The sequence below is a fragment of the Grus americana genome, chromosome 25 (assembly GCF_028858705.1).
Source record: "Grus americana isolate bGruAme1 chromosome 25, bGruAme1.mat, whole genome shotgun sequence".
NCBI lineage: Eukaryota > Metazoa > Chordata > Aves > Gruiformes > Gruidae > Grus > Grus americana.
In genome coordinates, this window is record NC_072876.1 from 5798014 (window position 1) to 6071418 (window position 273405).

The following is a 273405-nucleotide window of genomic DNA, read 5'->3' on the forward strand; positions in this document are numbered from 1 at the left end:
GCAATTCCAACTAATGTCAAAAACTGGGAGGAAGAGAGGGAGAAGAAAAGCATCAGCTGCTACAGTCTTTTCCAAGAGACAGTTAAAAAAAAACTTTATACAGAGAAACCTATTGAGATTGATTAACCAACATTGTGATTTGTAATTTTGCCTAATGCTATTAAAGAAAAGCATTGACCATTTGTTCAAGAGAGACTGGCAGGGAGCCAAGTTTTTGCATAATGAATTCAGAGGATTAATCCTATTAGTCTTCCTCCCTTCCCCCAGCCCCTTAACTTCTCTGAAGATGAATCGCAGATGCAAAAAACCCCAACCAAACAGCCAGATATCGGCTGAGCTGCATCTGATATCTCAGAGACCTTTGTGCTTGCCCTGTGAGGTAGCAGAATGACTCAGAGAAGCAGTGGTAGGTGAGGAGAACAATGGTGATGTTATCAGAGAGGCTGGGAGACCGTTTCAGAGCCTCCAGCAGCTGAAATATGCAGAACAATAGAAGAGAAAAAAAAATTGTGTGGTTGAGGAGTAGGCACAGGGATATTATTAGCAGGTTACAAGTGGCATGGGCGAGGGGGCCTGCATGGGAGAGGGGCTGCACCCCACTGCACGGTAACACCCTCGATGGCTCACACATCGGTGTGGTCCAGGGGTTCAGCCTCGTTGCAGAGGAGCACCTGCAGCCCAGCACTTTCTGTGGAAGGTGTCACTGTCCAGAGGTCACCCTGAACCCCCAGCAGGTCCTGCAAGCGCTAGTGATGGGGGACACACAGGAGGGGAGCTGGAGAGGCACCTCGGCCCTTCTTACCCACCCCCCACCCCCCCTCCCCATGGAGCAAGGTGTGACAGCCCCAGCTCCCCCATAGCTCCACAGGCTTGGACAGTAACAGCTCTGGACAGGAGACCGTGCTGGTCCCACCAAGCCAGCAGTGCCCAGGGCTGTCTGCCTCCCACTCACAGGGCAGGCGTGCTCACTGCTGCTGCCACCCCGGTCCTGCTGTGAGGGATGCTCACGGGGGGGATTTCACATCAACTCCCATCTTGGAGCCATCAGAAAGGCTAAACTAATTTTCTGAGCTTCCCCTTGCTTATCTTTAAGTATCACATTGGAGAGGAAATCACTCTTCCGCACCCCGTTCCCTGGTCCTCTAGCTACATGTAAAGCATTGCTAATGCACTTTCCCAGGAGCCAAGGAGGACATTAGGTGCTTTCCTTTGGTGCGGCATGTCACCTACAGACAACATCACGTTAGCTTCCCGTCATTACGTGTGACAAACCTCTGCATTAGGAGCCATAAATATTTATATAGCATGAACGCAGACAACAGAGCCGACACCTCGCACTGTGAAGGGATTCAAGCGTGGAATATTATTTACAACTTCTTCAGTAACGCTTGTGTGTCACCCATTGAGTGCCTCCCACCCCGCTCTGCATTATTCCTTCCAGGAAAGGAGGAATATACATCTCCAGGCACTGAGGGTGACATTTCTCAGCTAGAACTGAATGTACAGTCCTTTCCTTCTCCACCAAGGACATCCCACACAGTCACCAGCTCTAACCAAGTGATCGGGGAGAGCTGAGGAAACCAGGGCGACCTACTGCAGACACACACAGAGCCCAGCTCCTCTAAGGGACTGCCAGGCAGGACCGGTTCACTGGCTCTTTTAACCACCAGGATGGTGATCTGCTCATTGCTTCACTTTCTAGGGGCGTCTCAAAGCCAGACCTGATGTCACCAAACTCTGCCAGTCAGCACTTTCCATTTTGGGGAGGGTTCAGCAGGTTATATCATTTCAGCAGTACCTGATGGCTGCTGCACCCTCCCAAATCCAGCCACTCACCACAACCTGTTCACTAGTGAGATGAACCCTTTGGAAGCTGCTCCTCCCCAAAAGCTCCTGCCTGTGCACAGGCAAAAGCACTGCACCCCTTCCTCCCACCCAAAATGTCTCCTTCCTTACCATATCACACATGTCCACAGGGCAGCCCAGGATCACCACCACACCTCCCATCCTCAGTCTTCTGCAGGAGCAGGGAGCAAGCAACACCAAGAGTTCCTGGTTGACAGCCGTATCCCCCAGCAGCCACGGCCACCTCAGCCAGCACCAAGGCTTCCCCATCAGCTATGGCACACTCAAGAGGAGGGACAAGCCACCCCAACACATCACCAGTGCTGCATCAAGGCACCACGAGCCCAGCAGCAGCACCCAGGGAAGGAGCCCTTCCCATTCAGCAGCTTTATTTGCAGAGCAGCTCTCACACAGGTGCTCAGTGTCTTGAATTTCCAACACTTTTCAGGTGTTGGACATCAATCTTGATGAAAGCAGCCAACTGCCAAGTGTCTCCTTTGTGAGCTCCTTGACGAGCACTCAGACTTTGTGTTCTTTTCCATTAATAGTTTACTAATGAATTTCTTGGCACGTGTGTTTGAGCAAACAGCCAAATTCAAAGCAACTTTTAGAGATATTTCCAGAAAGTGCATTCAGAGCTCACTACCACAAGCGTCCAAAGAGCCATGCTGCTGGGGAGCAGAGTCACAGGAGGAATAACTGATCCAGAGCTCACCGAGGCAGTTCATACTGAAAATGTTCTGTCTGCTGCTTGTGCATTAGCCACCGTTTGAGCAGCTAGTGCAGAAGTTATTCCACGATTGATTTTTAAAAGAAAATCTGGCCAGGAAACTCATAAGCTGCTCACAAGCAAGTTTCAAGCCAAGATTTGTCCAGAAAATTATTTTCTGGGAGGCATTTACTCAGTTCCAGCCTTGCTCTAACAAATCCGATAAGGTGCCCACAACATTCCAGCCCGAAGAGGCTGTTGCAATCACCCAGCCTGTGTTCCAACATCACCAGCCATGAAAATCCTGCACCTTGGACTTATGGTTTGTGACTGAAGTGGAGTATCTCCTTGAACCTCCTGGCTGGAGAGGAGCAGAGGGAAGGTGGGCAGCCTCACGGGCCCCATCCGTGAGTCCTGAGCTTCCCGGGTGCCCCGGAGCAGCGTTGCACGTGCAGGGTTGTCTCCTCGCAAGCAGTGCTTTGCAGAATTAGCTCTCATTAATCCTCGTATACTGCCAGTGGACCACAGCATTAAATTAGCATCTGGTTAAGCATGCACAGGAGCTGCAGGAGATCGATCAGCAGGAATGAGTCTCCGGTGGCCATAGATCAGCTGCAGAGTGTTGGGGACACCGGGTAAGCAGGGAGGTCCCACCACTGCAGTGAGGGCATCCCCGGGGCAGTGCCTGGCTGCCCCTCCACAGGGGATGTGCAGGACCATGGCAGGGGGTCCCAGTGCTGGTGAGACCTCACAGGCACCCAACAATCATGTGCCCAAGTTTCCTAGAGGGTTGAGGGGAATCGAGCACCTCGGTCCCACCGGAGGCACAGGGCTCAAGGAGGAGCTGCCACCCCACATCTCGCAGGGATGGCTACCCAGGGTGATGACAGCCAGGAGCCATTGGAGGTGGGACAGTCCTGTGAAAGGCAGAGTGAGATGGACCTGAGATGGTCCTGATAAGCTCTACGTGTATCGCCTGTCAGGATATTTAGAAGAACAACCATGGCTGGTCCACAGCAATGCACTAGTCCAGGCAGCGGTTGCTGCAAGGGGAAGACCAGGTCGTGCCTTTGTCCATGCTCCTGCTCCAGAAACCTGCCCTGGATGGGTCTACAGCACCACACATTCAACCAGAAACCCCATCAGATCCACCTCTGTGGCTGCTGCAGTGCAGCAGGGCAGGGGGGCACATGGATGCTGCTGGCAGATAATGTGTAGCACTGATATTCATCGGGGTTTCTGGTTGCAAAAGAAACACCCTAGAAAATTGTTCCTGTCTTGTCTCCTCAAAATGTTTTGTAATGAGGCTTGCAAGCCATACGATTTTCACTACTACAACGGTTTTGCCCTCTCATTTCAAGCAGTGTGTGTCTAAGAATTAGCTGCCTGAATACCTTAAGACAGTCTCTGCTACAAGAGGCTTATGAATGCGTGGTAGGGCATCCTTCGAGCGCCCGGGGCTCCCACAGGCTGCTGCCCAAACTCTGCGCCCAGGGCCCCTCATCTGCTTCCCAGGATTACACAGGAGCAAACATCAGACCCTTCCCTCCAACCTCCCCCGGCTTCTTCATGATGAAACGTGAAGCCGCAGCCTTGGCTTCTCACGATGGCAGGTTTCTACGTTTGCTTTCTGGAAGAATTTGCATTGGGGCTTTAGCAGGAGCGGTGTAAACCCGGCAGGGATCCTGCACGAGGAGCGCTCCCCACCGCAGCCAGCCTGGCCGCACGATGGGCTGGTGTCCTCCAGCCTGCACGACTCAGGGTTGATCCACTGGGTCCTTTTGGCCCAGCTCCCGCTCACCGCCCGGGCACGGGAGGGCAGAGCACCGAGGGGATGAGGGTTTGCTGTGCCCGGGGAGCCCCCACCGCCGGTCCATTCCTTCACCGAACCGTGGCGGCTGCTGAGGCATCGGGGGAAGCGAGTGAGCACTGAGCATGTTAAGCACCAAACATTGTGTCTTACGCCTGCCTGAAGGCTATTTACACAGTTCCAATTGATTTGTTGTAACCTGTAATTATTTTAGTTGATTTTTTTTTTTTTTTTATTTCATGCTCTGTTTGTTTTCACTCACAGGGAGACGACCAATATTTCTCACTGCTGAAGCGATGCTGAATAGGCTGGGGTGGGCGGGGGTCTAGCAGAATAGCAGATCGCAGAAATGATGGTCACTCACATGCTTTCCAGCCACCCTGCAAGCAATGGCTGCTCACTCCCCTGCCCTTCAAGAGGGGTAGGAGAAGCGTGGCTTTGATAGCTAGCTTGATTCCTTCCTCCTGTTGATCTCACTTCTATTTTTATCCTGGCAATTTTTTATTTTCCTCCTTCTTTCTTCCATGCCACCCTTACAGCAATAAAATGGCATCTCTGCATGGGAAATCAGTGCTTTCTGCCAGAAAAGAGATCACGTAAAGCCGGAACAGCCCAGAGCAAGCCCCACACTCTTGAGGATGGAGTCTGAATGCATCCCTACAAGCAGTCCCACTTGTTTATTATTCAAGCTCCATTAGCAGCTAGAGACACTTCTGTGCTTGCACAGCCCGTGCCGGAGCCATTCGCTCTCACCTGAGAGCTGCGGGGAAATCCTGGCTGGGACTTATCTTCTCGTCCTGGTTTGGGGATAGGTAAACATCGGATTTATTCATTTCCCTGATCCTTTAGTGGGTCACCTTTCTAATTTACCTTTCCTTTTACCTCTTGGTTTCCAGGGAATGCGCTGCTGGCATTGCAAAGGAAAGGAATTATTATTCAGAAAAGAAGTGGGAGAGATGCTATAAATGTAAAGCGCGAGAGCAATCCTTAATCATCCTCATCATTAGTTAATTGCCGTAGCCCTGAGTCCATTCCAAGGAGAACACAGAGTGTTAAATATAGATGTAGAAATTGGATCTATTTTTGTGATTTTGTGCTCTCTTTGAAACGGATTCTGCCTGCTGCTCTTCCTAAGGATGTCAACACCAGGGACTGTCAGAAGAGCGTCAGCCTCACAATCAGTGGGACGTGGGCTCCTACCCAGAGCATCTGGGAATCTGTTTAGCTAGAGCGATGCCTGACAAATGAGTGCAATTAGGATCCTGCTATATTTTGCACTCGGCTTTTGGGGGAAACCTGTTAAACACCTGGTTCCAACGGTGCCTTGTCCAAAGTCACGTCAGGAAATTGGTGGCAGAGCCAGAAGCCGAGTCAAGACCTGCTGAATCCAGCCCAATGCTTCAACCATGAAGCAGTTGGTTTCCTCCACATAAGGAACCATTTGCATCTCTTTCTTGAGCCTTAGACGAGCAGAAGTCCTTGCTCCCCTCATTGCACGCTCCCCATTTTCAGAGCCCTTTTCTCCTGCGTGTACCTTTGTTCCGTGTTCTCTCTACATTTTCTCTCTCCCTCCCTCCTTTGTCCTATGCAGTCCACTCCACTAAACATTTCCTTCTCAATTAGGGTAGTGGCACCCATGGAGAGCAGCTGGCCGTGGAGCAGAGAGGGTTTGAAACGTGTGGAGTGGCTCTGTCCTCAAGTCCCTTGTGCAGAGCTTTCTCCAGTCCGGCACTTGTAAAAACGCTTTGCAGTTGACTCCTTTGCTTTTGCTCCAGCCCAGGCGCGGTGGGGGAGAGCACAGACCTGTGCCACCTTCCAGCTGCCCAGATTAGCGGAGGCTGCCGGAGCTAAATCCCTTGGCAGCGCCAGCAGCGGGGACGGTGGCTCCGAGAGATAAAGCCCCGGTTAATGCTTTTTCCCATGGCTGGCAGGGAGGCGGGCGCCAGGCTCCCCGCGTCTCGTCGCCTTAGAGATGGCAGTGTTACCCTTGCCCTGCCATCCTGCTCGGCTCTGAGCCTCGGATGCTTCGGCGTTTGGCCACATTTCAGGACAGAGTTGGGACGGAGGAGCAAGCGCTGCCTGCGGTTCAGTGTGAGGGAGTGGGACAGGGCAGGAGTTAGGGGACGTGCCCGTGGTGGGACCCTCTGTGGGGTCCTTGGGGCCCAGGGTGGGTGGGTGAGTCCCTGAGCACCCAGACACGTCCCCAGTGGTGTTTGAATCCGTGCGCTCACCCAGGTTACAAAGCACGTGTGACCAATGAGCGTGAGCGTGCAATCGTGTGTGGGTGTCTGAGTGTGTCCAAGCATGCGTGTCCTTGAGCAGAGGCTGGGGAAAGGAGGATTAAACGCCGAGTGCTCTGCAGAGCTCTGCTGAGGGCTAATGCCTGATGTATTGAACCTGCCGGCCTGTTGACAGATACCTGGGCTTAGTGGCTTTTCTGCTCTCCAGCAACACCCGTACAGCGGCTCATCCCTAAACATTCCGCTGCACTGACTGAGCTTAATTGTGTCCCAGGTCTGAAACCACAGGGATGCTGTGTGTGCATGTATGCACACTTGGGCAGAGTGCATCGGTGTGCACGTGTGCTCCTGTGTGCCTGCTGCCCGTGCAGTCGAGTCTGCACACGCGTGTTCATGCGCGTGCAGTCAGGTGCATCTCCCTGGTGTGGGTGTATGCACACCTGGGCGCTGGAGACTGCTCGTGGTGTGTTTCTGGGGCATACAGTTACGTTATGTATGTGTGGTGTTCCCCTCTGCAGGGCCGTGTGTGTGACCCAAATTAAGGAGAATTAGGGGCTTAATTACCTACCTATCCCCTGACCCACGGGGCCAGTATAACGAGAGATGGCTGAATGTGACTCCCCTGCAGACATTCAGACTGAGCTTCAGCAGCAGAGGCTGGGGCTGATCTCCAACACCAATCTCTGATACCCTGGGGCCACCTTTGTCCTCCCTGCTCCTTCATCGCGGGGGGCTATGCATGAGGTTCAAGCCCCCCTTAAGTAAGAGCAGTTGTTCCACCCACGTGTGACTGCAGCAGGGGCTGCGTCAGCATGTGCTCTTGCAGCCCATCTCCAAAGGGCAGCTACTCATCCCAGGGGGATGTTTTCTGCTTTTTATGGTACAGATTTCCCCAACATTGTCCTTCACCCTGCCATCTCCACCAGCAAGGCAGGAGAGGAAGGGGTGGAGGAGTTCCTGCCGGGCTGGGGCATGCGGAGACGAGGAGCAAGCACGGCACCTCACCGAGATGTGGGGCTGTGGTCGCACCGTCCCCTCTCAGCCAGCATTTCTCAATGTATTCCCCTGCTCAAAGAGATTTGGGCTCTGTCACATGCAGGCAGGACCAGTACCGTCCCTCTGCTCCTCTCAGCTGGATCTGGCCCTTCGCAGAAAGGAGGGAAGTCATCCTCACGCCTCCTGGAGAAGCCTCGGTCCCTTCATTCGGATGCCGATGCTTGCAGAAAAACGGCTGGCAGCTGGGGGGGGAGATTGGGCAGAGAATCTCAAAGGGGATAGAAAGGGAAAGTCAAAACTTAATAAGACATTAAGACAACAGATTCATTAAAAAGTCATTAGTCTCTGTCAGGAGTGGCTTTAATTAACAAATGCCAGGAACTGCAGTACTGTCTTGTTGCTGCCACTGTGCCTCAACTGTATTGTGACCACCTGAATGCCGCTAATTAAATGCCATTTAAAGCTCCCCCAAACCTGGCAGCAAATTTTCAACACACTGCCAATTTTTCTCTGCAGCCTCCAAATTCACCTCGTTTGTCATTGTCCTCCCCATACGGGGGGGTAACATTTCTTGGAAAACCTTCCCTCCCTCCCCTCCTCCCCTCCCAAGAAGTGCTTTCTAAAGGTTGTTTCCATCTCCCAGTTGTTTAGCCAAATCCCACACTTCTCTTGCATTTTTTAAGCAGTGGGAGCATTGACGCTGCTGTGTGGCAGCTCGGAGAGCTGAGCTTTCTTCAAAAACACAGACTCGCCAGCTCTTGGACAAAGCCTAGTCGAAGATGTCCCTGCTCATTGCAGGTGGGGTTGGACTAGATGACCTTTAAAGGTCCCTTCCAACCCAAAATATTCTATGATTCTATGAAGGTGTTCCTCATCTGAGGCTCCTTCAGCATCATCAGCTTATACCCATCCTTAGCCAGGGAAGGTCCTCATCCCTCCTCCCACCCACGGGTGACAGCTCCAGCTGGGAGCCTTGCTCCTGTGCACACCCCAGCATCAGGTAGCCCAGAGCCTGCTGATGCTCCTTGGCCATCTCAAGGCATCTGTGGATAAAGGATGGGGTTGTTGCTCGGCGGGGACCTCTGTCAGCCTAATTTATTCCTCTGCATTACACTTTTACAGAGGCTTCACTGTCAGAGCCGCACCAGCAGAAAAAACACCGAGGCGCCCATCTGCCAGCCACCCCCACCTCAGCGTCTTGTGTAGATGGGCTCTGAGTGCAGCCGCTCTCATTTTGAGCAGGGACCCCGGCGCGCTGTCGGCCGTGGGCAGGGGAAGTCCAGTCAAGCTGATGGCCTGAAATAGCGGGTCACCATCTGGGGCATCACAGCTCGCCCGGGATACCCAGGAAGACAAAAGCTGCTCGGAGCAATAAAAGCAGGGCAGCGAAACCCTGTGGAGGTGAGGTCAAAGCAGGAGAGCTCGTGTCCAAGGGCTGAGGAAGGGGGTTTGCATCCGGATGTCCTCTCCTCCCTTTCTCTGTAACCAGCCGCATCCAAACCCCAGCTCCCCTCTCCCTCTTGTCCCTGGAAAGCTCTGGGGCTGGGCAGAGGGAAGGTGTTGCCATGGCCCTTTCTTGACTTCTCATCGTCCGGTGAGACCGGTGATGGTCTGACCGTGAGCTGCCTCGCAGGAGATACGGGGCCCTTTTGAGCAAAGGCTCCCGGCTCTACCAGCTTGGAGTTTGTACCCAGAACATTTCCATTTTTAAGCACAACATCTCCTCCTAAGCCACCTTGAGCTCCTTGGCTCTGGCCACCTTTCCCTCGCTCGCTCCCTCCCATCGTTTCCTCTCTGAAAATAGCCCGTCTGTTCCTTGAGTAATGGGATTTCTTTGTACAATTTCAGGAGCCTTAATACTTCATACTGACCTCTATTGGCAAAATCAAATCAAATCAATTTAACCACAGGCTCCTGATTTCCTTGAGTTTTTCTTTGCTCATATGGTCCTTAACATTTCTCGTGATTCTTTGATCCGACAATCAAAGGCATCCCTTTAGCTGCACACACACTCGGGGACGTCGGCAAACACACGATCCATAAAATATACAGCATCCTCACACTGGGATTTACATAACAGTGACACTGAAGGCATCAAAAAGAATCGGTTATTAGACTTAGGAGCAATTACTGCAATGGTTCCTATAAAGGGGGAGGAGGCTGGAAGCTGCCAGCGGGTGACACGGGCTGGTAAATGCTCGGGTCTCTCCCAGCTCCAGAAGTGACATTCGTTCTGTTTTACACCTCACCGAGAAGTTCCCAGCTACCGGCAACTCCAAATCCCCCACCATCCCCTTGTTTTCCATCTGTGTGACAGCAGATTTGCAGAGAGACATCTGGAACGAGCTCGGGCATCTTTAATTTCTGCAAGCGCTGTCAGCCCGGCTGCGGTGGGCTGAGCCCCAGAGACAGAGGACACCGACCGAGTCTTTGCAAAGGAACTTGCAGCAGGATACGGCTCAAAGAGTGTGCGATGCTCCGGGGCTCCAGCGAGGGAGCGAGGGAGGTGGCGTGAAATACCATAAATCAGGGTATCGTTCAATCACCTCTCCTGAATTTGGGAAACTGCTTTGGAAAGCGTTCCTAGCAGACAGCCGTCCAGCAGCAATTCAGGCCCCGCAGGCAAATTTAGGCCCCAATCCAAGTCTATCCGGACATCAAAATTAACTAATTAAAGAAGCCCAAACCTGTATTGCACATGCCAGATTTAACAATGTGGCCTCATGGTGCCAGATAATTGTAGATCTGTGGGAGATTTGGGGCTACAGGGTATCTGAGAAGGCAAGTGGCAGATAAACCAACCAAAACCCAACCTTTTTTGTTAGAGTCCATGCTTGTGAACTCTTCTCTTTGGTAAAGGTCTCCTTTTCAGAGCTGAGCAGGTGACCTGCAGACATGTCTTTAATTTTATGCCTTATCTTCTATGATGTGCATTCCCGTGCTACCGAGCAGTGGGCTGAGCTCCCACACTCATTTCCCGTGTGCCCGCAGCCCGCTGATAGCCCTCAGCCCTGAAGCAAGACTTCCTTTCACCCAGCCAAAACAAAACCGAAGATAAATAATCCGAGAATTTGTAGATGCTTGATTGTCATGGCAACCCCGCAGCCCTCCTCCTCCTGAGCTGCCTGCCAGCGTTGGGGAGCTGGCTGGAGCTCCAGCGGGGAGCATTTCCCCCAGCTCCCATCTGCTTTACAGGGCTGCAATCCCACCCAGTTCCCGGGATCAGCTCCAGCTCCGTGTCCAGCTCGCTCTGCCACTGGGTTTTGTCCCTGTTTCTAGCACTGGGCACTGCCATGCCAAAGGCCGATGGCACTAGCGCAGCCCTGGGGTGAGCTGTGATGGTCACCAGCACCCCACGCTCTGCCCCGCGTCCAGCTCAGCTGCCTCCGCTGCCAGGAGCTGGGAGCAGAGCAGGGGCAAGGTTCTCATTCTGCCCAACCTGGCTAGATACCAACACCCTGAGACACGTCAAAGCAGCATGAATATGTTGTCGGGCACCAAAAAAAAGCAGGTCCCGGGTTTTCTCTCCCCCCCTTTGCACATGCAGAATGTGCATTATTCTCCCTGCTCGGTCCTCTTAATTCTGATGGGTTTTGCCTTCCAGCAATGCAGCGCTTAAGCCAGCTCACAACAGGCAGGGAGAGCGATTGCTCCCGCCCCAGTTCGCTGGCATTAATGGGAAATGAGATCAAAGAAATTAGGGGGGTGAGTCCTGGTCCTGGGGGAGCTGGGGTACAGCTCGGAGGTGATGCACAGGTCCGATCCTGTCTCCAGTGAGGGTCTCCAGGGCTGTGCCTGGGCTCTGGAGGCAGCTGAAGCAGGGTCAGGTCCTGCTAAGCGCTCTTGCTCCTCTGTGAGGGTCTGAGCCAGCTGCGGCTTTGCTGTGGCATCGCCACCTCCGGGAAAAGATGCTTCGAAGCCGTCCTCAAAGGCAGCGCGGGTGCTCGGGGATTTAATTGCACGCTTGGTATTCTGTTCAGTTCGAGACCAGGTATTATTTATAAAAATAGAAAGCAGGAGAAACAGGGAGAGAGGAAAAATATCAAAGGGCTCTCGAATTTTCATGCTGCATGTGACCAAGCAGCCTTTTGGATCACATCACAGCTCAGTGCCCCTGGCAGGACACAGAGCGCTGGTGCGGGGAGCTGAGCCCCATCAGCACCGCACTAATGGGGGTCCGCGGGCCAAATTCAGCGTGTGGAGCAGCCCAGGCTCTTGAGCAGGACTCACGGCACTTTGCAAAGCAACTGAGGCTTAAACCTCACCCCAAGTCCCTGCACGCAGGGCTGCAGCCGGCAAGCTGGGAGGAGAGGGGCTCAGCGCTGGCTGCCGCAGCAGGGCGAGGGGACAACGGGGTGGCTTTCGGCCGAGCTGCCGGGTGTCTGCTCGCGTGGCCGTGCTGGGTGGCCCCATCCTGCGAGGACTCAGCCCCCGGGGTGCTGCAGGAGCCGGCAGGGCAGGCAGGGCTCACCATCTGCCCACGCTGCTCCCTTGCACACCGGAGCCGCGGCCGCAGTGAGGCAGAGGACGAGGACGAGGGCTGCTCGTAGATGAGTCATTCGCAGTGATTAAAAAGGGCTCTTCTGTTTTTTTATAAAGGAGCCGTGGAATGATGCCAGTGAACATAACCTCTGTGACTGCTAGAGGCATCATTCTGGGGAGGAATTAACAGCACAATATTAGTTGCAGGCAAAGAACTTAATTAGCACATTCAGCAGAGATTCCAATTAAAAAAAATAAGAGGGGAAGAAAGCCTTGCGCTCACCTCCCAGCTCTTCTGGGGACGAGGCGGTGTGGAGGGGGACGGCACCCCTGCACCGGGCTCCTGGAAAGCCTCTGATGAAGGCCCCCGGAGGAGCTGGGAGGGAGAGGCTGACGGGATTAGGGAGGCTGGGGAACCGTGGCTGGAGCTGGGGGGGCGATGGCTCACGGGGGACCCATTTCGGTGAAGGAGGCAGCGCTGCGGGGTCACAACGTGGCAAGGCTGGGGCAGTCCCGGGAGTGCTGGCACCGGGTCTGCGGGGGTCCTGCCTGGGAGGGCACAAGGGATGGGATTTCCAGCCCCAGCACCCAACATCTCCTGGCTTTAACATCCCCACCCGTGCTGGGCCATTTAGAGGCACCCCCAGGCTCCTGCCCTCCTCAGCTCAGCATCGCTGCCCCCCTTCTCCCTCCTGCCTCAGATACACGGCAGTAAACCCCGGGGGCCAAATATTCGTCTCCCGCCACGCGCCGCCCACCCCAGCAGGACGCCAGTCCCAGCCGTGACATTAGCCAGAGCTACCCTGAATAATTAGCTCCTTTGCTGGAACCTGCGCTGGGGACAAAAAAAGATGGTTTTGGGTTTTTGGGGGTTTTTTTTGAAATGCCAGTAATGAGCCATTCTCCAGTGACCTGGGGCAGTGACAGCCCCGGCGAGCATCCGAACAGCAGCGATGGAGAGTGTGTGTGCAAATGGTCCGACAACAGAGAAACAAATAAACGCCGCATCTCATAACCGCAGCCTTCACCTCTGTAGTTTTATTTTATCAGTGTTCAGGCAGCGGTGCAGACACTAGCAGCAGCCTGCTCTTAGCGCTCGTTAGGAGCGAGCGAAGCCTGCAAGCCCGCCAAACCTGCCCTCGAACGGAAAGGGGAGGCAAAGGGAGAGGGAGAAAACCTCTGTGTGTGTGTGTGCGCGTGCATGCGAGTGCGCGTGTGTGCACGTGCATGTGAGTGTGCATGTGTGTGCACATGCATGCAGGCATGTGAGTGCAGGAGCACACGTGCATGCAGGTGAGCGCGCGCATGTGCTGACCGGGCGTGCGTGCGTGTGCGCCCGCATGTGAGCCTGTGCGTGTGCCTGCAGCGGCAGCGCGCCTGCGCACGTGCGTGTGCGCGCACAAGGGGAGAGAAGGTGGCTCACGTTGTCATGGAAACGCCGACAAATACAAATATGCCAGCACACACCGCTCGCTCGCTCTGCCTCGCGCCGAAATTCTCTCTGAGCAGCAGCTCCGAGGCAAAGAGCATCAAAACGCACCCGGGGCCGTGGGGTCCCGCCAGGCACCATGACGGTGACGTCCCGCTGTCCCCTGCCTGGCCTGGACGTCCGCGTGGGCTTTCTCGCCCCTCTTGATGGCCACTGGGGCGAGCTGGGGTGGAGGGTGCCGGAGGACCCCAGCCCGGGGGAGGCAGCGGGACAGGGGTTCAGCAGCCACCCCATCGCCCCAAGCTCTGCTGGGGGACACGGATGCGCCAGCGCCGCACGAGCCCTCCCTCCCTCCCAGGCTGTCCCTTGTGCTTTTTCCTCTTGCTCATCCCCTAAAATTTCTGCGGGGTTTCTCTCTGCTGAGCGTGATGCATTGCCAGCTCGGGTTGATGTCCAGGGTACCCGAGGGGTTTGCAGCACGAGCCCGTGCGGGGTGGGAGCCTGGGGATGGGGAAGGGGCAGGCGGTCCCCCCTCGGGATCCCCGCTTTTATAACCCTGCAGAAGCTTGGGAAAACAAACCAAAAGCATGCGGTTAATTTTTCAGTCTGGAAGATGGGAAGGAGGGCATCGCCCTAAGCCTTACACAGCACCATTCGCCTGGAACATCCCCGCTGCCTGCAAGACTGGTTATATATCTGCAAGGAGGCGGTGGAAGAGATAACTGGTCCTGGGAGATGAAAAGACCCAGACACAAAAGGTGTTAATGGTCCTGTCTGCTCACAGATGCAACAAGTTCAGTTGCAACTGGCTGACGCTGCAGCCTTTTAATTACATTTTTGTCTGGCAATAAAAGAAACAAATTTGACTCTTAAAGCAGCACGTAACGCATGAGGCATCGTAATCATTTTCTTCACTGTTTTTTCCTTTCTTTTTCAGTGAACGCCGTGCTCTTTAGGAAGTTTATTTCCCCCTGGACCAATCTCCTGCCTGTAAATTTGAGCGCGGGTGGGGGGCGAAGACAGCAAGAGAGAGAGGAAGAGAGAGTAATATAAAATTTCTGCAATGCAAAGCGCATTCCATGAAAAAAAGGCCACATTATTCAGCACGCCTTGCTGGCGTGTTCGTGTAACGGGGGACTCCATCAGGTTCGCTTCGACCCTGTAACTTGCTTCCCAGGGCAGCCGTAAAGACAACCGGGACGGGGGGAATAAACCAAGCTGCTCCTCCTGCATTTCTGGGGCTGGCAGAGGGAGTCAGTCTCTTTTGGGCTCTAACTATGGTTGTTCCTGCATTTTATAGTATCTCCCCTGATTTATTATCACCTTTTATAGTAGCTGTAAACCAGCCCCAAAGCAGAGGAATAAAGTAACCGAAAGAACATTTCCCCTTCCCACCCAACGTGGGCTGTTGGAGCCGCGGCGGATGCAGCGTGCCGTCCCTCCATCGCTGCCGCAGCAGCCAAGCGAGCAACCGAGAGACGGCAAGTCAGGGGTGTTGCTTTGGTCTGAAATGGCGTGAGCGGGGTTAATCACGAGCTCCACGCTCCTGTCTGTAGGACAAAACGGGGTTCGGTATTGATGTCTTGAAGGTGGTGTGAGGCTGGGGGTAAGCGTTCTTTAATCAGCCTGAAATTAGCTCCTGTGGGTAGGGAGAAGGACAGCCCCATAATTCAGGACACTCGCCTCTGACTTGGGAAGGAGTCCTGAGTCCAATTCCCTTCGCTGCTACAGACTTCTGGTCTGACCTTGGCTTGGCCGTATAGAGCCAGCGCTCCAAATGTATTTAGATACTGAAATCAATGGGGGCTTGGAGGTGGATGCTTAAATGTCTTTATTGATCTGGCCCTTTGCCTTGCTGTGCCTCATTTCCCCAGCTCTAGTGCAAGCTCAGACACGCGTCCGTATCTGAGCAGTGCAGGGGTTTGCCGTACCCCGGAACCACGCGTCCCACCAGCACCCCGACACCGACCGCTTCCACGGACTTGGGCTTGTCACCTCACCCTACCGCAGCTTTGCTCCCCGTTTTTGGGAGGGGACAGGGAACGTCTCTGGGCTGGGCTGATCTTGAGGGATTTGGAAATTATCCCAAAACAAGTACTAAAAGAGACTATAAAAATATATAAATATACGATAATGAATGCAATAATAATAGCACGTTAATAGTGCCTGATACCTACAGCAGAAGTGAGGATTAACTGATAATCCTGAAAAAGCTTGGTGTCGGTACAGGACAGCTTCAGCCGAGACGAAGCCTCCCCAAGACTTCTGCCTCCTAAACTCTGAATATACATTACTCCTCCAAAATGACAATTATTCAAACCTTTATCCTAGGTGCAAAGCCTGTGTCACAGCCAGCTCCGGGGCCCCACGCTGTGCAAAACCTCCCCCCGGGTTTCCAGCCGCAGCCCCTGGGCTCTGCGCTGCTCCATGGAGCAGGATCCGGATCAGGGCTGGAGGGAGCAGAGGGTGAGCGAGGTCGGTGTTTACCTTTGCAGCAGAGGGAGGGAAAGAGGGAGTAGGAGGAAAACACATAGTAGTAGATCCTTGAAAATCTCTTGTTCAAAGGCAGATCAGGGAAGCTTTGGGGCTGAGGCTGTGCTAACCGGTTTGTGTTTTACCCAGCTGGTTTTTCTTGGCATTGCTGCTGAAGGAAGAAGGCTTATTGATCCCTGCTTCCAGCGACGCACAACGGGAGAGCCCTGGGTGCCGAGGGTAACGTAGAGCAGCCCTGCCACGGGCAGCAGAGATGCCGTAACTCAGGAGCAGCCGGAGCCCGCCTGAGTTACGGCTCTGTCCTGCACCAGCGATAGGCCTGCAATAACTCACTGCCTGCTGCTAGGATGGGATTTGGTTTATTCTGCACAAGGGAGATGCAGGAGGGGAAGGGGTGTCTCCTCTTCGGCTCCAGAGACAGGGCTGCAGGCAGCTTTTCCGAACACCTCCGGGGTTTGCGACTCCATCGCGCTGCCTGGGGGAGCTGCTGTTATGTCCTTAAATCATTAAGGAATAATAATAACCGTGACACCAAAACCAATTCCCATATGTGAATAACGCTGATGTGAGTATCTGGGAGGTGTGGGTACTTCTTGCCCAGCAGCTCCCGTCCCCGCTGGGAGATAGCGAAGTCAGGTTTGGTTCAGCCGATGCCTGGGAGGAAGGAGAGGAGGGAACCGCTGCTGGGAACGGATCCTGCCTAAAGCAACGCTGCCATCGTGCACCAGGGACTGGGGGCATCACCTCCTGCCCTCCAAGTGTTCCCAAGTGGGTGTAGGACCTGCCTGGCCCTGACACAGCCTGGAGAGGCTGGGATCCTGCCTTTGGCCCTGGGAGATGCTACGGATGGGAAACCTCATGGAGGCACCAGGGCCCTTGTTCATCCAGGTCTGTTGGAGCTAAGGCTTGGCTGAGTAGGGCTTGCCCAAGCTTAGCCCTCCAAATCCACTGCTTCTCTATAAGACTGCCTTAGAGGTGCTCCCCAAGGAGCTAATGTTGTGTCTTAAGGCATAAGAAGGGTGATGTGAAGCTCCTTGCAACCCTAGACGTGCAACTGGCTGTAGGTAAAAAAATCACCCTGAGATTGCAAGCTGCTTCTCCAGCAAGGAAAGTTCTTAACCCCTTGCACCAGGGGAATATGTTCCAGGTGACTTCAAGTACAGAAGAGGCATGAGAACTGCTGAAGCAGCAAAGAAAATAAATCAGTGCCATCTCTGCTAAAATCCCACACAATTAAAACCTGGATCAGGCTGTACTCATCTGCCTGAAGATAGCATCTTGAGAGTGACATGCATTAGTCATCATCTGCAGCAAACTGGCTTAGTGCACGGGAGGAGCCTGTCTACGAGCAAGGTGTTAGACAGAGAGGGCTCCAGGCCACCCAGGGCCAGCTTCTCCCTCCCCAGCAGTGTGCCACCCGTGTCTGGAGCAGGGGGAAATGCCTGTCTCCATCTCCTTCCCTGCAGTAGAGGCGGACCAGGCTGATTGTGAATGTGTTTACAGAAATGCTTCTCCTGCACCTAAAGCATGTGGGGGAATGCTGCCAAGGAGGGCCAGCATCTCTCCCCTCTGCGAGGCAGTAAATGTCCCATGTCACCAGGAGTGAGGTGACACTGGTGTCGCTGTGCTGCAAATGGAAGGGGGTCGTTGAGTAAGGGACCTGCCTGAGTTCATGCAGGGAGTCTGCGGCAAAGGAGGAGAAACTCAATCAGTCTTAAGACCAAACAAGCACCTTTGAACCCCCCGTACTTGGAATGAGAAGTGATTAAATGACCTGGGCTTCACGGTGCTGTACAAGCTTCCACCAAGCCTTGGACGGGAGCCCTGTGCAGTTCATCTGGGTTCAGCTGTTTCTATGGAGTTTGCTTGTCGGTCCAGCCCTGAGCGAGGTCTCTGCCACTGGCTGCTCCGATCGATGGTGCTCTGGCAGCTGGGGAGGGAGCTGCTGCCGCCCCACCTCCCCCAGCCCCATATTTTGGAGCAGTGGGTGCCCTGAAAACAGCCCCCAGGAGCCGCAGGGTGTTGCAGAGGGACCCAGCCAAGCGCAGGAGCATCCACCCACAGCCATGCGGCCAGGGCAGGCAGAGCTTTCCCTGCTCCTCCCTGAGCGGCAGCCAGCCTGCCGGCCTCTCCGGCAGCACTGCGTGGCTGAGCCACGAGACTGAGCCCTGGGGCAGACAGGTCAAGGGCCACCGTCAAGTACTGAGTGATTCCCTGTGCCCTCGGGAGCCGCGGACCACTCCGTGCGGCAGCCTTGGGTGGGCTTGAGACATCTCCTGCACCACGGAAAGCACAAGGCAGCTCTTCCCCCGTCCTCGCGGTGATCTGTGCGTGCTACATGTCAGGCACACAAGGACGCAGCCCTGGGGATGAGCACTGAACGGTTTGCAGTGGCTTGGTGTGGTCAGCTGCCTGCTCAGCCCCTGGCCTTGAGTTCAGTGGGAGGGTGCGGGGCACTTGCCCTGCCAGCCCCACGGCACAGGCAGGGGTTGCAAACCAGAAGCAATCCCAGCCCCTGATCCCTCTAAGCACCCGCGGTCCCGGCAGCAGCGGCGGCAGGACATGGGCACCGGCACAAAGACCATCTGGAAGGGCTTCTCCAGCTGACTGGGCTCCACCACCTCATGAGAGAATGGAGCATTGCCCTGCGTGCCCCAGCACTTGGATAAAGCCTCACATTTCACCCCTTGCTATTTGAAAAGCCATGAGGGGACCTTCCAGCTGAAGACCCCTCTTTGACTCTCAATTTATGCCGCAAAGCATTTAAGTGAGGCTACCATTAAGCATGTGTTCCCATTAAGTATCTACATAAATGCTTTGCTGAATGGGGGCCAACATGCCAGAACATCACCCATTTGGTTTGGGCACATGGGCAGGGATTTTATGTTATTGAAGTCCTGCCAATTAAATCAGGTCACTCCAATCTCTCCTCTTCTGCCTCTCTGGCTCTCTCGCGTGTGTGCGCGTCTGTTCTCCATCCCTGTGGTCCAGCCCACTGCCCCAGGCAAATGCTCTGGGAACGAGCCAGACCTCCAGCTCGGCTCATGCTCGTGAGCATGAAATGGGGATTCAATGGCCACTGTCACTCCCGGGGCGTGTGGCATCTGCGGGGCTCTGACAGCCGCTGGATGGGGCTGGGAAAAGCATTTCTGGGGAGCGACTGCTGGAAAGCAAACAAAAGCTGGGTTTGGTCTGCTGCACCCACCCCGAATCCTGCCTTTGTCAGCTCCACATCTGAGCCTGACTCTAAAACACTTCTCTCTGCGTTGCAATGGGGTGTGAAGGTGGATGGGGTCTCCATCCCTCATCTCTTGGGATGGGTGACAGGCAGCCAGGACCCCAGATCTCTCCATCTGAGACACAGCAAAGCTGAAGACAGCTTTTCTCCAGTGTTTTTCAAGGTTAAGAGTCTCTGAGCATCCCCTTCCAGGGGAGGTGAGCCACTGGCAGCATGTCTTGCTTGGGGACACAGCCACCCCGAGGCGCTGCAAAACCCCACGGGGCATCTGTGTCACCTTGGCACGCCGGGGATGGGGTAGGCGCAAGGGACTCCCAGGACCACGCGCAGCCAGATTTTTCCAAAGACAAAGAAATGCTTTTGTCGGTGGGCAGGGGTGCGCCCAGTCGAGTCTCCCGCTTCCCTCCTAACGCGGGGCCATGCAGCGCCGTGGGAGAAACCCCCCTGGGCTCGGTGACCCCAGCCTGTGGGGAGGGGACCCGGGTGCTGCAGTGGGCTCAGCTGCAGCGGGAGCAGGATGCGCTGCAGATGCCAAGGGGTACGAGCAGCCGGCTCAGCCTTTGCAGGAGCTTTTTATATCTGGTCCTTGGGAGCATCACCCCAAGGGGCTGGGGGTGCCAGGACTGGCTCCTCGGGTGCTCACCAGAGCCGCAGGAGTTAAGCGTGCAGCCGGCAGGAGCTGATTCAGGTGGGTGGCACGTCGTGGCGACAAGACTGACAAGACTGGAGTGAGGAGGAGGACTGGGAAAGGGAGGGGAGAAGAGAGGAGGAGGGGGGGGGGAGCGTTTGCAGGCAGCGGGGAGCAGCGAGTGTGCGGCTGCAAAGGAGCCGTGCGAGGGAAGGATGAAGGTCTCTCCCCGCTGCCTCCAGATCGGGCGCTGAGGGCGAGCGTGGGGGCAGCGTGGCAGGGGGTGGCCTGCTGTCCCTGTGCCCCCACCCCCAAAGGGACAAGGACGGACCCCCCAGCTTTGGCAGGTCCAACGCAACCCCGGCCCTTTGTCTGCCGGCGGGGGCTCTGCCCGAGCCAGATGTGCGGACAGCTGTGGCAGGGAGCAGGCAGGCGGATGACAGCGACGCTGGGAGATGGGAGGAGAGTCCAAGGGTAAGTTGGGCTCCAGCCCCGCTAACCGTGTTGTCGATCGGTTGTGACTTTGGGGGGGGCTCCTGTGCCCGGGGGGCTCTGCAACACAGAGCTGGCTGCTTGGCAGTTTGTTTGGGTTTGGGGTTTTTTTCCCTTCCTTCCAGAGCTTTGCTGTCACTGATCTCCGGCATGGAGGATAAATGGTGTATTTGAAAAGAAAAAGAGAAGCAGATGAAAATAGGAAATGCACACAGCATCGGTGCCTCGCCGGTGCGTGGTCCAGGAGGGGGCAAGGGGTGTGTGAGGCAGCCGAGGGAAACCTCCTTTCCCTCAGCACTTTTGTTGGGAACTGGATTCCTTGTCCTGGAAACTCCTCTGGGATCGAGTAGATCCTCACCCAGGTACCGAGGAGAACGTGAGGTAACGGTGGTGAACCCCGCGGCGATGTGCTGAGGTTGGTGCTGCTGAGACTGAAATCCAGCCTTGCCCAGGGATGCTGGCAGGATGCGATCCAGCCGGGAGCCGTGTTTCGATGCATTAACCCCTCTGTGCCCGAGCTCCGTGGAAAATGTTAAAGGAGCGAAGGTGGGTGTAGAAAAGAGGCTGTGATAAATAAACCCGCCTGGTCCTTTGGTCTCCCTCCCTCCTTCCCAACCCACCTTCGCCTGCCGGTGCCAGGCGCAGCCCACCCAGCGGAGCAGACGGGCTGCCCAGGGGGTGGCAGGCAAAAGGTGATGGCAAAGCAAACCCTGGGAACAGCCGCCATGAGCCCCGGGCCCGTGGTGTCATTTTAATGATTTTTGTGCTGGTTCTGTGTTTACTTCAACCCTTCCTAACCCTGCTCCTCTATGCGTGCGCCTCTCCGATGCAGCTACACAGGACATACACCCACCCGCAATCCCCGTGCACGTACCTCTGTGCAAAGCAGACGTCCCCTCCCGCAGCTGTGGGGTGCGTGGCTGTGCCCTGCCAGCCCGGGGAGCGGTGGGCACCAGGGATCCCAGGGGTCCATGTGCAGGGAGGGACCCGCTGCGGGGACCCTGGCACCCACCTCTGCTGACCTGCTCCGGGAAGGGTGCTCAGGGTTGGGAGGGACCCCATGGCTCCATGTGTGGCTCAGGCATCCGCTGTCCTCACGTCTCCCCGATGCTCAGGCAGGTGCCGGACCCTCCCCACCTCCTCTTGTTTCCTGCCAGAGCCCGAAAAAAGGGATTTGAGAGATCTCAGCAACGCACCTCTCTCCCATGAGCGAGGAGGGGGTGAAGCCCTTTGCCACCCAGGGCTTGCCCCAGCCTGGCAGTGGGACCCCGGAGGGGGGGAGTGGGTGCTCAGCGCTGGGCACCGCGGGGCGGGAGAAGGACCCTTGGAGCAGTGTTCCCAGGGAGGCTTTCACTGGAAGTTACAGGTAGGTGCTGCCATCACCTCTGGCCATGAGGATCTGGTTCCTACCAGGGTTGGAGGCTCAGCAGCTCTGCAGGAACGCTGCCTGTCTCACCCCTGCTGTGTCGGTGCTGAGCCAGGACCCAGCCCCTGCCGTTGCTCTGAGGATGAGCAGCCCTGATCCCGCAGCCTGGATGCAGGCAGAGCTCGGAGCAAGGCTGGGAAGCAAACGCCTCATTTCTGCCTCTCAAAGCCCGAGCGCGGTGCGGCCGTGGGGTGATGGGATGTGGCTCAGTGCAAGTTTCCCGGAGCTTTGACTGCTCCCTGCCATGGGGCTTCTCCTCGTGTGGGTGTCTGTCAGTCCCTGGTGTCCACGCCTGGGACACGGGGCACTGTCATCCGGGTCCCATCCTGGCTCCCCGGGGCAGGGGACCCTGGTCCTGCTGTCCCAGCCTCTTTGCTGGGGACACAGCTCTTCCCGACGCTCCTGGCTCTCCTTTCCCCGGTGCAGAGCCAGCGCTGAGCGCTGCTACCCCAGCACCCTGGCTCCTCTCTGGAGGAGAGCCCCACGGGGGGCTGGTTTGGCACCGAGCTGGCACTGGCGTCAGTGGCTGTGAGAGCAGGGCTGAGGGCCAAATCTGGGGACAAGTCTCTGCTCCTCAGCCATTTTAACCCCCTTCCTTTGGGTGGCACCTTTTTTATGCTCTGCAGTGTGAAACAAGGAGCTCAGCATCAGCTGCCGGGGCTGAGCTGTGCTAACACCCATCGCTGAGCCTGCAAGTCCCTCTAGTGCAGGGGGGTGAATTAGGAAGGACCCCACCAAACCCATCCCACCTCATTAGGGGTATTGGAGCTCCGGGAAATCACTTTCCCCACAGCACTCTATATTAAGCTGCATAATTACCTCCCCGGGGAGCCGGGGCAGCCCCTCTGCTCGCTGCACTTCAAAGGAGGTGCCGTGGAGGCTCTGACTCCCAGCGCGGAGCAGAGCTTCGGCTGCTCTAACCAGACGCGGCTCCTTCTGCTTCGAAGAGCCATGCTGGCTCACGGCAGCGGAGGGTTTGTCCCCGCTCCTTGCTGTAGCTGATCACTGTCATTTAGGGATGTGATCCTAAATTTCCCGGCTAGGACAGGGATGGAGGATGCTAGGATGGTCCAGAGCTTGTTCCAGGTGGGCACCCGAAAGGCTGGGAACTTCGCCACGCTACCGGCACCTCTCCAAATGCCGGGAAGTCCAAACACAAGGCTCCCTCCCTGTCTTTATTCCCAGCAGACGCTGTATCTCCTAAACCACCTAAAAGCTACCCAAGGGATAGCATTCCTGTTGGCACGTGGCTGATTTCCTAAAGAGCAGAGATGCCAGCCCAGGGCCTGTGTGATCCCCTCCTTGCACACAGAAACTCGTCACCACCCTCCCGCCCTGTGCCCACGTCCCTTTTGCCAGGAAAGACGCCGAGAGGCTGTTTCGCTGCCCTCCGCCGAAGACGAGGTGCGAGGCGCTCGGCACTGACTGGTGGTTCTTCTTCCTCTGCTCGGCGTGCGTGGGAGGTACCCGTGACTTTGGTTCTCCTCCTGGAAATGAAAGTGTTGTTCTGGGGGGAAATGCCCTCTCCTGTGCTCTGCATCGAAAGCTGCAGCCGGGGAAAGCCATGAGAAGGAGAATTACAGCTGCTGCCGAGCGCAGAGTGCTGTCTGCTGCGTGCTGGGAGTGCATCAGGAAAAGCATTAAAATTAGATGAGTCGAAAACTTCTCCTTAAGAAGGGAGGTGGTTTCTGTCGATAAGGCTCTGCACTGGGACTTTGGGTTTGAGTTTAGGGTTTGGTCGTTGGTGCTCTTGAGTCGTGAGCTCCCCGTGGAGCCCAGGGCGTCCCCCCTTGCCCTCCGGCTGTGCCAGCCCACAGCCATGCCCTGGCCACCCTGGACTTTTGCACAGCGGTCCCCACGCGTGTCCCTTCCAGCATCCCTCCTGCGCTGCACCAGGGCAGCTGCTGAGATGCCCGACACCGTTCCAGGACATCAGCCAGCTCATAGGCAGTGAAATATATGTGCAGGTTTAGCAGTTGTTGACGGCAGAGAGTATTTTGTGATAAATATATTTATAGCAGGGTTTGTAAAAGGCTGTTCCAATGGGTGGGTTTTAGGAAGGTAATAAATGGCTGAGAAAATTGCTCTGGTTGCACCTCGGAGCGGGGGGACGGCAGCCCGAGCACCCCTTGCCTTCCCCCCCTCCAAACCTCCCCCCGCGGTGGTGAGTGCCTGGGGCTCCTCGACATGGCAAAAGGGGTCCCTCAAATTGCACCATCCCAGTCAGGGAGGGGTGGGGGCCTGAGGAACCCCCGTGCCCCCTCGAAATGGCTGGAGTCCTCGCAGTGGGTGCTCCCCGGGAAATGTTTGCAAACACGCTGCAGAGCGGGAATTATGTGTCGGCTCTCTTTGGCGTGTAATTCTGAATAACAAATAAATATGGGAAAATTGGGATCCGTTCCCAGACAATTCACAAAGGGCTTAATTGGGACTTAAGTGGTGCCTAAGTCTTGTGCTGGCTCTCTGCACTGGGGTGCTTTTCACCCAGACAGGGAAAAGAGACAAACTTAGTCAATAAATTACTTGTGATAAATTATTCACCAACTCTACTCAGAATTAATGCCAGCTTCCCCCTCCAGCAGCTTATAAATGCTCTGATATCTCCTGACCCTATCCAGGCTCCAGAGCTACCCATCGACTTTAAAAGCCTATCCCAGGCGCTATTATAAAACCATATTTTGTGGCATTTATAACCAGTCACAAAAAAAATCACTCTAAGATTAAACTTGGCGTGTGAGGTCGGAGCGTGACCGGCTTTGTCCTTCCTGGTGACCAAAGCTGAGTCGAGTCTGTTTTCAGATTCAAGCTGAGAAAATTGTTTTGCATGAAGACAGGCCACTGTGCTTCTGTGAGACTTAATAACGCTTGCTTTGAATTTAAAAGCCTTCATCAGTGAGGAATTTGTAATCAGCATAAAAGGGGGTTTTGCATTTTAACCAGCCTTTCCCAAAGGCGGAGATGAACTAACTCCAGCTCTCTTGTTTGGGGGAAGAAAGCATCTTCGCCTTAAAGCCCAGGGAAGATCCTCTCCCTGCTCTGTCGTATGTCCCACGTCCCACCAGGACCTGTGGAAGATACCAAAAATAGAGAAAAAAACCCAACAAACTGGCATCTGGTCACCTGAAAAGGAAAAAATGAGGTTTTTCCTATTTGTGAAACATTAAAAAATGAACCCATTCAGTTTGTGCTGGAATAAGCATTTCAGTTGGGTGTCTGTCACTCGTTCATAGTATGATTATTAAATTTAATTCAGTGGTTTGGTTGTTCATGCCACTGTTTGGCAATGTACAATCAAAGCCGCTCGCTTGACTTGAAAAGCCCATTCGGACTTTAGACGTTGTCCCAAAAAGGGTCTGCAGCGTTAGATCCGAATTTGCAAATTGCTGCGGTTTGATCAGAAGCTGCATTTTTCAGCGAAGGCTTTTATTCCCATGGAAAATTCTGCCAGGTCCTATTTCTGAGTCACTTTTCCTAACTCCTACGTGCTGCCGCTGCTGCTCAAAGCCAGCGACGGAGCCGGGCGGGCTGTCCCAAAGCCCAGGCTGGCGGAGGGCTCGCTGTGCAGCTCCAACCCTCCAGCAGCAAGATGCAGCTCATGAAGTCGATGAGTCCTGCAGTTCCCGATGCACAGCAGGATTCGTCCCTGCAGCGGGTGTTTGAAAGGACCAAGGAGCAGGGCCGGGGTCGGCTCCGTCACGATGCTGCTGGGTTTGAGGGCTGCCCCGACGCCCGTCCATCGCCTGCGTTGAGCCCTGCTCTGCGCTGAAATCGCCCGTTGTTCCTTCCTTTTCATGAAGCTATTGTTAAATTAAGACAAAAGGGATTTCAGTGACACTCTCCGGATAGCTTTATGGCTTTTTAATATTTTGCTGACTCCCTCTTTGCTGGTTAAACTCTCCCGGGAAGCCGCAGACGTACCCCCTCGTCCCCTCTTGGCCACGGTCGTCCTCCCTGGCTTGGCACACGCGCGCATTTTCCCTGTTTTGCTCAGGTTTTAAGGGAAGTTAAATGAACAGGGCTGTTTACATCTGAAAGCCATCACTTACCACGCCGAAATCTCTGCTCGCAGGCTGGCGGCAGCAGGACTGCTGCAGATCTGCAGCGCGGGGGCCGCAGAGCTGGGGGCTCGCGCTGAGCAGCAGGGCAGCCTGATGTTGCATTTTGCTTTGGTTTATATTTTTAAGGGTGCGGAACGGGGACGGAGGGAGGAGGGCAGCATGCTGCCAAAGTCGTTTTCTCCTGGGAAATTGCGGGTGTGCTTGGAAGGGGCGATGCGCTACGGCCTTGTGGAGCAGCCGCTGCCGGTGGCACGGCATCCCTCTCCCGCTCAGCCGGGGCGGCCGGACCCTGGGGGTCCCGCTCAGCGGGGGCTGCTGCTGGGCAGAGCTGGGTGCAGCCCCATTCACCCTGCCTAGGGCTTGGTGCCATCTGATTTTTCCTGGTGTCCTTGGTGCAGTCGGTCTCCTTGGTCAGTGCTGTAAATAACAGAGTTGCAGAGCTGAGTGGGTTTAAAAACCACAGCGGGGGGGGAGGGAGGTGGGGGGAAGTTTGCAGCCAGAGGCAAAGGAGAGGATTGATGTGGGTCCTGCCTCCAGGGGCTGAATTCTCCCTTTGCAGCGCTTGCAGAGGGGGTGAAGGCAGGGGGTCACCCCGCTGTGCTGGTGGCCATGCAGGTCCTTGCCCCCCTCCTGCCCTCCCCGTGCTGCTGCAGGAATGCCCCGCGGTGCAGGTCCCTGATCTCTGCAGCAGCCCGGGATGACTAACGGGCGATGAGCCGCTCACGGAAACTCAGAAGAGATCTAATTCTGTGAATAAACGTTAAAAAAAAAAAAAAAAAAAAAAAAGATAAAAGATCCCTGGGGGGAAAAGATGTTTGTGAATTAAAGACAAAGTGGGTGACATTTCCGCCAGCCATGTGCAGCTGGGGTGCGGGGAGGGGAGACGTGCGTGGGGCCACCGAGAGCTGTAATTCCCGGAGATGATGGGAGAGCGGCAACTTCTCACGCTCTGCCCACGCTCGGCGGGCTCACACCAGGCGATGCGGTGGCTCAGCGATTGCGGGGAGCCTTGTACCATCCGGCGACAGCCAGCCCTCGTGGCGTGCACGGTGCGATGAGGACAGGAACCAGGTTTTCCTGTTGCACGGCAGTCCTGGAAACTGGGGGCTTTGCAGTTAGCACGAGGGGGACGAGTGAAGGAGCAGCTGGGATGCACCTTGGGTCCGTAATGCTCTTCCTTCCTGCAGCCGCTCCGGGGCACGTGGGGCTTTGGGGTCACTTCTCAGCTCAAAGCCTCCGGCTCCAGCCCAGCATCCTCCAAACTCGGTAATGCCAGTGGCCGGGTCGCCCCGGCTCATCGCAGTCTCTCTCCTGTGGGCTAATTCCCTCTCTGCTAGCAATTCCCTGTGCCCCCAGGCTCCCCGCGCTCAGTTAGACCATTTAATTTTAAATAAACTGGAAGGGGATTTTGCCAAGGATAAGCACAATTCCTCACCCGTGAAGGGTTATTCCATGCCCTTCAGTTTGGGGAGGGACCTTTATCAGCCACCGAGTGCCCCGAGGTTCGGCCATGGGCAGGGCAGTGCCCACCGGTGCGGGGGGGCACGGACCCCGGTGCAGAAAACGCGGAGATTTGAGAGCTGGGTGTTGGTTCCTCCCCAGCGGGTGGGTGCAGGGGGGGACGTGCAGCCCCCTGGCTTGTGATGGCAGAGTCAGTCCCACGGTTCACGAAGGACCAAGCGGTCCCCATCCCCTTGGAAAGCGTCTCTGGGGTCTCTGCCAGTGGCAAAGCCCCGCTACTCCCCAGGGAGGGGCTCAGCACCCCCAAAACCCATAAGGGCGATGCCAGCACAGCCACCCCAACTGACCGAGCCCTTCTCGGGGCACAGGGCTTTGCCTCCATCCCCACCTCCATCTGCTCCGCGCCTGAGGAGGGGGTGAAGCAGCCCCAAAGCCGTGCCTGGCAGTTGCTATGGCAACCGTACATTTTCCTTATGATTCCTAATGACTTATTGGTATTTGCACTAATCTACGGCTTTTTTGGCTGCCGGAGGTTGACTTGTCTCCCCTCAGCCCCTAAGAGCAGGGGCATCCTGTGCGGTGCTGGAGCTCGGGTTGGGCTGGGGTGGGGGGGCTGCCCCGCTGCTGCCCCCCACTCTGGGCACAGCATCCCTGGTGCTTCCCAGGGAGCTGCAGAGAGAGGAGCCGCCGGCAAGCGCTTTGCAAGAGGCAGGTGCTAAACCACGGCTTGTTTTCGCTCGGTGAGGTTGAGAGGAGGCTGGGGGAGCCGCGGGGTTTGGAGAGGAATGGCTCTCGCTGGGCAGGAACCAGCCGGAGTGGAAAGCAACAGCCTCGCGAGAAACAAGAGGGGCCCCGGGCTGTGCACACCCCCAGATCGGTGCAGGGTTTGAGGGAACTCTGAGATGCAACTTCAGTGCTGTATTTCCAGCAGGGCTGGTAGGACATCTGAGCTTGTCCTCGGTGAAATTCAGCACAGAGAGAAAATCAATTCACTCTTCTTTAAATCCATGTTTGATACCAACAGTAATACCTTGCCCAGATTCACTGGGGTGGATTAGATACTTCTTAGCTGCTCATGAGCATCACTGAGCAGTTTGCAATGCTGAGCAACGCTCCAGGCAGGGCTGCCCGGCTCCCTCTGCCTGAAAGCAGGACTTGGACCCCGGCATGGCCAGGGCTGGCTTTGATAAATGTTTGGAGGCTTTTTCAGAGATTCGGAGAGTCTTTGTGCCCTCACCCGGGGGCCAGTTTCTGGCTGCTGAACCTCTACTTGGGCCCTGAGAGCAGTGCAGGGTTCTCAGCAGATGTGCGTGTGGCTCTCAGCTCTTCTGCCCAATTCCTTCGGAGGCACAAGCCACCCAAGCCGCCCGCCTTGGTATTTCCCTGCAGAGAGGCTGCCCTGTGAGCTGCACATGGGACACAGCACGGAGGGCAAGCAGAGACCAGGGGGGCAAAGTTACCGGCACGGCCAGGAACAGCTTCGTGTCCAACCCTTTGATGTCACCAGTGTGCTCTTTCTGGTTGTCATGTCCTAATACGCTGCTGAAACATCGGTTTGCAGCCGAAACGTTTAACCCTGAGCAGGAATCCGCGTGCACTGAAGCTCAGGTACAGCCATGGGAAGAGTCGGAGGATTTTAGGGTCAGTGACAAGCTGTTGCAGCACAGGGGCAGGGGGTTGTTCCCCTTGTTCGATGGGTTGTCACCAGCCTGGATCTGCTCTTGTCCTTGTTTTTTTTATTGCTGGAGCTTCCCTCCTCCTCGTGCTGTCCTGCGGCCACCGAGCCTGGCCATTGAATGCAGTGGGGCTGCTGCCAGCCAGCAGCGCGGGGAAGGGAGCACCGAGCTACCTCTTTCTGTCCCTGGGCATCTGCCAGCCCAGAGGGGTTTGGTAGGACCTCATGGTCCTTATGGCATCTCCAGGAGCATCGTGGCAATAGAGCCCAAGCTCATCAGGATGGTGGGAAGCAGCGGGGGAGTCCAGGCTTCCGCAGGGCAGGTTCAGCCCCCCCAGGAGCATCTCACATCCCTGCAGACACTGCTGAGATGTTCTTTTGTGTCACTGCGTGGGGTCATCATGCCCTCAGGAGGTGCTTTGTAACTCCAGCCCTTTATCGCAGCCGCACGGCCCAAGGAAGCCAGAATGTGCCAGCAAGATAACAGGGAGAGACTTCCCCGTAATTAGAAATTATCCTGATTTCACGGCACTTACAAGCAGCCGTGTTGCCATCCTGACCTTTCTTCTGCTGAAGATCAAAGGGAGCAGGGCTGGGCTCCAGCCGCGGCTGCTCTCACCCCATTTTACCTGTGTGATGTGACCCCGTTACGCTGCCCGTCCACCGATGCTGGAGTCACCTGCCCATGGGTTTGCCGGCACTGAACCCTGCCTGCACCCCTGCCCAGCCCCTGCCCAAGCCAGCCACCACGGCACGGGTGGCCAGCTGTCCCTGCAAGCTCCTGGCTCCCTTCGCTCCTGGAAGAGCAGTTTAATCCATGAATGAAGAGACAAATAAGATGGAGATGGCAAGGGACCAGCTCAGCCCCCAGTACGAGGACGGCTGAGCGAGGTCCCTGGTCGCCACCCTCACCTCTGCCCTTGGTGCTGTCTGGGCAGCATTCCCTGCCTGCAGCAATACTGCTTAGCTGAAGAAATATTGTTTCCAACAACAGACACCTCTAGAGAAATAACAGGAGACATCCCATCATGGTTTAGATTTTAATTACGCTCAGGAATTCTTTCCTTTTTTTAAGCCTTTTTTAATAAACCTTTTCCTCCCCACCCGCCCTTCCCGTGCTGAAAAGTTTAAAGAGCCTCGATTTATCCCTCTGAAGGGACTAACATCAAAACACTGCAGTGGCAGAATGTTTCTTCTTAAAACATCCCAGGGGGACAGGCTGGAGCAGCCCCGGCTGTTCCCAGGCTCTGGACCGGGACAGGACCACCGCGGCCGGGGGCTGCGCGGGTGCCATCTGCATCCCATCCAGCACCCCGAGCTGCTGTGAGCCACCTGCCACCGGCGTTCTCACTGTCTCACTGGGAGTCGATACCTTATTCCACGTTCCTGGTTTTTGGGGCCCAACAGATGGACGGGGACGTGACCTCCCGAAGCGGCACCCCTGGTCTCTGTCCCCTTCGGAGCCCATAGCTCAGATCAGCTTCACGGCTGCTTTGCGGAGCACCACGCGCGTAGCAGAGCTCAAAAGCCTTTGACATTGCCCGGAGCATCCCCTCTCCAAAGGATGCCGCCCTTGGCCTTGGTCTGCGTAGAGGAAGGGGGAGAGGTTTGGCGGGGGCTGCTCTGCAAATGAGCCAGCCGTAATGGCCACCCCCCCATGCCAGCCCCCGGGCTGTGCCGAGGGGTATCGATCGCTCCTGTTCGCATGTTGATCTGCTGGGGAAGGTCACTCGGGCTGATGCGGCACAGGCAGCATCTGCAGCCGCGCTGCCAGGACAGCGGTACCCTGGCCATCGGTCTGCCGGTTTTAGGGCCTGAGATGCCCGTGGGCTGGGACGGGGACCCTTTGTGCTGGGTGGGATGGGGACCCTGGGCTGTCCCAGCAGCCAGGAGCAACACAGAGAGATGGACACTTTCCTCTGGGCTTTAACATCTCTGGAGAGGAAGGTTCAAACAGCCTCTGCCTGCCTGCTGCAGCTCTAGGCATGCTACTTGTTTGTTTGATTAGAGACATGAAGAAATAAATGGAAGAGATATGAGCATCCCTCTTCACTCCTGGCTCCTATGCAGTACTGGCTTGATTTTTCAAAAGGACTTAGTGTCCAGAGCATCAGAGCTGTCTGCATCATTTAGACGGGCGCACGGGAGATGAGCCCTTTGAAAATCTTGTCCCAAACGGTTAACAAGGAGCCGTTCTTCCCCGCAGGCTGGCGGCATTTCCTCCCACCGTAACGATCTGTGGGGTCTTTCCCTGTATCTGCAATGTACAACAGAGGGAAACGGTATGTCATGGAAATATATATCATAATTTCCTGGCATGCACCTGTCTCTCCAGCACACACACCGCTGCAAGGCACACACACACACTTGTGCGGATTATGAGCTACTATTGCTGTCATGTTGTCGCAGCTCAACAGGCATGTACAGCCACAGGAGTTATCACATCCCGGTGCCCGGCTGCTGTCAGCCCCTGGCAGCCGCCACGCTCCTCGCTCGGTGCTGACAGCCTCCCCCAGGCTGCGGGAGCTGCAGGAGCCGTTCGTGTCTCAAAGCTGCATGGGGGACAGGACCCCCACAGCTCGTGGGGACCCAGCGCTCGTGGGGACCCAGCGCAGAGCCTCTTTGCAGGGAGACGAGCCGCAGTCTGCGGAAGAGGCTTTAGATTTGAATCGCCGGTCGTGATGGGTTGGCACCGGGTTTGCAGAGACGCCAGGCTGCCTGCTGCTCTCCCTGCCTGGCCCTTCAGCCTGCCTGCTGCTGAGAGAGTGCGGGCAGCCTGGGGAGATGGCGGGGGTAACACGGGAGGGAAATCAGGCTGAGCTGTCCCATGCAACCTCACAGCTAATTAGCAGCCTGGGGAGATGGAGAGGGAGAAGGTCCCTCTGCCGAGGCACTGCCTGATGGAGGGAGGGGGCGTTGCAAAGGGCCCGGCTGCACATTGCAACGGATGCCTTCCTGTGGGAGAGCCCACGCTGCGCTACAGCCTGCGTCCCCCAGGACACGGGGCTGATGTGAGCCCGGCTCTGCAGCCCCCGGCAGGGAGCTGACTCCCATGCAGCAAGCGTCGTGGCCGGGGAGCCTGCCAGAAACCCAGGAGGTGGGAGAGCCGGAGTGAAGGCAGGAGCTGGAGGTCTCCATTTCCGCTGAAATCTGGCACCTTCCCCCTCTCTGGCAGCCCCATTAGAAGCTATAATTATATCCGAGTGTTCACAACACCCTTACCCAAGCACCCTGGGGATACAAATCAAGAAGGATGCTCTGAAGGGGTAGGCTTGATTGATGGGAGCTGGGCTTGACACACCACGCTCAGTGCCGGATGGATGACGGAGGAGCGACGGCTGCAGCGCTCACAAGCCCCAGCACGAAGGGAGCTCCGTCGCCGGCGGGGAGGGCAGGGAGGGAGGTTTGCAGACAGGTCTGCCGTGCCACCGCGCAGGGCCAGGGCCAGGGCTGCTCCCGTTGCGGAGGTGGCAGGTCCGAGAGCTGCTGTGCCATACGGCCAGTCAGGTCCTTAACACACGGGTGGCCCCATGGATGCTCTGCTCCGCTCCGGGTGCTAAAACCAGAGGCAGCGAGGGGCTTTGGGAGTCTGCCAGCCCCCTGGGGACCCCTGGCAGTGCAGCCTGCAGGACCACATCCCCGGGGCGGCTGCAGAGCAAGCAGCAGCACTGGCTGGAGCTCCGCTCCTTCGGCAGGGTTCAAAGCCAACCCACCTGGGACTGCGAACAATTAATTTTCCCAATCTGCACAACGATCAGCTTCTGAGGCGAACAATTAGCCGGTCACAAATTGTAATTGTCATCTCACTTCTGATTTTAATTTGGCCTAATGAAGGCTAAGTGATTCCGTCTCGCTCCTCCTCCCCCCGGCCCCACGGCCCTCTGGCATCCCCGGCTGCAGCGGGGCCACCCAGGGAAGCAGCGCCCGGTCCGCAGCCGTGGCCCTCCCCAGGATGGACAGTGCTGGGGGAGCCTGGGGAAAACCATTAATCCCTATTGCGGGCTGCTTGTTTTCAGATATCATGGCCAATAAAAGTTTTATTTAAGGGAATTGGCTGCCTGTGTCCATGCATTCTGGTTTGTCACAGCCTGTTAGCCTCTCACGCTTGCCCTTTGAAGCAGGGGCTGTCATTTAATCTTCATCTAAAATAATGCACTGCATTTTTTCCTCTTTCTGATTTTAACTCACTGCTGCTTGTACGTCTGTCTGCACCCTGCTACCCCCGCCCCATCCCCACCTCCCCGATACGTTATCATCTGCAGCACCTTTGGGATCCAGCTATGTTTTCTAATGAATTCATGGTCTCACTGAATTGCCTTTCACTTTAATATTTAATTTAGATTGAAGAAGGTGATTGCTGGGTCTCGAATACCAAGTGAGTCTCTGGCGTAGCTTTGGCTGAAAGTTGCGCGATGCCCGGTGGGGTCGGGATGAGCAAAGCCGTCCGAGTTTAGTGAACTTCGCATAACCACCCCGCTACTTTCTGAGCCTTGCAGCCTCCCTTCTCCTCCATCCTCAGCACAAAGCGGCCGCACGAGTTGTTATCAGGATACGGCAACCCCCGGGCGCTGGATCTGTTCGCACATCACATCCTCCATCTCTGAAGAAGCCCAGCCCCGGCCCCCTCCCGCTCTGCAGCTTCTGTGCATCGTTTAACACAGGGAAAAGTGACAGCAAAATGCTCCCGAGCCAGGGAGCAGGCGCTTTGCCACACGCCGAGTCTGCGCAGCTCTCCCTCCTCCCCAGCCCCAAGTGACTGATAATTTTAACACAGGCACTAAGGAGAGGGGTCCTTCTTCCTGACAGAGAGACCGAGCCTCTTCTGGGGTGAAGCATTGCAGCTCTTTAATAGCACCAATTAAAACTGCAGAGGGAACGAGGCGTTGGCAGGCAGTAATCACCCAGACCGGAATATGGCCTGAACACGAGTTTTAATAGCTTTGCTTTAAAGGGAAAACGTACTTTCCGTGACCCTCGGATGAACAGAAACCTGGTTTCAGAGCTCATCCAAAACCCGCGAGGCTGAGTATCAGCATGGCCCCGAGCCCCACGCTGGGACACCGCTGCCCTGCTGCGTCCGACAGCCCTGCTGCCTCGTCCTATTAAAAGCAGCAGGCAGCGAGTTGTCAGAAGGAGCAGGGCGAAGGGAAGAGGAGAAATAAGTATATTAGAGAGGTGAAGATTAAATGACAGCTACATAAGCCAATCTCTCAGGGAAAAGTGTCATCGCCACTGGGGGTTGGAGGGGGGGAGTGTTGCAATGAACTCGTGATGAACGTGCGATGTCTTTCGGGGTCAGTAGCAGTGAAATCATCTCCTGCCCATCCCGTCTCTGCAGGACAGCGCGCTCCCAGCAGCAGCACCCTGTCACCTCACACACGCACCCTTGCCAGCATCAGGCTCGAACGGCAGCCTGCCCGACCCTGCCTGGCGCTGAACAGAACAATTTGCTTCCCCGTTTTTTCGTGCCGCCCGGGGAGGATCCCGAGGCGATCGTGTCCCCAGCCCTCGCCCAGAGTTACGACTAATGTGCCCTGCAAACATATTGGGCTCAGTTAGGGCTGATCTGGTTAGCTGTTTGCACAATTGAGGTCAAAGCCCATCTTGTCTGGAGCTAAAAACAATTAAAATCACTCCTGGAAGGCCCGAAGCATGGACCCGGCTGCCTGCAGCACAGCATCCCTTCGGCCGCAGCCAGCAGCTCCTTCCTCCCTCCTTGCCCCGCACGGTGCATCCTGCTGCACCTTGGCAGGGCTGCAATTTGGAGCGTGCCCGTTCACCCGCTCAGCCCTGAGCATCCAACCCCCTTGCTCCAACAAGCTCCATTACAGCTGCCCACGCAGTGTGCGCAGGATCCGGCCCTCCTTGCGTGCACAGCCGGACGAGCCCAACTCCAGGGATGACAGTTTCCCCTACGCTGACCAAACCAGCATTGCAGCGATGCCCACCCAGCCCCGGTGCCTCATCAGGGCCAGGAGAACCTCGTTAGGGCCATCCTGGAGCTGCATATTTAATTGGGGAGGCGCTGGGTGGTGTGGGTGCAGGGGGGTGCTGGGTGGTGCTGCTTTGCTGGGGAGGTTGGAGATGTAGAAGTTGGACTCTGTGCTCATTAACTCCAGGTCCTAAGGGGCTCATCGCAGATATTTTGCAGCCAGTGGGAGGCTCTTGGTGGCTGTGGGGGAGCGGTGTGTCCTTTCTGTGGGGTTTCTGGAGTGTTTCCCTGGGGTGGTTTGATTTCTGAGAGCCTCTGTACCCTGTGCACCTTTGGAGAAGCATGGCCCAAAATTTGGCCCCTCATTGGTGTGTTTGGTGTAAATACCCTGGAGGTGGCTGCAGAGGAGGCATTGCAAAGGTAAAGCCCTTTATTTTGTTCTGCATTTTGATGAAGAACAGCTTGGCATATTGCTTTTGTTCATGTTACAAATGCATCTTTGCTTCAAGATGGCTCTTGAATTTCTCTTTGCTCTTACTACACATGCATATGCACACACATGCCTACATCCTCTATCAGGTTTATCTTTTTTTTTTTTTTCTAGTTCTTTTAAACCCATAATGACACAGCCGAAAGTTCCTCCAAAACCAGCCCCTCTCCCTCCTTCTGCGACACGAATGGATTCAGATCTGCTCAGAGCTCAGTCATGCGGAGAGTAGCTTTGGTGGTTTTTTGAAAACAATATTTTGTCAGTTCCTCCTCAGACAAGTTGGTGGCGGGCTGCCTCCCTCCCCACGCAGCTCCCACGTGCTCTGGCTGCAGCAGCACCCACTCAAGGGATGCACCCACCCAGGGGTGCACCCACCGGCTGCAGATGTGCTCCCGGGGGTCCTGCTGGGTGCAAGGGGAAGGGGCTGGCTGGGAGTGGGCTCGCAGCTTTGCCCCGTGCTGAGTTAGCTCTGGCGTGGGGGATGTTGCATAGCCAGGCTCTCCCAGCGGCGAGGCGCTATGTCCAGCCCCGGGCAGCTCTTGCCTTCACGCCCTGCACAGCTCCGAGGAACCGCGGGCGCAGGATTGCCTCCACGGGCTCCCGGGTGTGCAGCGCAGAGCCTGCCATCAGCTCCCGGCCACGAGGGCCAGGGCAATATTGCTGATGCGGTTTGACACAGCCCCGGGTTTTCAAGAGGGACTCCATATCCTTTGCAAATTTTCCTCTCCAGAAGAGCAATAATACACCGCGATATTATTTTATTTAAGTAAGTCAAGTGTATGCACAGTGCCTAGAGGAGAACACGCTGCCCAAAGGCTGCCCCACGAAGTGCGAGCGGCTCTGCCCGTTCAGTGCCCCTGTGCTGCAGGCTCTGCCCCGGGAGCTGCTCGAGCCGGGCACAGACCGCAGTGGTCTGGTGTGTAACATCTGCACGGAGATCTCGGTGTCCAGGTGGACAACACCGTGCTGCGAGCATCGGAGCAACTGGAGCTGGGTGTCCCACCGATGTGTGTTGGGGTGCTGGGCACCCCGAAGGTGCCGGCTGTGGTCAGGCAGGACTGCTCTGCTCAAAGCCTCCAGCACCTGGTGGGGTAAAACACCCGCCGAAGCCTTCCCCAGCTGCTTATTTTCCCAAAACTCATAGCTGCCTCATTATCTTTGAAATCTGAGAGTTTAAAAGCCATTTGAGGGAAAGAACATGGGAGCACGTGACCCCCCCTCCATTAGCAAGGCGGCCGGCAGCCACGGCAGCCAGATCCTGCCCGGCTGCGTGGACGAGGGTGCTGGGGCTGTCTGTCCCTCTGCACCCTGGCGATGGGTTGGATCTGCAGGGGAAATCTGGGCTGTAGCCGTGCCTTAGTAAAGTCTCTGTGCACGTCCCTCCTGACCCACCAGTACCGTATGCCAAATTGTCCTGCTGCCAAGCTGGGAATCCTTAAATAGGTGGGACAGAGGCGGGAAATGTTTTACATTTCTCTTCCTGTTCCTATCTGGATTTTTTATTATTATTATTATTTTATTTTAGATCCCCTTTGAATGACAACTCTATCAAAACAGCTCATTTGGAAATGTCAGGTCCATTCTTGATAAGTCATCAGTCATCGTGATAGGTGCTGACAGACGCCCTGCAACAGTGCTGTGGTATCTAATATACTGTGCTGCAGTCTTTTGTAATATCACATTATTTTATTTATTCAGCATGGCATGAAATCTCTCCTTTAGGAAAGGGGGGGTGGGGGTGGAATTAACCCTTCTAGCAATGCTTCCATTTCTGGATAGCGCACACAGAAAGCAGCAGAAATCAGGCTTTACCGTGGCATTCGTGTAGTTTAAAGCTCCTAATGTCACTGGAGTTGAAGCAACTGCAAGATCCTGGGTTGCAGTCCACTTCTAGGAGTACCGGCCTGATGAGAGCCAGCACGGGAGCTCGCAGCACTGACACACGTGCCCGGAGTGGGTGCAGCACCCTTCTCCCTCCCTCGCCCACGGGGACGGCCAGGACACATCGGTTCGAGCGCCGTTTGCCCTCCCTCTGCACTTGAAATATCTGGCAGGAGCAGGGGCGATGATTTAGGGTCCCCCTTCACCCCTTCGCCTTCCCTTGTACTTATGTGGTCCTCGGACGCATGGAAAATACAGCTCCTCGTGTCCTGCCTCCTCTCGCTCTCGGGGGAGCGGCAGCGCTGTGCTGGTCCCTTCCCCAGCCCTGGGGATGATTTTGGGATGCCCAATCCCCTCCCCAGCCCCAAGGTGCTGCCAGAGGGCAGAGCCTGGCCGTGGTCCCCGGGATGCTCCCAGGGCGTCCCCCAAGAGCAAGATGGCAAAGCCCTGCGGCTGGGCTGGCTGCGACCAGCGGTGCCCGTCCCAGGAGCCGCTTTCCTGCATCCCCTAATCTGCATCGCAGAGCCTTTGTTTGCTCTCATTAACATGTCTGCGAAGTGCCTGATTTGTGAAATATCCTTTTTATTAGCTGGAATTGGCGGGGCTGTCTGGGACTCGTGTCTGCTCCGCTTTCAAGGCCAGGACTCTCCAGAAAAGCCTGTGTTGGTCTTGCTCAATTTCTGGTGTTCTGTGGGCACAGGGCTCAGGTTCAGCTCACAAGCGTCCTCCTCCACCCAGAAACCACGAGTGGGACAAGCCACGGTGTCACCAGTGGGTGCACCCACCCCTGAGGTCCTGCTGAGAACAGGACAAGAGCAAAGCAGGCAGCATGGTCTGCTAGGGTTGTGGGGCCGGTGCCTCCAGGCTTGGGGATCCCCTGGATTTTCCTGTCCTCAGGGATTAATCTGGTTTTCCTACAGCCCCTTCGGACCATTGGGACTTTCCCCAGGGTGCAGAGGAGCTCAGCAGCTGTGGGAAATTCCCCCTGAGATGAAAGTTGGGTGGGAATTTGGGCAGCGAGAGCAGCTCGGCACAGTGCCGTAGCCCACGGGGCATCTCTCCATCTCCCTCTTTTTCCCACCACGTTCTTCCCACGTGCATTTTCACCCTCTGTCCCTCCCGTAGCCCCAAAGCCGTAGCACTAAATGCCATTGACAGGCAGCAGGCTTTGTTACCGCAGGCTTAACCCCCTTGCAGGAGGTTGCCAAGCAAACGTTAAACCTTGGATTTGTAGCCAGCCTCAGTGAGACCAAATCCTCCTCCTGGACACGCTCCCTCCCAGTAAGATGCATGTGTTTGCCCGTGTCCCCACCACCCACCCTGCTCCCCCTCTCTCCTCCTCCCATCCCCGGTTTTTCCAAGACCCCTGGGGACTCACGTCGCAGCAGCCACGTCTGTCATCGGAGCCTGCCCCGGAGAACCAGAAAATGACGGGCAATAGGAGGACAAGGGCCCTGCTAACGGCACGAGGGACGTTCCTGCGTGATCCCTGAGCGGGGCTGCGTCCGCAATGCCCTGCTCCTGCGCCCCGCCGCGCTGGGGGATGCGGCCGGACTCTGCCCAGGGCACGGTGGGGCTTGGCACAAGGAAAAGGGGACACAGGGAAACGCCGGGGTGCAGGGCTTGATCTGAGGCTTCCTGGCACTGCTCTGGACACGTTGCTGCTTGCGGGGTCCGGTGTGGTTTCCCCCATGCCACTGTCCTACGGAGCCAGGCTTTTGGGGGTGGGAGGGATGCTGGGGGAGGCTGTGCCCCTCTGCCAGCTGGATGCAGTGCCCCAGAATCCAGCCCAATACCTGGGCTTGGGCCGTGCTGAAAGGATTTGGTTTTGAAAGTACCAGCACACAGAGTCCGTCTCCCCATGGGGGACTTTGCTTCAGGTTTTTTGTTCTCTGTTGCATTGATGGTTTCTGACTCATTTGAATCTGCCTGGCTTTGGCACTGCTGCTCGTGCTGTGTGCACCAATGCAGCTCCTGGTCTGCTTTGCACCAGCCAGGACATGGCCCAGCCACCTCCCTCCCGCCACGAGATGCTCATGGTGCTGCGTGCACGGCCCGGGAATTTGGGGACCAGCCACGCTGCAGCATTCGGGGACATGGTGGTGGCCTGTGCCTGCTCGGTGTCTGCGTGTTGGTGGAGGGACTGGCTCCCCCCGCTCCCCCAGCCTTGGACGACGGGTCCATAGCGAGCTCATTAGCAAAGACCTGGAGGTGTTTTCCAGGCAGTTCAGGAGCTCGCCTGAATTATTTAACACGCCGCTCCACAGCACGGCGGGGAGGAGGAACTGGGGGAGCTCATTACTGGGCTGGGGCTGTTTGTGTCTCAGCTACGGCACGGCAGTGCCAAGGACAGGCTGCGCCTGCGGCACATCTCCCTGCTGCCGGGCAGCGCTCGCCGCTACCGTGCACACCAGTTCGGGGAAGGGAGACGCGCTGTCTGCTTCCGAGCCGGGCAAGCTGGAGCTGTGCCTTGCCAGGAAGGTCCTGGAGCAAGGATGGGGTGGTGCCTGCGAGCTGGGGGTCACGGCGGAGCTGGAGGGTGGGAATCGAGCACAGCAGAAGGGAAGGGCGAGGGTTTCGAATGGGCTTGGGATGCTCGGAGCATCCTGGTGAGCTGGGTGCTGTCTGTGGGTGCTGGGGTTGGGCCACGCAGCTCCACGCAGCTCCCCACGTGCCGGGAACTTGGAACTTTGTTGATCACAGCATTTTCTAAAGCCTCTGGGTGATTAAGGAGGCAAATGCCATTTGAAATCCTGCGCTAGGCTCTCAGAGGCTCAGCGATGGCTTTTACAGGCTGAAGGGCTCTAAATTAGCTATTGCCGCTCGGGAAGAAGATCCTGGAGATAGCTCTGGAAACAGTGACACGATGCAGCAGCAGTCGGAAAGGGCAAATGGCAGGCGGGGGATTATTAGGGGATAAATAAAGGAGCAGACCAAAGCCAGTGGCACGCCTGCGGTCCGAGCAGCGCCTGCAGGCTCTCCTGCCTGGACACGAAGGGTCTGGGCAGGGAAACGGCGATGGCCGGAGCTGTGAAACAGGCCCCGTATGAAAAGCAGAACGGGCCAGGGCTCTTCAGATTGAAAAAGAGACAGCGGCAGGGGGATGGGATAGGTGCCTACAAAACCAAGCACGGCAACCCTCCTGCTTTCACCGAGCTCACCGGCACCGGCCCTGCCTGAGCCCATCTCCCCTCCTTCTCCATCCCCTTTCTGCCCAGGATGTTCTTGACTTTGACGTTTGAAGGGGGCCCACAGGGCCGCTGGGCAGGGGGATCTGCAGACTTAGAATCCGGCCGCTCGCAGCTGGAGTTCAGCTCCTGCTGCAGCCCAGAGACGGTGCCAGTCATTCGAGATGCTTCCAAAAATGCAGCCAGCTGCAGTCCGATGCAGCACAGGTTTTGTTAAACAATGCAAATTTTACAGAGTAAAGGCCAATTCAGCTACAAGCCGAGACCGAGACTCCGTTTTCCCAGCCTTTTATTTCTGCAGGCAATCCGGAGCAGAGATCAGCCAGCTTTTCCAGTTGGCTTTTGCAAGACATTTACAAATGCACCAGTTAACCCCACGGCCTGGAGACCAGCCCTGCGATTCTAAGGAATAAAATGAGATGGCCCCAGGGCTTCCCAGCCAAAAAATAATAGATTTGAGGCTTCCGATAGATGTGAGCATGCCACACGCAGGGGGCAAACCTGCCGCCTTCAGAGCTTGTGCCACCAGCTTGGCACCTCCAAATCTGCCTTCCCGGCAGACAGGGCAGTGCAGATGGATTTAAGTCCCGGCCCCACCAAGGAGCCCGGCCATGACTCTCGGTGTCACAGGGAGAGCCAGGTGCCATCTCAGCATCCATCCCCGCCACCGTGTGCGGCCACCCGGCCCCGGCGCTGCTCCCTGCCAAGGTCTCGTGGTCTCAACTTTTGCAATCAAAGAGGAGGAGGGAGATGAAGGGCAGGGAAGGGCCCTGGTGATTAGCTCCAAGAGGAACAAACCTTCAGAAATCCTGAACGCCACCAAGCTGTGTTTTGGAGAAGCTGCTCTGTAGGGACCCCGGCTCCTCCTGGAGCATCTCCTCTCCCGGAGCATCTCCCCAGCTGCTGAGGCACCCAGTCTCTCCGTGTCCCGGTGGCATGGGACTGTGCTTATCCCCAGGCAACAAGTGTGAGACCAAAAGCAGCTCTGGGATGTGCTCAGCGCTGCATGGGCAGTTTGTGGCTGAGCAGGGCCAAATCCTGCACGCTCCAGGCTGGAGGCTATGCCTGAAGCTGCCAACAGCATCTCCTGGAAGCCACAGGGACCTGTGGGAACATTTTGGAGGCAGGCAGAGCCACCGCAACCCTTCCAGAGCCCAAAAGCAAAAGAAGAAGAAGAGAAGGCTTATTTTCCAGCCCTCCTCATTAAAAAACATCTGAAATGGAGGGAGAGAAGCATCCAGATAAGAAGCGGGCACTGCTCCTGCCCCCCGGCTCCTGGCGCATTGGTGTGATAGCGAGGTGCAGGCAGCCGAGCGGTTTGCTTTGCACGCTCCCGGCAGCTTCTTATCTCCTGGCTTCCTCCTAGACAAGCAGAAATAACGCTATCGCCCTCCCTGCCAGCAGAGATGCAGGAGAAGACCCACAAACAACATCGCTGGAGCTCTCTGCACAAAACAAGGCTTAACCGAGGAAAGAAACCACCAGAAAAGCTGGCAGAGCAGCAGCCTGGTGCTGCTGGTTTCGGAGGGGGCTGTTCCCTGTCTCGTGTAAATGCTTTTCAGGGGATAACGACTCAAAATTGCAGCTCAGGGCTGGAGCACAGCTTTGCTGCCGTGGCCCCGTGGATGGGTGCAGGCAGCGCACGAGGTGGGATGCTGGGACCCGTGCGGGGGTTCCCTGTGCTCCGCACCACCCCGCGTGCCCTGGGTTTGTTTGTTTGCTTTAGCCGGGGGTGAAGCTGCAGAAAGGCTGGGGCAGGAGCATCCTCCCATCCCTCGAACCAGACAGCAAAGACGCAGAGCTGCATAATACGCCGGAATTTAATAAAACGCCTCAAACAGACAAAGTTTTTCCTTTTGCCAGCTGCTTAATTAAATTGCCTAATGCTGTTTGCAATCGCAGCACAAACTCCTGTGTTTAAAGACCACGGTGTTGCCATGGTGCTCACCCGGCGGATGGTGCGGGGCTGTGATGGAGCATACAGATGAGGGAGGCTGCCATGGATGCGGGGGGAGCGGTTGCCATGTTACGGGGGGAGATTCGGTGTCTTTTCTTTATTTATTTATCTGTTTGTTTTCTGACGTGGCGGTAAACTCCCTGCCAAGGTTTGTGTCAGGATCTTTGCTCTGAACAGAGCAGCTGCTTTTCCACTCCAGGGCTTTGGAACCGCTTGCTCGGAGATATGAGCTCCCCGGCAGCGTTGCTGAAACATCCCAGCCCCCTTTTACCAGCGGGAGGGAGGGGATGGATTCGGCTTCCAAAGACACCGAGCACTTGCTTTGCCGTTGCCTTGCATGCTGGGTTTGTAAGGACACAGCAAGGGTCTAAGATGGGGACTGAGCCCAGAAATCCTGACCCACAGTGCCGGGGGGTTTCCCTGTACATGTCTTTGTGTGAAGGAGTCTCCCATCAGCAACAGGAGCAAATTAAAGCCCCCAACGCGGGAACTCAGCCAGGGCTCCACCAAGGTGTCCAGCTGCATTGAATTCCCCGGTGCTCCGCTCCCCCTGTGTGAAGTTTTCCTTCTTGCTGGCACGACCGCTGTGACATGCTGGAGGTCCAGGAAGGAAAATCAAACCCGGCCGGGGGCTTTGGGCTTTGTGGCCGTGGGTGAAGCGGGGAGACCTGCCAGCCAAGGACGGCTGACTTGGAGAAACTGTTGCTTCCCAAGACAAAGTGAAGCTTTGGCCGGACACTGGGCCATGGTGCTTGAACAGGTTTCCTTGCTCAAGCATCAGGTATCTCACTCAGCAATTTCTGCCATTTTCTATCCATGTATCAGGTGCAGAGAACTCCAGATGCCTGCAGAGGCATCCCTCCGGCTGCCTGCCTAGTTCTCACCTCCCGTTTCCTCCCCTTGATGGTGCAAATGGAGAAAATCCCCAGGAACCCACGAGCATCAGGGCTGGGGGCTTGTGGGGCTCCCTCTGCCCCCAGGCACGTGGGGATGCTCAGCCCAGGGCTCATCCCACATCCCGGAGCCACCCCATCGCTGCTCCATCCCCCATAGTGCCCTACACCAGAAAAGCCTTTCAAGAGCCCGTATAACACTCGAAGGATGTATTTCCTTTTCCCCATATCCAGAGTTACGTCTCCACATCATCCCTGTCGCCATTAGCCCCCGATAATGACTTGACCTCCGCAGCTTAACTGAGATTTAATACGTCAGTTATTGTATGTTAAACAGCGGATCATTAAAAACATTTATTCAAGATTAACAGCTATCTAATAGATACCATTAGTATCACAGTTGTATAAGTGGCTAATCCAGAATGCATGCGAGTTAATGATCCCTTGGGATGTATTTGCAATACTGTAACCCTACCTATAGATCTAGATCAGACTGGCCTGATCCTGCGCTCCGTGGTGGGGGCAGGCAGCAACGGGGACCCAGGGCAGGGTACAAGGTCCATGGGCAGAGCTGCCCCGGCGCGAGCGGCTGGTCCAGGGTGTACTCATCCGCAAAGTGCCTGCGCTGGCATCATTCGTGCTCGCTTCCCAGAAGGCACGAGTCACCCAGGGGGAGGAAAGGGCTTGTTTTGCATTTGCACTAAGGCTTTTACCGCTATAAAAATGTCATAAACAAGTCACGCTCCTAGCTGGCATCATGACGGCAGCACGGGCAGGGCTGGCGTGTCAGGACCCTGGAGTCCACGCCGTCCCGCTCTCCTCTCTCCCCCCATCCGGGATTTCAATGTGTGAACCGCACACAGCTGCTGCCAGCTGCCAGGCACGCTGTGGGCACTCAGCACCGCTGAAATTAGGAGGTTGCTGGAAATAGGAGGTCCCAAGGGGTTTTTATCCACTGGGGAGGTGGTTCGGAGGAGATGTGCCAGCTGCTCCAGGGCAGGGGATGGTGACAGACCTGGAGACAGCGAGACCCCAGACCCAACCTCATAAAACTGGCCATTGCAGCAAAGCCCTGCTGGATTTAATACGGCATCTCCTGCCAATAAAAAAAGTGATATAGGAGTGTTTCGGGTAACAGCAGAGTACCCTATTTCTAAGTTTTACAAGTAATTGATACAGAATCCTATTTAATTCTTGGCTTTATCACAAATAAACACAAAGCTTTTACATAGAGGTTTAAACAGGGGAGACGTGACCTCAGCCTGACGGGACAAACTTTGCTGGGTGCCACCACAGAAAGTCCTGAGCCCAGAGCAGCCGGGACTGAGAGCTGGGCGAGGTGATGTGCCAAAAAAATTCCTTTTCTGGGGGTACAGTGGGGCTGTGCAGCTTGGCCCGGTGTTGGACCAGGCTGGACCGGCAGCGTGTGCACATCTCCGGCTGCAAGCCCAGCAAAGCTGGAGGGCGCGATGCCCGGGTCATTCCCATCCTTGCCCCGGGCAGGACAGAGGCCGGATCCTGCACTCGGCCAAGCCACTGGCTCTCCGCCGCCGCGTCTCTCCTGAGGGCTGGCTGCAGATTTGAATCGCGCCGTCAAAAAGAGCAAAAGGCGGCGGGGACGGTGGGGGAGGATTTTCCCACAACATCCGACTGCCACTTCTCATCTGCCTCCACCGGGAGCTGGCAGGGCCGGTGACAGGGACGTGAAGGCTTAGCAGCCGCCAAAGTGCAGCAGCGCTGCAAAGCTTCGAGAGCGATGGCCGCGTCGCGGGCTGCTGTGCACATCGCTTGCTTAAAGCCATCACCCAGACAAGACAGGGGCTTGGCAGGAGCTCACGGCCCCCGGGGAGACACGGCACGGGCTGGGGTGTCTGCTGCCCCTCGGGGACATCGCCGCAGGAGAGGAGCAGCGGGCTGAGCACGGCCCCGCTCCTGCCTTTCGCCAGCCACGGGACCCCGGGAGCGATCGGGGTCCTCCCTGTGCCCCCCGGGCGGTGGGGGCTGCCCATCGCCTCCCGCCCGGCAGCACGCTGGGGGAAGCGTGGGGCCCCCCTGGCTGTGGTGAGGGAGAGGGAAGGGCAGGAGAGCCGGGGCTCAGCTGCAGCCATTTATCTCCCGAAGCTGGGCTATTAGACAGATGACAGAGGGAGAGAGGCAGCCGGTGCAAGCACTGAGACCAAGGCTCCTTCCACCGGGTGATTTATCTCCTGGCTTCATCCAGCAAACTTGCTGATGAAAAGACTCTTCCCTTCTCTGTGCCTCATCAATTCTCATTCTCATTGCTTTTCTATGTGGGGTTTTTTGGCTTTCCCTGGGCTTCTGCCTCCTGTTCATACAGCTGCGGTCCCCTCTCCCTGGCGCTGTGCACCCCGTCTCTCCACACTTCCCACCTCATCTCCCTCTCCCGGTCTCATTCTCCAATGGTCTTTGTCCCTTTCCTTCTCCTTTTCACCTCTGGTCCTTCTTTATCTCCTTGTGGCGCTCTCATTCCCCCTTATTCCTTCTCCTTCCATATTTCTCTGCTGTATCCCCTTCTCCATCCCCGAGCACACCTGGCTGGGATGGAAAGAGATTCCTTGAGACCCCCATCAGCAAGCGACACCGCAGACGATGTCGTGGGCTTGTGGCAAATTCAGGCTGGTGCCATTTGGGGCACTGCCATGGATCCCCTGCCTTGCCCTGGCACTTTGTGTCTCCCGTCCTTGGGGACCACCTCCGGATAAAATCCTTACTGAAGGCATACCGGGCTCCAGCTTCGTTGCAGTGAGCTGTGTGGAAGGGGAGATAATCCAGCCTCAAAGGCAGAAGTGACAGAAATGCCTTAGGGAGACCAAGGAATTGGGTAAATGCTGGGAAACTGTGCAAGAGACAAGCGGCATCCCCGGTGTGGGGACGGGGTTTGGGTCCCGCTGGGGTAAAAAAGGAAACTGAGGGTATTTTCCATTTCCCGGTGTTCAGGGCACTGCAGCAAATGTTTCAGCCCCCTGGTTCTACATTTTTGGAAAAAAATAAACTCTGAGCAAAAACGTCACCCGCCTTCCTGCTGTCACTCTCCCCGCGCCGCAGCCCACGCCAAGGAAGAGCCCAAAATAGCAGCTGGGAGCTGCCGGTGCTGGAGGGGAATTTGGGAGCTGTGGCCTCCCCAGAGCCCAGCCTGGCCGCAGAGGGGGTCCCGGTCCCCAGCAGACCCTCCAGCAACCCACATCCCCGCTCCTCCTTGCCGTCCCCCTTCCTCTCTCTGGTTTTATCAAGGCTCCCATTATCTGGGGCAGCATCTTCCCACCGCCTGCAAAGGCAGAAAATCAGTCTGTCTTGGAGAGGAGATGAAATCTGGGCGCCCTGGGAGACACCACTTAGCCTCCCAACCTCAGCTGCGTCTCGAGCCTGATCTCTCTATTTGTTAGCCTCGGATCCCGGGTCCCTCCGCTATTCTGTCTTGTTCTGTGCCCTGAGTCTGTCTGGGGGAAAAAAAGGGGGTTTGGGGCACGGTCGGTGCTTTGGTGCTGCTGGGGAGTTGCAGACGGACGGAGCGGGTGGGAGTTCAGGGCACGTGTGTGCACATGAATCACTGCAAAGTTGCACGTGGGGAATCGACCCCGCTGTTCCCCTGGGTGAGCCCCTCGAGGTCCAGGTCTCCCCTGGGCCAGGTCTCTCCCAGGACCCCTGTCCCTGACCCTCGCCAGCCCTGGCTCCTGCACGGACCCCCCAGGCTGGCGGGGATGCTGCCCCGCGGGGGGAGGCTTTCGAACCCAAATGGTGAACCGATAGAAGTAAAACCACAGCCCGGTCCATCCCGTCATCCATCTCTGGTGCAGCCCCATGAAAGGCTATATGAGTTTGCATGCAACCCGCAGGCTGCTTCGGTGCCTAATTAAGAAATAATGAGCCTGTCTTCACTGGGTAATGGACGAAAGACAACCAGTGGGGTCCTGCCCTCTCCTTCCCCATGTCCCCACCACCCCATGGCTGAGCTGCAGGAATTCATGGTGCAGTTCCCCCGGGGTCTCACTCCTGTCATGGGAGCAGGGCTGTCACGGCAGAGGGGGTCAGCTCCATCCTTCGTAAGGACTGTCCTCCCCGGGGTTTCTGCCCCGCAGCGGGGACCACACGCTGCCTTGTTCGGTTTGCTCCATTTGAAACCATGAAGTGCAAAGTTTAATACCCAGAGTTTCCAAAAAACGGCATTTTTCTGCAAGCTCTGATCCTATTACTTATACAAACACCTGGACTGTTACAGAATCATCTTATGTGCAAGACTTTCCACAGCCATCAGTGCTGCAACCCTGTCCCGTGCTCGGCAAAAGTGCTAAAACCCGGTTACAGACCCAAACCTGGTAGAGATATCACCCAGCAGCAGAGCCAGGGAGTCTTCCCTGTGAAATGGAGTTTGGAACAAAGTGCTTTTTCTGGGCTCTTCTTCACAGCCTTAAGGGAATTTAAAAAAACCTATTCCTCCATATTATTTTTTTTAAGGGGAAAAGATTCTATATTTTAATGGCCAGAGAGACTTATAGTCACAGAAATGCCTATGCACTTAAAAAGAAAGATGAGGGTCCATCAGAAAGATGCAGAAATCAATACAGCCTTCCTCCTCTTTAATGCTGTTTCTCCAGGAGATGGTTTAAAAGGCAATGCCCTCCCAGCAGGCAAGAAGGGAGGTGGACGGGATCAATTCTGGAGCAAGGCTTGGATGAGTTGATGCTGAATAAACTTTGGTTGGAAGCCCTTTACAGGCAGAACAAGGGGGTGATAAAATAGAGCTGCTTGGAGAGAAACTTTCTTTTCACACTCAGGCTGCTTTTTAATGTTTTTCCTGCTGCGTGAGAGTCTTTTAAGATGGGGAGAAGCTTTGGGGCTTGGTTTGATTTGTGTCAGCGTGGGTCAGGAGAGCTGTAGCAAATCAAAAAAAAAAAAAAATCAAAGGTGGGGTGGTGGCCAGCTCTGGCTCCTCCAAACCCTACGGCTGAACGGGGAGAGGGGCAGGGAGGTGTGGGGGGGCTCGTGCCCACCCCAGCCCCTCACCGAATGCCCCACCGGGGAACCCCCAACCCCTCTTCCCTAGAAAGGGTGCAAGGCAGGGGGCCAAGGCCAGGATCACACCCAGCATAGAGGGGGGTTAAGGGGCTTCTGCATTCCTCCAGGAGCTTCTAATGAGCTTAATCAGGGTCTCCTGCTCCCAGGAAATTGCCCCCATATGGGACCAGTGCTTTAAAAGGAGCTTGGGGGAACTTTGCTGGGGGTGTTTGTTTGTTTGTTTGCTCTGGGTGCTGCTGCCCTGTTGTGCAGGGGGTTGTGCTTGCCTGTGTCCTGCTCTTTCCCTAAAAGCTTGGCTTTCTGCTCTGCATCAGCCCTCTGGGCCACCAGCTCCCCCAGTATTGGCTGCTTTAAGTTTTGTGTTTGTGTGGAGGCTTGCTTTGCTAGCGTAGGAATAGAAGGGATGAGGTGGGTCTGGGATAACTGACCTCCGAGCCTGTGGTCCCTGTGTTGCTGCAGGGCTCCTGCAAGAGATGCCAAGAAGCAGGTCCGTGCTCAGGGGCATGTTTCCACCATAAGCCCAAGTGGGGACAAGCACATTAGGGGTCTGTAAATAGGGCTGGGAGCTCCTGGGTGGGGGCACTTGGTGCTGGGGAGGATGATGGGCAGAAAGCAGAGTCCTGAGAGCCTGGAAGAAAGTTACCCCATGGAGACTTTCTCTTCCCAGCATCTGCAGCTTCGGCTCTGCTCATGGGAAAGCCTTTGAGCCAGGCTGACCCAAGGTTCATGGGCTGCTGGTGGCCCTGGGCAGAGCATCTGTGGGCTAATTGCACTCAAAACCTCCTGGGCTGGGAGGGAACTGTTAATGCTGTGGGTACAAACCAGATTAAATTCTGACACGCTTGTTCACCACATGCATGAGGTCTCCTCTAACGCAACTTGTTGTCTGGCTTCTTTTAGGAATGGCCTTGAGGAGGAACCTGAAAGATGCAGCCGAGTGCAAAAATGAATCATTTGGGGAGGAAGAAAAGGCGAAGCTCTGACTGAAGGCACCAGCCGTGGTCGCGGGTGTTATGTGCTCTCGGTGGAGGGGGCCAGGCAGGGCAGCCGGCAGCAGGGGCTGATCGGTGCCAGGGGCTCGCATGGAGCATCTTCTGTTGTGGATGCTGTCCCCACCCGGCTGTCGCCCCATACCCCGCTCTGGATGCGCCCTGTGAGCCTTTCCTGCCTGGGAGGAAGCCGGTCCCACCAGCCAAAAATGAGACGCTTCCAAACCAGCTCGCTTCTGCTCTGCGTGGTGGCTGCCACCGCCATCCCCATCGTGCCCTGGAAGGTCAAATGCCCGCCGCAGTGCGTCTGCCAGATCAGGCCATGGTACACCCCCCGCTCGGTGTACCGGGAGGCTGCCACAGTGGACTGCAATGACTTGTTCATCTCTGCTGTGCCAGAAGACCTGCCAGAGGGGACCCAGACCCTGCTTTTGCAGAGCAACAATATCACCAGGCTTGAGCAGAGTGAGCTGGACTATCTCAGAAACCTCTCGGAGCTGGACCTGTCGCAGAACAGCTTCTCCGATGTCTGGGACTTTGGCCTGAAGAGCATGCCCCAGCTGCTCAGCCTGCACCTGGAGGAGAACCAGCTGGCCGAGCTGCCTGATGGCAGCTTTCCTGGACTGGGCAATCTGCAGGAGCTCTACCTGAACCACAACCAGCTCCGCAGGATCGCTCCCCGCGCCTTCTCTGGCCTCAGCAGCCTGCTGCGCCTCCACCTCAATTCCAACCTGCTGAGGACGGTTGACAGTCGCTGGTTCCAGATGCTCCCCAGCCTGGAGATCCTCATGATCGGAGGCAACAGGGTGGATGCGATCTTGGATATGAATTTCAGGCCCCTGTCAAACCTGCGGAGCTTGGTTTTGGCTGGGATGAACTTGAGGGAGATCTCAGACTATGCTCTGGAAGGGCTGCGGAACCTGGAGAGCCTCTCTTTCTATGACAACAAGCTTGTGAATGTCCCCAAGCGGGCGCTGCAGCAAGTTCCTGGCCTCAAGTTCCTGGATCTGAACAAAAACCCATTGCAGAGGGTCAAGCAAAGCGACTTCACGAACATGCTGCACCTCAAAGAGCTAGGGCTCAACAACATGGAGGAGCTGGTGTCCATAGACCAGTTTGCCTTGATCAACCTCCCCGAGCTGACCAAGCTAGACGTGACCAACAACCCCAAGCTGTCCTTTATCCACCCCAACGCGTTCCACCACCTTCCCCAACTGGAAACCCTCATGCTCAACAACAACGCCCTAAGTGCCTTGCATAAGCAGACGGTTGAGTCCCTGCCCAACCTACAGGAAATCAGCATCCACAGCAACCCCATCCGCTGTGACTGCGTCATCCGCTGGGTCAACAGCACGGAAAACCACATCCGCTTCATTGAACCCCAGTCCACGCTGTGCGCCGAGCCCCCCGACCTCAAGAGGAGGCACATTCGGGATGTCCCTTTTCGGGAGATGACAGACCGGTGCCTGCCTCTCATCTCCACCAAGAGCTTCCCCTCCCACTTAGAGGTGGCAGATGGTGACAATGTCTCCTTGCATTGCCGAGCTCTGGCAGAGCCGGACCCGGAGATCTACTGGGTCACCCCTTCGGGGATGAAGCTGATCCCCTATGCGGAAGATGGGCGGTACAAGGTGCACCCTGAAGGGACGCTGGAGATTCATGGTATCTCAGCTCAGGAGGCCGGGCTGTATACCTGCGTGGCTCACAACCTCCTCGGGGCAGACACTAAGAGTGTCAGCGTGATGGTCAACCACTCCTTCCCACTCAGCGAGGACAGCTTGGAGCTGGTGGTGGCGGATGTTCACACCTACCACATCCTGGTTGCCTGGAAGCCGCATCTCAACACCATCTCTTCCAACCTCACCTGGTCCAGCTTCTTGCTTAGCTCCAACTTGGACATGACCAATGTGGCCCGGATCCCCATGGGGACCCACACATACAACATCACCCGGCTCCACCAGGACACAGAGTACTGGGCTTGCCTCCACGTGGCCTTTGTAGACTTGCAGGCCAAGGTGGCTTGCGTGAACGCCAGGACTAAAGAGGCTGCCCACCACTACTGGGTCCTGGAGAGCAGGCAGAGCCTCCTGACGGTGCTGGTCCTCTGCGTCCTGCTCCTGGCCGCCAGCCTTGTAGCTCGCTATGGCGTTGGGGCAGAGCCCAGGAGGGCTGGGGAGCTGCTCTGGGGTGCCACAGCTGTGCGTGTGGTCTATCCCCCCCTCACCCAGCCCTGGGCTCGGGGGCAGAGTGGGGGGCAGCTTCTGGCTGTGGAGGTGCAAGCAGCCCCCCTGGACTGCTGAAGGCTGATGTGCTGGTGGGGCTGACTGTGGGGTGGGGTGGTTTGGGGTGGGGAGGGAGAACCTATTTTTTACCAAAAAAATAACTACAAAACTGAACAAAAAAAAAAAAAAAAGGGAATTTCATGGACTTGACCAAGAGTCGAAGCAGTGTGGCAGATGGAGAGGAGCAGAGCAGGCCATGGGGCTTGCAGAGCCTCTTCGTGGTCCTGGCAGGGTCTGGATCCATGTGTAGGGTCTGGATCTGTGCATGGCTCCCGAAAGCACCCGCTGGGCAGCCAGGAGGGCTCAGAGGGGCCCGAGCCCGAGGGGGACAATGCCCTGAGTGGTCGAAGAGCCATACAGATGATCAGCAGATCACCCCTTCTCCATGTCCCCCTGGCACCATGAGACGCCCCAGCGGTGTCAGCTCCTTCGCTGGACAGTCCCTGTTTTGGAAATACAAAAAAAGGCCTTTCCCTTTGGGATACATGTTCTTTCTTTTTGTTTCTTTTTGTTGGTTTTGGGGTTGGTTTTTTTTTTTTTTTGAGCACTCAGATAATCAGCCACAAACCCACCCCCAGAGCCTTCCCGCTGCCCTGTCGTTTGCTCGCTGCTGTCGGCCGGAGGGAAGCAGAGGGGAAAGGAGGAGACTTTGGGCAAAAGGAACAGAAATGACAATGGTGACACATCTCTTAATTAGCATCCCTGTGGGGCTGGCTGGCTTCTGCCAGAGTTGATTGGATCCTGTATCCTGCAAGCATAATCTCAAGGCTCTTTTGTAAACTTTTGTGGATAATGTTGAAAAAGAGGGAAAGAAAAAAAAAAGAGAGGAAAAATGGGAAGAAAAGGGGGGATGAGTTCTTGCTTTTCTGTTTTTGTATAAAAAAAAAAGAAAAAAAAAGAAACCCTTTGTATAGTGGTGTGCAGCTGGAGGGCTTCATGGCAGGACCCCCTTGGTTCAGGTGCTGGGGGCTCTGCAGGACAGTCCCCGTGTGACAGCAGCCCCTGCACGCACCCCGTGCATCGCTGTGCACGTGGCAGGAGGTGGGGGGGGGTGTGCAAAACCTGCTCTCCTGGGCTGTTGCTGCTTCTTACTCTGATAAGTAATGAAAATTGCAAATGAAAGGGAGTGGGGGGCAGCACCAGTCCCCCCCAGGGTTGTGACAAACCAAGGGACATGGCGAACCCAAATCAGTGAGGCTTGAGGGAACCTTTCCCCTCGACGGGCACCGATCCTGCCGGCGATGTTCCCCTCCCTGGTTAACACGAACAAGCCATCCCTTTGCTCGGGCCTAAACCTAATCCCTGCTTACCAGAGGTGAGGACTTTGGGGTCGGTTTAACTGCAGCTCTGAACAAAACGTGCCTTTACCAACACACACGCGGCCCCAGGAGACCCGGGCGCAGCCCATGGTGAGGGCACGGGCGCATCCAGAGCCTGGCCAGCACCTCCCTTGGGGCTCCTTCCATGGGAAAGACCAAGAAAAACCATCCCAGCCGGACCTGGGGGGCTGATGGGGTGCAGGTACCGCGGGACGTAGCGTCTCCGTGCAGACGTGCTGCCCCCTCGGGCGAAGCCGGTTGTGCCAGCGCAATTGCTGCGTGCACGGGGCTTTGAAGGGACCAGAAAACCTTGACACAGTAAAAAGCTGAACTCCTCATTCATCTTCCAGCCAAGGCGAGATGTTTCCCCACTGGATAAGCTCCACGCTCAGCCAGGCACGCAAAACGGCTTCTGCGCCTTTGCCGGGTAATTATTTCGGAGGGTAATGGCTCTCCCCGGTCCCCGTTCAGCACACCGCCGCCGCTCACCAAGGCACTTCAGCATGTGTTCAGGACCCAGCGAGATCCCCAGGGGCCCTAAGCACATGCTGAAACTTAAGTGCAGGCTTAAATACTTTGCTGAATTAGAGTCATGATCTGCTTTAAATATTTGGCTGCGGAGCCCCAGCCCTGCTCAGGTGTGCAACCATCAGTGTTTGCAGACTCAGGGCCTAAAACAGCCTTTGTCCTCGGCCTTTTGTACAGCGGGGAAACTTAAAATGCAAAATACATTCCCTGTGGTTCAGCTAAATTGGTGCTGGAACATGTGGAAATAGTTGCTGAGAAATTTCCCCAGCGTAAACACGTCCCTGATTTAATCCTGCTTGTCCCTGCGATGCACGGGCTGAGCCCCGGGCAGCACCTGCATCTCCCGTCCCCTCTGCCATCCCACTCCCTGCAAAAAACATCATCAGTTCCCAAACAAAGCAAGGACAGAGCCCCTTAAAGGCAGTAATTTTGTAGGTGTAGAGAAAAAGCCTCTTTGATCACGGTTATCGCAGCTGCTGCCACCACGCTGGGACGGGAGGTGAAGGTTCAGCCGCTGCCTGAATTGTCTGCTCTCATCTAAAAGCGATGCCTGCAAACCAGAGATTAAAATGCAAGATATGTGCAATTAATTTGATTTCCTTTGAAACCGGAGCGACCCGAGGAGCTCTACACATCGCGTCCAGAGAGGGGCACCCACGGCTGCAGGACTCGTTTCCCAGTGGGTCCCCCCACACCGAGTGTCCCTGGGTGGGGGGTCCAGCCCAGCCTTCCCACGGGAGGGTGCTGGCGAAATGACCCCCCCTGCCCCAAAACAGGAGCTTTGCTGTGAACCCCCCCTTCCTCAGAGGACATCAGCTGAGGGCACCATAGATGCCTCATACACTATTTATTGTCTTTATTTATTATTAAAGCACCAACCAGTTTTCCTGGGCACCGTGCTGGAGGAAACGCTCCATAAACCATAAACCCTGGATGGGGCATGTGGGGCTGGAGCGGCTGTGGGCAGGGTCTCACCAGCACCGTCCCCTGTCATATCGGGGGACAAGGTCCCATCTGCTTGGAGACCCTTCCTCCTGCAGAGGCCACAAGTGGGTGCACCCAAGGCAGGCGGCTGAATTAAAGGCAGCCCTCGCTGGGGGAGGCAGGGGAGATCCGAGCCCCCCCCCTGCCCCGCACAGGGGAGCGGTGCTCACGCTCCTCATCGGGCAAAAATGAACCTCGCCAGGTGAATTATAGCGGCTGCAAAGTTTTACGGGGCTCATGATTTGGACTCACAGCTGGTCGCATGCCCGGAGGTTGGGTTCTGCAACTGGGGAGGCTTTGCTGGTGCACACGAGGGTGGTTTTGGGGTGCCGGGCAGGGGGAACGGGGCTTTTTAGGCACAGCAAAATCTAATTGCATCTTAAGTTCCCTGCAAAAGCCCGGGCACCGAGGTGGGCTCACTCTGCGGGGTCTCATCTCCCAGCCCAGAGAACAAGGATGTGACAGGAACCAGAGATGCATCGGAAAGGGGGAAAGGAGCGTCTCACCCAGGATGCTCTCGACTAGAGGGCTCTTTAATCTGCCCCCCAAAGGCATGGCAAGAGCCAGAGCAACTCACATTAGAAACAAGATGTTGGGATTTTTTTTAAGTAGCAGAAGTAATTAACCACTGAAGCAGCTTTACCGGTAGCGGGGGACAACAATCTCCATTTCCGCGCACCACGCAGGGATGCAGCTCTCAAACAGATGCTCTAGTGAAGAGGCTCCCAAATTTTCTCAGGCCCAAGAGACTGTCACCAACACCTGCCATCCCTCCTGGCTGCTGCCAGCCGAGCCCAGGGGTGCAGGGGGGAGCCCGATGGGGCTGGGGGGGCTCCATCACCTCCCGGTCCTCCCCCTCCATCCGTCTGGGATGTCAAAGCCTTGTTTGGGAAATGCTTCTCCTCCAGCCTGTCCCATCAGGTCTCACCCCCGGGCACTGGTTTCTCTCCCATAAACCACTCTTCCTTAGCTGTTTGTCAGGTTTAATTTCTCTTTTTTTTTTTTCTTTTCCTTTTTTTATTACCTTCACTTTGAGGATAGCAGTAAAAGTCCTCATTTCTGCTGCTTCTGCCCTCTACCCCTCCTCCTCCTCTTTCTCCGTGCAAACAGCATCGTGGATCTCATATGCAACTGAGCTTCTCTCGACAAAGCCAATCGAGAACATTGCGTGCCAGGCTCTATTTTAAGCACCTAATAAAACTGATTTTTGGAGCGGCTCCATCATTGTGTCCTTCTTTCGCAGAGCCCCCGCGCCTGCCGAGAGCCCCGTGGTGGAGATGCCCCGTTCTCAGCACCCGTCTCTGGGCAGCAGGGCTGCCAGGCTGCCTGCACCAAAGGCTTTCAGGCTCTGGGAGGAGCGTGACAGGCAGATATTTATTAGTTCGTTAGAGAATCAAAGCAGGCCTCTCCTCCTCTCTCCAGCACTTCCTCAAAAATGACTTAAATTAAAACACCCGACCTCCCTGGGAAATGTCAGCGGTGTTATCCATATGCATGATGCCATTATGATGAAGCAGGTGCAGCTTTCAAAACCTTTAGGAAAATCTACCTGTCAATCTCCACGGCAAGCAGCTCTCCTTCCAAAACTTCATCACTTCTCCCCCTCCCTCCTTTACCACTGATTTGCAGATGGGGAAACTGAGGCAGGGAGCCACTTAGTGACTTATGGCCCTTGGTCCCTTTCCAAGCACATGCTGGGGTCAGAGACACACGCTTCTTTGGCCTCTCCATCCAGAAGTCACCAAAGAAAGGAAGCAGCAGTGAAGGCAGGAGTCTCGGAGCAGAACTGATTGCAGCTCATTTGTTTCCCGTTGCCTTTTCCAGGTTTGGGAGCTGAAGCAGCTCCTGCCCCCTGCTAGAGCAGCCCGGCCGGACGAGTAAATGGGTTCGAGCTGCGTTCAAGTGGGCAATTGAGGCTAAAATCAGGCTGATGGAAAGCAGCGGGGCAGCAGAGGTGGCCCCAGGTCAGACTGGAGCTGTCTGAGGCTAGAAAAGCGCTGACCTCTCTGGGGGCTGGTTTGCAATTAGCTGCTCTGCCTGCTTCCACAGCCCTGCCTGGCTGCTCCCAGCTCTTCCCTCTCTGCCAGGCAACATTTTGGGAAGCCCGGCTCCCTTCCTGGTACTGGCTCCTCTCCCGGTGGCCCAACCATCTACAGGGGATGCTGTTGTGGATGAGGCTGCAGCTTGAATTGGTCCCATGGCGCAGGGGGGCTCTGGAGGAGCGAGGACTTGGGGACGTGCGGCAGCATCACGGGAGGCGTTGGTGGTGCCAAGGGAGCACGGATACTGCAGGTCCTGGTGAGAGATGGGTGCTCGCTGCTGGCCACCGGCTCTGCCTGCACAAACAGGCTTAAATAATTGATAAAGAAACTGGTGTGCACCCGGGTGGCACTTTGGGGTGCTTGGGGTGTGACCCCACAGTGAGTGAGGGTGGGGGAGGTCATGGCCACCCCAGGGTGAGCGGCAGCAAGGGGCAGAGCACCCTGCTCCCATCCCGGGGTCTGCTCCCCATGGGACGTGTGGGGCACCCCTGGTACCCTCACTGCGCTCGAGTTGTCCTGGAACCACGTTAAATCTTAATTAGGTGGGGAGGAATGGAAGAATTGATTTTGGATTTGCATGTGGCTAAATGGGAAGGGAGCAGGGAAAGGCAGGCAGGGCTCGCGCTGATGGGGAATGGATGTTAATAGGGAATAACAAGGCAGAGCCCAGCTCGGTGGCGGCAGGAGCAGGCAGCGGTGCAGGGTCCGTCTCGAAGCAGCTCGTGGCGGGGGCTCCCCCCAGGGCCGCAAAGGCCCCCGGGAATATCAGGGTTTTGGCAGGGACTCAGCTGTGTCAGCAAGATATGGGGAGACGTGGAGGGGGGACAGAAGCTGCCAGCTCCGCAGTGAGAACCAGTGAAAATGGTTAAAAGCAACAGCAAAAACAACCAAATATAAGGGGGAGGGCTGTACCGTCACCTGTGTATCAGGGTCCTGCGGAAAACCTCCGGAGAGCTGGTGATTTCTAGTGCGAATACCAAACAGCTTTGATCTTTGCCAATCCTTTCTAAATCTTGAGCCGTGTCTTGTAAATCTTTAATTACAAGAAAATTGCAACCTTAACAGTGAACACACAAACCGCGATGATAAATATTTAAAATTGCCACAGCGACAGATCTGAAGGGATTAAGAAAAGATATATTGGAGTGACAGTTATTAAACACTAGATCCCAGTAAATGTTACCGAGCAGATAAATAATGCAGGTCCCTGACAGCCGCTCGGCTGGGGGGAAACGGCTGCTTTGGGGAGGGGAAAGGCTGGCAATGCTGAGCCCTGGGCTCTTCCCAAAAAAGCCCAGGGTGGTGGTGGGGTTGAGGGAAAGAGAGGGGTAAAAGTGCTTTCTCTCCTGCTTGGAAATAACACGCAGCGTGCGTTGCGGCAGTGCCCAGCAGCTGAGGAAGGGCCAGGAGCTGATGGTGTCTCCCGACCCCTCGGCTCAACGGCTCGCCTGCAAATCCTGCGGTTTTCTTGCTCTCTGCTGAACAGTTGGGTGACCACGGTGCTGAGCACGGTACGTGGGGGGGGCTGCAGGTCCTCCGGCTCCTTCCCCTGCAGCGCAGCATCCTTCCGACATCCCGGCAGCCAAAGCCGCCTGGGTCGGGCTTCGTTCCCCTGCTGTGCCGCCGAGCTCCTGTCTACCACTTTGTGCCTACTGCTTCCCTCACCTTTTTCTGTAAGTTTTGAGGTCACACGCTAAATTTCCATTATTAAATTTCCAGCTAGCATTAAAGATTTATTAGTTCACTAAAGGTAACTAGCAAAAAGTTCATTATTCCTAATAGCCCAGGCTTCACTCACGTGGTGGGAAGATGCTCGAAGCATGTATTACCCCAGCAACCTTCCCAATAAAATATTGATCTAAAAAGTTGGTTAATTATAAATATTACAGCAGAGTGATGAGAAAGTCCCCTGTTTCTGTCTTTTTTGCAGGAAGCTGTCCTCTCTTAACGTGGCCTGAGGATGGTACCTGCCTGGCAGACCGCTGTCCGAGCTGCGGTGGGAGCCTGCCCAGTGCAGCCCAGTTTAGCCCAGCATCGCCGTGTCCCTGCCGCAGGGCTCTCCCCAGTCCCCCTCACACCGTTCAGCATCCTGGGGGGAGCTGGAGCCCCGAGACCCCTCCAGCCATGGACATTCACCATCCTGCTCCTCACACCCTGCCGCTTGCAGGCTCGGCTTGGCACAGATGAAGCCAGGCGCTGCGGGGTGGGTGCGTGCTGGTGTGGTTTAGATCGAATTTATGGTGTGCTCTGCTGAACTATGATAACGAAGCACTTAGAGGAAAAAAAATCTAACGAGGGGGGCTGGTTTGTTGGCCTTGCAGAAATGCTGATGCCCACCTAGTAAATCTTTAATTGAAAGTGGAAGGGAACTGGGAGGCTCACCAGTACAGCGAAAACAGTAAATATTTAATTTGGGCACAGTGATTACACAAACAAGGTTAAGGGAAAGAGGGGAGAAGACAGATAAAAATGGCACCTATAGAACATTAAATCCACATAAAGTCACCAAGGAGATAAATAAAATATCCCCTTCCAGCAAAGGCAGGAATAAACGGCTTCTTCCGGGCGGCTGAGCACAGCCCATGGGGAGAGGAGCGGGGCAGGCGCCAGCTCTCTCTGCTGGGACCCGGGGGAGCCGGGCAGAGGGCTGAAACTTGAAAACGGGAGTTTGCAGCTGGGGGTTCAGCTCGGCACCATGTGGGGTGGGGGAGCCCCTTGCAGAGCCTGGTGAAGGTCGGTGGGGCTGGAGGCAGGAGAGGGGCAAGCAAGGCTGCGCCCACCCCTCCAACGGGGACAGCAGGCACCCAGCGGAGCCCCCCGCTTTGGGGTAAAGCCCAAAGCACCTACCCAAGCGCTTGGGGAGCAAAGCAGGACTTGAAAGCATGTGCAGAATTGGGGCCCGGGGCGATACCCCAAATGCTTCCACCATTAAACCCACTTCGGGTCGCCACGTGTGAGCAACCCCCAGCTCCTTCCACAGAGCTGACGGTGAGGGACTGAGCCTGCTCTGCCCGCACAGTGAACAGCCCCACGGCAAAACGTTTCTGGACTTGTGTTTTCAGCCAGAGCAACGTATTCTCTTTGCGTTCAGTTGGTTTGGGTTGGTTTTTACGGTTTAAAGGGCTGACTGCAACATGTTGTAGTTCTAGGTACGCAGTTTTGCAAGCAAGGGTCAGAAGTAAGGGTGCGCTCTCATGCTGAAGTAGGCGATGCTTTGCAGCGAATGAGACTAACGCCCGGAGCTCGAAGGGCTGCGTTAGCGTGGGCTACGATCCCCTCTGCTAATGGCGATAACGAGAGTATTGTAGCAAGTTAACCGGCTTGCTCATGCATTCTTCTTTATGATACTGATTTTAAGGAGAACATGGTTTCCAAAGCAAAACAACAATAGCTAGCACTTGTAAAGCTGTTCCCACGCTCAAAGCAATATGCAAACATTTACTTGCCATTTAAAGCATCTCACTAAATCACTCCGGTAAATAATCCTTCCCGATTTACCACTGGCTGAACTAGAGGATGCTGCGGCACAGGGACGTCTCTGGTGCTGTGCAGGGAAAGAGCAAGCGCTCGGCGGACATCAGGGCTCCGCTCCTCTCCGAGGTAGCGCACCGCTGCCTCGTTAAACAGAGCTGCAAAGGCAAAGCGTAGAGAGGCTGGTCTGGCTCTCCAGAAACAAAAGGTATGTGTGGATCTAAGAGCCCCCCATCCTTTGTGCAGGAGCTGGCTCGGCCCCTGCAGCGCTTCCCTCCGCTTCCCCAGACCCCATCAACTCGGGGTCTCACGCTGGTTCCTTTTAATTCCCATTCAGACCCGCCGCTGGGACTGTGATCCCAGTTTCCAATTGTGTGGCCATTCCAATCCTCAAATTAATGAGGTTTTAGCTGCTAAAAGCTGCGTTTCTTCCTTAAAACCACCCTGGTTTTTGTGCAGCGGCAGCTCACACCTGCGGTGCTGATCCTGCTTTGCTGGCGAGGTGTTGCACCGCCTGCTCCTGGCCCCAGTGGGCTCCAGCTGGAGACCCCAACCAGACCCTCAGGGGTCCCCCAGCCTGTACTGGTGGCTGTGACAGTGGCAGTGTGGCTCCCGACCAAAAGGCTGGGGTTCAGAGAGCTTTTATTTTCCCCCCAACGTCGACGTTTGGGTCACTGACAATTCCGGGCAAGGCGTTTCGATGAAGCGAGGCTGTTGCTGGGAGCCAGCAGCACTTCCTCCTCCTCTGCCTTGGGGTAACAGAGAGCAGAATCCGGCCTGATGCAAATAAACTGCCTGAAGAGCACAGGGTTTAGAGGGTGCTCCTGCACAGACCTGCAACTGCTTACGGGAGTTTGGCAGTGCCACAAACGCTGCCCCAAAATAATCACTTTATACAAAAGATGAGAGAAAAAAAGAGGCACGGTGAGGTGGAGGGACTTCAAAGGGCAGAAGCTGAGCAGGGCTGGAATACCAAGCTCTGGCTACTCGACAGGCTACAGCAAAAAAGGATCTTTTATTTTCTAAGATACAGACTAGTGTTTCTTCCCCACAGAAACACACCGTGGTTGCACCTGCGAGGAAGATGAAATGCTGTTGTTTCCCGTATGAGATGAACAGCCGTCCCTGTGCAGCGTGCATCTGGCCAGCCTCCCGCTAAGAAGTCAGATTCAGAGGTGAGCAACGCCACCTCACTCCAACTCCCTTAATTCTGTTAGAGCTGGGAGGATTCGTTTTGCCTGCTGCTGGCAGAGCTGCTGTACGGCCAGGGTGGGCAGAGCGAGGAGGGGGTCTCACCAGCACAACACAGCCCCTGGCAAACGGAGCCGACGCAGATGCTCTGCGTCACGCTGCACGTTGGGACAGGGCGGTTTTGTTGGCAGGGTGCAAGGAAAGGTTACACGGACAGAGGACTGCGGGGGCAGAGCCAGGAATTTCCCTGCAGGTTTGAAGACTGGCAGAGGTTACCAGCAAGTCTGCTTGCTGCTGCAGGACAGAATGGAGATGGCTGCTGGGTGCAAGCCAGCCGTCTGCCGACAGACGGGTGATCCTGGACACCAGCCCTACCTAAACTGATGTAGAAACAAGCAGGGGCAGCTGGGCAGGAGCACAAACACACCCAACTCTGCCCCACTCGTGTCGGGGTGGGGGAACCAGCTCTGGTTCTCCTGTTCGACACCGCAGGAGGTTTTATTGTTTTCCTACAAAGCAATCAAGATGCTCTTCGTTACAAAGCAGCATCTCCTCCTTGGCAAGCAACTAGTGATAAATCACTGCTGGGCATGTGTGGGGCTAGTTTAGAACACAAAAGAGCAGAGCGAGCTCATGTGTCTTTCCTCCGGATGACGTGCAGCCTGCGGATCTCCAACCAGCACCGTAAACCAAGAGGCAAATTAAGGAAAGCCAAACCCCAACCATGGGACTGGTGTCCCTCAGCACAACCTATTTATGCCACCCTAAAGGCTGGGTCTGTACAGCCTGGAGGCAAGGAGAGAGCTGCCAGCTCCATGCTGTGCGCAGCCGGCGGGTGCCCTCTAGTGAGCTGCCTGCCCGGAGCTCCGCACGCCGGGGTGCAGTGGGTGCACGCTGCCTTCGCCAGGGCTGCTTCCATCCCACACGCAGAGCGAGCGGCATAAAACCAGCTGGAGAAGAGCTAAGAAACCTCCTGGCACTACCACAGGCCAATGAGGTGGTGGATGTCCCTCCTAGGAACCTGGAGTGGCTACAGCCTTTGGTGGCAACGGGACTGGGGAACCAGCTTAAAAGCAACGACAAGTGCTTTTTCAAGCTGGCTCAGGAGACGAAGCCCAAGCCGTTCCCCTGCTGCCATTCCTGCCGGCTTTTGCAAACAGAGGTTTGTGCTACAGCCTCCCCCCTCAACTGCAGGGCAGAGCTGTCCTGGGAGGGATGGGAGGTCTCTCCCCCCGGAAAGGCGGACACAGAGGAAAATCACAGGCTGCATAACTGGTAAGAGGTCTTTACTTAAAGGTTTTTCCCAAAATGCAGTACAAATGAAAAAATAAACCTACATTATCATAGAATGCACTCAATTTAATTAAATTCATTATGTTCAGAACACAAAAACAGGTCATCAATTTTGTGATACGTGCCTTTTTTTAAATAGTGCAAACACACAGATGTTTAGCAAGCACTCCTGCTTGTTACTGCAGTGACTGTGTGGGTGTGCATTGCGACGCAGAGTTGTTCTAAACAAGAAAAATCTATCTGGGAACAACAGGCTGCAGGGATGGGTGCTGGGGAGAGCCATCAGGAAATCATTCTTTCCAGAACAGCAAGACTTTATCTTTGCCAGAGGTACGCGTTTCTGCTACCTTTGTGTGTTTGACTGATTCTGAGAGTCTTCTAGGAGTCGGAGACTCTGAAGATCATTGCAAGCTCAGTGGCTAAATCTTGGTGAAGCACTTGCTCAGCGTGGTAGGCGCGGGGTGTCCACGCAGATGTGTGGGCAGCAAGTGCACATTACCAGGCCAAAACAGCACAGAAACCCAGGACTGCAATCACTACAGCTGCCTGTATTAATAACAATAAGGTGCAGAGAGCAAGTTGATGGGATGTGTAACCCAGCTTGCGACAGCTGACTGTTTTGCTGGCCAGACACTATCATGTAGTCACAAGCAGAGTCTCACTTGTTTTCAAAGGAGCGAGGAAAATTCCAGCCATCGTGGACAGATAAACGAAGGATTTCCAGAGCAGAAAAGCTGCTGTCTGAAGGTCATCCATGCTTCCGGAGCTGTTCCAAATGCACAGCTTGTCACCCCTGTATCATTTGTGGGTCTCATTCTTGCTCTTGACAGAACAGCCTCGTAGTATCTCCTTTTCAAGGATCCTGATGCTCCTTGCCAATGGCTAGGTGGCCAAAGAACATGCACAGGACTCAGGGAGTTCCTTGCTCAGATTACGGACAAAGACAGAATGGAGACCAGCGTGCTCAGCTCTTTCTTCAGTCACTTAATCACAGTACATTCCAACATGGTCAGCCTTCACTGAAGGCCTCTAGTGAGAGCATTTTGGTTTTTCTTCCAGGACTGGAAGACAAAGCTCAGAACAAGCAGAGTGTGAGCAGGCAAAAGCAAGCTACCCCGATGGGCTTTGAGACGCTCAGTTTCTACTCCATTTCTACTTCCATTTGTCCAACAGCCACTTCTTCTCTGCAAGGACAGTTTCTCAGTAGCACGTTGGACATAGAAGGATGGAGCTGACCCTGCCAAGCTGCATTATGGTTTCCATCGCAGTCATGCACCATAATAAATGTGTAACAAAGGCAGAAGGTTCATAGCTGTCTTGAAAAAACCCACCATTCAGAAAAAAATAAGCACTCTGGAGGGTTGCTCTAAATTATCTTTGTAATTCACATAGCAGTGTTGTTTAGCGTAAAATTGGCTTGCTAATACATCTTGGCAGAGGAGGGACGTTGAGATTTTTTTGGAGAGAGAGCTGAAGCAATGGCTGATGTGCTGGGTATGTCAGTAAATGAGAGTCGCTGAGAGTAACTGAGAAGAGGGACTTAAACTGGAAAGACTTTCAGGAGTAAATGCAAAGTGTGTACCTCTGGCTGCCAATACAGACTTTACATGTACATATGGTTTCACACTATAATGTGCTGAACGGCACTACACAGGGATAACTGGTGCCAAAACTTCTGGCTGAGAGATCTAGTAAATGAAACCTGACCTACAGGTACACTTGTGCTAGTGAGACTTCAGTAGGTTTTCAAGGAACAGCAAGCAATATCACCAAAGGGAAAAAAAGCAGTGAAACATAAATCTTTTTAGTCTGGGCATCGAAAGACAGCTGCACTCAACACTTTTCCTAGTAGGCATGCAGCAATGACTGCTAAGGATTACCAAGGCCCTTTTCTCTCATATTGCACTTAATAGTAAAACCACTGTAAGAGAGAAGTGGCGTGATCCGCTATGAGACAACAATTCAGAGAACCTGAGTTCACACCAATCTTAGGTAAATGCTCAGCTTCTTCAAAAAACAGGTTTCTGAATTAGGACTCCACATGAACTGTTACATCTGTAAAAAGGAAAGTAATAGCACCGCCTGGCCAACATCTCATCTGCAATGCAACGTAAGTATTGCAGCTGAATGCTTTGAGCTCGTTCTTCAATCCATATCTCACGTCTGCATTTCCTAAAGTGTCAGAAGAGCAGTTCTTGGTAGGTTGCTACTTGTTTATACCTAGGCTTAAGTTAAAGAAATAAAACATTCTTCTCCCCTTCTCCTGCACCAAAACTCCCCTCCTCCCTCCAAGCCCCAGCTACAACCTGGGCAGTTACAGCTACACACAATGTGGTTGCACTGCAATAGCTTATTCTTCTATAGGAAGGAAAATCAACTGTAACATTGTGGTATCTTAGGTCCACTAACTATTTCAGTTAAAAATAATTAAGAACTTGGCAAATGCATGTTGTAAACACCACGGTTATACTGAACAAGAAGTCACAGAGATCGTTACACTGAAAGTTAACGTGCAGATTTGCTTTTTATCACAAACTGCCACAGTGACAACAATTTTCATTTAATAACGGAAGCTGCACACAAATCTCAGCAGGATTTTGGTAGGGCTATTCAACCCCATTACTGGAACTTAAACTCTTTTTTTTTTTTCTGGTCAACACAAATTACATGTTTTTCAGTGCAGCCAGATCTGAACAATTCAGTAAAACGGCTTTTAGCAAAACATTTTGTTCTTAGACGTAATTGAGGCGAGGGGGAATTCACAGTATTCAGAAGTGCCACAATGCACCCTGTTGAACTCTAGACACTTAAAAGGAAAGAAACTACCTGAAAAGGAAAGAAACTACCTGAAAAGGAAAGAAACTACCCGGCAGGAACCCCCTTCGGTGATTCCAGGCGGTAACGCTGCTGATCTTAGCATGATTAAAGTGCATCGCCAGCAATTTAACAGCTCTTTAGTTAAGAGAGCAGTAAGTCACCTTTTCATGTGGATTGATTCCCACGGACTTACAGATAGTGCACCAAAACTCCAGATGGTTGTCCTCCAATTTTTAAAATAAAACTGTAAATAACAGCCAACAATAATAGTCTAAATTATAGCCAACACAGAAATAATTGCAATACTATGCAAAAATATAAAGTGGATCTGCATATAGCATCTACTCTGGTATCTTTGCAGGGAAACAAATTTGACCATCGCAGTTTGCTGGGCCCTTCCACTCGTGTGGCTGCAGGGCTGTATGAGCACTACCATCTTTTTTTTTTTTTTTTTTTTTTTGTCTTCGGGTGTACTTCCTAGACTAGAGGGGGAATTACAGAGATGATGACAAAACAGGGTTTATTCTACGCACTGTACTGAATTCAAATGGCTGTATACGTGAAAGGTGAAGGTACTATTGCTACTGCTCCATGATGCAGGCCCTCCAAAGCCCTGGAGAATGGGAAGGCTGAGGAAGATCTGAGCACACTCTAGGATATGATCTCAGAAAAGGGTTAGATGGTTTTAAACTGCAAGTTCTAGCTGAGTTTTAACAGCCAGTAGAGCAACCATGCATAGCTCTGAAGGACAACGTAAATGCGGCAAACAGATCTGAAGCGTTAAAGCACAGGGAAAGAAAATTAAAATTAAAAAAACTAACACCAAGCACAGCCCATGGACTAACCAGCTGCAATTGGTGCTTTACAGGAATTATTTTTTTCCACTCAAAGGCCCATATCCTGTCTTTAAAGCCACATCGCACTCTAAAGTGAGCATCTGCAATCTAAACTGGCCTGAAGAGATGAGGCAGGTAGAAGCTGCAATAGTGCTGTAAGCACAGAGCTATGAGAACATCCCCAAAGATGCACACAGCTGTTATGAGTTAATCCAGCTGGCAGACCAGATTCTGAGCTAACGTTGGACAGGCTTCATCAAAGCTATGCAAGGTGACATAGAACTGTATTTAAATGAAAAAAAGAATCAACAGAAATTAAAAGATCCGATAACAAAGTATAACACCCTGTTCTTTTGCGATCTGATATGTGACCTGAGACAGCTACAGATTAAAAGTTTGGGAGGACTTATTTCAAGTCTGGGAGCAAGAGGACCTTCACCTTATCTAACAAACCTACGTTAAAGAAAACCAAAATAATTCAGAAACCAGGTTATTTACTTCTCAGTGCCCTCAGGAGAACAGATTCTTGGAGAAATGGCTTATCTAAATTGCAAACACGTCGGTCTACCCTTCCCTCCCACCCCCTTTCCCACCCCTGCATATATATGTCTCAGACACAGACTCCCCCCTCAGAAGGCATTGCACAGGGTTTGACTTACTGGAGAACACCACTCCAACAGCCAAAGTTGTTAACTCCTTCCAAAACTTGCTTTCTGCAAGGACCAGCTGTCAGAACAGAGAATCCTAGTGACATCGCTGAACCGAAATGAGAAGATTTAGACAATTTCAAAGCTAAGGCATTGATACCAACGTGCCGGTCACTCCCTGCTCCCTATGGGCTTGAATTTCAATGGATATCGAAAAGCAGACGCTGCTTCATTTAATGCAGAGAATTCCTCAGTGTTCTTGCTCAGGTTTGAAGCTTAATTCTCTTTGGTATTCACTGGCTGAGCTCTGAAGTTAGCGTTTGTGTGAGTGCAAGAAAACCTGGGTGCTACCTTTTGGTGGAGAAGGCCCAAACTGGCACAACTACCCCATAAAGATCCTGATCACCATCTCAATTTCTTTCCTGCACACCGGGCAAGGTGATCTCTTTTTCTTCAGCATCTTTGCACACCTGAAACAGGCCACAAGGTGAGCAGTTCTTCCATGGACAATATTCCCATCCCGTGGTCTGTGATGGCATAAGAAGCAAGGATTCAGTAATTTTTTTATACTCTCTAAAGACTGTATTTCTTCCTCCTTTTTATGCTCAGTGAAATGCAACAGAGACTCCTTGCTTTCACATTCTCGTGCCAAATCCAAAGATTCAATAGAGCTGCAGGGATCTACACGTGATTTGTTTTCTACCACGTACAGGTCTTTGGGTTGGCCAACTGGAGCAGAAATAGTCCTTCGGCAGTCTGGGACATCTATCCCTTCATCATCATTTTTGTTTTGCATAGCCTCAATGTTGGACAGAGAAAGAGAATGAGCCAGTTTGGGACAATCTGAGTACCAGTCCTTCCGTAAGGCCCAGCAGCGGTAACAGTACCGTTTGCCTGGAGAGTTAAATTTCTTGCATTTGGTGCATTGCCAGCAGTCCTGAGGCAGACAAAAACAGTAGCAAGTCAGTGTATTCTTGCATACGACTCGTTTCCTCTACAGAGGAAAAGCAGCAAAGAAGCTTCATCAAAAAAAGGACATTTATTACCAAGTATAAGCTTGTGAATGCATGATTGCTAGTTTGATTATCAGCACCTCAGAAAGCCTAAAGAGAATTTTACTACCCCTCTGCGTTCTACAGACGCAGATCCCTTAAGCATTAAAACCTGTCCTTCCTTCCTCTCAGCCTTCAGCACTCTGGAAGAATACAATGTTCTCAAGTTTATTGAATTTTCAGTATCTCATACTAAAGTCAAGGGTAGAGCTCCTGGAATCAGTCAGGAATATACTTCCCAGACTCACTAATCACTTAGCATCTGTTGAATCTGCACAAATAATAGTGGCTTACTTAATTACCCCACATAGCAAGGGCAAGAGCTGCCCAAGTTCAGAGCTATGATTCAGCTGTCCGATGCCAGGGACGTCTTAATTTGTCGAGCATGCAGAGGCTAGAAAATTATGCTAAAAAATTTGGGTGCCATCAGCTGCAAAGAGTATCACGATACACTTTTGCTGACTTACAACAAAACCTCAAAAGGCAGCCTGCAGGATTGGGAGCAAAAAGGGACAGATGGAAGAACACAAATTTGATGTCTCTCAATATCTATCATGAGGGAATTCAGAAGAGGAATGGGGTAGTGGGGAGGGGTGACAGCCCAGTAATTACTGCTTGTTCTCTCTTGCCACCTTGTTTTTTCATTTAAACAGGGAAAAGAGCTGTGGTCTGCCCTCAGAGAGGCACTGCAAGGGCAAAGACATTACACCAGCAGATATGCAGGCCCTCCTCCTGACAAAGACCATACAAGTAGCTCAGAAATACGGGGTTAGGTGAGAAGTGGATTCTCTTCTCATCCCAGAGACTACCACAAAACAAGTGACAGCTTCAGAGCAGGCCTGGATACCCAGGACTCAGTGGAACCCTGATCCTGACACAGATATTTCCACTAATGAGATTTTTTTTTTTAGTATGAGCACTTCAGTGATTACAAAGTGCTTACTGTATATTTGCGAATCTCTGCCAAAGACTATACTCCAGATTTCCTTTCAGAGGACAATACAGAATTAACCTTATTAAAACATGCATGGATATTGTTAATACTAACTTCATATAGAATTAAACTGACCATGCTGGAAACTGAGGACCTAATCTCTCTGTGGCCAAGAGAGACACTTGGTCAGAGCACTCATGGGCTGCCAGCGCTCAATGCCCATCCAGTTTAGAATTTAACAGAGCCCGACACAACGTTCCTTCACACAGGTTACAAAAAAGGATTTTTTGCTTGATTTTTTTGCTTTTCTTGGCCTTTGAAACCCATACAAGAATCAGCTTTTCCTACCACAACCAGTAGTAGCTGTAGGACAAGTTTTTCCAACTACAGCTGGGATGCAGCACACCCCAAGCAAGGAACACTGACCTCAGAAGCAGCTTCTGTATCTGTGTCATCACTTAAGCACTGAGAATCCTCCAAGTCATGCAAACATGCATCCTCGGTCACCTGGAAAGAGTGGAAACATTGTTAGACAGGTGCAATAATCTGTATTATGATGTGCCTGGCACTGTACATCAAAACTAAAATGACTATATAATCGCCGTGATAATTAAATTATTTCTACAAGTGAATGAAAAGCCATTTTATGTACAATATCTATTCCAGACTGTTGTCAGTAACTATCGCTGGGCGATACTCCTTTGGTCAACTCATACCTCTCTCTGATGCACACAAGAATCATGTAACTACAAACACAGACACATCTGAACAGTCCTACTAAGTTCCATGGAAGAAATCATGAACTCAACCCTTCTAACACACCTTTGAATAATTACTCTTGTGACTGATCCTCCTACCACCTCAGCTAGCAGACTCAGCCTATCTTACACTGAATGCTAACACAACATAAACTGAGATTTTCCTCTTCGAGACTTTTCATTTATTAATCTTGCAGATATTGGCTAGAAATACAGTAAAGTTGCTGCTGGAGTTTTAATTAATTTTAAATTACGTTTGCCTTGAAAATACATGCATTTAAACCAACACCCAAGCAGACTGACTACACAGCAAAGCTATCACCCCATGTATGGAATGGTGACAGTCTTTTCCAAACACAGTTTAAACTCTGGACAATTATACGTCTAGCTCCTCCCAAACCAGCACAGCACCAAAAGGCAGATGAAAATCAAAGGATTTTGCACTTCCACAAGATCAATTAACGAAGGCCAACCTGTGGAACACACGCACTGTGGCTGTCTGAAGAGGTACCTTTTTGTCACCTTCTTTCACTTCCTCACAGTCAAGCGTTTCCACCTTGACTGCAGCACTGCTCTGATCTGACGGGCATTCGTTGAGGAACCACAAGTCATCAGTAGTATCCGAAACAATGGCAGTGTCTATGTCCTGTTGGAGAAGAAACAGAAGACACCACTTAGTGCTCAGGTTAGCAGCAGCAGAAGTACCAGCACCGCGACCATCACCACAGCGGATGCCTCTCCCCTTCTCCTCACTAAGAGCCTTCTGAGCTTCTCCAGTCACCCCTGGGAGAGAAAGGGGCAGCTCTCTACTCTCACAAAGACACCCCTTCTTACAAGCAACACTACACTTATTCCCCTTGCCAGCTGGCCATATAGCAGCTGGCCACCACGCTACAGCCATCTGCAACAGCAACTTTCAACCCAGAAGAGGGGCAACTCCTGAAATACGACCACTGCTCTGGAGTGCAGAAGGACCTCCAATGGCTGAACACAGCCTTCAGAGAGCGCCTGGGTTATTTAAGAACACTAAAGGTAACCAACCACCTGATGTGAAAGGCTGGGACAGGAACACACAAGGGAGAGGCTGAAAATCCTGGAGTGGGAAGGGGAAAGAAAGAACAAGAATATTTTATTTACTTGGAACCCAAAAGAGGAGAGGAAAAGAATACAGCGCACCTATTTAAAATGTCTACACACCTGGTTAGTCTGAATATCTGTTGATCCATTACTTCTGGACTTGTAATTGCTTCTGAGGTTGCCTAAAAACCACCATGGAAGACCAGCTACATCCCATTCCTCAAACACTAGGTCCAGTTTAGGCTTCTTGCTTTTAGAGAGGTTTTCTATTAAGTCTTTGTCTGTAAGAGCCAAGTAGAATCTAAGTCATGCCACACCTACATTATTTAAGAGACTAGCAGAGAAAAATTTGGCCCCATCTGATTTTAGAAATCTGTCTTGCTCCTTACAGCCAGTTACTGCCAAGAGCTTTGGGGTTTGTATGAGTGTACTGGGATGTTAGACCTGCCGCACGTCTGTACTCGTGTATCTACCCAAGTGAACGTGGCAAAATAGTCACTGCACAGCCATTAGAGGTCAGAGAAGCATCCCAGTGTCTCTATAACGGTACAGATTCTCTTTAGCTTTACCTTAAGACTCAATACAGAAACACAAACACTTCTTTCAGAGCTCTACCCAAGTCAACGCTGAGTGGATTTCTTGAGTGACTTAAGATGCAGAAAGAACTGGTTTGAATTCGGTTCAAATTTCCAGTGATGGGAGCTCCTGAATTCTGAAACCAGGCTTAAAATAGGAAGCAGGAAGGAAAGAATCCGTCCTCCTTAACCCCACACTTCAGCCTCCGTTTTAGCCTGTGCAGTTTAGTCTATGATCCTAAACTCAGCAGTCTGAATTTCAAGATAACCTTGAATCTCTCTCTCTTCAGTGCCAGGAGTTTCAAAGGCACAGACAAGGACTGTTTCTACCTCCTTTGTACATGCAGCCAGGAAAATATCTTCTGCTCTCATGTGATCTGGAAATACCCGCACTTGCAAAGAAGATTTGGGTTTACAAATTAGGTTCCTTGATATGAGAACGACGTGAGAATAGAAAGTAGAAAAACAGGAAAATTGCTTCCATAACATCAGAAATCCATATGAGTGAACCAGCAAGAAATCCCCAGACGTTAAACCAAAGGAAATGTCTAAATATGAAGGAGCTGTATTACACTTAAGCTGGATAGAAAAAAAAATTCCATTGTTATTCAGTTCCCCGTTTGGTTTGCAGGTAATGACTGTAAACTGCTCAGGCTGTGTTCTATGTAATCAGAGGAGAGAGTCCCTTGGGAAGATAAATAGATACAAGGATAATTTCAGCATTTAAAATACCCTTCAGCAAGGTCTGTAAGATTTTTCATGGCATTGTTTAGTGACAGATGTGCTTTTGGGGCTTAACCTGCCTTTTTATTCAAGGTTTGTTTATTTATGAGACCAAATATCCAAGCTAGAAAACACATCTATCATAAAATACCTTTGGCGAACTTTGCGGTTCTCTCAATCTTTAGCATAAAACGATGGTTTTTAAAGATTATATTCCACGACAGGTTTTTATTTGTCTCCCAACACACTCCTCCAGCATTTGGCTGATGCAGAGCTCAATGTGTCACAATGGAGAAGGAGCAGAAGAGCTCGTACACATTGTGGTACTGCAGAAAAGCTCCACTCACCTTCATAATTCTCACATTTTTGCTCTGAGGTAGACAAAGCAGAAGCATTGCTTTCACCCTCCATGATGCCAGTGTCGGAACCTTCTTGACGGCTAAACTGCACGAAGGAAGGAAAAAGCAGATGTTAGTCCATCAGAGCTTATAGGGACAAGGGGATGTAGCACTTCTATTCTGAGTCACCAGCTGCAGTACAAGACCAAGAAGTTATGAAGAGAAATGAAAGTTTCTGAACAAAAACTACACACTATTAACCCTTTAAGAAGGCTAATGCATCTGTAATCAGCACAAACAATATACTTGCAACCTAGGAAAAATCTTAAGATTGGCAAAAGTCCAAAAGTTGCCATCTTTAATGCGGTAATACTGTGATCTATGTGACTCTCTGGCCCCCAATGTGAACAGACACCTCCCGGATCAGACTACCTTAATCCCAAAATATACCTGGAAACAAGTTTGAATGTGCAAAGATTTTTCCTAGGTTTCAGATTCTGCCTGAAAGCTTCTGAAAACAATCCTACTAAACACAAAACTCGTTCACGCATTTTAGAAAGCTTAATTATTTGGCAATTCCTACTCGGAGAGGGGATGGGAGAGAGGGGGGAAAGACATGAAAATACAGAGCACGCTGGAGGAACTGAGGACTAGAAGTGCTACACCCCAGAGAAACGCGCTCAGAGACTGGCACTCTGTTATGAAGAGAACAGAGAAGGGTCACTCTGTCCCTGCTCTGTGGACTCCGAGAACTTTTCAGGAAGGTGAGGACCTGGCAGCCAAGCAGCACAAAGTTCTGGCAGTCCACCATGCACAGGTACAGAGAAGGGGCACTCTGTACAACAAAAGAAACCACCAGGCAGTGGGTTTACCTTCAGCTGGTCTTGGCTTGGCTTATCGACGCTCTGTTCCTTTGCGAGATTCTGTGCAGCATCTAGATGGCAGGTAAAACAAAAGAAAAAACCTTCCCTGGTAATAACCATTCTCACAACACAGAGGGTCTTCAGCAAGCAACCAACGAGCCAGGCTTGGCAGACCTCTACGTAACCCTTTAAGAGAAACAGAGCCCTTTCTTCCTTAGAGAGCTGGCTATCTCCTAGAGAGGCATTACTCCAGTATTCCCTAGGCTTTGCTAGGTACACATGAAGGCATTCACCTATGGAATACAGAGTCTGTGCCTCCTCGGAGATGAAGCTTGATGAAACCTCACAGCATACAAGAACCTTCTTCCCAATGTGAAAAACTATTCTTTTCCCTACAGGCTGTCCTGCCGTCGCAAGCTCTACGTCCTTTACACAAGAGGTCTGCATGGAAGCAGAAACCCAGAGCAACAACAGAGCATGGGGACTCTCACCTGAAGGCTGGATCAGGTCCATGCTGAAGAAGGTGAACAGAGAAGAGTAAGATTTTTATAAATACCTGAGGACACCCGTGTCTTTCAGCTTAGGCTGAGATAGGAAAATTGCCTTTCTTAAAGGGTGTGGGCATGAAGAACAATGACTAGACTAAAGAAGGGAAAATTCCATGCACAGTAAGCTCTTTCCTGGGTAACTGTGTACACATCCATAACAAAATTTAATCCAGACGATTACGCTGGCCCCAACAGTTAATTAAAAGGCCAACCTAAATAGCAAGATCAAATTAACAGAAATCTTTCTACATAATAGGAGAGCTGCACTTAGGAAGTCTACTCTTTAAACAGAATGACCTGCTAGAGAACAAAAGATGCAGGGATGGCTCCTGCTTGCTCCCCTTTTAATTTAGCAGAGAAATTCCCTGCTGACTGCCAGGCAGACATGAACACTCCGATTCACAGCATGAATCATGGCACTGAGATAAAGACACTGAAAACTGCTGCTATAGGCAGAAAAGTGGATCAGAAAGGGGTCCATAAAATGGACCAAAACACAGGACCACAAAATGACACGGCTCTATCCCACATTCTTTGCCCTCCGTGCATTAGTTCAGCTTTCCTTTCTTCCCTTCCACCACCCTACAGCTCCTGCAGTCACTGATTATTTAATACCTGAAGGAAAACAGAAGCCAATTGGCTCATCCATAATTTCTTTGGCTCTGCAGGGGCATTAGAAGAGGTAAAGACCTACCCTTCTAACACTTTATAAATAACTCAAACTAGCCTTAAACACTGCATGAAAAGACACTCCACTTATTGGAAGGCTTCCTTTTTCCAAGCCAACATAGACTAGAAACTGAACACAAAATGTCCCTGAAGTGAGGTGTTCCTAAATACACCTCATGAGTCATACTTGAGTGAAAGTTGGCCAAGCAAGGACACCATCTGATAAACAGTACTGTGCAAGAGCTTAGACTTTATTACCCAGATGTACTGCAGTCACTTTTCTTTCTACAAGCGTACTTTAAAGAAGTGGCTGAGATAAGCTGCAAAATGATGTGCTGATAAGCACTGATGTGGCTAATGAATACGAGCAGCTATTACAAAACACGAGACACGAAGACCTCTTTAAGCCCTATGGCACTTCTAGTTATTCCTGTGTTGTGATGAAGCAAAAACAATACCTAGAGTCATCCTCACTATGTATTCATCAAAGGTCTGGTCTGCCAAGCTTGTTTCGTTTTATAGTCACACACACATACACATGCAGACACGGTGGTATAACTCAGTGATCATCTCCCTAAAGGAACTGTATTTCCTCTGGCAGGTTTAAAAATGGTTACACCATGAGTGGACCATACATGCACACCCAGGCACACACACCCAGCCACGTGCACACACCAAGTAGAAGGGGACAGAGCAGCAGAGGAGAGAGTGTTTCGCTGGGATCCTTTGCTCTCCACATACACTGCCTACAGGAAAGAGGCCAGGGCATCACCAGCGAGGGAAACGGCACTCACACAGTTATTCTGTAGGTAACGTGTTTAGATGAGAGTCCACTTAGTAAGATTCTTCTATATAAAATGGAGAAAGGAGGGGGACCTCGGAGACACCAATACATGGCTCAAAGCAGAGGACTAAGCAGTTTAGGGCCATGTTTTCTCAGTTTCTAAATTTGCACAAGCTTTTATGTACGTGTGCAAAAATAGACTAAGCCCTTATGAAGAACTAAGTCCATATTATCTGCTTAGACACCCCAGGACGTACGGCACAAGACTCCACAACTCTCCCGGTGCAGCTCCTTCATGATTTGCACACTTGTAGTTTCATCAGAATTTTTTCTTTTTCAAATCAAGATTACCAGCCATCAGCTGAGATTAATTTAAGAATAAATTTTAATTTATGACTGAAGGACTTTTGATGCAGATAGATTTGATTTCTCTTACGAGCTGGGAAAGTAACAGTGACCTTTAAAGGTTCAAGTGTTCAATTAGAGTGCAGTTCTCTTTGGCTTGCAGAACTAGGCTGGGTTTCCAGCACTCTTACAGTCAGTCTCAAGACCATGCAAGTATAAAACAAGGTGAGAGCGAGAAGTCGTAGCATGCTTTGAAACTGAGAAAAGACTGAGAAATCAATAATGATTTGGACGGGATACTTCAGCCACGTTGATTTGTACAGCCACAGTATTTAGCTCTGTCAGCATGCTTCCAGTGTGTCTGCTGCTCCGAGGTTTGGCCATTGGTTATAGGCAGCCACGTTACTTAAACAGCTAACTGATTTCATATCACAGCTACGGATGGTGGACACACAGAAAAGACACATACTCAAAGAGATTGTCTTGTCAAAGCCTTCATAAGCAGTTTGTCAAAACTTCGGAAACATTTCTCTTTTCTGAATATCATTACTTACCCAAGTTACATCAACATTATATTGAATATACTTGCCCATTCTGTGACAAACCTACCTGCCATTGCAGCAGAAGTCAGGTTCCGTTTCAACATGTCATAGACTGGGCTGTGGGAAAGAAGGCAACAGCTGAGTATGCTCACAAAACCGAACAGCATTACCCTTTTAAACCAAGGACAGAAATTCTCTTTTATTATCCAGAGAGACACTGGAAACTGCAGTGGGGGTTTTTTGCCACTCCTAGATGCTTGCAACAGAGAAGTCTAGCTCAGAACTTAGCTGAAGGATTAAGATTTTCACTTAAATGTGACATCAAGGGCTTGAGAAGATGCAGAAATAAAAGGGGGGAAAGATGTCACCTCAAGCAGCTCACTGCCTGGACCATTCAGAACTGGCTCTTCGGAACTTAGGCGCTAAAGTCAAACTTGTCAAATGCATTAGCAATAAGCCACTGAGCAGGCCGCTTGGTATTCACGGAGGTTTAGGTGACAGTGAACAGAAACATTGACACCAAGAGTCTCCTGTCTCAGCAACTTCTATAATACAACATACATTAAAGGTCACTTTTTCCTACCTTGGATCTTTTACAGAGAAGCTCTCCAGTCCCAGCAGTTCTCCTAGCTGATCTCCTCCACAATAGACCATGTGCTGTTGCCTTTTGTCATATAGCTGCCTCACCATTATATACTGTCCTAGGTAATGCATAACCTGTGAATACATAACATACCATTAGCCATATCTGCAGTTGAAACCAAACCACCAAAGATCCTGGAAATTTGCTTTAGTTTATGAGAGTTGCCTCTTGCAACCCTATACCGTGCGAGTCACATAGTACCAGCCTATTATGCGCATCTGCAATTTGTCGGTGCCTCCAAACCAAGGGAGTTATGTTTTACCGTACTGCTATAAGGTTTGTAACTATTAACCCTTGACAAGAAGGAAAACCGAGTTGAAGATGGATAAAAAGAAGTTGCTCTGCTATCCCACACTAAAATGAAACACGACATCGGTGATAACACTTTTATCTGGGCAGTCTCCCTCAGTGAGAGCTGCAAATGGAGACTGCTGCTGTTCAGCTCAGAGTAAAGAAGAGAAGGAAATGGGTGGGGAGGAGGCAGAAGGTATCCCCAGTTAAAAGCATAAGCTACTACTAAAGGATGACCACAAGCTACAGTGCTGTCCCTCAGGAGACAGTTTGCAAGATGCAAAAATAAGTGCATTAGTATCACAAAGAAGGATGGAGAGGAAACATCCTCTGAGAGCCAGCGGACACTGCCAGCTACAGTGAGGAATCCAGAGTACAAGAAGAAAAAACTAAGTGCATCAAGCACAATACAGGCAGGTTCCACACCCCATTACCCACCAAAGTGACCCTCCCGAATGAGAGTGTCACCAAAAAGTTGCTAACAGCATTCCATTCACTGCAGAAAAACCTGACTTAACTGCCTTAAAATGTTAATCTATACAAGTAACCTGCATTTAATACTCAACTCCCCCCATTTAAACCATTCAATTTGTTTTTGCAAAAATTTTTAGAAGCTAAATAAGTTATTTAAATGCATAAGTGTTTAAAATAAGTCACAGGGCTCTGCAGGAATATTTGACACATTCATAATGAAAAACCACTGCATTTAATTCTTTGCAGACAGGGTACTCTTGTAAATCACAGTCAGTGTCATTTTTTTAATCTTGTACACATATTGCATTTTAATCTTAAAATAAATGGATTCACAGGGTCTCTTAGGTTTAGCTGACAAGCCATTTCAAAGGAAAGTTAAAGAAAAATATCAACTAGAATTTTATTTTTAAGGCTTTCATGCACTGAGCAGAGAGCAGGACAATGAAACAGAATCTCCTACACGCTCTCAGGAATGTGGCTATCCCATCTCTCCTTTCTCTAAAGAAGTTTCTGGTTTTCCAGGACAATTTTCTTTAATATTTCACACTCCTATTCCAATTCCCCAGGGGGGCTCTCAAGACAATTTACAATCAACCAAATTACAACAGCCCTGCATGTAAGGTATCCCTATTTTGCAGATAGGGCTTCAAAGTACACAAAAATTAGAAGCCAATCCCATCCCTTCCCACAAAGAGCCATTTGTCCCAAACAACCAGTGACAGGCACAGTTTCGGTGCCCAGAAACTGTTCCCACCTCTTTCAGTGTGAAGGTTTCACCTTGGGCACCTGCAGCCTGCAGAATCTTCAGAAGCGGCAATTTGGGTCGCACCTAAAACACAAAGCACAAGAGTTTTGTTTTGAATGACAGAAAGCACGTCACCCTGGGACGGCTAACAAACCCAAGTTGCCCAAGTCAAGACTGTCATGCCAAGCACAGAGCTGACAAACTCTGGTGTGAGTTGGAAGTATGGGGAAACACTGCTTGCCTCAGGCTAACCTCCTGGAGGCTGGTATTCTTTTCTTACAAGTAATCTGCACAGACAAATGCTTAAAAAGAAGTTAGAAGGACTGAAAATCAGCACAATCATTCTGACTCAAGTGTAAGACAAAAAAAAAAGAAAAGGAACTTGGGCAGCCAGCTCTAAAGGCTTTAATCACTCACATTGTTCCATTAATTTTGATGTCATTCATCCTGTGAGGGAAGACTGGAAACTCAGACCCTTGGTATGCAGTCCTAGGCAGTGACTAACCAAATGTACTGAGTCATATATTTAGGAGCAATGAGGGTGCATTCAGATTGCCACTTCAAGAGCAGCATGCCTGAATTTTCTCAATTAGTGCAGTGACCAAACCGGGTCTGCTCTGTGCAGACCTTAGGAGTATGTATTTATTAGGATCCATGAACAGGCACGTAATAATAAGGCTGCATTCAACACAAGGTGTGGTTAATTAACACCAAGGATCACAACCTGCACTTTCTGTGGATCTCACTCATCGACCAAAATCTTTATTATATCAAATATAAAGCACTCTGGGAACGATGCAATTGCTCCATAATCCCTTTACGTTTCACCCACACACTCAAGCAGCTTTGAGTAGCAGATGAGACAGATGATGCTATATAAAACAGTAGCAAGTTTTAAATAGCTGCTTTCCCCCTACGTTGCTACTTCATCTATTCCACAAGAATTTTAACAATTCCTAGGAGAGTGCCACATGATCTGATGCCTTGTGTTCCCTAAAAATATCAGAAAGCCCTCACTGTTCTCTGAATGCTACACAATTGCGTACAGTATTAGATACTAACAGACGTTTCCCACACTGAATCTCTTCCTCCGTTCTCCTTATCCATCAGATGCTAATAAACAAGATATTTCAATCTGTCACAGGATGGAAAGTCCAGTCCTCAGTACACGATGCACACTGCTGTCTCCCCTACACTTTGACAAGCCTTATGCTCTCAAGACATGTAATCTGTGCTAGCTAGGAAAGGCCTTCACCTATCAAAGCTAGGTGGGTTCAGCTGGGTCTCATACCCACCCTTCCTTTCTGCCTATATAAATGCAATTGCAATCTCTAATTCTCTTCCAGAGGAAAGGAAGCTCTACAATATCTCCTCAAGAGACAGCTAGAGCTGCAGCACCATTATTCCCACACGAGGTAAGGAAAGGTGATTTTTGGTTGCTTGTCATAAATATAATTTGTCACCCAGCTGACAGTATCTTGGCATGGTATTTGTTCTATTGTTTTCTAATACTGTAAAAAAAATTAATCTCTTCTGTGAATGTGTCTGGTCTGCCTGTTTTCTCATTATTATGTTTGTTAAATGCCTTTTCAAGAAACAGAACAGTTTGTGTCCAGCTCCAAGTCTCTTTCTCAAGAACAGCTTTTTCACTAGAAAAAAGCTTAGCACAACTGAAATAAGTGCTTGTATCAGCACATGATTTTTAATAAGATGAAATTATGTGTTTGCATTCATTCCTTTCTCTAATGACCGCTCTCAAATGGGTTTTGAAGTAACTTCTTATGCATCTCCTTCTGATTAAAGAACCAACCTAGTTAGCTTGATCATTTTAAAATGGGCCCTTAGCTATTACAGTACAGCCAAAATGGAAGTGTTTATTCCACACTGCATAGGACACTGAGTGTTGACAATCAATATTTTGCTACTAATATCAGAGCCTATTTACTTATTTCTTCACGCAGAGTGAGTTGAATAAATAAGCATATACATCAATTCTGCACAGGACTTGGCTACATTTCAAAGCTTCTAAAATAAGCCCCAAATGGGAGGATGTCTTTACTTCCCATCAGCTTATTTCCACTCCTGCCACATCCCCTCATATTGTGTGAAAGCTTTTTGCAATGAATTGGCTCTGGGAGGCTGGATGCCTGTCTTAGAGAAACCTTCCTGCTTTTTAGACCAGAGTTCTCCAGTTATTGTTTGCAAACTTCTCTTCTCTAACTGGCTACCAACATGATGTGACAGAGCCAGACTACTATACTTAAACCACACACTGGCCACATTGACCTTGGCTCGCAGCTACAACTACTTCTTGTTCCAGGGATGCTCTAGGAATAGTCAATAACTAGAGTACTACATGTTCAATACCTACCTGACTCCAGAAAAGGCACAGGGATGCATTACAAGGTTACAAAGCTCCAATACAACTGTCAGAGTCCTGCACTAGGAAGAAAGCTGTATGTGGAATTCTTCAAGTATAGGTCCAGCACAAAAACATGCATTATACAACTTCTTGTGTAGCCAGTTTTAACTACTTTTTTCCTTCCTCCTCCTTTAAAATGTTCATAAATCATTGATCTGATAGTGAAGGCTAACACAACTCCTCAGGATAAAAGCCCTACTCCATCAGGCTAAATTCTTCTTACTTAAATGTACTTGGAGAGCTTTGATTTGATGGAAGAAATTACTGAGATAAGTGGGAAGGATAATTACCTGGTTAACTTGTCCAAGTGTGATTCTGCAGGCATTCTCAGCTGCTGGATGCTGGGCAGAGCTTGAAGATGTCATTGTGGCAGTGATTAGCTGTTTACAGCACAAACCTGTAAAGACAAGTTTCGTGTACCAGTTAACCTGAGAAACCCTTAACCACTTCCACTTCTTAGAAGCTTCAGGAAACCAATGTTTAAAATTAGCCTTGTGTGCATACAGCAAGACTGCTGTATAATGCTAACATTACTGTGCCCCTTGCCTGCTCTGCCCAAACTGATCTGCTTTGTCCTACTGAGCTGCGTCCAGCTGCCCAGTGCCTGACAAACAGCCATGTGAGACCAACTGGGACAGACCTGCTGTGGCACTGAGGGTGCTTTGACTCTTGCCATCTCTAGGAGTGGCAAGAGTGTGGTGAGGAACTTGGGGACCTGCCAGTCTCCATCGGGCCACTGGCAAACTTTTAACGTGGTGAAATCCTCGAGTCGGGAGGGGCGGGGGGGAGAGAAGCTGAGTCAGAACCAACCACAGTGGAAATCTTTACAAGACAGCAACCCCCTGATTGCCCAAAAGGAGGAGCAGTCAGTGCTGATGGCAACGATCAACACATTCCCCACCTGCTTTTCTAAGAGCTGAAAACATGTTAAAGCTGCTGCAGTCTTCATCCCAAATGACTAGATGCAGGCTATAAATTACCAACTTTAACAGCATTACTGGGTGAGCAGGTGAAATGATGCCTTCCTGGAAAGGAACAAAAGGGGAAATCCTGCAGCTATTTGAATTTGTCAAGCCCTATCAGTTTCAGTATCCACCCAAAGAGCACAGCTTCATATGCAGAATGATCTGTAATGACTCATGTTCACAGCACAATCCGGTTTAATCTAACATATGCAACAGGTTTAAAAACCTCTTTATATTTAAAAAGAAAGGATGGTGTAAGTTAACTGGGCACTGAAAAAAAGTAACTTGAACCTGCTGGAGAAGGAACTTAAGTCTTGACCTCAGTCTCAGCACTAAAGCTCAGATCAATATAACTGTAAAACTGCAGTGTCCCTGGACCTAATTACAATAAAAACTCCATTTCGATGTCAATCTGGCTGCACTTCTGCAGGCAATATGGAAACAAGCCCTGCAACTGCTGTTTTGGTAAACTTCAGGCTAAAGCATCAGATGAACTAAAAAGACTGGCTCCTGAATTTGCCTATGTAGATGCAACTTTGGGAAAGTTTTTACTGTGTAGAATCTGGAACAAGTGTCAACTTTTAATCCATACAGAAGATTAAATTAGACTTGAAAACATGAAGCCAAAAATTTTCAAAGCAATATCTAAATTGTCTTTCACAGAATTTTCCAGATATAGTAAATGAACTTGTTACTACATCAGTTGTAAAGAATGTAAGCCAGTATGATTAGCCACATCAAAAAGTGAATACTAGCAAAATAACCAGACTTATGCTTGAGGAATGTAACCAACTATTTTAGATGCAGACAAAACAGGTTGAACATCTATCTAGCAGGCAGCGCAGAAACCTCAGTAATGACAAATCTGAGCTTTAGCACCAATCCAAGTTACTGACCACTGGTAACTGTTCTATCCCTCCCCTGCCCCATCTATTAAAATGGCATTGTTAGAGGCTTCTGATATTTCTTACAGCATTACATTTCTCTGAAGTAAGGCGCTATGAGGAATAAAATCATTCCCAAAGATCAAACATATCTCTAAATATTTAAGAAAGCTTGATTAAAGCATATCAAATGTTAAAGTTTGGTAAATAACATTGATAGTGATCAGATCTAGATTGTAACTTGAAATAAGTGACTTATAACAGCTAAAACCAATTCCATGTTATCAGCGTCTTAAATTTTAACTAAGGTTTCTACTCGATAATGCAAACACGTTGTAACACAAACTGCCTACAGGATCCTTTACCCTTTCCAAGCCAAGCTGTACTTTGTACTACCTGCAGACAAACTTACCAACCTTGAACCTCTCTGCTATAAGGAGTGTCACTAGGATGGCCCAGCTGCTGCCTCAGTTTCCCAGACAGTCCCTTTGCTCCTGCCAAGGAGAATGTGCAGGTCCTTGTGCAGGAGAACAATTCCAGCAGCCCTGGAGGGTGCTCAGTGAAGCCTCCCCAGGAGCTCTGCTGTGCCTGGCTGGGCTCCCGGTCCTGCTGATGCTCTGAGCTCTGAGTTGCTCTTTCAAAAACCGCTCCTGCGTCCAACTCATCTGGTCAGGAAAGGGGAGTCGCTAAATACATCAGCTTCTGATAAAGAGCTTGAGTTGGTGTGAAAAAACAGCCAGAATGGGAGAAAGCACTGGATTTCCTCTCCACCCTGCATTCCTGGAAAAGGACTCTGCTACCCCTGGGTTAAGAGTCAACTAAAGATCACTTTAACTGTTTCGATACTGGCTTTATTACAGAAAGGCAGGCAAGTTAGTGCCTTGCCTCCAGTCTTTACAGATCAATTGTATTTTTCTTTAGTAATAGTAAGAATCAAACTTAATGCCTTTAATTAGAAATTAATCTTGGGATTACTAAATGCTATCTTCCCAAGCACGCAAGCTCTAAAACATGTCTAGGCTGCAGATACAGGATTTATGGAAGCAGCCACCAGGCACTGTCCTGCCAAGACAGAAAATCTCACTTGTTACCACCCTCTGTACAGAGGCTGGCCAGAAACACAAATGGTGGAAATTCCTAGAAAACTGAGAAGCTTCTTGCTCAGTGAGCCTTATTTAACTTCCCCTGCAAGTCTATTTTTCCACCTATTATATGCCAAATATTTTAGCCCACAACCTTGAAGTGTCTAAACTTATTTGCAGCCCACTGAAAGAAGCACCAGTGAACTTACTGCTGTTCCCCTCTGTAGCTTTGCAGCCACATATGAAAGAAAATGACACTGGACCAGACTAATGACTGAGGAACCATGAATCACAAAATAGTCATGAAATAACAATTTTTTCCATTTGAATACTTTATATGGTCATGCACACTACAGGAACAAGTCATCTGCCTGTTCTGTGAGTAAAAGTTCCTTTTCTTAAGAGACCAAAACCCCACTAAACCACAGCTTTTGATGCTTGCAGAAGGCAAAGCTTGAGACACAAGGGCTACTATTTTTAATATTTAGCTGAACCACCGATTTTAAATAGTTCCTTTTTGGCAACTGATCTGGAGTAAAATGCAGATGTTCTAATACAAACCCCATTTTAATTCTGAATTTCACCTGAGTTTTGTTGCTGACATGATGCATCTGCCATGAATTGTGTGCTGTTCCCTAAAGGTCTGCTAATCATCAAAATTAGCCAACCCTTGATAAAGGTTAGTAGTGAACAAATACAACTGTTATGCAACATTTGTATTGCAAAGCATGTTAAGTAGGAAGAAAACCAAAACTGATTGTTTCAATTAAAGGCACCCTGGCAAATTGCTCTGCAAATCTCCCCTAAATCAGCTGCTGATGACAGTATTTGCTGCTGATGTCTGGAACAGGGCAGCACTCACATCCCACCATGCACGCCCTTGTCTCTGTTTACCTCTATTTTAACAGATGAAATGGGGCTTTTCTTGGGGTTGCTTTTCCCAGCAGCAGATATTTCCTTAAGGGACTGTCCAATCACTGTTTTAATGCATTCAACCATGGACCAAGAAGTAATTAGATCATGAAAACAAGCTTCTTTAGGTAATGGCTATAAATACCCTGAAGTGCTGTTCCTCTCACTTCAGAGTTGAGCCAAGTACTTTACAACTTATGAGTCAAACTGAAGCTAATAATCACCTATTTTTTTTCAGCAGTCAAAAATGGCAGAAACCCCTATTTTAATCACATCTTCAGCAGGATTAGCTGTGTGATGTTTCACTTATGAGTCTATGTATAGCTGAACATCTGGGTGCTTTTGCTCTACTAACAGAGTTGCTAAATATACAGGCATTCCCTCCAAGTCCTGTTTCATGCCTTTGCCGCACAGACTCCACAGCACGCTTCTGAAGAAGCAGGCACCTGGGATACGAATTTAAGTGTGAAACACTACACATCTGATCTCAGAGTTATTAATCCCTCCTTGAAAATACTTCCTTGTTGTTAATATTGCACTGAGCAGAGCAGCGACTTTCCAACCGTTAAACTGCACCGACCCTGGCGGGGTTTTGGCGTGGAAAGGCATGGCGGGGTTTAAGATTAACGTCATGGTGTGAAAGATGACATGTGGCACAAACAGCCCCCGTCAGCTCTCCTCTGTAGTCTGCTCACAGCGTGCTTCTCTGAGACTTCTACTCTAAATGCTGCCGAAGTTAGCAGTGCTGCAGATGACCCTCAGGTATGCAAAAGATTAGAAAGCAGAAAGCGTGCTCTGGAAAAGATGCAATAACGCAGAAACACTTGTTGCGTGTCGTTTTATTACTGGAACAGATGGTATAAACATCCTCTAACTGCAAACCGTAAGCTGTCAGACAACAGCAAGAGGTCCTTAAAAGTGTTCAGCAGGAAATATTAGAATAATACTTAAAGTCTGGAAGCGCGTTTAGCTGCTGCAGCATGCCTTCCCGAGGACGCAGCCCGCCGGCCCTGCCAAAGGAATGGCGCACAGCTCGGCCGCGGTCAGCGGGCTGCTGCTGCTGGCGCTCCGCTTCCTCAGCCGAACGGGAACGTTTGGAGACTTGACCGATTGGGGGCTTTTTTTCTGCCCGTTAATACAACTTTTGAGCAGAAACGCTCCCGAGGTAACGCGCAACAACGGCTCCTCTGGCTCTAAGCGCACCGGCCCCCCTCGGTGCCAGACGCCACGTACGAGGCTCCCGCGGCACCGCAGGCCCAGCCCCCGGACCCGCTGCCTGCCGCCCCCGCCTCGGGACCTCCGGCTCCCCCCACCGCACCTCGCTCTTGGCTCTTCAGCCGCCTTCACCCCCGATCCCCGCCGCCCTCCCCGGCCGGGCCTGCTCGGCCCCCGAGCCCCGGGCTCACCCTATAGCTGCTCCATGGGCCCCAGGTCGCCCGGCAGCCCGGGGTCGGGGGGGGTTGGGGTGTGTGGGGGGACACCCCTACACCCCCCGAGGGCTCCTCTCCTCCATCTTAGCGGGGCTCCGGGCCGCCACTTCCCCTCGTAGGCAACATGGCTGCGCGGGCGCTTCCGCGGGGGCGCCCGGCCCGGCGGGGCCGTGCCATAGAGCGCCCCGGAAGTTGTCCCTAGAGAGGACGGGATCCCCGCGCGGGAGCGCGCCCGCCCCCCCCTGCGGTGGAGGACCGAGCTGTAGGACGGAGCACGCGCGCCCCCGGCTCGGTGCAGCCGGCCCGGTACAGCCCCCCCCGCCCCCCCCCCCGGCCCGGTACAGCCCCCCCCCCCCCCCCGGCCAGCCCGGTGCGATGCCCCCACGCCGTAACCGCTTAATAAGGCACAGAGCTGTACACCCCCAGTGCCAGCCCTCCCATGGCTCCCTCTACCCAGCCGGTACAGCCTTGCGTCCCCTCCCCGGCCCGGTACAAGCCCCCCGGTGCCGCCCCCCGGCCCGGTGCGAGCCCCCCCGCCGCGGCTCGCAGCACAGCGCTCCCCCCGTGCCGGCGCGCGCTGATAGAAGAGGCCCGGTGGCGTTGTCTGCAGAGCCCGGATAGCTCAGTCGGTAGAGCATCAGACTTTTAATCTGAGGGTCCAGGGTTCAAGTCCCTGTTCGGGCGAAATTGTTTTTTTCACTTCGGTGTGGGGTTTTTTTGGGGTGGGTTGTTTTATTTTTTTGTTTCCCTGCCAAAGTTGTCCGGAGGCACAGCCGAGACCCGCCAGCGGGAAGAGCCGCTCCTGCCGCGGGTGTAAAAGGCTTTTAAGAGAAAAAAAATAAAATAAAAATAGTCAGAAAAAAGGAAAAACACTTATCGCCCGAACAGGGACTTGAACCCTGGACCCTCAGATTAAAAGTCTGATGCTCTACCGACTGAGCTATCCGGGCTCTGTCAACGCTGCCTGTTCTGCCTGTACATCGCGCTACCCGCGCTCTGCACGGCTGCCTGCTCCCTTCTGCCTGCCCCCCACTACAGCCCCCACCCCACGGACACTCCGCACCAGCTGGTCAATACCGCGGTCATCGCACAGCTCGGGAATCGGACAAACCCGCGTGGGCCGATCCTGCACTTTGCTCTTCGGTAGGTGCTGCGAGGGCTGTCGGGCAGGGGGTGCCCGGTGGAGGGGGGGGTGTCCCCATCCACGGGCCCTGGGGGTCCACCCGCCTCTTCCCCCCGCAGCAAAGCTCAATACATGAGGTGTGGCTGGGAGGGCAGCGCTGGAGAAACCTGGGGTGTTTCCAAGGGCGTTAGGCAAAGTGCGATGAGAAAAAGGGCAGGGAGCAATCCGTCCCAGCACGGGGGATACTGGGGCGTGTTGAATTGGTGGGATTTCTCCTGCTGACCCGCAGCCCCGCTTGCGGCTCATCCCCACACCGCGGGTGATGATTCCTGTCAGAGCGTGGGTGCAGCCCGTGGGGTTTTGCGGGTGGATGCGGTGCTGATTGAGGCCGTTTTTCCATCAGGGCCTGGTGGGAGATGGGGCCTGGGGGTGCGCAGATGCAATGGGGGACCCCCAAGTCCCAGCTTTCCCCTTCACAGCGTGGTGAATCCTGCAACAACCTCCACCCTCCCATCTCCTGGGGATCTTCAGGGAAGCAGGGAGGCTGGGATAATACTTTGTCACCACTAAACCCAAACCACAGGCTCTGACCCGCGGCCGTCCCAGCGCGGCTCGCGGCTCTCCAGCACGGCGCTGGGGTTTCGGAGGTGAATATTACCCCCGTCTGCGAGAGCCTGGCAGGGCCAGCTGCCTGCAAAAACAAATTACAGCTACCGCTGCGATGGCTCCAGCGCATCTGCGGGCAGGCGCGTGTCTCCCCCAACCTGGGGGGCTCTGGGGACCAGCACAAGCATCCCGGCCCCAGTGGGGTGCTGCGAGGGCGTCTCAGCACCTTCCTTGCAGCTCTCCGGAGGAGGACAGAGGAGCACCCGCACCCCTGGAGGAACGAGCCCAGTGGGAAGAGGCAGGAGGCGGGTGCTGATGGGGACCCCAGGGGTGTCCCCGGGAATGGGGATGCAGCGGTTTGGGGGGGTGGAGGGGTGTCCCCGGGAATGGGGATGCAGCGGTTTGGGGGGGTGGAGGGGTGTCCCTGGGGATGGGGATGCAGCGGTTTGGGGGGGTGGAGGGGGCCGGCGCTCCGGCCAGGGCAAAGGAGCAGGAGCGGCTCCTCCGTGCCGCCGGCAGCGGGGCGGGGGCGATGCGGGATGGGGAGATGCGGGGGGGGGGGGTGTGTGGAAGGGGGGAGCTGTGAGCGTCCCGGGGACATGTAGGAAGAAGCCGGGGGGCACCGGGGGCTCGGCGGGGGCCAGCCCCGCCTCACATCGCCCCCGGCGCCGTGCAATGCGGCGGGCCGCCGGGAGATGGCCCCGCGCCGCGCTGCGCCCCTCCATTGTCCGCCGCCGCCGTGCTCCCTCCCTCCTTCCCTTCCTCCCTCCCTCCCTCCCTCCTCCCGCCGCCGCCGCCGCGGCGCGGCCCCGCCGCCGCCCGGCCCCAGCCCGGCCCGGCCCGCCGCCGCCGCCGCCGCAGCCCGCTCGGAGCAGGTAGGGCTGCGCCCGGGGGGAGCGGGGGAGCCACGGCGGTGCGGGGGGGGGCACACACGGGTGGTGGGAGCAGGCCGGCTCCTCCAATGAGCGGCTCGTTCCGGGTTGTTCCCATTAAAAAAAAAAATTATATATATAAATATATATATATAAAATTTCATCTCCTGGGAGGAGATGTGGGAGCTCCATCGGGTCGCGCACGGGGCTGCCGCGGGTCGTTCCCGAAAGCTCCAGCCCAGCCTTGTGTTTTTCCAGGACCGAAAACCCCCAAAAGCCCCGGAGCGGGGCGGGGGGGCGGCCCCGGGCGCTGCACCCCCAGGGCACGGTGCGGGGTCTGGTCCCCTGAAATGCACCATCGGCGCGGGGGGGGGGAGTTGGGTTGTGTTTATGAGCAGAACAATGAAACGGTCCCCGTCAAATCGCAAAGTTGCCCGTCAGCAAAGTAGAGAGGCAGGGCTGGGGTTCCTGCTCATTCCCATCGTGTCAGAGTCCCCCCGTCGGGACAGGGATGGGGACGGGGACAGGCGAGCACGGAAAGGGTCAGCTCGTCCCACCAAAGCGACGGTGCAGGCGTGGGGTCTAGGTACGGTGTGTGGGGGCAGAAACCACTTCTGAGGATGCTGGGCATGCTGCAGCGAGCTGCGATGCTCCCTCTGCTCCTGCGGTACAGGGATCCCGAACTTGGACAAATGCTCATGCGTGTATTTAACAGTAAACTCCAGAGATATGCAAGCTATTACCCCTAAGCAAAGGAGATATATTGACTTAACCGCAGCTATTCATGTGTATAAGGCCAAGCACGAATGTAATTGTTCACGGGATCTGGGCCCGGGGTGAACTAGCACCAGCGTGATCAGAAAAATCAATCTTTTCCTCCCAAAGCAGGAGAGACGGGGTAGCGGAGAGCTGTGGCGTGGGCGAAACCTGCCTGGCAAATGGGGTGCCCGGCTCTCCCGGGGTAACCGCCCCAGCGAGGCACCTGCCCCACCTCACCTCCAGAGCACCCTCCTAAATACCAAGCGAAGTGAGGGGGGGGAGAGGATCCGCGCTGCTGCTGAGAGCTGAAAGGAGCTGCCTTTCCAGCCCAGCAGCCATGCAGCCGGGCGCCAGCCCTCCTTGCGTGCTGCAGTGTAAGTAGGTGCTCCGTGTGTGTGCGTGCAAGCGTTGCCTGGATGCACGCTAAGGATGTGTGCGCAGCCGGTGCACGCCGGCACCCCGGGCTGCAGGGCAGGGGAGGTGTGTGCGGGGCTGGGGTGCCAGTGAGGCCGGGGGTCCGGCCATCCTGAGCCATGGGGAGGGACCACCGGGGTTGTGGCATCAGCAGCAGCATCCACAGCCCTGTCCCTAGTGAGGTGTTTCCCTGCATGTTGGATGCTCTGGAGGAGCTGTGTGTGTCCGGCCTGTGTCTGTGGTGTGTCCTTGGTCTGCGGCTCTCTCCCACAGCATGTAAATCCTGCGGGCAGGGCAGGGCAGGGCTGAGCAGCCTAAGGAGTTGGTTCCCATTGCGGACTGGGCTGGGGCTGGCGTGCAGCGTGGGGCCAGCCAAGCACCCTGCACCCCAGCTGTGGGCAGGGGATGCACCCCAGCTGCTGCATGTTCTCGGTGCACCCCACCGGTTCAGCGGTGGGTACATCTGGGAGAGCCCCGTGGCAGCAGGGAACAGCCCTGCGGAGCGTGTGGCGTGGATACAGCTGCAATCACAGCAGCAGGATCCATCCCCTGGGGCTCAGCCAGACCTCTGGGCTGCGGGGCAGAGGGCAGCACAGGCAGGGAGAGCAGAACGCTGCTGCTTGCCAGCCCATCCCAGCTCTGCCGCGCAGGCAGGACTCTCCCCCTGGGTGCTGGTGCAGCGGGATGCGCCGAGGCCGGGGAGGTGCCGTGCGTTACGTTGCTCAGCTGTCCTGGGCGTATATAGGGCTCCAGCCCCTCCCTGCCGCGCTGAACCCCCGTGCAGGCTGTGCACGCAGGAACGCTGCCAGCAGGCTGGTGTGCAGCCGGGTGCACGTACACCCGCGCCGTTGCACAGCTAGCCACGCCGCGTCGGGCGCTCGCCACGGAGGAAGCCAAGATTTGCATAGAAGCCGAGCACCAGAGCTGCCGGGGAGAGCCTGACCGCCAGCATCCCCCGGGGAGGCGAGCACCGAGAAAACCTGGCCCCGTGGGTGGGCGCTGGGCGCTGAAGCAGCAAGGCTTGAGTAATTTGGAAAGTCCAACCGTGGGTGTGCCCCGGGGCTGGGGCACCCGTCGTCATCGGAGCTGCCGTGTGGGAACGCCGGGGAGGAGGCAGCAGTGGGTGGCTTTGGGGAAGGGTCCCACCCTTGCTCCTCCCCACGCCCCCGTCGCTTTGCAGGTGCTGGGTAAGGATCAGCATCTCCTGTGCAGCCAAGCATGTGGCTGTCGCACCTTGCTGCAAAGGGGGGCTCTGACATCCCCCCACCCACACCGCCTCATGCCCCATGCCTGGCTGGGACACCCCACGGTCCCCTCCATGGTCCCCTCCATGATTCCCTCCATTGTCCCCCATTGCAGACTCGGCTCCCACCGCGCGGGGCTCTGGGTGGTTCCTCTGCAGAGGGCTGCCCCGAGTCGGGGGCTTTCCCATCCCAAACCCGACCCATCTTCCTGGGGCAGGATTTCCTCCCAAGGGTGGAAGTACGTAGAAAAATGATGGAAGAGCCTTTGGCATCAGCCAGCTTCACATCCTGCCTCCTCCGGAGAGCTTGGACCAGACTGGACTTTGCTCTGCTATTAATAGGAGACATGCCGGTTTGAAGAGGAAGAAACTCCTCCCGTAAGGCAACAGGTTGGAAGTGAGTGGCACTGGCTGTTTTCAAGGCATTTTCTCAGCTTGGTGTGCGCGGGACGGCAGCCGCCTGGTTTTATTTTGCTGCACGTAACAAACTGGCTGGATCCTGCAGGTCTGCACATTGCAGTGGCGAGTGCTGCAGATCTGCCGCAGCGATGGGAGGCTTTGGGGTGCGTGGAAGGAGCCGTGTCCTCCGTGCCCAGCCCGCCGCGAGGGCAGCTCCTGGGGAGTGAAGTGGGGCCGGAGCCTGGTGCAGGGACCCCGGCTGTGGGGCTGGATCCTGGGGGACGGGGATGAGCTCCGGACCCTTCCTACCGAGAAACGCTGCCGACAGCTCCTGGTGGGGGGAGCCAGCCCCAAACCCCCTTTGGAAGCTCCCAGGAGCACAGCCCTCCCGGCTTTTGGAGTTCAGCTTTTTGTCTGCAAACTGGGGAATAGAAATACCTGAAAATGTCTGCTGGGATTGGGTTTGAGGGGAATCATGCCATTTTCACTGTAAGCCTTCCAGAGTGTTGGTTTTGCTGGGTTTTGGGGTGACGGGTGGTGTTTTGGCAGCGCTGAGTGTCGCTCCAGGAATGAAACGCTCCAGGTTTTGGTTTCGTTTTTCAAATCCTTTGAGTACAGGTTCCCTTTCTGCAGCTCCAGTTCCAAACTGGGATGAAAATCTTGCGTTTTGCTGTGTCGAAACACCACCTGGAGACCACCCAAAGGGCTTTTCTTGGTCATGACGTTGCCTGGGAGGTCCCCAAAGACCCTGCTTCCTTCCCATTTTGGAGAGGAAGAGGAGAACTGAGACTAGAGAGTTTCTTCTGGAGCAGAGGGAACTGGGTCCCACCTGCTCTGGGGGTGCTGGAGCTGGCGGCGGGCCCTGGGAACCTGTGCCCCCCCCATGCCATGAGCCTGGGGCTGTGTGGGACGAGATGGCTGGCTCTGCCTCGCAGATGTAGGAGCATCCCCACTGCCGGAGGGCGGCCCCAGGGTCCGAGGAGCTCCGTCACCCCACGAGGTGCTGTGACTGGCAGCGGGAGCGATGGCAGGTGGCTGGGGACACGGCCAGGAGCAGGGTCCGTGTCCCCCAGGCAGGGAAGCCCCCGCCATCCTCCTGGCCGGGCAGGAGCCGCTCCGGCGGCTGGGAACGCAGCGTCTCGCCCTGTTCAGTGGGAGCAGCAGGATGGATGGATGGACCCGCAGCCCCAGAGGTGAAGGCTGGTGCTTTATCCTCCTCACGGCCGCTCCTCCCTCTGCCGGATTATAAATGGGTGTGAATTGTCTCCCCTGATAGGCATAACCTCCATCCCCGGCTCCCACACCCCGGGGGAGGTGCCCCTCAGGGTTTGCTTTGCTTCCTCGCCCTCAGATGTTTGATGTCTTCCCAGATGCTTCGGACCTTTCTATCTGCTCCCAACGCAGCTGCCTGCGAGGGGGCAGGGAGGGAGGCAGGGATGGGGAGAGCCGGGGGTGCACAGCGAGTCCCCGCCGGCTGCGGTGGCTCTGCCCCGGGCACGGGGAGGCAGGGCTGGCTGCGGCGTTTGCTCTGCCGGGGAATCCCAAAGGACAATTTTCTGCTTGGCTTCCCTCGTCCCTCCCCGCACCGAGCAGGTGCTGCTCAGCTGCTGGGAGCACGGGCAGGCACAGGGTGGCTGCAGGCGATGCTCGGCTCCCCCCGGTCCCCCCCCAGCCTGCCGCAGTCCTCCTCGCCCTCCTCCCAACCTGATGCTCCTCTCTCTGCACGAGGGCTGGGATCGTCCCTCCCTGTCCCACCGGTGCTGGGTGTGGGGACAGGGAGAGCCCTACGGGGAGCCTGTGCATCCTCCACCCCAAAAAAGCCTCGCAGAAAGGCTGTCCCCAAGAGCCACCACAGAGCGGGACCGGCTGGTGGGGGGCGATTTTGAGGGGGCTAATGGAGCCCTGAGCCCTCGGTGGGGGGGACTGTGGCCACGCAGAGAAGAGCAGCAGTTGCTGGTGGGTTACACGAGGGATGTGGCGCCTGTGCGTGGCTCCCTGCAAGGCTGCAGTCTCCCTTACGAGGCTGTGCCAGTGCAAACTGTGAAGAAAACTGTGTTAAACCATAATTTGGGACTTAGGGCCGTGGGTTTCCAGCAGACAAGTGGTTTTCCCTCCTGCGCGCCTCCAGCCGAGCTGTGCGCTGCTGCAGCAGTAACTCAGCACAGCAAAGCGTTTCTCCGAAAGGTGGGATCCCAAGCGCTCGCTGGATGGGTCTCCTGAGGCTGACGTGACAGTGGCAAATGCCAGGAAATTCAAAGTCAGAAAATTATCCCTGTGTTACTAGTAGTAGTATTTTAAAGAGGAAAAAATCCGCTTGTCTCTGCTCCTCTGGAATTCGGCTCTCGCCTCCAGAGCTCCCATGCTGAGACCTAACCCGCAGCTCACGGTCCCGGGTAATTTTTGTAACAGGCTGCTGGGAGAAAGGCGTTTGGTGGAAACACAGGCGGCCGCTCACCAAACCCCCGGGGAGCCTGGAGCAGGAGGTGCTGGTTGAGCATCGGTCCTGCCCCTGGCCAAGGATGTGGAGGGCGACCAGGAGAGTTTGTGGCTCTTCCACGTGGGTTTGCATCGCCTCTGTCCGGCTGCTGCGCTGGCTCGGGATGGAAGGGGCCGAGCCGGCTGCTTGGGGATGCCGGTGGTGTCCCCAGCCAAGGTGACATCCCCTGGGTTGCACACAGACCCCTCCTGCGTGGCTTTTTTCCGCCTGATGTTGGCACCACGGGGTTGCCGTGCCCGGCACGGGCTGAGCCTGCCTCCCCATCCCCATGTCCCGGCCGCTCTGACAGTGCTGGCCCAGCTCGCGGCGGAGGCAGGACCAGGTTTGCTGCTGCTGCCCCGGTGCGGGTCCGGCTGCATCCCACCGGCACACGCGGGAGCCTCGGCTCGACCAGGCGGGAGCGTTTCTCTGCTCAAAACGTCAGCAAGATGCGGATGCTTCTCTTGGAGATGAGAATGGGCTTGTGGCTTTGTCAGCCGCAAAAATCAGTTTGATTTTATTGCTTTTGGGTTAAAAGCAGATTTTCTTTGTTCGGCTTCCAGAAGCCCAGGACTGCCAGCTTTTGGGATTTCTATTTTTCCGGGAAAAGCCCACAGCTGCCAGCAGGGACTAAAATGCTGGGGAAGGGAACGTTTCCAGCCTGTCCCCCCCCAAAAGCCATTTTCTCCAGTTAGAAAGCACAAGCAAGCTGGTTGGGTGAGGTGCCCGGCCAGCCTGGTGCTGGGGGGGCTAAGAGGGGACCCCAGCCGGCGAGGGGGTCAAACCCACCTCGTTTGCAGGAAATGTGTTTGCAGCAGGCGAAGCCTGGGCCGGGCTAATTAGCAGCCATCTGGTCCCGGGGTCAGGAGGGCCCGTTTGCGGGTGGGGAGGGGGCGATGTGTCCGGGGCTGCCGCAGGCGATAATCTGCAACCGGGCTGAGAAGGGACGGTGGGGACCGGCCTGGTGATGCTCTACTGGGTGGTCACTGGCACAGCCCAGGCTGGAGGTGGTTGCCCCACGCCATGGGGTGGGATGTAGGGGGCAAACGTTGTGCCAGATGGGCTCCTCCGTCGCTGGGGGTCAGAGCAGGCAGCGGCAGGGTCTGCCAGTCCTGTCCCCGCTCCTGCACTTCATGGTTAAGGGCTTTTCTGCTCCGCAAGCGCGGGCAGAAGGAACAGAAGGACTGGGGGAAGGACCTCGGGTTCAGCGATGCCCGCAGCCCCCAGCAGCGCTCTCCAGCAGAAATGCTTGCCGTCGCCCGGAATGAACGGTTGCACCCTTTCACCCTAAATCAGAGCATCAACCAGAGCCCTGCATGGTGCAGAGCGAGTGGCGCAGGGCAGAGGAGAGCCCGGGGCGGCAGCGGAGGTCCCGTGTCCTCCCCGTGCTGAGACTCACGAGCCAGCCCTGGCCAGAGCCCGAAAACACTCAGCTGCCTCTCGGCTCTAGAGATTTCAAGTGCTGGCCATCTCCAGGGGCTTTGGGCTCGCTCCACTCTTCTGTTTAACATCCACTTCGTTATTTGTTTTGCTAGGAAGGGAAGAGGAGGTGAAACATCCTTCCCCGGAGAGCGTGGTGCTGGCCGGACGGAGCAGAGCCCCCCCTGCGGTCACCGCCCTCCGCGGGTTTTGGTCGGGGGCCAGGGAGCGATTTCCAGTCCGGCTGTTTCGCTTCTCCGCTCGCGCAGCTGAATGCTGCAAAGTAGCTGGGTTTGGAGCCCTGGGCGCTGCGGAGGGGCTCGGAGGGACCCACGGGGCCGTTCGAGGGGGCTGGGGCTGCCCGTGGTTATTCGAGCAGAGCGTGATGCCCAGGTCCCTGTCGCCGGGCCCCGTTTCTTGCTCGCTGAAGCAGCCCAGGCTGGTCAGAGCTGGGGAAGAGCAATGGGGGCTGGCGAGCAGCGGGTGCTCCCGGCTGGCCCGGGTCATGCACAGTTCCCTCTGCTGCAACGGGGTTTGGGGATGGGATGCTGCGGCCCTCAGGCAGGGAGAGAGCAGCGTGCAGCCAGGTAAAACCCTCAGGACCTGCCATGGGAGGTTGGTGCCTCGCTGCCCCGGCTGCTGCAAACTCAGTATCCTGTGGGCAGGATGAGGGCGAGGGGGACAGCACCCTGCCTTGTCCCTTCCTTGCCCTTTTCTCTCATCTTTTCCTTTCTGCTTTGAGAAATTTTGCTGGCAGAGCCTTTTTCTCAAAGCTGTGATGGTCCCGAGATGCGCGAGGCGGCTCAGAGCCGTGTCCTAGACATGCTGCTGGAGCACCGGCTCCACCGCGATGCCCGTGCCGGGGCAGGCTCCCTGCGGCAGCGGCGTTGCAGGTTGAGTCAGCCCCAGCTGCAGGTGCTGGCCCTGCCGCCCTCCCCGCTCTGCATCTTATTTTGTCCTCGGGGAAATACGTCGGGCTCCAGCAATAGCCCCAGCAGCTGCTGTGGGGCCAACCAGCCCTGCCTGCCCTGCCTGCCCTGCCTGCCTGGTGGCCACGGGGCCGGCAGCAGCAAAATCTTTATTTAACCCGTAGCATTGCCGAGCCCCTAAACGTTTCCTTTTTTCCATCGCAGAGAGGAAGGGCTGTACCAGGGGCACTGCCAGCCTGACCTTCCTTACAGTTATCTGTAAGGCCAGCCCTTGCGGAGCCTGCCCGGCCGTTAACCCTCGCCTCTCCCTCCGCCCAGGTTGCCAGCGGTGCAGCATGCCTTTCTCCTGACCCCTGAGCCCGGGAGGAAGAGGTCCCGGTCCCCGGAGAGATGTCCGCCACGCGCGGCAATGGGGAGCACTGGAAGTCCCTGGAGTCGGTGGGCATCAGCCGGAAGGAGCTGGCGCTGGCGGAGGCGTTGCAGATGGAGTACGACGCGCTGTCCCGCCTGCGGCAGGACAAGGAGGAGAACCGAGCCAAGCAGCGGGGAGACCGGCCCCTCATCTCCTGGGATGACCCCGTCGAGAGGAACGGCTGCGACAGCATCAAAGCGGCACGTGGCCTCTCCGGCTCCGACCCCACGCTCAGCTACAATGTCCCGGTGGCGCCCGAGGGTCCCCCTGCGCCCGGACCCCCCCCCGGCCCCAGCCCCCCCAGGCCAGACCCCCAGCCCTGGCTGAAGGGACCCCTGGCCGGGGACTACCTGTACATCTTTGATGGCTCGGAGGGGGACTTCCTCGGGGAGCCGCTCAACGGCACCTCACCCCACGACGGCGGGGGCAGCTCCCCCAAAAAGCTCTCGCCACCCCCGCTGCCCCCCCGGCACCCCCTCTGGAGCTCCCCCGAGGGAAGCCAGCACTCGGGGAAGGGGTCCCCCCCGTCCTCCAAAGGACCCCAGCCCAGGGACATTAACATGTTCTCTGCGGCCCACGAGCGGGCTCACGGCAAGCTGCTCGGCCGCCGCATCTCCGAGGAGGATCCGTACGGCATCGCCGACTACAGCGGCATCAACGACGCCATCACCTGCCTCAACCTGAAGTCCACCTACGAGTCGGAGGTGCTGCGGGAAGCTGCCCGCGGCTGGAAGGAGGGCAGGAGCATCTTTGAGAAGGAGTCGAGCGGCAAGCCGGTGGCACGGAGCAAGACCATGCCCCCCCAGGTCCCCCCGCGGACGTACGTCTCCCGCTTTGGCAACCGGAAGAATCTGGCACCGAACAAGAACCGCAGGATCTCCATCGATCCGGTAAGAGGCTTTTCTCTCCCCACATTAGAAGTAGGACTGGGATGGAGCCGAGGTGCTGGGGAGAGCTGGAAAGCCAGTGGCTCTGCCGCGTTTCCTTTGCTCCGGCTTGGTTTTATTTTTCCCATCACGGGTGCTCCTCAGAGTCTTGTTTGTGCATCACGGTCGGAGGCATCCGCGTGCTGAGACGCCGTCCCTGGGGGTTAATAAGACCTTTCCAGATTGCGCAGCTCCCCGAGGGGTGCGGGATCGTGCAGCCGTGGCTGTAACCCTCTGGGATGGGTGAACTGGGGCCGGGAAGCCGAGCAGAAGGGTGAGTCCCACCCGGTCATTGTCCCGCTGCCGCCGAGCAGGCGGGATGCTCCGTGTGCAGCTGCCTCCTCTCCGCACACCCTCGCGCCCAGACGCTGCCCAGACCCCGCAGCCAAAGCCCGGTGCTCTCAGGAGGGTGCGGGCAGTGCCCGGCCCCGCGGCTGGCTCGGCACACCAGCACCCTGGAGCTGCCGTGCCGGGGGTGCAAGCGCGTGGCAGCTCTGGAGGCTGCGCTGCAGGTGGTTCGCAGCGGGCTCGTGTCCTGCCAGCTCACAAAATGTCACAAGATCCTCCGGAAAGAGGCAGGCGATCGCTTTCCTGTTCAGCTCGCAACGTCCTTTCCAATCCCAGCTCCTTTCTTCCCTCCGTCGAGCAGCGAGCGGGATATCTCCCCTCTGCGTGCGGAGGTGTTGGGGGGCTGCTGGCACTGCCGCCGTCTCTCTCCCGGGGCTGCCCGTTCCCCTGTCCCCGCGGGGTGCCCGTTGCAGGGACAGACCCCCAGCTCTGGTGCAGCTCATCCCACCTCCGGCAAGAGGAGGAGATAAATAACCGGAGAAGTCGCCTTCCTCACGGGGTTCCCTCTCCCCGGGGAGCGAGGGATGCAGCTGGGGGCCGCCGGCGGGGGCTACATAAGTCACTCTCGGCTTTCTCGGTGCCAGACACTAATTAAAAAAGAGCATTAAAATTGTCTTTAGCGGCTGCTGTGTTCTCTGCCTTTCTCTGCCTCCCGTTAGCTGTTGGCTGGGTTAATTGCTCTGACAGGGGGGCCATTGTTCGCTGCGAAAGAGCGATGGAGGCCCGGGGACCCCCACGCGCGGGGGGAGCCTGGCACGGCGGTGCCGCCTGCCCCAGCACCGTGGCGGGAGAGCAGCGTGCAGGGCCAGGCACGGGCTGGGCTCTGCTGCAGCACCACGGTGGCCTGGGGACAGTCCCTGCCCATCCCGCGGCATCCTGGGGTCCATCTCTGCTCATCCCTTGTCTCACTGGGGAATCTCCCCAATGGGGCTTTTGGAAACTGCCTGGAAATGGCCAGTTTTGTGGGCAGGGGGCTGGGAGCAAGGAGACCTCAGGTGTCCCTTCTCCCAGCTGTGGGGTGCAGATGTGGAGGATGCCTCCTGCAGCTGGCACCCGCCTGGCCCCAACCCCTCCCGTGCTGGACCCTTTCCCCCCGGCGCTGCTGCAGAGCTGCCGTTACCCCGGCCGCAGCAATGTCAGGGCAAGCAAAGGCTCTTGGTGCCCCGTGTTCTAACCGGGATCCGGCAAACCCCATCCCGGGCGGGCAGCAGGCTGGAGCCCCCAGGGACCCTGCAGCCAGCTGATGGGCTCGTGCTCTGCCCTGTAGGTTGCCCCCCGGCCGCACTCCTTCACCAACGGCTACGAGCTCTTCGAAGTCTCCGAGGAGCGGGATGAGGAGGTGGCTGCTTTCTGCCATATGCTGGATATGTGAGTACCCGGCTGTGCCTGAGCCCTTCCCGGGGCTCTCGGTGCACCCCAAGGCTGGATCATCCCACTGCAAAATGCCCCAAACCAGGCATTTCTGGGGGGTTGGGGCAAAACCCAAAGCAGGGCAGCATCTCTGACCTGTCCTTGCCTCTGCAGACTGCGGTCCGGCTACAGCACCAAGGACTATTCCCTCACCGGCTTGGTGTGGAGCGCCGTCAACCTCAGTCCCGAGCAGCTGGGCCACGGCATCAGCCTGAAGGTGACAGTGGTGTGCGACAGCCTGCGGGAGCCCCTCACCTTCACCTGCGACTGTAAGTCCCCTGCACACCAGCAATCCCCAGGTGAAGTCTCTGGGGGGGGGGTGTCCCACCATCCCCGGGGCTCACGGTGCTGCTCCTTCTCCCTGCAGGCTCCTCCACCGTGGACCTGCTCATCTACCAGGCGCTGTGCTACACGCACGATGAGCTGCATACCATCGACGTCGAGGACTTCATGCTCAAGATCTGTGGCTTGGAGGAGTTCCTGCAGAAGTGAGTGTCCGGGAAGGGGGACAACACAACCCAGGCATCCCAGGGCTCACGTGCTCGGCCATGCTCGCCCCGTGCGTGGCCGTGGCCGGGTGTGATGGATGGCTGGAGCTGATCCTGGCCACGGGATCCTCTCCGCTCCATTTCCTGTCTCCCGAGCCGCGGCGATGCTCTTGCCAAAAGCAGCATGTTGGGAGCATCTTTCCTGGTGGCAGGGTATCCGTCACGCTGATCCCCACGCGCCTGGAGAAAGGTCTGAAAACCAGCAAACTGCCAAAAATGCTCTTTGGAAGAGTATTAATAACAGCCGTGTCACTGAGCGGGGCGGCAGAGCCTGGCTTCTCCCAGCCTGTTGTTTAAATTGCAGGAGAAGGTGGAAACACGTTTGGGGGGAGCGGGTGGAGGGAGCAGCGGGGCTGCGCTGGGCTCCCTCGGCTGCAGAGCCGGGGATGGGTGATGGGGGCTGAGACCTGCACAGAGCCCTCCCTGCCTTGCTGCCTTTCCTGGAGAAAGGCTGCATTTCCAGAGGGGTTTTGGGGTCTGACGGCTCGGGAGAGCTCCCTGCAGAGGGAGATGCAGCAGCTACGCGTGCACAGGCACACGCCGTCCTTCCCGGCGGCTCGGTGCAGCCAGCCAGCTCCCGCTGCTGGAGAGCTGCCCTGGGCCTGGCCCTGCCACGGGAAATCTGCGGGAGCTTTGCCATGGCCTCCAGGAGCTGCCGGTTTAGGCCCTAAAGGGGCGGCTGGGGATCGCTCAGCCCAGGAAGAGCCTGCGTGGCACCCGTGCGGGGGATGAGCAAAGCCCAGCCTCTGCTCCTGGCTGCCTGGCACGGCCGCCCGCAGGGTTTATTCCCATCGATGCTGAGTCCTTGTGCTGCCGAGCAGCCCAGTGCACACGTGTGTGCATGTGTATGCACGTTTGTGCATGCGTGTGCATGTGTGTCTGCACGCAGCAGGGGTGCAAGCTGTTAACATGGGAACAGCAGCGCTCCCGTACATCTGACCCGTACAGCAAACCTCTGCTGCGGGTGGCTCAGGGCTGCCGGGGACCACCCAGCTGTAGGGTGGATCCAGCCAGCTTGGAGGGCATTTCCCAAAGGGATGAACCTCCTGCTTTTTTGGCAGGGAACGGCATCCTGGGCATGGAGTGGGACGGCCCGTCCCCATCGAGCATTTCCCTGGGAGCCAGTGCAGGCAGGCGCTGCCATATCTCCCGGGGCCCTCAAAAGACCTTTGAGAAAGCCCTGGGACATAAAGCCCTTTTGTCGCCGATCTTTTCTTTCCACATCTTCCCCCGGCGGAGGAGATGCTGGAAGTGCCAAAACCCTCTGTGCGGAGCCAGCCGGGCCCTTGAGCTCTACAAACCAGCCTGAGCTGCCGTCACTTGCTGCCCGTTTGCTTTTGCAAGGCGCGGGGAGAGGCAGGACCAGGCAGGGGTGCACAGGATGCCGGCTCTGTGGGTGTGTTGCTGCCTGTGCAGCTGGCTGCGGGCAAGGCTTCCTGCAGCGCCTTCCCCACGCACCTCCTCCCCATCCTCCTGGCCATGGGGCAGGACGTGGTGACCACGTGCCGATCGGACTCGGTTTCCCCGTCCCCTGTAGCCCCTGAGCCCCTGGGGGTGCCTCTCCCAACTCCCCTGGAGCGTCCTGCCGTTGCAGCTCCGTCCTGCCCGGAGCCTCCCGCACCCCTCAGTACCGTGCCCCTGGCTCTGCTGCACCGGCCAGGGCTGCATCAGCTCATTCTCCTCTGCAGACAGCAAAGCAGGCAGGTCTGGATGGGGAGCTCTGTGGGTCCTGCTCCAGGGAGGCTGCCCATGGCGGTGGGCACGGTGGGACCAGGCTGTCACCCCCCGCTCCAGGGCTCGCTGCGGTCCCGCTGTCAGCCAGAGCATCCTCCAGCTCCTCGGGTCCACGCTCTGCTTCCCACGCATCGGCGGGCAGGTCCAGGCACGACGGGTTCCTCCACACCCGCTCCTGGCCCCGTCGCGCCGGCTGGGCCGGGCACGGCTTTTTGGAGGGCGCAGGGGAAGGAGGCAAAACAATAGCTTATTCTTCAGGTTTCCTAGTGCGGTGCCCTGAGCATCTGTTTGCAGGCGAAGCGGCCGCGGCCGAGCCCCAGCCAACGCTGCCTGGCCGTGGGGTGTTGGGATGGGGCATCCCGGGTTGAATTTTGGGGCATCGCGTGGGATGGAGAGGGGCTGCAGGCTCAGCGCGCGGTCTCTCTCCCTGCAGCAAGCACGCGCTGGGCAGCCACGAGTACATCCAGCACTGCAGGAAGTTCGACATCGACATCCGCCTGCAGCTGATGAAGAGGAAAGGGGTGCGCAGTGACCTGGCCCGGACGGTGGGTGCCCGGGTGCGGGGGGGACAACGCGGGGATGCCCGTGCCACCGCCCTGCTGCGGGAGCACCCGTGCGCGGCCGAGCTGTGGCACAGCATCTCTCCATCTCCAGGCGAATGATGACCAGAGCCCCTCCACCCTCAACCACTACATCCATCTGCAGGAGAGACCCATCAAGCAGACCATCAGCAGGTAGGGGGGGGCACAGCGGGACCGGCCCCCCACGCTGGGTGCCCGCCTGGCCAGGGCTGAGCTCTGCCCTCTGTCCCCTAGGCAGGCCCTGAGTCTCCTCTTCGACACCTTCCACAATGAGGTGGACGCTTTCCTGGCAGCCGAGGTGAGCACCAGGGATGGAGGGGGCATTTTGGGGGGCCGTCTTGCCTCATTTGCTGCGGACTCTTTCCCCGTTTTTGTTACGGGGCTCTAAGGATGCATCAGAGAAGGGGAAAGGTGTGAAAGGAGGGGAAACTGAGGCACGGGCTGGTGCACCTCCCTGCGTATGGTGTGTGGGCTGCGGGGAGCAGCCTCTCCCCCCTCAGCCGCTCCGGGGGTCCCGTGTCAGCCCCCCTCTGCTCTCCAGGGAGACTTCCCGCTGAAGGCGGAGCGGGTGATCCAGTCGGTCATGGCCATCTGCAATGCCCTGGCTGCCGTGGAGTCCCAGGAGATCACGGCAGCCCTCAACCAGATGCCCCCCTGCCCCTCCCGCATGCAGCCCAAAATCCAGAAGGTAAGTGATGGGCACGGGGAGGGGGGGCTGGTGCCTGGGGGGCGTGCGGGACCGGGGGCTTGGCTGGGAGATGCAGAGGGGCAGCACGTTTACACATCTGACTTCTTTCCCTCCTTCCTCCCGCCGTACCACGTGGAAAATTCCTCAATAGCTGGGAGCAGGCAGCTGCCTGGCCGTGCTGCCTGCTCCGGCAGCCGAGGAGCCTGGGCTGGTTACGTAAAGCGGCTGGCTTGGCGAGCTGCTCCCTGCCGACAGCGCGGGGCTGATTCTGATATTGCTCTTGTGGTTTCTTTTTTTTTTTTTTTTTTTTTTTTTTCCTCAACAGGATCCAAATGTTCTGGCCAAGAGGGAAAATCGAGGTATTTCTGTTCCCCTCCTCCCCTTCTGGGCTCAAGTTCTTGGTGCTTTTAATCCTCAAACCCCTCCCTCTCAATTATTAAGGCCAAAAATGTGTTTGAAACCATTCTGGTTAAGAAAAGAGGGTTTCTGGAGGCGATGGCTGTTGTTCCTCCCTGTGAACTCAGCAAAATGGGAAGCCTGAAATTCTCCCTCTCACTCGCTTTATCCCAGGGAGACCTGCCCGGGGTCCGGCCCCGGGGTCCCTCCAGCATCCTGACCCCAGCCCAGAGGGACGCCGCGGGGGGCAGTGGGGCTGGCAGCCGCCCCGTCTCACCCCTCTCCCACCTCCCCTTCAGAGAGGATCGTGGAGAGCCTCACGGCCGCCATCCTCAACCTGGTTGAGCTCTACTGCAGCACCTTCAACGCCGACTTCCAGACGGCCGTGCACGGGAGCCGGGAGCACGGCGTGGCGCAGGAGGCTCGCCTGCTCTCCTGCCCGCTCTCCTTCACCGTCTACGCCACCCACCGCATCCCCATCACCTGGGCTGCCAGGTAAGGGCAGCTGCCTGGACCTTGCTCAGCCTCTGCCTGCCCGTCGTGGGGCTCACACGCGTGTTAAACACACCGTAGCAGGGCTGTCCCTCTCTGGGTGGCTGAGGAGTGTGTCCGTGTCCCAGATACTCAGCAGGCCTGCAGGGAATAAGAGCTAACCCACCCCAAGCCTCCTAAAGGGCAGGAATATGGGGATGCTGGTGCTCGCCGGGCGGTGAGGGATGCTCGGAGCCAGCTGATGCCGGAGCCTCTGGATGCAAGCGGGTGGGACGGGCTCTGCCGCGCTCTCCCATTCCAACCCCACGAATCCCCAGGGCTGCAGCATCAATCCCTCCCAGGCTCGCCGCTGCCCCGGGGATGTGACAGATGGCCCCGGTGCAGCAGGGCCGGGCTGCCTTCGCTCCGCGGCGGCGGCGTGCTCCTTTGTTAGGTGCCTCGGTGCCCGTACCCTCTTTCGGCCCCACGTGGGGGGATGGCGGGGGTCCGGGCAGGCAGCAGGAGCCCGCCGCAGGGAGGGCGTGCAAGGCAGCGGCGCCAGCAGCAGCCGCCCGGCTGGGGACCCCTCGCCTTTGTCCTGTCCTTAATGTATTCCCCCTGGTGACTGGCTCCGAACAAAGCGGGTAGCCTGGGAAATGCCGGCATCCCCTGACCTCCAGCGCCCCGCAGCCCTCCCCGGATTGTCGCTCGGCACCTGCCACATGGCAGGGCCCCCCCTCGGCAGCCCCCCGTGTGATGGTATGCGCGGTGGCATATGGTGATGGGGACAGGGGCTCCCGGCTCTGTGCCCCCTCCCTGGCGCAGCCCCCTTCCCGAGCGCAGCCCGAGGAAGGCGCAGAGTGGCAGCACCTCCATCCCCCCCACCCCACTGCCTGGGGTTTGCCCCATGGCGGGGTGAACCCCCTGGGTGCCGGCTACCCTGCCCCAGACAAAGCCCCCCCAGCTGACGGCTCCCTCTGCTCCCCTTGCAGCTATGAAGATTTCTACCTCTCCTGCTCCCTCAGCCATGGTGGCAAGGAGCTGTGCAGCCCCCTGCTCACCAGGAAGGCCCACGTCTACAAATACCTCTTCCACCTCATCATATGGGACCAGCAGTAAGGCAGCACCCCATCCCTGCACGGTGCCACCCCCTGCCTCCTCCTCCTCTTCCTCCCCTGCTCCAGTGGTTCCTTTCCACGCCGCTCCCTGGTTTTTGGGTGTCAGAAGTTCTTGTGTCATCCCCAGGAATAGCACCGGCCCCAGCGCCAGCCCTGCCCTCCCCGGACCTGCGTGTTTGCACCCAGGAAAGGGGATCTGCTCCAAAAATAGCCCCAAGAGCAGGCAGGGAGGCTGTGCCAAGCCCTCGCCATGCCTGGCATTCGCAGCGGCACAGGGCGGTGGGGATGGGAAAAAGATAATTTTGGAAGGCGCCGGTGCCTCCCAAGGACAGGCGCCGAGCGGCCAGCGGGACGGTGGGGAGCGGAGTCGTGCCGGTCCCCTCCACGGGGCAATCCCCCGCCTGTGCCCACCCGTGGGTGGGGTGTAGCTGCCGTCCTGGGCTCCCTGGGAGCATCGGAGAGGAGCCTCGGCCCCGGAGTCCCACACAGCCCCCCTCAGCTGTGGGACGAGGTCAGTGTGCGGTGGGGGCCCTTCATGGTGGCCCCCCCCAGCCCCGCGGTCACCTTCCCGGGACAGAGAGGAGCAGGGCTCCCCGGTGCTGGGAGAGGACCGGGGTACACGAGCAGCTGGTTCTCCCCAAACCCGGCTGCCCCCCACGGGCTGTCTGCCCATGCCGTGGGACCCCCATGCCATGCCGGGGGGCACGTGGCACCCCCAGTGCCAGCAGCAAGGGTGTCTGTTGGGCTGGGCTCTCCCGGGGCACGCTTGGCATCCCAAGGCGGGGAGCTGGCCGGTGCCACAGGGCGCTGGCAGCGCCCGTCCCCGCACGGCTGAGCCGCCGGCTGCTCTCTTGCAGGATCTGCTTCCCCATCCAGGTGAACCGTCTGCCGCGGGAGACGCTGCTCAGCGTCACGCTCTTCGCCGTGCCCATCCCGCCCCCGGGCAGCTCCTCCGAGGCCAACAAGCAGCGGCGGGTCCCCGAGGCGCTGGGCTGGGTGACCACCCCCCTCTTCAACTTCAGGCAGTACGTGGGGCGTCCTGCCGCAACGGGCACGGCCAGGGGCCACGCCGGCATCCCCGGGGGGGGGCGGGAGGGTCCCCAGTGCCGTGGGGTCCCCAGCGCCTCGGCTCAGCTTGGGGACAGCGTCGCTGCAACGGTGCCACCCTCCTGCCCCGGCAGAGCAGCCCCCAGTGCCAGGCTCTCACCCCTCCTTCTCCTCCAGGGTCCTGACCTGTGGGCGAAAGCTCCTGGGCTTGTGGCCGGCGACCCAGGACAACTCCAGAGCCAGGTCGAGTGCCCCCAACTTCAACCAGCCTGACAGCGTCATCCTACAGGTGCATCCCGACGGCGGGGGGTCCTGGGGGGGGGGACACACATGCACGTGGCCCCCGCTTACCTTCTGCTTCTGCCCCAGATTGACTTCCCTACCTCCGCCTTCGAGGTGAAGTTCACCAGCCCACCGGCGGCCGAATTCAGCCCCAAGTACGAGTTCGGCAGCCTGGGGGAGGAGGACCAGCGCAAGCTGCGGGAGGCGATGCAAAAGAAATCGCTCTACTGGTAAGCAGCCCGGGGGGGAGACAGCATAACCCTGCCTGGGGGCGGGGACCTCTGCCGAGCTCCCCCCAGCACTGCCCCGGCAGGCACGGGGGGGATCTGGGGCCCTGGCCCTGCCTCTGGCTGCCGGCGGCTGGGGATGTGGCAGGAGCCTGCCCGCAGCTGCCTGTCGCTGTTCCTCCCGCTCTCTGCCCTGCCCGGCTGCCCCTCTCTGGGAAGGGTCTGTCCAGCCACGTCCCCCCCAGCGGGGACAGCTGCCCGGCCCCTTGTCCAGCCTGGCACAGCCGAGCTGGCCGGAGTGCTCCGGCGCTGGCTATAAACAGGAGGATCAGGTGTCGGCAGCTGCGCCGGGATCCGCTGTGCAGGATGGTGCTGACGCCCCTTGCAAAAAACGCCTGGGGTGCACGGTCAGCCCGGCTGGGTCGGGGGCCCCCGGGCAGGGGGACAGCCAGGGCCGTCCCTGCAGCAGCACAGTCACCCCTGTGCATGGGTGCTCGGGTCCTGGCTGCCCCTTGGGGGACGGGGTACAGGGTGGGGATGGGGGGGACCCCCCAGCATCCTGCAGCGCCACGCGGACCGGTGTGCTGAGCTTGCCCCAGCCGGGGGGGATGCAGGCAGGATCCTGCTCTCCACCAACTCCTCTTTTTCATGGGCAGGGCTGTGGTGGGGCAGCAGGGAGGGCTCGGAGGGATTAATCGGCGTCCCATGCACCGTGGGTGGGTGGTGGGGGCAGAGGGATGCCCCATCCCCAACCTGCCAGTCCCATCCCATCCGTGCCATCCCCCCCTGAGCCGTGCCCCCCGGCCCCCCGTTGCCGTAGGCTGATGGATGCCGACCGCAAGCGGCTGTGGGAGAAGCGCTACTACTGCCACGCGGCGCCCGGTGCCCTGCCCATGCTGCTGGCCAGCGCGCCCAGCTGGGAGTGGGCCTGCCTGCCCGACATCTACGCCCTGCTCAGCCAGTGGACCTACATGAGCCACCAAGATGCCCTGGGGCTCCTGCACGCCACGTAAGCCACCCGTGGGCTGCGGGTGCCACAGGGATGCACGCTTGGGCACCGCTGCCCTCCCCGTGCAGGCAGGGAGAGGGCAGCGGTGGGAATTGGGGGGGCGGATGCTGAGGATGCTGTCCCCATGATGCCTGTCCTGACCGCAGGTTCCCGGACCAGGAGGTGAGGAGGACAGCCGTGCAGTGGATCGACTCCATCTCCGACACCGAGCTGCTGGACTACCTGCCCCAGCTGGTCCAGGTGTGTGCTGGGATCGGGATGTGGCGTGGGGCACGTGCTAGGACCCAGACGTGGCATGGGGTGCATGCCAGGACCGGGATGGGGCATGGGGTGCGTGTTGGTCCTGCCGTGCCCCAAAACTGTCCCCTCTCCAGGCCCTGAAGTACGAGTGCTACCTGGACAGCCCGCTGGTGCGGTTCCTCATGAAGCGAGCTATCTGTGACCTGAAGATCACCCACTACTTCTTCTGGTGGGTATGGGGGGGCCGGGAGCGGCAGGGGGAACCCCTGGGGCTCACCTGACCCCGCGTGCCCCTGCTCCGAGCAGGCTGCTGAAGGACGGCCTCAAGGACTCCCAGTTCAGCATCCGCTACCAGTACCTGCTGGCAGCTCTGCTCTGCTGCTGCGGGAAGGGGCTGCGGGAGGAGTTTGACCGGCAGTGCCTGCTCGTCAGCACGCTGGCCAGGCTGGCCCAGCAAGTGCGGGATGCCGCCCCGTCTGCGCGCCAGGTGGGTGCCGGGGCGGTGGGAGGGGGTGCAGGGGGGTGCCGGGCTGTGTCTCAGCCCCCCCATCCCCTGCCCGCCCCGCAGGGCATCCTCCGCGAGGGGCTGGAGGACGTGAAGCAGTTCTTCAAGGCAAACGGGTCGTGCCGGCTGCCGCTCAGCCCCAGCCTGCTGGTGAAGGGGATCGTGGCGCGGGTGAGTGCCGGAGCTGGGGGTGTCAGGGGGCTCCTCTGCCCGCACCCAGCTCGCCCTGATGGGCTGCGCCTTCCTCCCCGCGGCAGGACTGCTCCTATTTCAACTCCAACGCCGTCCCCCTGAAGCTCTCCTTCCAGAACGTCGATCCCCTTGGGGAAAACATCCGAGTCATCTTCAAGGTGAGTGATGCCCAAACCTCTGGCACGGCTGCCCCATCCCGCGCGGGGCTGGCTCGGCTTTGCCCCCGCCACCCCCCGGCTCTGACGGCTCTCCCCCTGCAACTCGCAGTGCGGCGATGACCTGCGGCAGGACATGCTGACGCTGCAGATGATCCGGATCATGAACAAGATCTGGGTGCAGGAGGGGTTGGACATGCGCATGGTCATCTTCCGCTGCTTCTCCACCGGCCGCGGACGAGGTAACCCAACATCGGGGCGTCCCCCGGCAGCATCGGGCCCCAGGTCGCGATGCTCTTGGGCTGGTGACAGCACAGGAGGTCCTGGGGCTCTGCCAGAGAGGAGCTGCTGCAGGTAGCTGTGATCCACCTTTGGGTCTGATCCCACCAGCCCATCTGCAGGAACGTGGCTTTGCAGGCTGTCACTCAACGGTGGTGGCTGGGGAGTGGCTGCGTTGGTAGCAAAGGGGGCTGGGGTCTCGGTGCCCCCCAGCAGGATGGATGGGTCTCACCCTGCTGTCTCGGCTGCTAGGCATGGTGGAGATGATCCCCAACGCTGAGACCCTACGCAAAATCCAGGTGGAGCACGGTGTGACGGGCTCCTTCAAAGACCGGCCGCTGGCAGACTGGCTGCAGAAACACAACCCCGAGGAGGACGAGTACGAGAAGGTGAGGAGGAGCCTGTCAGGGTCCCTGCTCCTCGTGCTCCCCTCTCTAGGGACGAGACCTGTCGCTTCCCAACATGTCCAGCCTTTCTCCATGCCTGGTGGCTCCATCCCTCCCTCTCTCCTCCCAGGCCGTGGAGAACTTCATCTACTCCTGCGCCGGCTGCTGCGTGGCCACGTACGTGCTGGGGATCTGTGACCGGCACAATGACAACATCATGCTCAAGACCACCGGCCACATGTTTCACATCGACTTCGGCAGGTTCCTGGGCCACGCGCAGATGTTTGGCAACATCAAGAGGTCAGAAACCTCCAGCATCCCCTTCCCCCTCGCCTGGGCTCATCCCTGCGGGGCTGCAGCTCTTCAGTGTTGGGGTTCACCCCGATTTCGCGGGGTGAAATCTCATGCTGTGGTCCTGGTGGTGGGTGACCCCCGGCCATGATCACTTTCTGTCCCTTCTTCCCCGGTGCAGGGACCGGGCACCGTTCGTCTTCACTTCGGACATGGCGTACGTCATCAACGGCGGGGACAAGCCCTCCAGCCGCTTTCATGACTTCGTTGACCTGTGCTGCCAGGCCTACAACCTGATCCGCAAGCACACCCACCTCTTCCTCAACCTGCTGGGGCTGGTGAGAGCTGGGGGGCCACACACCCGTGTCCCCCCCCAGGGCACGGCAGAGGGGTCCTCCTGCCACCGCCTGCCCTCACCCCCTGCCTTCCCTCCCAGATGCTGTCCTGCGGCATCCCTGAGCTCTCCGACCTGGAGGACCTCAAGTACGTCTACGATGCCCTGAGGCCACAGGACTCTGATGCCGATGCCACCACCTACTTCACCAGGTAGAGGATATGGGTGGGTGATGGGGCAGGAGAGGACGGAGGGAGCCCTCGGATGGAGGCACCGGCTCGGTTCGCTGACAGGCTCCTTGGTGCTGAGCTCACAGTGGTCTCATTGCAGGTTGATCGAGTCCAGCCTGGGCAGCGTGGCCACCAAGCTCAACTTCTTCATCCACAACCTGGCGCAGATGAAGTTCACGGGCTCAGATGCCCGCCCGACCCTCTCCTTCGCTCCCCGCACACACACCATCAAGACATCCGGCCGGATCCGTGATGTCTTCCTCTGCCGCCATGAAAGGGTCTTCAACCCCAGCAAGGGCTACGTGAGTGGGGACGGCTGGGGACAGGCGAAGGGACAACTCAGATAGTTCTGTCCCAGTGCTCCTCCCCGGCCCCATATGGGCTCAGGGCACCCTGGGGTCCCCATCCCACGTCACAGCCCCATCTCTCTGCAGACCTACGTGGTGAAGGTGCAGCGGGAGAGCCCAGGTGAGGTGACCTTCGTGCAGCGCACCTTCGAGGAGTTCCAGGAGCTGCACAACAAGCTGCGCCTCCTCTTCCCCTCCTCGCTGCTGCCCAGGTACCCCCGCAGACCCCCGGCAGACCCCCGGGGCTCCCTGCTGCCCCCCGGGCTTTGCTGAGTGTCCGTCCCCGCAGCTTCCCCAGCAGGTTCGTCATCGGGCGGTCGCGGGGCGAAGCGGTGGCCGAGCGGCGGAAGGAGGAGTTGAACGGCTACATCTGGCACCTCATCCACGCGGCCCCCGAGGTGGCAGAGGTGCGGAGCTTGGGGGGGTCCCAGCGGGGCGGAGGGGGGCTGCTGCTTCCCGAGAGCTGGGGATGGTGCCGGGGACGCCGGCGAGGTGGGAAGGTGCTCGGGGGCCAATGCACCACATAAGGCATCGGTGTGTGCACCATGCACCAGTCCTGAACGACGGGGAGCATGGTCACCACCGTCACTGCTAACATCACCTCCTCGCCCCGCAGTGTGACCTCATCTACACCTTCTTCCACCCCCTGCCACGGGACGAGAAGGCAGCTGGCACCAACCCGACCCCGAAACCGGCAGGTAGGGGGGCTGGCGGCAGCAGCAGCAGCCGGCTGGCACCACACGGGGCGATGGCGGGGGGCTCCTGTCCCACCCACACCGCTCCTCTCCTCCTCTCCAGACACCACGTGGGCTCGGCCCCTGGGGAAGGTCGGCGGGGAGGTGAAGCTCTCCATCTCCTACAAGAACAATAAGCTCTTCATCATGGTGATGCACATCCGGGGGCTGGTAGGTGCACAGCACCCGGTGGCAGCGGGGTGGGGGGTCTGCCCCACTCCTGCGCTCACGGGGTGCCCCCCCGCTCCCCCCCCCAGCCACCATTGCAGGATGGCAATGACCCCGACCCCTACGTCAAGACCTACCTACTGCCCGACCCCCAGAAAACAACCAAGAGGAAAACCAAAGTGGCCCGAAAAACCTGCAACCCTACCTACAACGAGATGGTACGTGGGATGGGGCTGGGGGTAGGGGTCCGGGGGGGGCCGTGGCTGAGGGTCTTTTCTGCTCTGCCCTGCAGCTGGTCTACGACGGGATCCCCAGGGGGGACCTGCAGCAGCGGGAGCTGCGCCTGAGCGTGCTGAGCGAGGAAGGCTTCTGGGAGAACATCCTCCTCGGAGAGGTCGGCATCTGCCTGCGGGACCTCGACCTGGCTCAGGAGAAGATGGGCTGGTTTGCCCTGGGATCCCGCAGCCACGGCACCCTCTGAGGTGCCGCCGCCGGGGCGGGGGACCCACGGCACCATCGCCGCGGCTCTGCTCACCCCGTGGGGACCGGGTGTCGACGGGTGCTGCCGCAGGCGTCGTCTTTTTTAAGTTTACCTTGTGTCAAGGGAGCAACGCGGGGAGGGAGGGGCGGGGAGGACCGGTGGGATGCTTTGGGGGTATTTCTTCCTTTGGGATATCTGTATTTTAATTTTTTTTAATAACGAGTAGCGTGCGGCCGGGCACCGGGGCAGAGAGGAGAGGGGAGGCGTCGCGGAGGTTTGCTTTGGGCTGGTGTCCACGTCCTGCCAGGAGCTGCCTGCCTGGATCCGGGCAATTCCCATCCCAGGGAATTCGCTCCCAAAGGAGAGCGGCGTGGCAGGGACGTGCGTGGAGCCGGTCCCACGTGAACCCCCTGATGCTACGGGAAGGGGACCTCCGGCCACCCTCCCTGTCCCCGTGCCGGTGGGGAATCCGTCTCCTCGTCTGCCATCCGGCCCCAGAGCCGGGGACGCCTGCGCCGGGGTGCGGGCTTGGTGCCTGTGGTGCTTTGTTTACAGCGAGAGCTCCGTAAACAGACGAAATGTTTCTCAGGATCGAGAATAATGAACTTAACCTTTATATTAAAAGTTTTAAATATTGGATCTAGCGGGACGTGGAGTGGGGGGGCGGGGGGGGAGCAGCCTGGCCCTGACAGCAGCTGGGGCTGCTGGAGCTGGCACCCTCCTGCGGTCCGGACCCCCCCACCCGTGACACGGTGGCCTGAAAATAAAGGGGATGAAACGCACGGGGTGGTGCGCGGGCCCTGCCTGCACCCCTGCCTGGTCCTCTGCCCACACCCTTGCCCACATCCCTGCCTGCACCCCTGCCTGGTCCTCTGCCCACACCCTTGCCCACATCCCTGCCCGCTCCTCTGCCTGCACTCCTGCCTGCTCCTCTGCCTGCACCCATGCCTGCATCTCTTTCCTGCACCCCTGCCCGCACATAGGCCGGGCCCAGGCGGCTGACCCCCGGCTCCCTCGGTCCCCCGGCACGGCCCCGTTGGCACACGCGGGGACCCCCGGCCCCTCCCGCTCGTCGCCCCAGGAATTAAGGAATCGCCCCTCGGCCATCGTTACCCCGCGCGCCGAGGAATCGCCTCACAACTGACCGATGGGCGGGGGGGCGGACAGCTGGCTGGAGCGGCCCCGCGGCCCCCAGAAGCCGCTGCCTCCCCCCCCCGGGGCCGCGCTGTCCCTCAGGCCCGGCCCGGCCTCCCCCCCCCCCCCCGAGGTCCCCCCGCCGCCAGAGGGGGCGCTGCCGCGCGGCACCCGGTCCCCTCCGGCTGATGCAATCCCCGCGCGGAGGGAGGGGCGGGGCCTCCGCCCTGGCGACGGCCTCCCGGGAGGCGGGGACCTGACGACACCGCCCCGGTAACCAATGAGCGGCGGTGCGGAGCTGTGATGGTGAGGAGGCGGGTCGGCGCTTGCGCGTTAGGAACGCCCCGCCTCTCGGGGCTCGCGCCGGCCGCGGGAGGGTTGAGGTTCGGCGTTCGCCCCCGCGCCGCCATTTTGTGCCGCCGCCCGCAGCAGGATGGAGCCGAGTACCCGATCGAAGCCGCCCGCCGCCTGCCGCGCCCGCCGCCCCGCAATCCCTGGACCCGCAGCCCCTGGATGGAGCGCCGCTCCGCAGGCCCGACCGCACCTCTGGGAGCGCTGAAGAGTATCCTCTGCCCGCCGCCGCTCATGGAGCCGAGCGGCCAGGAACAAGCCGGGCCCGGCCTGAGGCGGGCCCGGCTGGGCTTAGCCGCGGCCTGGCCTAAGCTGGCCGGGCCCAGCGCGGCCCCCGCCGGCGCCTCGCCCCAGGCGAGCCCGCCCTTCTCTTGGCTGCGGCTGGTGTCGCAGCTCCTCTCCCCGCTGCCCGCTTTGCTGCAGCGGCTGCTGCCCGGCCCCGCGCTGAGCAGTGCCCTCTGCCCCGCCACCGAGCAGCCGCCTGCCAAGGGCCCCCAGCCGCCGCCGCTGCTGCTGCTGTCGGAGCCGGCCGCCTCGCTGGACTGGGCCGAGGAGACGCTGCCGTGGCCGGAGGAGCCCCCGGAGAAGGGACAAGAGGGTGGCACGGAGCCTCCGCCGGGCCTCTGGAGAACCAGGCTGGTACGGAGCAGCCTGGTGTCCGTCGCCATACCGCGTGTGGACTTGTACGTGCTGGGCCCGGAGCAGGGCCAGGTTGGTTGTTCCGGCAAGAGCCATTTGCCCCAGCCCCTGCGAGCCGAGGTCCCCACGGAAGCCTGGCGAGGTTGCCCCGCCCGGGGCGGTTTGCCGGAGGTCGAGTTTCTCCGCAGCAAGCGCTTGGCGTTTCTCCAGCCGTGGCATTTGGTGAGCGGTGGCCTGGCAGTGCCAGACCCGGACCACGGCTATCACAGCTTGGAGGAGGAGCAGCAGCAGCACAAGGGCGTTTGTCAAGAAGAGGTAGGGCGACGGCGGGAGCAGCGGTGCGATGCCGGGGAGTTGAAGCGGCCCGAGGAGCCCAGCGACGCGGGGAGACAGCCTGGAGGTGATCCCTTGGAGCCGGAGGGGATAAGGGGTTCAGCTGAGAAGGGGACACTCGAGAGGGAAGCCCTGACTGAAGAGGATGATGAGGACTCCGAAATAGAGCAAAACCTTTCGATTTCAGCGAGACCTGCCTGTGCGAATAAATTAATAGACTACATCATAGGGGGAGCTTCCAGCGGGGATGAGAGTGCAGATGATGAGGAAGACTGGGATGATGATGATGACGGGTTTGACAGTGAAGGGCTCCCCTCGGATTCAGACGCTGGTAGCCAGGACGGGGAAAGGCTTCATCTCTGGAATTCTTTCTACAGTTTGGATCCGTACAACCCTCAGAACTTCACAGCCACCATCCAGACATCTTCCAGTGATCCAGGAAAGGATATGTCGGATGTGGAGGAGGAGGAAGAGGAAGATTCTTCGTGGGCAGAAGATTCTTCAGCCTCTCCGCACCCTAGTTCTGAAGAGGAGGATGAGTGGGACTGTAGTAGTGTGGATGAGGCAGAAAACCTGAAACTCTGGAACTCGTTCTGTACCTCAGATGATCCATATAATCCCTTAAATTTCACGGCAGCCTTTCAAACAGCAGAGAAAAAAGGGACGCCTGGTTTAAAAGGAGCTGAGAGACCAAGTTTAGTGACTGCTGAGCATAGTCACTTGACTGTCTGTCGGGTGCAGCTGGAAAAACATAACTGTGGGGTCACTGACTTTGTGCAGCATGGCATTCTTTCTGGTGAGAAATGCAGCAGTACCAAGCGGAAAAAGGTATATACTTTGTTTATGGTTTTGTGTTTTGGGGATGCTTAAAAAAAAAACCCAACAGCAAACCTCCATTGCACCATGTGTTTTGTGAGTGGTGAGGTCATTTGTGCCAGGATTCCAGCCACGGCAGGAGGCAGATCATGCCTCCATGAGTTCATGGTCTAATTATTTGACTGAAATGAGTGTGCTTCATCCTTTACACGTGATGGTAGATTTCGTAATTCAGTGACACACGGCAGATTTCTTTAAATTTCTTTTTAGTCTTGAAGTTACATTTTCGTTTTAAGAGGTAGTTTTCATTTTGTATCTGTTTTGTAACACAGTTTTCGTTATCAGAGAAACAGATGAGAACTGTGACGTAAGTCATTCCTCTGGAAAGTACTGTTACGTTGCTGTTATGAATAATGTTGATAAGGTATTTTGGGACCTTTGCGGGCATGTAATGTAATCGAGACTTAAAGCATTGTAAGCATTTTAGGACTTGTGACAAGCCTGCTTGAGTTACAAATGTCTTTTGGAGTAGGAAGAACGCTTCTCTTGTGGGCTAACACATGCTACACTAAACCACTGAAGTTTCAATACAAAGTATAGTAATACTCCCATTTCCATTTAAAAGACTATTATAATTCAGCAGTCGTTGATTAAAAGGATGTAAAACTGGAAGTGTAATGTGTTTATGAGGCTCTAGTGCATTAACATTTTTTAATACATCTGCTAGGATTCAGGTAAATAGTAATAAACAAATTTGTCCTCTTGTAAGTTTTATGATGCTACAGATGTACAAGATGACTTTTCAGGTGTGATGTCTGAGTCTTGCCTGATACTTCAAACGTTTGTATGAGTTGTGATACACTAATGTGTTACCCTGGGACTTGGTAGTAAGTTGTCGAAAGAGAAAAGTTGTATAATGCTTGCTTTGGCATTCTTACAGCAGAGAGATCTGACTTGTTCGCTCCTTTAATTGAGAGCCCGACTTGAAGGTAACTTCACACCTGTTTTTGCTAGGGCAAGTGGCATTTAATAGTTACAGAGGATAAACTCATGTTTTAGTCTAAATGGAAAATACTCAAACTGTTTGTGCAACAGGTCCTTTGTATCTGACCGCATCTCTCTCAAATGCTGTGAGGTAGCACTGATGCGCCCTGCTGTAACTTCATACTGCTGTGATTTAACAATCTTGTGGTGTGTCAGGAATGTAGTAGGTTTTTTTACTAGTTTGTTGTTTGACTCTGTGTAATCTATTGACATGGTGAAAGAATGATGATCTAGATGCAATATTTAGCATGATGTTACAAAATCCGGTAATTGTGCCCAAGGGTGTCTTAGACTGATGTAAAAAGAATGTAAGGTAGGAACTCACAAAGGGATAAGCTGATGTAACAGCTCTGTGTGCTTGAAAGCAGATACTTAATTAGCCCCCTCTTCAAAACAGAGCAGAGATTGCTGAGCAGCGACTTGAGGTGTTCCCGGGAAATGTTCATCCTGCTCAAGGCTATTTCCTATCTGGCATCCTGCAACCCAACAGCAGCAATATTCATGTTTATAAAATCATAAAACCTGGGAGATTTTTGTTTCACTTATGAGTTAGCAGTACATTGACACATGTGAGGACATGTGGGATCTGATGCCACTGCACTCACAGACAACTCAGCAGTATTTGGGGATCACTGCACTAGAACCAGAGGTTGCCTTCAGCAAAATCTGATGGTTATTCCTGTACGTCATCTCTTCCATAACTGTTACCTTCATGTTTTCTCTGAAGGTCCGAAGATGGCTCTACCACGAGAAGCAATCTCACTCTACACTCCTCATTGTGTTAGCATGAACTGGGTGTGAAACTAGGGTTCCATGTTAATAAGACATAAGGATGGAGCAGCAAGTTTTTTGTACCTCCCCACATTTTTTCCTGACCTTCCAGAAGTAGCTGTCCTGCATCAAATTCAGTGGAGTCATCTGTAATGACAGTATTTGGCTTGTCTTCAAGAACCGGTCCTATTCTGAGAGTTAGTGGATTCTGACAGCTAGTTAGTTTGTCCTTCGGTTTTGTGCCTTTTGTACAGCTAAATGAAAATACATAATTCAGCAGGAGCCTGAAATAGTCTGGCTTTTGCTTGTCACTCGATAACAGAAAGACAGACTTAAATCCTTAGTGTGTAGTTATAGTCTAAATACTCTCAAGTTTAGATCCTGACCCTATAAATTTCTTTGGGTTTTTTTTAAATAGCTTAATAGTTCTTAAAAATAGTGAAGAGTGAAAGTTTTCGTATGTATTATAAAGTGCCATGACTTTGACTTCATTTCCTTACATGAACTTTACACTGGAATTTGATACCAGCTCTAAATAGACGGGTTTGTTCCAGTCACGTAGTGATGAGCGTGACTTCCTTATATGTAGTATAGTGTAATTTCTACTCCTGGTGCTGAAGTAAAAGCTGACTCACAGGATTACTTACTCTACTGAAGCTTACATAATAAAAAAAAAAGGAAGAATCATTGTTCTGTAATCGGAGATGTTGGCAGATAGCATGTTTCTAGCCTTAAGCGAGTGTCCTGGCATGTCCTGCTGAGTAACCTGCTTGAACTGTATCTGTGTAAGGGCGGAACTCAGTGCTGGTGTTGGGGGGGATGTTATTTCACAGGGAACACCCTGTGACCTGCCGTCAGCCTGAAGAGGCCTCTTAGGCTGCAGTTTAGAAACTCAGTAGTAGTTTGAGCACTACTTTTGGTAGAGGGGGAAATCAGCAACTGGTCACTTTTAAAGGTGAGAGGTGAAGTACACTCTGGCCTACGTGGTGCAGAGACCTAGCGTGAACTGGTGGCATATCTGAGGTTTCTTGCTGTTTTATGCATCTTATAACTTCTTTTGAAAAAATATAAAAATCACGTGTGCAAATTTTGCATGAGTATTTGGCTAATGCTTTACTAAATGACTTGTCTTTTCCAGGTCACCTTCCTCGAAAAAGTTACTGAGTATTACGTAAGCAGTGAGGAGGATCGTAAAGGACCCTGGGAAGAGCTTGCACGAGATGGATGCAGGTTCCAGAAACGTATCCAAGAAACAGAAGAAGCCATAGGATATTGCTTCACAGCAGAGCATAGGCAAAGAGTATTTAATAGACTCCAAGAAACCTACTACAAGAGGGTTGATCTCTTCTAGCACCTTAAAAGATCTGGTAGTTGTATGAGCCTAAGCACTCATGAACATCTTCAAAACAAGAAGCGGCAGCTGCATGTGCTGTTTTGAAATGGGGAGAGAAGTGAGATTTTAACACTTTTTTTCCCAGTTCAATATTCAGCCAACCAATAGGCCTGTGTGTCACGTTTTGATAGCCAGACAAAACCTTTTGAGTATCATCAAGGGTAAGGGTGGCATAATTGCATTCCTTTTAAGTAACACTTGAGAAACAGACTGCTTTAGGTTAAATCCATTCCAAAAATGCCTTGTCTGCCGTATGTGGAGAAGTGGTGACTATTAAGTTGAATTTTTGCACTTTGAAAAAGCGAAACCTATTTTGAAGGAGATATTTATGAGGCTCAGAACCTAGTCATTGCAGTTTTGATTTAAAGATTCTAGAGGTATGTGTTACTTTCTTGTGGTTCTCCATTTTCTCTAACTTGTACAAAAGTCTCAAAATTTGTTAGCTGATTAACTTTACTGTGCAAAGCAGATTAACTTCCTTTTAAGATCCCAGTTTTGCATGTTATCTAGTGTTTGAGTGTTTATGTAATGCTTTGATGTCTTAATATTTCAGTCTAGCACACTGGGGGATTCAGGGGAACTCTGGTGCACTACAAGCCCTTTGGTTTGTCTTTATTTAAATATAAATACCTTTACCCAGTACTGTTCCAAAGGGTGGTGGCTGCTTGTGCACCAAACCTCTTTGCTTTCAGGGCAATGAAAGGCCAAATCCCAATCAATAATTAAAGCTCCGAGGTACGTGTTGAGGCTGATCGTTTGAGTTTAGGTAGCCACGCACAGGGAACTAGGCCCTAGATCTTAAGTTAATCTTAGAGTAACTTTGCTGTAATTGATTCTGCTTTCTGAAGATGGATTGAAGTGGAAGATTCTTCATGTTCCTTGTATCCAATATGCTTGTTCTGGTACTTGTAAGGAGAATTATCTTAGACTTATGGAAATCTAAGGCTACAAATTGCTGTGTTCTTTACCAAAAGCCAGTATTAATACCTCTCTGCGTCTGCACTTTTGTTCATCTGGTACCAAAATAACATTTCACGTTTGGGGTCTGAAACTTGAGGTCCTCAGTGGGAGGAAAACACTCCTTATTTATGTTCCTAACTTAAAATGTTTAATTGTTGTTTCAAGTCAAAATAAAAAAAAAAGAAGCACCATTTGGATATGTGTTTGGACCTGAAGGACGTTGTGTGGCTGTTAACCAAGCAGGTATGAGGTCATGCAATGGAATAAATACCAAACATCAAAGAATTCGTATCTGTTCGCATGAAGTTGTGTGAATAAATTATTTGCTACTTGGTTCATTCCGCTGACTAGAATTGTTTCACTTTTCTAAATGCTTCAGATTTATAATCTCATTAATCTCATTAATGACTTCAATTTTTAATTCAAAAGAAAATTACAGGTGCAGAAGAGCTTCACAGAGCTTTACTGAATTTCCTGCTTTATCGTGGCATCTTTTTGGCCATTTTAATTCTCTCAAAAATTTCAGAGTCTTTGGGTTTATACTTTATTCTTATTGCATGAAGTATGTTCTTTAAAAATTTCCTTTACTAGAAGTGTTACAATTATGAAATTCAGAGGGTTAACTGTGAACTACGGCAGAGTTGTCATGTAAACTTAAAAATACAGCTGAAACTCAAGCAGCCTTCCAGACTGGCTACTTGGAAGCAATGCGGCAATGTTCTTTTTCATACCCATGGCATAAAAAAAAAATTGGATTCTCCATTCCTGCAAAAGATAATTTTAGTTGTGAAATTTTCATTCTAATCATGCCCTCAAATCCTGTGAAATAACTTTTAATTTTTAGGAGTTCATTTGCCTGTATTGTTTGGTAACGGGCATTGTGTTTTTCTGTTTAGGAAAAAGCACGCAGGATGATAAATGTAGAATTACAATAGAAGTTGTGTTGATTTATGGTCCAAGTGTGACTGATAAGTAAAAATGCTGTTCATTGCTCCTGGTAAAATATACTACAGTCGTTTCTCCATGACTCTCCCATTTTCTTTGATCTTGGAGAACTTGGTGGAGCTCCTGTTACTCTGGACAACTCGTTTTAGTGGTCCTTGTAGGAAGCTTTAGAGTGGTGTGAACTAACACCTGCAAACACTGACCCGCTGTTTGCAGAGGCTTGGAAAAGCCAACAGCTGGAAACGAACAGAATTGACAAATTGGGTGTAAAGTAGATTAAAATGTGCTGCTTCTAACATTGGAGAATTTTTTTTTTTCCAACCTGCAGCGTATCAAGCACCCTGGTCTAACACTGCTGATTCTCACGGAAACTATACCTGCTTGGGTAAGCTTTTCCCACTCTCAAACCTCATGTTTTCAAGGTAGCTGATAGGTATTAACACTAAATTCATCACCATAAACATATCTTAAAAGCAAGCTAAGCTTGTTTGTCACCATTTTCCCCATAATATACCTTAAAATGCTCATACAGGATGTGTATGTGTGTAAGTGCTTTGAGTGAGACAGTAAAAATAACACTTGTTGAACTTTAAATCAAAACTGTAATTATCAGATTTTATTTTTGTATAATTTAGAGAAAGTTAGAAAACCTTCAACATTGGCTTTATACAGATTTTAATTGATTTGTGTCGAGTTTGTTGGGTTTTTATATCTAAAGTTATATTTCTGTACATAATAAAACTATTCAGAACTAATCTGTAAATTGTAATAAAGATATTTGCAAGATAATGCCAAATTGTTTTTCTTGGAAAGAACTTCTGGGACACGTCAGGTAACTGCGAAAGCACAATTTGTGCACGTATGTTTGGTTTTATAAGAATATGAATTTTTTTAATCACCTTTGGTGTTTGAGGCAGTTATGGTAATTCAGAAGCAGGCACTCTCCCCTGAATTTCCTTCTGAACCAGTAACTCTGCGATCTAAGGGCTCCTTGTACTGATGAAGCCTTTAAACTAAAATACAAAGTGTGCAAAGTGCAATTACTTGTATTCAAATTAGATGTTGGCTTGGTGTAAGCAGGGATGCTAATGTTTTGTTGCCCTAATTGAAGCTGAGTATTGAGATTTGATTTTTAGTTTGCTCACTGGTTAGCATAACTTTATGGATACTGCATGGCTTTGAAGGTATTTCAGGGTTTTGGGGTTTTTAAAGTATTTTCAGGCTTTGCACTGAAACAAATTTGAGGTGTCACCTTGTGAGGAGTGACAAAACATCTGATTTTTTGCTCAGAGAGGAGCCAGAACGCTTCCCTGCATTTTGCCATGTAGCATTGGCCTATAATGCAGTGAAGGATTTGGTCCCTTATTTATATTTTAATTAATTGGACTAAAATGTTCGGTAAGGAGCTCAGAATACGCGAGAGCCTTTTTTTCATAAAAAACCCAAAAGCAGCAATGCCAAGTGATGCTTCATCCTGCACGGCATTATCCAGTGTCGTTATTTTTAGCGTAGGATTTTTTTGTTGTGAAAGCTGCGTCCCTCGCTCCGTGGGTTTTAGATGGGAATACCATAATCCCGGCACGGTTTTCCGCAGGCGTGACGCCAGGATGCCTTGGGGAGATGGGTGCTCTCGGGGAGCTGGGTGCTGGCTGGGGCTGGTCGGGACGGAGGAGGCTGGAAGTGCTGCTGTGGGCGCAGACAAGACGTGGGCTTCGTATCTCAAAGGGGTGAAGGTGCCTGGAGCGGTTTGCGGGCAGAAATCGGCTTTTCCAGGGATTGCCGGGGCTTTACTGGGAAATGAGGTTGGTCAGGATATTGCTGACGAACTTCCTCCGGAGCAGCAATACTGGTGACTCAGCTCCGTGTGTGACATGGTCATGGCGAAGGAATCTCTGGAATGAGCTCAAGGGCCACGGTTGGTCGCGTCTCTTCTAGAACAGCGTTTTTAGGGGAGAGCTTTCAAGTTACTGGTGGTCTGGTTTATGCCTTTAAGGAACGCGCTGCTGAGAGCTCAGGACGGGAATGGTGCTGTGTACTGCTTGCTCTGTCTTGCAGCACAAACCATCTTTCACCCTGTGCTGGCGTCTTGTCTGGGCGTCTCTACGCCACCACTGTGCAGTATTTGTTTCTGTAAGAGTATCGTGGGTAGGAAACTGCTGGACCAGACAAGGAAAAATACGCTCTGAACTTCCTGCAATGCTCTTTGTTCTCTATTTTAAATAAGCCAAACATAGTGAACATAATAATTACGAACAACCGTGGTTTTCTAAAGTCGTATTCACCTGTTCTGCTGGCTCTAAAATCTGCCTTAAAAATTAACATTGTGATTTCTCTTTATTCAGTGAGATAGCCTAAAGAAATATAGTTAGTGTGCTAAATGAAAGCTGCTCTGTATCTGGCAGCGCGTCCAGATGCCATCTGGAATGTAGAAATCCTGCTGGGATTTCTTTATTCTATCAGCGCTGAGGTCTGCCGTTGGAGTTTAGTTGACAATTTATCTATGTTAGAGTAGAATTGTTCTTGCTCTGGTAGCTGTGTCTTCTCCGCAGGACCGAAGAACTTGTTTGTCAGCAAAGCACACGGGGAGTAAATAAGCTGCTATTTTTGTAGTCGCTACTGACTGCGTCCACTAAAATGCCGTTTGCAAACTAATAGTGCTGCGGAGCTGGTTTGGTCCCACAAAAGCAAGTTTCTTCTGAAACTGGCAGGCAGGAGAAGGTGCTGATGACTCTGAATCACGATGTGATTGCAATTCCAGGGAGAGTCCGCTGCTTTCCGGCTGCACGGCCTCGACCCGATGGGCTGTAACTCGGGTATAACCCAAGGTTGGTTTCAGTGTGCGTGGTGGGGAAATGAAGTCTTGTAAAAGCCGTCCATTAGTCGTGAGGGTATAAAGTATTAGAGCCCATTAGTAGCAGGCATCCATCTGCCTGCCTGCTAATGCTCCCGATAAGACTGTTAGCAATAAAAACACTGGCTGCTTTGTAGCTGCCCCAGCTGTAGGAACACATCGGATATTCATTGCTTTCCTTGCATGTCTCTTGTTTTCAGGATGCTGTGCGGCGTTTTGCTAGACATATGAACTGTCTTCTCCATTTTTCTCCTTGCAATTGCTAGGCGTGTTGCTTCTCAGGGGAAAAAAAAAAAAATAATAATCCAACAAACCCCCCTGCCTGTGGAAATGTGCTGTTTGGGGTATCCCGCTCCGGCAGGCTGGACTCGAAGCTTTGAAGCGGCTGTGGGAAAGGAGTCTTTCTCAGCGCAGTTTACTGATTCAAGGCACAAACCTGGTTTGCGCTAGCCCACCAGCCGGTGCAAAGAACCTGCTGAAGATAAATTCCTGCTCTCTGTCACAGAGAGTCTGGGCAGCTCTGCATGGCGCTATCCGAAGCTAAATCTAAATGCCTGTCTTTAGGGAAGATAGCTGCCACGAAGGATAACTGATGCATGCAGGGCAAAGAGAGATTCTGCTTGGAAAATAGGGCTTTGATGCTCGATGGGTCTGTGGAGGTTTGTGGAAGCAGCACGTTTAACATTGCTCTGGAGCCGTTGTTCCTACCCCGCTGCTGCGTGACAGCCCGGCGTGAGCGGCTCCTTGCCCCGTGGGAAACGCCGGCTCGCTTCCTTCCCCGTCTCCAAGAGATGAGGCGCCGCATCAGAAACAGAAAATAGTTACCGACTGCAGCCCTTTTGCATGCAAAGAGCAGCCTTTGGCTGCGAGCGGTTGGGATACGGTCCCAGGTCTCTCGCAGGGACTTTGTGCTGAGAAGAAACAAAGACCCAGCAGGGACGTTCGGACTTGGCACCTTTTCCTCTTCTCATGTACCTTGCTTCTTGTTTTGGGCTTGCTGTTTCAGGTTGCTGAGATAATTTCGGCCAGATCTGAGGTTAAGCGAGGCTTCTGGCGAAGGAGAAGCAGGAGCAGGTTAAAAAGATTTCATTTCTAGAGCTGGGGGATGTCAGGCTGGCGCCTCTCCGTGCCTCCTCCCAGGCTGGCTGTTGGGAGCTATGGTAACGAGCCGTGTGCGTGGCTCTGGAGTTCTCGGGGTGGATGTGGGAGCGATGGGTTGCTGTGCCTGGTGGTAAACGCGTTACTCAGATTGGTGATAAAAGGCTGTTAAACATCTGCTTGCAATCTGGGTGTCTGGGTTCCAGCGTACCAGCCCGGTAGGATCCACTGAGCAGCACCCACCAGCGCTCCCGGCAGCGGCGTTCCCTGGCACCATCTATCAAATTATAAGCAGTTTACAACCAGACATAAAGAATATGAAGCAATTAGCCTTTTTGCTTAGCAACTCCCTCTCACTTGAGGGTGATTACTGGTCTCTGTGCTCGAGCTGGGAAAGCCAAGAGGGAGCGGTGTGCTCCTGCCTGCCCCGGTGTTACAAAGCACGGTGGTGCCACGGCCATCGTGTCCCCAGCCCGGCTCCCGGGTGGGACCTTTGAGCAGCTGGGTGGGCATCGGGTGGCGTGAAGGGGAGGGAGGAGATCACGGCTTGAAGTTACGGGAGGGGCAGACTGTTGTGTATTAACAGTTGGGGAGGGGGCACATTGTGCATCTTGGGGTGCGTCAGGTTGGGCTCGGTGGAAGCACCTGGCTGACTCGCTCTGCAGCTGCTTTTCTGGGCTTGTTTCTGGGAAAGCTTTTGTCCAGGAGATGGTGCCAGAACCGTACGGCAGCGCGGGACTCGCAGCCGGACACGCTGCCGGGGCCACCGCCACCCCAAGGCACTTCTGGCCGAGTGGGTCCCCCCCTGCGGAGCCCCCTCCCACCCATCCCTCCGCAGCAGCCCAAAGGTGCTGTGCCGCCCTGCGCTGGCGTGAGCATCAGGGCGGGACGGGCGAATGTGGGGCAGGTGCAATAACCATCCCTTTCTGTGCAGAAACGCCCAGTTTTGTGGCATTCCTAACGTCTGACCCACCAGGGCTCCACGCAGGAAACTTCCTCAGCTTTCATTTGCCTTCCTCAGCGGGGCAGGTCGCCCACGATGGGCTGGGAGCCGGGTGTTGGGCAGCAGCTGGGGCCAGGCATCCTCTCTGACCACAACTAAGCCACAGCGGTGCCTGTGTCACGCCATTGCTCACCCAGCGCAGCCCTTTTCTGCGTGCTTCGCTCCCTTTGCCTTTTGTTCTCCGCACGGTCCCACCGTGGCTCCAAGCGAAGGCTCGGCGCTGCAGGGATGTAGGAGGAGGTGGCTGCCGGTGGCTGCTCCGTGGGGACCGGGGTGCCGGGCTGCTCCTGCCACATCAGCAAGCGAAATCCTTCTGCCCAAACCAGCGTCTCCATGCACAAGGGTGACCTGGTGCCCCTGGGCTTGCTGGCAGCCACGCGTCTCCAGAAGACGGCTGATGTGCTGGGACTGTTTTTCGCTCTAGCGCGTAAATCTTCTGGGCTTTCTTCTCCGCCTCCTCCCTGTGCCTGGTCCGGATGCAAATCCCTTTCCCCACTGGTGGGCAGGGCATCAAAACGTGGGCTTCTGCTCTCAGGATGGTCCCATGGGAGACCCGTGGCGTCCCCCTCCCTCCATGTCCCTGCTAAAGGAAGGACGCGGAGCACAGGGCAGAGGTGGCAGTGCCCAATGCTGTGGGAGCCTCCCTGGGACCATCACTAGAAACACTGAATACGGGTGGTTTTTGCAAAGAAAACCTCGGTGTGTGCCTGCTTGCTGTCCCCTTCCTTCCTAAGCCGGGTGGTTGTGAACAAGGAGCTTTTAAAAGGATTTTAAACCAAACGAAAACAAAAAGCCCTGCTGGTATTTCCCCTTTGAATTTCCATTGGATTAACATATAAAGAAATAGGGGGAAAAAATTCTCTTGTGGAAAGCAATAAAAGCTGATTTATTTACCTGGCAGAAGAAGAGCCGGGAGCTGCTCGGGATTCTTGGCTGAAGGTCCCACAAAGTCCTCCAACAACCTCGGCATTATTTATCCCAGGGGCTGCACCAGCTCCTTCTCCTTTCTGATGTTTGTGCCCGATTAGTCCATCCCCTGTGACTGCCATGGACAAGCGAGAGGGACCCCGAGAATACGTATGGTCAGGGAAATGCATCTCTCCCTCGGGGTTACTGGAGCAGGAAGGAAATCTTTTAAGATCAGACGAGCTTATCTGGCATGGACCCTGATCCCGCATACCCTCGAGGTCGAGGTACGTGCGAGAATAACTCTGCAGTAATGGGAAAGGGTTTGCCCTGGGCTGGAAGGTGAGGGCCGAGCACGAGGAGCTCCTAACCCCGGGGAGGCAGGGCAGGCTTGTTTGGTTCTGGTTTTCTTAAGGTTTCTATTTCACGTCTATGTAAATAAATTGGTATCGGGTTTGAAAGCTGTACGATGGGGAGATCTCCGGAGGAGTCTCGGGAGCAGTGCCTGGAGCTGCTTGCAGACCCGGGTCCCCAAAATGTTTGTGCTGAGGAGTAACACGGTGCACGAGCCGTGACTCGGCTCAGAGGCTGCTCCCGGTAAGGAAACCCCGTCTGGGGGGTGCAGGGGCAGGGCGGCCGGGAGGACCCGCAGTTTCCAGGAACGCCGTGGTTATCCCCGCAGTGCCTCCCCCAGCGCTGAAATAGGATTAGGGCAGCTTAGGAACAGACCTCTTGCTGTGTTTGACTTTATAAAACTATTTCTGCCTTGAGCCAGCGCGTGCCACGAGCCATCGCTTGGTCAGGGCTGGCTATGGGGGTTCCCCCCAAAAACCCCACGATGGAAACAGTTTTGCGTGGCAGCTTTGTCCACAGCCACTTGTTTTTGAGTTGCCCTGAGATGAACCACCACCGCACCGAGCTGCTCGCGTGCTCTGGGTGTTTAGCCATGAACATTAAGCTCCGGGATTCCTTCACTGCGGTTTGGCTCCTGCGTGCAGACCCTGCGTGGCTGCAGAGGCAGAGGCGGGGGAAGCAGAGCCGCCTGCCTCGGTTCGTGCCGTGACCTCCCCAATCTCGGGGTGCATCGCAGTATCAAAGCCCTGGGAGTTCCCGTGGTCGTTAATCAGGCGGTGATTGACGTTTAGCTCTGCAGCCAGGTTCACAGATGGGAACGTGATAAGGGTGGCAACTCCCCGGCCGCCCTGGCGTGACCGTAACCTGGCTGGGGCAGGCAGGCTCGGCGTAACGCTATCCCTGTTCAGCCCAAACCCAGGCAAAAAGCCCAACCTTTCAGAAAGCCAATGCGTAATGTAATCCCGGCGAGCTGCGCTCCGCGCTCCCTGGCTCTGAGCACATGCTTGCCTGTGCAGTGCTCGAGCCGCCTCCGCAGGCAGGACAGGAGCTTGGCCCACGGTTCGCAGCCGAGCATTTCTCCCACGAGCTTCCCCGGGTGAACTGATGCCCAGGACCATGGCATCACTCCGTGCTGCACTGGGGTCCCATCACATGCTCTCCCGACGAGCTCGCTGGGACTAACCAGACGTGTTTTGCCTACCCAGTAGTTCAAAGAACTATAGGAAGAGCCTTCCTGAGGCTTCGGATGAACTGGTTTCCCCAAATCCTGGCAGGGAACTGCTCTGATGCAGGGACTGAGCTTCAGCGCGGCAGGACAAGCCCCTTCCTCCCTGCTTTGGGGACCAGCTCCTTCCTTTCCACCTCTCGGGCCTCTCCTGAACCAGCATCTTTCTCCTTGTGCCATGAGAAGCTTTGCAAAGGCGCCGCTGGGACACAAGGGCAATTGCCTCCTTCACAGTCACCCAGCCCAGGTGCCTCCCAGACCCCACCTTTCCCCTTAAAAGACATTTAATTGACAGCTGAGAACAAGCAGAGAGAAAATACCCACTGGGCAGCTCCGAAAGCACTGCAGATAATCATCAGGGTGCCCTACATACTGCCTCGGCTTGGCTGCGAGATCAGACGGGGAGAAGAATTTGACATTGTTTAAAATGAACAGGAGAGGGAAGTAACAACTCCATAATTACTCACCCCGAGTTAATTGACGGTAATTACACTGAGTAGGCAGCGGAGGAAGCTGTGACGGGCTAGCCCCGAAGAGTCATTTGGAGAGCCGTGCCGTGGTGCTGGGAGGATGCCCTCTGAACCCCGGCGGCGCGCAGGCGGAGTGGCAGCTCGGCTCCAACAGGGTTAAGTTGATGGGTTTGGTTGGGATTTTTTTTTTTTTTTTTTTTTTGCCCTCCCTCTTCGGTTATTTGCAGCAAACAGAGTCCGGGTGGAAGGTCTGAGTTGAGCAAGTGTTTGCTCCTGGGGAGACCGGGAATTGTTTGGCACTTTCCAAGCCGGGTGCCGTCCCTGCTCGCAGCGCGGGGCTGCTCTACGCCCGAACCCCCCCATCGCCGTCCCCATGGGGGATGACATCGACTGGCTGGACCTGCCGGGCAGGTGGACCTACGGCGTCTGCGGGGACGGGCGCATCTTCTTCATCAAGTACGGTCCTGCCTGGCAGCTCGCACGGAGCGGGGGCTGCCGCGGGGATGGGGTTTAAGCTGGGGGGCAGGGGGAGCCGGGTGCATGGCTGGAGGGGCTGCAGGGGATCGGGGGCTTAGTCTGGGCCGGGAACAAGGGGTACCCCCTGCCGCAAGCCTCTGTGGCCGGCTGCTTTCCTATCACATGCAGTCATCTCTCCTTTCCCCCCACTTGTCTCTTCTTGGGGCTCTTCCAGCCTGCTGGATGCTGTTCCCTTCTTTCCCTAAAATCTGGTCCCTCCATTCCTTTGGCTGGAAAAGCCACCCCTGTCGCAAAGACCCTTCCCTGGCGATGGGAAGGGGCTCCCTGGGCCCCCATGGGTGCTGACAGCCCCACTCCTTGTCTTTCGCAGCGATGAGACCAAGTCCACAAGCTGGGTGCACCCGGGCACAGGCTACTCCATCCAGAGCGGGCACTTCTCCTGCGCCGGTAAGGGATGGCTCCCAGGTCTCGGCATTTGCTCTCTGCCCTCCCCGGACACTGATAAGAATCTGAAGGTGTGGAGTGAAATCCTTCAGAAATGCAATGGAGACCCTGAAAAGCTGGGGGAGCAGGAGCTGCCTTGCAGCTGGGGAGGGTTGGGGGGGGCTTTGAATGATGCGTGAGGCGAGGCTGCATCTCTCGGGCACGAGGTTTCCAGCTGGAGAGATGTTCTGGCGGGGGGCTGTAGTAGTCCCCTTCCGCAGAGAGACTTCCTGTGGTGTCTGAGTCCTGTCTCAGATGGGGAGGGGACCCAAGCTGCTTTAAAAATGCAGTTTGAGCATATGAGAGCTAACCACAGCGGGACACAGCACCCCATGAGTGCCACGATCATCCCACGGCTCGCTGCCCTTCTCTAGTGCTGCCTCCTGCAAGGGGGGGGTCTCCTCTGCAGTTGCCTCCTGGTGAAGTGGGGCCTCAGTGACACTGAGCATTGCTAACCATCCTGCTAGCCATCCAGCAGCAGGTCCTTCGGGCAAGCACTCTGCTCCAGGGCAACACCCCAGCCCGCAGCAGGGCACCAGCGGGGAGGGCAGGGGCTGCGCAGGGCGAGGGAGGGTGACCGCTGCTTCTGCCTTGTCCTTTCAGGGCTGCCCCGAGGCTGGGAGGTGGACACCACACTGCACGGGGGCTTCTACTTCATCAAGTAAGTGAGAAGGGACTGGGGGAAGAAGCTTCTGCCTCCTGCTCGCAAGCGCCATTGCACCCTCGGAGGATGCTGCTCCCTGGGCTTGTCTCTGCCCAGAGGCAGCTGCTACCAAAATGTTTGCGAGTGCAGCGTGGGCTGCTGTAACCCAGCCTCGTGGAGGACCAGGGCAGTAAAGATGTGGTCTGGGAGGCTTTGGGGCATAGCAGTGGCTAGAGGATGGGGCCAGGGTCTCTGCTGCTAGTGCACGGTGGGCTTGGGTGGGTGGGTGGGCGCCCGTGGCCCGGCTGTGGCTCGTCCCACGCTGCTGCAGATGTGGTTGTGATGGTTGCGTGGTCCCAGCAGCTGAACAAACCTGGAGCTCCCGCTGGGGAGGGAGAAAGCAGCACGTCGGGCTCGGTAGACGCGTGCGGGGCCATGTCTCAGAGGCTGTTTGGATGCTGCGGTGAGCGAGCCCGGTGTACTCAGGCACAGCGAACTCTGGCAGAGGGCTAAAGCTCGTCCCAGCGTAGCACAGCAAGGCCAGGCTGGAGGTACCTGTCCCTGCGTGGCTGTGGCCGTGCCTGTACGTGATTAGCAGGGACCAGACCCAGCTCTGGGCTTTGTCCTGCATCTGAATCCTGCAACTGGTGCTGCTGGCACAGGCAAATCTTGCCCCGTCCCGGTGCACGAGGGAGCTCCCGTGCAAAGTTACCATTTCAGATGCGAATGTCTCTTCTGAGGGCTGTGGGAGCTCCGGGGTGGGGTGGACGAGCCAGCCAGCCCCCCATCCTGTGTCATCCCTCTGGGAAAGGTCCCCAGGAGCCCAGTGGGGACTTTCTCCGGGACCCTGCAGCACCCTGCCCTTGTGGGAGGGAGCTCAGTGGTGCAAAGGGTCCCCGGGGCACGCACTGCCTGGGGCACGCAGCGCAGAGCTGGCCGTGCTTGCTGGGGCGAATGCGTAACTCGGTGAAGATCTGTCCCGAAGCGTTGCTCCGAGAGCCCTGGTTCCTCCCGGTGGGTTGTTTCTTATTGTCTCTCGCCCCCTCCCTGCCTGCAGTCCAGGAACCGGGACCCCGGCGGGGGTGATGTCGGTGTCTAGACAGACTGAGCTGCAGGCTGCCGCCGCCTCGCCTTGCGCAGGGCTCCAGGTCCTGCTGGGTGAGGGTGTTTCAGACAGGATCTTTGAGCCCGTCCCTATCTGGCACGCACGGAGTTTTCTCTGTGTGTTCAGACGGCAGTAAACCTGGCGAGAGCAAAGATCCCAAGTTGGGCTGAGGGCTGGAGCAAAGCACCGGGATTATCCGGTCTAATCTGTCGAGCAGAGCCAAGGTGTCCTTGAATCAGCCCCGTGTTTGAGTCGTGTGGCCACAAACGTTGCCGGGAGTGGGGCTTGCTGGGCAAGGGCTGCGGTGGTGAACTTCCCGGTCAGGTTCGAGCTGCGTGCCTGCAGCACGTCTGCAATGCTTCTCCATGGCAGGGACCGTCTTCCCCCGCAGTCTGCCGTCGCTGTGTGCTCCACATTATCCATACCTGGGGTTCCCTGTGCACCATGCCAGCTGGGAATGCCGCAGCTAAGCAGGGAGAGGGTCGGGGCTGGCGGTGGGGTGCTCCGACTGGGAGCTGCTCCCCCCAGCCCTGGCTGTCGTGGGCTGTGCTGGCTCCTGCCTTTGCAACAGCACCCACAAGGTGGCATTGAGGCTGGCGCAGCGGTGCATGCCCTGCACGTTGCTGCACACGTGTGCAGGGCCTGGCTGCGGGGAAGGGCCCCGCCGGCTCCGTGCGATGCTGGGCACCCCCCGGCCTGTGCCAGCCCGGGGTGCGGGAGGGCAGGACCCAGCCCCACGTCCCAGCCGGGTGCTCCCACAGGGAAGCGCTGCTACAAAGGGCCCTTTTCCACCCCACTCCTGCCTCCAGCTCTCTGCCTGCAGAAGAAAAGACCCCGCTATGTCCGCGCCTTCGGACTGAGACGTGGCTGGGGGCTGATGCAGTGCAGTGCGCCTCTTGTCCGTGCAAGGGGGTAGGGAACAACCAGCCCCCAACCTGGCTGGGGTGCACACGCGGTGCTTATGGCTGCCTGACTAGGCTGGGGGGGCTCCCCGCGAGCAGTGCAGCTCCCCAGTTGCTCATGGGTTTCCTGGGCTGTTTGTCAGCCCTCTGGGCTCTCCTGGGCAGCAGGAGGGCAGTGGGGGGGAGATCCGCCCTGGCAGGTCCCCGCTGCCTGTGGAGCAGGGGAATGGCTGGGCACAGTGACCCTGGAGAGGGGACAACTCGAAGGCGCAGCATGTAACTTTGGGGATGCAGGGGTCCCTCTGCTGTGGGCTGGCAGGGAGGGAGGATCTTGCCCATCACTGTGGGGGAAGGAGGGGGAGATGCAGGAGGCAGAGCATCCAGTGAAAGCCAACCCCCTCCCCAGCCCCGGTGCCCTGTGGCTAATGGGGGGATTATAGGATCAAGGGCAGCCGCTGGTTTTTCCTTCCTGGAGAGCCCACGTCTCTCCCCACCCCAGCTCGGCTGCGGAGGATGAAGTGTCCCTGCACCCTGCGGGGTCTGAGCCCCCGGCTGTGCAGGCTGGGTGCAGGCGAGCTCCTGGCCGTGGTGCCTGGCAGCTCTGGCAGGCAGAAGTAGGGCAGTGCCATGGATCAGGGCACGGTGCCATTGCTGTAGGGCTGGAGTTTGCAGCTTCCCAGTGCCTCTGTGAGCGTGCGGCTCTGCAGACCAGGGGTCACCCTGCCACCAGGCTGGGGGCCCGAGCAGGGCTGGGGAAGGGTCCTGCCGGCCCTGCCTGAGCCATCGCTGGCCCTCGGCATGATGCGGGGGACCAAGCGGTGGCCTTTGTGCTCCAGAGAACAAGCTGTGGTTGTTGAGCTGTTCTGCTGCCCAACCTCTGGGTGCTGCATCCTCTCCCTGGGGTGCAGGGCCTGGGGGTGCTGCCTGACCTGCTGCAGTCGGTCCTATGGGCCTGGCTGGGAATTAATGGGAGAGGTTGTCATCCCCCAGAGAGATGTGGGATGCAGGGGGGAGCATGGTCTGGGCTGTCCCCCTGATGCTGGGGTGCAGGGGAGGGGAGCACGAGTCCTGGCTGCAGCCCCCAAGGGATGCAGGCTGACAGCACGGTGCAGGCTGCTCCCCCAGGGATGCAGGGGGGTGTGCAGGGGGGCAGTGTGGTCCAGCCCCCCTCCAAGTGCTGCAGGGGGGGCACCACGGCCGCGGCTCCCCGTAAGTGCTGCTGGGGGAGGGCGGTGCGGTCCCCCCCGGGGTGATGCCGGGGGACAGCGCGGGGGGGCGGCGGGGCGGGGGCGGCAGGCGCGGCCCCCCCCGCGGTGCTCGGTGCCAGCCCGGCATCACGTGCTGCTCGGCGGCCCCCGAGCATGCCCAGCTCCGGCTCCGGCTCCGGCTCCGGCTCGGGCTGCAGCTCCGGCTCCGGCTGGGGCTGGCCGGGAGGATGCTGCGCCCATAGGCAGCGGGGGGGTCCCGGCCGCTGCCCGCCCCGCACGGTGAGTGCCCCCAGCGCGGCTTCCTTCCTTCCTCCTCCTCCTCCTCCTCTTCCTCCTCCCGGGCGCTGCGGGGGGGCCGCGGGGCGGCAGAGCATCCCCCCACCGGGGACGTGTGCTGTGGGGCAGGCGGGGGGGAGCGAGCTGTGCAGGGGGTGCTTTCTTAGGAGAGGGTGGGGGGCATCTGTGCTCCAGCCGAGGGGGGTCTCAGCCCCCCCGCGGTGCCCTGAGCGCGCCCCATGGCCAGAGCAGGGTGCGCTGCGGGGGTCAGCACCTCCCAGCTGCCCGAGGGGCCGGGGGCCAGGCTCCCCCTGCACCCCCCCGCCCCTCCTGCCACGCTTTCGGTGAGACGTGGGGACCCCCTGAGCTGTCCCCATGGCGTGTTTGTGTGCTATGTGCTGCCTTGCGTCCCCGGACCCCGCAGCTGCGGGCTGAGGTCCCCCGTGCTTGCACCCGACTCAGTGCACAGGTGGGCAGCACCGAGGCTTTGGGAGAGACCCGGCTTCTGGAGCCCTGGCTCAGCATCCCCAAACCCCCGTGATCGTGACCAGGGGCTCGGATGGGCCAGACCCCCCAACCCTGCATGCTGGGGCTGGTTCCTGTGGCTGGGTGCTTTGCTGAGGTCGCAGCGAGGACGGGCTGTGATGGATGGAGCCCGAGATGTCATCTGGCGCTTCCCAGGGACCTGAGCGCTTCCCTGCGCTTCGCGGCTCCCGCCTCGCTGCCTCCTTGTTAGTGGAGAACCAGCCTCCCCCTCCTCAGCAGAGAGCAAGAGCGAACCGCCTCGGGGATGTGTGTCGCCTGCGAGATGCTGTGCTTGCTTGGCCCCCCCTGCATCGAGGTGTCTGGCAGTGCCGGAGACGGCGTGCGAGCCGCAACCGCTACCCTGAGCAGTCAATCGCAGCTTTGTTGCGCCGCTGTTAGATCTGAAGGAACAGGGTCTGATTCATCACATGATGGGGCATGTTAAATACGCCACGAGTCTATTAAACCCCAGCGGAAAGGGCTGGACTGGCTGCCCCGGGCCATCCTCCGCGGGGACTTGGTGGGGACCCCAGGTCCAGCCATGGTGCCCCTCTGCAGAGGGAGGTCCAGCCCCTCCATCACCTCTCTGCAGGGTCTTTGCCATCCTCCGAGGGCTGTGCTACGGTGTGGGGGGAGCGAGTCCTGTGTACACGGTTCGATCTGTACTGCCTGGCCCCGCCATCCCGCCCGTGACGTGCGCTGCAGTCCCTTGGGTGTGGGGGGCCGGCTCCCCCCTCCAGATGGCTGCTGGAGCGGCTGTGTAATCCCTCTGTGCGGGGAGGCAGGAGGGACGCTGCAGTGGGGAGGGGGTGCGTGGCCATCCTGGGGTGTGGAGGAGTGCAGGCAGACCCACCAGGGACTGGGCACAGAGTGGACCAGGGTGGCATTTGCTGGGGCAAACATCCTTCCAGGCAGGCGAGGCTGTTTGTGGCGCTGCGTGCTGCTCTGCAGCCGGGAATCAGCAGCACCCGTTGGTTTCTCCCACTTCTCCACGTCAAGAGCGTCTGCATCCTGCTGTGCATCCCGCTGTGCATCCCCGGAGCTGAGCGCAGGGCAGGAGCTGGGGCTGTTGCTTCCCGCACCGTTGTTCCCAGTATGGCTCGTCCTGTGGGGCACAGCCATGCAAATGCATGTGCACATGCGTGTGCACACACGTGCACACGCACCGGGCTGTGTCTGCACATGCAGCTACTCTGATTCCTTCCCCGGAACCCCACTGGCGTTTCCTTGTAGAAAAACGAGGGGAGGGCTCCTGTCCTTGTCCCCTTCACTCTGCCGGGAGAGGACAAGGCTTCCCCGCACGGCCCCTCAGGAGCCTCCTTCCCTCCTCTGCCTGGCAGGAGCCATGCCTGAGGGACACCCGGCCCCGTCACCCACCCCGAGCCGGCCCCTCGGGGAGCCAGAACCGGGATTAGGACTCCTGGAAAGGGGTGGCCAAGGCATTAAAATTCTTGAGCATCTGCTAAAAATCACACGGCGAATGCAAAGTCTGTCCCCTCTGTCCAGTCTCTGGCTGCCTTGGCTAGAGTCTGCCTGGGAGGAGCAGCCCCCAAAAAAATGCTGGGGAGCCCAGCGGGCCATGGCACCCATCGTGCTGCACTGGGCCACAAGCACCATCCTGACTCTGAGCACCCCATCACCCTGCCCATGTCCCTGGCTGTCCCCTTGGGGAGAGGGGCAGTGGCGAGGGGTCCCTGCCCTCCTGGGCAAGGCCAGGCACAGGGGTTCCCCAGGCAAACCCCGTGATGGGGCAGCTCGCCGCTGGGGCTTGGGCTGCCGGGGCCAGCGCTGCCCTTGCTAGAAACTGTGTTTTTCTGCTGAGTTCCCATAGAAACCATCGGAAGCAGCCGCTGGGCTGGTGGGGACGAGGGGGAAGAGGGACAGGCAGGAGCCGGCAGGCGGGTGAGCTCCATGCCTGGCGCTGCTGGGATGAAGAAGCTGCACTGGGTGCCGTGCTCCCTGCAATGGGGAAAATGCACCAGTATCATCCTCTGTCAGCAATGGCTAGGTGTGCTACGGGGATTGTGTGTGTGTGTGTGCACCGTGCACGCCGCTGGCTGCTGCTCTGTGGCCAGGCCTGGCATCGGGCACAAACACCAGCCCAGATGGGCAGCGTGGGGCTTAATCCCCCCCCAAGGCTGCCAGCACCGCCTGAACCCTTAGCGGCCAGGCAGGGTGTTGGGTTGTTTTCTGCTCCATCTGTGGCCCTGGGGATCAGCTGGGCTGGGGATTTCTCCTGCCTGTCTTTGCTCACTGGAGGGGAAAGCGCAGCTCCTTAGCTGCTCCGCTCTCTCAGGCATTTGTAGTAGCATCCCCCCCTTCTGTTTTCCTTAGCTTGAAACATGATAATCTGCAGCAGGCAGAAATAGTACATTGAGGAATGTGCCGTCTCCTCTTTAGCCTCATTTTTCCCCAGGATCTGGCAGCTCTGCACCCGTCTGGGGAAACCTTGCTCTGCCGGCAGCCGCGCAGCTCCTTCCACCACCCATGGGCAGCACTGCGGCGTGGGGAGGGGGTGCCTTGTGCCCTGCCAGGCCTCCTCTCCAAAAACACCCCTGATTTCATGGCATTGCTGGAGAGCATCCCCCAGCCCGGGACAACAGGCAGATGGGAAGGCAGAGGTGGCCTGCAAGGAGAGGGAGAGAGGGGGCACATGCACGCCGCAGCCCCCCCCCCAGCCCTGCCTGCTCCTTCCAGCATCCAAAGCTGGAAAAAATCCTAGAAATGGGTTGTTTCTGTGCAAGCAGGTTGGGGCCCTCCTGGTTTCCAGCACGGTTCTGGTTTGATTTCAGTTTTCACTGTGCAGCAGCAGTGCAAAGAGCCTGGCAAGAGCCCGGCGAGGGCTCCCCGGGGAGCAGCAGCTGTGGGGTGAGGTTGCTCGGTCCGTGGCATGCAGGGAATCAGGTTGGATGATCGCAGTGGCCGGTTGTGCCCTTAATCTGTGAATTCACCAAAGCTCTTTAATAAAGATTCAAAGTCACCAACTTCTCAATTAAGGGATGAGACAGCTCTTGATCCATGTTTCTGGGTCAGCTGGAGAAAGGCCATTTAAGACCTGGGCGATTGCTTTCGTTTGATGTTTCTAAAGGAGACGACTTATGAATAAACACCTTGCCAGCGTGCGCTGTGCAGGAGCTGTGCAGGAGGGCGTGTGGCTCGGCCACCTCCGGGGCCTGGAGTGCAGCCCCGGCTGCTCCCGAATCACGGGCTGAGCTCGGGAGAAAGTCTCCCCTCCTCTCCCTGCCACGCAGTGCTGGGGGATGTCCCTGTCCCACTCCCCTGGGTGCCAGAGGGTGGGTGGCAGTGCCACCAGCCTCGCAAGGTCCTGTCGCTGCCGTGCTGTCCCGGAGCAGCTGAGGGGCTCGGGGAGGTGGGTCGGACCCTCCCGGGCTCAGCACCGGAGCCACCCGCTCCTCGGTGCATGCCCATGGGTGGTCTGCACCCTGCCAGGACCCCCGCCTCTCGAGGGTGCTTATAACCCTCTGTTTACCTCAACAACAGCCAGCTTGCATGGGTGTTAATTGCCGGAGCTGGCAAGGCGCTAATTAGGGGATAATGAGACGGCTTTTGTGTGTGCCTGGCATCCTGTCGGCAGACGCCCCGCTCCAAACGCCCTGTGCCGTGTCCCGCTCGCCCATCTCCGCTGCTGCCCCGCTGCTCCAGCCCGGCAGCTCGCGGTTTTCTTCCATCACCCCGTGTCCCAAAGCAGCCGCTTGACGCTGCTCTGGTTATTTAAAGCAGAGGAGCTCCCGTCCCTGCTCTGCGGGGCTCGGGCAGCAGCTCGCCTGCTCTGAGCCCCCGAGTCCCGCCGGTAATTAAGTGGCCGCCGGAGCCTTTTGCAGCGCAGCCCTTTGTTCTCGGAGCAGGGAGGCAGGATCCGGCCGACGCGGGGCTCGGGCTGTCCCCTCCACTGCCCCCGTGTCCCCTCCCCAGCTGCCATCTCCCCCCCCCCCCCCCCCCCCGCTCCTCACAGTGTCCAGGGGGACTGGGGCTTGTCCCCCACGGCTCGCTCGGTGACCGGGCAGAGAGCGTCCTCCCACGGCTCCCATCTTCCTCCCGCTGCCGGCAGGGCCACGCGTGTCTGCCGAGCAGCGAGGGGCTCTTGTTCCTCTCCGCCTGCCTGCAGTCGCCGGGGACTTGGGGCCGGTGCTCGCCCCCCGGGCTTCCTTACACAACCGGCAGCAGCGCAGGCAGCTCGGTGCTGCCGGGGCCTGGAGCCTCCCACCGGCCGTTGGCAGCCCCCAGGTAAGGGCCACCCCAGCACCGCGTTGAAAATCGGCGTGTGGCTGCTGACCGCCTCTCCCGCGTGGTGGGGGCACCGGTACCGGCACCGCCGGGCCGGGCAGAGCGGGAGCTGCCTCTCCGGGTGCAGCCGGGGGCGGGAGTGCCGCCCCTGAGATCCGGGGGATGATGTGCCGTGGGTCGGGCTCTCGTCCGTGGCTGGCGCCCGGCAGAACAGCCAAGACCAGTCTGGCAGCACCGGCCGCCTCCCAGCCCTGCTCGGCCGGTTCCGTACCGCGCTTCCCGCTTCCCGGGGCACCGGCCGGGCGCCCGAGCGGCGGAGCTGCCGCGCACCTGGGCGATGCAGTGGGTGCCAGGCTCGGCACCCTTTCTGGGGTGCTGCCCCCCCGGGGGGGGGGGACCGTGCTTTGCGCCCGGTGAGGATGGGGTGTGTGTGCCCGCGACGGAGCCAGCGCTGGGCACAGCATCCCAGGCTGGGGGGGTGGAACTTAAAAACTCCATCCCGCTGGCATTGCCCCCAGCAGCCTCCCCCCCCTCCGGCCTGGGCACCCGGGAGGGTTTGGAGGGACCCGGCGGGCGTGGGAGGTCCGGGCCCCTCCGCGGCGGGTGGGTGGTGCGGTGCCTGTGATCCGGCGGGCGAGGGCTAATTACAGCCCAGGGCTGGCCGGGTTCAAAGGGCTCTGCCGGCGCAGGTGGGGCTGGCGAGGGTGAGGGCGAACCCGGCTGCAGCTCGGCGCGATCGCTCGCCTGTGCCGGTGGCTCAGCCCGGCTCGGCTCAGCCCGGCTCGGCCCAGCCCGGCTCGGCTCAGCCCAGCCTCCTCCCAGCACCGCGGTCTCTGCCCCCTCTCCGCGGCCACGGGGGGTGAATCCCCTGGGCTCTGCAGGGATTCGCTTCCAGCCGGTTAAAACCCTTGGGTGATTTGGCGGTGAGGGGGGTTGTGTGTTGCTCGGGGCCCGGCAGAGGGGTGCAGGATGAGTCCAGGGTGCGTGGGGCGGCAAGGCAGCAAGCTCACGCAGCTTCGGCATCCCTGACCCGCTGTGAACGCGGCCGGAGGCAGCTCAGCTCCCGCTCCAGGCTCCTGCTCTCCCTTTTCCCACCCATCCTCGCGGTCCCCGGAGTGACTGTCACTTGTCACCCGTCCCCGTGTCCCCCTGCACAGCCATCCTCGGGGCCAGGCTGGCTGCAGGGGTCCCACAGCTGGGACCCGCACCCCGAGGCCCTGCAGCCCTGGCGGGGGGCTCAGCCCTGCCCCCCCTTGCAGGGAGATGCTCAGGGGGTGGGAGGGTCCCTAAAGCCCCGGCCCCCAGCCAGCTGCTTGATGCACTGAAACTAATTTTCAAGCCTTTATTCTTCCAGAGAATTTGAAAATGCGATTGCACCCTCAGGGCCCAGAAAGCGAAAACAAATCAGGAGATATAAATCTGCTGCTTTCGCCCGTGTCTGATTATTTTAAAGCCAATTGCATGATGCCAGCCTGCCAAGTCCAGGGTGCTGGGGGGACCCCAGGCTGGAGCAGGGTGAGCTGGGGTTCACTGGTTCCTCTGCTGTGCCGATCTTCCTGCAGCGCGTTCGCTGTGTGAGCGCGGGATTTTTTTCTCCCTACTTTTTTTTTTTTTTTAAATGCATGTTTTGTGAATGTGCAAATGCAGTGACCTTTTGCAGGGGCTGCTCGGAGCTCCAGCTCTGGCTGCCGGCTGCTCTCCTGCTTGTCAGGGAGATGAGGGTTTCAAGAGCTACGTGCAAACTCCAGGGCCTCTGGGCTCCAACACTCAGTTGCAATCGCAGTGATGAGTTCCCGGAGGGGAGGAAAGAGCTCGTTTCCCGTCTCTCCCAGCATGCCCAGAGATGCCAGGCCCTTCACCATCCATCAGCGCTGCTGCTTCGCATCCTGTCCCCGTCCTCCCCACATCTCCTCCCTGCTAGCTGCAATCTGTTATTGGCGTGACCTTGTCCCCCACTGCCGTTGCAGGAGGCTCTGGTGAGGAAGCGTCCCCCCCCCCATCCCTGAGGGTCCCTGGCAGCCCGGGATGGGCTCGTGATGCTGTGGGGTGACGGTGCAGGGTGCTGGCGGGGAGGATCCGGCTCCCGCCCATGAACACCGGTCCTGCACGCTCCCAGCAAGCTGTCCCCTTCCCCAGCGTCCTTGGGCACAGTGATAGGGCTGGTGGCCTCCCCGGGCTGCGGACAGGCCTGCGCTAGCCCTCCACAGATAAGGCTGTGCCGGCGGGGGGCCAACAGGAATGTTATTTATGCGGTTAAAGTTCACCTGCTGTTAGGAGCTGTCCTGGACACATGCTCACAGGGAGTTTGGGGTGACCAAGAGCAGGGCTGCCCTGTCCCTGGGGTGGCAGGGTGGCCCCAGTCTGGGTGCCACCATAGCCCTGGCCCTGCTAGCAGCGGGTTCTCAGGGCTGCTCCAGCTCCCAGGAGGATGCTCATGGGCAGCGGAACAGCACGGACCCCAATTCAGAGTCCTGTTGGACCGGGCTCGACGGCAGCATCCTGCTGCCGGGTCATAGCCACGGGAAGGTGGTGGGACGGGGCTGGTGGGGTGGGGATGCTCCTCGCCGAGGCAGAGCTGCTGTTGGTGCTTTTGGGGTGCAGGGGGGGGCTGCAGCGGAGGGCAGGGCTGGGGCAGCCCAGTACAGGGCTGTATCGATGCCTCTGGGGAGAGGCAGGGCAGTGGCTGGGAGCAGGATGTCCAGCCACAAGTGGGGAAACTGAGGCACAGAGCCAGCACAGTGGAGATTTGAGCTGGGAAGTTCTGTCAGGCCAGGGACCTCCCTCTGACGTGTCCTGTCTTTGCTCCAGAGATCTCCTGAGGTTTCATGGGGTGTGTGTGCGCGCGTGTGTGTGTGTGTGCCTGTGCACGTGTGCACTATCTGGCACCCAGTAGTCCCATTTCCTGATCGGGCTTTGGGTGTTACCATCATATAATTAGTCTGTAATTGCTCTGTAATGAGGTAGCAATCCTGCGGCAGGGCTGCACTTAAAAGGGCTTTCCCTGCCCTGGGCCGCTCCCTGCAGCCCCCCCCAGCATCACACCCCGAGTCCCATCCTCCTCCGCAGGCTGCCGGGGTGGGTGGGTGCCTGCCATGGGGTCCACGCTGCCTCCACTCTTCCTGGGAGCGGCATGGAGAGATTTGGGGCAGGATGCCCTGAAAGAGGGATCTCCCCTGTGCTTGCTGCCCTCCCGCTCCGCTCCTCCCAGCGAGTGGCACTGGGGGCACTGGGAGGTGGCCTGTCCCGGCAGTGCCGGTGCCAGCCTGGCAGGCTGCCTGGGCTCCTATCAGCGCTGCCTTTCACTCCCCGCTGGCATCCGCCCCGCTGCCTCCGGGGCCCTTTGGGGATTTCCTCTGCCTCACCCCCCCGCTTGTCCCCGCTGGCACGGCCACCCCACTGCCGGGGTCCGGCTTGCCCAGCCCATGGCCACTGTGCCCTGCTCCCACATTGCCCTGGGGAGTCACCCCATCCTGGCCCTGCGCCCCCCCCCCCCCAGTGCTGCTGGGTGAGAAGGGGGCTCCGTTCCCTTCCTCCCACCCTGTGGGGCCGTTTCCCTCCAGTCCCGCTTAACCCCCCCACCCCGCAGCCGGAACAGAGTGTGCCGGGTATTTATAGCCTGGCACGGATGCTGGAAGGCAAACATGCGTGGAGGGGAGGTTGTTTTGGCCTTTTTTTTCCCTCAATCCTCGTATTTTAAAGACCAGGCTGGCTCTGCCGGAGGTGGGGGTGCCCACGCGCTGGCAGATCCCGTTTGTAGATCCTGGGAATGGGACCAAGCATGCCAATCCACCCCATTTTCTTCCCTCGCTGTGCCCAGGCACCGTGTGGCACTGAGTTCAGGTGGGGGGAGAAGGAGCTGGGTCGGACGGGCACCGGGGGAGAGCCCATCTTTTGGGGTGGCCCCAAGAGCCGCTCTCCCTCCTCCTGAGGTGGGTTTGCATCCTCCTGCCCTGGGATGCGGCGTTTCCCTGTGAGGGGTGCTCAGCCCCGGTTCTGGGCAGCACAGGTGGGGGTGATGCAGTGAGGAGGAGGAGGAGAAGTCATCCGAGGAAGGCTCGTGTGTGTGTGCCAGCCCCGGGTGAAGTTCACACGCCCCACACTCATGTCCTGTGGGTTCGTTTTCCTCGCAGCATCTCTTCTTTCAGGTCGGCTGAGCAGCAATGATTAGCAATTCCAGTTTTTATTGCGAGCCTAATGCCGTGAGGTTGCGTGCACCTCTCCCCTCCCTGTCAGCCCCCCCGCCTTTGCTGCCAGGTTTCCCCAGACAAACTGTTTGATTTGATGTATGGGTTTTGTTTCTTCTCCCCCCCTTCCCCCCCGAATCAAATGGATTGTCTGATTTAGAAATGACAAGCAATTGTGTGTGAACGCAATGAATCTTTTAAAGCTCAGCAAAGTGAGAGGTTGTGCGTGTGCCATGGAGGAGGGGGTGCTGCGGGGGGGGTTTAGGTGGTACAGCACCCCTCAGCCTTGGGGCGCAGGGCCGGAGGAAGGGCTTGCGATAGTGGCGAGGCTGCGTGGGGCCTTATCTTATCCCCCCTACGCTGGGCTTATCACCAGACATGCCGTGCTGCAGATAAGCAGGACCTTGGGTTCAGACGCGGGCTGGTGGGAGGGAGAGATGCTCCGTGTCCCAGTGCGGGTGGGCAGCAGGGATGCACCGTGGGGGCCAAGTCCCCCCACTCGTGGTGGTGGCACCGGTGCGGGGTCCCTCCATGGCTCAGCTCCCCAACACCTCGGTGTGCAGGGGTGGGAGCACGAAGCAGCCCCCCCCCCGCTGCCGTGCTCCCACTGGTGGGTGCAGGATGTGCCCTCCCTTGCGTGGCTGGTGCAGAAACTGGGGCTGGGAACTGCGTGGCAGGTTTGACCCATCCCTTCTCTTTAAACTAAAGAAAACGCAATAAAAACATTTTTTGGCCAAGATGGCGACTGTGGGCTCATCTAGCTGCTTAAGTAGAAGTAGTATATTCAGAATACCTGAGGAGGAACCCCCAGCTTCTCTCCTTAATCCCCAAAATCTCAGTCTGTGCCGGCAGGAGCCCAGGACCTTGCTGGTGGGCTCTGCTCCATTCCCAGGGGATTTATGGTTTGCTGGAAGAAGACAATTTCGGGTGCTGCCAGGCCATGTCGGTGTGCGCTGGAGGAGCTGGACGGGGAGGTGTTTGTGCAGAAGTGCTGGCCGGTACCAGGGCTGCTTGCAGGGCACGGTGGGTGCTGTGCTGGTGGGGCAGGAGGACCCGCCGTGGGGCCAAAGTCCCTCAGGGTGGCCCTGGGGAGAAAATCCCTGCCCGAGGCCATCTCATCCCCCTCGTGCCCAGTCAGTCTGGGATCTCCGAAGGCAAATTTGCTCTTCCAAAGTACCTTTGCAAGATGCTGGGGGTCAGGGTGCTGCACGGGGCAGACCTGCCGTGCTGGTGCCTGTTGTAGGAAGGATCGTTGTGTTGCGGTGGCATTTTGGTGGGGGCTCCGGTGGCAGCCCCGGGGAGAATGAACGGCAGAGGGTACCCGGGCAGCCGGGCTGGGGATCGGCGCAGGAGTCTCCTGCTCTTCCTGCCCGCGATCAGGCGGGGCAATAAGAGCTCCGGAGGCAGGTGGCTGGGGCGATGCCCTGCTTGCAGCCGTGGCCTCATGCTGCCTGCTCGTAAACAGGCTGTTATTGTTTGTGCGCACCCGCCAGTGCCCCGGGGCTGCTTATGCAACCGGGGCAGGGAGCTGGCTCAGAGCACTGTGGGGCTCATCGCACCCCAGAGGGAGACTGCTCTGCCAGATCCAGCCCCAGGAGTGCAGGGAGACCCCGGGCTGGGCTCATGCAGAGCTGGCAGCCCCCAGATATGAGCTGTCCCTTCTCAGCACCGAGCTCCGCAGCATGGGGATGCCACATGCAGCCGTGCGATGGAGAGGTCCTCACGGATGTACCCACCGAGACCCTCTCCGTGCCATGGAACAGCTTTTCCCCCAGCAGGCAAAGTAGTTTTGGGACTCCCCTTTCCCGCGGGCAACGCCCGGGACTGGCCCCGCATCCCCGAGCAGGGCACACCGCACGGCCCCGCTCACCCCGCGGGCTGGAGCTGGGGCGAAGCAAGCAGCCGTGCGCACAGCCCAGCCTCACCGATGGTATGTGGCCACCCCGGTTCTGGGCTGTAGGTGAGCCTGGAGAACTGGGAAAAACAGGGCAGGGTTTTGTCTTCTCGAGTGTTTCCTCCCGCTGGAGGAAGCGCGGCCGTGGTGACACTTGGCACAAGAAAGTCCCGCAGTGGCACGGCGCGGCCACACTCTGGCTATCGGCCACCGTGGCCCTGGCAAGTGGGGGGGTTCAGCTGCGAGCACTGCTCAGCAGGGATGGGGACAGGCAGGTGGCATCACTGCTCACCACTGCTGGGCCAGGGGAACCGAAATTTCCTGTGACCATGGTCACCCTGTCAGATGATCCAGCATGGTGCTGAGTCCCTCTGACCCATTTTATGATGTTAAAAAATGCACTTTTTGCTTTTCCCATATTGCTGTTTTTAGCACCCAGGCGGGTGGTGCCCGGTCGGTGCCCGCCGGTGGGTCCGTGCTGCTTTCCCAAAGCACAGAGCCCGCTCCCGCTGCCTGGAGGCAGAGCTATCCGGGAACAAAAATACATCCGAAGCACGCCGTAAACCAGCGTCAGGCTTCGCTTTGAGCCGGTGCCAGCACGTTCGGGGCCAGGACTGGTGGCAAGGGGCTCGGGCAGCGGTGGCCGCTGGGTGGGTGGCACGGCTGTCCCCGGCAAAGGGCTGGCTGGTGCCCGGCGTGGCCGGGAGCAGCGGGAGTGGCGTGAGAGCCGGCGTGCACGGGGGTGTGTGTGTGTGCGAGCGCCTGTTTATATAGGAAGGAGCCAACCTGCAGTTTCAGATTTCAGACCTCGCTTATCAGCCGGGTCGTTCCTGCTGCGCTCGGACGTGGCGGCTCTCGGAGGCAGCCGACGCTTCTCCCCCTTCCCCACCAGCCCGGGGCTCCCTGCCTTGGCACCGAGCCCGCTGCCCTCCCCATGGCCAGCACCGTGGCCCTGGCAGCGCCCGGCGAGCAGGTAGGCTGTGCCGGCTGTGGGTGCTGTGCCCTCGCAGCCTGGCCCGTGGCAGGGATAAGGGGGGGACCAGGGAGATGGAGAAAGAGCCCCCAGGGCTGGAGCGAAGGCGATGGAGATGCTGGAGGGGCAGCCAGCGAGCGGGGCTTTGCTGGAGGACGGCTGCTCACGGGGCAGGGGCTCGTGGGGAGGGCGGCTTGGGAACGCAGCCCTGGGCTTCAGCACGGTGGAGGTACTTGCACCGTGCCCGCGGCCGGGCAGCGCGTCCCGCAGGACACCGGCGTAGGCATGGCACGCGGGAAAGCCCGGCTGCGCTCTCCCAGGGGTTAAACTCCTTGCAGGGAGCTAAATGGAAGGTGTGGCAGCACGATAAGGCTGGCAGGGCTGGGAGTAGGGCAGAGGCACCCAAGCCGTACACACAGCTCCGCTGCCAGCCGGGATGCGGGTGGGATCCTGCCCGCCTGGCAGGCCACGGCTGGGAGGGGCTGTGCCCGTGCCCCGCACCACGGGCTGGCTCTGAAGTCTGGGGGAGCCACCATCCCTGCCCTTAGCTGAGCCAGCCGGAGAATAATGCTGCGATTTCCTGGAAGCGCTGCTTAAAATCACCTCTCCTCCTTGGGGGAGAGACCCAGCTGCGTTCCTGCTTTGTCCTGTTTAAAGGGATGTTTTAAGAAAGGCTTTTTTGAAGCAACTCTCTGCTGTACCCTGCTATATCCTATGCTGCACCCTGCCATGCCTCCCTCTGCTTTCCCGGACCCTGGAATAGCCCCTTCCTCCTCAGACCCTCCAGCCAAGCCGTTGCCATCTTGCAGAGCAGTAAGAGGGATGGCAGTGCCAGCACCCTGCAAGCGCCGGAGGACGCTGCAGCACCGGGCAGCAGTGGGTGCTGCAGCCGCTGTTCGGCAGCTGGCAGCAGCGTTGGGCTGTTGTAGGTCTTCTCTGGTCCGCAGCATGGAATGGCTGTGGTTCCCATCCAGATGCTCCCAGCTGTGTGCGGGGATGCCTGGGAGATGGGAGCGATCTCCCGCTGCTCTCCAGTGCCGGCAGGGCGATGGGTTCGTAGCTGAGCCTGATCCTGGCACCGTCCCTCCCTATTGCTCCAGCAACAGTGGGTGAAGGACCGGGCTCTGGTCTGGAGCAAAGCACTCCCTCCTCCCAGTGGTGTGTCCTTCATTCCATCCCAGTGCCACAGTGCCACTAATTAATTTTGTGACAAGGAGGGACCTTTAGCAGCTTCTGGCAATGCCCAGCGTGGCTGGGACGTCCCCTCTGCAGTCCCTGTGCCATGCCTGCTCTGTCCTGCCTGGGCAGGGAGAACACATCGGCGCAAGTTGAGTGCGTGGCTGGCTTTTGCCCGCTTACTGGTTTCCTAAGGCAACTCGGCACAAGCCTCCGGCTCTTCCCAGCACCAAGCAAACCAGTTCCTTGTGGAGGGCAGCCACTCTGCTTGCTCCCCTTGAGTAACCCTCATGCAGCTCCCTGGCCCCGGCTGCCTGCGAGCATCCTCGGGGGGACACTGCGGGCCGGTGCGTCGGCGAAGGGCTCATCCGGGCTGCATCGCCAGCGGCAAAGGCATCGCCAAGGGCCCTCGCTGGGCTGGGACTGGCCCCGCTCCAGCGCCAGCCCGGCTCAGCGACTCCCGTCCTGCCGGCTTCCCTCCCCAGGCACGGCAGCGGATGCGGTGCTGGGGCCGGCGGCGGCCAGAGCCCGAAGGCTGCATGTTCCCGCCGGGGCGGAGGGAGGGCTGGGGCGGCGTTTATTAATGTGATGGTGGGGGAGAAGGGGGAACCGGCAACAGGCTCGTTTGCAAATGGGATTTCTGGGAAGTGGAAAGCTGGCGCGCGTTCAGCCTGGAACTGTCCTGATTTCCAATTGGAAACATCCCACGGTGACTAAACTTCATTCAGGGGAAGATCTCGTTCTGCAGAGCTGACGCCGCGCTGCTAAACTCGCCTGCGGTGTGTGCGCCGTTGCGGAGGTGGCTGTGGGGAGGGGGATGAGGAACAAGACGAGGGCTGTTTGGTGGCACAGAGGTGTGCCCTGTCCCCGCGCTGGCTTTGCACCACCCCTGAGGGTTCAGTCTGGAGGGGTGCGGAGGGTTTGCAGCTCCCTCTGCTTTTCCCCCAGCAAATTCCTTGCCGTTCCCCCCGCCCCGGGGTTGCGTGTGCGCTAATTAGGACGCGGTTGGGAAGCAGAGAACGATCAGTGATTCACTGGGAAGCTCTGCCCCACTGCCCCGGCCCTGCCACACCAGGGTGTGGTGGGCTGGAGAGAGCAATAAAATCGGGGCCATCCCATCTGGGGGCAGCGAGGGAATTGCTGCGCCTGTCCTGGCGCTGGTGCTAATGGCCGGGCTGAGCGTTTAATGGCCGGTGGAGGAGGCTAATGGCTTGATATGGCAACCACCTGCAGGTAGCCGAGCTCTTGGCAGGTATTAGTAGGAACCGGCCGGTGTCCAGCATCACCTGCCCGCTGGAGGCTGTGCCCCAGGATGGCTGTGCTGGACACAGGAGCTGGCAGATCCCCCGGGGCCACGGGGAGTGCCCGGCTCCCCAGCACCCACATCCCGGTGCAGAGCCGCTCCGAGCTTGGGAGCGGTGCGTTGGTCAGCTGCGGTGTATGGGACTGCTGGTGCAGAGAGCCCCGGCACCGTGATTTGTCTCTGCCTCTGGAGACACGTTCTGGCCGTGTCAGCTTGGCACAGGGCTTGGGGGGGGCGGCTGTGGTCCCCCCTAGGATGCCCTGCACCGGGATGGCACTGCTGCCAGAGGTGGGGGCCAGCTCGGCGAAGGCGGTGGGTCCTGAGCCTGCGCCTGGGGTCTGGGGGGGGCTGCGCATCTTTGGTTTGGTCTGTTTGCTTAAGAACAAACCTCCCGGTTTGGGGGCCCTTTGGTTCCCGCTCTGTTTGTACATGGAGGCTGGCAGTATGGACACGCACCCGGGCAGCTCCGGGGCTGGGGGCTGGCGGTGCTGGGGCCAGGAGGAATCGGAGGCAGCACCATGCCGTAAGTGCCAGGCGTGGCTCCTGCCCGTGGTGGATCTCCCTGCGGTGGCTCTTCTCAGGAGCGCTTTTGGCTGCTCCGCACGTTGCACATGCTGGCATCCACACCGTGCTCGCAGGCTCTCCGGGGCCGTGGGATGTGCTGCAGATGGCTGTGGGGTCGGAGAGCCTCGGCCAGCCCCAAGCTCCCGGAGCCGGTGCTAACCCTGTCCTTGGGAGCTAGTTGGTGCAACGCACTTGCACAACAGCGACACGTGCGCTGTTGCGTCACAGCTCGGTTACAAGCTGTTCTGAGGCCTGCGAAGGTACAGGATCAGATCTAAAAATGGAGAGTTTCCCCATACACCGCCATCACACCCATGCCGACATAAGGGATTGCATGAGGAAGGCAACTGGGACGGCAGTCGCGCTGCTGGGGAGGATGACAGGCTGCCCGCAATGACAACCTGCCGGCTGGGCCGGCTTCGCCACGGCACAGGAGGCAGAGCGGAGCTGCTCCTGCTCTGGGGTAAATCCCCACAGGCACACGTGGCCACGCTGGGCCGTCGTGGCCATCAGCCCATGACGAAGCCTGAGGATGCAGAGACCCGAGCGTGCCGCTGGCCTCCACCCAGCCTCGCCGCTCCGGCAGGTGTGGGGATCCGCGCCGGCACGGCACAGGCGGCTATGCCAGGAATGTGCCGAATGCGTCGGGACTTGACTGTGGGAGGTCAGGGCGCACGGCAGCCGATGAGTCACTTGGAGGGCTGGCAGCAGCGCGGCGAAGCCTGGGAGCTGGGGCAGAGCCAGAGCTGCCGCGGCCCCCTAACCCAGAGCCTCCCTGAACCCCAACGCCCGCGGGAAGCGTGCCGGCAGCGCGCTGCTGGGGTCCCGCGGTGGCAGCAGGGCCACGAAGACTGGCAGTGTCGGTGTTAGCAGAACCACGCGCCGTGTCGTGCCCCCTGCACCCCAGGGTGCTGCATTTACAACTTTATTTTTCACCCATACGAGCCCACCCGTTTGCTAAAGCACTCGAGGAGAGCATCCCGTGGGAGATCTGACAGCGGAAAATTGGTAATTTAGACAAAAACAATCAAGAGCCTCTGCAGGGATCGGCACAACCTGCCACGGCTGATCGAGCCCAGGCTGGGGCTCACCCCGCTCCCTGTCCTGGGGGGCTCGGAGGCGAGTGGGAATCGCAGCGCCCAGCTCTGCAGAGCCTCGCGAGCCACTGCCAGGAGCAGAGATGCCCTGCGCCAGAGCACTGCTGCACCCTGCTCTGGGCCCTGCGCCCTCCAAGTGCTCCCAACTCAGGGTGTTTGCGAGGAGCTGTTGGCTCCGTGTCCAGCGTGGGTGTGGGGAATGAGAAATTCAAAAGCCGTGCCCGTATGCAAAGGGGCCGTGCACATCACGGGCACGGAGAGCTGAGCCAAGTTCTGCTGCCGGCGGGTCTTATCGGCTGCTGCGTCTGCGCTTATTTACAGCTCACTCCCGTCTGTGGGGTTTTTTAGCCATTTGATGGTCTTATATCATGATTAAAACCATCCCCACAGCAGCCCTCCGCTTTCCAGCCTGCACGGGGTGGTGCCGTGCAGATGTTTGTCCAAAGCTATTTATGAGCGCTCGCAGCCCGGACGCCCCTGGGGCCGCAGCCGGGAATGGAGAAGGCAAAATTTGCTGCGTGTCGGTGTCCGAAAGCCAGAGCTGGGCTGCAGTGCTGGCGGGGCGTCGCGGGCTGTGAGTACTTCCAGACCCCCGGGAGCCCGTGGGAGCTGGGATGGGGATGAGGATGGGGACTGAGCCCCTTCTGCACCCCTCTGCATTTGCAGGGGGACATGGCGGCTGCCCTGGGCTGGCCAAGCCGGATGTGTCCCTGCTCCGGGGCCAGGCACGGGATGCTCCCGGGGCAGCGGGGGCCGGTGATGTCGGCTGGTGTTGGGGCTGGGGGCACAGGGGTTCGCTCCCCAGGTGCCCTCGTGCCCCAGGGCTGCGGTGGGCAGAGCAGGTCTCTCCTGGCTCTAGGAGACAGCGCGGCTGGAGGTTAATCATTCAACCCTTCGCAGGTTGGGTAGCGCACCAGCACTGCAGCTAGTGGTGGCGGGGGCGGTGGTGGGGACATCTGTCCATCTGCTTCCCAGACCTGGGACGCAGGAACCGCCACTGTGCTCCTCCTCCAGCCCTGGGTGCCTGTGCCCCCTCTCCACGGGGATGCGCGCGGTGGCGATCCGGACAGGCCCGTGGGTACCGTGACGTGCAGGAGACCCTGGCATCAGGGCGCTGGCAGCGCTGTGTGCCGGCTGAGCGGCAGCCTCAGGACCTGCGCCGGCTCCCAGCGCGGCCGAGGGAGCCAAGATCTGTGGCTGGGTTGTAAACACGCTCGGATAAAGTTACAGCCATTGATGTTCCTTGGAAAAGCTGCACGGAGGGAGAGCTCGGGGGACCCATGAGCTGAGAGATCCCCTCCTGCCCCAGCTCCCGCAGCGAGGAGGGGATGGATGTGCCCCCTGCCTCTGGGAGCAGCCCCCTGCCTCTGGGAGCAGCCCCCTGCCCTGCTGTGCTGCCCCACTCCTCGGGGGGCACAGGGCCACGGGGCTCAGCCCCTCGGGGTGACCGCAGCCAGCTGCCCCCGAGGATGGGGGAACGCAGAGGTGTCCTGCAGCTCCCACCAGGCTGAGCTGCTCGTGGCTCGGCTGGATGCAGAGGCAGGATACGGCCCTTGGGGCTGCACGGGGACATTCAGGGCTGCTCCCAGGGCCCGTGCTGCCTCGGGAGTGGTTTGGGCAGAGACATGAAACTGCGGGAACGGCCACAGGTCCCTGGGGGGTGCGGAGCCTCTTGGAGACCCTCTGCATCCCCGGCGGGTTGGGCTGCAGTAGCCTGCCACGCTGCGGTGCTGTTAAAGGGGTTTTCAAGACGGCACAAGCCAAGGATGCTTTCCCGTGCTTGGCTCGCAGCGGTGCGGTGCTGAGGGGGTTAAGGCTGCTGGCAGCGGCGGTGGCTGTTAATGATTGATACCAATGACCGGCTCCCCTGGGCTTAGAAGGAAATCATCTACCCCGGCTGCCGGAGAGCCACCGGCTTGGCAAGCAGGATGGAGGGGATGTGTTGTGGCACCGGTGAGTGTGTGCGTGTGCGTGTGTGCAGCGTCGGCGCGGAGCCCGGCCATGGTACATGTGGGCCATTGTCTGCGGCCGGTGCCGGGTGGTGGCCAAGAACAGCCGGGGACCGGAGGGCGGCCGGCGCGGTGACAGGCGCAGCTGGAAATCCGGCAGGCGCGGATCGTGGCAGGGAAGGTACCACGGCACCCGTCGCCGTCGGGATGCTGGTGTGATTATCGTGTGCAATGGGTTAAGCAGGTGCTGAGGATTTGTCCCAGCAGGATTTCCCCAGCGCCGCTGCCGTAATCCCCGGTCCTGACCTGACCTGGCTGGGGAGGGGTTGGGGCCGGGTTAGTTTTGATGCCTCGTACGGGTGATTGCTTAGGACAGGTATTTCTGCCCGCTGGTTTCTTAAAGAGCTTAGCAAGAAGTTTAAACCCTCCATGTCTGGGTCCACCTTGCAGCTTGGAGGCTGCATTAGTGGGTCACCTCTGGCAGAGGTGTCGCAGCTGCCCAGGCACCTCCGTACCCCCCGGGTGGGTTTCGGCGGCAGCGCCAAGCCCAGCCACGAGCCATGGCCCTGTCATCCCTGCCCGCTGTGGCCACAGCACCAGGCCAAGGGAGGGGGAAGATCTGCAGCCCCGCAGCAGTTCCAGATTTGTGGGAGGCTGTGGAGCTGGGGGAAGAGGCTGAAGGATTGCATCCTGAGCCGATAAACTCTCTTGGTGTCTCATGTCCGCTCACCCGTACTGGTGCCCCATGCCCCTCGGTGTCTGCCATGGTCCGTCTCGGTGTGCCGCCCTGGCCCCTCACCTCTGCGCCCTGCAGTGTGCATTTTCATCTGTCCACGACTGACTTCACCCCCACTGGTCCCCTGGGGGGGTCCAGTCCCGGCTCCCGGGCCACCCCGTGGCTGGGGAAGGATGCTCGGCTGGTGATGCCGCAGGAGAGCTGCCAGCTGCCGTGGGGCTGCCCTGTCCCGTGTAGGCACGGTGGCTCAGTGAGCCTGGTGATCCCACGCACGTGGGGTTTGGGCTCCATCCCCAGGAAGGGACGATGGAGCGACGTGGTTAAAGCACTGCCAGGGCATGGGCTGTGACCTGCTCTGCCCCAGGTCCTGGGCCACCCCATCACACCGCTGTGACGCTCCCCAAATATCACCCCATGCGTGTGGGGTGCTGCTGCGCCCTGCCCCGAACTCTCCATCTCCGGCAGCAGCACGTTTTGGCCGGGCCGTCCGCGTGGGCCGTGCCTGTGATGGAGCTGGGGTTGCCAGGGAGATAAAACACAAACTCCCGGTGCTTTTTGTGCTTTTTGTGCTTTTTGTGCTTTTCCCCGACCCCAGCTGGAGTGGGAGCGACGGACTCGCCCTCCCCGCCGCCGGCGACGCTGGCTGCCAGCAGCCGCTTTGTTCTCTGGAAATCCCCTGACTTCCCCCTGCTCCCGGCCATCCTGCTCTGCGGTGCTGAGGGCAGCTGGAGCTTCTCCCGTTCTCCATCCCTACGGACCCTGGCCGGCTGCGATATCCCTGCTCGGGGCCACCGCCACTCCTGCGCCAGCCCGGCTGCGTGGCGGCGGTGACGTTACACGGCGGTTGTGGGTGCGGTGACGTTACACGGCGGTTGTGGGTGCAGTGACGTTACACGGCGGTTGTGGCACGGGAGCAACCGTCCGCCCTTGCCCAGGACTTTGCCCCAGCTCGGCAAGCCCGGCACAACAGCCCTGCTGCTTCCCAGCCCGATCCAGCTCAGGCTTTTCCGCCTTCCCTCCCAGCACGGCTCCCGCGGGGACTCGCGGGGTTGATGGCGAGCATGTGCTCGCAGAAGCGGGTGGTAAAGCCCGGCCTGGCCGCGGTGCTCGCTGGCTGCAGCTTCTCACGCCGAAACCTTCCCGAGGTGCACGGGGTAAAGCTCCCCGGGGCGGAGGCTGCTTGCTCCGGGGAGGCTCTCACCGGCATCGGCGGTGGGCGGCAAGCCGGGGTGCTCCCTGCCCGGGTGCCGCGGTGGCAGCTGACGTGCAGTTTGTCACAGGGGTGAGGTGGCAGAGGGACGGGTGCTCGGACTGCCTGCTTTGGCACCCTCCCTCTTGGGGCTGCTCCACAGCAGCACCCAGCACGGAGGAGGGCAGGAGGCCAAATTAACCTTTGCTTTTGCCCCCCGCCCCCCCCCAGCTCCATCCCAGAGGCAGCTGCACTGGAGGGGGAGCGCAGCGGGCGGGCACCGTGGTGGGGGGCACGGGCGCTGCTCGGCTGTGCCGGCACCAAGCGGGGCGCGGGAGGAGGCTGTGCGTGCGCGGGGGCCTGGTTTCGTTAGCACGGAAGGCTGCGCTGCCTCCTGGCCCCCTGCCCCGACGGACGCGGTGCCGGAAACGCTTGCTCAGCTGGACGGCGGGGCTGGGATTAGGACAGGGATGAGGTTATGGAGAACAGGCTGCCGATCCCCGGCAGCACGGCGGGGATGGGCCAAAGGGAAACCTCGGCGTGTGGCTCCGCACCCAGGTCTGGTTTTCCAGTGCCCACGAGGCACTTTCTTCCCAAAGACGGATCTCGCTGCACATCCTGCAGGCGTTGGGATTTCCAGGGCTGCCGGCTGGCTCCGATGCGCCCGTGGCGGTGCCCAGGCACGGGGGCATTTCTTGCAGCTCTCCGTCCCTCCTCTGTCTCTGTCTCCTCTTCCCCGTAACCTTTTCTCCTCTTGCTGCCCTCTCCCAACTCTTACAAGTCCAGGGCGATTTGGAAATGCCAAGCAACGTTTCCCACTGGGTTGTGGCCCAGGATTTGGGCCGGGGCTGGGGCTGGCACAGCCCATGGCCGGCTCAGCCCTGCCGAGGGCGTGGGGCGTGCGCAGGGCTAGTTTTTATTTTTTCCTGCTTGAGTCATCCAACGGGGGTTGAAGTAGCTGCAGTGATGGAGCAGCCCGGGGCCTCGCTCGGCAGAAAGCCGGAGCTGGGGATGGCCCCACGCAGAGATGCTGGAGCACTCGTCCCCTGGCTGCAGCAACTCCGCCAGACCCACTCGCGCTGCGCCTGCAGAATTTAATTTTTTTTTTTTTTTTTCCTATTGCATCTTGAGCACATGCTGCACTGGCCCCGCAGGGCAAAGCCAAGCCCCACGCACGCCCTCTGCCAAGCGGGACGGCCCCGGGGGATGGAGGGTCCAGTTTATTAGGGTACTGTATTGCCTTTGCTCTTGCAAGACAGGACTCGACAGTTTGCACTTGCTCATCTGAGAGTGGATTTTCTCTGCCAGCCCCCTTGCAGGCTCCGTGGGTGATGGGGTGACCCTGCTTCCCTTCCCATGGGTGCTGAGCGCTGCATTTAACCCGGAGAAAAAGGTTTTCAAGGGCTCCAGTCGGAGGAGAGGGATGTGGCTTAGGAGGAGGGGGAGAGGTGAAGAAAGGGCTAGAAAAACAGAGGAAGGAGGCCAACGCGCAGGGCGTGTTTGGCCGGTGGCCACGCAAGCCCCTTGCTTGGGAGCTGCCTGGATGCTCGCCCCGAGAACATGGATAAAACCTCCAGACGAAGGGGTTTCATTGTCACTTCGGGGGGGGGCGTTGCCAGCAGCCTTGGCCGCCTGCCTCCTCCTGCTGCTGCCGCCTGCCGCGGTCCCGGGGTGGCAGAACCCAGCAGCCACGACGGTCGGTAACCCCTCCATCCCGGCTGAGCCCCCCCCGAGGGGCCGGGGTGATGGGGGCGGCAAGGCGCTTGTCGGAGCTGAAATTCAGGTTGGGGCGTGGGAGGACAAGGCGGTTGGATCCCCACGGCATGCAGCCAGCCTGGGAGCTGGGGGGACGACGTTAGCCTGTGGCGAGCGCTCGGAGGGGAGCCCCACGGCTCCAGCATCACGCCCCGGCTGGCGCAGCCTGGGCAGGGCTGGTGGGGAGGGGGTGGTGGGGCTCCCCGTAACCCCCCCGCCTGGCTGCTCTGCTCTGGATTTAGGGCTTGGCAGGCTCCGGCGCCTGGGCGGTGAGCCCGTGCCTCCCCTCCTCCCGCCCGCTCCCCACCCTCGCAGCCGCCAGATAACAGCCAGGAGCCCCGACGTCCTGGGGAGGGCCACAGCACCCGAATGGTTCCCATTAGCTGATGTCTGCCGCATCCCGGCGGGGTTTGGGGGCTGCTTGGCTGCGTCCAGTCAGCTGGGCTTGCTGTCTGCTCTTGGAGAGGACCCCCCCCCCCCGCACCCCACACCAGCCCTCAGCAGACTTTGTCCACCCCCCCCCCCATTTTTCCCACCTGCCCCACATCTGACAAGGAGCTCTCCCCAGGAATCCTGCCCAGCAGGAGCACGGCTGGCATCACCGGCCGGTGCTTTGCCCCATGGCAAGCCGTGCTGGGGACTTACTGCTCCCTGCACCCACTTCCCCGCAGCTGGCTGCCTGCACCCTGGGTGCACCGAGCCCTGGCATGGGCTGGTGTGGGGAAATGGCTCCCTCCTGTCACCGTTTCACCTGCTCCTTCCCAGCCGGGGTGCCATTAACTCTCGCGCACCTTCAACAGCAGCTGAGAGCGGCAGTAAAGCAGCTCTGGCAGGGCTGGGTTGTACCCGGCGCTGCTCCCGCGCACACCGCAGGGCGACGTCTTGGAGGGGGTGGCACCCACACACTGTGCCGGTGACTGTGGGGGTCCTCGAGCTTTGCTTGGGGATGTGCCCCAGCCGTGGTTTGTGGTTTGGAGGAGCTGGGAAGCTGTGACCTTCGTGGGCTGTGGAAAGGCAGGGGGGAGCCGGGAGGGTTGTCTCCTGCTCTCAACAAACTTCAGCGTTGGGAAAGGGGAAGAAAAGCAGCATTGAGTGAAAGTTTCATTCTTTAGTTATTGCGTTTATTCCCTTCTCTTGCTCCTTACCTTTATGAAAAAGCAAGAGGAGGTTTAGAGGGTTTTTCTTTGATGTTTACCCCGAGGAAAAGCACCAGCTCTTCTCCCCCGTGGGTCTCCTGGGAGGTCTGGGGGAGCCCCCCACCCCTGAGCTGCTGTTCAGAGCCCTGAAGCGTGTCCACTCAATCGGCTGCAGAGGAGGCCATGTCCCTTCCCACCCCTGGACACTAATGACTGTGAAATAGCCCAGCTGGTGCAGGGAGAACAGCGCCTGCTCCGGGCTGGCTAAGCCAGGATTGGACCCGGGTTAGAGGCTCCCAGAGCGGCCCCCGAGCCCGGCACAGCCCCCTGTGCCACCGAACTGAGGTGACAGGGGGTGAAACCCCCACATTATGGGGGACGGTGCCTCCGGCACAGCCGTGGGCGGACTCCGTGGCTCCTACCTGCAGCGTCCGGCACGCCCAGGAGCCGCCTTTCCTGCTCCTGCCACATCGTTCCCCAGGGCTGCCATCCCCAAAAGGGGCTACGGCTTCGGCTGGCAGCTCTCCATCCTCTGTGGTGGCCACGCCACCAGGTGAGCATCAGCTTCGTCGCACGGCAGAGGGCTGGCACGCACCCGTGGGCCGTTGGGGGACCTTGACCCCTGGCTGCTTCGCTGCGGAGGGCAGCGGTGATTGAGGAGCGGGTGAGTCGCTGCTGCGGGGACGCGGGGACAGCCAGCGCCGGTGGGTTTGCCAGCAGCGTAGACGCAGGCGTGAGGGTGGTGCTGCCCACGGGTGCTGTGGTGGGCAGGTTTCCCCGTGCTAGCGTGTCTTGCCCCATGGCTGGTGGCCGGCAGCGTGCCAGCGAGGAGAGCGGCAGCCGCGCCACTCAGCTCCTCCATGCCCGGAGAGCAGCTCCGGCGCAGGGTGCCCTAAAGGGGTGGGTTTAGGTGTTTGGGAGGGGTAATGCCGCTGCATCGGCACATCCTCTGCCCACGCTGGGGATGCGGTTCCCATCCCCGGCTGCTCCCCGCCGCCCTTCTGGCAGGGACCACTTGTGCCAGCCGAGGAGCAGCGGGAGCATCCCTGAGCCGGGCACTGGTGCTGACCCAGCTCGCCCCAGGCTGACGGACTGGCAGAGCTGTAACTTCAGGGCACTGGTTTTTGGGAGGAGCAGGTGAATGATGCAATGGCCGGGAGAGGCCGGGCTGAGCAGCACCGTGGGCTGGTGGGGCCGGAGGTGTCCCGAGGGAGCGGTCCCGGGGTGCTGGCGGAGCGGGGACGTGGCGTGATGGAGGCCAGCTGGCTTTCTGTGCTCCGCTTCCTTCTTTGGAGGTTTCTTTGAAATGTCAGCGCTGCCTTCCTGCCCTCCCTCCCAAGGCTTTATCATAACAGTCCCCATGTATTTGCATTCGCTTTCCAAAGTGCCGTGCCGAGGCGGAGGGTGGGTCACCCCGAACCCTGCACCCGGGGCTCCCCCCTCTTAACCTGCTGGGGTGCAAAAGGCTCCCCGGACTTTTGGGGGTGCTGAAGCCCCGTTGTTGGATGCCCTGCAGAGCCCTCATCCCCCTTGCAGCTGTGGGGGTGGTCGGTGCCCCTCCTGCTCCCCGGGATTTTCTCCTGGCGTGACCTGGGGAAGAGACGGCAGCGCCGGCGGGGGGGGGGGGGAGGGCGGCGGGGGGGAAGCGGGGACGGTTTGGGGACAGAAGCAGGGGGAAGGGATGCAGGCAGTGAATCCAGGGCAGCGACAGCGCTCATCTCATCTCAGCGCAGCTGCCTGCCTCGCCGCGGCACCCCCCCTTCCCGGGCAGCAGCCCCCCGCTTGCTGCTGCTGCCCTGCCGGGGTGTGTGTGGGGGGGGGCCCGGCAGCCCCCCACCCTGCCCCTCTCGCCCTTCGCCAGCTGCTCCCCAGCGCTGCACCTGGGCTGGGGGAGGCGGCGTGTGCGGCGCTGCCCTTCGCTTCTCCTCTGCGCGGGGACGGAGCGGGAGCCGTTTGTCCCCGGCTGCTGCCCGCCGGCTGCCGCACACCGGGACTCGCCAAGCCCGGCCGCACCGGAGCTGCCGGAGCTCCACCACCGCTGCCACCGGGAACGCCAATGCCACCGGCGCAGGGTTTGGGGGACTGGGACACCTGGGAGAGGACAGCGAGACCCTTCGCTCGCCACCGGTATCCCCCTGCCCGCGCGGGGCTGCTGCCCCCATGGCACGTGCCATCGCCTCGTAGCGTGGCGGCAGGCGGCACGGGGCTGGCCGTGCCCACCGCTGCCATGGTGGGAACCGGGAGCTGGCGCTGAGCTGGGAAGGCCCCCGGCATCATGCTGAAGTTTCGGGTGGATCGGCGGGCAAGGTAGGACCCCGGGGTGGGCTGGCAGGGGCCGGAGGGGGCCGCGGGCAGGTGGTGGCGGGGGACCCTCAGCCTGGGCAGTGGCTGCTGCATTGCAGTGCTTGGGAGGCGATGTGAACTCGGGAGTTTCTGGAGCGGGGTCAGCCGAAGGAGCTGCTGCCAAGGGGTGGTTTAAGGAGGTTTCCTGGCTGTTCCCGGGGTCTTGCCACGTCTGGGGGTGGGGGCAGACTTGGGGAGGAGAAGGCACTGGGGTGGGTGCCAGGAGGAGCCATGGGGGCTGCAAAGCAGGGTGGGTGTCCTGGACCTGGCGGTGGGGTGGGGGGAGAGTCCAGCCTGCGGGAACAGAAACCTGCTGCAGTGTGGGATCGGGGGGACGTCCCTGGCTGGGGGTTCAGGCAGGCTGGCGGGTCCCAGCAGCCCCCACTTTCCAGGGCTGGGGCGGTTGGGGTGCTGCTCGCTTGGCATTTGCACCTTCCCCTTGTGTCAGCATCATGGGGGGGCCCGGGAGCAGCCCTGGTACTGCCACGTTACACCCCTCCAAAGTCACCTGCCGGGGGCAAACAGTCCGGGATCGGCTCCAGCTCTGGGTGACAGAACCCCCCTTTGCTGCTGTCAGAGCGTGGGCCGGGCAGGCTGTCCCTGCGGATAACTTGTGTCACTCGTGGCACAGAAAAGCCCAGTGCTGTGGGGGGTTTGGGGAGCGAGTGCTGCCCCTCGTTGCGGGGTGCATACACATTGCCGAGGTTTTTAAGGTGACCCCAAGCGAGGGGGAGGGCTGGCAGAGAAGAGCGGATCTGTGGCAGGGTGCAGAATGGGACCTGCAAGGGGGGGCACCTCTCGGCAGGGCTTTTTTGGGTGGAAACTGGTTAATATCTTCAGAGCCTGGCTGGAACCCAGGTTCAGGGTGAAGTGTGTGTGGATGGGATGGTCTTGGCAGCTGCATTTTCTTGCTCAAACTTCCCCTGTTTTGCTGACATGCAGAAGTTCAGCAGCGTGCCGGGCTGTTGGCGTGTTGGCTTCGCGGGTGGCCGGGGGCACCCGTGTCCTGGTGCCCGGCAGCTTTGGGAAGGAGGGATGTCACAGGGACGGGGTCCAATGCAAACTTCCTGGGATGGAGCCCTGCACCTATGGGCGCACCTTGTCCTTTCCTCCCGATGCAGCTCCAGCGGCGAGGGCCCCCGGGAAGCAGCGTGTGAGCGGGTTCCCCAGCCTGAGCAGCGAGGTGCCGGGGTGCCCGGCAATACCGGCTCTGCGGGACAGGGCAGGGACATGGCAAACGCTGCTAGCCAAGCCCGGCGGGGGCCCTGCCTTGCTCCTCCCGGCGCTGCCAGGGAGCCCTGCACCGCCAGCGGCAGCTGCCTTTGGCTGCACCCCAGCGTCACCGAAGCAGCACCGGGGCTGGGGCTGAGCTGGGGCTGATCCAGCTGGAACAGCTTGTGCCGGTGGGTCCTGGGCTGATGGTCGGTGTGCGGTGCACAGCCCTGCGTGGCCAGGTGACCCTGCTCTTAGCCTGACTCGAGGTGTTTTGGTAAATGGCTCTAAAAGCAGCAAGCCGAAGGGGAGGATGTGACATTGGGGCTGTCGCTGCAGGCACAGCCCAGGATGGGCCATTGCTGCTGCTGCTGCTGCTTCTGCAGCGACTTCTTCCGAGTGGGGTTTATGGTCGTGTCTGGGATGTGTCCAGCAGAAGTAGCGAGGACTTGGTCACCGGAGACGTCATTTTGGCTCCCAGCAAAATGGGAAACATCGACGAAATGTGCTGAGCAGATCTGAAGCGTGGGGTTAGCGGGGGCGTAGGGGAGGGCACTGCTCAGGGCAGGGTGCATGGAGCCAGCCCCAGCGCCGGTGCGGATGCTGCAGGTGTGGGACAGCAAAGCGTTCCCGGGATTGGAGCACCAAATGTGGTGCTAAAGGCAAAGGGTTTCTTGGGGGGGACCGGAGACACTAACCACTGCCCCACCGCTGTCTCTTGCAGCCACAATGAAAGGCGGAACACATTCCTGCACCCAGTGACGGGACAGGTCCCCGAGGACAACTCAAGACTTGACTTGCAAAAGTAGGCTGTCTCCCAGCTCCCCTGGTTTTGGGACCTGGGTTGTGATGGGGGTCCAAGGTGGGCTGGGGTGTGGGGGGCCAGCACCCAGGTGGGGATGCCCGGGGACAGCCGCTGCAGGGTGGAGAAGCGCAGCTCTGCTGACTCAGCTTTCCTGTGCCGCAGACCGACCTTGGACATGTCAAGCAAAGCGGGCGGCAAGCGACCGGTGACCATCACCAGCGAGCCCTCCAACCACGCCATGGTGTCGGAGGTGCCCCCGGAGCGCCCCGGAGGCCGGGTGGGTGCCCAGAGCCGTGCGGCACGGCAGGTGGCAGCGGAGACGGGGTGCCGGGGGCTCCCCTGGGGACTGAGCGGCTCCTCTCCCCCTCTGCAGGCTTCGCGCTCCTCCCGCAAGGGCATCGCCTTCGGGAAGCGCTCCAATTCCATGAAGAGGAACCCCAACGCCGCTGTCACCAAAAGCGGCTGGCTCTACAAGCAGGTACCCGAGCCCCCACCATGCTGGGTGCCCCCCAGGGCTGTGCCATCCCCTTCCTGGCTGCCTGCCCTGCAGACCCATGGCAGCACCCCCTCCCCGGGTGGGTGCTGCTCTCACTGCCCCTCTCTTGCAGGCCAGCTCGGGGGTGAAGCAGTGGAACAAGCGCTGGTTCGTGCTGGTGGATCGCTGCCTCTTCTACTACAAAGGTACGGCAGCCAGTGCCCACCCCGGCTGCTCCCTGCAGCTTGTCCCCCCCCCGGCAGGACCTGGTGGCCACCAGCCAGGTGCCTCCATGCAAACCCGGGCTGTTACCAGGCTCGGAGCAGGTTTTGCTGGCGTAGGCGAGGGGTCTGGAGGTGACAGCCCGCCGGAGAGCGGTGGCCGTGCACAGCACCCCTTTGTGCGGGCATTTGTCGTGCCGGGAACCCGAGGGGTTAACGCAGGAGCCTTCCCCGGCCTCCCTGGCAGCTCATGGGCTCAGCCCTGGCAGCCGAGGGCGGGCATGAATAATTGAGCAGGCTGTTGTGCGAGCCTAGCCGAGCTGCACAGAGCTGCCGGGGAGCAACAGGCAGGCAGCGGTTTCCCACAGGTGGGCTGCCCGCCTGCCCACCCATGGGAAGGAGCGATGGCCCCGTGTCCCCACAGCACCTCGTGGGTCTTTGCTGGGGGGCAGCCGGGGGTCCCAGCCCCTCCGTACGTGTAACCCCTGCATTTGCCCACCAGATGAGAAGGAGGAGAGCATCCTGGGCAGCATCCCCCTCCTCAGCTTCCGCGTGGCGGCCGTGCAGCCCTCCGACAACATCAGCAGGAAGCACACGTTCAAGGTCAGTGCATGGTTGTGCCGGGGCTTGGAGGGGATGCTGGGGCAGCGGTGACGCTCGCAGGGTCCCCAGTGCTCCCTCTTCTTGCTTTCTTGGTGGTGGGGCATGGAGCAAGCTGGGGAGAGGGGTGACCGCAGTAACCCCCAGGGATATCCTGCACTATGCGGATGTGCCTTCTGCTGGGGAAACTGAGGCACACGTGGGGCAAAGCGGCATCTCCAAGGTTATCACCCTCCCCAGGCCTGAGCTGCTCCTGGGCTGTGCCCCTTGGGGTGCACCGCTGCCCCCCAACCCGGGGAGGTGCTGGGTGCAGGGTGAGCAGCAGCTCTGCCCTCACAGCCGGTGCTCTCGGCCGTCTCCCTGCCCCGCTTTCCCCTCCGTGTCGCTGCTCCCGCCAGCCTGTCCCGGCAGCGCTCCCGGAGCCAGACCTAGAGCGGTGTCCCCAGTCCCCAGCTCCAATGTCTTTTAGCCTGCTTTGTCTGGCGTGCGAAGGAAAGGGAAACGTAATTGCAAGCGGGTAGCCCGTAATGAGTCGCTGCTCGTCAGCCTGCGCTGCCGGGGGTGTTGGAGAGGAGAGCAGCGAGAGGCGGAGGGCGGCTGCTGCAGCCAGGGTTCTTCCGTGCCCACCGCCGGCAGCAGACCTCGGCTCTCCCTCGCTCAGATCTGAGCTTCCCTGGCACTGCGCGGCACTTGTCACGTCACCACACACCTCCAGCATCACCGTGCACCTTCACCAGCACAGCTGCTTGTGCTGCCCACGGTCGCGGGTCATGTTAACACTCGCTTGTTGATGGACCGATGCACCGGCTGGCTTGCACTGGTGTACACTTGTGCAAAACCCCAGCGTGCACCTTCCTGCCCATGAGTGTGGCAGGAGCTGGTGCCTGAGGTCCCCCCAGGGCACCGTGGAGGAGTTTTTCTAGTCTAAGGAGTGGATTTTTGTAGCTGTCACCCTTAAACCTGCATTTAAGCTGCAGCTAAGCACAGTTTAGTGGTGAGCGTTGGCACGCAGCAGCGGCCAGGAGCCGCACGTGGGCTGTCCCATGTGCCCGTGCTGACGCTGGCAGCCGGCGAGGTGTCTGTGCCGGCGGCTTCCGCAGGTGAGAGCAGAGAAGTGACCTGGAGCTGTCAAAATGTCCCTCTCGGCTTGTGGTGGGGAAAGAGCCTTGCAAAGGTGCTGCCCACGAACTGAGCTCTGCAGGCGCCTGCCTGCCTTTCCGCCTGCACGCGAGGGTTTTGGGGGGTGGTTTTGTTCAGAGAAGGGTAGAGAGGGTCCTGACGGCCGGGAGAGGTCTGTGCTGCAGCGCCCGTGTTCCCGCCACGCTGCGGCTTGACCCCGTGTCTGTGTTTCCTCCTCTCTCCGCGGGCGAGGATCCCCGGACAGGAGGTCTCTCTTCGTGCCCGTCCACCACACCAGCACCCAGCTACCACCTAGGTAGTACCTTCTTGTGTTTCTGATGCATGCGGAAGGGTGAGGGACCCGCAGGCTTGCCGGCATGCTCCGCTCACCCCGTTCGCACTAATCCAGGGGATGAATCGGTTTGGTTTGGTCTTTTGCTCTGGCTACGGAGCTTTTAGAGGCAGGAGTGCATGGGGGTTGCAGGAGGTGGCCCCACGACTGGGCACGGTGGCTGCATGCTCTGGGGAAGGGAAAGATGGAAACCCAAGGGACGGTTTTAATTGGACCCCAAATATTTTTTTATTATTTTATTTTTTTAAGAGATTGAGCTCTGAAAGTCTTTCAGGGGAAAAAACCTCCTGCTTTATCCCTTTTTTTTGTCCTCCTGTCCCTTTCCACAGAGGGGGAAGGTGGAAGCTTCGAAAAGGCCCTACATAGCCAGACCTGCCTTCCCACACCTTCCAGGTGGAGAGTGGGTGGGCACCAGCGTCTTGGACCAAAACCCAACCTTTTTCCCCCAGAAATGTTGTCTGGGCCAAGAAGCCACCTTCCCCCTAACCCTGCATGAATGATAATGCTCTGTCCGGCGCTGCCGCTCTCACCGGGACGTGGACCCTCCACCGGCCCCGTGCACCCCACGGGGACCCGCTCGATGCTGGGGTGCAGCAACCTCTGCAGCGGGGTGCTGCTCCTCTGGGGCCCTGGGGAGGGCTGGTCCCGACAGCGCTGGGGGTGACCGCGGGGGATTCGTGGCCCCGGGGGATCCCCTGCGAGGGGACAAGGACTGGCGCTGGCTCTGCCTGCAGAGCCTTCCTCCCACTCGGTGCCACCGAGGATGCATGTGGCTCGGGCAGGGAGGGAGGGACCTCGCTTGTCGTCTTCTACGGCAGCAGGACCTTGTGCCGGGGTGGAAACGGAGCTCTCACCCTCCTGTCTGTCTCTCTCCCCACTTCTCTGCCTCCCTGCAGGTGACGGTGTGCTGGGTGGAGGAGATGCCGGCGAGTAACAAGCAGTCCCTGTCTCCCCAGGCCGAGCACGCTGGCATCCGGACGTACTTCTTCAGCGCCGAGAACACGGAGGAGCAGGAGTCCTGGATCCAAGCCATGGGCGAAGCCGCCCGGGTGCAGATCCCCCCAACCCAGAGGTCAGCGCCCGCCGTCTCCCTGGGCCACCCCTCTCCCCGATCTCTTGGAGATGGGGCAGAGGGGCCGTGCACGGGGCCGGGGACCTCTGGAGAACGGAGCTGGGGGAGCATTGGCCCCCCGAGGCCGAGGGAGGGACGGGATGTTACCGGCCACCCCAGGGGCATTGCAAAGGGAGGGTAACGCGCTCTCCTGTCTCGGCACCCTCCAGACACGAGAAGCCAGACTCTGAAAACATCCCCCCCAGCAAGCACCACCATCACCACCGCAATGCCGCCCACCGCGAGCACCCCAAAGCTGACCCCGATGCCAAGACCCGGGGGGAAGGCGACGGCCGTGGCTCGGAGAAGATCGAGAGGAAGTCGGAGAGGACGGAGAGCAAGAAGGAGCCCTTGGCCAAAGCCAACGGCATCACCGGGCAGGAGATGCCCTCAGAGCCTGGCAGTCCTTACCCTGAGGCACCGCGGGTACCGGCGAGCGTGGAGCGGCCGCCCCAGCCCAACGGCTGGCCGTACTCATCGCCCAGCCGCCCCGGCAGCACCGCGTACCCCCCGCCTGATGGGGAGAGCGTGGCCCACCGCCGGGGCTTTGCCCCCCGCACCAACCCTGAGAAGATTGCCCAGCGCAAGAGCTCCATGACGCAGCTGCAGCAGTGGGTGAACTCGCGCCGGGGGACCATGCCCCCCGAGGAGCTGCGGAGGTGAGGGCTGCGGGGGGCTGGCCGGGGCAGAGGGGGGTCCTGCTCCTTTTCTCCAGGGCTGCCCCTCACATGATGCTCTGGGAGTGTTTTTCCCCTTCCCATCTGCTTTCTCTCCTCCTGGGGTCAGAAAAATCTCCTTTCTGGGCTGTTCCCCGTGTGCCAGCTCCGAGCTGTGTGTGGGACACCCCAAAAAACCGAGCAGGGTGGATTTTGGAGGGGAGACCACCACAGGGTCCCTGGGAGGAGGGATGCCAGCCAGCCAGCTTTCTGGACGCTGGTGTCAGAGCTGCTTGCTCTAAGGCTGTTCTCGCCCACTGGGACCCCCGGATGCGGAGCGAGGGGCTGGGCACCATCTCGCCGCCAGCCTGGCTCTCACGGCTCTCTTCCCTCCTCCAGCCCCACCAGGTTTTACCCTGTGTCTCGCCGGGTGCCCGACTACTATTCCCCCTACTCGCCCCAGTACCCCGAGGACTACCAGTACTACCCTCCCGGGGTGCGCCCCGACAGCATCTGCTCCATGCCCGCCTACGAGCGGGTGAGCCCGCCCTGGGCGCTGGAGGACAAGCGGCATTCCTTCCGCAACGGGGGCACCTACCAGCTCCGCGACTGGAAGGAACACCCCGGGTTCGGCCGGCAAGACGTCCCGCTTTGGCTACCTGGTCCCGGGAGGCAGCCGACTTACTTGGACGAGGTGGATGCCGCCTCGGGCTCCCTGCGACGGATGTCACTGCAGCCCCGCTCCCGCTCCGTGCCCCGCTCGCCCAGCCAGGGCTCCTACAGCCGGGCGCGGGTGTACTCCCCGGTCCGCTCGCCCAGCGCCCGCTTTGAGCGGCTGCCGCCCCGGGGAGAAGAGATTTACGCCGACCCCACCACCTTCGTGATGAGGCGATCCATCAGTTCTCCAAAGGTAAATGCCCCTCGGTGCTCGGGGTGCACAGGGATGGAGGGGAACCCTCGCCAGGGGCGTCGGGGCAGGGATGCTGCGGCACAGCCTGTCCCCTCTGCACGTACAGCCTGGCCTCAAAATGCCACCAAGTCCCTGACTTGCAGCAGCCGGTGGCTTTAGATCCACCCTTGCTGTCCTGCAAAGCTGCCCAGCTCACAGTTGTTCCCTTCTGGCTGCTCCTGCGCTGCTGTGAGCCCGGAGAGATGGGGCAGGAGGGGGTGGGATGGGAGCCTGGGGGTCTTCAGGGCCACCCCGAGTGATGTGCTCTGGAGCAGAGAGTGCTGGTGTCCCTGTCTTGCTGCTGCGGGGCCGTGGTCTGCCCTTCATGTGCTTTCTGGCCTCTCACACACCTCTCACGTGTCTCTGGTGTTGGGGTGGGGGGGGTCTCCTCTCTTCTCAGTACGACTATCTGGGTGACAGACGGCCCGTCCCTGCGGGACTGTATCCGTACCACTACCCGGCATCCCCCACCGTCCACGACAAAATGGTACGTACGCTGCTGGTGCTGAGGGGGGGAGCCCCGGTGGGCCAGGGTGCTTAGAGCCCCCCAGGGAGGTGGGCCAGCTCGGGGGCTCCTTGCTCGGATAGCCAAGGAGGAACCGCTCCGTTCCAGGGACAGCTTTGTGGGTCGGAGCTGGGCTGCTCTGGGGCAGGTCAGGACCGCAGGTCCTTTTCCTGGTGTCTCCGGTCCCTCCTGGCTGTGCCCAAAGGAAACCCTCATGGAAAGGCCCCCAGTTCCTGCCCTGCAGCCCCCAGGTCGTGGGGGCAGCGGGACACCCTTGGAGCCCCGTACGCCCTGCGGTGCTGGGCCGGGCTTGTCACCCCCAGGGTGGTCCCTGGCCGAGGCTGGCGCACACCCTGCACCTCTCCCCCTCTTGCTTCCTCACTTCTGGCTACAGCTGCTGCTTTTTCCTGCGTTGCGTTTCCCCTCGGAGCGCTGAGGGGTTGGAGCCGGCGGGGTGAGACCGGGAGGTCCCCCCGCAGAGCACGGTCCCCAAACCACAGGGCAGGACTGGCCGGTGGAGGAGGGAGAAGCACGAGTCACCGTAAGCTACCCATGCTGCCATCCATCCTCGCTAGCCGGAGACGCAGGGAAAGGGCCGAGCCTCTTCCGAGGCACCGTTAGCCAGGAGGGAGAGCCGGGAGGAGAGCGGGTCTCCTGCAGGGCACATCCACGGCAGCTCTCCCGGCTCCGTGCCAGGGACGTGCCTCGCTTCCCCGGCTGAGAGGTCTTCGCATTGCCGTAGCCTTCACCTAACCGCTTTGCTTCTTCTTTTATATGTTTTGTGTGTTCGTTTCTTGCCGCATGCCTGCTGGCTCCTGGTAGGATGAACTTTTAGACCTTCAGTTGCAAAGAAACCTAGAGTATTTGGACCAGCAGGTAGGCAGAGCTGGCTGCAAGCCTCACGCTGCTTACGTCCCCGTGTGCCCCTTCCCTCCCAGCGCAGCATCTCTTCCCCTAACATCCATCCTCACCCTTCTTGGCATTAAAGCAGCACGAGTTGTCTTTGGTTTGCTTCTTCCATCTTTCCCTTCCGTAGGGTCCCTCATTGCTTGGCAGAAAAATCCCCCTGACAGTGCCTTCTGTGTGGTGTGCTGGAGCCGGCGGGGGGTCCTGGGGGGAGCCGGGGCAGCTTCCCACGTGCTCCAGGCCTCAGGGAGCTGCCCCTGGGGTGCAGGGGAGGCAGCCGGCTCTGAAGCCCTCCCCAGGTCGGACTGCACCGTGCTGGGACACCGGTGCACAGTGCCAGCGTGGCCGTGCTGGACGGCGTGTCCCCCCACCCAGCAATGCCTCCGGGCTGGTGCCCCCCACGTGGGAGGCAGCCGGATGGGTGCAAGGTGGTTTCGGTGATGTTCTGGCCACGTTCCTCCTCAAAGGCGAGAGGCTTGATGCAGGGTGGGCGTGAGGCACCCGCTGGGACCGATACCAAAGCAGCAGCTCTCAGGTTTTTGCATGCCAGGGGGTGTTCGGAGGAAAGCTGTGCACTGACTTCATCCCCGGCGCAGAACAGGGGGAAATCTGGCTGGGAGAGACCCCCAGGACTGGTGGGGTGGTGACCACAGGCACCGGCTGAAGTCAAAGCCAGGGACAGGAGCTGTCGGCCAGTGCTGCAGCCCGGAGCTTGCCTGCAAAAGCCAGGCTTGCTCTGAGGGAGCTGCAACAGAGACAATCTCATTAGTCTGCAAATCTCCATCGGTGCAGTAATCGCCAGGATCTGTGTCTGCCTTGGAGCAGAGCCAAGGACAGGCAGGAGCACTCGCTGCAATAAAAGCTCTCTGGATTATTTCACAGCCATCGGCAGCAATGCTCACTCTCCCAGGCACTTTAAAACGCTCCCTAAAAAGGCCTTGCATCTCCTCCTCCTCTCCTGCTGACCTCCAGAGAGACTAATTCAGAGCGACGCTGTCAAGTATCTCTTTTCAAACAGCTTGCTGCTTTATATTCTCTCTCCTCGCTTGTCCAGTTACGGGGACGGCTCCCTCGGCTGCGCCCCACCTTGCTGACCTGTCCCCAGTCAGGGTTTGGTCCCTGGTTTGTGCTTAAGCTGCTGTCACCCCTTGGACCTCGAGGGTCGCGGCCGCAGGGCACGAGGGGCTTCCCTTGCATCGGCCGCTCCGGGCCGCGGGCTCCTGCAGCGCTTCTGCGGGCGAAGGCACCCGTGGGCCGTGTCCCGTTCCCACCCAGCTCCGCTGCTCGAGGCTGCTGGACTGGAGAGGAGGACGCTGCCGTCCCCAACCCCAGGCTTCGGTCACCTTCCCCTATGCCCAGAGCTCGTCTGCGCCCTGAGCGGGGCCATCCCAGCCCCTGCTCCGCCGCGAGGGCAGGGCACCACGCTGTTTGTCAGCACGAGGAGCGGGGCACATCTGTCTGTCTGCTGGGACCACGCTGTGCGTTGAAACCGTGGGAGTCTCTGTGCAAGCTTGTGTCTGTGTGTGCAGTTTGCTGCCGCCCAGCTCGGGGCTGGCTCGGTTTTATCTGTGTCTTCTCCTCAGCAAAGTTTCCAGGGCGTGCAACCAGCCCAGGATGCTCTTGTCTGCACAAAACGGAGCAGCCGCAGCCCGGGGCAGCCGTTCCCTTGTGGGTCGAGCCCCTGGGACATCTCTTGGAGGTGGCATCTTGCAGCCCGATGCCCTGAGGGCTCCTGGACTGAGCCACCCTGCCGCTCCGACGGCACCCGAGCACCGCAGCGCGCGAGCACAACTCTGCTGACCTCTGAACTTTCCTTCCCTGTCTGCCGCAGATGAGCGAGAGCGAAACCCTGATCAGTATGGTGAACAGGATGGTGGAGACCTCCTCCCCTAGGGCTCAGCTCTACATGCAAGTAAGCCTCCGGCCGCCGGGCCGTGCATGGCTCGTGCATGGCAGCCGCGCCAGCCGCCCCGCACGCCATCCCCGAGGTCACCCCCTGCCATTTCCACTCATGCAGACTCCAGCATCCGTGCAGCTCCGGCACATCACGCTCTCGGGGACCTGCTAGTCCATCACAAGCTTTGCTAATCCATCCATGAGCCATTAAAACCCTCTAAATCCTTGTGCCGAGAGCACAAGGTGGGAATGCAGCTGTCCTGAGCTCACCTGCGTTTGGGCTGGACTCGGGTGCTTTGCTCACCCTCTGTTCCCCGTCGTGTGTTGAGGCAAGGAGAAAGTGTGGGATGACTTAAAGAGAGGAATCCAGCTCCAGGCTCTTAAACCAAAGCAATATCTCCTGTAACGGGGAGGTGAAACAGCCTTTTATCCCCCAAGGCTCTGCACTTTTCAGTTCCCCTGTCCTGCAGAAACATCAGGGTGCAGCTCCAGGTGCAGGCAGGTCCTGTCGCCTGGGAACGCGTCTCTGGGTCGCTGCGACCCGCAGCCGACCGTGCTGCCAGCCCCGAGCCGAGGGGTCCTGGGGTCCCGCCATGCTGCCCAGGGCATCTCCTGGCTGCGTGAGCGTGCGGCGACCGGGCGATCGCTGGGTTTTTCCGATGAAGGGAAGGTGCCTGTTCCCATCATCTGCCGTGCGCGGGGAGCGGGGACATGCTGGGGGGCGAAGCTGGAGCTGCTGAGATGCTCTCACTGGCCGGGCTCCCTGCCTGGAGGCAGCAGCATCCCCATCCACCACGCTCCGCCTCCAGCCGCGCTGGGCATTTCCCAGGTTCAGGTCTATTTGCATTGTCCTATAGTTTTAAGTGGCTCTAAAGTAGCGTCTTGCTTTCTAGCAATAATGATCCCCTTCTTCATATCTTATGCCTTTCATCTCGAGATCTTGGAGGCATTTAATTGTTGAGGTCCCATTAGTAATTTAGATTTCCAGGAAAGGAAAATGACTCACAGAGAAGCCGGATGGTAAACAGGCCCTGATGCAGCTGCTGATTTATAGGTGTTTCCACTCTGCTAAGTGGGATTACAGCTTAATCTTTCTGCCTTTGTTTCCCTGCCTGTGGAATGGTGGCAGTTACATGCCAGGCAGTTAATGATTCACAAGGCATCTCTTTAACTCAGCTCTCCACATCCTGCGGAGCGGTTGTGCCCAGCCGATGGGCACCGGGGCTGGGAGCGGGGAGGGAGGTTGGAGGTTGTGCCTTCATCCGAGCCACCGGGCAGGGCCGTGGCGGGAGCTCCAGCACCGACATCCCGCGCTGCCTGCAGCACCCGCTGCCTCCCGACTGGTGCCCAGCCGTGCCGGCTGCCGGGAGCCGCCTCCAGAGATTTGGCTCTCGCCTCTTTCCCCACTCGTGGGGATGGGCAAGAGGGGCTGGGAGCTGCCTCACCTTCCCCAGGGGCTCCTGGATCCGGGCTCACCCCACGCTCTGTTTGCAGGTGACGCCCTTCCCGGATGCCTACAGGGAGACGCTGCACGCCTACAAGATAAGCGAGCAAGACACTGATGTAAGAGCAAACGTGCGTCCTGCGTGTCTCCCCTCTGCCCCATGCTGCTGTCCCTGTCCCCCCGCAGCAGGTCTGCTGTCCCCGTAGAGCTGTGCCGAGGGCTCCTGCACGGCCGGGGTGAGACCTGGTGCTGCCCCAAATGTGGTGTGTGCAGCTCGGGGAATAAATCCTCTGCTGAGCTTAGCTGCTTGGTCTTGCCCCATGCCCAGATTTGGCCAGTGTCACCCCGGCCAGGGCTGAAGTCCCTGCAATGAGAGCAGCGGGCTGGAAACTGTCCCCAGGACCACGTGTCCCATCAAACCAACCCCATGGTCCATGTCCCGGCTGCATCTTCTCTTCCCCAGGGGACTTGGCCCCAGCTGAGCATGGATCCATTTGCACGGGTGCACCCCATGCACCCCATTGCTGGGCTCTCATCCTCTCCTCCCTTTCTCTTTCCCTCCCGGGGCCAGAAGCTGCTGGGGAAGCTCTGTGAGCAGAACAAGGTGCTGCGGGAGCAGGAGAGGCTGGTGCAGCAGCTCCGAGCAGAGAAGGTACGTGGTGGGCAGCTCAGACAGCTCTCTGGGGACGAACCTTGGCTGCACGGCGATGGCCATGCCCAGGCAGCACCTTCGTGGCGAGGAAGCGACATGTCCTGCTCTCCTGGGGACAGCTCGGCGGGGATGTTTCTGAGCCGGGGGAGGTGCCCTGGCTGTGCCACAGTCCCAGGACTCCCCATGTGTTAATGGCCCGTTAAGGAGAGGGACTGGAGCTCCTTCGCCAGCCGGGCTCTCACGGCTGCATCTCCCTCCTGTTCCCCCCCCAGGAGAGCCTGGAGAGTGCCCTGATGGGGACGCACCAGGAGCTGGAGATGTTCGGGAGCCAGCCCGCCTACCCGGAGAAGCTGCTGCACAAGAAGGAATCTCTCCAGAACCAGCTCATCAACATCCGCGTGGAACTGTCGCAGGCCAGCACGGTAACAGGCTCCCCCTCCGCTCCGGTCCCTGGCTGTGGGACTGTCTCCCCCACCCGCAGCCATCCCTTTTCTCCTTTTCTGTAAAATAAAAAAAAAGAAGGGAAATTCCCTTGGCTGGCCGGGGTCCCAGACCAGTCAAAGTCCCTCGGTGGGGACAAAGCAAATTAACCCTCGTGGTGCTGAGCTGGCACACGTGTCCGGAGCCATCTCAGCTCCTGCTTCTGCCCTGCACTGCTGTGTCTGGCATGCCGTCGGCACCAGGCACCCCCACGGGCACCGGTGCCCCCCCACTGCCGGCCCCTCCATGGCTCGGGGTGGGTTGTGTTGGGTGCAGCATCCTTGTGTTCCCTGGGTGCTCCCATGCAGAACCCTGCCAAAGACCCCCCCATCTTCCCCCCCCCAGGCCTTGGCGAATAGCACTGCTGAGTACGAGAGCCTGGAGAGCGAGGTGTCTGCCCTGCACGACGACCTCTGGGAGCAGCTGAACCTGGACCCCCAGGTGAGCAGGACCCTGCCAACCCCAGTGTCCCCCTGCCATCCCTGGGGTCCCCCCACCGACCTCGTGGAGGTGGAAACCCCCCAGTTCCTTCAGTCCTTCGCTCCCCCCAGAGAGCCAGTTTGCAAGTGGCTGCTCCGTGCTCAGTCCTCGGTATCCAGCTTTGGCCACAGGTAAGGGCAGAGGGGCTGAGGAACCGTGGGCACCTGGGTGCCATCGAGGGGCTGCAGCCCAGCGCTCCCCATGTTACTGGGGCTCCGTCAGCTCCCCCCAGTCTGCGGCGGGCACGTGGGGGAGCAGAGAGATGGCTCCTGGCAGGAAAGGAGTCGTGGGCGTGATGGCTCAGCCCCCCCCCGGCTGTGTCTGCCTCAGCTGAACGCCCACGGGTCCCACGGCTCGGCTTGGGGCTGGGGTGCAGCAGGGCTGGGGTGCAGCAGGGCTGGGGTGCAGCAGGGCTGGGGTGCAGCGGGGCTGGGGTGCAGCGGGGCTGGGGTGCAGCGGGGCTGGCAGTGGTGGGAGACACTCTGATCATTGCCTTTTCTCTCCTCCAGAATGAAATGCTCAACCGGCAGATCCAGAAGGAGATCTGGCGGATCCAGGACGTGATGGAGGGGCTGAGGAAGAACAACCCATCCCGTGGCACGGACACTGCCAAGCACAGAGGTGAGCAGGGTCCATCCCTGCCCCTGCGCAGCACAAACCTCAGCGTGCCGCGACTCAGGACGTGCCAGGTGCCTGTGCTGCCGCGAGGCAGATGGCAGTGCCCGCTCGGAGAGGCGGAGGCTCGGGTGCACGCACTTATTTCTGCTTTTCTCCGCAGTGGCCATTGGCGCCTCAGGAACGTACAGCTCCAACAGCCCTGCCAGCCCCCTGAGCTCGGCCAGCCTCACCAGCCCCCTCAGCCCCTTCTCCCTCGTCTCCGGCTCCCAGGGCTCACCCACCAAGCCAGGACCCAGCGAGGTGAGTGAATCGGGGTGTCCCCAGGGAGCCCTTTGCCACCACTGGGTCCCCAGCCTGGCTGGCAGGCTGGCCTGAGCCCTGGCTCTCGGGGGGCACCAGGCACAGGGTGGCTGCGTTTCCTCGTGGCTCTGCCTGGGGACACAGGTTTGGCCACGGGCATGGGCTGTGGTGTCCCCCAGTGACATCTGGGTCCACAGTCCTCGCAGGGACTGTGGCTGGGTTTTGCAGCCTTTGGGCTCCTGCATCAAGCAGCTCCAAAGGCTGAGAATCGTTCAGCTCCAGCCTTTGGCTTCAGGACCAGCTCTTGCTGCCACCATGGTCCCCACTTGCTGCCCTTGGTCAGGGTCCAGCAGCGCTGGTCTCACGTTCATCCACATGAAGTTTAGGGTGGAATTTGGGGAGCGCCCGAAGCCCGCCTGGCTGCGCAGAGGTGATGTGATGTCGCCTGGGGGGTGCCGGCCCCAAGCTGGGGAGCCCCTCGCTCGGGCAGCCCCCCAGCCCTGCATGGCCCCGCTGCCCTGGGAGGGCAGTGTGGGAGGTGGGAACCACTGCCCCCTCTGCATGGGGACACAGAGCCCGCGGGGCCCCGGGAGCAGCGGCCGGCTGCTCTGCCTCCTCCTTTCCTTGGCTCGGCACTTCCACTGTGTGTTGTTTCGATCTTTTTCTAACTCTCTCTTCCTTCCCGGCTCTCAGTGTCTCGCTCTCATGCCTCACGCTCCTCTCCACCCCAGGAACCAGGCCCGCCTCGACCTCCCCTCCCCAAGTCCTACGTACCCCTGGAGTCTCCTCCGACCGTTCCTCCGCTCCCCGGCGAGAGCCGCCTCTGGCCGTACCCCACCTCCCCTTCCTGGCAGCAAGGCAGCGAGGTGAAGAGGGGACAGGTACCGAAACCTCCGCAGAGCAGCCCCGCAGTAGTCGCCCCGTCCTCTTCCTCCCCGAGACATCAGCTGGGACGAGGCAGGCAATGGGGCTGCCCACCCTCCGCCCTGGCAGCGGGGACGGGGACAGCGGAGGTGGCACTTGGCTAGGGGACAGCAGCACGTGGCTGGTACCTGCCCTCTCTAAGGGGAGCAATGGGCGACGTCCCCGCGGCAGCCTCGCCGTAGCCCTCCCGTCCCCACCAGGTCCCCTGCCCCCACGCACAGCACCCGCTGCGCTCGCTCAGGACAGGGACCGGCTCCTCCTGGGCAGCCCCTGAAGCTGCTGCAGCCCCCAGCATCGGCCCCTCTGCTTTCCTCTGCCCTCGCCTCTCTCGCTGTCCTTCCGCAGTGCCGCTCCGCGCCATGCAGTACTGGCGAGCTCTGCCAACGGGGGGACCCCCCCCCCAACTCCTGTCCACCCAAGGGCAAACTCAGATTTGGGAATTCCTGGTAATGCCTCGGCTGTGCTCCCGCCAGGGGAAGGGGCCGGATTTGGACACCAGGAGTCATGAGCGTCCGTGCAGCCGGGGGGGTCAGGATGTGTGCACACAGGGGCTGGCACCGCAAAACAGCGGCGGTGCTGAGTTGGGGAGGGTTATGGACCCCACTGTGAGCACAAGTGGCATCTCCAGTTGCCGTGCAGCTGCAGGGTAGCACAGTTGTGACTGCACGCTGATCCACGGGGTGTGAGGAGAGTCGGGATGTCATCTCCATGTAGAGCACAGGGTGGTTGAGGGGGACATGCTGGGCTCCTCAGCTTGTTGCCGTACCCCTCCACTGCACCAGCACTATTGCACCAGTGCCCGGGCCCTGGGCAGGCTGTGCCCCGGGGATGTAGGAGGGGAAGGACCCTGAAAATGGCCCTTTGCTCGCTCTCCACGGCTGCAGTGTCTGCCCTGACTTCTGCTCCCTGCGGGACCCCGTCCCCTCCCGCAGGCACAGGATCTGGCTGGAGCTCTCTCAGCACAGAGTCGGGGTGTCTCCATCCTGGGGCCCAGGTGCCACCTCTGAGCCGCGGCGGGATCGTCAGCCCTGCAGGAAGCTTTTCCCATGCAGGAGCCTGTCCTACAGGTGCAGCCATCGGTACCCAGCCCCGACGGGCCGGGGCATAGCAGGGCCAAGAGCTGCAGAGCGCTGCCAGCCCCTCTCCCCGCACGTTTGGGGTGCACTGGTACTGGTGTCCGTGTGTCCATCCACTCCCAGGAGTGTGTCTGCAGGCTGTATGTCACCCCATGGCTGCAGAGCGCAGCAGGTCTATCCCCAGGCAGAGGATGGCCCCCAGGCAGGATGGGGTCTCACCAGGGACCTGCTTTCCCCTGCAGCCCAAGCTGAGCTTCGAGCAGAGCAAGAAAGAGGTGCAGCGACCGGCCCCCCCCGGGCCCGCGGCCGAGGGGCTCCCGCAGAGCCGGCAGGAGCAGGAGGCAGAGAAGCAAGCGGCTCTCAACAAGGGTACGGCACCGGGGCCAGCGGGTCCCACTCCAGCGAGCTCCCCGTGCCTGCCAGGAGCGCCCGGCGTCTTGCTGGGACCCTGCCCTTGGTCCCCGGGGGGGTTCAGCCTGGTGTTTTGGTTTGCTTGGCAGTGGGCATCGTGCCCCCCAGGACCAAGTCTCCGGCAGAGGAGGAGGTGGTGCCCACGGCCGGCGTGCCAAGGAGGAGCACCGGCGGCATGGCCAACGGGCTTAGCTCCAAGGTAGGGCTTGTGTCGAGGGGCTGGGGGCCAGGGCGGTGGGGCTGGGCTGGCAAACGGGGGCTGTAGTGCAGCGCACGGGGCTGGGGCAGCGTGTAGGGGAGCCTGTTGCTGCATGGCTCCACATCTCAGCATCCAGCTCCACACCCACCTCCTCGGGACCCCCCTCCCGGGCTGTTTCGGCGCCTTTCCCCCACCCTGAGCACAGGCTGAGCACAGCAGCCCGTGGCAGAGGGCAGGCAGGGCTGGACCCTGCCGCACTCAGGGGTGACCGTGACCGTGGGGCTGGGCTCCCCCCAGGAGAGACCGAAGAGCGCCGTGTTCGCCAACGAAACCAAGGTGAAGATGAGCGTGGAGGAGCAGATCGACCGCATGAAGCGCCACCAGAGCGGCTCGATGAAGGAGAAACGGCGCAGCCTGCAGCTCCCCAGCAGCCAGCAGCCCGAGACCCCTGGCACGAAGGCACCCGCCTCCTACAAAGTGGTGAGTCCCTGCACCAGCCACAACCGGGACAACCCGGCCTTTGCTTTGCAGAGTGCCCGAGGTCCCTGAGCGAGCAGAGGGGACACTGGGGGCTGGGGCAGGGGACAGCGTGCCAGCCCGAGAGGGCTCAGTGGGGCTGGGGGCCCTCGCAGGTACGCCGGCACCGCAGCATCCACGAGGTGGACATCTCCGACCTGGAGGCAGCGCTGCGCTCTGACGACCCCGGCAAGGTCTACGAGACGCCCCAGGAGGAGATCGCCCGGCTGCGCAAGATGGAGCTGGAGCCGCAGCACTACAACGTGGACATCAACAAGGAGGTGAGGACGGGCTGTCCCGGGGGAGCTGGCAGCCTGGGCATGGGGCGTCCCTTCGTCCACACCCTGCATTGGGGGGGGGCTGATCCATCCTCCTGCATCGATCAGGATCTGGGAGCCACTGGTCGTGCCCAGCTGGGGGCTGCCCGCACACAGGCGGGTGCTGGGACCTGGGGGCAAGTGGGGCAGGTGGGTGCTGGCGTGGGGATGGGTCCCCAGCGCTGGTGCTCAGCTCGGCCCTTGCCGCTGTGCCCAGCTCTCCACGCCAGACAAAGTCCTCATCCCCGAGCGGTACGTTGAACTGGAGCCCGACACGCCGCTCAGCCCCGAGGAGATGAAGGAGAAGCAGAAGAAGGTGGAAAGGATCAAGACCCTCATTGCCAAATCCAGGTGAGGCTGCTGTGCCCATGCCCAAGCCGTCCGTCCCGGGGTGCACCCCCCCCACCCGCCTGCACCTCTTCCCTGGCCATCCCCACGGGGTCTGTGGGTGCTGATGCCGGGTGCTCTCCGCAGCCTGCAGAATGTCATCCCCCTGAGCGAGGGGGAGGTGGACGCCCCCCAGGACCCTGAGACCCAGCTGCAGGAGCAGGAGAAGAGGATAGAGATCTCTTGTGCGCTGGCTGCTGAGGCCTCCCGCCGGGGCCGCATGCTCTCGGGTAAGGCATGGGGTGGCACGGAGGATTGGAGCCTGCCAGCCCCGCGGGAGAGCAGACTGCAGGTAGTGCTACGTGCTGAGCAGGCAGGAGGGGTGAGGGCAGGGCAGGTCGGGCAGGTTGGATGCAGGACCAGCTGATGGGATGGACAGGCAGCAAGAGCGAGGGGCCGATACGGGCAGGAGAGCGGGCTGCATCAGTCCTGGCGCAGGGCATCCCCGCGCAGTGGGAAAGCCAGCCCAGCGGTGCCGGCAGCTGCCTGCGCCCTGCCTGCGGTGCCTGGGGCTGCCTGTCCCTGCGGCAGCGCTGAGCGTCGTGGGACGGAGCAGCCACTTCGGCCGGGCACAGGTTTCGGCACCCCGTCAGAAGCGTTGGCGAGGCCGCAGGATGGGACGCGTGGCGGCACGCCGTGCCTTGTCCATGAGGAGCCCTGCGGGGAGCTCACGTGTGCGTGCCGCGGCTGCGCACCGCTGTGGCTGTTTGTCCTGACCGCGCTTGCTTCCCCCCTTCCTTCCTCTCCGTTTCCTCCCCTCTGCTAACCTCTCGCTGGGTCGCCTCCTCCCCCTCGCCCCGCCGGCAGCTTGTGTTCTTCACGCCCTTCTCCCATTTCTTGTTTCCAGCTCAATGCGCTACCCCAAGCCCTCCCACCTCCCCAGCCTCCCCGACTCCACCGACCAACCCCCTTTCGTCTGAAACATCCCGGGTCGCCGACAACAGCCATTTTATGCGTGTCTGAGTCATGAAGTAAGCACCTCTTCTCTCGTACTTCATCCCATCCTCTCTCCATCCCGGGGGGCCGGGCGGGGGGTCCCTCTCCTGTGCCCGGTGTCCGTCCATCGCTGCTTGCTCCAGCTAACGTCTCCCGAGCCACGTCAGCCCCATCTCCTCCCATGGACCAAGTGCAAGTGTCCTCCAAGGCAAAGCCCTTGGGCTGGGTCAGCCAGAGACCCCAGCATGGGCAGGGGGGGGTTCAGCAGGCTGCTGTGGGCGGGGGGGGGCCCATGCAGGGAGCAAAACTGGGGTGTCTCGGGGCCAGGCTCTGAGGGATGCCTGCCCCGGCATGTCCGTGTTGGTGGCTGCAAACTGCGGGGATGCAGCGTCCCCCTGCTCGGTTGGAGGTTCCTCCCAGGGAGCCGGGGGCATCGAGCCGGATCTGCGCTAGATGTTCCTCCAAGCAGGGCAGGAGGGGTCTGTGGGGTGGGCACAGGGGCTGCCCCCCCACTGGCCACCCCACGTGTAGCTCAGCCCCGCTCTCCTCTCCCTCCAGCTCAAGCCCTGGCTGCTGCCGGTGCCATCAAGTTCCACGGGGCCACGTTTTAGCGCCCTGACACGACATCGAACCTCTCGCCATCGTTTTTGGTTCTCCCGGACCCCCTTCCCTCCCACCGATGGCGAGACCACCCGGCACGGCCGAGCGGGGAGATGTGTCGCCGACAGCACCAGCTGCTCTGCCCCGTCTCGGAGGAGACGTGCGGGGAGGTTGTCTGCTGGAGTGTGGTCCCCGAGGAGCCCCCGGGCTGCCAACCGGCACAGGGACAGATCGGTGGTGTCCTGGGCGTCAGGCTTGCGTGGACGGCTGGGCAGGGGCATCTGCAGCGGCAGCCCCCGGCACAGCGGCCGTTTCCCTGCCAGGGCAGCTCTGGGGGAGCACAGGACTCCCTGGGCTCCCTGTGCTGATGTTTTGGTCTCCCAAAAATCTGCGAAGGGGCTCTTCTGGGTGGAGACTGGCCAGTCCCCACCATGGATGGTGCTTCCACCTTACGCTGGAACTGGATGCTCCATCTCTGCTCCTCGGGCGCCTCTTCCCCTCCCTGTACCCTGAACCTGCTTTCAGCGTCCGTCTGGCGGGGGGCAGTAGCCGGCAGAGCCTGGCCTGTCCCATCGCTCCTCGCGCTGGTGGCTCAGCAGGAGGAAGAAGGAGCTGTGTCAGGGACAGGACGGCTGGAGATGGGACCGGGGGGGAGGACACGGAGGTGCCCAGGGGAGCGGCGTGCTCAGGATTGGGGTGGTACGAGGGCTGCTCGGGGCACTGGTGCACCGCTGGCACGGAGCAGGAGGTCTGGGCAGGGATGGGGACGTTGCATGGGAGCAGAGGAGCGGTGTGGGGAGCTGGGGTGTCAAGTGAGGAGCGAAGCTGCGGGCTCGGCAGGAATCCCTCTGCGATGGCTGGGGATGGTGATGAGAAGGGGAAGGAGCTTGGGGCCAGGCGGCAGCAGCGGGGCTCGTCCTCGATGTGGGGAGCAGCACCCCGGCTGCCCTCCCATCCCACCGTCACCTCTGAAAACCTGGCACCGCATCTCACCCCACGATCTTGCCATTGCACTCCAGACCCTTCGATTTGTTCGGTTTCCCTGTAGCAAGTTTCCCCTTTTCTTTAGCTTTCTGGAGGGAGAAAAAAGCTGGTTCTGCCTGGAAGAGCGGAATCCCACGCGAGGCTGTGCAGGGCTGCCCCGACGGGGCTGGGGCGGGAGGGCGGATGGAGTGAGGAGCTGGATACCATCCATCCTGCGGCTCTTCTCTACTGGCCTGATCCTGACACCCACCAGGACCCCTGCCCTGCATCCCCATCACCCCCGCGCACCCCATCTTAGCAATACTGGTAGGATCCCAGGAGTCCCGCTCTGCTCCCGAGCCTCCCGCAGCCCTCTTAGCTCATAAAGCTGGCCCTTTATTTTGCTATTACATGCCTTAATATATGTTTTATGGAAATTATACATTTATAATATATATCTATATTTGGTTTTCTCTTCTTTTCTGGGAGGTACTGTTTTGTGCTAAGCTCTCTCTCCACAGGGTTGTTGGCACCAGCCCTGCCGATGAGTTACAAAAGCAGATTCTTTGCCAATTTATCAAAGGAAAAAAAAAAAAAAAGAAAAGAAAAAAAAACCTATTTAAAATATATATATTTTTTCTGCTTTTATTAAAAGCAAATTTATTTAAAATAAAATATAAAGAGACTGTAAGTTTTAAGAGATGACGCGTTTATTTCCCTGTCCCCGAGCGCAGCGGCGTGGTGGCCGGGGCGGGCTCCCCAGCTCGTGTAACCGGGGCAGACCCCACTTACACCGGCTGCGGGGACACCGCCGGGGATGTGCTGGGGACCGCGGTGCACGGCTGTGGCCCACGCAGAGGCTGTGCTGCCCGGCGGGGAGCCGTGGGGGCACGCAGACCCATAGGCAGCCATTCTTCCCGTCTCGGGGGGCTGGAGGGGACGAGGAGCATCCCGGTGCTCCTGCCACTGGCATGCCCGGAGCCACCGGCGAGCTCCGGCTCAGTCGTGCCGTGGTGGCCAGGTCTGAGCCTTCCCCAAGCCGTGAGCGCAGCCCGGTGCACCGGGACCCTACGGCTGCCCTATTGTGGAACCCGGTGGTCGTTATTTTGTTTTTTTTTTTAAATAAAACCAAACCTTAATTCTTAATTTTATTTTGGTTATTATTTTTCATAACACTTCATATACCAGTGACTTGTAACCGAGAAAGGATTTGCATCGGGAGGAAATCTATTTATGCACTAGGGAGGGTGGGAAGGGAGGCATTTGTTTTCTGGGGGTTTTTGCTAGTGTTAGAGAAATAAAAGTATCTAAGAAACAATGAGGTGTCAGTGTCTTTTGTCTAGAGGTGACCTCAGGTAGTGGACAAATGGCTACAGCATCTCAGCTGCTCAGGAAGGGTCTCACCTTGCCTGTAGCGCGCTTGGGGCTGGTGACACCTTCTCCCTGTTTTGGGGGTTCATTTTCCCAGTGGAGTTTATTTTAGCTGTAGCCGCTCAATAGCCAGCCCTCTTGGAGGAATTAAAAAAAAATACATTTGTACCTGGCCAGTTTGTATAAAGCCAAGGAATAAAAGCGGCTGGTTTGTAAATGTGTGGAGCTGGTCCTTTCCCAGGGGTCATGGGTGGAGAGGTCCCTGTGGGGTGGCTCGGAGGTGGCACGTGGGGACCACAGGCAGCAGGTCTGGCCGAGCCATCGGCAGCAAACCCCGGGTACCAGGGCTTGCACGGGGCTGGGGCATGGCGGGTGCCAAAGCTCCCCTCTCCCAGCCTGGCTGTGACCTGGGACCATCCCTGCCCCGCGCGATGCACCGGTGACGATGCTGCAGGGAGCTGTGCGTGCAGCACCCAGCGCCATGCGGGGCTCCCTCCCAGCTGGGGACTCACGGTGTCCTGGGTACCACCTGGACATCCCAGGGGACACCACAGCCAGGTGCATCCCCCTGGTCTGGGGTCTGCTCCGAGCGCTGGCCACCCCTTCCCAGGGAGGACGTGCAGGCTGGAGCAGGGAGGGCAGGACCGGGCAGGGACCCGCGGCCATCAGCCCCTGTATGTCACCCTGCAGCCGTGCCCGGCCGCCGTGCCCGGCCACCGTGCCCCCCCCACCCCGAAGGAGATGCTGCCAGCACGAGGCAGGAGCTGCTGGGCCGTTAATGATTTGCAGGATGACGTGGGGACTAAAGGCCTTTCCAAGGGTCACTACCGGGAAGGCACGTGGAAGGGCGGCTGCCCTCACCCGGCTTCGCCCAGCCCTGCTGCCGGCAAGATGGTGTCTCTGACTGACTTCCAGCGTAAGCGGCCGGGTGGGCTGGGGTGGCCGTGGCCCATCCCCGTGGGACCAGGGCACACTGTGGGGATGCTTCATGGTGCTGAGCCAGGGCTGGAGGGTGCCGGCTGGGGACATCGGGGCAGGGAGAGGGTGCAATGCCAAGCCCCGTCCTGGTGCGGGGGGATGCGGCCGGAGCCCTGCCGGGGTGTGGGAGCAGGCAGGGCTGTGTGTGGGGACGAGCCCCGTGCGTGCTGCAGAGCAGGGTCTGCCCTCACCCTCTGCCCCGGGTCTGCACCGGGAGCAGCAATCGAGAGCATCGCCCGCCTGTCCCACCAGCCGCCTGCACCGACACCCTTAGTGCAACTGCTTAGAAAAATGCTGGAGGTGACCTTCCCGTTTATTTTTCCTTTGTGGTTTATTCTTTATCTGGAAGCCCAGAGGGGTTTCTAGGGCACCTGACAGCCTCCCCAAGGCTTGGGCAGGTGGAAAGGCTGTTTCTAAGCTTTGGGGACAAATCCAAAGCACATTTCTGGGAGGGAATGGGCCAGGGAGGTGCTGAGGAGCGTGACCACAGCCCAAGGTGGGACCCGAGCTGTGTGCCCAAGCCCCTGCCTCAGCCTTCCTCCCGTCCTCCACAGGGATCGGCGTGGGACTGGTCGGCTTCGGCCTCTTCTTCATCCTTTTTGGGATGCTCTTGTACTTTGACTCGGTGCTCCTGGCCTTTGGGAATGTGAGTACAGTGGGGCCGGGGCTCCTCACAGCAGGTGCTGATGCCCAGGATGGAGCAAAGGGTCCGTGTGGGCAGGACTTCTCTGACCCACTCCCCTTCATCCTCCCAGATCCTCTTCCTCTCTGGCTTGGTCTTCATCATTGGCTTCAGGAGGACCTTCACCTTCTTCTTCCAGCGGCCAAAGCTGAAGGGCACAAGCTTCTTCCTTGGGGGGGTCCTCGTTGTCCTTATGCGGTGGCCCCTCCTGGGCATGCTGCTGGAGGCTTACGGCTTCATCAGCCTCTTCAGGTCTGTCCCACAGCACCCAGCTCCCGGCACAGCATGGGTGCCCCGGGCTGGAGAGTGGGAGCCAGGTGACCCTCGTGCCTTGCAGCCCCAGGCAGAGCCCCCGCTGCTCCCCTCCCAGCAAAATCCCGGCACAGAGATTAACAGAGACTTTTGTTTCGATGCAGAAGTTTTTTCCCGGTGGCTTTTGGGTTTTTGGGCTCGCTGGCAAACATCCCCCTGCTGAGCAAGGTGAGCAGGGCGCTGGGCACGGCTCTGCCCGGCAGATGCGACCCTTGGGGTTTGCGGTCCTTGGGTGATACCAATCCCAACTGCTGTGGTTGGGACTGCACAGGGAAGGTCACCCCAGCCTCTCCGCAGCCCCCTGGGGATGCACCGGAGGATTTTCCTGCTAATCAGGATCTGTCCTTGTTGCAGCTCTTGCAGAAGGTGGGAGACAGCAGCTCCATGGTGTGACCTGCGAGACGGGCCACATCGCTGGAGATGGGACAGCGCGAGCAAGCCCTGGGTCTGGCTCTCCCGCAATGAGGTGCCACCTCTCTCGGCCCTGGGACCCTCGGTGCCGGCTGGAGCCACCCCCACTGCGGGGACGGTGTCTCGCTGCCCCGCAGGGCTCCCGTGAGCAGCTCCTGAGCAAGGCTCCAGGGCCCAAACGCTGTGCCAGGCAGGCTTCTGGAGTTATCAGCATTATTTTATTCTTTTTGTCTTCCTCTGTTGAGAGATTTAATTAAAAAGTGTGTCTGAGACCAAACTCAGGCTGTGCTCCTTTCCTGTGGCTCAGGGCTTGCTCCAGCTCTGGCTCCTCGTAGTGTCACCAAGAGGCATCATAGCCATGGCTTGAAGGTGGCACAGGGACCTTCCCATGGCCATTGCTGGAGGTGGCATGGGGACCTTCTGGTGGCCATGGCCCCCGGCTGCCCTGGCCATGAGCCCTGGCCAGCGCGGGCAGCCCTGGCTCGCAGGCAGCGGCTGTGGTGCTGCCTTCCCACGCGTCCCGTGGGGATGTGGGCTGCGGAGAGCGGAGCCTGGGGAGCCGCGGGAGAGGGCAGGGGAGGTTAGGAAAACACCCATTAAACCACATTAACATTTCATGACCTGATCAGAGGAGAGTAAATTACCCCGTTCAAATTCAGCGACCATGAAAAAGCAAACGACATCTGGGGTTATTAATTAATTGAGAGATGCTGGGGGGGGGCTGGAGCATATCCACAGAGTTACAGTGCTGACATCTCTGAGCATTATGGGCCAGGACTCCCATTTCCCACAGACCCGTTTCCTCTGGGATGCAGCCAGGAGGCAGCAGGGCTGGACCCGCTGGCTGCTGCCCGGCAGGACGGAGCTGGTGGGAGCTATGGCGGTGGTGGGCACCGGGACAGCTCCGCCGGGCTTTGAGCCAGGGGAACGTCCCCAACACCCCATGCTCACCCCAATGCCAGCATGGGTGCTGGGGGGTGCTGGCTGCCTACCCATGACCTGGACATCTGCACCGCTTCGGGGAGCCTGCCGAGATCTGCAGCTTTCACCCCAGGAGGGAGCCAGCCCCATCCACTGGAATTCCAAGTGCCTTTTCATTTGCCACGGACGCTCGCGGCCCCAGCGTACCTTCTGGGAGGGCGGTGGGAAGCTGCTGCTGCTGCAGGGACAGAAAGGGAGAGGTTTGGCCAGCTGCTGGGGGCCCTGTCAGGTCACATCACCCCCCACATCCCCTCCGTGTCCCCCCTGCAGCTGATTTGGCCTCAAGGACCGTTCAGGCCCAGGTACATCAGGTGCTGTTAAACCCTGCTCAAGGCAGGATCTGCGCTGCTGGATGCTCTGGGGGCTGAGCATCCCCTGGTGCGAGGGGCTGGCTGCTCACAGGGAGACCTTCACGGCAGGCAGGAGTCTGAGGACAGCGCAGAGCTCTCCTAGCTTAACGTCAGATGATTTTAAAGGAGCTGTTTTGTTCAGGCTGCAGAAACTCCTCTCCCCAGGAGCGCAGCCAGCACTGCTGGAGAACTGGTTGGATAACTCAGCGGGTCTCTGCGATCAGAGACACAAGCTAAATGGATGCAAGCCAGGTTTCTGTGAGCACTTGGGAAGCTGGGTGCAAGCAGGAGTTTAATTAAACCAAGGCAATCACATCAAAGCTGGTCCCTGTGCAGATACCCTTCTTAACTTGCAAGAATTAATTAATGAGTTTGAGTTAAACCTGTTCCCTCTCGATTGAAGCACAGCTTGATTGAGCTGGTGGCTGTGCCTGTTGACGCTTAGCAGGTACTGCACCGGTGCCCAGCTCTGCAGTGGGTTTGCACAAGGTGAAAGCAGAGCTGGGAGCTGCTCTGACAGCTCAGCTGATGTGGGGTAACTCATCTGGGCACCCAAACCCCAGCCTCAGCAGCCAGGCTGAGCCCTGGCTTACAGAAGAGGAGCTCCCCAGCAGGTATAAATCAGGGCAGCTCCCCTAAAGCTGGCTATGGTTGTTTTGGGTCCCTGGGAGGTCTGGCTCCGGAGAAGCTGCTTCCTTGCTGCTGGTTTTGAGGGGGTGCTTTTACTTTGAGCGCAGATTGCAGCGGAAGGCTTTCAAGAGGGAGGAAAAAAAGAGCTAGCAGCTTCCTAGCACGAGCTTGGCTGTGGGCAGGAGGAAGGTAGAGGTTGGTTCAGCCCTGCTGGTATCAGGGGTGGCTTTGATGATAAAGCAGAGGGGTTTGGAGCAGAGTGAGAGCTGGGCAGCCGTTTGTGGAGACGGGATGGGAGAGGAAGCATGAGCTCGGACATCACGCAGGTAAGCAAGGGCTGCAGCTTCCCTCGTGCCTAACTGCAATTCCTGTCTTTGCTTCATCCCAGCTGAAAACTTGGGCTGCAGAGCAACTTTTCCTGGTCAAGCTTCATCTTCAGGGCTTCACCAGAAGAAAGAGGAGTGGTCCTGGAGACACCACATGTAGGATAATGCGATTCCCCCTGTTTAACACCCCCCGTCCCCATGGCAGCAAGCATAGATGAGCAGGGTGCATGCCCTGAGCACTGTAAGGTGCTGTCATTTCATCCTGCCGGGAAAAATCAAGCCAGGATGGAGCATCATCCCTGGGTGGCAGTGAGGGATGCTTCCCATCAGGCTCCAAAGTGACCCAGGCTGTGAGCTGCCTCTGGGATGGAACAGGCAGCAGGAGCTGGAGCCGGTGCTGCTCTGCCCAGCCTGTGTTTCTGAAGCTTATTGCAGGGGAATGTTTTTTCCCTCTGGTTCAGTAAATTGTGGTTTCAGTGTGCCCTGCAAGAGCAGTTCTGGTTTTAAGCAAACACTTTGGGTGAAGCCCTGGCACTGCTGACGTCAATGGCCGAATTCCCCCGGTGTCAGTGCCATCCAGAGCCTCCTCTAAGTCCTTCCCAAAAGTTGCTTTTGTGTCTGAGCTTTTCGGTCATCTGGAACAAGGATTCTCACAAGCCTCGTGTGTTTTTGCTAGCAACAAACTCATGGACTAGAAAAGCGTGTAAAATGTGTGGGAAGGACAGAAATGTGCCTACCTTTTGTGCTGTTTTAAAAGATCCCTCAAGAAATAAGGCTATCCAGTAAAACTTCCTAACGTTTCCATTTAGAGAGGGAAGTACTTAATATTTCAAATTTTATTTTAAGAAATGCACTTGTTCAGGCCAACACTAGAGAGGAACGCATTTATCTTGCAGGAAAGCATTTGTTTCTCACTGGAAAGCATTTTCCTTGAATTCACTCTTAGCTCAATCATTTGAGTCCTTAAAAGCAGGCAGGGAAATAACTTAAGAGCATTCCCCTGCTATTTCCAGAAGAGCTGCTCGTTATAGGATACGTAATTGTATGAACCCCCAGCCCTTTGCAGCAGGTTTCCCCCAACAATGCACGAATCGAACGGGGAGATTGCAGCCTTGCCTGATGGCCCGTTACTTTCCATCATTGCAAACCCAGGTTAAGTGACGCTTTGGTTAGAACTGCCCGATGCGCAGAGGCTGTGTGGGAAGAGTTAAGCGTCCTCCCTGCAGGTCTGGGTCTCCTGAAGGGCTGGGGATAAAACCAGTGTGGTTCCAGAGCCGGCTGCTGTCCCTGTGGCCGTCCTTCCCGCGCTGCCCTGCAGAGCCTGGCCCTCGGCACGGCTCCTGCTCCAGCCCTTTGAGCCAGCGGTGCGATGCTCCTTCCCCCCACCGTGGTTCCTATAGCCCCGTGCACAAGCACCCCCTTTGCAGGTTATTTACAGCCCCGTGTCAGGCCTCTCCATCGCTGCTCCCATGCACCAGCTGCTCATCCCTGCTGGCGGATGTGACTGGAAAATGCCTTGCGGGGATTTTCCTTGCATGGGGAAAGGTGCCTTGTGTTGAGGGGCATCCTCGAGTCCCGGCGCTGCCAGCGAGGCAGGTCAGCCTCAGGGCTAGCACTGGCCATTGCGAGGCAACAGCCCCCAGTTCTCTGATGGACTTGGGTAAGTTGGTTTTGCCCGTAGATGCCTTGATTTCCCTTCCAAGGGGTTGTGGTGCCAGGGACCAGAGCAGGATGGTGCTGCCTTTTCTCCGGTACCCACAGGCCTCTGCCATTTCCAGCTGCATCCTGCTCTGGCTGCCCCACAGGAGTGGAGTCCATCTGTCCTTCCCAGGGGAGAGCCGTGCCCAGAGCATCTAACGCTGCCCAGGGGCTCCTGCAGACGTGCCTCCCCTTGGCCGTGGGTCAAAGGCGAGCTGGAAATGCCAGAGCCCCACGGCCCCGCATCTTGGGACCACCTTCCCCCACTGACGTGGTCCCTTTCCTTTGAAGTCACGCTGCAGCCCCTGCCTCCCCTTTGGGGAACGGGGCTCAGCAAAGCAGGCAGAGCCAGCGGGATGCCCGGGAAGGGGATTTATGTCCGGTGGCTCCCTGCCAGGCGCTCTCTCGCGTTGCTGCGGCTCCCGGGCTGGGCTGCTGCCTCCTGACCTCTGCACCTCGCTGCAACCTGCGCCAGAGAATGAGGCTCCCCCGAGTGACGCAGCACCGGGGCTCGGCGTGGGAAAAGACGTCAGGGCTGGGGGGAACGGGATTGCGACCCGTGGGGCAGAGCCTCGGTGCCTGCTGAGGTCAGCCTTCCCCTGGCTCCAAACGCTGCAGCCAAAATCCCCCAGGGAAAGGAGACTTTAAAGCTCTGATTTGAGGGCGAATCTGTCTGTAGATTCTGGGGCATCCTTCTCACCCCCCCTAGCACCAGTGTCCCCTGGACAAGGGTGACAGCAGTGCCCTAAACAAACCCCATCCGCAACAGGAACGTGCTGGCATGGTTGCATAGCTGGGGATTTCGAGGCAGGGGCAAGCGTATAATCAGGTTTCTTCCAAGAACATTTTTATTGCCTCTGCAGTCATTTCCCACTGAGGTTCCCCGGGCTTGGAGCCACAGGGTCTGACCCAGCACCCACCACCCTGGGCTGGGCACTGCTTAGGGAAACACAGCCGCCTGTGAGCTGGGGATCGGTGCTGTGCCTTGTATGAAGGAGTCCTCTGCAGCTCACGCTGGGGTTTTTGAACAACATCTCCCTTCCAAAACACAGGGCAGAGTGGGCACAGCAGTTTGGGCACCCAGAGCCATGCTGGGCTCCTCCGCACCCTGCTTGTACAGGGCAGAGAGCAGACCATCCCTCCCAACCGCGGTGTGCCGGGCCAGGCTGTGGATGCTCATACCTTGGTCTTTTATCACATGCAACAACTGCAATGAGTTTAGCTGTTCTCTGCCCTGGGCTCTGCATTAAGACTCTGCTCCTTCACTGGTGTAATGGAGCTGGGCAGGGCGGGGTGGGTAGGTGGGTGTGTTTTGGGGGGGGGGTGCGTGTGTGTTTTCCCCCTCGCTGAGCTCAGAGCAGCCCCCAGAAAGGCAGTGGGGTCTGGTGGGTTTGCCATTGGTGTCTGCATGGCTGAAAGGGCTGAGGCTGAGCACCCGTTTGCTGGTCCCACCCCCAGACCTCTGGATAAAACCCCGTTCCTCTGCAGCATGGAGCTCAGGGACATCTCCTTGGGCAGACTGCCCTCTAGACCTGAGCCACCACCACCTGTGTCAGCATCACCCACCAGCTCTCCTGATTGACACCAGCAGGCATTTGGCCCATGCCCTGCACACGCCGTGTTAGCGATGGCTGGGTGCTGACACGCAGCAATGCTATTAACCGCAAGGAGCGTGGGTTTGCAGCTCCCAGCTATTCACAGCTCCCCTTGCCAGCCACGCTTGCCAGCTGTGCCCACCGGGCACGGGGCTCTCCTGGCCATGCCACGCTCCGCAGGGACTGCCACGGTCAGCGTCCAGCCACCTGCCCACGGTGCTGCCCGTGGGATCCCCAGCCCTCCCCCGGCCAGTGGGGAGGAGAAACCCACACGGATGCAGAAACCCAGGCTATAAAAGCATCCTCCCCTTAGGGACACGACGAAGTTGCTGGCAAAGGAGGCGGCTGCCCTGGGAGAGCACGATGTCGGCAGGACACAGCAGAAGGGTGCAGCAGTATCTGGTGGTCTTGGCCGTGACCTGGGGTGCCAGCTTCTTCCCCTCACCAGCCCTGGCTTTGCAGAGGTAGCAGGCATGCGTGTCGCAGGTGGCCCACAATGTTGTGGGTCTTGCTCTCTCCCCTTGGTTTTGAGGGCTTGGGCTGGTGCTGATTCTCCTGGGATTCTCCTGCTGCTGCAGCCATGCTGGGAAACCCCCTTCCTCCTCCTTTTCTGTTCTGTGCTAGCACACCTTCTCTTCCTTGCTCCTCTTCCTCCCTCCCTTTGAGCACTGCATGGCTCAGCAGCACCCTCCTCTCCCGAATAACCAAGGAGGCCAAGACCAAGCGCTTCACTTGCGAACAAATGAGCCGAGCGTGGGGCTGGGCTGAGCCCGTGGGTGGCTGCCCGATGTTGGTAGATGCCTCCTACAGCAGCCGGCCAGCCCCCCGTGGGGTCCCTGCCCCGGGTGGGCCGTGGTGCATCCCGCCTGCGTGGGGCTGGCAGCGCCGTGGCAGCCGGACCCACCGGGACGCGGCTGGCAGCCCCACGGCGCGGGGTGCTGCGGGGAGCTGCTGCCATCTAGAGCCACCCGGCTGGATTTCCCACGGCAGGAGTGCTGGGGGACGGGGGTGGCAAGGAGCTGGGGGGGGGGTGTCTCCTGCGGGTGCCCGGGTGCTCCCCGGCCCCAGCTCTGCCCGTGCCCCCGGCAGGATCGCGCTGCGGAGGATGCCATCCATCCGCCAGACGCTGCAGGAGATGGGTGTGAAGGTGTCGGACGTCTTCCCCGAGCTGCGGCACGCCAGGCGCAGTGGCACGGCCGGCCCCCGAAACGGGACGGCTCCCACCCTCCTCACTAACTACCTGGACGTGAGTCTCTCCCTGCGTGGGGGCTTGTCACCCCCCGATGCATTTGCTGCCGGGGGCTCGGGTCTGCGTGAGCCCCCCAGCGATGCTTCCTGTGCCGTGCGTCTTCCAGACCCAGTATTTTGGCGAGATCAGCATCGGTACCCCCGCGCAGACCTTCAAGGTGGTCTTTGACACAGGCTCGGCCAACCTGTGGGTGCCGTCCTACAAGTGCTCCCCCCTCTACAGCGCCTGCGGTGAGTACGGGGGGCACGGCCGGACCCGGGGTTGGGGCTGAGCCCCTCCAGCCTCAGCTCCAGCTGCAGCCCAGCAACATCCAGCTCGAGAGCTGATCAGAGTGGGCTGGGGAGGGTTTACCTTTGCACAGGGGGTCTGTCTGCTGCTGGGGCAGGGTGAGTTCCTCACCCCACGGAGACTGGGTGAGCAGAGACCCTCAGCCGGTCCTGCCGTTGCTGCCTCCCTCGCTTTCTTTGATGCACCTTCTCCCTCTCCCCAGTTTCCCACAGCCGCTACGACTCCTCCAAGTCACGGACGTACATAGCCAACGGCACGGGCTTCGCTATCCGCTATGGGACAGGGAGCGTCAAAGGCTTCCTCAGCCAGGACATCGTCATGGTGAGTGCGTGCCCTGAATTCGCAGACCCAGAGCTGCTGGCTCAGCAATGAGATGCCCATGTGTGGCTCAGCATCCCCATCTACCCAAGAATAGGGGGCCTCTTGGGGGGATTAACCCCCTCCAGTTTCCTGCAAGGCCACTTGTTCCCTTCCCCAGGTATCAGACATCCCCATCATCCAGGTCTTCGCGGAGGCGACGGCGCTGCCTGCCTTCCCCTTCATCTTTGCCAGGTTTGATGGGGTGCTGGGGATGGGCTACCCCAGCCAGGCCATCGACGGCATCACCCCCGTCTTCGACCGGATCCTCTCCCAGCAGATCCTCAAGGAGGATGTGTTTTCCGTCTACTACAGCCGGTGGGTGTTGTGGGGAGCAGGCGCAGGGGCTGGGGAGGTGCTTGTTTTGCCGGGCATGGGCATTGCAACCACGGCAGTGCTGGGTTCACATCTCGGGATTGGGAGAGAGCCGTGGCTGGAGCTGTGGGACCTGAGGTGGGGTGGAGGGCATGGGCACGTGGAGGATGCCTGCAGGAGCTGGGGTGGAATGAGGCAGCACAAGAGGCAGAGCCAGGTGGATGCTTCTCCGGAGCTGCTGGGCCGGGAGTGCCGAGGCTGGGAGTGGCTGCTGCCCGCTCGTTTGTCACTGTCGGATTGCACGGAGTCACCAGCTCTGCTAGTGGGGCTGGAGCAATCACAGCCGGGAGTGGATTTAGTGTTTCCTCTACAGGCAAAATTTAAAAAAAAAAAATCTATTGAAGGAAAACCTGCACCAGCAGCCAAACCTCTTTTCATTTCTTGCCCCAAACTGTTGTGCATTCCTCCTCCCAGCAGCACCAAAAGCCGCAGGAGCAGGGGGAGGCCCGTCCTGCAGAGCAGGAAAGCTGCGCCCCCCGCCCCAGCACTCCCCACCAGCCCCAGGTACAGCAGCCTGGCAATGTGCAGTGACAGACCCACAAACGCATGCTTAAAGCAGGCACAGTAGCTCTTTACCTCAACTAAAGGTGTATCCATCAATAACGAACAAAGTCTAACGATGCTGGCTGCAACTGCAGCCTTGTCTGAGTGCCCCTTGGTCCCCTTGGCACCCCAGGGACACAGCTGCCCTCGGACCACAGGCTAATGGAGCACCTCTCTCTTTGCAGAGCTTCAAAGTAAGAAGACAAAAAGCACGAGCGCTCTTGAGACAGCACCCACTAACAGTCACCCGCGCACCCCGGGGCCGGGCAGCAGATTCTGCTCCCGCTGCCAGCTCCAGGCGAGCCCTGCCTGGTGCTGGCAGCCGGGCACTGGTCCATAGGAGCTCGCACACTGCAGCAGCCCCACACCGGGCTCTGCCCACACCCCTGCCCCGCGCAGGGGCCAGCACCGACCTGCTCAGAGACCTCAGCATGTGGCACCCCCTCTCCTGTGGGCTCTCACACCCCTCTGAACTAACTCGGGGTTTCTTCTGCTCCAACTTGCTCTCTGCCGCTGCTAACCGGGTCAGCAGAGCCTCGTGCCCGGGGCTGGTCCCTTCTCGCCAGTTTTTCAGGGACAGCAGCCGAGGCAGAATCACTCCGCTGTGTTTTGCACCCTAGGAACGCTCCTCTGAAACCCGGGGGTGAAATAATCCTCGGAGGCAGCGACCCAGCCTACTACACCGGAGACTTCCACTACCTGAACGTCAGCAAGAGCGGCTACTGGCAGATCAGCATGAAGGGGTGAGGCCAGGGAGTGCCTCTGCACAGCACCGGCCTCATCCTGCAAACCTCCCTGGGTGCGCGAGGGTGGGCCTGGGAAAAGCTTGCTGGGTGCTGGGGAAGGTGGTCCACGGAGGCATGTGTTCGCTCGGTGTCGCTGGCGGATGCTTTCCCCTCTGGAGGGGAGCGGGGTTGGTTCCTCCAGCACAGAGTTGCATCTCCATGCTCAGCAAGGAGCCGAGCTGGGGAATGCAGAGGGGGTGGCACCGTGGGCTGATTCCACTTGGAAGCTGCCGTGGAAGAGTTTAACCGCCTTTAGTCCTGCAGAAGGAGTGTGAGGCACTGAAACAATTCTGCTTTGTTTAATTTAAAAAAATAAAAACCACACATGATGAAGCTTAGCTTTCACATTTGAGAAGCTCAAAGGGAGGGCTCCTGGTGCCCCTGGAGAGTTCTTACTCCGGTGGCACCGGGAGCAGCACATGCTCTGCCTGGCCAGCGTTCCCTGGACAAAGATGTGGCACGCTCACCCGCGGGCACACGTGGCCCTGGCAGCTGAGCTGTGGTCACCATGGGAGACTCAGGGTCACCCCCCTCCCGCTCCAGTGTGTACGTAGGAGCTGAAATCCTGTTCTGCAAGGAAGGCTGTTTGGTGGCTATCGACACAGGAGCATCCTACATCACCGGCCCAGCCGGCCCCATCTCCGTGCTGATGAAAGCCATCGGGGCAGCGGAAATGGCCGAAGGAGAGGTGAGCCAACCCCCCCTCTGCCCCGTTCCGTGTCCACGCCGCCTGCCCCCTCACTGCCTGTACCCCAGCCCACCCCTCCCCCAGCAAACGGACTCAGAGCTGTCTCCTCCTCCCGCAGTACGTGGTGGACTGTGACCGAGTCCCTCAGCTGCCCAACATCTCCTTCCACCTGGGCGGGAAGCCCTATGTGCTCAGCGGCTCAGCCTACATCCTTCGGGTAAGCTGCATCCCTCTGTGCGGGGCAGGAGGGCAGCTCTCCCCAGGCTGGGTGCATCCGCTGGGAAGAGCAGTGCAGCTCTCCTGCAGAATCCTGCACCCTCCTGGCTCCCCTTAAAGCAGTTGAGATGAGCTCCAGAATGATGCTTCTTGTTTATCCACAAACCCTCCTGTTTGGCAGAGGTGTCCAGATGAGCCAGACCAACCTGTCGCTGCTTCCTTGGGTGGTTTTGGGGAGATTTGGGGTGAGCAGCAGAGAGCAGAGACAGACAGGGATCCTCCTTCCTGGAGGAAGGAATGTGGAGGCCAAGCAGAGGGTGTTGAGCTGGGGATCGCAGCCCTTCCTTGGGCACGCCGCAGTAGAGATCTCCCTCCTGGCACCTCCATCACCACGTGGGTCTCCTCTTCTTGGCAGCAATCCCAGTACGGGGAAGACATCTGCGTGGTGGCTTTCTCGGGGCTGGATATCCCACCCCCTGCCGGTCCCCTCTGGATCCTGGGTGCCAGCTTCATCGGGCACTACTACACCAAATTTGACCGGCGCAACAACCGCATCGGCTTTGCCACGGCCCGCTGACAGCTGGGGAACCGGAGAGAGGGACAGGGGAACCAGCCTGGAGGCAAGAGTTACCATCGAGGAGAAATGATTTGAAGTGCAAACGAGAACAGCGTTTCCTTACAGCTCAGCCACCTCCTCTCTTTACTGAAGCAACTGCAAAACCTCGCCTTCTCCCACTCCAAAACCCCCGCTCTGCTTCCCGAGAGTCTCTGCTGCTGGGGAGAACTGAGCCTTGAACGCTTCTCCTAGCGAGCGTGTTCAGTCTGGAAATCAAAACGGGATCCTGTGCCTGGAGTTGCACCTCCAGGGATTTTTAGGGTGATGTGCAATAGAGCGCCTGGCATGCAGTGGATCGCTGCTGGCTGGCGTGGAGGTGCTCGCAGGTTGCAGACAGACTGAGGAGGGATGATCTGTTGCAGTTCATGTTATTCTTTAAACGGGAGAAAAATAATCTGGCTGTGTTTAACGATAGTTTTAGCTGGTGTGAACCCTACCCTTCTCCATGAGTTTAATATTAAACAATCTCAGAGCAACAGGACACTGAGTGGGTGCTTATTCTTGCAGAGGGGAGAGATCAGATACTTTTACTAAGAGAACTGGACCACAAGTGTTCCTCTACCAGGATTCACCACAGCAGACATTTATGTCCTTCCCTGTTTCATAAGAATGAAACACCCTCCCAGCTAGCAGTAGGCAAATCAGGGTCTTTTCAAACAGCAAAAAGCCCTTTCTGCAGGAGATGAGCTGCTGTGTGGGCTACCCATGCCTCGACCTGCCTTCCCATGGGGGGCTCAGGACCCCTGATCGCACCCCTGGGGACAGAGGGACAGGGCTGTACCTCGGCTTTGCTGCTCTTTGGGGAGTGGAAGGTGCCTGCAGGTCTGATTAAGCGTGGCTGACTTTGTCCCGTCAGGAAGGCAGCTCTGGCTGCCCCAGCGCCTGGATCTGTTTTCATTGCTGTGTTCGCTGGAGCTAACAACTAGAGGCTTGTCTCTGTCCTGGCCACGTGCAGAGATGCTCAGCAGGAGCGCGGTGGAGCTGTGAGCCCTGTGCTGGCTGGCCTGGCTGGAGGGGCAGACCAGCACTCCCAGCTGGAGGCTGACATTTCCAGTTCCGTGGGAGAGCTGCAGTGCTTCAAGTTACAGCCCAGCAGCTGCAAACCCAAGCTCCCCTCAATGCCAAGCAGTTTGCAACACACTCTCATCTCCAGTTCAACCAGCTCAGGTCTGCGAATGCCGTGGTCCACAGCCGAGCCCTGGGAAATGTGCTTGTACAGCAGAGCACAACGCTCGGGCTTCTGGAGCAGAGCCTGGAGCAAGCCACCATCTGAGTGCAATCGTTCACAGAAGCTTCTCATCCTCATTTCTGCCACCAGCGATGACTGCTGATGAATTCCCAGTGCTGCCCAAAGCGCGGGCTGACACGAGCTGCCTCTCAGGCTGCAGGGATGTTCGGGAGAGCAATGCTCCTGCCAGCACGGAAACGGCGGCTGCTGTGTGACCTTTCCAGCCAGGTAGGCAGCAGCCTCCGCTCTGCTCACCAGCCCTCCCTCCCAGCACGGCACCTCGTCCCCTGCCCTGCCCCACGGAGCAGCAGCACAGCCTTACAGCAGAGAGGATGTGGCTAAGCGGATGTTTGTCCCCTCCTGGGAAGGTCTCTGCAGCCGTGTAGCATTTACACCTCTTAGCGCTAGGATGCACAGCCCTGGCTCTCCAGGGACGGGAAATTCAAGGCACCCAGTGATGTTACTGGTTTCTCACCATCGCCGTCTGCAGCACTGATCCATGACCTCCAACAAGGGGGTGAGGAGAGCAGTGGCGATGGCTCTTCAGGGCCTGGGGGTGGAGGGAAGGGGCCCCAGCGCTCGGTGTATCTCGTTTTCATCCAGCGTTTCCTGAGCACGCCCGGGCACTCCAGGCAGCTGCTCGGCAGCACCGGAAACCCCGGGGGCTGGGAAACAGCGGCAGCACAGGCAGGGAGGGCAAGGCAGGGAGGGCAGAGCTGCCCGGAGACCCTCGGCGTGGGGGTATCTGCACGGGTCAGCTCTTGAGCTACAGCCCGGCTTCTCCACAACCTTCTGGCCATACAGAGATGCTGGCAAACTTCTCCCCTTCCTACCGCAGGGCAACTCTCCATTTGGAAATAACTAAGCTTCCTCTGTCCTATTCTACACTGCAAAGGCTCTGGCCTGGAGAAGACTCGAGTGGATGTGAGCTTGAAAAAGCACCAGGTGACTTAAGCCCCCATGATGGCTTCTGCCTATAGCCCTCAGCTGGAAAATAGTCAGGCTGGCCTAAAATAGGATGTTTTTGTGGATCCAGTCCTGCTCCTATTCAGCACAGTTGTTCCGAGCAGCGGGAGGAAAAGATGCTCGGGGACTGCTGCGGAGCCGCTCCCGGGCCCTTAAGCCGGGTCATTAACACCTCTAATCACCGCGCCAGGGCAATTTCCTGGCGGCTGCTGCGCGGCCCTGGCTGCGAGGCACCGCTAACCCGCAACTGCCCCGCATTAACACTTCAGATTGTTATGGGCGAGCAATTAGGCCACACTCAGCCCAGCAAAGCGGCGGGAGCAATTATGACCATCCTATTAAAACTGACAGAGCTCGCTCTATATTTAGAAACACGGGGAACTGGCTGGTTTATTTTTTTCCCCTTCCTTAAACGATTTTCCCCAAGTCTCCATGGTCCATTTAGCTGGTTTCAGCCGCAGCCAGCTGTAAACTTTGGAGGGGGCATTCTCCGCTCCGAGCCATGTGCAGTGGTTATTTCCTCTGCTAATGAAGCCGAGCTGGAGCCGTGTCAGTGGGCTGCGGAGGGGGGGGTTGTGCCAACGAGCCAGTCGTGCTCTATCTTTAGCTATCAAACCTCTCCCCAGCCCACCTGTAAATCCTCCATGGGGGGCAGCGCTTGGTGGGTGAGAAGGTAGCGGGGCTGGGGAGGTCGGTCCAGAGAGGACTCGTCCCTCCTGGGGTGCATCCCGTGTGCGGCATCCCCATCCTTTTCATCCCGGACCCCCAAGGCATGGGGCGGGGGGGGGGCTGTGCGGAGGTCCCTCAGGATAGCTGAGGGGCTCCGGGGATGGGGGGGGGGGAAGAGAGGAGGTACCCGGGCGGAGAGCAGCGGCAGCAGGTGCGGCGGGCGGGGGGGTGGTCCCGGTGCGGGTCCCGGTGCGGGTCCCGCTGACCTCACAATGCGGGCGGGCGCTGCCGCGGGAGGCGGGCGGGAGGCGGGCCGGTGACTCATGGCTTCCCAACGGCGGGCGGCTCCTCCCCGCGGCCGCCGGCCCCGCGGCAGCCCCCGGCACATGGGCCGCGGCTCCGGGAGCGCGGAGCTGGGTATGGCCGTACCGCCCGGCCGCTGCCCTGACTGCCCGGGGCCGGAGCGGGGCGGCGGGGGCGGCGGCGGCGGCGGGATCCCCGCTGTGCCCCACCTCGGCATTGCGGTGGACGAGGGCGACGTGCTGCCCGGGGCGCTGCGGCTCATGCGGGAGCTGAGACCCGGCTGGGAGCCGGCGAGGGTGAAGACCAAGGTACGCCCCGCCGGGGTGGAGGGGTGGGGGGAGCCTGCATGGAGCCCCCCCCGGGACCGGCCGCCGCAGCCCGTGCACCCCCCGTGAGGTTCGTCCGAGGGGGCTGCAGAGCCCACCCTGGGGGGCTGTAGGGTCAGCCCGAGGGGGGCTGTGGGGCGCACCCCGAGGTGCTGCAGGGCCCACCCTGGGGCAGCTACAGAGCTCGCTCGCGGGGGGGGGGGGGCTATAGGGTCCACGTGAGGGTGGGTGTAGGACCCACCGTGGGGGGCTATAGGACCTGTCAAGGAGGGTACGACATCCTGTCACCCCATTCCCAGTTCTCCGCTCTCAGAGCGTAGCTGGGGCTGATCAGGTGCGTGAAGGTGTGACACCGCCGCCCTGCAGGCTTTGGGGACCCCTCGAGCAGTCCCTGAGCGGTGACTGTGAATGCAAGTGTGTCCCCAGGGTCCCTCGAGGCTGCCCAGGTGGGTGAGGGCTGGGGGGCTGCCAGGGTGGCAGCCTGCACTGCTGGTCCCCCTGGAATCTCCCCTGCAGGTGCTGCACCCCTGCCTGCACCCAGCGATGCACAGCGGTGCTGCCGGGCCCCTGCCTGCAGGAGTAGCTGCTCCCAGGAGCAGGTCTCGCTTGGGTTACTTGTGGGCTTGCACCTTTGCCAGATCCCGTGGGCTGAGCACAGGTTTGGATGGGAGCTGGGATTCAGCGCTGGGCTCCTTGCACAGGATGGGGCTCAGCTGTCCCGAGCTGGCAGGGCTTTGCTGCAGCGGCTGGGAGAGCAGAGCTGGCAGCTGCCTGACATGGGAGTCCCTTTCCCCCTCCTCGCCTCTGCCCGGGGGTGCGAGGTCTGGGGTGGAAACACGAGGCTGGTGATGTCTGTGCCCTTACTGGGCTCCTGGCGGTGGGCACGGGAGTATGGAGGTGGCGGGGCTGGGTGCACTTAAATGTATGTACGTGCATACGCGTGTCCTCCGAAGGCACACGCTTCCCGTGTGTCTGGAGTGACATTAAAAATGTATTAATAGCCAAGTGTAATTAAATATAAGAAGCTGCAGGAAAATACATATGAAAGGGCAGATGGCAATAGGCAGGAAGCTCAGAGTCTGAGTTCCTCAGAGCACAGAGTTGTAAGAGCAGGAAATGTCTCAGGCTCTGTGCAGCACCGAGCACAGACCTCAGTGGCGATGGTTGTTTGAGAAGGACCCCAGGTCTCTGGTATCCAGGCTCTCTCCAGGCATCGGAGGGGGTCAGTGTTCAACAGCAGCTTGTGCGTGCGTGCGTGTGTTTTTAATTAAATAAAAAAAAAAAAAAAGGCAAAAAACCCCTCAGGAGTGGGGGGGAAACCTCCAGTTGTGTTTCCCTTAGCTGCTATTGCAAGAGCTGTTCGGGAGGGGATTGGAGTGGTGCACTGGTCCTCAGCTGGTTCCTATTAGCGTTCCTGTTCGCTTTCCTCCGCGCACTGGAGCGGTGCCCGGTTCGCACCACCTCATTGCACGGTGTCGGTGCACAGCTGCTTGCAGGGGCTGTACCAGGCTGTGCCGGTGACACAGAAAAAATCTCCCAGTGCTTGGGGCAGGGCGTGGAAGATGGGGAGGAAGGGTCTCTGGGCGCTCAGCCTCCCCTGCCTGCCCTCTTCTTGCTGGGGTCTTCAGCCCCCTGTGCTCCAGGTTGTGCCCGCTTTCCAGGGCTCCCGCTCCTCATCCTTTAAGCTCTGTCCCTGGAAAGATCTCCGTACCGAGAAGGCACAGGCGGTGTCAGTGAGTCAGCCAGCCGTGCTATCAGGGAAGCACGCACTCCATCCCTCATCCAGAGATAAGAACAGCAGCAGCAACGTGGAGCCAAACCCCCGCGAGGACTCTGGCGTGGCTGGACTTTTTTTAGCCCGACTTTGGCAACAAGGTGCCCTACTGCGGTCTGTCCCCGGGCTGCCGGCCGCCTCTCGGGCTGGGGAGCAGCGCTGGGTGCTGCCTGCACGGGGAGGCAGCCAACACGGCGGTGCTTTGGGGATGCCAAATGGTCTCACAGCAGGCGCAGCACCGGGGGGTCGGATGGAGCTGCTTCGCTTCAGCACCTTTGCACAGTGCTTGGGTCTCGCTTTGCATTTAATTGCTGCAAGACTCCTGGTGTGGAGTCACACTCGCTTTCCCCCCTTCCCTGCTGTCACGCAACCGCAGCAGGGAAGGATTTGGGCTGGTAGCAGCGCTGTGGCCCTGCTGATAGCCGACTGCACTTTGGATACGCAAAGAGTAGCACCGGGCATCTCCCAAGCAGCCACCGCCGGGAGCTGGAGGAGTTGCCGCCCCCAAGGCAGGCGAGCCCCTGCGTGCGTGTGTGCAGGTTGCTGACGAACCACGTGCGAGTCTCCAAAGTTAGCGGCCTGGAATTCAGGGGGGGATAAGGCTCAGTAATCCTGTTAAACCCGCTGGAAAGGGCTGATCAGGCTGTTGAGCAGCAAAACAAAGCAGCGCGAGGACTTCGCAGGTGAGGCGGTGCTGAGCATCTCGACGTGGAGCCGTTCACCTGCGGCTGATGTGCGTGTGGCTGATGGAGGGCACCGGCCCCAGGGTGCACCGTCCTCTGTATGGACGGGCTACGACACCTTTCACTTGCTGAATTTCTGACCTCTGGGGCCTGACAGGACAAGGAGAGGAGAGAACTGAGTATGGTATCGCGGTGGAAACAGATTATCTGGCCTGGGAAAAGCAGCTCGGTTGCTTGAGAAGGTTCAGCCTGCCCCAGCTGCAGCCGAGGGGCAGCAGCCCGATGGGACGTGGTGGCCAGCTTGCTGCCTGCGGTGCTCACCCCAAATCCAGTACCAGCCAGCTGTGTAACGAGGGGTGTTACCACTGGCTAACTTTGGGTGTCTCATTTGAGTGCTTTGAGTTTCCCTCGGGAGGCTGCATGGGGAGCCCTATATATAGGCACCCTATATAGGAGCGTGCGTTGCTGAGTGGGATGTCTAAAATTAGCTGTCCCACCCCCGAGCACCACCGCTGCCATAGCATGCGCCCTCGCCCCCCCTCCTGCTCCGCCAGCATCACACCTGCTCCGGCTCCCCGAACCCATAGGGGATGAGGAAATCACTCTCGTGGGGAGCAGCAGCACCCTGGCACCCTCAGCGCTGAGCAGGAACCGCGTGGGGCCGAGCATCCTGCCTGCGTGGGGGACGATGGGGCAAAGGTCCCCCCTGGGGCGATGGAGACCCAAACCCCTCGGTGCACCGGAGGTGACTGAAATTGCCGCGGGATGGGGAGAGGAGCCCAGCGCGGGCGGCAGCCCCTGCATGTGCGCGGGCAGGCGGCCAAGCCAGGGCGACGGGAGAACAAAACTCTCTTTCCATCTGTGAGGAGCCATCAGAGCAATGACACGAGACGTCCCCAGCAGAGACGTCCCTGCCTATCAGTGACCCAGCCCCGCAGGGAGGGTCGGGAGGAGGAGACGGGGTGGTGGTGTTTGCTCTGTGTTGTTTGCTGGGTGGTTTTTTTTGGGTTAGTTTTTTTTTTTTTTTTTTAAATTTTGTGCCAGAAGATTTACGCTGATTTTTTGGGAATGTTTCCCAGGGCTGCTCGGGTGCCAAGCATGCTGGCGGCACATCTGGCCTGAGCTATTCCTGAGCTCCCAGGTGAAAAATGGCAGGATTTCCACCCAAGCCGACAGCTTTGTGCAGCTGAAGCCTCGTGCCTGCAGCCCCGCGCAGAGCTGCAGTATGTGCGTGAGCCTCGAGGCCTTGCAAACTCATGCCATCTGCTGCGGGAGCTCTCCTGGCTGCCCTGGGCACTGCCGCTTCGTGCTCTCTTTCCCCCATCGCCTGTCAGTGCTTCCTCCCTGGGGTCTGCTGGTGGGAAGGGGGTTTCCCCCATGCCCTAGCGTGGCGGGGATGTACAGGCATCGGCTCTGCCGCCCTTCTCCCCCTCCAGCTCTTCACCGATGGCATCACCAACAAGCTCGTGGCCTGCTACACGGACGAGGGCATGGCGGACGCGGTGCTGGTCCGTGTCTACGGCAGGAAGACGGAGCTGTTTGTGGACCGGGAGACGGAGCTGAGGAACTTCCAGGTGCTGCGTGCCCATGGCTGTGCCCCCGACCTCTACTGCGCCTTCCAGAACGGGCTCTGCTACCAGTTCCTGCCGGGCATCGCGCTGGGGCCCGACCACGTGCGGGACCCCCACATCTTCAGGTGTGCGGGTCTGGGGAGGAAATGTGGGATGGGGAAACCGGCAACGGGTTTTCTCCGTGTCTCCAGTTCTTCCCGTCGCTGCCTTTGTTCCAGACTGGTGCTCGAGCATTGCTGAAGCGCATAAACCTGGGTGGTGCTGGGGAGTAAATGGGCCAAACTGCAGTCGGGTTTTTCACCACGGTTTTACAGCCTCAGCTTTTGGTGAATAGAGATTGCATGAGAACCAGGGCTTTTACCTGAACTTGCCCAGGAAAGGTGAATGCTGCTTTTGACCCACACTGGGTCTTGAAATGCTTCAGAGGCTCACAGCTGAGGTGGAGGGGAGTTTCAGCTGTGCTGGCCCTGCATTTTTAACACAGCTTTTGGGGAACCCCCCCTCAAGACATCTCAAGGCTGGTTTTGAGGAGTGCTCCTCTCGCCCATGCATCCGTGTTTCCTTCCAGGCTGGTGGCCCAGGAGATGGCCCGGGTACACGCCATCCATGCCAACGGGAGCCTTCCCAAGCCCATTCTCTGGCAGAAGCTGCACAAATACCTCATCCTCGTGAAGACGGATCTCAGCCCAAAGGTATCCAACCCCAGGTAAAGGCAGAGGGATCCCAAAGAGCCAGGCTCTGGCTTGGGCATCCGCTGCCCACCCATCTCTAAGTCTTCCCCGTACGGGACCGGGGGAAAGAGCCCTGGTTCCCAGGTAAAACCTCTGCAGGGGTCTAGGGCTGGTGAGTGGGGCTGGGGATGGTGCTGGGGCTGGATCCAGCCGCTTCTGGATCGTGATCCCTCTGCAAGCGTATTTGTGGCCAAGGCCCCAAGAGCAGGTGGGATGGAGGCATCTCCGTGCACCCTTCAGCGCCCTTCCTCCTGCCAGTCTGGGGATGACTTTGGGTGTTAGAGCAGACACAGCTCTGGGTTGTGTCTGTACAGCACCCAGGCAGGATCTGGCCTGAGCCAGAGACTCCCACCTGCTCTAATAATCCGCCTCCTCCTCCCTGCAAATCTAGCCGGCGTTTTAAGCCCTCCCTAGAATAAACTGAAGCTCAAGCCCTTCTTACGGTGGGGATCGGAGCAGCAAGGTTGGGCCGATGTTGGAGGGGATGCTAGAAACCCAGTATAGATTAAAGCAGCCAGTTCCCACTTCAAACCAGCTCATCCCATTTCTGGGAGCCTGGGTTCACACCAGGTGAGTGCTGGGGTGTCTGGGAAGGATGCGGGCAGCCCCAAGAGGTGGTGGAAGGTGAATGAACCCAAAGGCAAGCAAATAATTAACCTGCTCCCTGAGCAGTGGTAGCAGGACACAGCGCCTTTCTCAGCGCTTGCCCTGCTGCAGGCAGACTTTACCCAAGCCTCCACCTTCAGTGTAGCCAGTTAGGTAATCATTAACTGGCTCTCTTCTTGGAACTGAAACTTCTGAGGTTACTGAGAGGGGACGTGCCCTGGCAGAGTCCAAAAAAAATTCCCATTGCCTGGGGGTTAGTTGGGTGCTTTCGGAGTGAGCGCTGGGGGACTCGGTGGCTGGTTGGGTGGATTTGGGGGATGGATGCGGGTGTTAGTGGGGAGAAGGGAAGGGCTGAGGCTGCAGCGTGGCATCTGCCAGGCACCCTGGGTACCACACAGCAGGCTGGAGGGTGTCCAAGCTGAGCCTGGCCTCCCCACCAACAACGGCCTCGTTAGCCCACGCTTTGTGTCACTGCTGAGATCGTTTATAATGTGCACGGAGGGAAGCAAGGGGCAACGCTGCTCCTCTGCCCCCAAGGGAGGTTCCCCGTGAGCAGAAGTGATTCCACCCCGTCCCCTTCCCCAGCCTCCAGCAGGACGTGCCCAGCCTGGAGATGCTCGAACACGAGCTGGCCTGGATGAAGGAAACGCTCTCCCAGCTGGGGTCCCCCATCGTGCTTTGCCACAACGACCTGCTCTGCAAGAACATCATCTACGACGGGACGCAAGGTTCGTGGCAGCAGCTTCGCACGCTCGCCGGAGGGGTCTGTCCCTCACCCACCTCCCCCGGGGCCAGCAGCTCCATCTCCAGCCCCTCTCACAGCCCCTGCCTTTGCCTCCGCAGAGCACGTTCGCTTCATCGACTACGAGTACACTGGCTACAACTACCAGGCTTTTGACATTGGAAACCACTTTAACGAGTTTGCGGGTGAGTCGGGCTCCTCTCCATGGCACCGAAGGTCCTCCCCCAGTTCCAGCAGTTGCCCCGAGGTCTCCTGGTCCCTGGGGATGGAGGAGGCGGTTGTATCCCCAGTCCTGCGGTGGGAAACGAAGCAGCTCCTCCTCAGGCTGCCCGGGGTTAGAGCAATGTGTGAGGGACGGTATCTGCTGGCGCTGGGTGCTGTGCTGCTGGCACTGGGCAGCCTGGCTGCTGCTGGGATGCAATGCCTGCACAAGCCCAGCTCTTAACCATGCAAGGGCTGGGTGCGCGCATCAAATCAGCGGGTTGATCCCCGGCTTGTGCGCTCCTGGAGCTGCGGGGGGTTTCGCTCACCTGGTCACGCATGGGGAGAGCCCCGCGGTCAGGTCGCTTTGCCCCGGAGAAGCCCTCCCTTTCGCCCTTCTGCCCCTTGGGCATCGCTGACCCCGGCTCCCCTCGCAGGCGTGAAGGAGGTGGATTACCGCCTCTACCCCAGCAAGGAGACCCAGCTGCAGTGGCTGCGCTCCTACCTGCAGGCCTACAAGCAGCTCACCCAGGGGAACCAAGGAGGCACGGGGACGGCCGTGTCCGAGGAAGAGCTGGAGGCTCTCTACGTGCAAGTGAACAAGTTTTCTTTGGTGAGTGGTGGAGGTGGGAAGGAGCCGGCCTCTCCCGAGGGCTGCCCGTGGGACGGGTTTTCCTCTGCTCTCGGGTGAGCCGGGGCTTTGTGCTGCAGCTCGGCTGGCGAGGATGGGGGTGCAGGTACCAGCCTGGGTGTTTGGGGGCACCCAGGGCAGGAGGCTGCCCCGAAGAGCCCGGCTGCACCCAGGAGGCACTGAGCCCTCAGACAAGGTCAAAGATAGCACTGGCTGCCCGCCATCCCACCGACACGTGGGACCGCGTGTCTCTGAAAGCTGTGGCCTTGGGCATCCCTTCAGAGCGGTCAGGCAGACCCTGGGTACAGCGGAGCATGAGGAAATCCTCTGGTAAATGCCATGGACAGACGGAGCTGATCTGCTGGAAACTTAGGGCAAAATCTCAGCTGGTTTCCCGGCTGGAGCTGCCAGGAGGGACACCCCGCCTGCAAACACCGAGGCTGGTACCCTGAGCACGTTGTGCGGCTGTTCAGCATCCTTCCTGCTGGCATCCCTCGCCTGGGCTGGGACCAGCCTCCAGGACATATAGCAACACAGGCGTGGGCCAGCCCCAGCTGGCTGCCACCCCGCGTCCTGTCGTCCCAGCCACGGGACTTCTGGGACCCGGCCAGGAGAGGCGCGAGTGACTCATCCTGCGGGCAGGGATGCTCCGTGCCCATTTCTGATCCTTGTTTTGTCTGTTGCAGGCATCCCATTTTCTCTGGGCATGCTGGGGCCTGATCCAAGATAAATACTCTACCATAGACTTTAACTTCTTAAGGTGAGTCGGACGGGGCTGGGGGGGCATTTGCTCCCAGCGCAGTTCAGTGTTCAATGACTGGAGCAAGAGGATCCCAATGGACCCTCCGTGCTGCAGGGATCCTTTGTGGGCAGGGGACGTGGGGCTGGGGCACGAAAGTCTCATATCTGTCCTTCTCTCCTCTCTCGGTAGATATGCAAAGCTAAGGTTTAAACAGTACTTCAAGATGAAGCCGGTGGTCACAGCCCTGCAGATCTCTAAATAGCGTCTCCAGCCCATGAGACCCTGAGCTATTTTGTCCTTGCTGCGTCCACAGCCCTCGCATCCCCCTCGTCCCTTCCCCACCCCAGTCAGGGGCGAGGGCAGGTCCTGATGGTGGGAAGGGGGAGAGGAGACTTGTCCCGGCCACCGATTAAAGGAGACCTTGGACATACCTGAGGTTGGACCATGAGATGCTCGAGAGGACCATGGCCTCGGAGAGGCCCCTGCCTACACAAGGAAGCCTTACCATCGCCTTAACGCCGAGCCCTGGCTCAGCCCCGGTGCCTGTGCTGGCACTACTGCTGCTTGGCCTGGCACCCGGTGTGCTCCCTCTGTGCTGTCCCCGAGGCGGGAACCGGGTCCCCCCATCTACTCAGGAGCCCCCAGAGCTGCCGAGTTGCTTTAGCTGCCCAACGCATACGCCGTGCTCATTGCCTTCACTGCTCCCTCCATCCCCTCTTGCCTTGCCGCTTGGGCTCCCGCCCCCAAACCAGCACCTTTCTTGGGTCAGTATTGATCCTGGGCTTGGGGCTGCCTGAGCATGGGACCCTGTTCCATGAGGAGTGGGTGCTGCTGCGCGCTGGCACGGGTGGTGCGAAGCAGCAAGGGGAGGCGATGGCCGTGAGCCACATGGGCTTGGGACCAGCAGGCTTTTTATGGCAAGCGGGGGTTGTCCGCACCTCCTGCGGTGTGCTCAGCCTACAGCTGGCTCTGCTTTTCCCCAGTCGTGGTCCCTCAGAGTCCCGTTAGCTCCCTGCCGCCCTCGCAGCTTCCCTCGTAGCATCCCATGCTGCCGGAGGAAGGGGCTCCCAGCTCTGCCTTCCCCATCTCCCTTAAGGCCCGGGGGCTCCATCCTGCCCCTTGCACAGGTGCCATCCCTCTGCTCTGGGCTGTGTCCCTGCGTGGGACCCCCTGGCAGGAGGTGAAATGGAGCTGATGAGCTCCATGAGCTGGGCACAGCTTCATCCCCTGTCAGCACTCAGCTGCTCCCCCACTACAGGCTCTGCGAGGGTGATCCTGGCTGCTGAGCACTGTCCAGCTCATGACAGTGGTTGTGCATCAGCTGGGGAGTGGGATCAGACCCCTCTGCCCCTGCCTTGGCTGCTTGGCGAGTGCTATGGGGACAAGACAGCTGTCCCCTCCACATGGGCGCAGGAACCTGCCCCAGCAAGAACCGGGACTGTTGTTGCATCTGGTGTTCGTTTTGGTGCAAAATAAAAGCTGCTGGTAGCTGGAACTGGGGGATGGCAGATCTGTGGGGACTGGTGCAGGACTTGTGCCGGAGCAGGGGTGGCATCTCTGGGATCCGGGGGTGCACTCAGCCCTTCTCCTGCAGCTGGAGGTGCTGGGGAAGGCCAGAGCAGGAGCAGAGATGCTGGTGGAGGTATCTCCTGACAGGGTGAGCTGCTGCTGACCCCCGTGCTCCTGATCTCCCTTCGGGTGTCTGCATGCAGCACTCGCTGCCCCTTCCCTGCTGGCAGCAGCTGTCGGGGATTGTCCTTGTCCCAGAGTGATGCTCTGTGCTTTACAACAGTCTGCTTCAGAGCTGATCCCACATCTTCATTGTGGCCCCCCCCCGCCCCGAGACCCTGCTGGGCTCCAGCAAGGGCGGGTTGGACCACTTGGCTGTGGTGGGCACTGGGCAGAGGAGGCTGAACCCTAAACCTGCTGCCATGTGTGAGAGCTCGAGAAAATACAGGTGAGAGACGGGAAGGAGAGGGGAGCAGCTGGGGGCCAACCACGGATGGACAGGGCAGGAGAAAGAGCTGAGAAACAGCACAAGTGAAAACATCACAGGGAGCAAGAGCCTTAGCCAGGGGGCTGTGCTGGAAGGGGGGAACAGGCACCCCCATCCATGCCCTGCCTGCCTGGGGTGAGAGGTCCCCATCCAGCCCTTGGCCCTCCCCGAACCCCGGCTGCTAAAGTCCAGAGCCAGCTCTCTGCTCCAAAAAGTCATCTTTATTGTGCCAAGGGGTGGGGGGGACAATTGTAAACAAGTATGTGAAATATACAGGTTAAGTTACTCATAGTCTTATTAACAAAATAAAGCTCTATCTATATTTACAGTCTTTAAAAAAAAAAAAAAAGAAAAGAGAGAGAAGAAGAGCTGCATCTTTGTTGGGCACATCTGCTTCCAGCCCCCTCTGCAGCACAGCCCATCCCACCCCGGGAGCCAGCGCCCCTTCCCCGGGGACCCCGGCCCCAGCCAGAGCAGCACAGGGAGGGGGAATAAATAAAGCACTGACGAAGGGCAAGAGAGGAGAGGGGCGTTTGCAGGGTGGGCGAGGAGGCAGGGTGCTCCCGTGGATAAACAGTGTCCTGACGGCAGCCATGCGGGGGGGCGGCACCGGGGCCCCGATGCTGCAGAGCCGCTGCTCCAGCCCCTCACCTTGGGCTGAGGACCTGGGGCCGCGGCAAAGCCCCCGTGGTGGGGCTCGTTCCCCCACTGCAGCCTGGAGCCCCGGCAAGGTCCCCCCGTGCCAGGCTGGAGGCCAAGCTGTGGCTGCGGCCGGAGCCGCGGTGCCTGTTTCTGACTGTTGCCACAGGGCGGTGCACGGGGTCTGTGCGCAGCCGGACACCGTGCGTGCACAGCCGGACACCGTGCGTGCACAGCTGGCCACACAACACCCCAAAACCCCCCCGGGCCAGGCTCAAGGAGCAAGGTATATTTTTTACTTTTTTTTTTTTTTTAATTGCTGTGATTTCTCTCTCCCTCTGTGGTTTTCACAGTGCAGATCACAGGTGGAGCCCGCAGCTTGCAGAGCCAGGGTGCAAGAGGGATGGGCGCCCAGGGATGGACAGGACATGTACCCACGACAGCCGGGGCTTGTGCCGGGGCAACGGTGCAGCCAAGGAACAGGCACCCGCTTTATTTACAAAGTGGGCCAGAGCTCTCAGGAGCATAAAGGGCTCCTTGGAGCCTTTGGCTGGTACTCGGGCCAGGCGAGAGCTAAAAATGGCTCCATGGGAATTTGCTGGCAGGCTCTAAAGACTGAGTGGGAAACGCAGCGGGGAGGTCAGACCGGGCTGAGCGCGGGACAAGCGTGTCCCCGTCCCGCGTCCCCGGCAGCAGGGGCTGGCAGCTGCTGCAGGTGAGGCTCTCTGCAAGAGACCCCCGGGTGCCTGAGGGCTGGGAGATGCTCTGGAGGTCTTCCCACACCCCGATACCCTCAGGTTCCTCCCGGGGGGGCTGCGAGTGGGTGACAACTCAGCAGCCGTGGCACCCATATCCCTGGGCCAGGTGGCCTCAGTTCCCCATGCCCCTGCCGCCGGAGCAAGACCGAGCCAGCCCTCACCAGCTTGCCCAGCGGGGTCGGCACATCCCGGCCGTGGCCCCATGCAGCGCACGTCGCTGCTCGTCACCCCCCCTGGGAAGCACCCCACCCGAAATGCTGGGCACCCACCTTCATAGGACCCGTTTGCAGGCAGGCAGCAGCAACTCCTGCCTGCCGGGGTAGCAGCTCCCCTCTGCTCCCAGTGCAGCCCTTCGGCGGAGTCCTGTCCCGTCAGGGGATGCTGTGACCTCCTTGTTGGTGGCAGCCAGCCCTGCTGCCCCCACCTGCCGCCCCCCCCCCCGGCCCCCCCTCAGTCTGTCAGCACCACCAGCTCGCCATCGCTCTTGTCCTCGCCCTCCGAGTCCTCCTCCTCGCTGTAGCGGTACATCTCACCATCAGCCACTGAGTGCCCGTCGTCACCGCCGTCGCCCTCCTTGAGGCTGCAGGTGTTGACGATGATGGGCATGCTGGGGTCCATGCCGCGGGGCAGGTAGTGCTCCATCAGGGGGGGCGTCAGCTTCATGCCCACCGGCCGCTGGTACAGCACGTCCGAGGAGGTGGGGGGCATCTGGCTGCCCTGGGGCCTGGGGGACAGGGGAATGCAATCATCAGCCGGGGCGTCGAGGTGCTCCCCCTGCCTCCCGGGGCACCCACCCTGCGGGCACCTCGGCGAGCCCCCTCGGACGGGAGGAAGGGGCGCGTTACCCTATCAAGTAGCCCTGCCTGGTGTCCTGCCGCCGGTTCCTCATCAGCGCCTTGTACTCGCCCACACGCAGCCGCTTCCCCTCCACGATGCAAGTGCGTTTGGGTCGGGGCTTGTACTTATAGTCGGGGTATTTCTCCAGGTGCTGCCGGCTCAGCCGGGCTTGCTCCTCGTAGTAGGGCTGCTTCTCCTGGTTTGTCATGGACTTCCACCGTGAGCCTGCGCAGAGAGGAGCCACGGGGCACGCTTACACCACGCCTGCTGTGATGAAACCCACGCTGGCTCCTGGCCGGGATAGCCCTCGCAAGAGTTAATTAATGCTCCTACCATCCCCTGGGCAAACGGCACCTGAATTTGCACACAGATGGTGAGAGCGGCTGCACCGGTGGGAGCCCCGTGCCGCAGAGGGCAGCCAGCCCTCCCAGCACACCGGGAACAGGTCCCCAGCCCTGACCTTCCCCGGGCACCTCTTGGGCCATGGCTTTTGATGCTCTCCAAGGTATGGTGAGCAGGTGCTGTGGCTAAAATAGGCTGTGCTGGCGTGTGACTCTCATACCCCCACTGGCTGACCTTTATTGTCATCGCCGCCAGCGCCCCGGGCAGGAGGGCAAAGCAGGGGACAGCACAAAGGTTCCTGGGCTGGGAGAGGGGCTCAGGGCCAGGCTGGCAGAGAGAAGAGATTAATCCCCTCAGCTCAGCACCTGGGAGGCTGCAGCTGGACTGGCGTCCAGTTTGGGAGAGAGATGGATGAGCTGGAGGTGCTTGGAGATCCTCAACATCCTTGGAGATGCTCAACAGCCAACAGGGCACAGCCCTGAGCATCCTGATGGGATGTGGGGTTAGCTGGGCTTTGAGCAGGGCTTTGGGCTGGGGACCTCCAGAGACACCCCCCCCACCACCCCTGAATCCTCCTGCGAGTCTCCACATGCCCCTCCCTGGGTGTTCTCCAGTGGGGGTAGCATCCTCCCGGTGGGCATCACCCGTACGCGGGTGGCTGAGGACGAGTGGAGCGAGCAGCTGGACAGAGCTCGTGTCACCCCATGGGGATGCAGAGTGGGGTCCTGCCCCAGCCCCGGCACTCACCCAGGATCTTGCTGATGCTGGAGTTGTGCATGTCCGGGAAGGCCTGCAAAATCTTCCTCCTCTCATCCTTCGCCCACACCATGAAGGCATTCATGGGCCGCTTGATGTGGTTGTTGTTCCTGGACTCGGGGAAGTGCCGTGAGCCTGCGAGGGAAACCCCGGCCGAGGTCAGGAGCCAGAGGAAGGACCAAGCAGGGGGTCACACTGCTGTGCTCTCGGCCATCCTTACCGTCCATCTCACAGGTCAACAGAGCCTCATCTGGCCGGTGGGCAGGGGTCTCCTCCATCCGCTCCTTCACTGGGGAAGAATCAATCCCGACGTGGTCCTGCAGGAGAGCGGAGAGTCAGGAACCAGCTCCAAGGCAGGGAGACCCGGCTCTGGGCACCAGCGGTGGGGTCAGAGGGGGACAGTGACGACCCGGCGGCCATCCCTCACCTTGCGGTAGGCGTTGCTCAGCGATCCCTCCATGGCCCCGCTGTGGCCGTGCAGCAGCTGCCGCGCGTCCTGGATGGCTTTGGTGATGGCATCGCCTTCGCCCAAGAACCCTGGCAGGACACCGGCACGGGCACCCATCAGCACCAGCGCCCGCTCCTCCGACACCCTGCAGCACCCCATCCCACCCCAGCAATCACAACTGCGTGCCCCGAGGGGGTGGCACAGAGCAGGTGCCCACCCAGGCCACCCCAGGGAGCAGAAATGTCCCCCGTCTCCAGGAGGTGGCCAGGGGAGGACATGGGACCGTCCATCAGTGACGGTACTTGGGAACCCACCCAGAGGCAGGTTGGACGGGCTGGTCTGCAGGTCCCTGGCGGTCCCATGACTCGGCGTGAGGGACTGGCAGCCGCTCATTTTCAAACTGGGCGAGCTGGAGGCACTGGGGAGGTCGGAGCCTTTGGGTTTGGCCGTCAGGTTCAGCGGCTGCGAGGTCTCCTGCGGCGGAGGGGAGGGAGGGTGAAGCGCAGACCCTGCAGCACCCCAGCCCAGGGCATGGAGGTGCTTCGGGGCTGTACCTGCATCTGGAGGTGGCCCGAGCCGGCGGGTCTCTTCAGCGTGGAAGGAGGGGGGCTGTGCAGCAGCTGCACCGGGTAATCCACTGCGGGGAGCAGAGGGAGAGAGGGGTTGGGGGGGGACACGGACACCCCACAGGGCTGGGACAGTCCTGGGGGACCCCGCTCACCTGGTTTGCAGGGGATGGGCTGGATGGGCAGCGCCAACTGGGAGTCGGGAGCGACGGGGAGAGGCTGGTGGCTGGGGGTGAAGGCGGGAATCATGACATAGGGCATGTTGACCTGCTGGAGGGAAGAGGGGGACAGAAGCAGAGACCAGATAACCGCTGTGGGACGTTGCAGGCAGGTGCCACCCCTTTGCCTGGCCCCAGGAGGGGACACGAGCCATCACCCAGCGCGGGAAGGGGGACGCAGGGAGGTGTCCCCCACCTTTACCTGGATCTGCTGCTGCAGCAGGTTGATTTTGTGCTGCTGCTGGATGAGCTGCTGCTGCTGCTTGGCGATCTGGCAGAGGGGAGACAGCAGGGCTCAGCGGCATCGGCGGCACTGCCGCGCTGGCCCTGGGGAGGCTACGACCTGGCATGAGCTGCCCAACACCGGCACAATGGACAAGGGGTCTGCAGAGAGTCCCGAGGGCCATGGGCAGGGCGGGCAGGGGGTGGCCGAGCTGTCCCTGAGCCAAATCCTGGGACATGGGGAGCAAAACAGGCTGGGAGGGACAGTGTCACCCCCACTCGTGTGTGCCGGGGGGGGGGTCATCCCTGCCCTTAGCACCTTATGGGCCACCAGAGAGGGAAAATAGGTGTGCAAAGAGAGCACAGTCAGGAAGGACGCGGTGTGGTTTAATTATTTTAAGGAGTGCGATTCCCATCTCCTTTGACCTTTGTCCTCCCGGCACAAGGAGCAAGATGGGGCGTCTTTGGGAAGAGCACGGAAAAACAGGAGGGTTTTTGGGCAGACAGCGAAGTCCTGCTGCTCTCAATGCCATGGCCACCTCCCCACCATTCCCAGGGGAACCCTGTCCTGGTCCCACACCCGTGGCCAGCAGATCCCAAAGGGATCCCTGAAGGGCTGGGTGGTCCCTGGCAAACGCTTCCCCTGAGCAGGTTGCCCACAGGGACCTGACCCCACCTGCTCTTGCTGCTGCCGTGCCAGCTCCATCTGCTGCTGCTGCTTCTCAAAGAGCATCGCAGCCATGTTCTTCTGCTCCGAGTGGGCCGTCAGGAGCTGGTCCCGCAGCGTGGACAGCTGGTTGATCATGACAAGTAACTGGAGCTCCTTCTCTGCCAGGCTCTCCTGGGTTCCTGGAAGAAGCCAAGCGGTTGCGGGTCAGAGGCTTGGGGAGGGTGAACAGCATCATCACCACCATTGGGTGCTGGTGGGTGATGCATGGTCTAACGCACGGCAGGGTGCAAAGACCCCCGTGTGCTGAACCATCCCCTCTGTGTAGTCAGAGGCAAGCTTTCATTAGCAATGCTCACCCCCCCAAAATATCAACTTAATGTTTTGGTTAAAAAAGCACAGATCCCTGTTAAATCCCGATTTAATCCCTGTTACACACACTTGCAGGCACATCTCACTTCCTGCCTGGGTGGGAAACGCCGTGTTTGGAGCCCAGCCTGCCTGGGCACAGGGCAGAGGAGGGAGGACGGCGGAGGTGGGTGGCCAGGGGGAGACCTCACCCTTCACTTCCTTGGACTCAGCGGCGTTTCGGCCCAGCAGCTGCTCCTTCCAGTCGCTGGACAGTAACTTCTCGATGGTTGGCATCACTGTCCATGCCGGCAGGCACCGGGGTCAGCAGAGCAATGGGAGGGAAAGGACAGCCAGGTGAGCACAGCCCTAAGTTCCTCCCTTCCGCACCTTTGCAGAAACAAGGAGGGGCCTGAAGGGAGCCAGGGGGGTCCCAGAGGCCACTCAGAAACCTTTCTCACCCTCCTTCAAGTTCCTGTTGAAGTCCAGCTTCTCCTGGCCGCTGACAGCTGGCTCGAAGGCAGAGCGCCTGGGCTCCAGCGCATCGCCGGCGGGCGAGCAGGACTCCTGCAACACACACAGCGTTACTCGGCATCCGCTCCCGCAGATGGGGACAGCCCCCGGTGTCAGGGCAGGAGATGCTGGGCTGGTGGGATGCTCAGAGCCGGCCCCACTGGTGGGATGTTCAGAGCCGGCCCCACTGGTGGGATGTTCAGAGCTGGCCCCCCTGGCTGGCTGCTGGACCATACGCTCTGCCAGGCACATTTCCCCCAGCCCAGCTTGAGAGCATCTCTGCTCTTCATGCTGGAGCGACTTGTTTGCTGGAGGTTTCTATTATTTGTTTAGACTGCCCACCAGGCCCAGCGTCCGTCACAGCCGTGGGACCCACCTGCGGCAGGGCTTGGGGGTCGGTGCCCTCCCTCGGCGGTGGCCCCGGCGTGTCGTTGGGACGGGGCTCGGTGCTGGGGGCAGTCCCCGGCGGGGACTCGTAGCCGCCCTCCTTCTTCTCCTCCGTCTTGATGGTGCAGTTCACCATGCTGCCCGCTCCATCGAGCTCCAGGTGGGGAGAAACGGGGCTCCTCATGGACATCCTACGGGGTGGCAGGGCCATCAGCAGAGCCATGGGGTACCCCCACACACGGGCACCCCTTTTCCCAGACTGGCCCCATACTGGGGTGCCCTGTGCTGCTGGTTTTTCAGGAGCAACGGTCTTGCTTTTTGCCATGGCTTGGCGAAGCTGAGCTCTTGTTCCTGGCTTCCTAAGCTCAGGTTTTTTTGCAGATTTGGGGCTCAATGGCCAGAAGCCCCCAGGGAAACAAGCCCTTCACACTTTGGGCTGTGAAGGGAATGGAGCAACAAAGCAAAGCCCTAAAGAAAGTGACCCAGAGGCACGGGATTTAGGGCCAATATGAGCATGTGCTTCATCCAGCAGCCTGGCAGAGAGCAGCCCAAGGCTCACCGCGACAGAGACCCCTGCCAGACCTGGCCCAGCACCCCAGCGGTCCCCAGCTCTCGGCTCACGAGCTGCCCCCCCACACCACCCCAGGAGCCGTGCCTAGAAAGCCGGCAGGGTGGCAGGCAGGTTTCCCGCTCCGACGGGAAATGGAAATCCTGCCCCGCCGAACAATGGCTGGGACGGCCACCAGAATCGCTCCTCCGGGAGTCCCCGGCACGGCGCGGAGCTGGGACCGGCCGAGCCCCAGCCAGGACAAGGGGCCGGCCCCGGGGAGCAGCTCTCCCCAACTTCACCAGCATGGCCACGGGTGCCGGTCCCACTCCCTGACTGCGAGCTGTTACGGGGGACGAGCGGTATAACACATGGGGACCCCAAGCACAGCCAGAGCCGGTATTTTCAACGGGACCTGCCCCAAACAACGTACTGCAGCCGTGTCCCTTGCAAAGCCCCAGCTCTGCTGCAGCCTCTGGTGATGCCAGGGCTGCAGGGGCCGTATCCCCGAGCGAGAGCCGGGCACGCCGGGAGCTCGCTGTGCATTCGGCGCAGAGGGATCGGCCGTGCGCAAGGGGCAGTGCCCGCCCGCAGCCCTGCTCGCAGGGATCTGCCTCCTCGGGGCCATCAACCCTCACGCTGCACAGCAAGAATGGGAACAAATATTACCCTCCTGAGGCTCGCCTTTCAGGGAGGAATAATGGGAAAAGGAGGCCGCTAAGGAAGGGATTTGCACCGGCCGCTGTCAGGAGCCAGGATCCGGGCTCCGGGACCACAGGGGCTGCCGAGGTGGGAAGGGGCCGTGGTGGGATGGGGAGAGCATCCTGCCCGGGCTCTGGCACCCCACAACCAGGATCCCCGTGCTCTGCTCCCTCTCGCCTCCCCACACCCCGATGGCTCATCGGGACCCCTCTAAATCGGGGCTGGGGGTGCGAGCTGGGGTGGGGGGGCTGAGCCGGGGCTGCCCAACTCAGGGCAGCAATTACATAACAAACAAAGCCCAGCTCAAGCTGCGAATTAATCAAACCGCTGAAAATAAAACCTTCCTCTCAGGAACTTCAAACAAAAGAAACGAAAACAACAAGGCCGGCTGGGTAATGAAAAGCCAGGGCTGTGAATAGGGGACAAAAGGAAGTGGAACAATAGGGTGTTGGACAAAAGCAATAAAGTAAAGGGAAGTGTGACAGCTCCACAATAGGGCACTGTGCGCGCCAGCCTTTCTGATCTTAGCAGGGCTTTTTTTAATCTCGGTTCCCTTGCTCTTCGCTGAACAAACCATCGCACTCGCCGGGCCGGCGGGCTTCCTCCCGGCGTCGGCATCGCCCGGTATCTGCCGCATCCTGTGGCACCGCCCGCGTCGCCCCTTCCTGCCCCTGGCTCACCTTGGCCAGCTCGGCGGCAGGGAGGGCGACCCGGGCACGGCCAGCGCCCGCCCAAAAACCCATCGCCTGCCTTCGACACGCCTCGGCCGCGGAGGAACCGGACACACTTGGTAGCGGCGTGGCGGTGGCAGGCAGCCAGCGGGAAGCCGTGCCCGTGGCTCTGCCGGCTCCAGTGACCCGCAGAGGCAGGATTTGCCCTGCAAGGCTTCCCCCAGAGCTTGTGCTCTTGGCGTGCTACAGGTGGGGAAACTGAGGCACGAACACACGGCGGCTGCAGCAACTTGCCCTGGGCACTTTCCTAACGTGGGACCTGCGGGTGTGGGTGCACAGCTGCTCCCTCCTTCCAGTCTTTTTGGGTTTTTTTTAAAGGCAAAAAAACCCCTGCTCGGTGCATCCCTGCCACAGGTGTGCTCTCCCTCCCTGCGGCTGGGATGCTGCCCGGCCCCGACCTGCCCAGGTGCCCGGGTAATGGGATGGTGGCAGCAGCACTGCAGCACCGAGCGATGCCTTCGACGCCTTCGGTTTGAGGCACGCACAAAAGCGACATCCCACTCCCCCGGCAGGTCACATTTCTATTGTACGTAACCTCCCAGTGCCACCAGAAGTTTACTCTTAAAATGGGGCCGGTACTTTAATAGGGGTCTGTTTGAAAAGGGCCTCACTGTGGATTTATTATACGGTTTGCCGAACAAAAAAAAAAAAAAAAAAAAGAGAGAGAGAGAAGAAAAAGGAGAAAACGGTGCCGTTATCTTGTTACAGGGCTGGCTCCCGCAGCAGCCCTGTGCTGCGGGCTCAGGTGCTGGGCTCCGGGGCTGGCTGTGGCAGACAATGGGGACGGGAACAATTGCCTTGGCACAGGGAGCGTAACAGATCTTCGCCTTTAATGTTTCCCACTTAATGCAAGGCGAGGGGAAGGGAGGGAATGGGGTTGGGATGTGACGTGCCAGGCTGGAGGACCAAACCAGACCCGCCGGGGAGCCACGAGTCCTCGGTGAGGGACCAGGGACCCCATGGGGCTGCTTCCTCCCGGCATGGCGTTTTGGGGGCTGTGATGGGGGTCTCATCTCACAAGCACTGAAGCCCTAAAATGCCCGTACTGCGCAGGCATCGACGTGCTCACCTTGCCTCCAAACTCCAGCCCAGCAAGTCCAAGGGCTGAGATTTTCAGGATGGCGACAGCTTTTTTTCCTCCATTCGTACCCCTGAACGGCACGTCCTGCAATTCTCCCGGTGGCCGTGCCACCCTTCCTGCCTGCCAGCTGATCCTATCTGCCCGTTTGTGTTGCAGCGGAACAGCTCGAAAAGCCGGGGCGGGGGGCCAAGGCGCCAGCAAACCCCCACCCTGCCCAGCACCGCAGCAGCTCGGGGAGCACCGGTGAGATGCCGAGACCCCCCCAGCACCCAGAACCTCTTCCCGTTGCTTGTGCAGGCTCTGGCTTTGCAGAGTAGGGAGCTGCTGGCATCTCCCCACCAGCACGAAGAAAAGCTGCTCGGCTTGGGACAATGGCACCGCGGCATGACCACCTTCGCCAGTCCTGGGAGAGGATGCAAGTGCAGGAATGGTCCTGCAACCCTGCCTCGTGCCACAGCACCCCCACCCTGTGCCACAGCACCCTCACCCTGTGCCACAGCCCCCTGCCTCGTGCCACAGCACCCCTGCCCCGTGCCACAGCTCCCCCAACCTGTGCCGCAGCCCCTGCCTTGGGGCTAATCCTGCCCCTCGACTCAGGCCGATCCCACCCCAGGGGGCTGCGCTGCAAAGGGCTCCCGCAGATGGGGGACTCAGGGAGAGTGGCCGGGGGTTGGCTGGCGGAGCTGGGCTGCCCAGATTTTCGGGCTGACCTTATCCCCGCCTGCCCGTTAGGTTGGCTGGGGCAGCAGGGAAAGCCCTTGGGGCTTTTGTTTTCCTTTCTCTCCCCAGTTACAGCAGAAAGCTATCAGTTCACGGGTTACGGCAGGCTCTTCCCTTCAGGAGCCCAGCGTGGTACCCAGCGTGGTACCCAGTCATCCCAAACCAAATCCGCCCATCCGAGCGGCACGCAGCCACTCGCCTCCCTGCCGCATCCTGCCTCCACGTCCCAGGTGACCAACCCAGCCAGGGGAAAAACACACAGGGCAAAAACCCGAAGAGAAAGCACCAAACACAACAATGCTGATGGGAGCTGGGGCAGCGTGACACCACCGCCATGCACGCACCAGCCACGTGCAGCGTTCGCAGCCCCCAACACCCGAGAGAGAGAGCGCAGAGGAAAAAATAAGACACACACACACACACACACACACGCGGACGTTTTCTTCTTCCAAGCAAGGCCCGAGGAATCCCGGCCGGCCACCGGGACAGACAATAGCCCATCTCCTGCCAGACGAGCGGGCCGCTTTCCTGCCAGACTTGGAATGTCCTTTCGGGGCCGTTTCCAACCATTTCCGCCCGGCGTGCCTTCGCACATAAAAGAATGGATGGCTTCCTCCGCCATGGCCAGGCAGGGATGGCCAGGGACGGCCAAGGCGAATGGCCCTGGCTGGGGGAAGTTCACGGGGCTGCCATCCTTCCCTGGGACAGTGGGTTATTCCCTGGGAAGGCAAAAGCAGGCGGCCGTGGGGGATGCAGGCTCTGCCACCCCCAGCCGTGGATGGACGAGGACTGCCAGCACGTTGGCTACGTGCCGTAGGTGAAACGGGGCAGAAAGTGTAAGATCGTGGGGTTCACTGCTTCTGAAAAAGCAGGTTTTAAACCCAAAAGGCAGCTGGATGCTGAACGTATTCAGCCTCAGAAATGCTGTCACCATGTGAGTGGCGCAGCTCCACATGTCCCTGATGGACAGGAGCTGCTCGGAGCAGGACACGTGTTCCCCGTGGGGCTGCGTCACAGGCGCGCACCCACTCGTGCTGCCCCACAAACCAGGATGCTGCAGCAGCGGAAACACTCTGTGTTTGGGGGGGCGCAAGCCAACGCTTTATGCATCCTCAAATGCCGCATTTTTAACATCTTACCTGTCAGCGGCGCTCCCACGGAAAGCCACAACCTCCATCTGCCCAGAAGGCTGCCGAGAGCTCAGGTTGCCGGAAAAGCTGCAAAATCAACGCCGAGAAGGGAGATCTTTGGCAGGCGGTGGGGGGATTTCGGGAGGCTGATGCCCCTGGGGCAGAGGGGCAGCAGCACGTGCCCAGCAAGCACCTGTGTGCCAAGACCTGCCACGGGCAGGGTGATGCCACGTGAGCTGCCAGCCACGTCCTGCCCAGCAGTAGCCAATGGCTGTTTCACCATCCCAGACCCCAACCACCCCTCTCCATCTTGCAAGGCTTGAGGTCTCATGGGAAAAGCTCTGGCATCAGCCAGACCCCCGCCGTGGTGCCCCCAACGGGAGGATATCCCCCCTTTCGCCCTTGGAAGAGTTCCTATTGCCGCAGCCTCAGCACTGCCACGTTACGGCTCTTTGCAGGGGGGAGCATCAATTCTGCATCTACTAAGATGAAAAGCAGCAACGCAGGTCTCCTATTACCGCACGGCCCTTGGAAGATTTAACCCTAAAGCAATTACAACCAGCTAGCATAGCATTTACTAATTCTATCCAAAAAAACTCAACCTGACTTCTTCAAAGGCCCCCGGGCCACATCCAGGACTGCTAATGAAATGCATATCTCTCTGATGCATGCCAGCAGAGAAGCCCTTCAGAGGTTCGGGGGGAAATCGAATCAATCCTGCCATTCAAAACTTGAGGAGAGAGAGAAAATAACCCGTATTAATCACTAAATTCATTTAAGTGAACACTTGCAAGACAAGGAGAAAACGATGAATTCTCAGGCTGTGGCAGGGGGAAGAAGAGGATCTGGGTGGCTTAACGGGATGGCTACACGTCCTCCATCTCCTATGTGCACCAGGAGACCCCAGCTCTGCGCAGATTGTCTCAGAGCACCGGCCGACGGTGACGGAGCCTGGGCACGGTGACGGAGCCTGGACACACGGGATGCTCCGGGTGGGAATGGAAAACGAAGCCTACCATGATAACGACGAGACAAGCACAAGGTATTTTCTGTGGGTACACGGGTCCATTTGCTCCAGCCCTGCGCATGTTTTAACTGGGCCACGTCCCAGCCTCCTCCTGCCCCCTCTTACTAACAATTTCCAGCTTACTGATAATTCTGGTTTCACATTGCTTCTGAGGGGGGGTTATCACCTTGCTCAGGTTTCTTATGAGATGGCAGAGGGACACATCACTGCACACCGCTTTCCTGTCTTGGCATAAAGGATTACTCAGCTGCTCCCTGCCCGCGCTGTGCCCCAGCACGAGGGTTTAGCTGGGACCCCCCTCCACTGCCCGGCTGTGCCTCCGCAACCCAAAAATCCAGGGATGCCTCCTCTCACGAGCCCGGCTGCGTTAGGATGCAGATGAAAACCAGCCAGTAGCCTTATAACCACACAAATAATGAAATCAAATACAAAGAGGCGGTCGGATCCTTCCGTGGGCGTAAACTGGCACAGGTCCACTGCCTTCACAGCCACGACCCAAACACATTTTTCCTTTACTGGGATGAGCGATAGGATGGTTTTAAGTAGGGGAAAAATTAAACTGAACCTCAGGTGGAACTTCCTGGCCGCAAGATTTATTAGACGGGGAATGATCTCATCAGGGAAGTGGAGGAAACTCCGTCGCGCTGGAATTATTTAAAACCGTGCAAAGCCCGGAGGAAGAAGACGCGGGAACAATCCCAGCAGCAGCCCACGTGATGGCCGGGGACCGCGCTGGTCATTCCCGTTTCCTGGCATCAAGACTAGACAGTCTGCAGGATGCTTTGGGTTTTTTTCTTCCACTCAATAAGACATATCAATAAGGAAAAACCTCCTTGCACGGTCTCCGGCTTTACAGGCAGATGGGTTTCTTGTCCAGGGAAGGTTACGCCGTTGAAAGCATCTTTAAGAAAAGGCCTGGCAGCCCTGGGGGGTGCAGCAGGAGAAGGGGGTGCTCAGCAGAGGCAAGCACTTTGCTCGGTTCTGAGCAGCGGCACGGGCAGGGACGGACGGGGAAAAATGCTGAAAGAAGAAACTTCCCTTCCCTGCAGGTCTAAACACTCCACAGAAAATCGCCAACCCCACAATCTTAATATTTTCAGAGATGCCCTTCTTATTGCATCCTCTCCTCTGCCCTTCCTTTCTTCCCCCGCGTTACAAGCCAACGGAACACAGAAATATCACCCCGTATTAAGAGGGAAAGATGCAGGGGAAGCACGAGGAGGGAGCAACGCTGAAGAACTGGTATTTACGCTTTCTTAGCTTTTTTCTGCATCAGAAATAATTTTTAAAACTACTTTCCTCCCTCATGCAAGGCTTTACCAAAAAAACCAGCAGCAAAACCTGCCCGGCTCGCGGCTGCTGAGCCTCTACACCCAGCACCCAGGGTGGCTGGATCAGGCCCAGGGTCCCACCGATGCCAGCAGCGGCCGACCCTCCCCAGGGCGGCGGGTGGTCCCCGGGATCGGGTCCTTGGGGCTGCTCCCAAACCCCCTCCCACCACCCCAGCACAGGCATCGGCTCATCCCATCTCTCCACTCCCCAATTTAACCGATTTGCATCAAACAATCAATTATGGGAAAGGAATTTAAAAACAAAAAATTCAGCAAACCCAGAGTAATTAAAGAAAGATCCAGCCCCGCAAGCAGGAGGCCAGCAGAGCCAGGAGGCGAAAGACGGGGACAACTCACCCAGCCCCGGCGGGACGGCACGGTGATGCCGGCACGGCACGGCACGGCACGGCACGGCGAAGGAGCGCGGTTAGCGCATCTCCCTCCTTTTCTTCGCAGTTTCTGTCCTCCCCTCACCCAAAAGCGGCCCTCGGGCTTATCGGGGAGGCCAATCTCAGTGTCGTTTTTGTGTAATTTCACTCACTCAGCGTTTCCAGGCAGAGCGGAGCGCACGTTTGACTCGGCTGCTTCGTAAACAATACTTTCCTATTGCATGATGGAGGGGCGAAGACATCTGACCCTTTTCCTCTCCTGCTTAGAAAAAAAAAAAAAAAGACATGGGGCTCACCCGCCTCGCCAGCGTTCTGCCCTGTGCCTCCCGGGGCTGCAGGGAGGGAAGCACTTTCCGAACCCTTTTTCCACGCACGACGCCACGGGGGACCCACGGGTGAGGTTTGTGGCACGCAGGATCGGGTGCTATTCTGGCACAGCCCCGTGGTCCGTCCCAGTGACATCCCATGCCATCGGCTGCTGTCCATGGCATTTCACACCTTCCACTAATGTCATTTTTTTTTTTCCAGCCACCCCCAGGCTTTGGGGGGAGCTCCTCTTTGTGGGGGGCCCCATCCCATCTTGTTTGCACTCATGTTCTCCTGGGTGAGCTGAGCACATGCATGAGCACCGAAAGGATGCTCGGAGCCAGCCCCGGTGCCCCTCGCACACGGCACCCAAGCCCGCGGTGGCAGCTAAAAGTCATGGGGCCGCGCTTCCGCCCGCAGTGCCCCACACCCCGCAGCCGGCAGCGCCCCAGAAACCTTCAGGGTCCCTTTGCATGGGATCCTGAGCTGCAGCAAACAGGTCCTTACACCCAAGCTGTTGCACGCTCGGACACGGAGGGACAAAGGCTCCGCGGGGCCACCTCGCCCTCTCCAGCTGCTGCCCAAATTCGGGGCGGGGGGAGCTCCAGCTGCTGGGGCCATCTGACGTTTCAGCAACAGATTTTTTTTTGCTGGTGTGACAGGAGCTATGCCTGAAGCCACCGGGGCATCGTCAACCTCCCTTTGAAAGAAAAAGCAGCCGGAAGGAGGGGTGCTCGGTGCCAGAGGCTGTCCAGCATCTGCCCCAAACCATCACACCCGCACCAGTGGCAGCCCTGGCTCTGCTCCTGCTGCGCTTCGGCTCAGAAGAGTCACGGCTGGCTGGGTCTGGAGGAAGACCCCCCCCAAGGAAAACGCTTTTGGCCTGACTTCTCCCTCTTGTTAGCGCAAGCCGCAGTCACTTTCACGGTGTTACCCCTGATTTAGGGTGCGGATTCAGGCTCCTGTGTTGACGGCCCGGGAGGCGGCTCACCCCCCCCCCCCCCCGCCCCGTTGCTCTGCACCCCACGGAAGAGGCAGAACATCCCCCAGCAGCAGCAATGGGGCTCGCAACCGGCATCGCCTCCCGGAGCCGGCGGTCGTGTTAACGGGGCAGGACTCACATTTGTGAGAGAAATTGCCGGAGGGAGCGGAGTGGGACTCCGGTTCGTGCTGTTTTTATTGCTACCGTTGCTTCGGCTCAGGGAGAGACCCTGGGCTCTGGAGGGGGGGTAGGGGACCCCCTGCCACCCCATCCCGCTGCAGCACCCAAGGGATCCAGCAGCAGCGACCCCCAAACCATGACTATCCCGCAGGGCTGGGTTTGCACCTCACCCCTCCTCTCCCCTCTCTCTTTGGAGGAACTAAAGCCCATGAAATCCTGGTCATGCGAGCAGCTCCCGGCCAGGCTCCTCTCCTCCGGGAGAGCAGAGAGATTGGGGAACGAGCTTTTACTGGCCCGCTGGGATAGTTTTCATTGCACAACAAAAACACAGCACAAAGGGCAGAGGTGCTCCAGCAAGAAGCTGACAGCCCTCCCCATTTGCAAGGGGGTGTCCAACTGCCCCCAGCCAGCCCGGAGCTCCCCGCGTCCCGCAGCACACGCCAGCGCACAAGGGGCTCTTTGTGCCCCGTGGCACCTGTCCCCCCCTCGTATCCCGATTTCCCCAGGGGTCCCCGAGCCTGCTCCCTCCAGCCAGGGGCTTTGGCAGCTCCTGCCTCCACGTGCTGCGTCCCGGCGCGCTCGCCTGCACGGCTTAGCGGAGCTGTGGGCAGGCACAGTTGCTCTGCCTGCACAGGCGCGCAGGCAGGCAGGCACGCGCAGGCAGGCAGGCACACGCAGGCAGGCACACGCAGGCAGGCACACGCGCCCCGCTGTGCTGCACACCCGTTGTGCGCCGTGGGCTGGATCTCGGGCGGCACGGGGAGGATGAGAGGGACCGGAGGCGTTTCATGCCGCCCTGACACAGTCACACGTGGCTGCCGGAGCTGCGCAGCGGCTGGGCTGCCGGCGCTGGGAGCCCCATGGGGAAGGGTCAGCCTTGCTTTGCCCCCCTAAATGAAGGAAGGAGGAGGGCTGTACGGCACCGTGGGGCTGTGGTTTGCAGCCCGAGGTGCTCACGGGCAGAACTGGCTTCAAGCACTCTCAGGGCTCCTGCTGCGTGTTCCCCTGGGCTGCGCTACAAACACCAACAGCCACGGCCAGTACCCAGCCCCCAGTACCAGCTTCACTTGAAAAAACACACACACACGCACGCACACACGCACAAACCCCCCATTGCAAAAATCTGTGTTCCCCAACCCAGGTCCCAGGATGGACCCAGTGACCCGAGGCAACACCGCGGGAAGGACTGGGCATGCGAAGCCCAAAGGCCGGTGTTGCACCTGGAGACCCAAACCAGAGCCGAGAGCCTCCAAGAGAGGTAAATAACTGCTCTGCCTCTGCCCATGCTGCTGCCTCCACAGGTACGGATGGGTCCTCCAGCCTGCCCAGGCATAGCCCTGGGGACCTTCCCCAAATTAACCCTCCAGCTCCTGAAATCCCCATGTCACAAGAAAAACGAGCAGGAAAGGTCCCGAGCAGCCGCTTCTCCCGCTCAGGAATTCACCTGCAGAGCTCCCCACGAGCGGCAGCACCCACACAGGGCCACGCAGCACAGATGGGCGAGGACGGCCCTGCCAGCCCTGCCCGTCCCTGCCCATCCCTGCCTATAAATCCCCTCTTGCAGACAGGCACACTCGTGTGCAAGCCTCTGCCCCGGGGTGGGGGGGGACGACTCGCTTTCCGGCTGGGCGTGCAAGGTAGAACAATAGGGCCAAGCCCTCTATTGTTCCAGACAAAAGATAAGCCGGGATCTGGCATTCCCCTACGCCCTCGTGGGCGGGCGGGCAGGCAGCAGGCAGGCGGGCGGGCAGGCAGCAGGCAGGGCTGCCTCCCTGAGCCAGGGCAGAGGGTTTTCTAAACCCGTCCCACATCAGCTCACCTTTAGCAGGTGAACCAGCGGGGCTCCTGGGGGGGGGGTGTGCGTGTGTGACCCTCCTGCCCAGCTCCGAGCTTGCACACCCATGCACGCGCACCTCAGCCCCGCAGCCACGCACGCCCTGCCCTGCAGGCTTTGTCCCAGCTCTGCGTTGTCCCCAACTTCTTCTCCTCTCTGCATCCCACGGGGACACGGTCGGGGACACGGCGGGGACAGAGCACCCTGCCAGCCGTGGGGCGGTGGCTGGAGGGATGTGGGTTGCCCAGCACTGGGGGCCGGCTCCCCGGTGGCCTCGCCAGCCGGCGCGGGGAGCAGAGCAGACGTGCAAGCCCAGGACTGTCGGCTCTGCGCACCCCGGCACGTCCGCTGCAGTCCAACCTGCCCCATCACCTAGCTCAGCTTTTGCAAACAAGTGGTTTTCCAGGCTCTGAACAAAGCTGCAAACCGGCGCTGCGCTGTGCTATCAACGCCCAGCCAGAACAAGGGAGGAAGACTACGGGGGATGAGGGCTGCTCGCTGCAAACCCACACCCATCCAGGCACCGAGGCAAGAACCGCACAAGGTGACAACACCGGAGGTGACTATTGCTGCGATGGGTGTAAGTACAGCAGCGCAAAAAGCCCCGTCTGTGCTGGGAAATGCCCCCGCTCCCCCCGCACCGCGCTGCCGGACGGGGTCTGCCTGGCCCTGGCACCCCAGCACCGCGTCACCCAGCCGTGCTCAGCCCTGCCAGCCCTGCTGAATCGCACAGGATGACTTTTACGGCCAAAAAGTTTTGATTTCTGGCTCTCGCCCGGCAGCGGCGTGGGCCCCAGCGCTGCGGCGGCAGCAGAAGCTGCTGTGGTGCTGGTGATGCCATCGGGTATTTCCATCTACCTGCTCCTACAGCTTCTCGTCCTTCTCCTGTTAGACTCTGGCTCGGCCCAGCTCGTGATAACCCCATTTTGCACGGGCAAAGAGGATCAAATACCCCCACCGGGCTCGCTGCTGCCCCATGTTCTTTTAATTCTCTTTGCTATATTTAATTTATAATCTTATCCTCTTTCCTCCCAACAGACAATGAACTGCCACGAGCTGCCTTCACCAGAGAGAATTAAAAAATAGTAACTCAGGCCAGCAGATTTTGGCCCGGGCTAGTGGGTGCTCACAGGGGTCTTCCAGGCGGCTTTAACGATGAGCCACATTATCTCGTTCCTCCCTGATAAGACAGCCGGGGGTACGTGGGGGGAGGCTTCCCGGGCTCTGCAGCCACCAGACTGCATCTTTTATAACGGTCACATGCCTCGAGCAGGCCTGGGTGGTAATGGAGCATTAAATTATGGAGAGGCAGAATTTCAAATATTTCAGATCCATCTCCCAATTTGCATTCTTCAGCTGAAGGGCTGCAAGCAGGAGCGGGACGAGAAGGCAGGGAAGGGAGCTTCCCTCCAGTACAATGTTTGCAGAAGTGGCTTTCCCCTTGAAAAACAACACATTTGAGCTAAAAGCAGCTGCAGAGCCGCTCGGGGTCCAAGGTGCTGGCAGGGTGCTCGGAGGCAAGGGGACAAGGCTGTTTCAGCGGTGCCCCTATTGCTATCCTCCACTTCAACCATGTGCTCCAGCGCACTTGTATAAATGCTTTGTTGAGGCAGATTCAGCTGCTGCATCCCCTACTCATATTTTTTACTGACCCACCCAAGCGGCGGGGCCGTTTCAGGGTCCCCCACGGCCAGCCGTGCCCCCCGCACCTCCCCAGCCTCCCTCCCCGCCAGCGCCGAGCTGGTGGGACTGGGCAGACCAAGGGCCCTTGTTCGGGGCTGGAGCGGTTCCAGCTTGGGACATGTGGTCCTGGAGCAGGTGGACACGGAGTGGGAGGCAGGGAGAGAGGGAGGGCTTCCAAGCAGCAGAAAATTTTCCAAAAGTTGATGCCTCGGACCCTGCCAACTTTCCCCGTGCTGGAGGAGCCCACGCACTTCTCAGCCGCGCACGAGCAGCACCCAGCCATGAGGAGCTCCCCGGGAGCACGGCTGGGCCGGCGGCGGCTCTGCCCAAGGGAGCAGATTTCACTCCTGAAGTTACTCCTCAAATGGTGCGGGATGGGGTAAAGGCACCGAGATATTTTCCAGCTGAACTGCCATATGCTGCACTGATTTATTTCCCTTTCGCATGATCGTTACTGGGTTAAAATGGAGTGGAAATTAGTGATGCATCGTGCAAAACTTTTGACTGTCCCCAAACCTTCCTCCCCGCAGTGCAATGAAACCAAAACCTCCTCAAAGTTTGTGAAAAAATAAAGCAGCAGAGCCCAGGATAGCCCAGCCCTGGCTGGTCAGGGGTGGCCGCAACGCTGCAAGGGACCCTCAGCCGGGGAACGCCCGACCCCGGGGCTGCCCATCTTTCTGGGCTCTCCCTCCCGCCGAGCACAACTCCTCCATCAGCCCCGCCGCCAGACCGGGCTGCTGTCAGACGCACAAAAAGAGGCAGTTTTGACCCATCGGTATTTTCTAGCTGAGGGAAAATTAAATGAAAATATTTCATCACTAGTCCCCAGTTAGTTGCGATGCTACGTTCAGCAGCACAGCCGCAGGAGAGAACAAAAGAGGCCAGCCGGCTTTCTCCACGCATCGCAGGCTGTAGGTAGCAGCTATCCTGTCTGCGAGTGGATTTATTTTTTTCAATAAATGTTTTGTTGGTTTTTTTTTTCAGGAAAATAAGCAGCACGCATTTTATTAGCATGGCTGGGAACATCCAGGGGATAAAACCAGAGCAGAGCTGTACCGAGAGCGCGTCCCTACGATCGGTCGCAGCCGTCTGTTAAAGGTTGTCGCTCCGGTAATAAAAGCTTTTCTGATTTCTGCAATTACACGTGCACACACAAAGCCGGCCCGACACAAAACTGCGGTAAGTGTTTACAATGGGATAAAGCTGGAGCAAGCAGGAACGCGGCTTCGTGGCGGGCAGACAAAGCGGGGCTCGCCGCGTCCGCGCCGGCTCGTGCAGGACGGCAAGCAGCCACAGGCCGTGGGCTCTGCCAGCCCTGAGGGTCCCCAATTCCCCCCCCTCCCAGTCTGCTGAGCCTGCAGCGAGGGACCCCCAAAAGCAGAGCCACCAGCGCTGCTGCAACACCAGCCCGCCAGCACCACACCAAGATCCTTCAAAGTTTGTTCGGTTCTGATGCACCCCAGAGAACGGGTGGGATCCCCGAGCGGCCCCGGCTGCGCCGAGCACAGGGAGGGCTGGGGACAGCAGAGGTGACCCAGCTCCCCCGGGCAGCGAGCAAAGTGTCCCACGCTGCGTCCCGCGCAGCCCACCGTATCCCACAGGGATTCGCTCCGCCATCCCCCCCGCTCGCCAGCGAACTTCAATACCTGCAGCGCCAGCACCCTGCGGCCCCCAGGATGCTCCGTCCAGGGGACCCGGCTCGGACCCGCGCCCCAGCCCGCCTGCGGTACTCTGCAACGGGCACGCAGCCCCCCGCCATCTGCCCCCCGCCATCTGCCCCCCAGCCAGCCCTGACCACTGCCATGGGGAGTGCAAAGCACGCTGCTCTCAGGTCCCAGAGCCAACCTGTGCCCCCCGTCCCCCGACCTCCTCGCAAGGTTCGTGAGGGCTGCTCGGCCCCAGCGAGTCTCGGTTCCAGGAAGGCAACGGGCAGCAAGAGCGGCAGGCTCGGGTGAGCGCCCCGGGGAGCCCACCAGCAAGTAGCAAATGTAAAAATAAACCCACTGAAAGACTAGATTTACTGTGCTTCTGTGTTCCCTGCACGGAGAGAAAAACCCTTCCTCTGCATCCCATGAACGAAATCAAAACCCCTCCAGCACATAACAAGTTTACGATCTGCTCCATCTCCCCTACGGCCCCGCGTGCCAGGGCACGGCTCCGCCGGCACCCCTGTGGAAAATGGACATTTCGGCAGGGAGACAAAAAGCCCAGCTATTCCCCCCCCCGCCCAGGACATCTTGCACCCTGGCTGGAACAAACTTTGCTCGTCAGAAGGACTTTCCGGGTGCTCCGATTTGGCAGGGGTAAAAAAAGCAACGCAGGCACGCCGGAGGAGGGGAGCTGCCCGACGGCACGGAGAGCTTCACATCGGAGAGGAAAACGGATCTTTAAATATTTGGGATCTCTGCTCCTACCTATTACTCTGTTCCAAAGGGATTTCGCCTCCTGCACGAGATGCCAGATCAGATGCCAAGGGCGAGCCCCCAGCCCCGCGGGAGGGCAGCCCCAGCAGCCGCTCTGCCAGTCGCGAGTGAATCAAATAAACAGCACGAAGGGAGATGCTGGTAAAAAATGTGTCACTCGCAAATGATTTAGAAAACTGTCTTTAGCCTGCCCACGTTTGTCAAAGGACAGCAGCTATTTTTAACACAAAGCTTCTGAAATCGCAGGCTTTCAAAAAAAAAAAAAAAAAAAGTACTGTATCAGTGTCAACAGAATGGATTCTGTACAAAATTAAATTGAACTAAAAGGAAATTGCATGAATTACAAACACGAGTTATTGGCTCAATAGGAGAGTAACTGAGTGATATTATCTGGTCTGTGCTATGGAGAAAATCACATTAGCTGAGCTAATGGTCCTTTTTCACTCCTAAAATCTATTACTCCAGCTTTGCTTTGGAAGTCAAGTGTTTTCCATGCTGAAGGTACTTCACAAGATGTAACTGAGACTCGAACAATATGTGGCCACGGTCTGCAATTTTTCCTGGGCAGCATCCCTCACTGGCACCAAAACCCCTGCATAAAACACTGGAAATCATTAGGCGGAGGTGGAAAGCAGCAAAGCTTTGTATTTATCTGCGCATTTCACACGAAAAACCTCTCCTTCACGGCTCCCTGGGCGATGCAACTCTGGGTTTTTCTCTTCCGCCACTAACTTTGTCGGTGTTTAACTGCGGAGGTCCCCGGGGGCGAGCGCCCGGCGCCGCACAGGGGCTGCGCTCCATCACCCGCCTTGCGGCTCCCTGAGCCAAGGTTTACCAGCACCCAGGGGGTGAAATCCCCCCCCCAAATCCCCCCACGGCTGCACCCACAGCCCCGCCAGCACCGTGGGGCTGCCAAGACGGCTGCAGGACCCCCACGGCACAAGCCCCGCTGCCGGGAGGGCTCCGCTGTGCGGCAGCTTCAGCCCCCAGAGACCCAAATCTGCCCAGGACGGGTCGGACACGCGACTCGGAGGCGCGGACAGGACCCGCCATGGCCGCCGGGGAAGACGTAACCTCAGTGACAAGGCTCATCCGCTCTTAGGTGCCAGCAAGTGACAAGAGTTTAGTGCTGACCCCGGTCCCAAACCCACTCTCTGGCTGTGCGGTATCGCGATGCTGTCTCTGCGGGTTGTTAGAACAACCCCAGCCCCTCTTGGACAGACAAACGTCCGTGCGTGGCACCCACGGCAAGTTTTCCTGCCCGGACCTCACGCCTGCTTCCCAACAGAGATGGTGATGTGGGGACACAGCTCTCCGGGGCAGGCTGGAGCGATGAAATCTCCTCTCCCTGTCGAGCGCACCTCGAAGAGGCGGTGGGAGATGCACGACGGGGCAGGAGTGTCCCATCCATCCCACGGTGCGGCGGGACATGAGGGATTGGGACCCCAACCCCTGAGCGCCCCAGAGTCACCAACGCCTGCAAACAGCCCCAAACCCTGCGGACACACGCGTGTGCCAGGGGCCGGGCACGGCAGCCGGGCTCTGTGCCCACTGTGCTGGCCCGCGTGTCTGTGCTGTGACAGCGTGTCTGTCTGTCTGTCTGTCCGTGCAGTGTCTGTCTGTGCTGTGACCCCCAGTGCCGTGTCCGGGGGGGGCTGCTATACCCTGCAGCCCCCCCCCCCCCCGTATCTCCGACCCAGAGCACACAGTGGGGGCCAGGGCTGCGTGCCCGGGACAGGGGGACAAGTCCCACCGGGAGCCACGGTCACCAGTGGGAAGGGGCGAGAAACCTTCGCGGGGTGGGTGGGACGGGGGTCCCGGGGAGGGGGCTTCGGTGGGGCAGCCCTCGGCAGTCAGGTCAAGGTTCGGGGAGGGGGATGTCGTCCGTGGGTTAACCCCTTGCCTGCCGGCCCTGTCCGCCGGGGACGGGGGCGGGGGGGGTGCCCGTGGCTTAACCCCTTGTCTGCCGGGCTCTCCCTCGCCCCGGCACGGCTGCCGGCGCGGGGGGGGGGGGCTCTCGGAGGAGAGTTTGCAGCCCCCGAACTTTGCAGCGGGGACGGCGCTGTGCGGGGGACGGGCCCTGCACCCCTCTCCCCCTTTTTCCTTCTCCCGTTTAATCAAAGGGTCTTTGGGGGGGTCCTGCCAGGCGGCCTCCCCAGCCCAGCTCAGCCCAGCCGGGGTCGGGGACCGCGACCCGGGAGGATGCTCGTCGCCCCGGGGTCGTGTCGGTGCCCCCCTGAGCAATACCCGTACACACACACACACACACACACACACCCCCCCACACCCCGGGCCGTGTCCCCGCCCGTGCCCCCGGCCGCACTCACGGCTCCGCCGCGCTGCAGCGCTGTGCCCGGGTCCCCGCCGCCGGTGCCGGTGCTGCCGCTGGTGCCGGTGCGGGCTCCGCCGCCGCCGCGCCCGGCTCAGGTCCGCTCCATGTCCCCAGCGCCTCCGGTGGGAGCTGCCCCGGCGCCGGGCGGAGAGAGGGAGCGAGGAGGAGGAGGAGGAGGAGGGAGGAGGAGGGAGGAGGAGGAGGGGAGGAGGAGGAGGAGGGACACAGGTCCAGCCAGCCAGCAGCCGGCTCTGGGGCGGCCCTTCTGCCCCGTCCCCTCCCCTCGGGACCCCTGCCCCGCCGGGGGACCCACGCGTGACACCCCCGGGAGCTCCCGGATTGCTCTCGCCCTCTTCCCTGGAGTCCTGTGGCGGGGCCGAGACGCCCCCAGAGACTGAGGCACGGCTCGGAGGAGTCCGGGAGGCACCCCCGCACCCCCCGGCACCCCCGTGGTCCCCCGTCCGTCCCACCCGGTCCCACCCGGGGCTGGAACGATGCCTGGTTCACAGGGAGCACAGCCCGCAGCTCCGGGGGGCATCCCAAAACCATGGCACACCAAGTGACAGACCCCAAAGCCCAGCTTCCAGCCTATCCCCACGTCACCCCCCCCCAGTTTTTGCTCCTTTGCCCTGACCACCACAACCATCCCAGAGCCACAAGACCACCATGGGTCTGGGAGACAGACTGGGGGGCACCGGGCAGCCAGCGTTCCCACACACAGGCTGGGGGGACCACACGCTTGTGCTGTTGGAGCAGATAACCCGGCTGGGAGTTCGGGGGTATCAACAGGGAAACGGGGCCCTGGCAGCGCCTTTGCTGCCCTCGGCCGATGAGGAGATCATCCTTGTGCCACACATCCCGCACCCCACCAACGGCTCTGCTGGGAATGCCATCACCCACCTTCCCAAAGGAAAAAAAACCGTTTCGTTTGCAGAAAAACGGTGCTCCAGCTGGAGAGCGAGGGGGTTGGTTTGGACAAACAAATGTTGACAAACAGTCTTTTTTGTATAATGAAATCTTTAAAATGTTATGTCAACATGGAAGGAGAACTGTTTACGTTTCACCAACAGGGAAAATTCCCATTGACTCAAAGCTGTTTCCTCCCCCACACTGTCATTTGCTTCCATGGGAATTGCTTTTTTTCCAAACATTGTTTTCACCCAGTCCCAGGAGCAGAAGACAAGAGCTCGTCTTCCCAGGACTCCCAGCTCCCCCCGCCACCACGAAATAACCGGGAACACGGGGTTTCTGGAGGGGTTTGGGCACCCACACCCCATATCCATCCCGACACACAGCGTCTCCTCGCCCTGTGTCCAGCAGGAACGAGCGGAGCTGGGCAGAGCCAGGCGAGAAGTTATCTGAGAGAGTTTCCCATCTGCCTTCTTCACCCAGAGGATTAAACACGAAGCATGACAGTGTTTGGAAACCAAAGGCAGCGAGTGGGCTGCACCCACAGACCCCAAAACGTAAAGGAGCTTGGTGATACACATTCCCATTTCACAGATGGAGAAACTGAGGCCTGGAGAGGACACGGCGTTCCTGGGGCCGTGCAGCAAGCACCGACCCTGCAGCAGGGCAGGATGCAAAGGCAGCTCCCCCTGCACCAGCCAGCCCCCTGCCCCCCCCAGCTCCTCTGAAGCCCCCTCCCCAGCTGGGGGGACTCCAGCCGCCCCCAGTGCCATTCCGTGCACGGGCAGTGCCCGCAGCCTCGCGCACCCACCAAAGCCGCCAGCCCCTCTCTGCCGGTGCTGCCGGCTGCCAACCGCTCCCACCTCCCGGCCTGGGAGAAGACCCCCAGAGGTCACATGAGGGAGATGGTTATCGGTGGCCAAGCGAGCGCCGAGCGTGCAGGCAAGCCCACGGCAACCTCCGTGCGCTCCTGGGGCTACGGCTGCCCCGGCGAGGCCCCCCCAGCCACTCTGGGGGCAGGAGGAGGCGGGAGGCGCATCCCCCAAACTGGATGGGGAAACAATTAACAAAGAGGCTGAGGACCCGCACAACTGAGCCAAAAAACGAGGGAGCGGGAGCTTTGTTCGGGTCGTCATAGCAACAGCCAGGCCGGAGCAGCAGCCACGGACTTTCACTTTCCTTTCCTTCCTCCCCGTCCCCAGTGGCCGTGGTGGCCTTCCCTGACCAGTGCCTGGCAGGTCCCCCCAGGTGCTGGCCACACTGCGGTCCCCTGCGTCCAGCACCACCTCCCAGATGGGTGCCAAGAGGTGGTGGTCCAACTGCCCATCCCCAGGTGTCACCACCCACGCATCCACGGGTCCTGTCCCTACCCTGGCTCTGCTCCTCCCCATGTCCTCCTTTGAGCCACACCAGCTCCACCAGCATCTCCTTCTCTCCACCTCGCTGCAAGGCATCCCCAGCACCCATGGAGCATCCCCAGGATGTGCAGGACATCCCCAGGACCTGCCAGACATCCCCAGGACCACGGGCACAAGGTGTCAGGATGGACATGATGGTACAAAGACAGTCCCCATCCTTTCAGTCCTCTTGCACAGGGCCCGCTCAGCTCCTGCTCCATCTCTCCCTACCTGGCTGCGCCCGGGCGAGCAACCAGCGCTGCTCCCACCCTGCAATCCCTCCCCCGGCTTTCTGCTTCCCTCAGCAGAAGGAAACCAGGACAATGGGTGGAGGGACCAGGAAAGCTGGTGGGGGCAAAGATCCCGCTGCCCCCAGCGCACGGGGCACGGAGGGGAAAGGCATGGCCAGCGCTCGCCTTCCTTTTCCCAAGCCCCCCACCCTGCTACGGAGCCTGCGGTGCCGCTGGCCGCAGGAGCTGTGCCTCCTGCTTTGTGCTGGCTGCGAGTCCTGGCCTCGGGATCGCAGGATACTGGTGAGTGAGTCATGGAAATGGTTCAGACAATGGCTTGGCCCCTTTATAACTGGCCGGAGGGGGCAAAGCAGGGAGAACAAATCCGACCTTGCTTCCTGCACGGAAGCGGACCCATTGTTTGGAAATGGGCATGTGCTTTGCTCCTCACCAGCCTGGGAAAGCTACAAAGCGATTGCTAACGGGGAGCAAGCTGCGTGGGTCCTGCCAGCTGCCCCGTAGCTCCCCACCTCATGTGCTGCCTGTGAAAATCTAGGGAAGATGTGGATGAAGGTGCTGCCATTCCCTGCGAGGCCGCTGCCACGCACCCCCGGGGGCTGTTTGGCCAGTGAGTTGCTCTGGCTTTGTGGCCAGAGGAAAGAGAGGAGCCGGGGAGCAGTTCGGGAGCCCTGACCATCCGTGGACTGGGGAGATGATGGGGTCCAAACCTTCCCCAGCTCCTGCCTCCAGACCTGCCTCATGCATCCCACAATAACCCATGCATGTGGGACGAGGGCGTCCCTGCAGCGTCCCCATCTGCAAGCCAAGTCCTTGCGCTGCCGTGGGGCGGCGGGTGGCCACGCTGCTCTTCTCAGAAAGGGGGAGCCGTGCCCAAAAGGGTCCCTTGCAACCCAGCAGACCCAGCGACAAGCCCCTGGCCAAGAGGCTCCAAGGCTGGATGTGCCCCAGCGAGGCCAGCACCACGTCCCCAGCCACATCACACGCTGAGAACCGTCTCGCAGGGAGCCGTACCAGGCACACGCACTGTGGTCTCGCGCTGTGCGCGTGCACACACGCACACACGGGCAGACAGACAGACATCTGCAGCCCGTTAAACCCAAGCTGATACGACAATGCTAACGGGGAAGCTCAAACCGTCTGGAATCACGGCGGCTCTGGGGCTGTCCTCAGTTCACCACGCTGTATCTGGCTCTCGCGGTCGTAGGGCTGAGGGATGCAGCACGCCGAGGGCCAGCGGCAGGGCTCTGCCAGGGACCTGCCTTACCCTCTGCACCCCCAGGCGATGGGCAGCTTGTCCTGATGGTCTTGTACCCCCTTTGTGTCTCCCAGGTGCTGCCTTTCCCTGGGTCTGCCTCCCCTCCTGCAGTCCCTGCCTGCCCGCCCCCCTGGTTTTGGAGCTCGGGGAGGGAACAGAGCTGGGCCATGGGTACTGGGGGACCATCGCTGTGAAAGCAGCACATCCCAAACCCTGCCCGACCCGGCAGCTTCTCCCCCTGCTCCCCACCCGGCGCCTGCCCTCATGGGCTCCTAGCAGGGTGGTGGGTGTGCTCCAGGAATTAACCTAACAATTATTTCCACCCAAACACCACAATTTATCCTGGCCACTTCAGAGGCGTTACCAGCGGCTGGGAGCTCCGTGCTGCCTTCCTCCCCAGCACTGGCAGTGCCCAGCTACTGCAGGGAGTCGGGGCTGTGTGAGCGAGTCCACCCACAGCATAACAGGCTCTAATCTGGGCATAATAAAACCAAGATGTTCCAGGATTGCTCTATGGGGAGTGCACTCAGAGCAGCTCAGTTCTTAGCCAATGCTCAGAGAGAGCTCGACAGAAAAGCAAAGTAAAATTGAGTAAATAATGATTGTGCAGGAAAGCAGAGTCGGGGTGGTGTGGGCTGAAATCACAGGTGAACTCCGGCTGGTGTCTGAGCAGAAATACCTGGGCAGAACACTCAGAAACAACCGAAATGCTCCCCGAGCCAGGCACAGCACACGATGCTGCGGCTCCACGTGTTGGGACACCGGCCAGAACCCCACGTCCCACTGCCCTGGCCCCCTCCCGCCCAGCCACCGGCCTCTGCCGAGGGTGATGTGCTGGTGGAGGGTAGCAATGGCCAGCGCTGCCTGCAGGCAGGACATGGAGGAGATGCCACCACCCGGCTCGTGGGGAAGGTGTGTGGCCGGGGCAGGTGATGGAGGACAGACCTGGGAGTGGGACCACGCCTGGGGTCTGGAAGGGGGATTTTCAGAAAGCCCCTGGCTCTTGCTGCACAGTCCTCCAGCTGCCTGAGAGCCTGCCAGATTGGCACCTCCAAAAGACACTAAAATCACCCGCCACTTCCAAAACCATCGCAGCTACAAGCAGCCAAAGCACCCCGGGCAGAGCAGAGCGCCTGCTGCAGCTGGGGCTGCCAGCACCCTGGCTCCGGCGGGGCTCCCATCCACCGTCACCGTCCTCACCCGGCGTCGGCTGCCTGACCCCGGGGGTACTCGCCGCATCCCCCCGCAAGGCGGCACGCGTAACACAGCCGGACCCGTGCATGCCAACAACCCTGCCAGGGACTTTCAGCTCCAAACAGGGATTCGACGGGGAGAGGAAACAAAGCAGCATCGCATCACTGTAACTCTCTATTCCCAACCTGAATGCTGCCGTTGTTTTTAATCCAGGCAATGCGAACCGTCCCCCCCCCGGAGCGCAGCCCAGCAGGCTGGCCCCGCGGACCCGGCTAGCCACACACGCAGCACCGACCCATGGCTCCTCTCCTAAGGGAAAGCCACGGGGTGGGGAGGACGCGGCCGGCCTGGCAGCCTCCCCAGAGCATCCCCGGCCATCCCCACGCCGCGGGGCTGGGGCAGCAGACGGGGCAGGGGGCTGCGCCGGGGAGTCTGCGGCGGGGGAGCGCGGGGAGGGGAGCGCAGAGGGGTGATGCTGAGCAGGCTGTGTCGGAGACACGTGTGGGGAGGGAGGGGATGGCCAGACCACACAGCGGGACGGGAGGGGGCCGCGGCTGGAGGGCAGCGCGGGAGCGAAGCCGCATCGTCCCCGGGCTGCTGCTGGCCTCCACGCAGTGCCCGAGACGGCATGACACTGGGGGGCTGAGCCCATCGCCTCCGGTTCAAAGGCGAAACTGGGCTCCCGGGGCCCCGGCTCCCAGGCTCCGGTGCCCTCCGCCAGCCCGGCTCCAGCGCGGACCCGCAGCACCGCCCGTGCCACCCACCTCCCGCCGGCCGGGACCCTCCAGCTCAGCCCCGACAGAGGGGCTTTTCTTGTCCCCTGCCTTTGTTTTCTATTTAGTGCTTTTGTTCTCCCCTCTTTGGTCCTTTGTTCCAGCTTGTCCTTTGTTCCAACGCCTTTGGTTTCTCTTCCCTTTGATGCTTTGTCACTCCCTTCATCTTGGTGCTTTTCTTTCCCCGGGTTTTTAAGCTGGCGGTTGTTTTCTCTCGCCGCTCTGTGCTTGGCATTTTTATCCTTTCTCCTGCCTGGTCCACTCCTCGGGTCACATGGGCCCGGCCCGGATTGTCTTCAAATCCCCATTTGTCTTGTTTTGGTGCCTGGATTTCCCTGCCTTTATGTCCTTTCTTAAGAGACTCTTAGCTATTTCTTCTCCTCAGCGAGGAAAGTGGGGGGGGGGGGGGGGTCGAGGCTTAATTAATTAGCGAGTGTAATCTTTAGATGCGTGGCACTGCAGGACGTGTGGAGCATCATTATTATTGTCATTAGGATGTTAAGGGTTAGCGAGGGTTTAAATACCAGCTAATTGCAGCAAAGAGCTCCAACTTTGCAAAATTATATCAGAAAGAGCCAGGCTTGTTTTCGCCCACCAGGCTTGGGAGAAGAGAGAAATTCCTAACACAGGCAGGCAGGCAGAGGGTGAGCAGAGGCCACACGTCCTGGCTCCAGCCCCGAGGGCTGGGTGATGGTCGGAAAGGGCTACCCAGGAGCGAGGAGGAGCGGGCTGCTACGCTCTTCCAAGATGACCAAAAAGCATCATCCTGCCTCCGGGGATTTTAGATGTAGAGATGGGTGACTCACCCGCCCGGGGAAGCAGGAGGGGTGTGAGGGCAGAGCTGCTGCCCCAGCAGAGCCAGTTAAAGCCCCCGGGGTTGGTGATTTTTGCTGGCGCCCATGGCACAGCGCGGCCAATGCGCCCTTTGGAAACGGGGACTTGCAAAGGGTTTGGCCTTGCCGAGCTCCTGCTGTGGGCAGGGCAGGACGCAGACCACGGGGCTGCTTCTCCAGCAAGCCACGGAGGGTACAAGGGCTTTAACCTGGGGAGAACGACTGTTCCTGCACTCGCTTTGCACCTCGAAGCACAGCTCAGAGAACATGTACGAACACAACCGCAAAATCAGATACCGGGCGGTCAGGATTAGGGAACCGTTTTCCTGAGAACAACTTCAATGTAAGACACAGTTGCTTTGCTTTGATTTAGTGCCCCAAATATTCCCCCCCAGCGCCGTGTCCTCAGCATCTGGTCGTGCCGTGATCCACTGGCCGGGCAGGAAAGGGCAGGATGCAACCCTGCTCACCGTGGCACCTCTGAGATGTTGCATCGCTCTTGCTCACCACGGTCAAACAAAACCCGGGATCCATTTTTACAAGCACCAAAGCACCCCCACCCCCCCGCCACACGTCACCCCCGCCGCACAGGTTTAAAGCAGCTGTAGCTGCACAACAGCTGTTGAACGGAGGAAGCAGCCAAACTTAGCAACAGGATGTACCCTCAGATAACGTGATCAATATCAGAAATGCAGCTTTTCAAGTGAGAGCTGAACCCATCTGCTGAAACTGGGTGTCTCAGGAGATCGGCACCGATACGGGGTGTCTTTGACTCGGTCTTCACAATACCCTGATTTCACCTCTCCCAAGTCACTTACGGTAACTGGGTGATGTCCCCACGCTTTGTGGCAGCTCACGGTGGGGCAGTGTAGGAGGGATAGCTTTCCGAGTGCAGGACTGGAGGGGAAAAGGGCACGAGCATCCCGGGAGCTCCAGGAAGGGACAGATGCCTTGTGGGAACATCACTCCCTGCCCAAATGGACGGGTCCAGCTGGATCAGAAAGCATCCGGGTGCTGCAGATGGGGTGCTTTGATAACATGCCCTGCAAATAACCACCCCACGCTGTTGGTAAATGTGCTGGTCTGTAACCGCGTTAGCGTGACCCTGGGTTTGCCACGGAGCCAACCCATTACCAGGCAGGACCAGACACCAGGCGACAACCAGGAAGGCCCCAAAGGAGGTTTTTCCAGGCAAGAGCTGGACAAAACCTGCACCAACTCCACTAAAACCCACGAACCATCACAGGCGAGCGAGCTCTCCATGGCAGGCTGGGAAAGCCTGTCTGATGGGAGCAGCCACACACCCATGGCATATCCCAAGGGGCTGCCGCCGATTTGGGCCAGCTGAGGATGTGGGATGCTGGGGACAGCAATGGAATGGAGACCTGCACAAGCAGGAGGCAAGACAAAGAGGGCGCAGAGCAGAGCCAGGGTCCTGCCCCCAGCCCCGTTATCTGTGGCAGCGCCTGCACAGCTCCTGCCAGTCCCAGCATTACAAGAGAAAAGGGGAGCTGCCTGCCCACCCTTTCCTGTGGCTCCAGGGTGTGCAAAAAACTGAGCTTGGTGGGTGGCAGGAAGAGGCTGGATCAGTCGGGAACATCCTCACCCAGGGCGGACAGACTCTGCTCCGGCAGTGTCCGAGCGTGGCAGAGCCATGACCTGCAGATTAACCCCCCCCAAGCAGTGACCTGTCAGCTCTTCTCACCAGAGCGGGGTGACGTGAGCAGGGGATGGGCACGGAGGGATGCCAGGAGCTGTGCCTGGCAGCCGCCGGGCAGCTCTGCCAGCACCCAGGAGGCTTCTCAGCCCAGCGGGCACCTCTATCCCTGCCTGCACACTTGAGAGGTTAAAAACGTACGTGCTTGAAACAAAAGCGGCTGGGAAAAGCGATCTTTCTGGTCTGCCCGGTTCTGGTTTCAGGCTTGCAAGTGCAGCTGGCCAAATGCAAAGCTTGGGGCTGATAAGCCCTGGACATGAGTCATAAAACACACGGCCCCAGAGCCGTAGGGTCCCGCTCCCACCCGGGGTGCTGGCTCCGCCACGGCCACCCAGCAGTGCTGGGGTCCCAGCCTGGCCCTTGCAGGAGGTGGCATCGGCCGATGCTCATCCACCAGCAAAGCTGCACCATCCCTGGCATCGGTGGGTCAGCTCGGCCGGCTCTGCCCACCCACCCCCTCGCTCTGTCCCGCTCTCCGAAGGGCTGAACCTGGTTTTATTACAGAGCTGGCACCGGGAAGGCAAAAAAAAAAAAAAAAAAAAAAAAAAAAAGAGAACCAAACCCCCCTCATCTCTCTATCTGCAGCCATGCAAGGAATATTGTTCAGCACAGCACAAAAGCATCCCTGAAAATAGAAGCGCCAGGGCCAGGCCTGCCAGTGGCTGTGTGAGATAACGTCTACTTGCAAACAGTGTGCCTTTGTGCCGCTGTCACTGTCCCCATTGTTCAGGAGCCTATTGCCTCGGGGATATTGTTCCCTTCTTTTGTCTCAGCCCGGCTCCTTTTTGTTTGACTTTACTTACCATTTCATTCCTCTCCTTTGTGCTGGCATTCTTTCTTTTGTCTCTCTCTCTCTCCCTTTTCTCTGTGTGATTTGTATTTAGCAATTGTTCCCGGCCCGTTGGAAACACAATGTACTCCGGGCTCTTTTCTCTCCTCCAGCCATTACCTATTCAGGTGGGTTCCTCTGCCCAAAGGTAAAGGGAGGAGGGGGGGGGGGAGCGAGGGCCTCCGTGGGGGCTGCAGGAGGAGGCTGGCGGTGGCCTTTGGGGACACCAGGGTGTCGTTCCCCTCTCTCTCCGTGACAAACGAGCAGCGGGAAAAGGACAAATCGGACCCCAACTCGCTGCTGCCCCGCTCTCAGCAGATGAGCTGAGGATGCTGGAACAGGCACGACGGTGACAGCGCGGTACGGCCACGTGCACAGCCGGGGACGCAGAGGCACAGAGACGTGCCCAGGTCCAGTGTGCTGCCTGCACTGAATCCCAGAGCCAGGGCGGGGATCTGACCCCAATCCACACCAGATCCAAGCCCGGCCAAGCAGTCCCGGCCCTGGCATTGGTGGTCCCTGGCTAACACAACCTTGGTCCCCCCAGCCCTGCTTTTTGGGAGCCAGAGAAGGGACAGGAGAGCGTTCAATGGCAGGAAACATCAAGGTTGCTTCGCAGCAGCATTCCCTCTGCCCAGTGCCCCCCCAGCATCTCCCCCATGCTGCACAGCGACTGGGTGCCCTCTGAGAGGGACCCTTGGGAATGCAGGGTGGGCACCCCCCTAACACACACACACACACACGCACGCACGCCCCGCCAGCCACCAGTGCCCAGAGCTGCTGCAGCCCATCTGGCAAAGCAGGGGGGATTCACCCGAGACAGCACAGCAGCTTCTGGGGACCACAGGGATGCAAAGAGCACACGAGGGCTTGATCCTTCTCCCCGGCCCCACGCTCCTGCGGAGCATTTGGGGGTGTCTGCAGCAACCAGGGTGGGCATAGCCATTGGGGTTGTTTCTAACCCCAGGAGGAGGAGGAGGACACACCAGGAAACCTTCAGGGAGTGCCGTGACGGCAAGAGCTGACAAGTGGCCATCCCCGGAGACAACAAAGCCCCGCTGTTCTCCGGGGCACGGACCGTGTGACCTAACGGGACTTTTCCATCCCTCCCGTTGATGAAACCCCGAGGATCAAAGCCCGCTAGAAGCCACCTCCTCCTCCTCCTCCTCCTCTCCGGCACAACCCGTGTGGACGGGGAGGCTCTGAGGACCCCTGAGACTCACTCCACAAACGAGGGACGGGACCGTGTGGGATGGGGGGGAGCAGCGGCTGCGGGTCCTCAGCAATGGACCGAGCCCCCCAAACACAGACGGCCCCGGGGCCACGGGACGGGGCTGCAGGGGGGGCGTGCCTGGGAATAAAGGGAGCAGACTGTGGGCCATTGTTTCATTGTTATGGCTTCAAAGGACAATGGGGCATTGTTGTCTCTGGGGATCCCATTGTTTGCTTTCGCTGCAGATCCCAGCCACGCAGTGGATGGAGGTTTCCCGAGGGCCAGGCAGGCTCCGTGTGTGGGACACTAAATAACGAAACAGGCATGTTTCCTTCCCCACCCCCTCCCCACTACCCTTCCTAAAAAGGCACGGCACACTACGGCCCGCCTGTGCCCGCGCAGGCCAGGGCACGGCCCGGCACAGCACGGGCAGAGGCGGCAGGACCACCCACCCGAGCAGGGAGCAGGCAGAGACACCCCCAGGCCCCAGGGAGATGGGGCGAGGGCGGGGAGGGTTCACCTGGAGGGGCTGAGGTTGCTGTCTGCATCCCCGCAGGCTCCAGCAAACCTGTACTGGGGTGAGGGGGGGGAAAGACACCCCCCCCCCCAGCATCAACGGTGGGAGCCGAAGCCCCATCCTGCTGCCAGGAGCCATCCCTGCCGCGGAGCAGGATGGAGCTGCCGCGCTGCTGCTGGCCGGCAGCCGGGGAGGTGCCCAGGCTCCAGCCGTGCTGGATGGGGCTGTGGCCCCGCTGCCTTCCCAGCAGCGTTTGCTGGTGCTCCGCTCTCTGTACCCACAGGAGGTGAACCGTGGCCACCTTGCAACATCCCTGTATTTTTGTTGCCTCCTCTCGTCACGCAGCATCCCCTAAAGACCAACATCCCCCAGGCACGCAGAGCAACGGGCGTTTACTGTCATCCGCTGCAAAGCCCGACTTCTCCATCGGTACCAAGGAAAAGGTACTTGGTACCATCAACGGTACTTGGGAAAGGACGAGGCAGCCCTGGGTCCTCCCGTCACTGTTTGTGCAGCACCCCAGGCCCTATTTGCATAGCTGCTTCCTATGTAAAAACAAATCTGGGTGCTATGCAAAAGCCAGGGGAGGGGGAAGGAGCAGGGACCCGTCTCCATCCAGCCCCAGCTGAACCCTCCGGAGCCTGCCGCTGCCCCGGCACATCAGGCAGGGCTGGAGGTGGGCTGGGAGACTGATGGAGCAGGAAGGAGACACGCTCTCCCCAGAGACACCCTTTCAGCATGAGGCTGCTCACAACAGCTGGGGAAGGGAATAACTCATCCCGGGAGCCCAGGCTGAGCCCCGGGAGGGGGCCGGGGCCGGGCAAAGCAGCGCTGGCAAGTTCTGCTGGGGGAAGGGGACGCCTGCCCTGCAGAAACTCAATCAGCCTGGGACAGCTTCGCTGCCGTGCCCTGCAACCATGCAGGGAGCTGGGCTCAGACCCAGCGGAACCCCCCGCTCCAGGGGTCCGACCACCCTCCCAGATAACTCGCAGAGAGGGCCCGGACAAGCTGGAAGAGCTGGCTTGCACAGTCTGGCCCCCCCCCACGCTCCCTGGAGCGCAGCCCTCTCGCCGGAGGGCTGAGAGGCTGCACAAGGTCCAGGTTCAGATCAGCTGCCGCCGAGCATCTTTCCCCACTGCCCAAATGCACCTCGGTGCCGCCTGGGTGCCAGCCGACCCCCCGGTCTCATCACCCTCAGAGGGGAAAAAGCGCAGCCCAGGCGGTCGGTAGCTCCAGACCAAGCTCGGCTTCACAAGAACAAATAACAGGGTTTGGGTTTTTCAAAGAGAGGGAAGAAATTGGAGTTAATAAAGGTATAAATTCAACCTGGTTTTGTTTCTTTATGTTTTAATCCTGGGAATGCCCACTGCTTCTAATCAGAAGATGAGGGTGGACCTTGCCTCTCAAATGCCTCTAAGATTAATTTCTGGAAAAAGCACCAAGGATTTGTTTGGGGATCAGTAGAAACTTTTTGGGAAAGCCAGGTAAGGTGCGATAAGAGACGCTGGATCTTGGCGCTGCCGCACTGCCGCGCTGCCTGCCTCTAACCAAATCCCTCTGCTCCCCGCAGCCTCATGTCTCCGCCACAGAGCAAGGGAACGTTTCCTCCCTCGGGGAGCCCGGCTGCAGTTTGCAGAGGTCAAGCACGCTGGGTACCAAAGGTACCCATCCCCTGGGCACTGCACCCCGTGGCTGGGGGAGCTCTGACGCTGCTTCCACCACAATCCCCTGTGTCTCCCGGGGTCTCGCTCTCGTCCTCTTAAGCTGCCAGCCCAGGGGGGGTGGCAGTGACCGGCTGCCCATCCCCAGACCGACCCCAGCCCGGGTGCACACGGATCAGCCTGTGTTTGCACCATGCTGACCTGACCCCCGGTGCTGGCAGGAGCCTGTCCTGCTCCAGGGGCTCTCTCATGCTCCTGGCAAGTGTTATTTACACAAGCGTGCGCGCACACACACATAGACACGCACGCACCCGCTCTCTCCCCCTTGAATAGACCAATTTCCTCCCAGATAAAGAGCTCCTACCGCAGCCCCCCTTTCCCTCTCCCCCCAAACTTGTGCACGTCTCACGCACCCATTTCGGAGCCCACCTTGGGCTCTGATATTATCTCACTTCCTCAATATGAATATTAGCTCTGTTGTTGATTTACGATAAAGGGATGGGCTCCAAAACACTGTACTTTGGGGAGGAGGCAGTGGTGCAATACGGTCTGCCGTGCCCCAGCTGAGAAAAAAAAAAAGCCTTTTCAAGAGCGGATGCTGGTACCTGCCGTACTGCTAACTCGAGAGCCCATCTCCACCAAAGCGTGGCTCCCGTTGGCGCTGCTCTCCTGTCCCCCCGACACCTGCACGTGGCGAGGCGGAGGGGGCCTCGACAGCAGCTTGGCAAGCGCTGGAGGGGCAGAGAACGGCTCTGCAGGTGCCACTGACACAAACTGGCACGCTGGATGTCCCCGTGCAGCGGGGGACCCTGAGGTCTGGGTCAAATGCTCGGGGTATGGCGGCTGGTCAAACTTCCCCTCTATTTTGTAGCATCTTAATGTACAAAATGCAACTGAGGTCCGGCAACCCTTTAAGATCCCTCACCAGCTGGACCTGTCTATTTCTAGCTCAGTTTACAAGGTGAAAAACAGCCACCTGAACAGTCTCCTTAACTCCTAACCCACCCAGCAGGGAGCACAGGGAAGGAGAAGAAGTGTCCCCGGAAAAGTCAGATTTATTTACGAACCAGATTGCCTGGCAGCAGGAGAGCCACAGAGACAGCAGGTCGGTGCACAGCGCTGTTCCACTCAGCTGAGGACATCACACCACTCCATCAGCCATCACCCCCCCAGGGGACTATTAGATATTGCTCTTATTTTGCAGACGAGAGACTGAAGAATAGCAGATAAAGGAAAATTCTGAAAATCAGGGCTGGACCCGAAGGAAAGCACAGTCTGCTTTTGAAGCTCTGGCTCTTGCAACAAGGCGAGTCCTTCTGCAAACCTGATCCCGTTTGACTTTTCTAGTGAGACAGGCAAAACCTGGGATGGGACCCGAGCGTTCGGGGTCTTAATACTCGCGTGTGAGTAAAATAAACTGCCCAAACCTGAAGCTGTCTCACGGCTTTGTTTTACCACGTCCGTACCCCCAAATCCTGCAGTCCGATGATAGCCTGCCCCACGGAGCAGAGCTGTAAATAACGATCTCTATCTCTGCCACAGACAAACTAGTATCACAGTGAGAGAAGCCCAGAAAACATTATCCACTGTGACGCTGCGCTGGGTGGGAACACGGCCCAAAGACAAGTGCAGGAAAATTGGGCTTAAATCTTGCAGCTCAAGGCACAGGGAGGGAAGCGACCTGCAGGAACAGCGTCGTGGTCTGGGTGACGGAGTTTGCTCAGACACCTTGGGCTGAACTCCATCCGGGCTTCTGTGCACGGGGAATCAGGGAGCACCAACCCTACCCGAAGCCCAGGTTACTGCTGGAAAGAAAAGCGCTAACATCGACCAACTTGAGCGAAGCAAGTCCAGCTCCTTGCACGAAGGGCCCTGCTGGTATGCGTGGCAGCGGCGCGGGGGGGCGGGCGTTGCTGCTGCTAATGTGGCAGAGTTTCCCTGCTGAGGGCAGGCAAAATGCCCATGACTCATTTTTCCAAGAGATGTTACAAACAATAGTAATGATGCCCCTGGTGGGTATGAATGTGAAAAGGCACGACGGGGGGGCAGCCATGCTGGGCACCTTGTGTGTGGGCTGCCAACGGAGGGTACTGCCACGAACAAAACCTGCTGGAGCCAGTTCTTGGCATTGTGTGCGACCAGAGCCCTTCTGCGAGGGCTTCGGGGGAAGAAGGGCAAAATGGCTGCCCAGCAAACTCCCCTCCCCAGGGCATCCTATCCGCTTGTCACGGGTACCAACCCCGTCCTCAGCCGAAGAGGGGACTGGCTTTATTGCCCACGGGGAAAAATGGCAAAAACAATCCCAAACGGTTCCATCCCCGTGCAGGACTGGAATGAGAACAGGGAAGGAATTTAGGACAGCGTTACAGCACGCTTTAAGGCTGCTCCCTCCCAGCTCCTGCCTCTACCCTCCACACAAGTTTTCCATATTCAGATGCTGCCCTAAGGGGACAGCTTCTAAGCCGTTTGAGTCCTTGACCTTCCGCTGTTGTTGGTTTGATACTATTATTTTTAGGCACACAATCCTTAAAACATACCAGCACTTGAAATAAGTTCCCAGATAATGTGCGCTAAAGCACGAGGTGGCGAGGCTGCGGGAGAAGGGAGCTCTGCGGGATCAAGGGTGGTGGCAGAGCGCGATGGAGGGAAAGGCGATTTTCCCCTTGTACAGCCCACACAGCTATGCACCCCATCTCCCCGTTTACTTATTTTAGGGACACTCCGAAGGTTACAGTCCTGAACTGGCAGTAAATGCTGAAGGTAGCCCAAGCTCAGCAAGCAGCCACGGGCTATGCAAGGTGTCTGCTCCCATTTGCAGTGCTCCTGCCAACACAAACCCATGTCCTGCCCGAGGATGGAGCCCGCTGCATCCCATGACGCCTGAGCAAAAGTGCAATGATGCCTTTCACGAGCCAGGAACGGCACTGAGAAACACCTGCAGGCAGCTGGTTGGCTCAGAGGTTTAAGTTCAAGCATATATAAAATCGTTCTACAAATCATTGCATCCTACCGAGGAACCACAGAGAAACTGTTCCCCTCTGGGAAGGCAGGACCACTCTGCCTCCCTCCTCGGGGGGGCTCTTTCACAAGCACGGAGAGTCTGATCCCGCAAAAGGACTGGGCTGGGTCAGGGCAAGCAATCCCCAAGTGCAAAAGGGAAGAACTGCAGCCTTTTTCCCACAACCCCAAAGCCACAGGCAGAAACAAAGGACAAATATTTACTCAAAGCACCTTCCAGTGCTGTTCAAGGTGTTAACACTTTTAAGAAAGAAAAAAATAAATAATCACACACTGCAGAGCCCCACCTGGACCTGAGTGGGCTGTCATCTGCCTGCCACAATCAGCACAACGGTCTCAAACTGAAACGCCGCACGGTAGAGAGCTCTGTCTTATGTAAGCTGTGCCATCACTAGTGCAGAAGCAGGTCTCAATCACTCGCTTTTTAAGAGTGAGCTCGCTCTACTTCTACAAAACAGACATTCGGGTACGGTGAGATGGTATCTAAAACTACCGCCAGCTCGATTTTTGGTCGTGACAGATATCTGAGTGCCAGTAGCAGTAAGAAAACTTTCTCTGGTAAATCCCACCATGGGCACTTTGTTTCCTAGAGATGTGCGAATGCTGCAGCGTGGTATTTGCGCCACAACGTGACATCCCACTGCAATAATCCAGCATGCTGGGGCGCTCCTAATAACGCCACCTCAAGGCATCTTCTTCAAAAGGAGCCTTTACACGCCCCCCGCCCCGCTCCCCCCCCACCCCTGCAACGGAGGGAAAGGAATTTGCACGTCCTGGAAAAGTACAATTTGCAAAAGCAAACGCAACAGGCTTCAATGCAGCAGAAAGCCAAGCGACAGGAGTTTATTCTAAACACAGAGCCCATTTGTAAGCGTTCACTCTACCTTGCTCCTCCTCACTGCCTCCCGCTCAGCCAAAACCTTCTACTCCTCATCCCCTTCTGCAGCAGGACACCCCAGGGTGCGGGTGAGCCAGGGAAGGTGCTGGCACCCGGGAGAGATCCAGGCACCCCGTCCGGCCGCCGCACCGTTTTTGAGAGCAGCCCTGCACCAGCCAGCCCAGTTTGCTTTCTTCCAGGTTGTTTGGGAGCCAATAAAGCTGCTTGAATGCTGGGGAACTCTCTGTTCCTGCGGAGGCTTATGACACTTTGCTGGAGGGGCAGGGGGAGCTGGCCGGGGCCGCAGCACCCTCTTCTGTCTACCGCACTCTTTTGCAGCCAGTTTCGGGTCTCATTCTGGCACTGCGCGGTTCAAGCGGCTCATGAGACGTTACCTTCTCGCTGCCTGCAGCTTGGAAACACTCAGGAAGCTGGAAGGATTCGGGGTTAAAAAATCAAGCGTTTAGATGAGTCAGTCCTGTGGTTTGCATGAGGACAGACAAGTGCTTCTTGGGAAGCCAATTTCGGCAAAGCCAGAATTGTTTTTGTGCCCCATCTATGTGCTGGTAATGCCTAGCAGCTCTGTTCTCGGACCACAACACTCCACTGCCAGGCGCTCCTCAAACAATGGGGCTGTGTTTCCTCCTGGACATCCCCACACGCCTGGACGCTCCTGCAGGCTTTCTGCAGTTTTCACGGCTTCCTGCTGGGGAGCTGCTCCTTTTCTTCTGCAACTCCCCCACGCACGTAATTACTGCCTATTTTGGTACCTTGTCATGAGATGCCTCAGAGCTGATTACCCTGGACTTCCTTCCTCCCGTCATCAACCTACTCCAATATTGACGTTCATTCGCACTAACTCGATAATATCAAAGAGCAGAGGAGCTTTCGGAGGCATTACGGTGTCTCGAAGTGCACAATTTGGAGTTGGCAGCAGCACTGCTGATAAGAATGAGCTATTTCTTCTAATGCTCAACTCTTCTCAAAAAGCAGCCGCTCGCCAGCCGCGTGCAAAGCGGAAGAAGGACAGACCCCCGCAGGCTCCAGCCAGTTTTGTTTCAGCGGCCCTGGATAACATGCAACATGATGCAAGAGATCCCATTAAATAACCTCTTTCTAACACACGCTATTAGTAAAAAGTTAGGCACACTTGGAAAGAGAAATGATTACTTCAAAGTTACTTCAGAATTACTTCAGAGTCTGCATTTTTAGTTTCAAGGCCATCATCTGCCTCTAACAATGCAGAGAGGTAGGTAAATTTTACATCACCGCACCATAAATACCCCTCAGTGCAACACCCGAACCACGGACCCAGACAACTCCCTTCCCCCCTTCCCTGAAAGTCTCACTTGGTACGCCAAGGATGAAATGGAAAGCAGATGCAGGCGATCTCTTCAAATACTATTTTATTCCGTACGTGCTGGCTTCTGGTGACGACTTCTACAACTACTGACACCAGCAGGTTACTTCTGCTCATGCTGAAAGGACTTTGCAGCTCGTGAACAGAAATACAAAACACCGACTCCGCTGGAGCCGCTTCAGCCACTGAAGTACATCGCTCCGCCTCTCAAAAGCTTCTTACCACGTCTGCCTGCTGCGGTACTCCTACATATGACTTCCTGGAATGGGAGAAGCATGCAGGATGATCTCTGCCAGAAGGCTCAGATATTTCTATCCTTTGAAGCAAGAAATCTTCCACCTCAAATTTATTAATTTTCGTGCGTAAGATGATACACAAATTTAAGTTTTGAAATACTGAAAGCTTATTAGTGCAGCCCGTGTATCTAGAATCATTTCTCCGCATCCAGGTAATCTTAAGTCTCAGAGGTACAATTACAGTTAAAACCTTTCCTTTCTTCTCTTTCTTTACATCAGAAAAGCAGCAGAGGGCACCGATAGTCCCAAGTAAGCTGGGAACTTATCTTTGGTGGATGTGATAAGCAATGCAGCTCTCTTGTGGAAACTTAAGCAGAACAGCCAGATCCTCAAACAGATAAAATAAACCAACATGATAAAACCCCAACTGATACGTCTGATACCTCGACTTATTTAACAGTGCCATGGTTTAATCTAAAGACTGCCCAAAAAAGCAAGAAATTATAGAGATTTAATCCAAACCAACTGCTTTCACTGCTTCTCTGACCTGAAGATAAAAGTTATTTTACCTACCAGTGAAGTTTGTAAGAGTTGGATTACCACACCACAGCCCCAGGTCCCTCACCAGAACCCAGGCAAGCTCAAGGACCACATGTCGCTCCAGTACTCCGAACGAGCCCACCTCGTCCACCCAACACAGCCGTAATGTTCCAGAACACACAGATATTTATCAGAGACTACACAGATCCACGGTGACAATCACTTTGAATACATTTCTCCCCCTTCTCTACTCACAGGAGGGCACGAGACTGAAAGCAAGCAGATTTACGTTTACATTTCATGTGAAAAATGTTTATTTGTGACACACATTGCGCATCATTTCAAACTATAAAAAACAAACGTTACTTGCACAAAGGAAATTAAGTACGGTTTTTACGTCTGCACGCGGCCCCAGTTAGGCATAACTTCCTTGCTACTACCTGGTCCTGTTCCCACTAGCACTGTATTCGCTCTGACACACCGTAGCCACTGCTCTAAGCGAAGAGCAGCAAATCCTAGTTAGAAACACTTTGTAGAAGAGTGATATTGTCCCCTTTTAACATGATCCGACCTGCAACACAGAGAAAGGAAAGGGGGGGATTAGAGAGATCCCAGGCTTCGATGGTAACCTTGTGTTTTCAAAAAACATTTCACAACGGCAAAGATGCTCGCAAGAAGACACCACTAGCACTTTATTCACCTGCACAATAACTGAGCAGGTTTTTATCAGTAACGGAGGGTTCCTTCCCATCACACCACACCGCAGGACCATAAACCCACATTCCCAATTCGCACCACAATGTATCGGACACAATCTCTGCTCCTGCGCTCCATGTTTGAACAGCGCTCTGTCCCCCCTAAGAGCCCGAATGTGTCACTTGTCACAGACTGCTGTTCAACCTCGTCAGCAGGTGGTAAATATGAAATATTGCCGCTTTGGTGGTTCCCTGCTCCGACTCAGAGATGACACAGCAATGATGATGATACACAAATAATCAAATGAGCAAACAGGATTGCTCGTGGCCACCTGCATTATGCAGCTGAGAGGAGTCTGACTAGACTCCTCCAGCCACCCTGGCTGCAGAAAAACTGCAGCACAGTCCATACGTTACACACATTTGAAAGGCAAAACCCGCTCTCGGGCAGAGGCAGATTCTCCTGCACATTGAACAAAACCACCAGCTCAAGAAACAGCAGGAACCGAGTCCTAGCTGGTATCTGCTCACTGTACTGCAAAATCAACTCTCTTCACACATTTTGTACTTTAAGCGTTGGTGTTTGGAAGGTTTCCGCAACCGCTCGTGTTACACGGACATACTGACGTACCCAGCTGTTTCCTTGATTTTGTTTTGGAGTGAATCTCCTCTGCGTCGTCCAGCACCAAGTTCATGTATTCATCAAAGCCCTAAAAATCAGCAACAAAAGCAGTCAGCGAGCTAACTCCCCTGGTCTAAACTTCAGCAACAACAATACAAACTATCACTAGCTGTACTGATGTGGGCTGGACAATTAAAACTATTCATTAGAGAGGCATGAAGTATTTCTACCCCCTCATACTGGTTTTTCTTGACAGGAAGAAATACTTTTAGGAATCTGAAAAAAACACCCCACCAAACCCACAACACAACAATCAGAAGAATGAGAAGGGAACGTCCCCACACTCACAATGATGCAGCCTTCTATCCGCATGTTCACTTGCTCATAGAGCCACACCTGGATCCTGGACCTCTGCAAAGTGACGGAGCAGGAGAGCAAAACAGGAATGTAAACGCTCCAAGCAACATCGTTCTCTCCTATACATTAAGCGATCCTCACTACCAATAGGCACTACAGCTCTGTAACACTCGGAGGAGCAACTCTCACACGTGGTTTCAGTTACGGCCTCAGATGTATTTAAGGTATTACGCTATTTTGTAAACACTTTACATGTTCACTGATGAACGCGTAACAGCATAGATTTTAAAACCGTCACGGAAAACAACCCTGCACACCTGACCGCAAGATCAAACGCCTGTTCCAAGGGAAATTCCTTAACGGGAGAAGGAAGCGCTGAACTCAGAACTAGCTGTTCCTCTCACGTATCCGAACGACAGCAGGTTCTTCAGTTCAACAGAAAACAGCTTTAAAAACCGAATTACGGAAATACCACTCCGGTGCGGCGCACGGGTCGAAGGGCCCAGCGTAAGAAGCACCCGGACATCCCTCTCACACGGGGCGAGCTGCCGCAGCCCCGGCCCTCCCGCCCCGCCGGGCCGCGGTACTTACGTTCTGCAGGTATCGGAAGATGAGGTTCTGGAGCAGGAGCGTTAAGGACGCAGAACGGCAACAAATCCTCGGCGACACGGCCCCGGGGCTGCACCCGCGGCCCTTCGGTGCCTCACGGGCCACCACAGCGGCTCCCTTCCCCCCCCCCGGCCCGCCCGGCCTCCCCGCGGCTCCGAGACGAGGCCGCCCCGGCTCCCCCCCACCCCACCCCCGCCGCCCCAGGAAGGATACGATGGGCTGCACCATCACCTTCTGCACCTTCTGGCCCTGCCCGCGGTACGCCATGGCGGCTGCTGCTGCTGCTGTCCGACACACGCTCCCGCCACCGCCCCCGCCGGAAGCCGCCAAGCACGGCGGGAGCGCGCAAGGAGCTGTGGGATGCTGGCGGACCCGGCCGCTCTAGGAGGCTGGGAGGACCGCCGTCTCTACTGCTCCGCGCCTGGGGAGCCCCCCCCGTGCTCGGGGAGCCCCCCCCGTGCCCGGGGAGCCCCCCCTGCCCCACAGACAGACACGGAACGAGCCCGTTCCTAGGCCGGGTTTATTTAAAAACACTGATAAGTGCTGTCGCGTGGAACAGCGCAACTACCGGTGACGGCGGTGGAGGCCAGACTACGTTTAATACAATACCTTAAATAGAATACAAATATAAAATGGAAGAATAAAATATTTACAGAAACCATGGCATACACCAAATCCTGTCTCCACGGACGGAACCCGGGCCAGCGATGGCTGACCACAGAGCAGGAGGAGGGATGGGGCGAGGGGGAAGCCTTCCTCTCTCCCAAAGCCACTCGGAGCGGCCGACGCTGGCAGAAGTCTCGCGGTGAGAAAGTCCTTCAGCAGGACGAAGGGTCGGACCCTTCTGGAGCCCAAACAGCAGTTTTCTAATTTTGGTTTCAAACCTTTCCTCTAGGAACTAAGACATACATCACAGTGGATTATCAAAGCACACAAGTGTTTTCTTCCAAAGAGAAAGTATTTACAATCAACTCAAACAACCAATTTTTTTTTCCTCTGCCAGCAGCAAATGCCTGAGGGCCCCTACAGCTTCACAAACGATAGGAGGAAGAGACTAAAGTTCTTCAAAAACTTAAGAAAATAATTCAAAATATATCTGCTAGGGAAAAACGATCACTGGTGGCAGGGTACACAATACACCCCAGTCTCAGGTCTTTTCCGCAGGGTCACAAATTCAGACCGCACGTGAGGCAGACCAGTAACCTCCAGTCCTGCTACCTGGAGCAAAATCCTCAGCAGCGGGGCAGGAGATCAAGGGAGGATCCCCAGGGCATGGGGCGGGCTTGCAGCAGTACCGGGTTCCAAAATAGCCGGCCTGGGTCGGTGCGAGGTCAGACAACACTGATAGTGTTCGAACACGAGTCCGAGCAGCCGCTGCTGCCCGGCAGAAAACGAGCCGGCAGCTCGGGGAAGCGATTCTTGGAACCGAGAGGCACTTAAACCAATTCTTAGTTTGCCAATTTACTGCAGACTACAAGAGGAATCCTGACTACCCGCCCCAGAATCCTATTCACATCAGCAAAAAGCACCGAACCCCCCAAGCTTTGGTACAGTACAACGCAAGGGGAGGGGGGTATGTATTCTAGCTGTACTGTAGAGCTGCTGCTTTCCACGCTGATATTTTATCATCCCTGATAATTCAAAAGTAAGGCTGGATGGACTGATCCCAACCACCACCCTTGGCAGCACGTTTGGTCCAAAATGCTAGAGTAATTATTCTGCTCCCTCCCACCCTGACCCTTTCATTAAGTTACCCTAAAAGATTAAAGTCAAAATGAGAGCGCACATACATAAAACTCAACAGTTGACATAGTAACTCCAGGCTTTAGATATCAACTGTCCAAGAAATCAGAATACCAAAGCTATGAAACATGCCGAACGTTGAGTTTTGCCAAGGGGGGAGGAAGGAAGAAGCTTTAAGTTTAAGCCTTCAGAGCATCACTGAATCCGTGCATCAGTTCACAACCACCACAGTCTGTAGATGAGCATGCCTCTGCCCTGGAACAAACAAGTGCTTTGTCCTCTTAACGTCGCAGGTAGCCACCGATAGTTACAGAGGACCTTGACTCTGACCAGCAGGGAAATTTAGGACAAATGAGTGCAGATACTGCTAATTTCTACCAGTTCAACTGTGCTTTAAGACTCATTGCAAAGCCTCAGCTAGAAAAAGGATGACCTCCGGGTGTCCAACAAAATAGAAAGTTTTAATTTTTTTTTTTTAAACCTTAAGACTCTGGAGTTCAGCTGTCAATCATTTCCGAAAGTTCCAGGAGGAGATCGTCCTCATCCTTCCCTGGGTCCAGGTCAATTTCTGCTTCCAGTTTGCCTCCTGAGATTTCCCAAATAAGCTTCTCAAAGTCATCTTCTACAGATAAGGGTGCTTTCCCAGCCCCTGTGGAGCTCAGCCGGCGTGTTTTTACCGCTACTTGTGAAGAAGTTGCGGTTGAGCTTGAGACCTCTGACTGTGCCACAGAGTCTGCCTGGCTTCCAATATGCACATCAGGACTTGGAAGAACAAGAAAGAGAGCAAATCAGTCTATGACATTCCTTAACCAGACATGTTTTCTGCCAACCAGCTCTTAAAACTGTAGTTACTCCCTCCTACAGCTCAACCTTACACAGGAATTGTTATTCAATTAACCTGGGGCTACTTTTAGAGCCAATGTATCAGCAGGTACATTTTTCAGTTCGGGGATCTATCTGTGAAGATGCAACATCTAGGGTCTGGCAAAGAAGGTTCCATTTTTGTAGCCAGAAACACTTGGCCACCTTTACTAATTTGACTGTAAAAAGGTTAAGAAGTCAACCTCTGCAGGCATTCAGAAAACCCAAGAGGTCACTGAAAAGCTGTACCAACTTGCAGCATTTTAAGAAAAGAATCTAAATCTGCTAGCTGCTAGAGAATTACTTCAGATTAATTGTTCCTTTGTTGGATTTTGGCATTAATTATCTCGAAACTCCCAATCTTTCCACATGTGAAAAAAAATCTCATGTTTCACATGAAAGACATGCTGACTGAGAAAAAGTACAAGTTGCGGTTGTTACCTGGTTTTGGGTTTTTCTCTCCCTGGCATGGAGACCAGGCTGTCCTCTGGCAAAGCAGGAACAACGGCCTAGGAAGAAGGAAGGTAGTTTTTACGATACACAGGTAAAAGACTTCAGTAGATTCTTCCTCCACTGCTTCTCCTCTGGCTGAGCCTTAACCAAAATACAGAACACCAGGGCACTCCTGAGGAAAAGTCAGTATTCACTTCAAGTTTACTAATGACCTTGTGTGTTTTTTAAGAACACAGCATTAATGGACAAAATCCTTCACGCCACATAGAAACCATAGCAGAGTATCATGTTAACACTGCCTTTCATCTAATAAAAAGCAGAAAGCTACTACAACCAGTAGTAGACCATTTCTGGATTTAAAAGGGAACAGAGACCTGTAGAAGGTTTCAGTTTTCCATCTTTTCTCCAAGAGGAAGGTAGAACTTGGGCATCAATTTTACTAGAGACCCGCTACTGACTCAGCCACTGCCCTTACCACAGCTGCTTTTTTAGCCAAAGGCTCCTTCGTGTCACCACCAGTGGTACTCAACGGTTTCACAGCCGCCACAGCAGAAGGATGACTCTCAGCTGCCTTACGTTTCAGCGTCTGCTTTGTGGGGGAGGTGGCTTTCCCATCCAAAGGCTTCAGGCACACCTTTGATTTGGCTAGAGTAAAAAGAAGAGAGAACCGATACGGTCTTGCTCTGCCTCAGGAAAAAAAAACAGGTTCTCCTAACAGTCCCATAATCCTTCTAAACATACTTGACCAGCATGATTTCACTGCCATTTCCCAGATTCTCAGCAGTATTTTCCACATAGTAAAAACTTTGTTTACCAACAAGCCATAAAAAGGAGCCAAAAAGTTACAAAAAGGAGTCAAAGTTGCAACGTGAAAATTGTCATCTCCTGGCCTTTCTTTCAAAACATTAACTCTTTAACATACAGCCAACACTTACTTCTAGCTTTCCGTTCCACCAGTTGAGCTGCCTGTTTCCCTGGTGATACAGCGGCATCCTTTCCTGCGCTTTCAACCCCATCTTCCGGAGATTTCACCAATATCTTCTTCGCAAGTTGATAAGCTGACCCTGAAACCACGGTGGATTCAGGACTCCCTGATGTTGGAGTTTTATCCTTGACTGCTTTCTCAACAGGAGATGGCACAGCAGCTCCTTCTTTCTGAAGCTTCTCTTCTTGGCGTTGTCTCAGTTGCCGCTTCTCCCTCATTATCTCTTCAAGGCTCTTCACTTGAACTTTAGAATTAGTTGCACTCTGATCAGAGGGCTAGAAAGAACAAAAGAAGAGAGCTAGCAGGACAAAAATCTATGGAGATTTTATTAAGAAAATCTGAGCGGCAATCTCTCCAAAATGGCTCCGTGAGGGACACAGCATGTTAATACCATTCAGATTTGACATTTCTTCCATAAAATGTTGCCCGTAACAAGATCCATGCTTTGCTATGGAAATACTATTTCAAAAGCCTGCAATTCCCAACACAGCAAGCTTCTTAAATAGAGCAGAAGACTCTAGCTGTAATCTATTACATTCTTTTTAAGCAACAGAAAGTCATTCAAGCTCCCCAATTCAGCATTCACTGACAGACTGATTTCATCTAAGGCGAAGCTCTAGCCTCTTCTATTAAAATACTTACCTCAGGATTTTAAGATATCCTTCAAGTCTGACAGATAAAGTCACTGAGAACAAAAGCATTCCCTCCACATTAACCTCGCAGATTTTACTGGGTGCTAATAGGGTTTCTTATTGATTGTCAGGTACAATCAAGTTAATTCAAAGCTTGAGGATTACAACGTTGTCTGGAAATGCTATCGAAAGTGACAGGACTTACGATTTCACTGCAGTGCTTACCAAATGTGGGAGGGTAGGAACACACTCAAACTGGGAGCATGCAGACAGCCGCAAACAAAAACCTAACAAAATTTATCAAAAACTGTATGAATATATCTATGTCCTCAGAAAGGACTCACCTCTTTAGGTGCAGAGACAGCTTTGGGAGAAGGCTTGCTCAATTCCACTATCTTCTTTTCTTCTCTTCCAGGTGCTTTAAAACAAGAAAAAAATAAATTAAAAAAATCAGTTAGTCAACAGAAGAAATAAAGAAACCTGATTACTTCTGTGTCCTTGGTGTGTTTATCTCCTCATGTCTAATAACAGGACAGAGGGACAAGCTACCATAAACGATCCACAGAGCATTTGAGCTCTTTCCCTCAATCACACTATTTTTACATGGCTTATATAATCTTAATGATGAGATCTTTAATGCTCTGTCATTTTAGACAAAAACTGGCCCTTACATTAAGAAGCCAATATATGCTTCACAAACACATATACATCAATAACTAAGTTAAACAACAGATATGCCAAAGAGGAAGGTAAACTTGGATTCAGCACAGGGAAGATCCCATAACACAAACAGATGGCAGAGAAAACAGAAGAGAGAAATTAGACTACAAAGCTCCGCAATGAATGAATTTTCCAGTGGGAAATACAGGAAACTGCCATGTAATTCATGGAAAATAACATGGTTGCATGTTCTGGCACTCTCTCACCTGATGACTTTGTAGCCTTAAACTCTTTTACCCTCTAGTATACATAGAAGGCAAAAGCAAAGTGAATCCTGAGCAAACTGAATTTGCTTGACAGGGGAAGCACTTCACCAGGGCAGGTACCAAATCATCTTCTTACCTATCAGCTTTGTGATCCGTAACAATCTCCTCCCTGTTGGGGCAGGTTCAGGCTGCGCTGGTGGAGCTGGCACATTTTCTCCACTCTGTTGCATCCGCAGAGCTTTCTCCTGCTTGATTTCTTCCAAGGTTTTAATACGCACTTCGCCTACTGGCTTGGCTTTACCTGCCGGCTCTGCCAGCTGCACTTTGCTGGGTGCAGATGGAGCAAGTGTGCTCTGCTTCTTGGGCTCACTTTCAACTTTTGTCTTGGTAGGAAACTCGTCTGTTTTTTGCTTCTCTTCTTCCAATCGCTTGTGTTTTTTTTCAGCCAGGGCTCCTGAGAAAGTTTTGATGCGAACTGCAGGGGAAGGTCTTGCCCCCAAGCTAGGATCTTCTGTTTTACAACGTCCTTCAGCCTGGGGTTTTGCTTGAGGTTCTCCTCGTCTCTGATTAGCTCTCTCAAGACGAATTTCCTCCAGTGTTTTCACATGGATCTCTCCTGCTGGCTTAGCAGCCTTCTCTGTCATCAGCAAAAGAAGAGCATCATCAACATTTTAAGAGAGTCCAACAATATTTAGTCTCCAAAATCTGTCACAGTACTAAGGAAAACTAGGTTTGAGTATTCCCAAGAATGCATCTTAGGACAGTATCATTCTGCCTAATATTCTCCTCCTCCTTTAAGCCACTTGCATTTTGCAAACCGGTGCTATGCAGAGAGCGCTGCAACAAAAACCACAAGTCTATTTTATTTTGTTACTTTCTCGGACTGTGTGTCTCTGTTGGCATCTCAAACTCCTGCTCCTGGCAGTGGTTCTGTTCTACTCATGCGTAAGCATACTGCAGCTTCTGACGGTTCACAACAGGAGCATGAAACTGTGACAACGGCCATCAGGACAGCTTTGGCACTCCAGCAAGAGGAATCAGGTGTTTTTTTTAAATTAACTTTTAGAGGTGTATGGAAGTTGATGGAAAACAAAAAAGGGAAGGCATATTTAATATCCCATTATTACCTGTCTCTGTACTGGTCTGTTCAGAGGGCAATCCTAACCTCTCCTTCAGAGACTTGGGGACTTGAACTACAAGACAGAATAGAAAAAGTTAGGGAGACTGCATAAATCTCAATTTTGTGTTCACATTTCGAAATGAGACAGGAGATCACTTCACTGGGATTCAAAGTTACCTTGAGCCCTCAACCAATATGCAGAAAGAATCCTTAGAAGAAAGGACAAACAGAAAACCTAAATAGAAAATCTGTGCATCAAATCCAGATATCTGTTTAGTAGCTGTACCTCTCTTTGGTGCTTTGTCAGCATTCTCCAGAATCTCTATTTTCTTCCCCAGTCTTTCAGCAAGGTTGCGCTTTAGTGCAATGACACTTTTACCAGCTTCAAAAAGAGAGAAAACATGAAATACTTTAAGCATATTTCTCTGGAGGAAGATTTTAGAACAGTCAAACACAAACTTCAATTCTTCCAGGTTTATTTTCTTCTATTTGCCTTTCAGTTGCTAACAAAATGTGCCATTTCTGCAGTCAATACAGATCTATGCCAAAATGTATTTTCCTCCCACATACAGCAAAAATACCCTTAAACAGTCATGTTTAGATGAGGGCACGCGAACAGCAGCTCACAAAAAGCTCTTACCTGTGGAGGTTTTCCGTTTTCCCAGCCTCTCGGCAAGATTCAGTTGAATCACAGGCTCCTCCCCTAAACCAAAGAATAATCTCTTCAGTAGCCAGTAAAAGCATTGTCCTCCTAGCCCATGTCCCAAAAAAAAGACTCTTTTGGTAGCCAAACCACGTAAACCAATGACTACAAGTAGTAGTTCTACACTTCTTTTGCCTTTAAAGGGAATTTGTGCCAATCTAAACATCACCATTTATACACAGACTCCTATCACACTACTGTCTGCAACTGCCACTGTTAGCCTCTTCAATGCTTCAAAAATTGACTACTTGTATAATATCACCTTGTACAGGTCTTCCCCTTCATTATCCCCTGTTTTTCAGTTATCCCCTTATCTCCGTACTGACACTTGTTTTGACATTAGCCTCTCTCTCTGCTGCTACTGCACATAACCCGAACACTAGTTCTGTCACACGCTGTCAACACATTAGCTCATTCACAAATCTCACTCAACTTCAGGAAACACGGAAGTCAAATTAAGCACATTTGAGAGTCTGTAGGATGGTGATAATATATGATTAGCTAGGGCTTAATGTCAGGCTGATAAAAAACCCCTTCTTGATCTTTTATTGCAATACAACAAACTGAGCACCCACAGATGCCAAATCTTTCCAATACAATCAGGGACTTTCAGCAAAAAACATGGTTTTAATTAGAAAAGGCAGTACCAGCAGATTAACATATCTGAGTTATCTTAACTATTACTTAACCTTTTGGCTTAGGAGCCATGAAATGGAAACAACAGTATTCACTATTACCTTGCTTTGTAGACAGAGTCACAGTTCTCACTACTGTCCGTACATTTTCCTTTTCTGGTACAGGAATAGTCCGAGATTGAAGTGGATGAACAGAAACTCCTGAAGGACCTTCTGATCAGAGCAAGCAAAACATAAGGATGTTTAGAGAAAAAAAACCTAACTAAACAAACCAGAAAAACTATAACAAAGACCAAAAACATTAGTTATTCATTATCGTCAAACACACAATGACCAGTGCATGTAAATAAGAGAGATGAGCAATTTCCCTCTGATTTGCCATTAGAATTCCAATCTAGAACACCGGCTGTTTAAGAAAACAGATTGCATGCCAAACTTGCTCAGGGCCCCCAGCTAAACATGGAAGTCTGTCCCTCAAGCAGTTCTCAGCTGTAATCATCTCCCAGTTTGAACCCAACAGTGCAAAAAAAATTAAAAAAAGTCCTTTCTTTTGCAAATACTTGTATTCACCAATGCACAGCAAGCTATCCAGGTATTATCAAGAAGAAGAAAAAAAAAAAAAAAGAGATGAAGGTGAACAGAGGCAGAAGGATAGAAAAGTAGGGGACATTAACTCACCACCTTGTTTTTTTGTTTTTTCCTTTAGTTTCTTCAATTTTATTTCTTCAAGTGTTTTTATTCCAAAATTTAAATTGTCATCTGAAAACACGAAATGGTTAATGAAACTGAGGCTTAGAGGCACATGTTGAAGATCCTCAACCTTCTTACAGCTCAGAACCTTTCAAAAGTATTTTGAATAAACCCTGTCAACACTCCCCGCAATAAAAAAAAAAAGCCATTGAATGGATGGTATTTTGGTAAGCAGTTAGCACCTTTCTTCACCCCTCCTCCTACCCTTCAGGGTAAAACCTATAGATTTAAGCATTTTAATCCATCTACATGATATCATTAGACATGGCTTTGCACAATGCCTGCACATTTGCAGGCATTTAAACTCCACTCTGTGGCTCTATTTTGCTCTACAAAAGTAACCAAGGAGGAGTTTACCTGTCTGACTCAAGGGACACATGACATTATTAGACAGGAATGAGCTCATGGAAATAACTGACTCCATCCATCTACCCTACGCTCTATCGTAGTTTTAGAACATATTGCTTTTAAGTTAATTGTCAAATTCTCCTTCCAATCCATCCTACTACAGCTGTTAGAATACCTTGTTTTGTATTAGCATTGGATTTCCTAGTGGAAATCATCCGCAATCCGTTATGGGCTTCTGTAGTTGGTTGCTGGACAGGTGTTTTAGTTTCATCTCCTTCTTCAGAAAGTTGGTCTGAAAGGCAAAAATAAAGCTATTCATTTATGCAGCAGGGAGCAGACAAGATTTTTCATCTTTATGTAGCTCATACAATGACATTCCAGTCCCTGTTTCATATTCTGTTTGTATTCTTAACTACAAATGCTTATAGAAGGAGTTTTTAAAACCGCTATATTGACTTGATGAACTCTTAAGTATTCTGTGATTTATACTGTCACTTACAGTAGAAATGCCTTCAACAAGTAAAAAATGCTCACCATCGTCGTCTTCATCATCATCTGCAGCATTGATTACAACTGGAGGATGTGTAGGACTTGGGACATTTTCAGAATTTTCCACTTTCATCACCCCCCTCAGCTGTGGAGAGGGATTTGACTGGACAGAAAGTTTGTTTTGCTGCAGTGACATCTGAGCCATTTTCACATCGTCTTCTGCAGACTCAGGTGGACTTGGAAGCGTAGCTAGAGGAAGAGGAGGATCATCTGTAATTTGGCCATTTAAAACGTGGATGCCAATGTTGCCCTCAATGCGTAGATATGGTAGATAAGGAGGTAACCCACCTGGCTACTGAATTTAGAGTCTCCTATTCCCCACCCCTGGTTACACTACGAACAACGGCTTTCCCTTCACGCACAAATCTCACCGTCCTACCACCCCAAAAGGATTAAATGAGGGGAAAGCAACCTGAAAGGCAACAATCACACAAAGCACAGAGAACCTAAGCATGAAAGAAAAAATTAAATACCAGAATTACATTCCGTTTAGCTGAGAGCCTATGACTGCAGACTTCTCCCTGCCCTCATAAATGAGCAGTTACTTGATGTCTTCTACGGTATTGTACCCACTCATAAGTAATATTCAAAATAATTCTTTAATACTAAAGAAAAAGGACTTAAACTCACTTTTGCTTGGTGGTAAGAAAAGCCCATCAACATAACGTCCTTTTGTGTGATGAAAAGCACAGTTGGATTTTTGACAACCGACTGGCTGATTCTCCCAGTAGCAAGGAATCTCACTGCGTTTTTTCTGAAGACAGAAAAAAATAAAAGCTCATGGTAACACTCTCTTTAGATTTGCAAAGAGACATAGTTTCACATCATGCCAGAGACAGGACTATTGCAGTCAGTGCTGAAACATCATTCCAAAGGTCAATTTATCACTAAAAGTATTTCAGAGCATATACACAAAGTTTGCACAAGCTGTAACAACCACATATAATCTAGCTTTCCTATAATTTGGTTTGGTAAAACAGGCACTCACACACATCAATTCAGGGTGGGTTAAACTAATACAAGGTGCAAAATACTGGGATTAATTCAAAGGGAAAACCGTCTTCAGTTGGCTAGGTTAAATCCATCTGAATTTATCTTTCAGAGCCTTAGTTCCTTCCCACCTTTTCCCTCCCCACCCTGTACTACCCCAACAGGTCAGAACAATGTTATCTGAAGAAATCCAGACCAGAAGACCCGACAGGCCATTACCAAGCCTAGCTCTCAGGAGGGTAAAGCGGGCTGTTTACTGCCACCCTGCTTCAGTACATTTATGTAGTCTGATCAATGTAGTTGCTTTTGCCTCTATTAAAAAAATAATGTCAGCACCTAATACAAAAATTTCTTGCTGAGATATACTTAAGAAATTGATTTTTCTTCCCACAACTTCCTCCCATCCTCCACCTAGTAACAGAAACCAGTATCATTTTAAAGCAAGTAAATCTATCGTATAAAAGCACGTTCAGCCCACCTACAGGAATGAAAAATGCTTTCAGTGATTTAGTTTGAGAACACATCTTTAGGCAAACACTCACATCAATTTCCATGTGTCTGAATCTGCAGATATTCCTGAAACAGCGACCCTCCTGCCAGAGCGTGCAGACTGTTTCATTCCCCAGAGCAGCTTCACAGTGGCGGAAAGAACAGCTGTCTCCCTGTAACCAAAAGGAAATCAACAAAAAGGAAAATAAATTGTACAGCCTAAAAAATATGTCCATGCTATTGGAATTGGAAGCAGAATCTAACTGCTTATTAAGTTAACAGAAATCTGTATGGCTCCTCCCACTCTTCCCCCTCCTCTTAAAAACAAAAAAGGAAAAAAACAAACCCCAAAGCAAAGAACCCCAAACATACCTTGTTACAAGTGGAATAGAAATAGAAGTAGCAGTCATCTCCTTGGTTAGACATAATGGACAAATTCCTAGAACAGGTGCTAAGGGTTCACTCAACAGGGACTTCCTCCAGTCTTGGCAAGAGCTGGCTTCACTCTTTCTTGAACTGAAAGTCTTCTACTGGCTTGATCAGTGAAATCTTCTTTTTAAAAGTAACCCTATCAATAAGTGAAAAACAATTAAGTAATAAGCATTTTTACAGCTGCTTTCTGTTAATCGAATTAGTCTCAAGGGCGGCAATGTCTTGAAATCAGCTGGTTCATAAAAACTATCCAAATACTAAGTCAAACTTCTGTAAAACTGCATGGGTTTTGTTAGCAAGTGTTCTCTTCTGTGTCCTTAGCAATAGTTATATGCCTTGGAGCACAGAAAAAACTACTGCGTGTGGCTGTAAGCCCAACGAGAGCGCCACTTCTTAAAAAAACTGGTCATCCATTTGAGTTATCAATCAGTGATTAACTGTGGGTACTAACAATTTCTATAACATACAATTGACATGTTAAACATTATTTTCCAATCACCATCGATCTTCAAGTTCACATACCTGGACAACTTCAGCAAACATATTGATCTTCAAAGACTTCCAGTTAACTTCTCCTGTAGGCCGAACCAACACTGAATCCGTGAATTAATAATAAAGGGGTAGAAAGAATTTTCCTCCTCACATTGCCAAGGGAACCTCTCATCCACAATTCAAACATATGATGTGCTTTTAAACATCTTACAACTAATGGAGGAAGCAAGTCCATTTGAATACTGTCAGACTGGAGACAGCCAGGGTTAGTTAGCTCTTCAAAAAAAAAAAAAAAAACCAAAAAAAAACCAACAAAAAAACCCAGTGCATTTAAAGATGAACTTGTGATTCAAAGTGGCTGCAAAAATGAGGATCCATCTTCCACAGCCGGATAATTTTTTTTTTTTTTTTTTTTTAAATTTAAAATTCAGTAAGTTGCTGGTCTTCAAGATTTCTTCACCTATTAAGAAAACACAAAAACCTTCCCCCATCTTTATTACCTGTACAGCAAAAACATACTTGCGTGTATAAATACACAAATATGTATATACATACACATATGTGTTTATACACACACCAAGAGTGAGTGATAATAAAGTCAGCAAGAGTGATAGCAAAAATTAGAATTTTTGGCTATTTGCCACATAAGACTGCATAAAAAGTCTCTTATTTTTGAGGGAACTGGCAAAAAAATGAAAGATCTACATAATATTTTGATGAATATGCCTTCAAGGCTGATGCTTCATAACATGAGTGATTTTGGGGCCAGCACACAAATATGCATACATATGTACATGCATACAGTATAACATATCTATACACACAAGCGTGCACAGTATATGTTGTATGAGATCTGTACCAAGAACAACTTTTAGCCCTGATCAGACACGGAGAGTTGCAATCAATTAACAGCAGGAAGACAGCAGATCAAGGATACAGCAAGCTTTGAGGCAGGGAAATGCTCACTTTGCAAGTGGCATGGCTGCATGATACCAAGAATTTTGAATTATTTTGATTTTTGGAAATAATTTGGTTTCTTTTTACATCAGAGCAAATACTACAAGTTTGCCATCACATGCTGTTCCCTAATCCATATATCCATCATTATCCATTGCTGCAAGATCACAGGAGGTTTGAAAAGATGGCTTAGGTCCAATTCAACAGCAGATGATTTTTTGGTGCCACTGGAGCTGAAACTGATTTTATTTATCCACAAGCAGTTTGGTTTGGTTTTTTTTTTTTTTTTTTTTTAAATGTGAAGTCACATACTTTGATTCTTATTTTTTTTTCCAAATGCCATAAAACCTGCAACCAGACCAGATAAAGTTCAAATTAAAGTGATTCTGACCCCTTTCATTAAAGTGCTGCACATTTCTGTGCAAAGTTTTTCTGACTCTTTTGGACAAAACCAAATGAAATAGTTCTTACAAATCAATAATAAAAGGTTGGAACCTTTTACTCACACAAACACTAGTGAATTTTCCAGGGTATTTTTTTTTGGCAGGGAATTTTCCCAAATCTAAAATAAAGAGAGGAAAAGTTGGGTTCTCATATTAGTTATTGGTTTTTGATTGCTTGACAATGGGAATAAAAACAGTAGTTAAGTGCAAGGTTTTCTTCCCTTCTTCTGTATCGATGTGACCATTCACTTTTGACCTTTAGCACCTTCAAAACCAGAATTTTTGTCATATGGATTCCTACGCATCTACTTCTAAAAATTAGTGGTGCTCCTTCACGTAGAAGTTTGACAAGAAACATTTTTCCAAATGTGTTACCAACACCATTGATAGCTAAAATGAATTTCAAGCACGGATTTCTTCAGTTTGCACAATCCAACACTTAAATAGACGGCAATTAAGGACCACTGCTTTGCTGAGCAGAGGCATTCAAATACAAATCAGAAGGAATTAATGGTCTAGAAGGTGGCATTTCTTTTTCCTAGGGAGTGAGAGACATCTGTGTAATGCAACACTACTTTATCCACCACCACGGGGAAAAAAAGTCCCCTCAGATTTAGTTCTTTTGAATGCACAAACAGCTCAGTAGTTTGCTTGCTGCCTTCCATATTCCTGAGCAGACTTCAAGAGCTGTTCAGAATTTGAATGGATCTTGTTTAAGGAATAGGAAAAAAGTAAAACTTTAAAACAAAACAAAGCAAAACAAACAAAAACCCAAAAAACCTCGTCGTTCTAAACTCCATGAAAGTCCTTTTGTTTTAAAAAAGGTTAACTCAAAAACTTTTTTTTTAAACTGGTATCAGTTAACAATGGCAATCTGAGTGCTAAACAGAAATCAGCTGCACTAACCCCTGAAAGTCTGAATAAAAATGAGTAACTCTGGTGCACTCAGCAGGTCTCTAATAGACATTGATAAGAATTTTAAACACTTCTTTTTTTCTCCAGAAGTCTAGCCAAGTTTTTGTATTAAGAGATTTTGAATTCATTTTGTGGGGAAAAAAACAAAACAAAACGATTACAGATGCAGTAGCAAGGGGTCAGGAAAAACATGCCAACAAGTGCCATCAACTTTACCTTTGCTTAGGGAAGATAAATAGTACAATGACGGTCTGTCTAGTTTGTTTTACAAGGTTGTTTTTCTGAAGCTTCTTGCACTGAAGAAACAGCCCTATTCCCTGCTCTAACTTTCCAGCTTCCTGACCTGCCTTTGTCCTGTACTGAAGAGCAAGAAGGGAACAAAATTGTGTTTGCATCTCAACAAATGCATGAGAGAAATATTATTGCACCTACCTATGGGTCCTTTTTGGTTATAAGGCATAAAGTATTTCACTTAGTCTCTCTTGCTGGTCTACTTTGTGCCTTTAATTTCTTAATATTAAAGATGCTTAACACCCCTGTTTATTAGGACAGTAAGATGACAAGGAAGGAAGAGCACCAGGCACTCCATGTTCTAACACCCCCTTTCAATCGGTCAGCGTTACCCTAACTGCAAAGCTGAAGGCTGAAAGCACAGCGTGCACTAGGTGTCAGAAATTACATATAGAACAGTGCATTATGCGAACCACACATCCTCGTGTCGTCTGAAGCACAGAAGTACCTCTTGCTAACATATCTCTTTCTCTGTATGAAAATCTAAAGCTAAGCTGTCCAAAGTTGAAGCAGAATAGTCGTATTTTCTACTCTTTACGTTTCTTTTAGTCAGTTTGAGCTGTTAAATACTGTCTAAACATAGACTGGGGGCATGTCCTAAGACTGGGGGTTACAGCACTCAAGACCTTCTCAAAGACTGCAAGGTTGCCAGCCAAGAAGGCAAAAGTTAAAGCAGATGATCGTCTTGGCTTCCTCCACCAGTGAGCTAGGGTCACCTTTCATTGTGATCTATGAGAGTCAGAGCCATGAATTACCACAACCACCACAGCTGTCCCTTGCTGGCTGGAGCAACTTTCTGAAGATGTGCCACTTCAAGGACCTGAATTAGGACATTCTTCTTTAAAATGAGAGGCAAATCAATCTGTTCCTGAAAGGGCTGATTGGCCTGGTGTTTCTGTAACTGTCAAAGAATAACCTCGTACTGAAGCACTCATTAAATCAGACACTGCTTCAGTACAGATTTCTCTTTAGCTTGACACATCAAGACTCAGGAGAAGGAATTCTTCAAAGCAACCTTTACAGCAGGGATCTAGTAAAGCGGCCAAGACAAAGAGTTCAGATCTGAGCGCATCACCTCGTAGAAAATAAGCTTCAAGCCTAAGATATTTCACGCATCTCACAGTTCAAGAGTGACAGCGACACCTTTGATTTGAAAGTCTCCACGTGCTCTGCAAAGCCAGAAGGACATGACCGATGGCAGCACCTGACTTCGAGAACTGCAGTCACCTCCACCAGCAGGCCAAGAATCTTGCACCCACTGGACATCTGGGACCACTGGAATGAGCTGAGAATAGCCCCATTGTCCCTCCTCTGCTCCACCTTCTGCTGTTTCAAAGTCATTTTAACATATGAAAGGTAGAGAGAGGTTCACTGAGCAGCTATTTCCTGCTACAAGTGATCCTGTGGAAGATGGTTTGAATGCTGGAGCTCCTGAAGAACTTGATAAGCCTTAGCAGAATGAGTAAGTATATCTCTTAAGCACCTGCTAACCTGTTCTCAGTGCTCCTATGGTCACGGAGTAAGTCCTGAATTATTAATTTTAAAATAGAAGTAAAACATGGCAGCTGGCACCTAACACTGCACACACAACATTGGCGGTGTTGTCAGAAGCTGGAAAGCCAGGGTGAGGGGATTAAGGGAAAGCCACACATCAGTTTGGTAACTCGGTTCTTGTAGGACACCTCCTGCTGCAGAAGTCTTACCAAAGCCAGTGGGAGGGAGCTGCCTGTTTTCTAAAAGGGGACTTCTGCTGGTGAAGTGTATCGAAAGATATCCAGTGGACCATCTCTGTCAGGTAGTCCGTGGTTGGTTCAGGGTTACACACATCAATAGTTAAATCCATATTTTTTGTGTTGTGCTTTCTCCAAAAGCCACGAAGAATGTTTCTTCTACAATGCTGTACAGTCACATGTTGCAAGTGGAAACTGTCTAGTGTCACAATCTGTATGAACTTCTAGTAAGTTGGCATTGGAAAAAAAAGTGTCTTCAGTAATCAATTTTATAATAGCTCTGTTTATCAGTTATTTAAGTGCATTCTCACACTTGAGTTTCTTCACAACATTAAGCAGTCGAGAGTCTCTGAGTCCCATGGTTAAAATTTATGTCCTTTCCCCTAACACGTATGTGCTCAGTAGGCAAAGCCAAACCAGAAACAGCTAAGCCTGGAGCTGTTAAACTACAACTGGCTCTAAGCCTATCCGCTGAAAAGAAATAGCTCAATACATCAGCTTCATGGTGCAAAAATTCATGTGGAACAGTAGAAAAATCCAGAAGCGCTTCCTGAGCTTCAGGTTACCATCACGTTTAGGCCCTGGCCCAGCGCGCAGGGTGTGTGGTCTGCAAGCACTGTGGCAACACGGAAGTGCCGAGGCGAGTCCCTGCCCTGCCCCACACTTTTTAAACATTGCACGGAGCGTGCCAGGTATACTGAGGGTCAACCAAGAAGTTCTGGACAACAGATGTGTTTGTCCTGATTTCTGGCATCACAAGGCTTTTGACAGTATTGCTTCCATGAAGAAAACTCCATCTTCTCCAGATGCTTCAGAATCCACTATTGCTGCAGCTGTAATGGCTGCACCAGCACGACGCACATCTATAGCAAATCTCTGACAGCTCTCATTTACCCAGGCACATTTGCAGTGCAGTCCTCCTCTTCCAGCTGAAAAAACAGCTCACTGGCTCTGCCACACCATCACTGCCGACGTGAGAGCTGGGAAAATACGTCAAACTCACACTGCTAGAACCACTGTCTGAGGAGATGGCTGGCACAGACACGTCACAGGCACACTCACCCTCCCTTGCATCTCTTACAGCCGTGACCCCGGCTGTTAGCCACACCCAATGTACACAACGCTCTGCTTGGAGATGTCACCAAAGAGTCGGTGTCCCCACATGAGCACCTGGATTGCTGTGGTTGATTTTTTTTTTTTTAAACATATGCTGGATATGGCACACCAGGTGAACCATAGATCTGAAATTCCACACAATGTAAGTCTTTGCTCTTCTTCCAGGCAACAGGCACAACTGCAGCACACACAGGCGTAGCCGTACCTGCAGGTCCCAAATCCTTAACCAATTTTTAGATAGCACCAATTTTTAATGTAGTGGCTTTCCCTTAATGCATAACCCCTTCTTTCCTATATTTTTAGTGGGTGTCTCTCCTCTATCGTTCTCTCTGTCCACCAGCTTTCCTTCCTCAGTGTCCAAATGGGCATCAGGAATCAATTCCAAACTAAGAGGACTGCTAAAGCTGCTACATCTACCCTTGGGTGAGACAGGCATACTTAAAAGACACTCATTCTCTTTCTACTTCTGAAATCAATGCCACGGCCTGGCAGCCATTTACTATGACAATTCATCTTCCTCACTGAATGTTTTATTAAATCTCAAAAAGAGTATATTTCCCCTGGAAGCAGTCATTTGGAAGGGTGCCATTTTAGATGAGAAGCGACAGCAAGAGGAAGTTTTCTCTAGACTAGCTTTTCTCTTGAAACGCCTGGTCATCCAGCAACAAATTCAGCCTATCTGTTCAGCCTGATCAGTTTAACGCGTGTCCAATTCAACCACATGCCACAGCGGTGGTTCTGATATCATTTCAAATTCCCCTATCCCTAGGAGATGTCCTTTTTTTTTTTTTTTAAAATCAAGTAACACAGCGTTGTGTTTTGAAAATATGGCCCAGAGCTCAATCTCTGAGCACGCACCCCAAAACGCCAGTTCTGGGAACAATCTGTAGGCTCCACGTACTGATCCCTGCAACAGTAAAAATCACCTTTGCATTTTCATTATCAACATGAACGTAAGAAAACAGAAACCTCTGAGATCCAATTGTTGAGAAACAAAACCAAACTTCACCCAATTGGGTTGTTTTAAACAACCTAAAGCAGAAATTAAGATGATAACCGGGTGCATCCAGAGTTAGTCAGATCCTGAAGGCAGTCCCTTTGGGGAATGGAGGAGCAATTTGTCAGATGACTACATTACAGCACGCCCCTTATACGCATTGCTACAAAAGGAAGGCACAAGGTTTTAACTGAAAATAACTCATACTCATAAAGCACCTGCACTGGGATCTTCAATTTGCCCACCCGAATCTCTCCAGAGCCTGCCCAAGGGACTCGGTGTCCCCGGGAAACCACCGGGACGCTGGGGGGGGGAGGGGGGAGCCCGCAGCCAAGCACCATAGAACGGCTAACGGCCGGGGGAAGGGCAGGGGTGAGAAACGGGAGAGCTGCGCTCCGGGCTGCGGCCCTGCAACCGGGGGCAGAGGGGACCTTGGGCCTACCTCGGGCAGCTCCCCCTCTCTAAAGTCCCGGGGCGCCGAGGCCGAGGAGAACACCTCACCCCCACCACCGCCCCCGGAGGGCCCGCACGGCCCCAGCGACCTCCCTCCCTCCCTCCCTCCCGCCCCGGTAGCTACGGACAGGCCGGCGGGGAGAGCTCGGGGACGCGGCCTGGGCCGCCCGCCCCGCCGGGCGCGGGGGACGCGGCCTGCTTCCCCCGAGGGGAGCGGAGGGGACCCGGGCCTGGCGAAAAGCCATTCCCCTGCCCCTGCAGCCTACGAACGGCTCTAGTTACCGGCGAGCAGGGAACTTTACCGAACCCCAGGGACCGCCGCTGCCGCCACCGTGTCGCCTCGATCCGCCGGGGCCACCACTCAGGCCGTCACCTTCCCCGCTGCCAGCCTCAAAGATGGCGCCTAACATACGGGCAACCTCAGCTCGCCCGTTGCCAAGATGGCGGGCGGAACGGCTTCACCAAGGCCCACTTCCGCCCGTTGAACGGGGGGGCGGGGCTCCGCGGGCGGGCGGCATCGCCCACCGGAGCGACAAAAACGGGGCGGGCGGAGCCCGTAAACAAAGCGGGCGGGCGGTTTTTCTGCCCTTTCCCCCTCCGAGGGGCCCCACCAGCGCCTCTAACCCCAGACAAAGCCCTTCCTGGGGGGCGAACAGGAGGGTGCCCCCTTCCCGTCCACCTCCGCCCGGCTGCAGTGCCCCACGCCCACCTTCCCATCGAGGTGTGTGTCCCTGCTCACCATGGCACCAGGCCTCGGCCCCTTGGGGTGCACATCACCTCCCTCACACTACCGGGCGCTGCCTCAGGGTTACGTTTTCCAAGCTGGAAGCTATTTTATGTTTTCAACCTGGTTTCCCGGGATGGCAGGCGCTTGCCCTGGGGTTTGGGACACCTCTGGGCACGCTGCGCCCGGGGAGCAGGGCCTGGGCCTAGGAGCAGCCATTTCTCTGTCAGGGTGGTGTGAGCCCAACAGGACTTCATGGCAGACCATAGACCTAAACCTAAACGCAGCCCTTTTCCCCATTAAATGGCTAAAATTCCTGTGATTTGTTTCTTTCTTTCCATCCAGCCTACATTGTTTAAAAAAAAAAAAAAGCAATTGCGGCTGTTCTGTTTAATTAAGAGCTGGAAGACGCTGTCAGCGCAGACACCTCCCTGAGAACGCAGCAAAGAGGGCGACGCTCCACCATAAAGCTTTTACACCCCGTTCGTATCACTTGGCGTCAGCTCCAAAGGTCAGACGCTGGGCTGAGAAGTTTTAGATTGAACTTTCTCACTGACGGCCTCGCCCAGGTCAATCTCGTCATCATGGCTTGGCCCCCTGAGTTATTGAACACCCAGAGAAGCAACCACCTCTCCACCGAAGCCAGAGTTAAACAGCTCCAGTGCAATCATCCTGCTTGGGAATGAGAGTTATTGCAGAGGCCAGTTGCTTTTCTCTCCCGTTGTCTGTCTTGTCTAGGCAAAGTGCCTCTGTGGAGGCAAACCGGTCTCAGCGCAGAGGCAGGACACAGCTCAAAGGCAGTCCCCAGGAGATGGAGGTCACAACCTCCACCATGCGTCACCTCGGAGGCACCGCAGACACACGGCATCAGGGAAGGGGACAAGGGAGGATCTTTGCTCCAGGGCAGCTTGACACAGCCCAGGAGCACTGGTTCTGCTGGCATTTGACAGCCAATTCTGGATTTTGCTTGGAGACAGAAGCAGCCACGCTTGAGACAAAGCGCTGGGTGCAAGCAGCCAGCCCCTGCCCCTCAATAGCGAGGCTTACACAGAGAAACCCATGCCAAGAGGTGCTTTTGTAGTGGCGGGGTCACTTTTAATCCCCATCCCTCTTTCCACCCCGCAGGCCCCACTTTCACGCTCCAGCTTGCTCTGACAGGAAGCCCAGCCGTTCATCCAGCACGAGGAGAGGATGCGGGATTGATTTCACAAGCTGGTGGACACACTGAGGACGTCATAGTTACACGTGGGCACATTTTATTCTCTGGATGCACTTGCGCATTTTTTCTGCTCAACAGCCAAAGCTTTATTGATTCAAAACCATTACCCTTCTCCTCCACCCCCAGCACACTTTATTTTTTTGCTATGTACCCCCTTCCCCACCTCCCCAACTGCTCTTCTGCTTCCACTTTGAGTATTAGCTCTGCTTGGAGTCTGTTTTCTCAGAAGAAGCCAACTAACAATTAATTCAAATTTTTTTTTCTCCCAAGAACCATATAAATTACATGCAAAACATTGTACATAGAGATTAATATCAAAATGCAATACAGATCAGGTGCACTTTAAGCTGGACTCTAGGATATGGCAAACACACCAGGGTACATATTGCTTTGAAACCACCATTTTTTTTTTTTAATGTCATGCATACCACATAATATTCAGTCTTTTGTTTCGTATTTTTTCTGTTTTTATACAAAAATACCAGTGCTTATTATACTTAGTTACTGGAAAAGAAAAACTCAGATCTGCGTGCCCTCTTCAAAAGAAAGTTTTGTTGTGAGAGCATTGGATAAATATATATACACACACAAATGTTGGTTTAATACTGTATATATATATATTTATTTAAGGGGAGGAAATAAACTAAAGGCAGTTTTAGCCATGGGCTTTGCTGAATGAAAATTGTATTTTTTGTTGAGCAGGAGAATATCAG

The 273405-nt window shown here is 57.0% G+C and overlaps 12 protein-coding genes and 2 non-coding genes across 55 annotated transcripts in view; 8 read left to right on the forward strand and 6 right to left on the reverse strand.

Moving 5' to 3' along the window:
* The first annotated feature begins 20024 nt into the window (after window positions 1-20024).
* Window positions 20025-56774, forward strand: LRRN2 (leucine rich repeat neuronal 2). The gene is made up of 2 exons (XM_054803508.1): window positions 20025-20344; window positions 49258-56774. The coding sequence occupies exon 2, from the start codon at window positions 49502-49504 to the stop codon at window positions 51644-51646; it is 2145 nt and encodes a 714-aa protein (XP_054659483.1). The 5' UTR covers window positions 20025-20344; window positions 49258-49501; the 3' UTR covers window positions 51647-56774.
* A 5658-nt stretch (window positions 56775-62432) lies between these two features.
* Window positions 62433-85981, reverse strand: MDM4 (MDM4 regulator of p53). 4 transcript variants are annotated; one of them, XM_054803510.1, is made up of 11 exons: window positions 85789-85981; window positions 80830-80936; window positions 78127-78201; window positions 76548-76681; window positions 76032-76081; window positions 73086-73147; window positions 72223-72319; window positions 70698-70858; window positions 70012-70146; window positions 69169-69249; window positions 62433-67693 (listed from the first exon to the last, which is right to left on the reverse strand). In XM_054803510.1, the coding sequence occupies exons 2-11, from the start codon at window positions 80902-80904 to the stop codon at window positions 67139-67141; spliced, it is 1425 nt and encodes a 474-aa protein (XP_054659485.1). In that variant the 5' UTR covers window positions 80905-80936; window positions 85789-85981; the 3' UTR covers window positions 62433-67138. The 4 variants fall into 4 exon arrangements, with proteins under 4 accessions (XP_054659485.1, XP_054659488.1, XP_054659486.1 ...); XM_054803513.1 differs by lacking the exon at window positions 85789-85981 and adding an exon at window positions 82805-83135; XM_054803511.1 differs by lacking the exon at window positions 85789-85981 and adding an exon at window positions 82801-83135.
* Window positions 85982-86423: 442 nt separating this feature from the next.
* Window positions 86424-86496, forward strand: TRNAK-UUU (transfer RNA lysine (anticodon UUU)). The gene has a single exon. It is a non-coding gene; the product is annotated as a tRNA-Lys (tRNA).
* A 193-nt stretch (window positions 86497-86689) lies between these two features.
* On the reverse strand, window positions 86690-86762 carry TRNAK-UUU (transfer RNA lysine (anticodon UUU)). The gene has a single exon. It is a non-coding gene; the product is annotated as a tRNA-Lys (tRNA).
* Window positions 86763-86938: 176 nt separating this feature from the next.
* Window positions 86939-112228, forward strand: PIK3C2B (phosphatidylinositol-4-phosphate 3-kinase catalytic subunit type 2 beta). 4 transcript variants are annotated; one of them, XM_054804083.1, is made up of 33 exons: window positions 86939-86955; window positions 96371-97354; window positions 99006-99106; window positions 99263-99417; window positions 99516-99636; window positions 101864-101975; window positions 102085-102164; window positions 102246-102309; window positions 102553-102699; window positions 103025-103058; window positions 103395-103590; window positions 104559-104681; window positions 105542-105709; window positions 105909-106020; window positions 106101-106243; window positions 107061-107249; window positions 107396-107489; window positions 107624-107718; window positions 107796-107976; window positions 108058-108165; window positions 108252-108344; window positions 108454-108583; window positions 108873-109009; window positions 109137-109306; window positions 109479-109635; window positions 109734-109843; window positions 109962-110163; window positions 110296-110420; window positions 110498-110615; window positions 110825-110906; window positions 111007-111113; window positions 111200-111328; window positions 111403-112228. In XM_054804083.1, exons 2-33 carry the CDS (start codon window positions 96443-96445, stop codon window positions 111589-111591), a joined length of 4884 nt encoding a protein of 1627 aa, XP_054660058.1. In that variant the 5' UTR covers window positions 86939-86955; window positions 96371-96442; the 3' UTR covers window positions 111592-112228. The 4 variants fall into 4 exon arrangements, with proteins under 4 accessions (XP_054660058.1, XP_054660059.1, XP_054660062.1 ...); XM_054804084.1 differs by lacking the exon at window positions 86939-86955 and adding an exon at window positions 88319-88416; XM_054804087.1 differs by lacking the exon at window positions 86939-86955 and adding an exon at window positions 91183-91226.
* A 785-nt stretch (window positions 112229-113013) lies between these two features.
* PPP1R15B (protein phosphatase 1 regulatory subunit 15B) lies at window positions 113014-120766 on the forward strand. The gene is made up of 2 exons (XM_054803911.1): window positions 113014-114876; window positions 117818-120766. The coding sequence occupies exons 1-2, from the start codon at window positions 113029-113031 to the stop codon at window positions 118028-118030; spliced, it is 2061 nt and encodes a 686-aa protein (XP_054659886.1). The 5' UTR covers window positions 113014-113028; the 3' UTR covers window positions 118031-120766.
* A 7365-nt stretch (window positions 120767-128131) lies between these two features.
* Window positions 128132-178292, forward strand: PLEKHA6 (pleckstrin homology domain containing A6). Of its 12 annotated transcripts, none has more exons than XM_054803946.1 (28): window positions 128132-128340; window positions 128732-128808; window positions 129448-129505; window positions 159984-160064; window positions 160227-160341; window positions 160438-160542; window positions 160673-160745; window positions 161263-161363; window positions 163728-163903; window positions 164113-164601; window positions 164998-165508; window positions 165948-166034; window positions 166875-166928; window positions 168790-168870; window positions 170349-170417; window positions 170870-170950; window positions 171223-171372; window positions 171776-171871; window positions 172420-172531; window positions 172689-172828; window positions 173560-173709; window positions 175071-175197; window positions 175329-175438; window positions 175736-175918; window positions 176071-176235; window positions 176489-176622; window positions 176746-176888; window positions 178153-178292. In XM_054803946.1, exons 1-28 carry the CDS (start codon window positions 128258-128260, stop codon window positions 178203-178205), a joined length of 3804 nt encoding a protein of 1267 aa, XP_054659921.1. In that variant the 5' UTR covers window positions 128132-128257; the 3' UTR covers window positions 178206-178292. The 12 variants fall into 12 exon arrangements, with proteins under 12 accessions (XP_054659921.1, XP_054659920.1, XP_054659923.1 ...); XM_054803945.1 differs by lacking the exon at window positions 166875-166928 and adding an exon at window positions 177506-177629; XM_054803948.1 differs by lacking the exons at window positions 166875-166928; window positions 168790-168870 and adding an exon at window positions 177506-177629.
* Window positions 178293-181351: 3059 nt separating this feature from the next.
* GOLT1A (golgi transport 1A) lies at window positions 181352-183176 on the forward strand. The gene is made up of 5 exons (XM_054803959.1): window positions 181352-181444; window positions 182061-182152; window positions 182262-182440; window positions 182605-182668; window positions 182855-183176. The coding sequence occupies exons 1-5, from the start codon at window positions 181420-181422 to the stop codon at window positions 182891-182893; spliced, it is 399 nt and encodes a 132-aa protein (XP_054659934.1). The 5' UTR covers window positions 181352-181419; the 3' UTR covers window positions 182894-183176.
* A 5656-nt stretch (window positions 183177-188832) lies between these two features.
* On the forward strand, window positions 188833-194079 carry REN (renin). Of its 2 annotated transcripts, none has more exons than XM_054803892.1 (9): window positions 188833-188955; window positions 189581-189737; window positions 189847-189970; window positions 190231-190349; window positions 190507-190712; window positions 191924-192046; window positions 192632-192776; window positions 192895-192993; window positions 193408-194079. In XM_054803892.1, the coding sequence occupies exons 1-9, from the start codon at window positions 188855-188857 to the stop codon at window positions 193567-193569; spliced, it is 1236 nt and encodes a 411-aa protein (XP_054659867.1). In that variant the 5' UTR covers window positions 188833-188854; the 3' UTR covers window positions 193570-194079. The 2 variants fall into 2 exon arrangements, with proteins under 2 accessions (XP_054659867.1, XP_054659868.1); XM_054803893.1 differs by having other exon boundaries at window positions 190507-190703.
* Window positions 194080-196816: 2737 nt separating this feature from the next.
* On the forward strand, window positions 196817-206276 carry ETNK2 (ethanolamine kinase 2). The gene is made up of 8 exons (XM_054804326.1): window positions 196817-197082; window positions 200994-201253; window positions 201697-201834; window positions 203051-203193; window positions 203309-203392; window positions 203846-204021; window positions 204726-204799; window positions 204971-206276. The coding sequence occupies exons 1-8, from the start codon at window positions 196858-196860 to the stop codon at window positions 205041-205043; spliced, it is 1173 nt and encodes a 390-aa protein (XP_054660301.1). The 5' UTR covers window positions 196817-196857; the 3' UTR covers window positions 205044-206276.
* A 1353-nt stretch (window positions 206277-207629) lies between these two features.
* Window positions 207630-247492, reverse strand: SOX13 (SRY-box transcription factor 13). 9 transcript variants are annotated; one of them, XM_054804318.1, is made up of 15 exons: window positions 230872-231013; window positions 218399-218476; window positions 213468-213669; window positions 213040-213145; window positions 212791-212877; window positions 212240-212412; window positions 211544-211612; window positions 211279-211393; window positions 211112-211194; window positions 210872-211031; window positions 210537-210646; window positions 210330-210426; window positions 210101-210244; window positions 209020-209236; window positions 207630-208898 (listed from the first exon to the last, which is right to left on the reverse strand). In XM_054804318.1, exons 2-15 carry the CDS (start codon window positions 218434-218436, stop codon window positions 208625-208627), a joined length of 1875 nt encoding a protein of 624 aa, XP_054660293.1. In that variant the 5' UTR covers window positions 218437-218476; window positions 230872-231013; the 3' UTR covers window positions 207630-208624. The 9 variants fall into 9 exon arrangements, with proteins under 9 accessions (XP_054660293.1, XP_054660294.1, XP_054660295.1 ...); XM_054804319.1 differs by lacking the exon at window positions 230872-231013 and adding an exon at window positions 221105-222402 and having other exon boundaries at window positions 211279-211390; XM_054804320.1 differs by lacking the exon at window positions 230872-231013 and adding an exon at window positions 221105-222402 and having other exon boundaries at window positions 209038-209236.
* A 1273-nt stretch (window positions 247493-248765) lies between these two features.
* On the reverse strand, window positions 248766-252084 carry SNRPE (small nuclear ribonucleoprotein polypeptide E). The gene is made up of 5 exons (XM_054804328.1): window positions 251953-252084; window positions 251722-251748; window positions 251122-251184; window positions 250783-250861; window positions 248766-250027 (listed from the first exon to the last, which is right to left on the reverse strand). Exons 1-5 carry the CDS (start codon window positions 252004-252006, stop codon window positions 249972-249974), a joined length of 279 nt encoding a protein of 92 aa, XP_054660303.1. The 5' UTR covers window positions 252007-252084; the 3' UTR covers window positions 248766-249971.
* Window positions 252085-252241: 157 nt separating this feature from the next.
* Window positions 252242-271162, reverse strand: ZC3H11A (zinc finger CCCH-type containing 11A). 10 transcript variants are annotated; one of them, XM_054804306.1, is made up of 19 exons: window positions 271052-271152; window positions 265311-265366; window positions 263878-263930; window positions 263296-263491; window positions 262977-263096; window positions 262075-262198; window positions 261430-261633; window positions 261071-261187; window positions 260476-260556; window positions 259900-260010; window positions 259100-259162; window positions 258746-258841; window positions 258467-258532; window positions 257476-257976; window positions 256758-256831; window positions 255732-256056; window positions 255272-255441; window positions 254785-254852; window positions 252242-254244 (listed from the first exon to the last, which is right to left on the reverse strand). In XM_054804306.1, exons 4-19 carry the CDS (start codon window positions 263347-263349, stop codon window positions 253980-253982), a joined length of 2439 nt encoding a protein of 812 aa, XP_054660281.1. In that variant the 5' UTR covers window positions 263350-263491; window positions 263878-263930; window positions 265311-265366; window positions 271052-271152; the 3' UTR covers window positions 252242-253979. The 10 variants fall into 10 exon arrangements, with proteins under 10 accessions (XP_054660281.1, XP_054660285.1, XP_054660287.1 ...); XM_054804310.1 differs by having other exon boundaries at window positions 263878-264307; window positions 271052-271139; XM_054804312.1 differs by having other exon boundaries at window positions 271032-271121.
* A 1550-nt stretch (window positions 271163-272712) lies between these two features.
* The window catches only part of ATP2B4 (ATPase plasma membrane Ca2+ transporting 4), a 52874-nt gene continuing 52181 nt past the window's right edge, over window positions 272713-273405 (reverse strand). For all 7 annotated transcript variants that reach the window (XM_054803634.1, XM_054803628.1, XM_054803635.1 and 4 more), the window contains one exon: window positions 272713-273405. This exon is cut by the window's right edge and continues 4429 nt beyond it. The gene's annotated coding sequence lies outside the window, so the exon portion shown is untranslated.

Excerpts from the sequence above, each read along its gene's own strand:
- SNRPE (XM_054804328.1), bottom strand. The coding sequence starts at position 252,006 with ATGGCGTACCGCGGGCAGGGCCAGAAGGTGCAGAAGGTGATGGTGCAG. Across the intron at positions 251,749-251,952 it reads AGGTGATGGTGCAGCCCATC|AACCTCATCTTCCGATACCT; the intron begins GTATCCTTCCTG and ends CTCCTGCTCCAG. Across the intron at positions 250,862-251,121 it reads GGATAGAAGGCTGCATCATT|GGCTTTGATGAATACATGAA; the intron begins GTGAGTGTGGGG and ends GCTGATTTTTAG.
- PLEKHA6 (XM_054803945.1), top strand. The coding sequence starts at position 128,258 with ATGGGGGATGACATCGACTGGCTGGACCTGCCGGGCAGGTGGACCTAC. Across the intron at positions 128,341-128,731 it reads GGGCGCATCTTCTTCATCAA|CGATGAGACCAAGTCCACAA; the intron begins GTACGGTCCTGC and ends TGTCTTTCGCAG. Across the intron at positions 161,364-163,727 it reads GCAGGAAGCACACGTTCAAG|GTGACGGTGTGCTGGGTGGA; the intron begins GTCAGTGCATGG and ends GCCTCCCTGCAG.
- MDM4 (XM_054803509.1), bottom strand. The coding sequence starts at position 73,589 with ATGGACCTGATCCAGCCTTCAGGTGAGAGTCCCCATGCTCTGTTGTTG. Across the intron at positions 72,320-73,085 it reads CAAGCCAAGACCAGCTGAAG|TTTAGCCGTCAAGAAGGTTC; the intron begins GTAAACCCACTG and ends TCCTTCGTGCAG. Across the intron at positions 70,859-72,222 it reads AAAATGTGAGAATTATGAAG|ACAAAGACTTAATAGAAAAC; the intron begins GTGAGTGGAGCT and ends TGGCTCTTACAG.
- PPP1R15B (XM_054803911.1), top strand. The coding sequence starts at position 113,029 with ATGGTGAGGAGGCGGGTCGGCGCTTGCGCGTTAGGAACGCCCCGCCTC. Across the intron at positions 114,877-117,817 it reads GCAGTACCAAGCGGAAAAAG|GTCACCTTCCTCGAAAAAGT; the intron begins GTATATACTTTG and ends TGTCTTTTCCAG.
- SOX13 (XM_054804318.1), bottom strand. The coding sequence starts at position 218,436 with ATGGAGGTTGTGGCTTTCCGTGGGAGCGCCGCTGACAG. Across the intron at positions 212,878-213,039 it reads CAACAGGAACTTGAAGGAGG|TGATGCCAACCATCGAGAAG; the intron begins GTGAGAAAGGTT and ends CGGCATGGACAG. Across the intron at positions 210,427-210,536 it reads TGAGCAACGCCTACCGCAAG|GACCACGTCGGGATTGATTC; the intron begins GTGAGGGATGGC and ends GCTCTCCTGCAG.
- LRRN2 (XM_054803508.1), top strand. The coding sequence starts at position 49,502 with ATGCGCCCTGTGAGCCTTTCCTGCCTGGGAGGAAGCCGGTCCCACCAG.
- REN (XM_054803892.1), top strand. The coding sequence starts at position 188,855 with ATGTCGGCAGGACACAGCAGAAGGGTGCAGCAGTATCTGGTGGTCTTG. Across the intron at positions 190,350-190,506 it reads TCAGCCAGGACATCGTCATG|GTATCAGACATCCCCATCAT; the intron begins GTGAGTGCGTGC and ends TCCCTTCCCCAG. Across the intron at positions 192,994-193,407 it reads GCTCAGCCTACATCCTTCGG|CAATCCCAGTACGGGGAAGA; the intron begins GTAAGCTGCATC and ends TCTTCTTGGCAG.
- GOLT1A (XM_054803959.1), top strand. The coding sequence starts at position 181,420 with ATGGTGTCTCTGACTGACTTCCAGC. Across the intron at positions 181,445-182,060 it reads GTCTCTGACTGACTTCCAGC|GGATCGGCGTGGGACTGGTC; the intron begins GTAAGCGGCCGG and ends CGTCCTCCACAG. Across the intron at positions 182,153-182,261 it reads TGCTCCTGGCCTTTGGGAAT|ATCCTCTTCCTCTCTGGCTT; the intron begins GTGAGTACAGTG and ends TCATCCTCCCAG.
- PIK3C2B (XM_054804083.1), top strand. The coding sequence starts at position 96,443 with ATGTCCGCCACGCGCGGCAATGGGGAGCACTGGAAGTCCCTGGAGTCG. Across the intron at positions 106,021-106,100 it reads CTGACAGCGTCATCCTACAG|ATTGACTTCCCTACCTCCGC; the intron begins GTGCATCCCGAC and ends CTTCTGCCCCAG. Across the intron at positions 109,636-109,733 it reads TCCTCAACCTGCTGGGGCTG|ATGCTGTCCTGCGGCATCCC; the intron begins GTGAGAGCTGGG and ends CTTCCCTCCCAG.
- ZC3H11A (XM_054804311.1), bottom strand. The coding sequence starts at position 263,349 with ATGTCTAACCAAGGAGATGACTGCTACTTCTATTTCTATTCCACTTGT. Across the intron at positions 257,977-258,466 it reads ACAGACCAGTACAGAGACAG|AGAAGGCTGCTAAGCCAGCA; the intron begins GTAATAATGGGA and ends TGCTGATGACAG. Across the intron at positions 256,057-256,757 it reads CTGTCTCTGCACCTAAAGAG|CCCTCTGATCAGAGTGCAAC; the intron begins GTGAGTCCTTTC and ends TGTTCTTTCTAG.
- ETNK2 (XM_054804326.1), top strand. The coding sequence starts at position 196,858 with ATGGGCCGCGGCTCCGGGAGCGCGGAGCTGGGTATGGCCGTACCGCCC. Across the intron at positions 201,254-201,696 it reads CGGGACCCCCACATCTTCAG|GCTGGTGGCCCAGGAGATGG; the intron begins GTGTGCGGGTCT and ends GTTTCCTTCCAG. Across the intron at positions 203,393-203,845 it reads CCACTTTAACGAGTTTGCGG|GCGTGAAGGAGGTGGATTAC; the intron begins GTGAGTCGGGCT and ends CTCCCCTCGCAG.